The sequence below is a fragment of the Crocodylus siamensis genome, chromosome 9 (genome assembly GCF_052110815.1).
Source record: "Crocodylus siamensis isolate JL-2025a chromosome 9, ASM5211081v1, whole genome shotgun sequence".
NCBI lineage: Eukaryota > Metazoa > Chordata > Crocodylia > Crocodylidae > Crocodylus > Crocodylus siamensis.
In genome coordinates this window covers 48484852-48769627 of record NC_143403.1, presented here as the reverse complement: position 1 = coordinate 48769627, position 284776 = coordinate 48484852, and the positions used below count along the sequence as shown (strand labels likewise).

At 48.9% G+C, this 284776-nt stretch overlaps 9 protein-coding genes across 15 annotated transcripts in view; 3 read left to right on the top strand and 6 right to left on the bottom strand.

Moving 5' to 3' along the window:
• The window catches only part of TBC1D10A (TBC1 domain family member 10A), a 37045-nt gene extending 9718 nt beyond the window's left edge, over positions 1–27327 (bottom strand). Inside the window, exons 1-5 of one of the 2 annotated variants that reach the window (XM_090062215.1) lie at positions 27081–27327; positions 15739–15838; positions 6039–6146; positions 2367–2473; positions 745–859 (exon numbers count right to left, since the gene is read on the bottom strand). In XM_090062215.1, coding sequence (XP_089918341.1) covers positions 745–859; positions 2367–2473; positions 6039–6146; positions 15739–15838; positions 27081–27262 — 612 coding nt within the window. In that variant the 5' untranslated portion in view covers positions 27263–27327. Of the gene's footprint in view, positions 1–744; positions 860–2366; positions 2474–6038; positions 6147–15738; positions 15839–26874; positions 27012–27080 lie in introns of those variants that run through there. The other variant, XM_090062216.1, reaches the window with a different exon arrangement.
• An 8599-nt stretch (positions 27328–35926) lies between these two features.
• On the bottom strand, positions 35927–61222 carry SF3A1 (splicing factor 3a subunit 1). Its single transcript, XM_090063636.1, has 16 exons — positions 61041–61222; positions 58050–58162; positions 55531–55735; positions 54674–54931; positions 54113–54187; positions 50364–50514; positions 49570–49763; positions 46193–46310; positions 45890–46075; positions 45370–45491; positions 44980–45222; positions 43989–44196; positions 43124–43275; positions 41451–41552; positions 41265–41336; positions 35927–39577 (listed from the first exon to the last, which is right to left on the bottom strand). Exons 1-16 carry the CDS (start codon positions 61101–61103, stop codon positions 39476–39478), a joined length of 2364 nt encoding a protein of 787 aa, XP_089919762.1. The 5' UTR covers positions 61104–61222; the 3' UTR covers positions 35927–39475.
• A 68-nt stretch (positions 61223–61290) lies between these two features.
• Positions 61291–83541, top strand: CCDC157 (coiled-coil domain containing 157). The gene is made up of 10 exons (XM_090063637.1): positions 61291–61687; positions 64213–64384; positions 65266–65971; positions 66604–66681; positions 66845–67035; positions 70774–70950; positions 72266–72434; positions 77979–78118; positions 82076–82164; positions 82276–83541. The coding sequence occupies exons 1-10, from the start codon at positions 61440–61442 to the stop codon at positions 82556–82558; spliced, it is 2253 nt and encodes a 750-aa protein (XP_089919763.1). The 5' UTR covers positions 61291–61439; the 3' UTR covers positions 82559–83541.
• A 125-nt stretch (positions 83542–83666) lies between these two features.
• On the bottom strand, positions 83667–90622 carry RNF215 (ring finger protein 215). 6 transcript variants are annotated; one of them, XM_090063640.1, is made up of 10 exons: positions 90292–90616; positions 90067–90201; positions 89650–89721; positions 89465–89550; positions 88151–88208; positions 87270–87374; positions 86287–86403; positions 86063–86200; positions 85450–85552; positions 83667–84892 (listed from the first exon to the last, which is right to left on the bottom strand). In XM_090063640.1, exons 1-10 carry the CDS (start codon positions 90502–90504, stop codon positions 84870–84872), a joined length of 1050 nt encoding a protein of 349 aa, XP_089919766.1. In that variant the 5' UTR covers positions 90505–90616; the 3' UTR covers positions 83667–84869. The 6 variants fall into 6 exon arrangements, with proteins under 6 accessions (XP_089919766.1, XP_089919767.1, XP_089919764.1 ...); XM_090063641.1 differs by having other exon boundaries at positions 88151–88205; positions 90292–90608; XM_090063638.1 differs by having other exon boundaries at positions 90067–90618.
• Positions 90623–130695: 40073 nt separating this feature from the next.
• SEC14L2 (SEC14 like lipid binding 2) lies at positions 130696–157735 on the top strand. The gene is made up of 12 exons (XM_090062932.1): positions 130696–130841; positions 137605–137680; positions 141987–142030; positions 142693–142752; positions 143553–143741; positions 144436–144531; positions 146189–146249; positions 146758–146841; positions 149541–149647; positions 151162–151301; positions 151750–151919; positions 153135–157735. Exons 1-12 carry the CDS (start codon positions 130788–130790, stop codon positions 153281–153283), a joined length of 1230 nt encoding a protein of 409 aa, XP_089919058.1. The 5' UTR covers positions 130696–130787; the 3' UTR covers positions 153284–157735.
• A 374-nt stretch (positions 157736–158109) lies between these two features.
• Positions 158110–167739, top strand: MTFP1 (mitochondrial fission process 1). Its single transcript, XM_090062933.1, has 4 exons — positions 158110–158332; positions 158533–158660; positions 160197–160429; positions 167096–167739. Exons 1-4 carry the CDS (start codon positions 158263–158265, stop codon positions 167166–167168), a joined length of 504 nt encoding a protein of 167 aa, XP_089919059.1. The 5' UTR covers positions 158110–158262; the 3' UTR covers positions 167169–167739.
• A 12540-nt stretch (positions 167740–180279) lies between these two features.
• On the bottom strand, positions 180280–197947 carry LOC149857510 (zona pellucida sperm-binding protein 3-like). Its single transcript, XM_090063316.1, has 11 exons — positions 197545–197947; positions 195551–195759; positions 194763–194875; positions 194182–194273; positions 193470–193650; positions 192913–193021; positions 191982–192073; positions 190932–191029; positions 190258–190375; positions 189207–189346; positions 180280–180402 (listed from the first exon to the last, which is right to left on the bottom strand). Exons 1-9 carry the CDS (start codon positions 197606–197608, stop codon positions 190260–190262), a joined length of 1074 nt encoding a protein of 357 aa, XP_089919442.1. The 5' UTR covers positions 197609–197947; the 3' UTR covers positions 180280–180402; positions 189207–189346; positions 190258–190259.
• A 3772-nt stretch (positions 197948–201719) lies between these two features.
• Positions 201720–232117, bottom strand: GAL3ST1 (galactose-3-O-sulfotransferase 1). The gene is made up of 3 exons (XM_090063315.1): positions 231772–232117; positions 212395–212528; positions 201720–207294 (listed from the first exon to the last, which is right to left on the bottom strand). Exons 2-3 carry the CDS (start codon positions 212520–212522, stop codon positions 206145–206147), a joined length of 1278 nt encoding a protein of 425 aa, XP_089919441.1. The 5' UTR covers positions 212523–212528; positions 231772–232117; the 3' UTR covers positions 201720–206144.
• A 22291-nt stretch (positions 232118–254408) lies between these two features.
• PES1 (pescadillo ribosomal biogenesis factor 1) lies at positions 254409–284382 on the bottom strand. Its single transcript, XM_090062333.1, has 15 exons — positions 284062–284382; positions 283702–283781; positions 279952–280105; positions 278875–278984; positions 273616–273787; positions 271407–271496; positions 263051–263167; positions 262662–262739; positions 261144–261233; positions 260706–260836; positions 259004–259129; positions 258471–258655; positions 257894–258030; positions 256543–256710; positions 254409–255444 (listed from the first exon to the last, which is right to left on the bottom strand). The coding sequence occupies exons 1-15, from the start codon at positions 284083–284085 to the stop codon at positions 255358–255360; spliced, it is 1749 nt and encodes a 582-aa protein (XP_089918459.1). The 5' UTR covers positions 284086–284382; the 3' UTR covers positions 254409–255357.
• Between the last annotated feature and the right edge of the window lie 394 nt (positions 284383–284776).

Sequence of the window (284776 nt, the reverse complement as noted above, 5' to 3'; positions counted from 1 at the left end):
GATACAGACAAAACAGCCACAGAAATGCTCATACTAGAAAATCAGACCTACCACTGCTTTGGCAAGGGGCACCAATACATCCTTCAGATTATTTGCTTCTTACGCTGAATATAAAAGGATAAAACTTCCCAAGAACAAGATTGTACCCTCTACCTTCAACCTGCATGTCTAGGGACCTGTTGTGGGTAGAAGATAACTCCCCACCTCACTGTAGGATTGAGCCTTCTGCTGCTTTCCAGAAGTGTCCCTCTTCTTAATAGAGTTTTAAATTACAAGAAGTCACCACTCCTCTATGCTATTAATTTGGAGCATTTTCCAGGGAGGCAGGACACCAACCCAAAGCTGCAGTAAAGCCAAACCTCACAGAAATCATATGGGAAACAAGAGGTTCCACTGTGTCCAGAGATCCCCCCTTTGGGTTGCAAGGAGATTGTTTCCCACACAGGAACAGGCTCTCATGGAGGCAAATGAAATAAAGCATTTTGTCCTCCCATCTTCCTCCAAAACTGCTCTACCTTCCATCTTCTTGGCCACCATTTTACACCTGTGCTCTACTGGGCTCCCTTCCAGAACAAGTCAACTGAAGGGAACCAGTACAGACAGTGCAGTGGGACATGCCTGCCCCAGTCCAGATCCCACCTCCCCCACCCCTACACACACCGCTCTGTCCCAAGGAATGGTCTCCATCCCCATTGCCCTCCCACAGCTCTGATGGTTATCACATGGGCCATGCATGTTCACTACCTCAGCAGGCATGTGCATGAGCAGGACAGCTGCGATGGGTGCTTGGGCTTGGCAGTAGCCCTCCTCTGGCCGGTACAGCGTATAAGCTTTCAGCACCCGGAACAAGTCTTGCTGCCTGTAGAGAAATAGCACATGCCAATTTAGAGGTAGAGAGAAAGGGACTGGCAGCAGCACGGGACTTGGACACAAGCTTCTGCCTTACGACACAGACCCAAGGAGGAAAGCCTGCATCATGGTCCCCAAGTGGGAAGACCAGTGGCAAATATACCACATAAGCAAAGCACTCCAGTGGCACCTAGAACAGGCTTCTCCATGATGACAAAGCTGGGGGCCAGAGCTCTGCCATTAGTGTTTGGGTAGATTGCAGTACTGTGCTACACAGACTTCCTGCTGAGGTTCCCGTCTGAGACGGGCTGAGAGAGCTAGGCCAACAATTCCACCTGGCCAACAGGGCCTGCCCGAGCTCTCTAGCCCAGATGACATTAGTCCCCGTCTCAGCACAACTGCAGTAGCACTTGGGCCTCAAACAGGCCAAATGCACCCAGGTTGCTTTGGCATGGAGAGGCCCCTGGGCACAGCAGGCTGCATCTCAGGCAGGCTTCTCCGGACAATTCTGGGCCATCACACTCAAAATTCACCCATGCCAAGATGCAAACAGAACCTCTCGCCAGTCTAGTGGTACGTGACACCCCAGGCGCAAGTCACAGGCATCCCGTTATTTCCTCCTCACAAAGATGGTTTAGTCCCTGCACTGAGAACCCAGTGGGGGCAGAGTTTTCCACCTGAACAGCACCTACTAAGAGATGCCCTACAGACACAACTGCAGTCACACAATAAGGCTTTGATCTGTGCAGTGACTGCCCAGGGACCTCCTAGTCTCATTTGTATACAAGGCCTCCTAAGCTGCCATAATCTTCCGATGCAGAGTCCTTCAACAAGGTTAGTCACGATTAATCCAGGGACTTGAATATGGACTCCCGACCTTGCTGTTCTTGAGGAGAATGCCGACTCAGCAGCCGACACACTCTTCTCCTGGAGGGGGAGGAAGCACCTGGGTTTACTGGGAACTGGTCACTGCAGTGCCAGAGACCAAGGGTGGGCAGGGAGTGTGCTGAACTCAGTACTGGAGGTGGCCCAGTCTAGCACTCTCATCCAACATGCCTGGGCCTGCTGCTGTTTGCACAGCAATGCAGCTCAGGACATGCCTGGTTACCAGGCAAATCAGATACACCCAGAGGTGTCTCCCACTGCCACACACAATCCCCTTCCGTTCCACACTGGGTGGGAGCAGGCATTTCCTGCTGCCTGGTCCTAGCACACTGCCAGGTAACTTCCCCCACCTCCTACCTCCCATCCCAGCAAAGCCAGGCCTTTCAGAGCCAAACAGTCCACATAAACATTTGGGTGGGAGAGCTGGCAGGAAGCAGCCAGCATGAAGCTGGAGGAGACAGGAGCTCTCCCTACCCAATCTCTTTTCTGGGTCTACTCTTGAGGTATCCAGGACTCAGGGTGTCTCATCTGCTGGGCAGGAGCAACACAACTTAGTTGCAGGGATCAGCCACCTGGCATTATGGATGCTGCAAAGACCTAACTGGGTGCCATAGAGATCTTTCCCCACTTACCCATAGCCGCCCCGTGAGACAAACATTTCATGGAATGGAAACTGCCTATGGAGATCCCGCTCAATCACATCCAGCCACTTGGGTTCCCCTGGCAAAAGATCCAGCTCCTAGGAAGGAGAATGCAAGTGTTACAGCAGAGACACAGGGAAGCTCCACCACATGCTGACATCAGCAACAGCACTGGGTTCACCTCTTCAGTTGTTGCCCAGCCAGGATGTCTCCATTCCAGCATAAGCCAGGACAGCCCACATGCACACTGAGGACCCACAGCCCGTAGCTTGGCTTCATTGCCTCTGGTAATGCCAAGAACTGCTGGCTCCCTGTTCTCAAAACTGCTGAGCCCAGAGAGCCGCTGAACATGCTGTAGTCTTAGCTGAAACATCTTCTGGGATTCCACTGCCCTTAGTATTAGGCAGCCCTGGGAGATGCTGGCAGGATCCAAACCAGGCTCCCCAGCACTGTGTCATTTCTCCCCCCTATAGGCAGATTAGCCTCACTGCCTAGTTTCTCCTAGCACCACTCTCATGGAAGGCACAAGACACTAATGGAGTGAATTCGATAAAGTAAAAATCAACAAGCCAAGAAAAAAGTGCTCTACAAGACTGGCTGGGGCTCTAGCAGCCTCCTCCCTCATCTATTTAAAATGTGGCCACAGGAACCAGGGCAACAAACCTGACTATCTACACTCAAAGTTCTGTGCTGGAGGATGGAGTCCAAGCACAAATCCAGCCTGCCACAAGCTGTCTCTTGCCTCCAAAAATAGCCATCAGCCTGGCAGGGACAGATTAGCTCACTTCTGGTCTTTCCTAGTAGCTCCCACTTATCCACACTGTAAGAGTCACACTTTGCAGACCAACAGTTAAACTACACTCGCCTGTCCTTGCTGCCAGCAACGGGTAGCTTCCGTAGTATACGCAGCTAGAACAGAACTACTCAGCATAGAGCACAGATCCAGGCTGACTTGGAAGCAACTGACCCCTTGACAAAGCTTTGCTCCTTTTCTTTCCTAAACTCCTCTGCCTGCCCTCAGCAGGGATACATTTCAGGGATCAGTACCAGGCCTGTGCGAGTTGGCAGTGATCTGATCCAGCCATGATCCAATCCAAAGCTCAGGACCGGGTTTCCACCTTGATCCGGCTGAAGTGGCTCCGAAGCCACCTCGGAGATCTGGCCATAGGGTATAAGGGCAAAAAAAAGAAATATCTATAACTTTGTTGGGTTTTTTTGTCCGATGTGGATGAAATTTTCAGGGATGATAGTCTCTGCTGAGAGCATGAAACCTGCCAAGTTTCAAGGAGGTGAGGTGCACCTCAAGCTGCAGACAAGCAAAACTTGTGCCATGGGTAACACTGCGCATGTTAAGGCACAGCGGGGTGACAGCTGCAGGGATGGTGGCCCTTGCTGTGATGCCTGTCAGGTGTTGAGGAGATCGGTGCAGGGGGGTTCTGGGACCCTGCACCCCTAGCTGCTGACAGGCAAAACTGGTGTCAAGACTCTGTCTTGGGACAGCTGACTGCCTGTATCTCCTTAGCCTGGTTTTGTAGGTGCTAATTGATGCTCATTAAGTTATGTAGTAGCTAGGTCCTGTGTATTGAGCTGGTCCCCGAGTGAGTTCTGATTGATTGATTGGTAACCCATAACAGCAGCTCAGCAGTCAAGCCTGCAGTAGTGTCTCCCCTCCCTGCCCCAAGACAAAGTCAGTCCCACAGTACCCATGGCACAAGTTTCGCTGGTCTGCAGCTTGAGGGCCAGCACCCCTCAAACCCTAGCAACAATCTTTGTGAAACTTGGCAGGCTTTGTGGCCTCAGTAAGAGCTACCATCTCTGCAGTTTTCACCCCACTAAAGTTGTAATGCCTAGACGTGACATGAGTTTTGCTTTCAAGAATTTGGGTTGCTGTTCCCCCAAGCCCCTGCACCAAATCTTCTTGAAACTTGGGAGGCTTCATCCTCTCTGCAGATGATATCACCCCAGAAAGTTCCATCCAAAATCCGACAAAAAACAGTAAGATATCTATAACTTTGTTTCCCCATTATACCCTATGGTCAGATCTCTGACATGGCTCCAAACGGCTTCGGGAAGCTGAATGAGGCAGCGCTTTGACCCGGATGTGCTGCTTTGGACCCCTAAGTGTCCAAAGCTTCTCCGGATCTGAAGCTCTGTCCGAAGCCTCGCACAGCCCTAATCAGCACCACCCTGGCTCCTCAGCAACAAGGAGTCATGGCACAGAGGAGGGGATGAGGAGAGAATGAAATAGTTTACTGCAAGAGGGAGCTAAGAGGTCTTGCAGCAATGAGATACAGCCTCTGGAGATCCCCAAAACACTTGCAAACCCCTGCTCAAGGGCCAGTTAGAGAGTCACAGCTATTAGTTGGTACTTGTGAAGCACTAGGGCTCTTTAGGGAGCTACCCAGTTACACTAAGCACTTCAGGGTAGTGACTATCCATCTGCTGGTATAGCACATAGCGAAACAGCATCCCAGCACAGGACTAGGGTCAACATCATAATAAACACAGTAAAACAAAGAGCACCAGCTTCCCTACCTTCCAGCTGCCTGGAACTGAGCACACCCTGGCTGCTGCTGTTTTAGGGCAGCAGCGGCAGAGTCCCTACTTGGAGGCTATGATGGTACACAGGAATGGGTGGGGTCCATACTACTGTAGTTAAGAGGCAAGATTTCTCCCAAATGGCTGCTCTACAAACCTCAGTTTAGGAGTTAACTTTCTGTGATGGGGATCAGGGGGAATCTGGCAAGTCTGCCGAAAGCTACAGGAAGAGGCATCTGGCTCTCTGGTCAGGAACAGATGCTATTGTTTAGTATCTAATCCCATTGCTCCTGTCACTCTAGCCTCACTGTAGTAGTTACCTGATCCTAGTTACATCCCTGACATCCAATACTAGACAGAGTTAACCCAGGGGAAGCCTGTAATATGCAGGGGCTCCCTGACCAGTTTCAGGAGCAAGCCTTGGAAGTTCTGATGCTGTGCCAAGACAGTGCATGCATTTAGCTCCACAGGGTAGGATGGTTGTGCTGCAGGTGAGAATGCTGTAGCCAAGCTGACTGGACTCCCAGGAAAGCCAGGCATGTGAAAAGGGTGTGGAAAGTACATTTAGCCAAAGCAGCTGGCTTGATGCAGCTATCAGCCCTGCATGCTGAGAACTGGGGCAGCAGAAAGGGGGACTCTAGCCTGCACCCAGCTGTCAGAGGAGGGTAGGAAAAACTCATCAGCACCCATATATGAGAAGGGCAGCATCAGACACAGGGAAGTCACTGCAGTGGAGCTCTCAAGTGATACTGGACCCCAAGCCCCCTGCTTCAGCCACATAGCAACCAGGGACAGCAGACCAGCTGAGCCATTCCAGTCTCCCAATGAAGGTTCAGGAGAGAAAAGGAATCCTGCCACTACATGCATGGATCCTTCAGAGGGTTGTATAGAGACACATGGTCCCATGGGACAGAATATAATGCAGAGACAAGAGGACCTTGATGAGCCCACCACAGGTCATGCCAGTGTGGACTCCTGGCTGCCCAGTGCTGTTCCACCTGGACAAACCTTTGTGGCATCTTGCACCTGGCACTGGCAGCAGCAGCCACAGCCAAGCAGTTCACCCAGGCTCTTCTGCCCCAGAGGAAAACAGGACAAGGAGACAGAGAAAGAAGAGGGCCTTACATCAAACTTGCCAATATTCTGCTCCAGCTTGACCTTGCTTCCTGAAAGGTACTGCCATGCCCGGCCCCGCAGAGAAGGCGGGATCCCCTTCTGACAGCGCAGCCGGATCTGAAAGGCAGAAGGGAGACCAGCAGTGAGACCTAGGGGGGACAACAGGGACAACCAGAGGTAGGAGTGGCAGTGTGACAGCAGGGGAGGAAGTGAAGTCCTCAACCCTCAGGCACACCTGAGACTTACTAGCCCCAAACAGCAGTGCCTCTGGGTGGAGTGTGGCAGCCCCACTCCAGATGCGTCACAGTGGAAGTAGAGTGAACAGTTGATGCAAGAGGATTTTACAGTGCCAGCACATGGATTTGGGTCAGAGGCCCCCCAAGCTCCAAAGTCTGTAAGTCTGCACAAGCCACTGGAGTGCAGGGCTGGATTCACAGCCTGCTCTAAGCACATGAGAACAAATCTCACTAGCCCATCCTCCCAGAGTTGGGCAGTTCCCTGCCCTAATACAAGGTCGTTCTGCCTGCCCTATGCAGCCACTACCGCTTCCCTGAGGCTAACCACTTGCAGTCTCCTGCTCCCCATACCCCAGATCCCTCTATGCTGCTCCCACTTTCTTCCTGGAAGGTGGGAGGCAGGGATACTTCATTTGGCAGCTACAGTAAGTCGCACTTCCTGCATCCAGCACTGAGTCATGAAATAAGCGAGCGGACAACCTGGCTGATCTGCACTAGAGACTGGAAGTACAAACACCTAGCAGACTCCAGAGCTCAGATACACATGCACACCCACAACACAAGGAGACTCTTGGGACAGGGCAGACTTAATCCCAGCTTCAAAATTGCTCAGGAACACCACAGAGTCAGAACCCCCAGAGCACCATGAACCTGCTCACACCAGGAAACAGATAAAATATGCAAAACATCTGGTCTACTTCCCCATTTCCTGCAAACAAACTACCCAGCCTCAAGCCCCAAGAACTTGGCTCTCAAACACCAGAGACATTTTCCTGCCCCTCTGGCAGCCCACATCAAGCATTAAGAATAACTTTCATTCCCAAGTTGGCGAGTTCCTGCACATCACTAATACTTGACTAGACTGCAGGAAGCCAGACCCACAGACAGCCCCCCTGCTTTGGGGAAAGGGACTCATTCACTGGCTGCCAACTATCTGCCCAGCTGGGTATGGAGCTGGGACTGCACACCAAGAGCCAGACTTTCAGGATTTCAGTGAACATGCACAATCTCAGGCAAATAAGCACTTCCCAAGCCAGTGCAGCTCCAGCCCTGCTAGGCCCAGGAAGAGGCCATGTGGGGTAGCAGGACTGCAGATCAACAACTCTGTGAAGAACTAGGAATTCAGAGCACTCTCCTGACACAGCAGAGCCACTGAGACTTGGCAAGCGATTCCAATGGCCATGTGCTGCTTGCTACTCAAGCTCCCAAGTCTTAGCTCAGGTTGCAGCCGTGCTGGCCAGGCAGGATATTGCGGAGGTGCACAAAGGAAAGTTTAAAGCCTAAGCAAGACTGAACAGGAGCTGCTGGCGGGGAGAAGGGAGGGGCAGCTGCTGCAGTTCCACATCCACGTCAGCAGCATAACAAGCAGCACTGACGTCAAGAACCGCCATGCTTGTCCAGCCTGCACAACGCTGGAAGCCATGCTATGCCCTCACTGACACTTTCTGTTCCCAGCAGGGCCACAGCATGAGCAGGAACAGAGCTACAACCAGGCTCCCACCCCTGTTGCTTCTTAAACCCTGCTGCTTGATGGCTGAGCATCGCCTGCCAGAGGAGCAGCTGAGCACACAGTGACAGCAGAGGACAGCTAGCTCAGTGGATTGCAGGGCCTCCGCCACAGGGAACGGAACAGAAATGCTCACTGCTGCTTCTTATCACTCCCTCCTTGTGGCCCAGATGCCAAGCAAGGTCTCCAGATGGGGCTGCCAAGTGGGGTGGAGGGCATGCCTGATTAGGGAAGGAAGGGATAGCCCGACTCAGCTACAGCTATAGGTCACCCATGCCACCATCAGCATATGGCTCAAATCACCACCCCACCTGATTCAAGCATGGAGTGGAGAAAGCCAGAGTTTGTCTAGGCTAGCACCCCACCTAGCAGCAGCCAGAGGAAAGCATAGGATCAGCAGATAGTTACAGGAGGTCCTATCCCCAGAGGAAGTCCCTCCCTTTTCCAGGAAGGGCTGGGAAGGAGGCTTCTGCAGGCTAAGGGCTATAAAAACTCTGCAACAAGAGGTTCATGGTACCAAGCGCTCATGAGGATTCAGACAAGGATTGGACATTTGCATTCATGACAATGCCCACAACAGCAACACAAAGTAGCCATGCATTGCTTCTAAGGAGGGATGCTGCCAGAATGGCTGGAGCAAGGAACACTTCCATCAAGATGCCTTTCGGTTAGGGGTAGAATCAGGGAAAGAAACACCTGTCAAGGCCAGTTCTGGCAATGCATTCTTGCTTCCAGGTAACTGCAGAAATCCCAAAGCCAAGATCAGTAGCCACAAGCCATTGCACCTAGCCATTCCACAGCCTGCAATTTGGGAAGCATGTGCTCTGTTATAACACAAGTCCAGACCAGAATAAGACTGAGTCCACGCAAGAGGGCAGGAAATCTTAATATAGCAATCTTAATGTGGCCAGGGAACGGAGAGAGGTCTGAGCTAAGCTCACATGCTCCTCAGACATTTGGGTGGGAGAAGCAGCCATCCATGGGCTAAAAGAAAGGCAGGCTGCCCCAGCTGTACTTTCAAGACCTCAACCACGCTCAGAGGGCTTTAGTGATGCAGGAAGGTGCTGTGAGGTTTTGTAAAGATAGAGCGGTTAAGACCTTGCTGTGTGCTTCCTACTGATACCAAGGAGACAAAAGGTCAGGCTGATTGGTTAAGCCTAGACTCCCAGATGGCTTATAAGCACGGGCAAGGTTCCCAGCCAGGTCTCCAAAACCCCAACCAGGTCCCTTCATTTAGTAATGCCAGAACTGACTCCTCCGTAACTCCTGGCCTTGCAGTAAAGGAGTCTGTAGAATGACATTGATGGCCAACCTAGGAGAGGGAGAGGAATGTCCCCAGGCCTATCCCAGGCAGCTGATACCAGCCGAACTAGCTTGCCTCACACATAGTCCAGCTGTCCCAATCAGTGCTGCAGTGAGTTCAACACCTCTTTGTTCACCTCCTTGTGTTTAAGGAATGCCCTGGGACCTGCTACAATCCTATTAAGCCTGGGAAGGCAAAAAGGGGTAAGTATGTGCAGGATGGGATCCAAAACCATTCTCCATACAAATCACAGTTCTTACATTACATATGCAAGGCTGTATCAGGGACTTGGGAGAACCTCAGTCCTAATCTCTCCTCAGCTACTTGTTATATGGCGCTGGGCAGTGGGAAAACTGAAGCACAGAAGTTGTAACAGGCTAGTGACAAAGAGGGTCACTTGCAAGTGCCTGGAGATGCTCTGTAGGTTGTTTTTCAAGCACAGAGCTTGGGCCACAAGTGGGAGGGACCACTCTGGAATCCTTGGCCAGCTGTGTTCCAGTGGTTTCCTTGCCGGCTTCGACTCTGCTGGCCAAGGGGCTGAGCTCTGAGCAGCCAGCAGCAAGGCTCTGGAGGTGGGCTTTAGTCAGAATGAGCTGGAGTTTGTTACAGCCATCCAAGAATTGCAGGGGCCTTTCCACATAGCAGTCAGAGACAGGGTGGAGAAAGGAGCCCAGCCCTACTGAGCCCCAGCGAGCCCTAAGCACTGCAGAATTTTATTGCTTTTCAGAGCCACGTAGCAAAGATGCCTGATGTCATAAGCCTGCAGGGAGAGGACAACCCCAGAAGCCATTCAAGGTTATGGTTTAATATTGGGGCTCACTGTACACTTTGGTTGAGGCACAACACATCCCTCCTGTGAGTCCCATGGCACCAAACTGCACTGCCAATCCATGTGCCCAAAGTTCTTAAGCATCCAACCCCCTTCCCCCTCCCCTACAATAACCATCCTTTAGTTTCTCCATTGAAGGAGTGGCTGCTTTTGTTTAAGGCCACCAGGCCAAGAACCCTGGCCCGAGTTTGCTGTAACACTGCGTGCCAGTTCCCACCCCCGCCCAGCCCTTCATTCCTGGAAACACGCAGCACTTCCTAGTCTAGTGCCAGGGCAGTCCCAGATCTGCTCTGCCTGAACAAAATGCCTGCATGGACCTTGAGCAGCATGGGCTTTTTCTTCCCAACAGGAAGTGGTTGTGCAGTGCTTAGGCCAATAGGCATCTCCAAAATGCTGACAGCTCCTTCGAGGCCCTGCCCTCTTCAACTGGCTCTATGGGTAGGAATAAAAAGAGGAGCTGCTGGAAGCAAGAACAGCTTTGGCCCAGCAGTTCCTCTGGCTGGTTAAGTAATGCATCTGCAGACTGACACTGAAGCGTGCAGGCTCATCCATACAACAGCTTCTGACTGGTTTTGCAGTCACATCTAAGCCTGTCCTTCACCCCACACTTTCCAAAAGGCTGCACACAGACAGGATGGAGTAGTGCCCAGGGGCAAGTCTTGAAGGCATGCAGCTGTGCACTGCAGATGTCAGGTGCATAACTGGGTCTTCAGCAGTCTTATCAGACACTGAAGAGCCCTAGAGAATGAACTCTGGATGCCAGCACCATTACAGCTGATGCCCATTCTCCCCTGCTAGAGAAAATGCCTCAGCCTTCCTACCTCACAGCCCAACCTCTTCCCAGGTTTTGGTCAGCCAACTTTATACCATGTGGCTCCCCTTGCCTCCTACTCAACCCATGAAGTACCACCACCCCTACCTACTGTTGCTCTGTAGCACCCAATATAAGCTTCCTGTCTCATTCACTTATAGCTAGAAGACACATTACTTTTGCTTACTACCCAACCTGTGGTTATTAACATCCAGCATTCAGGTTTACAGCCTGAAACTCTGCCCTGGTGCAAAGATGGAGAGAAGAGGAAGCACTGTCCACAGAGATACCCAAGTCCTCAGTGGAACCATCCTGCCAGGGGCACAACAGGAGGTGAGGGGCCCAGAAAAGACAACGGGAAGCTGAAGCAAAGGGTGGCAGTACCACAGGCATTGCTAAGCAGAGTGTCCCCAAGAGCCTGAGAAGGACACGCCACTCCCTGCTTGACCTAAGAGGCCACAGCCTAGAGAGTCTTGGAAACCCACAGAGACAAAGGAACCCACAAGGCAATGCTGATGGGCATCATAGAAGAGTCTTGATGGCAGTGACCGCTTCATCCCCACCCCCAGTGTCCCCCCCAACTCATTGGCAGAAGGCAGCAAGCTCAGGAGCAGAGTAGCAGGGGGCCCTGCAACAGGAATCCGGTTGTCTGTGAAGCCCTAACAGACTTGCTGCTCCCCCGTGTCAACCCAACCGCTGAGGTTAGGCAGCCATGCCAACCATGCTCTGCTATTTGGAGACTGAACACCAGCACTTTGGTGCGGCTGTCAAGCCCAAGGTTATGCTTGTGGGAGAACTATTTTCCAGTTGCATTGCGCAGCCAAGACCTGGCTCTTGCCCAAGCCCAGGGAACTATCCTGACGCATTCTGAGCACTGCACACTGAATAAGCTCCCCTGCCAAGACCCTCGCCTTATAAATCATTACCACCTTTCTGCAATGGGACCTGGACAAATATTTGCTTTGCTACATGCTCTAGTGAGGTCGTTTAGCTGCACAAAGTCAGAAGTACTGGGCTCAGCAGCTGGCGTCACACTGTTAACTCCAGCTGGTCATTTCATAGCACCCACATGGGAGTTTTAGCTCCCCTGGGTTTTTCTGTACAGATAGACAACACACATCAAGTAGATACCAGGATGGGGGGCTTGGCTTAGGCCCTTCACCAGCTCTGAAAGAAGTGGATTTAAAGGCCGACAGAGCTTACAATTTAGAGAAGGCAGCCACTTCTAAAGTGAGCCCTGGACTAAAGCAATTCCTGCAGAGCCTGTCAATATTAGAGCCTCCCCCTGCCAGAGACACAGGACATGAGAAGTCCACAGGAAGCCATGTAAGACGCAAAGCTGGGCTAGCAGACAATACAAGAGCTGAATGCTTCACCTGGAAGTAGATTATGTGGAGATCTCCCTGAGAGCACAAAAAGTGTCTGAGTAAGACCACAATGACACTCGAGACAAAAAAATGAAGGTAGTTTTCTTGTGTCCTTGTCAAACTAGATGTTTTCTCCAGAATATTAAATAAGCGATGGCTCTTTCCATTGCTGCAGTGAGGTCCTCCTTTGTACAGCTCTCACCAAGGAGTTGGCAAATGAGAATGTGCTCTATAGTTTGCACTTGAGTGCACTTATATACATTTCTGTCGTTTGAGTAGCCCCATTTGATCATGTTTGTTTTTGATTTCCCAATTTGTGTGCACAGGCAATTCATGGCCAATTTTAGATCTGCCTGTTGGCCAACCTAGATCCACCTCTCTTAGAAAGTCCTCCTGGGGTTCTTTTTGGCTCACTACCTTTCTTTGATATTGGGTGGTACAATGCCAGACAGTAAGTACAGGCTATCCCTTGGTGTTGGCTTTAGACATCCTGCTTTTTCATTACAGCTGTCACTTAGAACTGGGTACATTTTCTTGGCATGAACTAATAGTTTCTATACTGCATGCTCTGCAGTGGAGTAACACAAGGTAACAGCAGTGGTTTGTAGTGTAGCTGGGTCCACCCCCCACTTTGGGGTGATCAATTTTCAAAGCATGTTGTTGCAGGCACTGACTTTCCTTGTCATCTTCTCTACATGTGCTTTGAAGGCAAGTGTTTTGTTCAATGTATCCCTCAACTACACAGGGTTCAGCTGATTTGTCAATGGGATTCCATCCCAGATGTTTAATTTTCCTCTGCACTTCTCCATAGTGTAGGTGAAAAGCTGTGACCCATGTCTTGGTTAGGTTGGCACAAAGCTTGTTCTTATTGTAGTGATCCGAGAGGTTGCTCAGTGTGCATGGCAGCCTGTTCGACAGTGGCGAAGTCCTTCTCTTGCAATGTGATGCATAGATCAATGTATATTAAGCTCCTTGTATTACTCTGTACGGGTTGATTATTGGTATATGTTAAAGAGGATCAGTGCTAGCATGCTGCTCTGTGGGAGACCACTTTGTTGCCATCTCCAGAGGCTCCATTTTTTGCACAGTTCTATCTAAAAGCGCCTTTTCTACAAAAGAGATCAGTTGTGGGTCATATTGTAGACGGTGGCAATCAGGTTTTGGTTACTGACTAGGTCAGATAGGTCTATAAACCTATAGATAGGTCTACAAATACAGCACTTGTCACCATCCCTTTCCTGAATCCATCTTCTTTATGCTGGATGATGTTTAGTATTTGGCCAGTGCCAGACTTGCCTGATCTAAATACGGCTTGTTCTGGTATTAGATGTTATTTGATATCAGGTGAAAGGTGACTGAGAATTCATAAAGCCTACCATGACAGCACTGACACTGGCCTAAAGTTCTCTGGGCCAGAGGCATCCTTAGCTAGCTTTAACAAAACTGTTACACAGGCCTGTTCCCATAACCTAGGTATTCTAAGGCTTTTAAAGGAAAGGTGAAGCCATTAGTTTCAATTTATGGCTTAACCACAGAGCTGGGTTTCAATAGGTCTAGAAAAAGACCATTAACACACAGCTAGATAATGTAGGCATCAGCCCTATTACAAAGGCACAAAGGGCTGTGTGCAGGAAAGCAGCATGCACTGGCTGATTACTTCCAGGAGGGAGTAGTTCTTCAGAGGCAAGGCATCCACAGGGACCAAGCTGCAGCCGCATGTTCCCAAGACACTTGTGGGGTCTCTTACCAAGTCATATCTGCACAGTGATCAGTCCAAGCCATGAGGATGGAAGTTGCTCAGGTTTTCAAGTTTGCGGGCGAGGCACTAACACAAGACTGGAGACCACACCTTTGAGAGTTAACAGAAAGAGATAACAATGGGAGCAGCTAAGACTATCTGGGTTCCCAGGTGTTCCAAGCTGTTCACAGGACACAGTAAAAACATAAAGGCAACAGAAGTGGCAGAAGGATTTCTGTCTTAGGAAAGAGCATGCCCAAGACACTGCTGGGGCAATAGAGACACTAAAACCAATGCAGCTCAGAGCATCTTAGAAGTTCAAATAACTACGAGCAAGATGGGCCCTATATTTCAAAAGGAAGAGAATGCTGCAAGCAAAGTAAGGAGGCAGCTCTGACCAACATTTACCCCTCCATAACCCCCAGGAACAGGCTGGTCTATACATAGTAATTATAGAACCACCGATGTAGACGCGAGGCACCCCATTACACTCCCGGTATGTGGAATTCTGGAATTCCCATAAATTGGCATTTTTGCTCAACTTTGAGTTGAGCAAATGCTTTTCTCCTCACACCTCCTGACACCCTTCAAAAAACCTCATGGCACCCCAAGGTGCCCAGCACCTGAGAATCACCAACAAAGCCTGCATGTAACTTAAGCTCCTTGCATCTTGTTATAATTTGTTCAAAAACTTTAGAACAATGTCATTCAGCACCCAAAACAACAAGGCTCCACTATTCAGGAATTCTGGGAACCAGAGCAATAAAGGCATGCATGGTGCTGATTTTTTAAATTTCCATGCCACCCTCTGCCCCCTCCCTCCTTCAGAGGGCCCAGCATCACATCCAAAATGTACATTTAAAAATATGTAGAAAAACCAGAAGCATTTTACATAACTTGATCAAAACACTAGGGAGGCATCTGTTTCATTGCAGGAGCAGGGCGCCCCAGGCCAGAAGGCTAAGCAAATCAACTTGAGTCCACTGACATACTCCAGACCCAGAAGTTAAATATGAGGCTACCTCAGGTTCCTTTCCAGCATCCACTCTCGAGCCATTCGTTTCCAGCAGGCACTGGTGCCAAGGCTGGGGTGGCCCCCTGAGCAGCCTTCTAGAGCATGTCAATAGATACAGGTAGGCAGGGTGTGGCTCAGCCCCATCTTCCAAGCCCTGCTGCCAATGTAATCTAGACTAGCCCTTAAAAGTTTCCAGGATTCATCTTTAAGAACCAGTGACACACTGTGCTCAAGCATCTTTCTCTGTTGGCAACCCAGATGCTGCAGCACAGGTTCAGGAACTAAAAACAGATGTGTGAAATGGACTAATGCTATTGAGACAAGTCAAGCAAGCAGCATCACCTGGGAAATGAGGACTTTGATGCTCAGTTTAATCAGCAGGAGACAAGGCTGGGGAGGGATTACTTTTAATCCCAGTTTCATGCTATGACTGTGGCATGAAACAGTTGCCCAGAGCTCTTGACTACCTAAATATAGGATATCTGCCTTTGGAGAAAATGAGAGGTGATGGAAGCAGAGAGATTCCATCCACTTCAGATTAGAAACACAGATCAGGAAGAGAAGAGTGTATATAGCACCCAAGCTGATCCACTACAGCTGCCAAGGCAGTCAATAGCCCCAAGCGATACAGGATGGGAACTATCCAACAACAGTGCCCTTGCCCTGGATGCAACAGGCCCTGTGAAAAAAGCCTCCTGCTGTGCTTCCCAGTGAGTCACCTCTGAGCAGTGCTCTGCTCACTCCTCTGAGCAAGGCTGAAGTGTCCTGGAGAGGATGCCCCATCCCAGAGTATTCCTACCAGCACCCTAGAGGCCAGCCAGACACAAGGTGCCAGAAATGACATGGTTCAGCATTAGGCAAGCAGCACAGAAGGCTGGAGGCAGGAAGCTTGCAGGCACTCACCTTCTTGTGCTTCTTGGCCATCCACTTGTCCCAGTTATTGAGCATGTCCAGCCACTTGGACTCCCTCTGCCTCAATACCTCCAGCGGCACCTCCTCCAGTCTAGGGAAAAAGACAACAAGAGAGGAGTCAGTAGGAAAGGACCCCAACCTGTGAGGAAGTATCTAACGCTTAACATCGACCCAGTCAGGCCAAGGACAGGCAGGTTTACCACCACTGGAAGGGTGTTTGGGCGTTTATGTAGAACAGCCCTCAAAACCCCTTCAAGACCCTTTATGACTCCATTCCTCCCTACCCATTCACCTCTTACCAGCCCTCCTTCCTAGCAGTGACATCAGCTTTGCCTCAGCCATCCCATTACCCATCATGCACAGAACCCTCTTCCCAACTGAAGCCAGGCAGCTCCCTGCCACTCTGTGCAGATATCTGCCATGATGCCCATCGGGGCTACTTAAGAACAGCTCAAAGCACAGGTGGAGACAGCAAGTAATAGACACCAATTCTCTCAAGGCACAAACTACAGCCACTACCACAACAGAGCCCCCACCCCTAGGTGCCACAGCTTAAACAGGCAGCTCCCACACAAGTCAGTTTTTGGTCCCAACCCAAGAGTGTGAGAAAGAACAAAATCAGCCCAAGATGAGCAAAGCTGTTCACAACCCAGGAACATGTGGTCACCTCTAAGCCAGAGGCAGCCAAGAGCCCTCCCTCAGCTCTGCATGGAGCGGCACTGACTCCTCAGAGCTCTGAAATCAGAAACACCAGGATGTTGCACTTGTTAGGCCCTGCATTGGGAGCACCAGCATCCTACTGCCGTGGGGACCTGATGTTTACACCAAGACCTCTGCAGCCCATGATGCCATCCAGCTCCGCTTCCTAACCATTACAAGGCTCAGGGTAGTACAGTGATTACAGCACAGATCTAAGAGCATCAGGATGGCTTCCAAGTCAGTGAGCAGGCACTGGTTCCCCCTCAACTCCCTTCCCAAGTTTCTGCAGTTTAGTCAGACCAAGGTTTAAGGCTGCAAAGCCAGGGGTCCTGGTCTGGCACTGCAAGCCAATACCTATGATTTCAGCTGAGAGTCCTCTAGAGCAGAGTTATCAAATATTTTGCCCACAAAGTCCTGCCATCCAGCTCTCAGGGCTTCCTGCGAGTCTGACCAGACCTACATGGGGCATGGCATGTACCTGTGGTGCGGGGCCAGTCTGTGGGCCAGACTGGACCCACGGACCCCCCCCCTCCCTCTTCCCCTAGGATACCTGATTTGAAGGCTGCTCCAGTTGGTCTGGGCACAGGGCCCAAAGTGGCAGAAACAGGTGCCACAGCCTGGCCAGAGTGGCAGCCATGCTGCACTTACAGTACCCACACTGGCAGCTACAGGGCCCAAGGCTGTAAGTAGCATTTGTGAGCGGTGTGTGCAGCGTGGTCCTGGGATCATGTACAGATGGGCCAGGGAGTGAATGGGAGGGGTCCAGGGGCCTTATCCACCATGGGGACCTGCCCTGCACCACTTATCTTGACACACCTGCTATAGATTAACAGCAAGGCTCAGGTACCTGGCTGAGGACAAGGAAAAAGGCAGCTCTAACTAAGAGGAATGCAGCGAGGATCTCTCAAAGACATCTTGTCCCTGAACTTGGTAGCCGTTTTACTCCTCTACTGGAACTGTGTTTTACAGCTTTTACTTGGTCTGAAACAAAGTCACAGTCCTCTTCCTCTCAACCCAGATGGGAAGTAACAAGACAACTATTCCACCAGAAAAGGGAGCAGGCACCAAATCTGGGCAGTTGGAGAACTGCCACCTACCCACTGTACAGAGTGGCAAGAAACAGGGTTAGATCCAGGGCCTAGACGTGGCCTGTCAGTGGAAGGAAGGTGGGGCTTTCAAATAGGTTCCCCTAAGTACACCTCTGCACAGAGTCCCAGAGAGAGGCCTCAGCAGGGGCTCTGCTGGCTTGGAAACTGGGTTCAAATAGCCCACAAGAAGGTATCTGACAAAGTTAAAAAACCACGGAGGAGACTTAGTGCATCAGAAAGCCACAGCCCACCCTAGGCCAGCTTCCCCCTGCCCTCCCCCCAGAGCTGGAGCATGACCATACATGGGCTTTCTACAGGCATTGCAGTGCTGAGCCACTCTTTACAGGCTAGCGCTTTGTTACTGAACAGCACTGTCAGCTACAAACCTAATGCTGGAAACCTTAAACCAGCCAGGCCCCAGTGCTTGGCTCTCTTTTCCAGCCCTTCCCCCACCAAGCCATCAAGTGGCCCCTAAGGAGGAAAGAAAATTTTCCAGCAATATTTGAGTTTAGATCTAGTCAGATTTAACCCTTGAATACATGGGGCTCCAGGGGGAAAGTGGTTTGACACCTGGACAGAATCAGAAAGTTCAGTCCTCAAGGCACAAAAAACAAAACAGGCTTCTCTTTAACCCCCCCAGAGAATCACTCACCACAACAGCAAACTGACTTTCACTTCCACTGCAAGATCAAAGCCAGTGTCAGAATTGCTCTCTGCCCACCCTGCCCTTTCTCGCTTTGACTACACTGGATCAGGAAGTGATAATAAACATCAGCCCCTTGGAGTGGTTATTACATTTCAGGCCATGCATCCCAAAGGGCCTCAAAACCACTAATGCATTTACCCCCAGAATGCAAAAAAGTTATCCCAATTTTACAGACTAAAGAATTAAGGTGCACATTATCCAAGGCAGAACAGACTTTGAACCCACCTCTTTAGGTCAGGACATTCGCTACAGAACCATTTCCTGGCTTTACAGCCCTGTGTTGCAGACCTACTACAAGACCTGGTTTTCTTGATGCTACAGCCAGCAGTCATGGGTCACAGGTGGCACCAGAGAGAAATGCCCAAAGATGTTCTACGTGGAATGAAGGAGGGACAGGAAACATTCGCGGACCGCCAGATCCTTCCTTGGAATCCACAGCTCTAGCATTTCCCCTCTGAGGTCTCATGAAAAACTTGTGCACAACAGCAGGGGAAGTCACTTCATGCCAAAAGCATTAATTTTTAGGACAGTTTATGCAGCAAATTTATTCCAAAAGAAAATCCACTTAAGCAAGCCACCCCCACTGCAGAGGATACTGCCAAGTCCTCCATTCCCCCCGGACCACCTCTCCACCAGATAGAGGAGGCTGGTTATCCTGCCTTCTGTTAGATATGTTGATGGCTGCTTTACTGCAAGTTCAGCCACGTATGCAGCCTTACTCTCTAACAGGCCTGCAAAGTGCCTAGCTTTCTGGAGTAGAGAGCACTCAGCCAGGCTGGTCACTAGACAGTCTGGATTTGAGCCTGCTGGAACCAAGCCAGGATGGACTGGATGCCACTAGCAACCGATGGCTAAAGCATGCATGAAATGAGTTTTGTGGGTTCCCAGTCCAGTTTTGAGTGGATGGAGTCACCAGATACCCCACTGCTGGTTTCTTGGCTCCTGAGGAACAATGGGGTTTAATGCACTGGGCTAGGTCCTAGGCTTAATTTGGCATGCATCTCAGATAAGTTGCGTTTCTCCATCCTGCTTCTCCAAATGCATAATGGGACCATGGTGCCTCTTCTCCTTACCTCCAAAGGCATCATTTTCCAGATACATGGGGTCTAGCACAGAAGGGCCTGAGCTTGGTCAGCATTTCTCTACTTGTACAATCAGTAGCATTTAGGGACAACTCCAGCTACCTCTCTGTTCCGTGCCCCCAAAGCCACAGCACATTAGTGACAAGGGTGTGCACGGGGAAAGCTGCTCTATGCAGTAACCATTCTTTAGAAGACACAACGTTCAGCCAAGACCTTTCACTGACATTAAACTACTCAAGAAAATGTTACAAGAGAAGTAGAACAGAGGGCAGTTGCATAACTGGAGTGGGGCAACAGGGGCGACTGCCCGAGGCACTGAGGTAGATGGGTGAGGGGGGGTTAAAAGAAAAAAAAAAAGTGGGGGGCTTTTACCACAACCACGATTATGATAGCAATGGCCACTAGAAGTGGCAGCTGCCCCAGGTGTCTGGCCACATTCTTACACAGCTGCAGGGGAACCCGATAAGAACAGCCCATCTAATGTGCAAGGTCATATGCTTGTCAGGTCTCCAAAACCTGGATACACAGGGGACCAGGCATAACAAGAAGCCCAGTCAGGCCTGCTGATGCACCCTTCACTCTGAATTCATCTGCTCTGGCAGCTTTCACTCAGCCTCACACTTCCAGGTTTTGCAGTCTGAAGCCTGGGGAGCACCCCCCTCAAACACAACACAAAACTTATGGAAAGAGAACTTCATGCCAGCAGCCAAATCCAGCTCTCAGGATACACCTACTTAACAAACCCTGTTCAGCTAACCTCGGCTTTTAACTGCTGCTGGCTGAAGCTGTGCTAACTTAATAGCCACAAGACTGACCTGAAGCCAGCAGACTATTTGAAGCCCTCTCAAACCCACCCCGTGCCTTCAGGCATAACAAAGCAGCCTTGTTCAACAGCTCCCCATCACCATGCTTCCTCCACACCAGAAGATGGTCGAACCTGTTCCAAAGCAGTACAACAAAAGGCCATTCAGGCTGTGTTGGGGCACAACAAGGAGGGGAGCTCAGCCACTAATTCACTCCGTATGGGGCTGGGATTCCTGGTCAGCTGACGAGCCAATGCTTCTCAAAAGTCTTTTGGACTAGGAGCTGAGATTGACAGCAATCCAGAGGGAGGCTCCAACACTGTCCCAGTCCAGTGGTTTACAACCTTTGGTTCATGGACCCCTGGGGGTCCATAGACTATATGTAAGGGGTCCATGAAAGATTATTATAATCAAGCAAAAGTATAACCAAGCAAAATACTACCTGCACTTACAGTTCAAAGGAGTCTGCACCTCCATTCAATGTTTCCAAAGGGGCCTGGCAAATGAAAAAATGTTGAAAGCCACTGTCCTAGTCCATCACTCTCCAGCAGAGGAAGTCTCTGGGTAACTGTTGTCCCAGATAACTGCGCGCACACACAAGGATCAACCTACACATGCTATAGGTAACTCTTTCTGTGACTGCAACCACCACTTGAGTCCATCTGGTCCATTCAGGTATTACCCAGGGATTGCTCACCCAGAAGCCTATCCACACATCAAGGGACCCTTCAGTGCTACAGCAGAGTCCCTAACAGTGGATTGTGCCGTGTGCTTCAGAAGACTGGGCCTTCAGCCTGAGCTGGAAACGTCCTATTCCATCTCAGGACACAAGTCCATCTTGCAGGGCTAGGACTTACCATACATAGGGGTCAGACTGAAAGCAGTGCAAGGTCAACAGCAGCTGCCTTAGGTCCCGTAAAACACTTGCCCTGCTGGATGCTTGGGCCAGCAGCACTCCCAGGAAGCAGTCTGTAGTCTGCCACAGCTGTGCAGAAGCAGAACCACCTGCCTTTGTAACGTGCCACAGAGCAGCGAGTATATGGGCTTGGGTGCTGACATCAAGTATTTAAGTCCCTTGCCGGTCTGAAGTCATTAGCACTTCACATATTTAAAATGCTGCACATGATTTAGTGCTAGATCAGGATGCTTTAGTATAGCACATGCTGCCCAAGCCACTAGACTCTGGGAACCCAGAGCATCCCCAAGCCAAGTCTACATCTACTGCAAAAACACAAGTCTGCATGCAAGTGGCAAATGTCTGACTCCCTGCCTCCATGTCCCTCTTCGGAGAGCCAGGTGCCTGCAGGCTCCAGTACAGGAACTACTTATACTGTCCACTCTCCTTCTGGGCCCAATACCAACTGAAGTTGGGACTAGCTAGTGCCTCACCACCCACAGCCCCAGGAAGCTGCCTCTCCTTTACTGTAAAAGCTACCTTTTACAAGGATGCAACGGAGGGCTGTGAAGATGGATGTTATACTATAGGGCAGCAACCTGGACTCCTACAAATGCAATGTGCCCTATCAAAGGCACCTGGATACTCTTCCTTCAGAGAAGTAGCATATCCCTCCCTGCACAAGCCCTGACTGCATGGAGATAGATACCTCAGAGGCAAGGACAACAACAGACGAGATCCAATCTGCCTGACCTGGCATCTGGTCAGTCACAATTAATCTGTCCACAATGCTGGTTGCCTTAGAACTGGTCATCACTGACTCAGTCTCCGCACCTATTGTTGTTATAATGAAGGCCAGAGAACTCCACATCTGGCTGTCTCCACCAACTCCCTACATACCCAGGACAGGGTTATAGCTCAGAGATGGGATTTTTCTAACTTCCTCCCCTCCAAAAGGGCACTGGAATAGGTGCTGCCATGCACTGCCCTAGCACAACCCAATTTTTAGCTGCTCCCACAGAAGGCAGGTGGGGACTAGGAAACCTACAGCAGGAGCACAAACTCCCTTTAAGAGGGAGCACCTCATGCCTCTGATTATGGCCAGTGAAGCACCAGTACCAAAGGAAGTGTCCCCAGACAGCTTAAAGGTTGCAGGGGTAGACGTGAAGTGTAGGAAACCAAGAACTCCCAAGTAAAACCCTGCTGCCACCACCTCAAAAACAGAAATCCCATGAGAGTGTCCCCAACTCTTCTCCTGGAACAAGTGATTACATGGTTCTGGCCTAATCAGTTCTTCAGCATCTGTGATCCACACAAGACAGGGTGGTGGGTCAAGTAAGCAAGGTCTTCAGAGATGCTAGGGCTCCGGCAGTGGGGGGACAGCAAAGACTAAGGAAATAGCACTTGCTGGAAGAAGTGGCACAGAAAAGCCTGCCCATGTGGAAAAAGGAAACGTGGGCAGGAATGCCATCAGCTGAGAATGACTGGCCCTGGAGTTTCTAGAGCTCTATGGCTCTTCTCAGCAGGAAAACTGATGAACAAGTCACTTGGAGCACAAACTCTACAGCCCAGAAGTGGCAGCAACAAACCTCCCCCTCTCCAAGTAACGTATGCATATTGCAGGGTTACAGGAGGGGACAGGGATTGAAGTACAGACTATAGATCAGAAATGAACTTCTCAGGGAAGTAACAAAGCTTCACGGTGCTTGATCTGGCAGAGCATTCCCAATTCACCTCCACTCCAGCTAGCGCAACAAACAAGTGAACCATCCTACAGAGATGCCCTCAAGTCAGCCAGGGAGGTCACTGCAGAAGCACCTAAAGGAACAGCTGTTTCATTCTGGTGGATGCCCACACTGGAAGATGTTCGTCCCAGCAGCTTCTAGCACTCTAGAAGCTCTATCTGTGTCTACTACAGCACCAAGCACGTGGATTAAGACCGTTAAACAGAGCACACCCTAAGCAGGGCTGGGAAGGATTTAAGGGAAAAAAAAATTAAACTCCATCCCTAGCATAGCCATATCCCGTCACAGAAGCATTGCTAGTCAAGGCTGTCATCACTGCTTACAAAAAGGCTGAGCCCCTGATCTTATGCCTCTAGGGCATACAAAGGCATGAAAACAGCTATTTTAGACATGGGGACACTGAGGCACAGGGGAATCAACAGAACAGGCCATAACAAGTCCCAGGGAGTCTGTGATTCCCATCCAAACTCAACTCTTAGTTCCTGCCCAACCACTGACCCACACCACCTGACCTTTTAGAGAACTTTGCACTTGCATTCAAGGTTCTAAAAATACACTTGCACCAATGTGTAAACAACCTTAAGAGACATCCTGGCTCACTCAACTGAATCTGGGCTAGGCCCAGCTGTTGTGCTGGCCTGGTATCAGCCCCATATCAGCAGAAACCGTGCTGTGGAGTGAACAAATGGATGGGTAAGGCTCATCTCCAAGGCCACAAGTTAAAGAGTGCCAATCACAGGTAACTGCATAGACAGATGTGCCTCAACTCGAGGAAATTGCTATAATTTCCACTCCTTGCCCCATGAGGTCACAGCTCAGATCCTGCATGGCTCACTTGCTTTTTCTGGGTGTTGCTCCAAAAACAACGCTGGCAGCAAACAAGTAGCTAAAGATCTGGTTTGGCAACTAACTGGGGCAGGTGGTGCACATTCCGGAGTTCCACCACACACCGGGCACTGCAGACCCCGCTGTCTCTGGGACAGGTGAGGCCTTGCAGGGATCACAGCTCTCAGCTCCCACTGGAGCATGGAATCTGTGGCTCTGCTACAAGAGGCTCTCACCCACTCTATGCAAAAAGTATCTAGCCCTGGGCCTCTAGGCAAATTGCCAAGACAGCCCCTAGGCTGGGCAAAGCTTGGGCTGCCCTTCAATTGTGGACCATGAAGTAGCCCCACTTTTACCTATCACATCAGATTAGCTGCAGGATGCGAGATGGGTGGGGAGGAGGCAGGGAGCTGCTCTGTAGAATCCTTCCAACCACTTCTGCTGTGACTGGAAACAAGCTGTCCACTCCCCAATTACTACAGCCCTGCTGGATCACCAAAATAACCACTAGCTTTTATAGGAGCTACAGATGTTCTCGACAGTCTGTGGCTCCCCTTGCAGGAAGGAGGCATCCAGGGGAGCCAAACAACAGGACAGTTTCCCAATCACATTGTAGCCAAACATGCAGTGCTTAGACTAAAATAGGCTTCAAGGTAACCAGGAGCTGACATCATTGGAAAGAAGAGGAACAAACAGGCCTTGAAATTATTTACAGCTTTCACGGAAGCTCCCTCCATTCCCTACTTTTTCCCCCCACGGTTATATCTCTACTCTTAAAACCTCCATGAGGTTGCTCCAGCATCTCTCCTTGGCACACACTCCCTGCTTCTTTCAGTCTCACTCCCTGCTGGCAAGAGCACCTTCTCCTATATGGCCCCTGCCATCTCGGGACACATGCAGCCACCCAAGCAGGAGTCTCAGCTCCAGGGAAAAGGAGGCAGTAGGCAGAAATCCAGAGCAACTGAAGCAGCAGCACCAATAAGCCAAGTGAGGGCTAACTCCAGACCCCCTCATGGCTTTCCTCAGCACTTCCAGCACATCCAGTTTTCATGGACACTGCACAGGGATTCTATTCATTGCCAACAGGCACTTGATCAGGGAGGGCACTTCAGTATTAGACAAGAACTCCCTACAGAAAGGCCTCCATTAGAGAGAGCTGCACCTCAGCTTTGCTCAACAGAATCAACTGTGGGTTAAAACACAGGTCTAGGGGTCACATGACCTGGGGTCTATTTCTGGAACTGTGAATTACTCTAAATCAAAAACAGGGTCAGTTAACATAGCTAGAAACAAGAACACTACCTGGCCAGGGTATTGTGCAGTTTAATCCACTAATGCTTGGGGGGGCAGGGGGAGACATCACAATGCTGTGAGCTCCTGAGATGTTTAAACCTAAGCACAAAGAGGAAGGATTTAGGTCCCTGGGCAATTTCAGCATTGCTCTAGTTAGAAATCCAATTAAGATGCGGTTGCCATTGCCTACTATTTCTACTCCCAATTCCAGGCAGCCACTGTATTTTACCATAATGCCACCTATCCCCAGCCAGCCACTCAGAGTCTGTTTCTGGATGCTTTTTATTAAAGTCCATTACAGACGGCAATCTGATGGTGGGATACAAGCAACCGAGTTATGGATTCCTGGAGGTTCATATGCATCACAGAACTACAAGCCTGTACACTGACAGACCTCATTCCTAGTACTGCAGCCTTGTCAGGAGTGGCTGTGGCATTACACTGATGCATGAGACAAAGCGCTTGGAGACCTGGGTTCTACTTCCAGATTCACTCATTTCAGTCTGTGACCTCAGGCAACTCACTTCCACGCTCTAGTTCTCCAGTCCCTGTTGTACTGTTTTTAAAATCTCTGGATTTCTTAAACCAATGCTTGAGGTTGGTGACAAGTACGTCTGAAGACCTTTTTCAAGATACAGGCTTCATTTTTTCACGCTTTTCTGCTGCAACAGTAGGGGTCAGATACTTCATTTTACAATGAGAAGCCGAGATGCTCATACAGGTGTCTGGGCCTAGCTTCTGAGATTAAACCATGAAATATCACAGGTTTCCAAATGCTGCCTAAACAATGCATGCGATTCCACCTGCACCATAAGGGTGGGGAAGCTTAAGTTATGTTTGTGAAATGCTTACCAAACAGGTGAAACATGTTATGGAAGGGCAAAGGTTTTGGGTTTCTCCCCGCCCCCCGCCTTTTTGTAAAGCTATTTCAGGTATGACAGAAGTGAGATACTAACTCCCTCCAGAAACAGCCAGGTATCAAAAGTGCACCATCAATGAGATAGAGGGATCCATTCTATCCTTTTAAGGCATGCAAAGCAGCAAGTTCTGCACACCCAAAAGCAGCAACCCATACCAAGGACATGCTACTTTCCATGGGGTTAAAAAGGGAAAGGGATAGAGTAGCTGTTAGGAAATCACTGCCAACAAGGGGAGGGGGAGGGACTGACAGTGGAGATGCATCCAACCATCCAAGTGGGAATCTCAGCCCTAGGAAGGATAGAGAAGCTGGCATCCACCCTGACCACTGTTTTCCTAACACACAAGTAGCGGCATTGGTAAGGCAAGTAGGAACTCAGTTCAGGTGCCATTTCCTCTCTTTCCTTCCCCACTCCCCCGTGGACACTGGTGCTAGGATGGGGCACAGGGACCTGTCCAGGAAGGCTCCTGTGACATGGACCTGCACCCTCGCTTCACTTGGAGGGGCTGCAGCATCACACAGCTGCCACTCAGAAACTATTTGCACTAAGGACAGGCCTGGTCCAAGGGGCCTGCAGTGCTGTAGTATCTCTGAGGCAACATGTTGACTAGGCAGCATCTCCAATACAGACCACAATCACAAGCCCATGATCATGGAAACTGGCAACAGAAACCCCCTCTTGCATCATTTCAAGCATCCTAGTTCCCCCACAGGCAGCCCAATCCCCAACTCTACAGCAAATTTCCCATCAATTAGTGCTGGTTTTAAATATCCAAACAGCTGGCTCTGGACTTCCACATGGCCCCCTAGCCAAGCAAAATGCTTTCAGCACTTCCAGCCCCTTCCCCAGCCTCCTGCTTCTGGCTCTTCCCCGCCAGCTCCCGGGTTTCTTTCCAGGTGCTCAGAACAAAGCAGTAATTGAACTGCGGGCGGCGAGCACCCGGGGCTGTCCCGGCCCGGCCCGTGACAGACGCCTGCCCAGACGGGGGGCAGCTGGGAGCGCAGACGCTGGCACCGTCCCCGGAGAAGCCCCGCGCCGCAGCTCGGAGGATCTCTGCTTCCGCCAACGCACTTTCATTCGCTGACCGACTTCCCCTCGCCGGGCCGCGGCTGCCAGCACCAGCTACTTGGCAGCGGGGCCGCGGCCATTCCCGGGCCGAGGGGCCGCGCGCCCCGCTCCGCTTCCCGGCGGACTCCGCTCCCGCAGCCCGCTCCGCTCCGCCCCGCCCCGCCCAGCCCAGCCCAGCCCAGCCCAGCCCAGCCCAGCCCAGCACGCACCGGCCCTCGGCGCCGCGGCTGCCCACGAAGAAGCCGAACTTGTCGACGCGCCGCTCCTCGCCGCCGCCGCCGTTGACCTCGGAGTCGGAGCCCAGCGAACTGAGCTCGTCCGCGGCCTCGGCCGCCAGGCTCTCGCAGGCCCCGGGCGAGCCCGGCTCGTCGGCGCCGCGGCTCTGGGCCATCCCGGGCGGCTCCCCTCAGCGCCCGCCGCCGCGCCGCGCCCCCATGCCGCCGCGCCGCGCCCCGCCTCCCGGCGCCCATCGGCTGAAGGGGCCGCGGGGTCCCGCCCCCCTACCATACCTATTGGGCGGCGGCGGCCCAGGAGGCGTGGCCACAGGCACTCGATCCCCACCTCCCTATTCGCCCCCAGCCAATAGAGCTCGACAGCAGACTGCTGACTGGTCCGTCTCGGAGGGCTTCTGCTGTCAATCAATCCCGTCAGCCCCGCTGCGGCTGGAGCGCGGCGCGGGGTCCCGCCCCCGGGACGTGGCCGGGCAGCGACGCGGGGGGAGGGGGGGTAGGGTCGCCCGGGAGCTAGAGACGGACGTGGGCGCTCTGGTGCTGGGGCGGGTAGGGTTCCCGCTCCGCTTCTCCCCCAGGCAGCAGCGTGCGGCGGTGCCCGCCCGGCTCCTGGGCCCAAGTCCGGCGCCGTGACCCGTGAGCCCAGGGGCGGCGGCGGAGGAGCGCGGGGCCGCGGGCACTGAGGGCGCCCACCTCTGCTGGAAATTAAAAACCATCCCAGACGCCCCCCTCCCCCCGCGCCGTGGCGATCGGCCGCAATTCATACGTACAACAGCTCTGTGCCGGGGCAGCAAGGCCAGCGAGCAGAAGTGTTAAATTTCTCTGGCTCAGGGGTCCCGGCTCCTGTTTTCTGGGTCTTTCCCCCTCATCTAGGACGTCAGACTCCCTCTGCTCCAGCTCAGGCTGGATCTGCAGGGCAGGCAGGGATGGGCCGTGTGGCTGCAGGGTGCTTGGGCTGCATCCCCCAAGGTGGTGAGCTGGGAGCAGCACGCCCAAGTGAGACAAATGTAAACTCACAACCTAAAATCTTTGGAAATTGGATGTTAGCAGGCATACTCCTTAAAGCTGTGGTGGTTTAAAAGCACAAAGTGGGCTTGAATTTACCCCCATTTTTAAATATGCTTTTAGAAACTTAAGCTGACCGAAATATCTCCAACCTTTCTTACTGTAAAGTCCAAGGGACATTATTTTTGTTGTTGTTTCATTTATTATCCAGCAAAGATTCCCCAGCTGGATCTGACCACAGCCACTGCCTCCCATCCAACTATTTGTGATGCAACTCTCATAGGTTTTACATTGCTCCTGTGAATGCAGTACCAGGGGCCAGTCATGGTACCTTATGGATTTGGAGCCTGTACCTTTGAATGGAAAGACCAGCAACACTGCAGCACACCAGTGCCTGCCAACACGTTCATGACTGTGGAACATGTTTGTTGCATGGAGGATCCACCAGGCAGGAGGCAGATGTGCTAGTACTAAAGTATATCCTGGAAAACAAAGGGACGAAATGATTTCTGGAGAGCTCTTCTAACCTAATGCTATGGAATTAGTGAAGTCACAGCTAGAAAAGACTTGCCTAGGGTGCCTATACTACAACAGTAGACATTTAAGTAGAAGAAGTGTGTTGTGAAAATTACCTCCCTCTTCATGATCATATGTCTAGGACCCCACTATTGCATGACCCACTTCTCTCCCATTTACAGTCATTCAGGCCTAGCTTCTCTCTGCCATTTGTAGTACTGACTTCCTCTTCCTCATTCGTGTCTGAACCATTTCACTTTTTTTCCTAATCATTGTTCCTTGGGCAAGTTTTCCTTCCCATTAATAGCTGCACAGATTATTCTCCCTTTCATAACTACCAAGACCTTTCTACCCCCGCATTCATTGTTAACTTGCCATTGCCAATGGGATGTGTATTTGCATGGAAAAGGAATGCAAGATTAGTATGGTGTTGTTTTAACTGCTGTGCTGGCAGCTCCAGGGCCTAATAGCAATTCCTGTTTTTGTCTTCTATTGAGGAACTACTTGTGGAAGCGGATAGCCTAGACGAACAGTTTCCAAACTCTGACAGATAGCAGTGCACCAATAGAGATGTTTGGGGCCAATACCAGTAGCCAATTTTGAAGGAGGAATATTGGCTGATACCGATCCAATTTCTGATACAGCTGCGTGCAGCTAGCAAGTCTGTTGTACTGGACTGGGAGAGGGGAGGGAAGGGGCATGAGGTGGGGGGTGGGTCAACAACCCCTGTGGTGAGGGAGGATGTAGGGACAGGGGCTGCCCAGCCAGGGTGGGGCATAGGATGGAGCTGTAGCTCATGGGGGGGGTGGCCCTCACCACTGTGCACACTCCAGTAGGGCAGGGGGGAGAGGTATAAGCCCCCAGATCAAGGCAGGGTAGGCGGGCTGGAGCCAGGGCTACGCCGGGTTTTTCTCGGCAGGGACTACGGAGGGGGCTGCAGACACCCCAGATTTTACCACAGCCCCACTCCCAGTGCCGCCACTGCCACACACCTGGTACATGGGTAGAGGTGGAACGTTGAGCTAGAGCTGCCCATTGCCACAACAGTGGCAATGCTGGGAGCAGGGCTACAGCAAAATTTGGGGTGGCTACCATAGGTGACAGAAGGGGGGGTGCTAACCAGACTAAGTCCGCCCCCAGACATAGGCAGCAAGTAGGGCCCCAGGGCAGCCTGGGCCACAGGCTGCCACAGTTGGGGAGAGAGGGAGGGGTATGCACACACATATACACTGTGCAGCCAGGATCACAGCCAGCTGAGCAGGCAGGTTAGTTTCTTTCTGTTTTCTTTACCTGGGCGTGGGGGGCGGGGGCAGATTGAGACCCCCATAGTGCAGGAGGCAGTGGGGTAGGGGCAAATCATTTGCCCCTCCACCTCTCCCTGCTGCACTGTGGGGGTTGCCCCATGACCCGGCCTGGCAGGGCCCCATTCACAGGGCTGGGCCAAGTCACAGGGCAATCAGAGCCCAGCAGTTGGTCCAGGGGCATGAGCAGGTCACTCCCACAGCTGCGTGCACCACAGGGGAGCCAGTGGAGGAGGGGCATATTTTAGAATTTAGTTGTTCCATTTGTCCATTAGCCCCCGTAAAAAGGAGCTACTAGTTTACCATGGGCAAGGCCCTCCTGGCTATCGGATGGACAAAAAGACAGGAGCTTCTGGGGCCTGGTCCATCGGACACTACCCCTCGTCCCAGCTGAACTGCTGCAGCAGCCCTGAGAGTTCCCTGCACCCTCTACCCACTGTCGCAGTCCGGCAGTGGGGGCTGCTGCCTTGCTGTGACCTGCTGCCACCTGCAACAGCATGTGGCCCCAAGGCTGCGCGCCTGCCAGACCCGAATGGGACTGTATGGCCTCAGCAGCGATATCTGCACCTCTGGGCCAGCTGCTAGTGGGCTGTGGCTTTGTTGGTTTTTGTGCAGCAGGACTGCCATGTGCATCACCGCTCTGCCATCTGGGCAGTTATCACCCGGAAGATGTTCTCAGTGTGGTGGCCTGCTTTGAATGGTCAAAGCATGTCCTCCTGGCCCCAGGTGACCAGGTCAGCACATCCAGCTAAGTCGTGGATGCCAGCCCTGAGCAGGCGCTGCTGCCTGCATCCTGCCACCTGCCTCACTAGCAGGATTTCTGGTGTTCTCCATTTAAAAAGTGCAAAATCTCCAATGATAAATTCCCAAATTCACTCTTTAAAATACCCCAAAAATCCACGTTCTTCACAATTAAAACAGAAGATCACTTATATATGAGACAGAGAGACGGATCAGTTGGGCAATGTTTTATTAATATATTTACAAATCTAAAGAGATTTGGAAGCCTACCAGTGTCTCTATAGTCATAAAATAAATTCTAAATAAATATTCTTGATGTTTGCTTTTGGTTTTCTTACCAAAGAATAATTTGAGCTCCCCCTGACCTTTTCACTAACTAGGATGTGGGGTCAGCTGCCCCTGCAGTCACAGCTCCTGCCAGGTCTCACCCTGTCTAGCAGCAGAGCACAATGGGTGTGTGATGGGGAGATGTACGGTTTGCAGGAGTGGGGTGATATGGGTGGGTTTGTAGGTGGGTGTGATGTGGGGGGGGCATGGGGAGACTGCTCAGAAGGGTTGGGTCCCCTGCCACCCCACAGGGTGCAGCCCCCCCCCAGCACATAGACTGCTCCCCCCACCCAGGGCAGTCCCCCACAGGGCCCACAGCTTACCCCCACAGCAGCAGTAGCCATTGGGTGCTCAGGGCCCACAGTGACCACAGCCCTCAGCAGCACGGCACAGCCCTGGCCGCCTCAGACTCAGTGTTACCTGCGCCACTCATCGCGGGTCCAGCTCAGCATGGTGCAGTGTGGTGTGGGGCTGTGCACCTTCAGGCAACCCCAGGCCACTTGGACCGGCACCTGGGGCCCCGTGCTGCTTGCAAGGACCAAGTGTCGCACCAGGCTGGGTCCTGCCTCCAGTGGCAGCACTGCGGGACCCATGCTGTGTGCAGGGAGAAAGAGTGGCAGGCCCAATGCAGCCCACTAATGTACCTTTGCACAGGACCAGGAGGCGTGGCTCCAGGATACATGGTTCCTGTGCAAAAGCGTGTTAGCTGCATGGCCCGGGCCAGGCTGGGTCAGGTCAGGCCGGCCAGGCTCGTTTTCCATGAGGCTCAGGTGGCGATGCTCCATGGCCCGTTGTAGGAGACTGCGTTGCTACCTGAGTTTCATGAAAGACATGTCCAGCCAGCCTGACTCAACCTGACCCAGCCCAGGCTGCGCAGCTAGTGCACCTGTACACAGGAGCTATACGTCCTGGTCCTGGGCAAAGGTGTGCTAGTGGGCCATGCCAGGCTGGGCCAGGTTGAGTCCTGCCACACGCTTTGTGGAGAGGCTCGAGCAGGGACCACCGCATGCCTGCCCCACCCAGCCCCACGCAGGTGAAAGCAGCCAGCACAGCTGCGGCCTAGCTGTAGGTACAGCCGGTGGTGACACAGACCTGTGAGACCCGAGCTTTGTACATGCTGAATGGACCTGGCCCAACCACTAGTCCATGGCTTTCTCAGTCCTGTTCAAAGCCGTGCAGTAGCGGGCCAGGCCCGTTCAGCATGTACGGAGCCCAGGTCACACAGCATCGCATTGCTACCCACTGTGCCTGCAGCTGGGCTACAGCCATGCTGGCTGCTTTCATCCATGCTGGGGGGGTGGGGGGGCAGGCATGTGGCAGCCCCACTCAAGCCCCTCTACAAACTCACTCACAGACTGCACATCCCCCTGCCACTCCTCAACCCCCACGTCCCTGCTTACCTGTGACAGTGTCCGGTCCTGATCCTTGTTGTGCTTTTGCTTGCCCCAGCACACTAAGGGTTCATGCCCTGCATGGTGAGGCAGCAGGACCACCATAGAGATGCTCTAGCCAGAAACCAGAGCACCACTCTAGAGGACCAGCTCCCTGGTTCCCCTGTGTTTTATTTTGATACCCGATTATCCAGGTATCAAATTTTGAGCCCGCGCTGCAAATATGCAGCATGGGGAACATTTTTTTGTTCCCAGTGTGCCTCTTGCTGCGTCTCAGATTGGTTTTAGATGCAGCAAGAGGCACGTCGGCTCGTCTGGATGCAGCCGCTAGGATTAAGTCACTGGGGCACGTCTCTGGGATACAGACTAAGTGGTTCAACCCTTGGCCTCTTTGCTGAGACTTTCAGCTAGACCAGGGGTGGGCAAAATACTGCCCACAGGCTGCATTTGGCCCACCAGGCATTTTTCACCTGGTCCGCAGTGCCCACCAATGAATTGTGTCCTGCCCAGCCCTTCCCCCCACAAGGCTGGGAGTGGGGTTCCCACGTGTATACTCCCCCAGCTTACCCTATTGCACCTTGCTCCCAACCTCTTGGGTGGAAGGGCTCTGTCCGGCCAGCAGCAGCTTCTGGGCAGGGCTCCTACTGCAGCTGCCCCATGGGAACCTGCTTGACTTCCTAAAGTCAACTCACTTGGGACAGCAGGTAGGGAAGCAGCAGGGCTGGTGAGTGGCAGGGTGGAGTTGCAGCCAGGTAGAAGCGTGAAGTATATGCCCAGGGGGCAGCAGAAGTGCAGAGCTTGGCTGGGCAGGGCGTGGGTGTGAGGGTGACAGGTGTAGGGACTCCCCACACACTCCCCCCATGGTGTGCTTACAAGTTCCTGCTGCCTGGCAGCAACAACAGGTAGGGAGGTCAGGGTGCTCGTGCCCGGCACAGGTGCCCAGTAGGGCACGGCTCTGGCCAGTGCTGCATGCCTGGCTGCCTCTATCACTGGGGCTCCGCACCCCAAGCCTGTGAGTGCAGGAGCTGCAGCCAGGGAAGCCCCATGCTGGAGCCTGTTGCCTTCCCTGCACCATGCTGCACAGGTCCCTGCACTCGGCTGGAAGTGAAAGGAACCCCCTGCTACCCCACTGTGATAGAGGTGTCCAGCACTATGCTGGAAGCAATGAGTGCAGCCCCAGCGCAGCCTGCCCAGCCGTCTCTATCGCACCCTAACCTCCCCACCTACTGCTGCTGCCAGGCAGCCGGAGCTGCACACCATGAGGAGCATGTCTGGGGGAGGGGGTCTCTACACCCTCCACCCTCTCATACCCCACACACCCACACCCTGCCCCAACCCCCATCTACATATACATAAATCCCTACATACTTTCTACACAGCCACACCTTCTCAACCACCCCACGTAGCCTGACACCCCGCCATACACATACAATAGAAAAGAGTGACACTATTTTTGAGTTATGACTGTGTACTGTATATAGAAGGGATTGCATCCTAAGTCATGACAAATTTTCTGTAATAAAATTAAAATATAGTAAGTGTTTGACTTCTAATGTATGATTTGGTTATTTTCTGGTTCTAAGATGGCAACCCCCCCTACCAAAAGGATTGGTGGGGGGGCAGCAAAGGGAAGGACTTCTCGTGGCAAAAGGTCAGGGATTAGGGAGCAGGACTTCCAGTCCCGGTGTGGCAACCAGGGGGCAAGGCAACTGTCAAGGGGCAGGACTACCTGTGCAACCCGACAGTTTGTCAAAACTTAAGCATCCTTCCAACCGAGATAATTGTCCACTGCTGACCTAGACCTCAGTTGCAAGTTGAGATTTTGCCCATTGTACTCCAGCTTCAAAACCAAAATTTACAAGAGCCAGATGGCAGGTAGTCAGTACCTACACTAAAAGGCTCTGAGCCTTTCAATAGAAACACTAGATGCAGATTATGTATCATTCACCTCAGTGTTCTCTCAAACCATGGAAAACAAGTCCTTCTTTACTCATGACTTCAAAAGATATAATTTCCTGTAAGAGGTAGGCGAAATCATCCCTTTCCTTTACCCCAGCTGTAAGTTAGGGCTAGAGACATATCCACATATATGAATAGTGTGAAGACAGGTACAATTGTGAAGCCAATTTGAGTAGTTTGCCACAACACCCAAGCTGAAAATGCACTGGCTTAAAGAGCCTTGGTCAGTTTTACTGTCCTGCACTTTGTGTTACTGTTGAAGAGCAAGATAAAAGATTAACAAAAGTGCCTCTCAAAATCATGTTTCTTATTTTATTCACCACTTTATAGTATCTTTGCCTCTCAGTGCATGTACCAAAAAGTGACAACTTGTAAGTGAACTAGTTTCAATGGAGAATAACTCCTAATTTCTCCAGAGATCTCTCAGGCCACAATCACATCTAACCTCCACTTCTCCCAATTAACTCTGAATAGGCCTTGCAGCACATCCTGAAGGTCACCACGCAGAAGCAGTGTCTATGCAAGCTCTGGAATCATCGATCCCCCATTAAGAACTGCATTCTAGGCACAAATTGTGAAGAGTTTAGCTGCAGTGCTACAGTGCACTCAGTGCTGGAGATGCAGGGAATTGGAGCAGGGAAGGATGGGAGGGAAAGGGGATTACCAAAATAGAACTCAAAGCTGAAACTTTCAGATAAAACCAATGCTTTGAATCGCACCCCAAAAATTATGATTATTCCACTGGCTTCTAATCATCTCAATCTTTTGCTCCTGTTCCAAGAGTAAATTAGCAGTTACTTTCTATACTACTTGTTAATTGCTTAGTGGTATCTTAAGGATAACCCCATACAGAATATGTTGAAATAATTCAATGTGTGGAAGCAACCAGACATGGATCTCTGCAGCAACATCTCCATCTCCATAGGAAAGGGTGCAGTCTCCTTGCCCTATGCAGATAAAAGCAGGTCTTGGCTATTTTAGAAGTAAAAGAACACATCAAGGATCCTGGCAAGACGTATTAACCCGCAGAACTATGATTTCAGTGGAACTCACTTAGGCTCAATTACTTTGATTCAGACTCTTAAATAGTAACTTGCCACTGGCTTGCAGCCCAGCCTGCACTGCAGGCCACAGATCTCCACTTCCCTGGAGAACCAAAGATGCCTACTTACCACTGTCTCCAATCTCAGTCAACAATGGCAATAGGGAGGTGTGCTCCAGAGGTGATAGGCAGTGATTCCTCCATGATGGATTAGACAGGGGTGCCAGAGCGTGGCACACAAAGGCATTTTTCTTGGCATGTGTGCCTTGGGTCAGACAGCAGGGAAGGGGCTGGGGCTGCGCTGCCACAAGGATCAGGCCCCTCACAGCTCCCCAGTGTCTGCTCCTGGGGCACCAACATCCCTTGACAGGTGCCTCGCCCCCAGTCGCTATATTGGGACCAGAAGTCCTGCCCCCAGCCCCTGACCTTTGCCACTGGAAGTTCCTTTCCTTGCCCTGGAAGGACAAGTATCCACCCTTCTTTTGGGAGGAAGGGTGCTGCAATCTTGAAGCCAGAAAAAACCCAAATTATATACAAAAAATAAAACAGCTACTATAAAACTTTTATTTACAAATATTTTTGTACTAATTTATGTGTTTATAAAGTGTACCTAGAAGTGACTGCATAAAAGCTCAAAATACAGTCCTACTTTATGTTGGGTGTGGGCAATAAAGGGGTGTATGCGGCAGGGTATGATTGGGGAGTGTGTATGTGTGGTGGGGGACTGTGGGGTTATAGCACGTGGCAGAGAGAGATGAGCTGGGCTGCTGGCTCTATTGTGTGTGGCTGTACCAGACAGCATTCATGCCTATTTGCATCACGTGAGGCCGATTCCATGCCCAGGCTCTGCACTCCTGCTGCCCCAACCTGGATCCCTGCCCACCTGCATGGGCTCCGCGCCCACCCGCCACTGCCATTTCCCTGCATTCCCTCCCACACTTCCCATGTTGCTCCCTGTAGCCCCTGCTGCTTCTTGCACCACTCCCTGTAGCCCCTGCTGCTTCTTGCACCACTCCCTGTAGCCCCTGCCGCTGCCTGCACTGTTCCCAGGAGCCCCTGCTGCTCGCTGTGGCCCCTACCAGTTCCTGCACCACTATCTGCATCCTCCTTGCCACTCTGCTGCTCCCTGCAGCCACTTCCTTCTGCCCCCACACCTGCTGCTCCCCACAGCTCTGGCTCTACCCTGGCCTGGGAAGCACCATGGGGCTGTTCGCAGCCATTTCCCCTTTCCCTCCATCCAATCTTACCTTACTTTCCAGTTGGATTGGGGGAAAGTAGCTCCACGGTCATGCAGAGGCTTCTGGTTGGGGGCTGAGGGAGGGAAGTTGGAGGAGGAGTGGAGCTGGGCCAGCCTTGCTGCTCAGCAACAGGCTCCCTCTGGGTCCTGCTGCCACTGTCTGCCTGTCATCTTTGACAGCCAGTCAGGGGCAGATAAAAATTAATTTTCTAAAATTTTTAGAGGCCCTGCAGACTAGATAGAATGGGCTGGCAGTCTGGGTCCAGCCTGCAGGCTGTATTTTGCCCACCCCTGGCACAGAAGATCACATCAGCCTAGTATATCTACTGCACAAGTGCTTCTCTACTTACTCCATAAAACATGACTATCTTAAAAAAAGAAAAAAGGGAACACATCAGTAAGCTGTCAATGAACAGCTGGCTTCCACATGCCGGGAGCACTGCCAACCACTTCTGCTAGGCCCTGGCTGTTCATCTTCCTTAGAGCAATCATTTCCTCTCCTCCACCCACCATTTGTCGACTGGATTTGGAGCATGGAGGATGTCAACATCTTTAACTTTATCCGCGATGGGAACTGTCATGAAAAGGCAAATTTCTCTACTCATACTGCCTTTGGTTTTAAATAGGAAAGGTAGAGGTACAAGAGGGGCCTGTAAAGGTGTTTTGTTTGTAGTGTCTGAGCAATGTAACAGATTTCGATTAGGGCCCTCAAACTATTAAAAAATGTGATTGCAGTTAGTTGTGTGATTAAAAAATTAGTTGCAATTAATTACAATTTTAAAAATCACACAGCTAAAAGCTCAAAATTATGCAGAGAAATTCTCAGTTATGCAAAATTATGCAGGTACTTTATATGGTGGGGGGGGGGGAGAGGTGTATGGAGTTTGGAGCCTGGGGAGTGGGGTTCCTGCATACCCTGGCAGGATGTGAGGTACTGTGGGTAAGGAGTGAGGGCTTAGGGGTGCTGTGGCTTGGGAGTAAGGGACAGATACACACACATACAGACATCACCCAGCAGGTAAATCTGTGTGGGGGCAAAGGGGTGTGGGGGAGGAAAAGGGCAACAAGGGCAGAGGCAGGGGAAGGGGCTGGTGTGAATGCAGCCCCAGGGCCCAGGTGGCTCAATCCAGGGGGGTGGGGTGGGGGGGGCATATGCCCCCCAGATCTGTGTGCGGTGGAGGCAGGCTGCTGCTGGAGGCTGGGGCTCTGCATCCCTCTACCTTGGGAATTGTATGCTGGCTGTGCCATGTCCCCTGCTTTCTCTGTGACAGAAGACATAGTATGGCATCATGTGGCTCCTGGGGCAAAGGCAGCAGGGCACAGAGCCCCAGCTGATAGCTGCAGCATTGCCTCCAAGCTGTGCACACATCTGGGGGGGCATTTGCCTCTCATACCTCCCCTGGGGTACATGCAGTGGGAGCCCCCCTGAACTGCTGGACAAGCTGCCCATGGTTCTGTCCCACGACTCACCCCGGTGCCCCACGCCCCCTCTCTCACTGTGGGGGGTCTCAATCTGCACCCCCCCACACGCCTCTTCCCCTTCACTGATCTGCCTGCTGGGTGCTGCTCCACACGCCCTGAGCTGTGTTCCCAGCTGCCTGCAAGCTGCAGCTGCATGTCTGTGTGCACCTCTCCCCACTGCTGCAGCTGCCTGGAGCCTGCACCTAGGCTACCCTGTGGTATGCTGCACTGCCACGCTGCCCCAAGGGGCAGCCTCAAGGTGGCAGTAACAGTGATGAAGCAGAGCCCAGGCACCAGCTCCAAAATCATGTGTGCAATTAACATGTTAAAAAAATTAACTTGAACAATGATTAATGCATTAATCACGCAAGTTAACTGTGATTAATTGACAGCTCTAATTTGGATGATACTAAAAGTTCAGAGAATGTATTACAGAACAATGAAGACTTTCTCACGTACTCAAGGATACCAAAGATTAGCTGACTGCTTGAAGCACAATGAATTGATTTGCCATTCAGAAAGTATAAGGAAGACTGAAATAAATCTTTAACCCCAAGAACTTTCAGCATAAGCACCCTAAATGGAACTGCAGCTAGACTACTGCATAACTGGGTTGGTCTTACTATATTACAAATAACATCTAAATGTGCAAATTGAACAGTTCCAATTGAAATATTTCCTCACCAAGACTGTGATTTGTTTTAAAACACATTCCAAACTGTTCAGGATGAATATAAAAGTTACTGCAGGATAAAAAAATGCCATATCACATTATCAAAACTAAAGTACAGTCATTCATACTAAAGAAGAAGAAGATTCAAAGCAGAAATCAGTGCAAGAGACTTCTGCGCAGATTTCAGAGAGGGAGCAAAAGGTTTATTTGCCAATTTCTTAATTTGAGTCTGTTACAAAAATTAAATTAAAAGATTAGCATTTTAGTCAGGCAGGCAATACTCCCTGTATCATCAAAAATTCTTTGAAAAATGAAGATTTAAAAAAAAAAAATGCAACTTGGACAAGACCTCAAAATAAATGCTACTTCCGTAAGGAATGAAACAGGTATGTGAACACCAACAACAGCACTGCAGCAGTCACATACACTAAGTGCTTGCATGACAAACACTAAAAGCTGCTGAGATTGTGACTTAGTATGTAATGTCTATACAGCTTTGTCAGGGAAATATCAGCTCTCACTAGGCTTATAACCCCTCTGATTACAGGATATAGAATTAAGGACCAAATATAGCCTACAGTTCCAAACTGGGGGTTAGTAACCATGCTAGGCTGATGATGTTTCACCTGGTCACATTCTTCCTCCAAAGACAGAGGATCCTAGTTTTTCATTTACACAGAACAGCAGGGCATCCATATGGCAGCTGTAAGTTCTGTGGCTCTTACTTCTTTCTGCCCCCTCTTTCTTTGAGTGCCAAGTGAATTACAGAGCCACTTGTCATGTTGTAGTAAGCCAAAGAGTTGGAGTCTTTGATGAAGATGCCCTGAAAGAGACAACAGAAAGTCTTAATACTCCCCAAAAGCCAAATCTAGCATTCTGGATCCTGTACTCACTAAACATGGGCAATCATGCAGTTCACTGCAAAATGCATGAAGAATCCAAGAAGATTCATAATGTACAGAGCACAAATCTCAGCATCTCAGAGAGCCGGCAGTGGAGAAGCATGATAAGCCAGGTTTTAATACCGTTATTATCAATGGCACAATGTACAACACTTCTATATTACTACACCCAGAGTGCAAATGACAACTGTAATGGAAGATATCCAAGTATGTTTACTCAAAGAAAGTTTTTTTCAAATGCTTATAATCTTTGTCAAACTGTTTCATGCTGAAGTTTAACAGACCTCATAGCTCTGTCCAGAGCTGAGTTTCTGGGCACTTTAGGGCAACGTTCATTGTTTTATATATCTAGATTGTGCGCGTGTAGGAACACGCTTTTGCCATTATAAACAAACAAATGACCAAACATCAAACAAACTCTTCAAACAACTCTATAGCCTCAAGAAAATGCTAAAATTTGACAGCAAGACATGTTCCTTTTGCTGTTCTGGTGAAGGTTTATTTGGACTTGGGAGAGTTATAACAGCTTTAAGAACTCTACAGCATGAATGGACATTATGGGCACGTCTAGACAAGCACAGACGTTTATTTCCCCAGGGACAATTAGCAGTGGTACACCCTGTGCCACTGCTGCTTGCCTCCAGGGAACACCTGTGCCACGTATGTTCTAGCAGATTATCCTGGGTGGGGCAGGGAAGGCTGGGGCTAGCAACTGTGCTGGCCTCAGCAGCCTTACCTGGGTTCCTGGGGAGCTTCTGGGGCTGCAGCCACAGCAGGAAGCCTGGCCAGGAGACAGAGCATGGCTCCAGCCAGTCAGGCTCCAGCTTTGGGTGCCATGGGCTACTGACACATGCACCAACTCACTTTGTTTCAGCATGGGTTTTTTTTACCCCAAGATATCCCCCCTCCCTCCTGCCCGCCCTCCCCCCCGCATTCTGCAATGCAGCAGGGCGGGGAATGCCTGCTCATGAGGTATGTGGTGCTGCAGATGGGTCTGCAGTGCCACATACCACACGTCAATGCTCAGCTGGATGTGGCCTACGGTTTTAAGTACCAAGGTTTTCTGTGGGGAAAAAAAGTAAGTCATTTCAACATTTTGGTGTTCTACAGACAAATAAATGATTTACGTGGGTTTTTTAAATAAGAAAAACTCAATAATTCAACCTGCATGAAGTCACTGGAGTACAGATCATGAATGCTCTGTGCATTCCTTTGCATTGTATACTTAATGTGGCAAGGCTCTGAAGGAGTGTTTGCCTGGATAAGCAAAGGACACTAGTACACTTGGACAACAAAGAAGTCCCAAACCAGCCTTTCGTTAAGTTATACCAGCATAATTTCAGAGAAAGCCTGCTGGCTTCAGTAGATTTACACTTGAACTGTCTACGTGGCACTTGGCTCTGCTCTAACCAGCAAGTGCACTTAATGAGGTATGACCCTCCATGGAAATAACATGTAATGATATAATTAAAGACTATATTGAAATGCATACAAACAAAAGACTGAGTAAGACTGTTCTCTCTCACCAAGTGTACTGCAACTTTAAAAAAAAAAGGTGTGCAAGCAGCAGGGCACCAACTGAAGAGTTAACATAGCCAACAAACTCACCTCATATTGTAGCTTCTGTTTCCCTGCAGGCATACCTGTTGCTTCATGGATCTTAACCTTTATAACAGAGACCTGGAAACAAGCAAAAAGAGCTCAAACTCTCCAGCACACAGGGCATGTCAGTGGGTGGTAAACTTCTGTCTACTTCCAGCAACACAATGGAGTTAAGACTAGAAGACCACTTACCTGATCTGAGAGTGGGAGGGTGAACACCAGCACTTGGCCATTCAGCTTCCATTCTGTCTTGTCCTGCATGTTGGGAACCTGAACTTTGACTGTGACTGGTCCCTAAAAAAAGACATACACAATGAGCAACAAACAGCAAGAAGGAATTCAATTAGACTTTAACCTCCAATTCACCCTCAACGTGGACAGTCCTTCCATTTAAAGGAGACTGATATGGTTTAGTACATGTTTGCTATCTCTGTGTTTGCATATCTCCAAGTAAAAGTTCCTCAACATCCTTTACCTTTCCTTAATAATCATTATCTGACTACTGCTTCTCTTCACTTTAGGGAAGCAATCTCCTTTTGGTCTTTTAAAGTTGCACACACCCTCTTCTTTCCTGACAGATTTAAAATAACTCCTATTGATGTGGGCATGGTGACAAGAAAAAACTAATTTATTCACATGCATTACCTCCTCATGAGTCAGTTACACATGCCAGCTACTTTCCATATGTGAGCCTGAAGATTTATAACAAAGAGCAACTGGACAACTTAGATGCTATTCAAAATATACAAAATCATAGAAAAAGAGGGCTTTGTATCACCCAACCTAAATTTAACCCTCATTGCCAGTGAAGACTAATACTTTTTGTCCTGATCCCTTTGGACAGAGAGAAGAGTATTGATCTCCTAACAACCCTCCATATACCTGAAGACTTATAAAATCCCCCCAGCAGTCTTCTCTTCTCCACTAAATAGCTCTAGCTCTTCCAACCTTCTCTTGTAAGTCATGTTTCCTAGACCTCTAATAATTTTTGTTACTCTTCAATAGACTCTTTCCAATTCACCCATAATGTTTTGAAGTGTGGTGCCCAAAACGTGGCAAACTCCAGGTGAGGCCTAACCAGTGATGAAATGGAAGGATCACTTCCCCTTGGGGGCTGGGATGGCATGGGTGCCGAGGCACAGGTTGGAAGTTTGAGGCCATAGCAGAAACGCTCATGGGGCAGCTCTGTCAGATTCCAGTGAATCTGTGAATTCTGCTGAATACCTTGTTGGGAGGGAGGGCAGGAAGGATTACTTCCCTTGACTTTCAAGTGATGCTCCTATTTAAAACAACCAGGTAGGCCACTTGCTTTCTTTCTTTTCTTTCTGCACTGCTAACACACTGTCATATTTAGCTTGAGGTTCACTATACCACATGGACAACTTTCCACAGTACTGCAGTCTGGCCAGTCATTTCCCTATTTACATCTATGCATCTATCCATCCTAAATGCAGCAATTTATACTTGTCCTTATTAAATTTCACCTGATTTACTCCAAACCATTTCTATAAGGTTATTTTGAATCCTACTCTTATTGCCAATAAGTCTGCTACCTATTCAGCATGATGCCATTGGCAAACATGCTAAAATATGAATTCAATTCCATCTTCCAGTCATTAAATTGTTAAACAGTATCAGATCCAGAACAGACCTGGGGGAACCCCACTTGATACTTCTTCGCAGTTTCAAGTCAACCCTTTGATTCCTATTCACAGAACACTCACCTTAAACAGTTTCATTTAAAATTATTTTCTTTGCTTACTTATGAGAACGTCATGGGAGATGGTATCAAAAGCCTTGCTAAAGTCAAGGCAGACTGCATCCACTGCTCTTCCTCATCCACTAAGCCTGTGACTTTGTCATACCTTGTTCCTACGCAGAAACTCCTCCTCTGGCATCAGGCTGTCTTCCGTTTTCAGTTTCTTTGACACAGGTTCATCATCCATAGGTGGTGGTGGGTGAGGAGGCATTGGTGCTGGCGAAGGTACTGGAGCCACGGGAGGGGCTGGGACAAACGCTGAAAAAGGATGGAATTATCTTCAAACCAGTTTTGATACACATATACACCCACCCACTCAATATGCAGTGACTGTTCCCTGAGCATACATTATTTCAGTTTCTGTGCTAGGTGACCAGCAGTGGTCATTAAAAGACAAAAAGGGACTTCTAATCATAACAGGCAGATGTATGGTGTCACTAAAGATCTTCATATGAATACATGTATGGAAGAGGTCCAGGGGCAACCAATAAACAGCACAAGATACTCTTGTGGCTCACAGGGGAATTTAAGTGCTCTCAGCCTTGTGTACACTGTCAAAAAGAGGACAAATCTCAATGTACAAACAGCACAAAGTTGATTTTACTACTGTGGCTTTCAAACCGAAGTATTACTTTCTGGTAAAACAAAACAGAAACCATCATTATTCACTTGCCAACAACTCATCTTATAGTACTGAACATCAAACTGGCAATAAGATAGGAAGTGCCATCCAGGACATTTGGGTTTATCCTACTTTTTATGCAAGAAACACAGAATTTTTAAGTTTCACCTAGACAGGTCACCAGCAGACAGCAGCTGGGACATTCAGATAAGCATCTTCCCAGAAAGGTGGCAAGGCTAACAATCTCGCACACATTTAACATGACAGCAAAGTTGAAAGTTGAACCCCAAAGCCATGTTAAACAAAAGTCAGTCTATGTAATTAATGTACATTATTAGAAGTCACTAACCTGTTGGTACTATCATAGGAGGTGGGCGAGGGGACATGAGGGGAGGAGCAGATGGTGGCATCGGGACAACATTGATGCGTGGAGTATGTATTATCGGTGGCATAGGGGTAGCGATGACAGAGCCTGGAGGTAAACGGACCACAGAAGTCATAGGGGGACGAGGCATGACAGGAACTGCAGAAACAACTGTGGCACGGACAGGTGGCATCTAGAAAGAAGAGAGATTTTTATTACAGTAGGCAACTCTGCAGACTCAGAAATTCATTCTCTCATGCTCTTGACAACTGTAAAATCCCATACATTTAGAATCTCTTTGGAGGAACAAAAGCCGGGAGACTGAGATACGTGGACTTCCAGTTGCCACTCCTGTTCCATGACCCAAAGCTCACTAGGAAGTTGGTTTTAAGTATCAGTAAAGACATCAGTAGTAACTCGTACACTTTCCACTCCAGGAGCAACTCAGGGGCCACAGTGCAACACAGACAGACACAGAAAATCTCTTAACAGAACCATGCAACCTGCCAACCTGATAAAATTAAGACAAATTCAGTGGGGAAAACAAAATGAGATGTCCAAGAAATGTTCACACCCAATGCAGATGACTAATTTTACTTCAAAGTATGGGTTTTGCCCTTTAATCTAGGGTGCCTTCCTTTCCAACAGAAAGCCTTTTCTTGGCTCGATACTTCAGTGTCACATTTTCTTCCCTTCTGAGCTGTCATTGTTAATTTCTTCTCTACTCAGCTTGAGGTCATCCCTTTCCAAAACCTCTATAGCCAGATAATACTAAATTTATGTTCAATTTCTAATATCTTCTAATTTGTTTCTGTGGTTAATTTTATGGTTTAAAACCAATTTGGGAGATAAAAAACTCTTAACTTGTTCAACATCTGTTTCCACCCAGCACCCTACAATGACTGTCAGCTGTAACAAAGCCTAGTTCTATTTAAGTATCACAACAATGTGCATCTCTAGAAATAAGACTGCTTACTGAGGGAGGGCGGGGCACAGAAGTGATTGGTTGAGCATTAACTGGGGGATTTGAAGCAGATGACAGTGGTGGAGGCTGGGGCATTTCATTGGGTTTGCTGGGTCCGATCTTCTCCTTGCTGTCATCTTCTGGCACCAACCCCTTGGCCTTATGGATAGCTTCAATCTGCTCTTGCAGGGTGATATTGGCCTGAGCAGCCTGCTGTGTACGGGCCATGCTGCCAGAGTGGCCATCCCAAGTCACCTGGGTCAGAAAGAAAACAGAATATATATCAAACTGTTAGATAAATCAGGTTTTCAGTTTTACAGCAGGAACAAACAAGTCTATGAAGACTCCCATTGCTGAAAATTCAGAACAGCAGGAGAATTTAAAGTAGGCTTTTCACTCTACCTTTTCCTCTGGCTTCTGGATCTCCTCTTCTCCAATCTTTTTACCAATAGCAGTTTCTTCCACACCAAAGATATCGGTACGGCGCTCTGCCAGCTGTTTCAAGCTACTTTCAATATCCAAGCCTTCAGAAAGGGAGAAACAGAGAAAGGAAGGAGTTAAAAGGCATATTTTCTCATATGATGAACCAAGATGACAACCTAGCCTTGTTAATTCCTTTCAATCCATTTTGTGCTGAAGAGTCCAGCTAAACTGCTAGCAAAAGCCTGAATTTAAAGTAGGTGGTGGCTGGGCAACAGCTCGTTATAATATTAAACTTTTTTTGTAAAGTTAACTACACTGGATGACTGTCTATTCCAGAATAATCACAATACATATGCTAACTAGCACAGTATAAAGAATGGCATTTAAAAATATTTTAAAATTATGTCCCTACTTATAATGGCTAGTTAATTAATGAGACAAGGCAGGAACTGGGTTTTAAATGAAAAAAATGGAGATCTGCAAGAGGCCCCAAGCTGACCTGGGGCATAAACCTCATCGTCACTCTGCTTTTCACGAATAGACCGATCCCTCTGCTCCAACCAGCGAGGATCCAGAAGCCCAATTCGCATGTGTTCCTGCATTTTACTGGCAGGAATTTTCTCTCCAGTGATGGGGGAAACAAGATACTCATCTGGGGCTGGTGCAGGTGGTAAAGGCTTGGAAGCTAGAAGAAGAAAACCATAGTGTTAAGTATATCACCCCTTTGCACATTTTAGTAACAATTGTTTGTTTGACTGTTCTGTGACTAAGGAAGCCGTTCACTGTCATTGCTCTGGTTTACCTTTTGGATCATAGTCCTTCCGCACAATGACTTGATCAGGAGTGGGGGGAAGAGGTGGTGGCATTGGAGTTTCTGGAGGAGGTGGAACTTTTTGACTCTCGTCTTCATCATCTGAGCCCTTAAGTTAGAAGAGGCGCATAAAATTATCAGCTTCAGTGATCAAATATCCTCCAACACAGACTATAGAGCAATAGCACTGTTTTGTTCTATAGAATTTCCTGTGCACCAAACAAACTGAGATCATGCTACCAGTAATGCTTCTGACCCTAGACAACTTGTTTGGGACAGCTTTGTGGAATACGGACATTACAGAAATGAAGAGGTTTCTCTGTTTACATACCTCCTTTCCTTATTTTTCATGTGTTGATATAGTTACTTCACCTAAGGCCACTGGAAGTATCTTACAATACTGGGTGTGTAATGGGACCCAATGTCATACACATAAATGGAAACCGCATCAGTAATAAATTACAACCTGCAACTAAGCAGTGACCCCTATGCATCTTCAGGGATTTTAGTGATAACTCAAAGGTGAAGTGAGCCTTGGTGTTGCTTTCAGTTAGCAAGGGGAGCAGGGAGTTTGATTATTGCCCAAAGGAATCTAGCACTCCACACTTTGCTAAATTATGGCAGCTCTGATCTCCAGCTCTGGCATCAGAGGACTACATTTAACCACTGTCCTTGGTCCTTGTTAGCAGCCTGGTAACACCTAATATCTGAAGTGTTTCTGGCAGCGTTCCCTCTAAGCTGTGTGGTGTGTGGCCGCGCACAGCTACGCATGCCACACAGCTCAGAGGGAACGCTGGTTTCTGGAAGTGTCAAAATTACCTGCTTTGTTGGACAAAGCCCAAGAGACACCTGCCCGCTTTGTCAGGTGAAGCCCAAGAGAAACCTGAAATCCATTTTACCCTATACCAGGCGTGGGAAAAATGGTTCAAGCCATTCTATCCCACCTGCGGGGGTTCTAAAAGTTTAGAAAATACTTATCTGCTTCTGGCTGCCTGTCAAACACAACAGGAGACAGGGGCAGCAGAACCCAGGGGAAGCTGGCAGCAGGACAGAGCAGCCCAGCCCTGCCCCACCCCCAGCCATTTCCCTGCCTTCCTACCCCAGCACCACCTGGCTCCCGTTGCATCGTTGGACCAGGAAGTAGGGGCCCGCACCCGTACATTGGTGCGGGTCTGGATGCAGGGAGCGACTGCGTATGTGCGCATGTGTGTCTGCGTGTGCATATGTGTATAGGGAAGAACTGTGTGTGTGCAAGGAGGGACTGTGTGGGGTGTGTGTGTGTGGAGGTATGTGTGTGTAGGGAGGGACGGGGAATGTGTGTAGGGAAGGATGGGGGGGGGTGTAGGGCAAGTCTGACACACACCTTACCATACACATGCACCCCACCTACCCTTGCACTGCCATACACACAGTGCCCCCACACCCACACACACCCCAGCCACCCTAAACCCCACCAAACCCCATGCCCACCTGCACACCACATGCTCCCTCCCCCCATACCCACACACATATCCACCCCCAGATGCACCCACACCCTCCCCCACCAAGCCTATACCCCCCCACAGATTAAGACTTCATTTTAAGGCATTATATACAATCAAGCCTCTGTGTACACTATACAAACACATGTAAACCAAGACAAAAATATTTTGATATCAAATTAATGAAAAGGTTTAAGTGTTCACATTTTAGAATATAATTTGGTATTTTTATGGGTCCAAGATAGCAAACACCTTGCTAAAAGGAGCATTTCCAGGGGCAAGGGGAGGGACTTTCGGTGGCAGAGGTCAGGGGGCGGGACTTCCAATCACAATATGATGACCAGGGGGCAGGGCACTTCTTAAAGGGCTACCTGTGCAGCCCTCGACAGCTCGCCAAACCTTGGTAAGTGACCCTCCACCCAAAATAACTGCCCACCTCTGCCCTACACTTTTTATTGTATGCACACCCGTATGTAGTCCCACCAAGTCCTGGGACCTTTTATTGAATCCCATCCTTGCCAGGTTCTCCATCTATGAAACCAGGAAGGAGGTGCTAGTGGAGGGGAACTCAGGTGACTGTGGGGCTGTTTTTCTTTCATCCAACTGTGCACTTATCTGGACAGTTTCACTGGGCAGCATCCACAGCATTCTTAGATGCTAAATTTGAGGGGCAGGGAACACTAACCCGTGTTCCCTGCTCAATGTTCCCCCTGGGAATCCTAGTTTTTAACCTGCACTCCCATTCCTGTTTTTTCATATTTTGTGCCAAGGATTAAACACAGTTAGGGAATTACTGTCTTCCCTCCAAACACTGAGGGGGCTTGTAGTTTTTCTGGTGGGCCTATAACAGTGATCAACAACCAGGATGTTACAGCACCCTAGGATGACTAAAGATCCTTTTAGAGGTGGTAAGGCACGCCATGGAATGTTAGCACTTTTTGGTATGAAAATGTAATTCAGAGGATAAACTCAACAAGTTCACATAAGAATCCTTAGTTAAAAAACAACAACAAAAAACCTCTGACCTGTCGTGGTGTGCATTCTATGCAACAGAAAAATTGCTGCATTGTTTTTTCATAGTATAAAAGAGTAAAAACTTAGAGCTGCATTTTCTGAGAAGTGCCTTGAGCCAAAAAAAAAGATTGAGAAACACACTCACCATGCCTGCATAACAAACAGACCAGAAACCTGTTATCATTCAAATGATAGCATTCATTCTTGAAATTCTCACAGAAATTGTATTACTATGGAGACCTCTTCACTTATTCAGTGTAAGAGGGTAGTCAAGAAAACAGGTAAGATCAAGATTTAATTCTGACCTGTGGAAAACAGCTCATTTAAAATCTAAGCCAGCAGCTCTCAACCCAAATGGGGGTTGTGGGGGCAATACCAGCGGTGCTGCACAGAAAGGATGAAAGGATGAGCTATGCCACATGCCAGGAGCTTCCCTGCCTCGGTGCCACCATATTCCACTCCCAGCAGCGGGGCGCAGAAAAAGGTTGAGAACCACCGATTTAGGCACTGAGGGCATGAACGATGCATGCCCCTGGATGCCACAGTGACTGCTCACAGGCGGCAGCAGCGTTGACAGTGGGGACATGGTGGTGGTAAGCGGGGACCGCCTCCAGGCAGCCATGTTGGCAGAGGGCGGCAAGCAGGAACCACCTACAGCTGTGTTTGCAGCAAAGGGGGGAGCAGCAACTGCCCACAGAAGCAGATGGTCGCCAATCTTGGGGGGGGGAGGGGGGGACCACATGCCCCACTGTGCCCCCTTACACGTTGCCTATGACTGAGGGATTCTATTTGTTGACAGCTTAAAGTACCCATGAACCACAATCAAATTCTATAAAATTAAAGTAATTGTGATCATTCACACTAGCTAGTTACCTCATCCATATCCTGCACTTGTGTATCTTGGTCTAGTTGGGCTGGAGTCTCATCTGTCTTTTCCTGCTTTTCATCTTCTTCATCTGACTCCACTTCCATTTCCACTTCTTCACTTTCACCAAATTTTTCATAGCGCTCCTGGATCAGGATGCGTGCACCAAGTTCCTCTGGAGTAGTGGGAGGGGGGAAGTTCCCTGCAAAGTGGTTAAAAACACATACACAACATAATCACCACCGAGGAGGATTCTTTATCACTTATTAATTGTTCAATATGCAGATACAGATGCTAACGGATTCTTTATCACTTATTAATTGTTCAATATGCAGATACAGATGCTAACCTGTTCCCTAAAGAAACTATTCCCAAAAGTATTTAAAAAGGAAAAAAGACAGAGAACAGGACTGATAAAAACAATGAACATAAAGATATGATAGCAGGTTTAAAGTGAACATATCCGTAACAATCACTACGTGGCATTAATGAAGCCCCTGAGTTCAGGGATATTTGTTTTCATTGGAACAACTGACAACAATATAAGCTCCTAAATAAAAACAAAATGACTTTTCTTGTGAGAGCACTGGTGACATCATTAACTATGCAAGAAAAAGGACCCCAACTCTTACCTGTAAAAAGCCTTTTGACTCATCTTAAGATACATACTTGCTTCTACTCTACACAGTAAAGGAAAAATTTCAATTAAGCATTTTACTGTAATGCTCAAAAGGTAAGTGTAATCCCCACTAAACAGATGGAGAGCCAGATTCCTGAAGGAATTGTCACTTATCTTTCATACCTTGTTCATTGGGCTGGAAGTCTACTGTTTCCACCACTACGAAGTCATGCCAATCAATCTGGGCATAGGCTACACGCTCCTTTTCTTTCTCCTCCTCCTCCTTCTTCCTCTCTCGCTCCTGGAACTTGGCCCACTCTACTCTGTAATACACCTGCACAAGTGGACATAGAGAACCAAGTCATGGAAGTGGAAAGTGTGTCACAACATAAAGACAGAACACACTAGGAACCCCCAAACCAAGGACACTTTCATATGCTCCTCTCCATCCCTACCAGTATCAGCCACAGCCAGACCTGTGTCCTGGTGAGTAAAAGGGACAGGGGGAGTTCTAATTTTCCATGTTTAAAAAAAACTGAAATCAAAGGGGCTAAGGGATAGCCAGTACGGGTTTGTTGCGCGTAGGTCTTGTTTGACCAATCTCATTTCCTTCTATGACCAGGTGACCTATCACCTGGACGAGGGAGAAGAGATTGATGTCATATATCTTGACTTCAAAAAAGCTTTTGATCTGGTATCCCATGATCACCTCTTGGCCAAACTGCCCAGTTGTGGCCGTCGCTCCACCGCGATCCGCTGGCTGGGAAATTGGCTTCGTGGTCGGACCCAGAGGGTTGTAATTGATGGCAGTCACTCATCGTGGTGCCCTGTGACCAGTGGGGTCCCTCAAGGCTCTGTCCTGGGACCCATGCTGTTCAACATCTTCATTAATGATGTGGACATCAGAGTTAGGAGTGGACTGGCCAAGTTCGCCGATGACACCAAACTTTGGGGCAAAGCATCCACGCCAGAAGATAGGCGGGTGATCCAGGCTGACCTGGACAAACTCAGCAAATTTGAGAACCTCATGGTGTTTAACACCGAAAAATGCAAGGTTCTCCGCCTTGGGAGGAAAAACCTGCAGCATCCTTATAGGCTCGGCAGTGCTACGTTGGTTAGCACTACAGAAGAAAGAGACTTGGGGGTCATCATTGACCACAAGATGAACGAGCCTGCAATGCGATGCTGCGGCTAGTAAAGCGACCAAAACGCTGGCTTGCATCCATAGATGCTTCTCGAGCAAATCCCAGGACGTCATTCTCCCCTTGTACTCGGCCTTGGTGAGGCCGCAGCTGGAGTACTGCGTCCAGTTTTGGGCTCCACAATTCAAAAAGGATGTGGAGAAGCTTGAGAGAGTCCAGAGGAGAGCCACGCGCATCATCAGAGGTCAGAAAAACAGATCTTACGATGACAGGCTGAAAGCCATGGGACTCTTTAGCCTGGAAAAGCATAGGCTCAGGGGTGATCTGATGGCCACCTATAAGTTTATCAAGGGTGACCACCAGGATCTGGGGGAACGTTTGTTCACCAGAGCGCCCCAAGGGATGACGAGGTCGAACTGTCACAAACTCCTGCAAGACCGTTTCAGGCTGGACATAAGGAAGAATTTCTTTACTGTCCGAGCCCCCAAGGTCTGGAACAGTCTGCCAGCGGAGGTGGTTCAAGCACCTACATTGAACACCTTCAAGAGTAAATTGGATGCTTATCTTGCTGCGATCCTATGACCCCAGCTGACTTCCTGCCCTTTGGGCAGGGGGCTGGACTCTATGATCTCCCGAGGTCCCTTCCAGCCCTAATGTCTATGAAATCTATGAAATCTGTGAAATGCCAAAATATATAGGTACTTAGAATTAATGACTGAGGCACTGTTAGGCTTCCAAATTGCTTGAAAACTATAAATATATCAATATTGTGTTCAACTATATATAGTAGCATTTCATTTTAATTTGTGGAAAAATGAGGATTTGGAGAATTTTCAGGGTTTTCTCCACCCCCAAATCAGAGAATTTGTGATTTTTAAAACAGAGAAAACCAGGATCCTTGCTTATTACTATATAGTTTTATAGAATCAGTCATTCTAAGATTTTAATTCTAAACCATAATTATGCATACAGGCTTTCCCTCCCCCACTGGCTATCAGAATCAGGTCTACTTCAGTTCACATTGCCTGTATGCATGCATATCCGTTATGCAGCTAGATTGCTACTTTATTGTAGTAAAGCAAGTAAAGCACAAAGTACCAATATCACAGAGTTATTTAACATGACTCCATATGACCTTTTGATTTTCCTCACTTTATTTGGCTGCAACTTATTAGAATCATCAGTTATTACAATTACGAGAGCTCTGCTAAGTACAGTTCTACTAAGTGATGAACACTGACACACTGATATAACCAAGCAGCTACGTAGGCATACAAAAATCAACTGAAATGTCAAAATAGTGGGTCTGATCCTGCAGTGATTAGACAAAACTCACAGTGATGTCGAAGACTGTTTGCTATTGCATACGTTCAGCTATATATGTAAAGGCAACGTGAATATTATTGAGAATTCTAAGGGTCATGCCTCAAATACTGGCAAAAATTCACAAGTTCCAAAGAACTTTTATCATTAAACAAAGTCACTTGCCAACTACTAAAGTAGTTGCTCTAGGGAAAAAAAGCAGGATTTAAAAAGATGAGGTACTATCTATTAAGAGTAGCGGTGCACTGATACAGATTTTTGTGGCCGATACCAATAGCCGATTTTTAAGGAGGCAAATTGGCTAATACCAATCCGATTTCCAATACCCAGCCTGGCAGCATGGAGAGCTACCTCCAGCTGGTAAGTCTGGTGTGGTGAAAGGGAAAGGGGGAGGGAAGTGCAGAGGGGGGCAGATCAAGATGGCCACAGTGAGGGAGGTTGCGGGCCAAGCACTGCCCAGCCAGGGTACCACCCATCCAGGGAGGGTGGCTCCCGCCACTTGACCGGGAGCAGGGGCATGTGCCCCCAGATCTGTGTGGGGCAGGGCCTGCAGCCACAAGTTCACCATAGACCCTTCCCAGCACAGCCCTGCCCCGCCAGGAAGAGCTTGGTGCAGCTCTAGCCTACCCCACGCAGATCTGGTGGGTACATGCGCCCCCTCCCAGCCCCAGTGGAAGCTGCCAGATGAGCCACTGGACCAGCAGCTGACCAAGCAGCGCACTGGATGAGCAGCACACAGCTGCTTCCACCTCTGGATGAGCTGCAGCTCCATGCCGTGCCCATCCCACCCTGGCTGAGCTGCCCTTGCCCCAGCCCTACACCCTCTCTCAGCACAGGTGCCTTGATCTTCCCCCCTCCCAGCCCCTTCCACCACACCAGACTTACCAGCTGGAGGCAGCTTTCCATGCCGATGGGCTGTGCTCCTCGCCACCTGTACTGCACTTTAACTGTGTGCATGCATGGGCCATTTATCAGTCAAATTATCAGCCTGATATGGCCAACTTCTGATACATTAAGTTTTCTTTGTATCAGTACCCAATGCTCAGTGCATCTCTAATTAAGTTTCTAGAAGTAAATATGCCAAGGAGGTGATATCAAGATGTCAAGACTGTAAGCTCTTTGGGAAGGAAAAATGTGTAACTCTGAAATTTTACAGTGCACTGTGTAAGTGAATGTGCAGGCCAGTTTATTTTCACCATGTTTGAAAGTCTATTTAAAATTTCCAGCGGCTCTGTGCCACTGATGTGTCAACACTGCCTGTGCTGAACTCTGCTGCCAGTTAGACTTGTTGTAATAAACCAAGCAAGTCTCAACACCATGCATTTCTGTAAGTGCAGTACAGGCATATCTTTACTTCTCCTACTCAAAGTCACTGTTAATTATTTCTGGTTTTGAGCTCATCACCTCTAAATAACTCAGACTAGAACTTAAATGTTGAAGTAGTTGTAGAAATTATCAACAAGTTACCTGATCCAAGACTTCTTTGGGATTTTCAGCTTCCTTCTTAAGTTTGATAAGTAAGCCTTTAGGTGGAATCAAGATCTGAAATACATTTTTCAGGAGATCACCAGTGACTGTCATACATAATAGTTTACAATTAAGTGACCTGTCCTTAGCACAAGTTATCCTGTTACTACAGTGGCAAAAATATTTCTTATTAATGGATTATCTTAAGCTAAATTCCATTTCTCTTCTTACTTCCCTGATTTTAACTATTACCAATACTTGGGCATGAGACGCTGGCTCACTCCCATTTCATCCTCTTCCTTACTTTTATCTTTATCACAGTAGTGCTTGATGCTCCCAACTCAGGGTTATACTAGACAGTACACATTTTTCCAAAAGAGTCCCAAAACACATATTCATGCCCTCTACCCAAAAAAAGGTATTTAAAAAGTGGTCATCTGTTTTATGTCTTTTTAGTCTGGCTATTATTTCCTATAGCTCAGTCCTTGAAATCACTTTTGCAGCCAAATCATTCAGTGTGACACATGAGACACTACCCCAAGGGAGAAGTCCTCAACATACCTTGGTGTACTGTTCAACCAATTTAGTGAAATAGTTAAAAAGACTATGCTGCGGTCGCAGGAAGTCAAACTGATAGTTCCTCTGTTCTTTCTGCATCAGCTGAGTTAAGAACTGTCGGCCATTCCGAGCTACAAACTGTGCAGTCAACTTCACCACATCCAAGTCAAAGGCAGAAATGGAGGGAGGATCAGCAATGAACTCAAATTCTGGAGGTGGCTCCTTTGGGACAACCGTTTCCTGGATCACCTGAGCTTGCACCTACAGAAGAGAAAAATGACAGCTCAATAATCAAGCTGGAAAAAAAACCCCTATTACTGAGTCCTCCTTAGTAATGCTTGGGAAAGCTGATTCCCCTATGGTTTTTTTATTAATGGAAAAAGTTTTGAAAAATACCCATAGGGCCATAACTGCAAGGAAGGCAAAGGTAACACTGCATAATATGGCTCACTGTAGGACAGGTCTACTGAAGTGGATAAAAAGTTACTCGGGCAACAAAGAAAGTTGGGAACAGAGGTGAGAATTAGCTATACTCTCCTAATATGGACACTACTACAGAAAATTTGATCGCTTACTAACTGAAGAAGGCAAGTTCAGCTTGTGGCCACTTCCCATTTAATTTATGCCTGACCTAGATTAAGATTAATCAGCAGCCTTCTGTACTCCATACTGTGAGATTAGTCAATATAACAGGAGAAGAGACTCTTGGAATAACTCCCTTGGAACATACATACATGCAACAAGCCCCACTACACTCCTTGCAGAGTTCAGACAAGGAGGCTGAAAGAGACTATATCAGAACAGAGGAACCGATTCCCTATAAGCCAACCTTTGAAAAACAGCAAAAATGAACAGTTTACCTTCTGAGGAAGCTGTTGCTGGGTACTTTGCTGCTGTTGCATGACCTTGGGAACAGCAGCTGAGGGCTCCTGTGCCTTCCCCTCCTTGAACTCACTAACTTTGTGCCGGTAGTATGCATGGTAGGGATCATTAGGATTCAAGAAATTAAACTTTGGGTTGTTTATTTCATTCTGGCGAATTCGAGCTTCAAACTCTGGACCATTTCTAGAAGTGGAGAAAAAGATTAATTTAGCAAAGAAGGGATTCAACTGTTAACTCATCAGTTATTAAAAGCTATGTCTATGCACAAAGTTCCCCTCAGAATAGAACACTTATTTGCCTAGGAACATAGTGTGATTTCTGAAAAAAATGCAAATAAATCATAATCAATACAGCAGTCAACCGCTGACCCACACAATTTTTACATGCAGGCATTTGGACCACCTGTTTTAATTTCAGCACCATATTGACAATATATTTTATGATGGTTAAAATCCTACATCCCTAATTGTTTGCATTACTCAAATTTGGCTCTATGCCACAGAGTTATATACTGCTTACTGGCTAAGAGGAAAGTTTATGGATTAATGATTGACCATGCAGGTATTGCTACATCATAAGGTGCATGCACAAGCACTAAAGAGGAAAGTGTTCAGAGCACAGCAGTTGTATACCATATTTAACCAAATGCAAGATGACTTTGAATTTAAGATGACCACCCCCCGGTAATTAGATTCCATATACAGAAAATTTAAAAAGATTGTATCACTGGAAATGATAACATCTAACATATTAAAGGGTCATCTTAAATTTGTCTCCCCTCCACTGCTACAGTAGGTAAAGTGCCAGCAGGGGGCCAGGCATCCTCCTTGTCTTCTCCCTATCATCCCTCCCTACTTGCTTCCCCAGCAGCCTACCTACATCCCCCACACCCTATGGTATCTGAAACCCCTGAGACCTGCCTCTCAACAGCCCCTGCCCCACCCCATCCTTACTGTCAAACACAGCTCTAGCTCCATTCCCTCCTAGGAGGGAAGGGGTAGAGGCTGCAGTGGCAGGTGAAGATAGGGGGGAGGGGAGCATGCGGCAGCTGTGGCTCTGACCCTGGCTCCCATCTGGGCTTGGGGCTGGAGTCAAAGCTGCATCTGCTGCCTGCCCCTCCATAATCAAATCTAAAATAAAGGACCCCCCCATCCCCATGCTGAATGGGGGGGGACACACAAAGCCTCCTCTTGGATTTGCAAAAATTTTTCTTCCCTGTTTACATCAAAATATCACAACCTAAACAATTCTCAAGTGTGACATTTATACACTCCACAGCATACTCAATCATGCTTAAAGGTAAATTACAACTGAATACTGCAGCAAGAGTATTTTCAAGTATCTTTAGATCACATTTTAACTTTTTAAACTTGATATTCAACACCACCCCCAAAATACTGAATGTCTGCTACTAGACTTTTATTAGTAGATGTTTTGGTTGGGGAATCCAGGAAAAAGATGACAATGTTGAGATGGAAATACAAAGCGCCCGAGCGAGGGACTAACAATCCAGGGTGGGGGAGAGGAGTGGAACGCAACTAGGTTACATATCATACAATGTTAATTCATACAGACTGAATCAGTACAAGGCCGCATACTCACACTCCAACAATAAAAAGGTGAGAACAGTAAAAATCTTTGTTATCTGGCATTTAAGTAATCAGAAATTCTATTAACCATAATTTCTGGTCAGCCAGCTAGATGCGAGGTGGGGGGAGGCGGAGTTCATACACAGCAGCTGCCGCCACTCCCTTGTGCAGTTTCTGCTTTCCCCAACATTATCTGAAAAATCCTACTGGGTTTATTTCAGATAACCAGAATTTTTAAATAACCAGCAATCACCTCACCCCAGGGATGCCAGATAACAAAGATTTTACTATAGTTTGGTTCTTGACATTTTATAACTTACTATTCGGTTTTGATTATCACTATACTTTCATTTAATTTAAAATTTCATGGGGTAGAAATACATCACATTTGGATTGGTTCCAGATCAAAACCTGGGAGTGGCATAGCCCTGGACACATGTAGTTTTTGTCCTTGGACTAATTCAACTAGCCCCTATTATCCAAGAGAAAAAATGTTATATTGGATACTTCACAGAAACCTGAAGTGGGACAATAGGCTTTTATGCCAGTAGGACCCTAGGATAAAAGGGTTATCCAACATCTGCTTTTATGCACCAAATCACTAGTTTCTCTTTTTTGTTCTCTTGGCAGGTACTCCATTTTTCTTACTTTCAGATTATATCTTTTGACAGTTAAGTAGAACCTTGCTTTTTTCCCCTACCACCATCCTTCTAGCAAAGATCAGTAAGTAGCTTTTTCACCTGAACTGGAAATTTAATTATTATTTTACAAGACTGCTCCAATTATCCCCATCCACCTGATGATGATGATGAACATGAAGACCGTCTCCAGTTTGTAGGTCTATGTAGGCATCATCACTTCTAAGGGTGTGATAATCCCAAGAAACAGTCTAATGTAGTAGCATTTACCTGGCTACGAAGCTGGCAGTCTTATCAACAATATTCCTGACCTCCGGCGGAGGGTAAATAATTCCCACAACAGGTTTGGCTGGTGCTGCTTCTTCTTTTGGCTCCTCTTCTGGCTGTAAGAACAAAACAGGAGGGTGTTTGGTTTTTGTTTTGTTTTGTTTTCTGTTTTTGGTTTGTGTTTGTTTTTTTTGTTTGTTTTTTTTTAGTGTTACTATGCTGCCTGCTCTTTTAACCAAAGAAGTTGTCACACCGTGCATCATGTTCACGTGAAGATGGGAGAAGGAAGCTTATACTTTGCTATTGAACCTGCAATTAGCCTACATCAGTCACATACCAGATCAGCACCAATAAGAGGAAAATTAACATTACTGGCAATCAGCTTTTTTTGGGCTGGCGTTGCTGATGTCACTAATAAATGCTGCGTCCATGTGTGCAGCCACAGCATGCACGTGGCCAGGAATGCAGCCTGGAAAGCACCGTCCAGCTGGTAAGTCGGTGGGGGGGGGGGGAGAGGGAGGTAAAAGTGGTGGAAGGAGGGGCAGACCAACGTCCCCACAGTGAGGGAGGGATTGGGGCACGGGAAGGCTCTGCCCAGCCAGGATGGTACAATGCAAACCCTGGGGCCGGAAACAGGAAGAAGCTATGGGCAGCTTGTCTGGCAGGCGAAGGGACAGGGCATGAGGGGATGTGCAGCTCCCTGCCACTGCACACACCCCAGGGGAGGCATGGGGAGCATGTGCCCCCCAAACGTGTGTGGCACAGGCGGGCTGCCTGCTGTTGGCTTGGGGCCAGGGACTGTGTCGGCCTCTTTCCAGGGGGAGCAGGGGGAGGCTGGGCTAGGGCTGTGTTCAGGGTGGACGGTGCTGGGAAGGGGTGGCTATAAGCCCACCCCATAGCCACAATGACTCAACAATCATCACCCCTCCCCATAGACTATTGCTTGAATACTCCAAAACCAGCATTTCCTTTTTGGACACCATGATCAATATCCAAGATGGTAAAATTCAAATCACCATGTATAAGAAACCCACAGACCAACATACATATCTACACAGAACCAGCAATCACCCTAAACACACCAAGAAAGCTACAATATACAGCCAAGCTCTTCAATACCACTGAATTTCAAGTGAGAAAAATACCTGTGACCACTACCTCCCAAATCTCAAAAGGTCCATCAACCAACAAGGACATTCCTCCAGAGAGATGGATTGAACTTTTGAAAAATATCCAGATACCACGTGATGGTTTGCTGCAGTACAAAAAGAAAATCCACACAAACCTCACACCATTACCTGGCATACAACCCTTCCCTGGAACTTGCATGGAAAATCCTAACACAACTGCAACCTATTCTAGAAGACCCCTCTCTGAAACAGATCTTTCCAGACCCACCCATCCTAGCATTGAAACAAGCACCAAACCTTGCTAACCTCATCACCAGAAGCAAACTCCCTGCAGCTCAAACCACACTGAATGGATCCAGACCATGCCACAACAAGAAATGCAAAACCTGCCAACATATCTCCTCCACCCCCACAATAACTACACCCCACAACAAAACCATCACCATTCCTAGATCTTATATCTGCACTTCCAGAAATGTTATGCATCTCATCCAAGTGCACCAGATGCCCTGATGGAAAATATGTAAGAGAAACCAAACTGTGTACCAGAATTAACTGAAAATCTATCAAAGACAAGAATACCCAACTACTTGTGAGGGCACACTTCTCACAGGAAGAATCACTCCCTCTCCCATCTCTCAGTTCTAATCCTCAAAGGGAACTTACAAAACACCTTCCATAGATGAGCCTGTGAACTTTGCTTCATAAATCTACTGGATACAAAAAATCATGGACTCAATATACACTGGATTTATGACACATTACAACCTGCCTGACATCTGATTCACCAGGTACTTTGCTTGACCTTACCTCTTATATTCTTCTTTTCCCACACTTTTTCTCCCCTCCCCTTCTTTTCTGCCTGTTGTCTCCCTGATTTCCTACTATTTCCTTCTTCATTGAGAGCCTCTTTCTTACCTTGTATTATTCTCTGTAATATTTCCCTTTGGCCTTTTCTTCCCTGCTTTCTTCCCATCCCTCCCCTGCTTTACCTGTTGTTTCTCCTTTCTACCTATTTACATTTTTGCTACACCCTCTCACACTTTGAGTTTCTCTCATTCCCGTTTTCCTGATCTCCAACTATTGTCTCTCTGACAGCCTCTTTTTCACCTTGTAGTCTATATCACTTTAATGTCCCCCTTTAGCCTTCTTCCCTTGCTCTCTTCCCCCCCTTTCTAATTTCTACCTATTTACATTCTCACTGACATCCTGCCACACTTTTAGCTTCTCTCATTTCTTCAGGTCTCTACACCTGAAGAAGGGTGACTGTGCCTGAAAGCTTGCTAAGAACTTTGCTCCAGCTACTCAGTTGGTCTAATAAAAGAGATCTCATCTACTCAAGGAACCTTGCCTGCCTATGTCCTTAGACTGACACGGCTATCACCAGCATCCCTAGTTAATATGCAATTATTCGTCATGACCCATCTCACACAGGCATCGCGCCCCGTTTCTGTGAGCAGCTGCACTTCAGTGGCTTGGGATCTCCACGTGTACCATGCAGCTTCGAGGCAACAACTCTGTGCTCTGCACTGGAACAGACGTCTAGTGAACTGATCATAGTCAGAATTTGACAGAATCAAAACTAGAACACAAATCTTATTAATCCCACGGCTGTTGCTAAAAGCCTGGCCCCAGCAAAAATGCGTTAAAAAAACCCCTATAAACAGGCGTGGGAGAGGGCTGGAGGCAGGGACGAGGGGGCTCAGCCCAGGATGTAAGAGCTCTCAGGGCTCAGGCCTCTTGCGAGCCAGCGATGCCCCCTTCGGCGAAACGTTCCCCTTCCTCTACTCCCGCTGCATGCTGGGAGCGCCCCCGAGTGCCGCGGACTCCCTGGGGAGGCCCAGGCCCCGCCTCGCGCCGGTACCTGTTTGCCCTCTGGGGGCGTGGGCTGCGCCGGCGGAAGGGCCTGCACGGGTCCGGCCGGCATGGTGCCTCCTTAGGGCCCCACCGGGCCTTGCCTGGTCCCGAGAAGCGCGGACACAACTCCGCACACCCAAGCCCGCACCGCCGCGCACAAGATGGCGGCAGCCCCGAAGGATGCGCACGCAGCCCAACCAGCGCAGGAAATGCGCACGCAGTCCAGTAGAACGTTCCGCAGGGGAGGGGGGCGACGTTCCGGGGAGACAAGGGGGAGGGATTTGGAGCGTTCCATTGCGGGAGCGGCTTCAGGGCCCTCCGAGCCTCCCCTCGGGAAAATGGTCCCGCCCGGGGCGGGGCCGCGCGGTTGCGGGGGTAACGAGTGACGCGGGGTGCCCCAGGCCCGATGGCGCAGCCGGCGGGTGGGCGCACGTGTGTGGAGAGCCTGCGGCGGGACGTGACTGACCTGCAGGGCGCCATCGCCGACGTGTGCGGCCGGGCTGGGCCCGCGCGCTGCCGCTCCTGGAAGTTCCCCGACCGGCTGTCCTGCGAGCTGGACGTGGTGGCGCTGCTGCAGCGCTACGACTACGTGGAGGGCGACGCCGAGCTCACGCGCCGCTCCCACGTGGCGCTTCTGGAGCTGGTGATCGACAGGTGGGAGGACGGGGGCTCCTGCTCGGCTCAGTACAGCGGCCCGAGCCCCGGCGCCCCCCGCCCGGCAGCCGCGGCTTTGTGGCGGGCACTGCGGGGGGCCCTAGTTAAGCTATAGCCTCGCAGCTCCGGGCGGCCCGAAGCGTCGGGTGCCGGCACAAGCCGGTCCCGGGCAGCGTTGCTGGTGAGAGGCTGCAGCTCCTCCGACATGTTGCCTGTGTCCCGGTAACGCGGTTGCCAAGCACCGTCCGTGCCAGGCCCAGCCTCGGCTACAACTTGTACCCAGCGTTTCTGCTCCGAGAGCAAAGCTGTGAAAAAAGCATCGAAGCCACCCCCCCCCGGGTCTTCTTTAAGAAGTGCTAAGACCTTGGGGCTTTGAAGTGGGACTCTGCTGCAGGGAGGTGCCTGTTTTCCCTGAGAGACCCTGCCCAGATGTGGCCAAGTGCCCAGGTTTGGAAAGATTCTGGGCCCCGGACAGGCATGCCACTTGTAGTGCCATAAATGGCCTCTTAGGGCTGTAAGGTTGTAAAGCCCTAGGAAGTGTCCTCTCTGTTCTGGGCTGGTGAGGCCACATCTGGAGTACTGTGTCCAGTTTTGGCCCCCCAGTACAGAAAGGATGTGGACGAGTTGGAGAGTCCAGCCTAGAGCAATGAAAATGATTTGGGGGGTTGGGGCACATAATTTATGAGGAGAGGCTGAGGGGACTGGGCTTATTTAGTTGCTCCTTTTTCTGTCATCTGTCACCACTGAGAACAATCCAGCTCCATCCTCTTTCAGACCTCCCTTCAGGTAGTTGAAGGCTGCTATTGAATCCCCCCTCAGTCTTCTCTTCTGCAGAGTAAATAACCCCAGTTCCCTTAGTCTCTTTGTGCAGTTTTCCAGCTGTGTAAATGGCCTTTTAGGCACTTACACACAGTTTGCAATTCTCTTTTCTGCAGTGTGGACATGCAAGTGTGTGTGACTAAGCTGAACATGCTCACTAGGCGACAGATGAGGTGGGAGGTTTATGACTGTATGCCTGTACCTGAGCATTAGCTTCAGGAAAAAATCAGGAAGCAGCAAGACCCTCCTGTGGTTTAGTCCTAATAGTTTACTGGTTGAGGGAAATTGTCTAGCAAGTGGTAATTGTATATAAGTGCTTAAAAGGCCACTGACATGCTGGAGAGCTGCTATTCAGGCACACAAAGTAAAGCAGAATCTCATCTTTATCCCCATTTGACAGTAAAAGCCCTGAAAAGTTCAGTCTTACTGAGCCTGCCCTGGTTTACCTCAGCTTCTTGTGCTGACCAGATTGTGCATTTGCCATTTCCACAGAGCAACTGAGCATGCACCTTCCTCTCAGTTACCAGATTACATGCCTTATTCAGTACCCAGGATAGACCTATCCTGTAGGAGAATCAGGGTTGTGTAGTAAAGAAGATTGTTGTCTGTAGGACTCCTGCCTCGTGCTGTGTAGTGATTAGTGACTGAGGCAGAGAAACTCATTTATGGAAAGGATCAGGTACTTCAGTAAGGAGCACCCAGGAGAAAAGTAACCATTTGGTCTTTAGAACAGTGTTTGGGTACTGTTCAGTAGATAAGGCTTGAGACCACACACTGAATTATGAGGAGAAAACAGAAAGCATACTGTTTAGTGAAGCACCAGTCAGCCTGTGTGCTGAATGAGGCAAGCATCCTTTAATAAAAAATAATATGTAGCTGTGTAATTGAGGATGATATAATGCATAGATGCAAGTGAGTTCATTTAAGGTTACATGGGCATCCTTAATTCCGGTGTTGCCTGACTTTGTAACCTTAGCATTCTTTTAACACTCACATGTATTTATTGCAAATTGAGAGCACAAATTTAACATGGCTATATAATGGTTTGTATTTCTGTAACTTACATCTGTTCAAAGTAAGTTATAAATTTTAACTAATCATCCCCACCTTTTATGGAATAGACATTGTAATCTTTGCTCTGCAAATTGGGAAGCCAATGCACACATTAACTGACTTACCTAAAGTCTCATAAAGTTTGACAGAACCAAAATTAGAACACAAATCTTATTAATCCCACTGCTGTTTCTAAAAGCCTGGCCCTAGCAGTTTGGCCTTCCCAGAGCCTGTAATAGCTTTAATGAGAGCCCACTTATGAGTCATCCCCACACAGCTGGGAGGCCCAAGTACAGGGCCAAACCAGGGACTACCTCCATGTATCCCATCTCAAAGAAAACACTGCTTTGATTCTGTGCCTTTGGACAGGACCTCAACCCTGATGCATGTTGCTGCCTAGAGTGATTCAGAATTGAGAAGAAGAGTTGCACAATGTTCCCCTCCACTTGGTTTCCAGTCTCAAAAGGCCCAGGAAGAATGAGCATATGTTGCCCATTGATGCTGTCTCAATCACTTGCTTTGGTGCTTTGCATATGCAAACCTGAACATACCCCACCCCCTAGATTTGCAAGGTTGTAGCAACCTGCAAGGAAAGACCCTTTCTCTGTGTTCAGGTTAATACAGCTCTAAGCTGGATTTCTTTTCTGTCAAAGGCTGCTGTTGCTGCTTCAGAGCTTCACTGGCTATGCAGAAAATCTTGTCAATGAACAAGCCGTGCCTCCTCCTCAGGCAGTGGGACCCTGCATGTCTGTTGGGCTGACTGTGAGGAAGTACTGGAACAGCATGCTGAAACTGGGAGCCCTCTATCAGCAGTCTGAGAGTGAGGTAGGGTCACTCTTACATAGGATATTGCTATACTTAGCCAAACCACTGCTCTCTTAAGTCTGATATGCTGTCTGGTGATAGTTGACACCCTGCTGTTACACAGATGGCTGAAAAAATGTCTGATCAGTAGATCAGCTTGAATAGGGTGGCATTCATGACTGAACCTTCATTGATCAATTAACACTGAGGCACAAGATGAGCTTTACCCTCATCCAATCTTCAGAATTAGCTAAAATGGTATTAGTGTGTGAAAATTAGCCAGTCTTTTTTTTTTTGTAACCAAATACTATATTTAACTTTCCACCCCCTGCATCGGGGAATTCTCCAGGCTGTCTACACAATGCATAATAAGCGTGGTATTTTGTTTCTTTAAAATTTACCTTCCATTACTTTCTTCAGGTGACCCTTTTCCCATGTTATGAGGCAATGTTAACAGGAGGCCCTAATTGCTGTCCCTTTTGTAACCTAACATTCTACCTCAGTCAAGGCTTCTTTTTTCAGGAGAAATAGTCCTAGTATTTCCCAGCTCGCTTTAGATGGGACTCCTCACCAGATCTCTTAGTAACTCTGTAGTTCCTCTTTGGGTTCTTTCAGCCCCTGTGATGCTTTACTGAGGTGGGGCCACTAGGACTGATTGATACTTTCCCAATGATGATGCATCAGTCCTCAGTATGAGCATTAGGGTTGTACTTCCTGCCCTTTCTCTAATAGTAGGGGAAAGGAAACTGGTATCTTGGGGGAATCATACGTTTGCACTTTGCTTGGTTCCATTTTTTTAAAGCTGGGTATCATGTTCTTGGCTTCCCGGTCCAGTGTTGGACCTAGCATTATTTACATATGACAGCATATGTCCTCACCTTCATCTTTTCTTTCTCTGCTAGAATAAATCTAACAGAAAAGAGGTCTCTGCACTGAAATCTACACTGCAGAATTTGAAAATTGAGAACGAACATTTGAGAAGCTGTTCACCTGTAATTTCTGAATTGGGCACATCTTTCGATTGTACACAGGCAACTACTTCATGCCTATCACAAAACTTCAGTGTACCAGACTATATCAACGACCTCTCACGGCCAAGATCTGCATATAGCATCACCAGGAATAACCATAGTGTCCATTCTCAGACAATTGAATCATCCTTGGTACCCTGTGATTCTTGTGCCAGTGCCCAGGCCAGCCTCCAGGAGGTCAGCAAAGCCATCATGAGCATCTGTCGTAACCAGAATATCCCTTCATCCCTGTGCAAATTCCAGAAGATGATTGAGGAAACCATGTTTAACAAGACACTTGCTGCTGCAGACATGAGGTACTGGGCATCAGAACAAATGAAGGACCTCTCCCGGATCAATAAACATCTTGGGATGCTGATGCAACTGATAAATCCTTTGAAGACAGAACTGGAAGAATCTGAGAAACAGAAGGATGAGTTGAAAAAGCAGGTTGAAGACTTTGCCAGAGTTCTTCAGCAGGAGAAGGAGATCCAGGAACAGCAGAGGCAAGCAGCTAAGCAGTGTTTGGAAAAGAAGAACAAAGAGAACCAGGAGATCATGGCCAAACTTGAGAAGGACAACGAGAATGCAAAGATAGGTGTGGCGCCATTCCCAGATTATCCTTCCTTACATCAAGAGGCATTTACAGTAGAACAATCAAGGTTCCTGCTGAAATCCTACTTTTACTGATGTTAGTGGGAGTTTTTTCTCTGATGTTAGAGGGACCAGATTTCATCCTTTATGAACAGACAATTGTCTCTCCTTTTTCTGTATATTTCATAATTGAGAGCCCAGGCATTGCAGATTGGGTCTCATCTAATGCACTTCTCTGCTTTTGAAAGGGTGACTACTTCAGGCTCTGGCCTAGTCAGCACTGCAGAGTTTTGCTTTGCTTTGACAGGACAATCAAAGGATGGTGATTTGCTGTGGTAGTGTAAGAGTGATGTTGCTGTGATGGCCCAGAAATTATGCAAGAGGCAAGGATTTCTTACGGTGCTATCTTTTATTGTGCCAACTATATAGTTGGTTCAATAAAAGACAGCACCATAAATCCTTGCCTCTCTCAGATTTACTGGGATATTTTCCCTGCCCCCTCCCTTTGAATTTGAGATTTACTTGATAAATGTCTTGGTATTGTTTGATTGGTTGTTTATGGCCTCTTTGTCTTGTGCAGCTAGCTACTCTAGGGGATTTGGAAGATTCTTAAGCAGTTGGTTCTTGTTGATTTAGGTACTGCCTTGCTGGAGGAATGGATTTCTTCCTTGAAAGAGGAGTTGGCATCACAGCAAGCTACTGTGAAAGAGCTGGGTAAGTTTCCCAGTCCTATCAGAAAAGCTTCCTCTCCCTCCCATCCCTCGTCCCTCAGTACATAGAACATGGAGGTGGAAGGAGCCCCTTTCTAACAGCTATATTGCACATCATACTTTCTTTTCTTCCTCAATAATGGGCAAAAGATGTTCTGTGTTCCCAGAGCTGATCAAAATGTCCCTGCTAGAGGAGATGAGGACTAAAATGGTAGACAAGAGCCAGATGCTGAAGCTGCAAGAACAAGTGCAGGTCGTTACCAGCCAGCTGGAAAGCACAAGCCAGGAGCTCAGCAAGGTCACCATCCAGTTGGACAAGGAGAAGGCCAAAGTGAAAAGCATGCTGAGGCATGAGGAGGTACAGCCATGGCAAGACCAGGACCTACTGCTCTCTACTGTACCTTAAGTAATCCCCATCTATTTTCCACCAGTCCATCCCATGCTGGACATAATCCATGCTCCTCTGTCTATTCCTTTTATATTATGTCTCCCCTTCCTTCCTTCCCTCTGCTGCTGTACTTTGGGCAGGACGGTGCTAGGTAGCATAAGAGCCCCCAGTCTGTTTCAGTCTAGATCAGTGGACCTGAATCTATGGCCTACAGGATGGATCCAGCCCCCAAAGTGACCATATGTGGCCTGCAGCATGGGTAATCAACAGTAAGCGGCTCAGCTTGGCCTGGCCCAGCCCCTTCCTCTGCCTTGTGCTGTTTCATGGATCCCCTTTGCAGCCCTCCCTATTCCCTCCCTTTCTCCTCTATTATGGCACACACTACTTATTCTCTCTCTCTCTCTCTCTCCCTCTCAACTCCTCTAGGTAGGCACATTTTACTGGAGGTAAGCTTTTTTTCCTCTCTCTCTCTGACAGCAACCACTTCCCCCAACTCCCTGCTCCCCCTCCCCAACTGGAGGAGAATGATGGCCTGCAGTGCAGCTGGGTTACAAGCACATAGCCCACCAGTCTAAAAAGATGAGCATCACTGGTTAGCTGCATACATGACTGGGTAGTCTTTGGGCTGAAGTTCCTGCCCCCTCATGGATTTTGCTTGTACCCAGTTGATTTTTTTTTTTAAAGAGGCAAGGACCATTGTGAATAGATAGGACCTGTACTAGGCCTGTGCGAATAGGGAAGTATTTGATTTGGATTCAGCCAGTTCAGAGGACAGTGATTTGATTCAGCGATTTGGATCGCTGTCCTGAATTGATTTCGCCGTATCAGTTTCAGAATATTTGACACTTATTCGGAGAGATTCAGATCGACTGGGGAGAGGCAGGCAAAGCTGGGTGGCTACAGGTTCTTGTGGTTCCTTCAGCTGTGCCTGCCTCTCCCCAGGTGGGGGGAGCTGTGGGAGAAGCCCCGATGGCTGCCCTACCTGGCCCCAGCCTAGTTTCGGCACTTCAAAAAAAAAAAAAAGCCCCGCACTTACTGGCTGTACCAGGGGCTCTGGGGCCTCCTGGCAGAGCTTCGCCATATTGCCCCTGCTCCCTGATCTCCCCCTGGCCCCGCCTGGCTCCAACAGGCCGGGAATCAAAAACAAACAAACAAACCCTGCACTCGCCAGCAGTAGCAGCAGCTGTGGGGGCTCTGGGGCCATGTAGCAGAGCCCCCCCACACAGTAATCTTCCCCCAACCCCAGCCCTGCCTATACCAGCATCCTGGCAATTAAAAAAAAAAAAAAAGTCCCACGGTCACTGGCTCTGGCAGTGGGGATTGGGGGCTTGGGGCAGTGGGGGGCAGCAGGGATCACCCTCCCCCCCCATCTGGCAGCTGTGCGGGAGCTGCCCCATGGCACAGGTGCAGCATGGCTTGGCAGGGCACTGCGCACTGTCTGGGAGCTGGGGCCACTGGGACTGAGTGGTGCCGGGCTCCAGCTGACACGTGGAACCACCCCAGCTCCCAGACAGCGTGCAGTGCCCTGCCAAGCCATGGGGCACCTGCCGTGCGGGTGCCAAGGGGGGTGGGGTGATCCCCACTGCCCTGCATTGCATAGGAGCGGGGTCTGCCATGAGCCCTCAGAGTCCCCAGTTGCAGCTGCCAGAGCCAGTGAGTGAGGGGCCTTTTTTCTTTTTTTTTTCTTAAGTGCCCGGAGGTGGGGCTGAGCAGGGCAGCCATGAGGAGCTTCTCCCGTGGCTCCTCCAGCTGTGCCTGCCTCTGCCCCAGTGGGGGAATCTGTGGGGGCTCTGCCCTGCTGGCACAGCAGTGGCAGGATGCAGGCGTGGCTTGCTTTGGTAGGCAGCAGGGCATAGCCCCTGCTCCCAGTGCTGCAGTGTTCGCATCAGTGCTGGGAGCTCTGCCCTGCTACCACTTGTCAGCTGGGGCAGGGACACATGGGATGCAGGTGTGGCAGCACTGGGAGGTAGGGCTTTGCTCTGCTGCTACTTGCTCCCTTCCACCTGGAGCAAGCCGCACCCGCATCCCACCCCCCCCGCCCTAGCTGGGCAAGCAGTAGGGCTGCGCAAAGCTTCGGGTGCCAATTCAATTTGGACGAGGTTCGGCCTGCTTTGGTGGCCAAATCTCCAAATCCGAATCGAATCAGGGGACCAATAAAAAGGTCTGAATTAATTCGAAGCTCTCTGAATCTTCAGAAAAGATTTGGAGAGCTTTGATGATTTGGGCAGTCCTTGCCAGTTGCAGCAGGGAGCTGGAGCCAGACTTGGAGCTGGTAAGTAGGGGGCAGGGGAGGAAAGGCTGGAGGAGGGGACTGTGAGGGGACCCATGCCAGGCCCCATCCCCTGCCTGCTCCCCCAGCACCTCACCCCTCCGCCATGGCTGCCCTGCCCACCCCAGCTCCTGGTCCTTTAAAAAAAGGCTCCCACTCACCGGGTGCTGCGGGGGGGGGGCAATCCCCATGCAGCATGGGGGGGGCTCTATCATGAGCCCCCTGATCCACAATCCCTCTCCCAACCCCCCCACTGCTGCCTCCTCTTCTCAGCTCTGACCCTTTAAGAAAGAAAACAAAAAAAAATCACAGACCCACCAGCTCCTGCAGCACCCTTGGGATTTGGGGCGGCTTGTGGAAGCCCCATGTAGTGCAGGGGGCAGCAGGGATTGCCCCCTGCTGGGCAGAAACTGGTGAGTCCAGAGGTTTTTGGGGTTGTTTTTTTTTTCCCTTAAAGGTCTGGAGCTGGGGCAGGTGGGGACAGCAGAGTGGGGAGATCAGGGGGTCTCGTGCAGAGCCCCCCACACAGGAGGGCAGTGGAGATCGCCCCCTGCCAGGCAGCACCTGGTGAGTTGGAGCTTTTTTTCTTCAAAGTGCCGGGAGCTGGGGCAGGCGGGGCAGCCATTGCCAGGGCTGGGAGAGCGGGCGGAGGATGGGCGTGGGCGATTCAGAGATTCGGCAGCAGCTGAATCTCCAAATCAGATTCGGTACAGTGATTTGAATTGCCTAATCAAATCACTGTCCCCCAAATTGGTTAAATCCAAAACGAATACTAACTGCTTTGCACAGGCCTAGCAAACAGCAGCAGGGCAGAGTCCCGCTCTCAGCACTGCCACATCTCATCCCGCCCCACTTCCTGAGTAACATGCCTCCCACCCCGGGTGGGCAGCTTGTCCTAGCCCCAATCCCTCCCTCCCCGACACTCCTTCCCTTCCACCTCCCCCAACCCCAACAGACTTACCATCTGGAGGCAGCTGTCAGCTGCCTGTAGTCTATGGCTGAATCTCCAAATCGGCTAAAGCTTTTCCGAATCTATTCAGATGCTTCAAATCGATTTGGAGCTTTTACTTGGTCTCCCAATTTGATTTGGAGATTCAGTCCCCGAATTGGGCCAAATCTCCTCCGAATCAGATCAGCTACCGAAGCTTCATATAGCCCTAAACTGTACACCTGAGCAGTAACCCTCATGTTACCTGTCTGCCCTCTCTACTGCCTGCGTGGGGCCTAACTTCTTAAAGCAGCCTGTTTAATGTTTCATTGCAAATTATATTTTATGGGGTTTCTTCTGTGCTCCTTCACATGCATGCCACTGCAGAGGTCTTTGCTTTCTGGTACTGGATGTCCTTATCCTGCCTTTTATTACAACTTGTGGTTTAAAGATGGGTAAGAGCTAAATGCAGTGCCAGCACCCTAATCTGCCTGCTTTTCTTTTTATGAAGTCACTGCAGGCCAAGCAAAGAGTCTTGCTGCAGCAGCTGGACAGTGTGGATCAGGAGTGTGAGGAGCTACGGACCACCCTAAGTGAAGCTGAGGAGGATAAGGCCAAGCTGGTAGAGCAGCTGAAGGAGATGCAGGACAAGAAGCAGCAGGTTCAACACAAGCTGGAAGCCCAGCAAGTAAGTGTTAGCATCTGATGAGCAGCTACGCATTAGAAGTAGGGACTTACTCTGAGAACAGCAGGACAAAAGGTAGAATTGGATTGCAGGGCTTTGGCAGGCAGGCTTCAGGGATTCAGTGCCCTTCTGTATTACGATGACTGGGATGCCCAGGGGGATCTCTCCTCTAATTGAAGGGGTGAACAGGTGAGAGTGGAGAAGCCAATGTAGAGCTTTGAGAGAGTATTGCTTGAGGGACTGCAGCATGGGCAAATCTAGTGGGGGCATGCATAGGGCAGTCATCTCAGGGCAGCTGTTGGCTGCAGTCTGTCCAGTCAGGTCCCAAATAGGACAGCACACAATGTCCTGAGTTAGAAATGGAATGCAAGAGTCTCAGGTACCAAACCAAACACAAGAGTTCCAAGCTAGGCTGGCTTGTCCCCTTGGGGACTCAGCACCCAGAAATTTCTCGCTCCAGCCAGCCCTTTCTTTCAGGACTCAGCATAAGCGATCTGCTGGTGCTCATCTTTTATCTTCACTGTCCAAGCCCAACAGCTGTAGCAGGTGAAGTTGAATGGGAGTGACTGAACCTGAAGCAGTACACCTTACATACTTCCTGGACTGCATGGGATATGTAAATGTCATCAATAGATCTATCTATACTCATCAAGGATAGGGCCAAGCACACCCATTGTATGCTATAAACCCAGAAATACACCAGTGAAGCTGCTTCAGTCTTATCCCTCTGTGCCCACTCTCAAGTCCTTGATCTGCAGGGTTCCTGAGAGCAGCTGTTGGCCATGAGCTTATTGCAGCCTCATTAGCTGACATGTTTGGAACATGGGCATGGGTGGATAAGGCATGCTCCACCCTGTCTCTGCCGGGATGTACCACTACAGTGGAGTTAGATGGGCGTGATAAGCCTACACACTGGATTGTGTTGGCTCAAACCAAGCAGAATTTCTCTGTGATGAACAACTCTGGGCCAGTCCTGGGAATCCTGCTTCATTTTACTTGGTCTTTGCTCAGGTAATCTCCCACTGACTTCAGCGAGACTTTGTCCAGGTAAGTTAAGTGTAGGGCCTCTGAAGGTCTTGTGTATTCCAGGCTACTGTATCTCATGGGCTGGAACTGAGTTGTCAAACTGCGTTGACTGAACTGCACGTAAAACTCAGGAGTTCATCACATTGGTGCATGATCTTCACACTGACTAAAACTGGATCCACCCCGAGTGTTGTATCAGAATCAGGCTTTGAACTCTTCCCTTCCTCAATACTCCACAGCTTTGTCTCCAAGCAAAGACAAGCCTCACCACCCTTTCTCCTGTCCTGTGCAGGAGCTAACGGAGAACCTGGAGCAGGAGAAGCAGAGTCTAGAGCAGTCCACATCTGAGCTGCACAAGAATGTCTCTGAACTGGAGGAACTGATCCAGGAGCTGAAGGAGAGGCAGAGGCTGCTGGTGTCTTTCCCAGATCTCCACATCCCAGTTGAGGCACAGTTTGAGAGTAAGAAAAGGGGCAGGAGAGGACAGAGGGTAGCAGACAGTAAGATCCGTGTGAGGAATAGTGTGCTTCAAAACAGGGAGTGCCATATTCCAGCTGTACCTTTGGTGCCCAGGAAGTGTAGGCCTCCTCCAGTTCACCCATCTGGAAGTATGCAATTCTAGCTAGTTTATAATGTTGACTTTAAAAAACTTAGACATGCATTTGAATATGGAAAACTTTGTCACTGAAAATCAGTAAGTGGTAGCCTGGATGGGTCAGCTGCAAGACATGGGGACACAGTGCTACTTGAGGTGCCTTTACAGAATGCAGCTGTATGTATTTGATACATCCCCTTTGGCCAGCAGTCTGGAAAATGCCAGTGTCCATCTGATCCTGGCAGTGTTGGGGTGCATACATCCATAAAACAGATGCATAGAGGGCTCTGGTTACACAAGGTCTTGACAAACCAGGACAGCAAGCTCCTAATACTTCAGGACACACATGGTAAGTCCATCTCAAAGGCCACTAGCCGTGCTTGAGTATTATGGACTTGAGGTTCACAAAGCACTGCCCATCATGGTGCCTGTGTCCTTTAGTAAGAAACAGCCTGGCTTGGCCTCAGAAAACAGTAGCGCTCTCCAATCTCCACCCCCTACTGACAGAGGTTAGAGTAGTTGAGGAGTAAGGTCAGAAATGACTTGATGCTTGTAGAGAACAGACCTAGTTGAGGCATGGCTCTGCTCTGCCATGCCTCTGTAGAATCCTAGAAAAATAGGGTTGTAGTGGTCAAGGATCCTTCAAGGAAGGATCATCCCTGTCTAAACTATCTTGGAATATATTTGTCTAATTCATGCTTATACTTGCAGTGACAAATTCCACAGCCACTCTAGATAAGGACCCTTTCCCAGCATTTCTAGGTAGGTCTGAGAACTATTTCACCCATGAGAAGCCTTCAGGTGCTCCTTGTTCTGCTACCCTCTGGGAGCACCTATATACAAGCTGTGAGGCTGCTCTGACGCACTGTAATTACAGTGCAGCAGAGAAGATTCAATTTAATCAAGTCTTTAATCGGGCTCTGGGGCCCGGGAGCATGGCCACCTCCCCTTGCGGGGTCTGTTCCCTACTGGGGTCTCTGGCGCGCCAGCTGGAGGAGCTCCAGGCCACAGTCCAGAGACTGCGTGCCATCAGGGACTGTGAGCAGGAGATAGACTCCTACTGCCAGGCCCTTCTCCCCCAGGAGCCGCAGGGTAGAGCACCGTCTCCCTCCGCAACTAAGGAGGACTCTGGGACCTCCCGCTCTGCCCAGTCAGGGGCATGGACCAAGGTGGTCAAGGGCCTGAAGGCCCGCCGCACCAAGGCCCCTGCCCCGCCGGAGCTTAGCAACAGGTTCGCACCTCTTGCAGCCCCAGCAGAGCCCACGCAGTTGCCAGCTCCTGCAGGCAACCCAGGCTCGACCGCAGCTACTGACCCCGCTCTCCCCAAGACAAAGCGTAAGGTGTTTGTTATGGGAGACTCCATCCTGCGGGGCACTGAGGGGGCAATCCGCCGCCCCGACCCCTTAGCCTGGGAAGTCTGCTGCTTCCCGGGGGCCCGCATCCGAGACATTGCGGAGAGGATCCCGCAGCTCCTCCGGCCCACAGACCACTACCCCATGCTCCTTATTCATGTGGGCACCAATGACACGGCTCGGAGCACTCCCGGCCAGGTCATGAGGCGCTACAGGGAGTTGGGAGTGGGGCTTAGGGGTCTGGGAGCTCAGGTGGTATTTTCGTCAATCCTCCCAGTCTCGGGCTATGGGCTGAGGAGGAAGAGGAGGATCCACGCGGTGAACCAAAGACTGCGGCGCTGGTGTTATCAGGAAGGCTTTGGCTTCCATGACCATGAAGATGTTGAACAGTATGGGTCCCAGGACAGAGCCTTGAGGGACCCCACTGGTCACAGGGCACCATGATGAGTGACTGCCATCAATCACAACCCTCTGGGTCCGACCACGAAGCCAATTTCAATAGGTACTTTGCGTCAGTCTTTCATCAGTCACACGGGATGCCCACGCCTGCTATAGGACAGGGAAATATGATGTCACTGGGATAACGGAGACCTGGTGGGACTCCACCCATGACTGGACCACAGGTATAGAGGGCTATACCCTATACAGGAGGGATCATGTTGACAAAAGGGGTGGGGGTGTAGCTCTCTATGTGAAGGAAAGCTACATGTCCCTGAAAGCTGATGTTGGTGACCGGCATGGACAGCTAGAGACCCTCTGGGTAAAAATTTGTGGGGAATTCGGCACAGGGGACACAACGGTGGGAGTCTGCTATAGACCTCCTACTCAAAGTCCTGAGCTTGACCAGGAGTTCGCCCGGGAACTGACTGAGGCCGCTTGCTCCAGGACCTTGGTTGTCATGGGTGACTTCAATTACCCGGACATCTCGTGGGAAGATCACTCAGCTAAATCTGAGCGGGCGCAAAGCTTTCTCTCATGCGTGGATGACCTCTACCTGACTCAAGAAGTCTATGGGCCAACGAGAGGCAAAGCGCTGCTTGACCTGGTACTGGCTACGGGGGACGACCTAATCGGCGACCTAGTGATTGATGGGAAGCTGGGTGACAGCGACCACGAGCTGATCACCTTCACCATCCGCCGTAAAGCTGACAAGTCAGTCAGCAACACAGAAGTCCTTGACTTCAGAAAAGCCGACTTTGACAAGCTCAAGAGGCTAGTCGGTCAGGCCCTCAGGGACCATGACCCCAGGGAGAGGGGAGTTCAAGAAGAGTGGTTGCTTCTCAAGGAAGTGATCCTCAGTGCACAAGCTAAATCTATTCCAACACAGAGGAAAGGCAGCAAGAAGGCACAGCAGCCCCCCAGAGACCTAGCGGACCTCCTGCAGCTAAAAAGGAAAGCCTACAAAGGATGAAGGACGGGATTCACCTCCAAGGAGGATTACTCTGCGCTGGTCCGGTCCTGCAGGGAGCAAGCCAGGAAAGCTAAGGCTGCAGCTGAACTCCAACTAGCTTCAGGCATCAAGGACAACAAAAAGTCCTTTTTCAGATATGTGGGGAGCCGGAGGAAAAGCAAGGGCAATGTTGGACCCCTGCTAAACCAGATGGGGCAACTGACAACTGACGCCCAGGAAAAAGCCAACCTATTAAATAGGTACTTTGCGTCAGTCTTTCATCAGTCACATGGGATGCCCATGCCTGCTATGGGACAGGGAAATCTGGGTGAGGGGGATCCCCTATCCTCCATAAATGCTGACCTCATGAAGGAACACCTTGAGAAGCTGGATACCTTCAAGTCAGCTGGCCCTGACAATCTGCAACCCAGGGTACTCAAGGAGCTGGCGAGCATCATATCCCAGCCCCTGGCATGGGTCTTTGAAAACTCCTGGCGCTCTGGTGTAGTGCCCGAAGACTGGAAGAAGGCCAATGTGGTGCCGATCTTCAAAAAAGGGAGGAGAGTGGATCCGGCTAACTACAGGCCCATTAGCCTGACTTCTATCCTGGGGAAGATCTTAGAAAAGTTTATTAAGGAGGCCATCCTTGAGGGACTGGCCCAGGCTAACATTCTAAGGGATAGCCAGCATGGGTTTGTTGCAGGTAGGTCTTGTTTGACCAATCTCATTTCCTTCTATGACCAGGTGACCTATCACCTGGACAAAGGAGAAGAGATTGATGTCATATATCTTGACTTCAAAAAAGCTTTTGATCTGGTATCCCATGATCACCTCTTGGTCAAACTGCCCAGTTGTGGCCTTGGCTCCACCACGATCCACTGGCTGGGAAATTGGCTTCGTGGTCGGACCCAGAGGGTTGTGATTGATGGCAGTCACTCAACATGGTGCCCTGTGACCAGTGGGGTCCCTCAAGGCTCTGTCCTGGGACCCATACTGTTCAACATCTTCATTAACAATGTGGAGATTGGAGTCAGGAGTGGACTGGCCAAGTTCGCCGATGACATCAAACTTTGGGGCAAAGCATCCACGCCAGAAGATAGGCGGGTGATTCAGGCTGACCTGGACAAGCTCAGCAAATGGGCAGACGAGAACCTCATGGTGTTTAACACCGATAAATGCAAGGTTCTCCACCTTGGGAGGAAAAACCTGCAGCACCCTTATAGGCTCGGCAGTGCTACGTTGGTTAGCACTACAGAAGAAAGAGACTTGGGGGTCATCATTGACCACAAGATGAACATGAGCCTGCAATGCGATGCTGCGGCTAGTAAAGCGACCAAAATGCTGGTGTGCATCCATAGATGCTTCTCGAGCAAATCCCGGGACGTCATTCTCCCCTTGTACTCGGCCTTGGTGAGGCCGCAGCTGGAGTACTGCATCCAGTTTTGGGCTCCACAATTCAAAAAGGATGTGGAGAAGCTTGAGAGAGTCCAGAGGAGAGCCACGCGCATGATCAGAGGTCAGGAAAACAGATCTTACGATGACAGGCTGAGAGCCATGGGACTCTTTAGCCTGGAAAAGCGCAGGCTCAGGGGTGATCTGATGGCCACCTATAAGTTTATCAGGGGTGACCACCAGGATCTGGGGGAATGTTTGTTCACCAGAGCGCCCCAAGGGATGACGAGGTTGAACGGTCACAAACTCCTGCAAGACCGTTTCAGGCTGGACATAAGGAAGAATTTCTTTACTGTCCGAGCCCCCAAGGTCTGGAACAGTCTGCCAGCAGAGGTGGTTCAAGCACCTACATTGAACACCTTCAAGAGTAAATTGGATGCTTATCTTGCTGGGATCCTATGAACCCAGCTGACTTCCTGCCCTTTGGGCAGGGGGCTGGACTCGATCTCCCGAGGTCCCTTCCAGCCCTAATGTCTATGAAATCTATAAAGTCTGCTGGAGTTCAATAATTGAAGTGCTCCAGCAGACTCCAGCATCTCGTGTATCAGCATCCCCATGCTTAAAAATGGTGCTGGGGGTGTTGTAACTAAAATTTATTTGACAAGCTTTAGATAAAGTGCCCCTGCTGCCATTTTTGAGCCTGGGCACACCGATTCATGAGATGCTCTGGAATGGGCTCTAAGAGTTGCTCCAGTAAAAGTGCCCCCCCCCCAAGCATGTGTATAAATGCCCCAAGAGATGTGAAATCATCACTCTCCTTGCACCAGCATAGCTCTATCCTCCAACACCTCATTGTGTTCACCTTCCCTACAGTGTCTGTACCTTTCATCTTTAACTGGCAGTTATCCCTTTGGGATGTTTAACAGAAAACTCAAGGAAGGATAAGACATGTCCTTCTTATTAACAGAAGTTACTTGCATTTGCTCTAGGGTTGTTAGTGGTAAAAATCAAACATCTTAGATGAAGGGGAATTTCCATGTGGAGTTGTATAAGCACACTCCCAAGCCAGTCCTCATTTCATTGTGGAAAGGTAATCCTTGAACCTACCATGTTGTTTCTGAGCAGAGCTGTTGATCTCCCACACCCCACACAGACAGAGCCTGCCCTTTGTCAGCCTAAAATAGTGACGGTAAAGCCACAGCCTTTGTATAGGAGAAACTGAAGTTCATCCTTCCAAAGGCAAAGGCATGATCCCAGGCTATATATTTCTCTGAAGGCACTGGGAATGTTGCAGAAGACATGGAAAAGCAACTGCAGGCAAATAACATCCGGATCAACATCCTGGAGCAAGAGAACTTCCGGCTCAGGACTGCACTTGTCAAAATGAGAGAAGCAGCCAAGCAAGGAGCCTTGAGGGTGAGTCTGTCTACAACCACAGGTGGAGAGAACACACTCCTCATGGTTAAAAGATTACCTGCTGAATAAATAGGAAGTAATACAAATAGAGTGGTGGGTCAGGGCAATGGTGAGGTGGACTTGGAGGATTCACAACTCATCCTATTGCTTCCATGGCCTTTAGGATTTAGATACTTATCCTATGATCTATGTGGGCTTACGGGATGGAGATACAAGAATTGTCTTATGATCCCCATTGATTGTTGAACTTCAGGTTTAAATCATCCTATGACAATAGGAGTTTCTAGGGCTAATGGATTGGAGACCCATTCCATAGTTCTTATTGCTGTTGGCAGACTGGAGACCCATCCTTTAATCCCTGCAGAGGTCAGGGGTACTAAAACCCCATTGCCTTTTGACACTAAGTTCAAGTCTCGTTAAAATTCATACTTCAGAACCAACTCCATTGTTTCTGTATTCTCTGGAGCTGAAGGGTCACCTCTATACTCACTGAGGCTTACCTGAATTCTCCCTTTAAGCAGGGCTGTCCAGTAGTTCTAGGTCACAGACCATCCCTAAGAGTCTGGATTCTAAATGAAAATATAGTTGACAAATTCATCATTAAAAACATGCCAAAAATTATGACTTAAGCAAGTCAAATGACTTCCTTACTCTGAAGCTGGCATGCTTTGAGAACTAGACAGACTTCCTGAATGAACAGAGCACAGAAAACTCTGAAGTCACCTCACCAGGATAGACTAAGCAAGAAGCATAAGCAGAGCTCCTCTGTGAAACATAGTCTTGCTTCAGAGAGGGGTTATGGGCTTTGGGATCCTTCCCCAAGACCAAAAGCAATTAAATTAACTCATGCGTGAAGGTCAATGATTGGTCTTTCAGGACTCCTGCAGAACAGTCAAGCAGCTAAGTGGAGGCTGCCAGCACTACAGCTCTGCTTGCCAACTCAGGCTGCCAGGTTTGGTTCTAGGCATGCCCACTTCACTGAGCCACCTTCCCTTCAGGTCAGAGTGGCTGTAGACACAGTGGAATTAGGAATCACAATACACTTATTGACTGTTCAGAAGGCAAAAACCTAAGAGCAGCCCTTGGGTTTCAGTAAACAGAGAATTGTTTGTAAGCTGCCAGTAAGATATCCTTCCTCTCCCCAAAGGAGGATCATAATTAGAATGCATATGAACAGCAGAGGGGAAGTGGTGAAATACACATCTTGCTCCAGCTGGGAAATGACGTGTTAGTGCAGTACAGTGCCATAGCCCAGGCCTTATTCACGCAAAACAATGTCATAGATTTCATAGACATTAGGGCTGGAAGGGATCTTGGAAGATCGAGTCCAGCCCCCTTCCCCAGGGGTAGGAAGTCATCTAGGGTCAAAGGATCCCAGCAAGATAGATGTCCAAACATTCCTTAAGAATCCAAAGTAGATGTTTGCACCACCTCTGGAGGCAGTCTATTTCAGGCCTTGGCCCGTGAAGAAGTTTTTCCTTATGTTCAGCCTGAAACAGTTTTGGAAGAGTTTGTGACCATTTGACCTTGTCACTTTCTAGGCTTCCAATTAATTGGGATTTTATTTCCTATTATTTTGGAGAGGGAGGGATCTCCAAGCTCACCTCTAGCCAGATATGCAGGACAGTTGTCATCAAGTGTCTGTGTGCACTACATCCTGTTCCAGTTCAGTCAGAAAGGAAAAGACTTCCCTAACACTGTGAAATTTTATAGCACCTTATCCAAAACCCACTAGAAGCAGCTGGAATCATCCAGGTCTTCAAGGGATAGTTCCTAAGGGGGCTCTGTCTGAGCTTTCATTGGGATTCATTGTTCATGATCACAGGGAACCAAAATCAACCCTAAAATCAGACAGCACCTTGGTCCTTCTCTTTAGCCCCTCCTGCCATGCCCATCCTGGACTCCTGTGAGTAGGGACTGATGTCTCCCCAAGCCAAGGCAGTATTACTAGGGAACCTCTCTGCAACATCCCCACCTGCCTCTTTCATAGTTTCATAGTTGGTAGGGTCGGAAGGGACCTGAGCAGATCATCAAGTCTGACCCCCTGCCATGGCAGGAAAGAGTACTGGGGTCAAATGACCCCAGCAAGGTGACTGTCTAGCCTTGTCTTAAAGACCCCCAGGGTAGGAGCCAACACCACTTCACTTGAAAGTTGGTTCCAGATCCTAGCCGCCCTGACAGTGAAGTAGCGCCTCCTGATGTCTAATCTGAATTTACCCTCTGCCACCTTGTGACCATTATTTCTAGTCACTCCTGGTAGTGCTCTGGGGAACAGGGACTCCCCCAATGCCTGCTGGTCCACTCTGACTAGTTTGTAACAGGCCACTAGATACCTCCTCCTCCTTCTCTTGTGGAGGCTGAATAGGTTCAGGTTCCGTAGCCTCTCCTCGTAGGGCCTGCCCTGTGCCCCCTGATCATGCAAGTAGCCCTCCTCTGGACCTTCTCCATGTTGTCCACATCCCTCTTGAAGTGCAGCGCCCAGAACTGGACGCAGTACTCCAGCTCCAGCCTGACCAGTGCCGTGTGGAGGGGAAGTATCACCTCCCTGGACCTGCTTGAGATGCATCTGTGGATGCATGACAAGGTGCGGTTGGCCTTCCTGACTGCATCCCCACAATGCCCACTCATGTTCATCATGGCATCAGTGACGACTCCAAGATCCTTTTCTGCCTCTGCACTGACAAGAAGGGAGTTCCCCAGCCTGTAGGTATGGTGCTTTGTTGTTCCTTGAGCTGTTAGTTCACTAGGGGAGGGCCTTGTTATTTGGGATAAGGTATATAGTGGCCGGGGCTCTACAGGGGCTTCTTCCTCTACTTTATAGCTGCCCCTTACCACCCAGTGTCTCTGGTCCATTGCTGGGGCTCTGGAACCCCAGCCTTCACTGGTCAATCATAGAGCCTCCAACAGTGGATCTCAGTCTGTCAGAGGCTCCACGATCAGGAGTAGCAGGGCACACATGGTTGGGATAAGCCACGTCCCCTGCCACCAAGGCTGGGCTAGGTGAGTGGGGTCAGAGCCCAGGAGGCAGGGCCCTTTACTAACAAAAAGTGATCTTCTCCATAAAAAGGTTGGAGACCACTGCCTTAGGCTCACTTGTCCCTAGCCAGGTTCCTCCTAGGCCAGGCCTTTCCTTTGGCATCTTTGCAGTCCTTCTGCTGAGTTTCCTCTAATTCCTGGCCTTTTTCCAGGCCAACTCAATCCTAGCTGGTTTTCTCCCAGCATTAGCCCTTCCTCAGGCCTGCTTGGTCTCCTGTCCCTTTGCATTCCTAGTCAAGCCACCTTTAGCAGAAGCTGTGCTCCATTTCACTGCTGGAGCCCATCTGCCCTTTCTCTGCCATCTCCTTTTATCCCTCTGCCAAGGCAGGGCCTTCCAGCCAGAATTGTTCCTCATAAAAGGCTTTCACCTTCTTTGTGATGAGGGATAAAGCGAGCTCCATTACAATTCTCCAGCCCAGTTTGCCAGTGCCCCTCAATGACATCCTACTGCTGTACACTTGGCCATCTCCTTGCTAGGGACTCATTCATTTCACTTAAATTGTAAGCTCTTTGGAGTAGGAAGCTCTTTGGAGTAGGGACTGTCTTCTGCAATTATACCATACCTAGCACTAAGGGATCTAGGTCAAGGACTGGGTCTCTGGCTCCCATAATCCATCTGCCTATCCCATGTAACCCATCCTACATTTCAGCTAAAATCTGAGCTGGCTCCTGGGGAAGGCCAGCTTGTTGCAGTACTGCCTAAACAGCTCTGTAGATAGGGGAAATAGCACTCTATACCCACTAACACTGAAGGTCTTTGGGGCCTGATGCTTTGTTTTAGGTCTGTCTTTTTGCAAGACCCACCCAAGACATGGTAACTCTGGGTCAATCCTAGCTCCTGGATGTGGAAGAAATTCCTAGCATTGGGCAGTGACCATGGAGATGAGCTCAGGCAGGTTCTAATTCTATGGTTCTCTCTAGCTTATTCCACAGACCCAGCTGTGGATTCATTCCTCTCCCCAGACCAGCAGCAAAGATTGTGTGACAGACCACAACAAAGATTACAGAGGGTGAGTAAAGAGTGGCACCATGCCAAAGCAAGGAGCTGGGAACTTGGTTTCAAAAGAGACCTTCCATACTACAGATCTGCTCTCTCATCCCTGCTTCTGCTGCTTCTACAGAAATCCTACTGGTGCACACAGATCTCCAAACAGCCAAGCTGGCAATGACAGCCTGGTGTCCCGCCGGCCTCCAAGCAGCCAAACAAGCAAGGCATGCCAGAGACCACCAAGCAGCCAACAGACAAAACCATCCTCCCTAGAGACCACATGCAAGGAACTGTCCTGCCTCTCTCTGCTACCTGAGAACTTTCTCGTCAGTAGCAATGTCAAACCCAAACGGCAAGACAGTGTAGCTGGAGTCCAGGCACTCCCATCACGTAGTACTAGAAACCACCAGAAATAGAAGGCCAGCAGAGTAATTCTATCAGGAAGTGGTATTCAACCAGTGCCACAAATGCTGTCATGTTTACAACCCCAGGATCCCCATAAGTAGCAAGCTAGTGTTGGAGGCAGTCAGCCAGCACAGGAGATGAAGCATCTGATATCATCCCCCACTGGCAGCTCTGCTAGAGCCATCTGGCTGTCTTAGGACAGGTGATTCGTGGGGGAGGGACAGATGGAAGTGGGAGACACACTGAGGATCCTGTTCCAATTCAGCATTAGAATGAGCAAGGTTGATGCTCCTGTTACCAAGGGCTTGCTTTATGTGTTAGGAGAGACCAGAGTTCAACATGCTGTGGACAAGGTCCTCAACAAATAGAATTCTTATAGAAAGCTCTGTCTTTTCCGTACACAGAGGCTAAAATGCTTACAGCAGTGACAAAGGCTCTATTCCCATAGCCCCAGTTTTATGGGTACAAGAGGGGCTTTTCTTCTTAGGAGCTAGAGAAAACATCAGCACACTGCACAGCAAGAGGTGGAGAGCCATTTTAGGGTGGGGAAAAGCATGGTCAGGCTTAGGTACAGCAGGATATCCAGATGGTCTGGGCTGCTATTCACAGAAGAAATGAAGGGTTTCATGCCAGGGTTTGATCGGTAGGAGGGACATGGAAAAAAGTGATCCGATCATATGCCTGGAAAGTAGGAACTCTCACAGCAGCTTGGCCACGAGCATCCTTCGGCAAATCACTGGAGTATGTTGTGTCTGTGTGACCTGGAGAGCAAAGCAACCCCTTCCCCAGTGAATAAAGATTAGCCTCTGGGATGTACTGTGCACCAAGAAGTCTGTTCCTAGCCCCTGCACTTTCCACCAGGGAAGTTACCCAGGGGCACCTTAAGCTAATAGCAAGAGTAAGAGCAAGGTTTGGTATATCCTAAACTTCTATTTGGCTTTTCTCTTTTGGGCAAGAGCATCTCCAGGTGGCTTCTGGAGGTAGCTTGGGCTGCTAGCAGAGAAAAGGGCTCACCAGCCAGATGAAAGGTACACTGAACTCAAGCAGGAATGGTGGCAGCTGTTTCAGCACACCAGACACTAGTTTGTTCCATAAAATGAACCAGAGTAACACAGCAGATTTCTCCTTGCTCTGTATTTAATATTACAGGTGGCTTTACAGACATGTGGGGGATCAAGCCAGCAGCCCCTGGCTGCTGAACCAGGCCAGGAGCCATCCAGGGCTCACAGCAAATACCTGGATGCTTGTTTGTTGTTCATTCTCTACAGTTAACTCACACCACTCTCTCTAATAAGTTAGCATAAATAAAAGCAAGCATTCATGAATCTGTAAATCCCCACAGCTGACAGACTGCTCCCCCAGCTGGCTACTTTGAACTAAGGCAGCAAGAAGGAAAGCATATTGAAACCAAGGGCAGTATGACAGCAGTAGCACCAGCTTCCCCCTCCCTTTTCCCTGTCAGCAGAGATTTCGCATTCACTGTACTGCCAGGGACAAAAGAAACAGGGGCCAATGCTGCCTCTCATTATGCCCAGGCCATCCTGCCAAATTGGATGGGGTGGCACAGGAGCACTCAAGCTGAGCCAGGCCCTTGGGCTGGGGCAGTCTGACAACAGGGGTCTAGCAGCAGCCATGGGAATATAGAAAATAGAGATTTATAAAAAGAATAGTAGGCCCTCCCGAGCAACGGGTGGAAGTGGCCTGTGACCAAGGGCTCAGCCAGCTACAGGGCCAGGCCTCTCCCAGACCTGGGTTTCCCATTAACCCCTTAAGACTTTGCCTAAGCATCTCCCAAACATCATCCCTAGTCCACCAAGGGGTCTCAGATGCCCATTTAGCTTATTTTTCTTGTGCCCACTACCCCTGGGGTCTCTCCAAACCTCCACTAACACAGACATTTCAGGGTGCACCCCGGTAAGCTCCTCCATCCCACCCTCTGCTGAGCTCATCCCTGTGCAGGGATAGGGCTGCCCACATTCACTCTAGGGGGCTCTGAATCCATTTGCATCCCCTTCAATGCCTCTTCCCCTAAGGTTCCAGATATCTACTGTGTGCAGCCTGGCCATAGACACAGTGGACTGGACTGTCCCAAGCACACCGTGGAGTAATGGACACTGCTGACACTTCCCCAAACCCACATTATCTCCATACCTCTTTCCCCCCCCACCCTCCTATCCCCTCAACACGCTATGTTGGTCCAGCTACTTTCCCCAGTTCTAGTCCCCTCAGCCAGCTCATGAAAAGCAGGTTATAAGATCAACTAACTGCCCCCCATTCCCGGAGTGTAGGTGGATCAGTCTCAGAGTGTGTCTCGCTGGCCAGCTAGCTCTCTCTGCAGCAACTTCCTAGAAGGGAAATTGAGAAAGGAGTGGTCACTTGAGGGACTGTAATCCCTTAATTGCAAGGGAGCTCAGAGAAAGGGTTGGAAAGCCATTACAGGATCCTGGACCCAACCACATCTGGGTAATAAATGCCACAGAGGCAATATCTGCCTGGTGATGGTGAATACCCCTCTGATAGAGGCTTCTAGATACCTGCCCCTTCTTCCTGAGCCTTCTATCTGCCTTCCCTTCCCCCCCACCCCCAATCATCTTCTGGACACCCTACTTCAAGTGTACTCAGGCCTCTGGGAGTGGCAGAAGCTGGGAGACCTGACCTCATATTTAGGCACAAAAGGCTTCATTATTCCAATGAGGAGACTCATTGGATCTGCCACACTTCTGCATGTCACTAGGGCAGAAAGAAGCACAGGAATCCAGAGCAAGGGAGGGGTGATTCCAGCTGTGGCTGTACTGGGAACATACTGGACAGCCACTGCATGGGCCTCAGCCACTGCCCTCCCGCTCCCCCTCACAGGAGCATGCTGTACTATGTCATGCCCCAAGCCCTGCTGTCTTCTTACCCAGGATATTATGCTTGCACAAAGGGCATGTCTGCTGCAGGAGAAGCCATGGATCCACACAGTCCCGGTGAAACTCATGCGAACACGGCAGCACCCGCAGACACTATGGGCAGCAGGGAGACAGGAACACCAGACCAGTATGAGGCTCAGCAGGATGAACCAGAGCAAGCAACCTAGCATCCCATTTCAGATGCACACTGTGGCAGCAAGCCCAGTGTACTGCCTCCCCATTGCACCAGAAAAGAACTGATGGTCCAGCCAGTCTATTTTTCCACCCCAGGCCCTGACCACTGCTACCTGCTCAGAAGGCAGGCAAAATATCCCAAATGTCTTTGCCCTACAGTGACAAGACCATCAAACAAGTGTGGCACACTTGTGGCAACCTAAGGGCAGAGACCATGAACTACTTCAAGCAGGCAAACCTAGGAGGCTATTGAGCAGGGAAGAATGTAGTTGTGACTTGTGCCCAGTTTTCACTATGGGCTGGGGGCCATCACTGTGTCACGAGTGTGGTTTTATTGTCAGCGGCTAATAGGCTTCTAGCACCCTGGCCCTACCAGAAATTTGGGAAGGCAATAACCCTCAGGAACTCCCTGTCTCTGCCCAGCTCTACCTGATTCTTGTGGAACTGGTCCAAGCAGACGGCACAACTGTCAATCTCACAGGCCCGACTCCGGAGGTGTTTGCCAGGGTGGTAGCGCCGGGTTTTCAGTGCTGACAGCCTCTGCAGAATGAGCTGCTTGAGGTCCAGCTGCAGAGGAACAGCACAGTCAATTCACAGCTGCCTTTCCCTGTCAGCTTTCTAAGGAGTGGGGAAAAGCAGAGGAAGGTGCCCACCTCAGTGTCCTGGTCTGACTGGTCTTGCCGGGACTGACGCTGGGCCTGCACAATCACCCCAGTACACAAGATGAGGGCAATGAGCAGGATGGTGTTCCACAGCTGTTGAAGGTATTTCTATAGACACAGCACATGGGTGGCAGTAAGGCCACAGCACTTGGGCAAAGCATCTCACAGCTTACTGTCAGACAGATGTGACAGGATCCCTTGTGGTGCTTAACTATGCTACTCCTTAAATCATCCCTAGAAGGTACCATTGAGCAACAACAGGCATTCTCCCCATTGTACTTTCTGTGACTGTGCAGTGGAGTCCTGTCTGGGTCAGTGGAGTCCTGTCTTGGTCCTTTTGTTTGGTCCTGTCTGTATGACCGAACACAAAACTAAGTATTGGGCTGGTCCAGGAAGCAGGTTATGTGGAGTCTTTAATACTGCTGAAGACAGGAGATACCATGGTGATGATTTTGGCCCAGGTGGTTTTATTGACCTGACAGGGACGGCCCCCTGCTTGGCCTTGAATGACTCACTGTATTTGAGGGTGGAGACCTGTCCACTGCACTGCAAGCAGGCCCCATGAGAGTCTATGAAACTCCCATTGGGAGGCTGTCTCGCTACACAATTTATGGTGATGGGGGACTGCTCTCGGGCTTTGCCTTTAGTTTGCTCCTTTGACCTTTGACTAGGGTCAAGCAAGACTAGGGGGCATCTGAACTCCAAGGCGTCTGAGCTTGCAGGTTGGATAACTTATGGATTAGGGAGCATTTGAAGCCCCAGGCTGAAGAGTTTGGGAGGTAGAATACTTGCCAGTGGTAGCACCACACAGACTTGAACAATTGAGTTCTGCTCAGTCAACAGAATTCACAGCTGATTTAGCCTGAGACACAAAGTGTCAAAAAAAAAAAAAAAAAAAAAAAGCACCCTTGCTCACATGTCCAGCTCCTCATAAGCTCTGCATATCGGTACCCTGCCACCCAGCTATGACACACCTGAACCCGTGAGCTGTTCTCTCCCATGCAGATCACTCCTTGCCACTCCCCATACAGCCCGCCTCGGGACAGGCCACAGGTTGACCACAATGTGAGAGTCACTCCCTGCAGAGGAGACAAGTGCAATGCCATCCATGAGCCAGCAACAGGGCAGGGTAAGACACACCTGCACAAGTGACAGTGATGCACAGCATTGGGGCAAGAGGAGGTTTCAGGGCATGACAACACTTAGAGAGGGGCAATGCAATTTGGCCTGCATGCATAAGGACACTGCACCACAGACCAAAGAGGGGGTACTTCCTCTCTAAATGGCTCTGGCATTATCTCCCCTGGCACCTATCACATCTGCAGGCCCAGAGTAGAGCAGCAAAAGAAGCTGAGTTAAGATGAAGGTTGCCAAATCCATCTATAGTGGCGAACTGATAGTCTGTAGTTAGTCATGGCAAAGAAAGCAGGGTAATGGAACTAAACTGAGAAAGGTGGAAAAAGGCTTAGTATGTAAGGGCACTGAACTGAGTTTGGATTCAGTTTCTCGTGGGACTCAGGCAAATCACTTAAACGACACTGTGTCTCAGCTTCCCCATCTGTGTTAGGTGTCTAAAAAAAACCAGGAGGTTCTTAGCAATGAGATTGATTCAGCCATGAAGTCATCTCCCAAGGGCTGTGATCAAAACCCTACCAGTTGGGATGTTAGACAAGGACTCTACAAGTTACACATTCCATGCATAGGTTCTGCACTCAGAGCACCAACAGATATACCTGCTGCTGCTATGAGGTTCATGAAGCTGGTAAGGGAGGAGATGCCTTAGCAACGAGTGAGTCTGACCTTGCACCCAATGCCCAGGCTGGGGTATAGTCTGTTCCCTGCTGAGATTACGTACCAGGTTCTCCAGCAGCACTGTCTGGTATGTGATCTTTGCTGTTGCCCGGAGCCCTCTGCTAGCAAAAGTCAAGAATAGCATTAGTATCACAGATTCCCTGGGCACAGGCAGAAGAGGGGTGCCAATTAAAGCACGCTAAGGGAGCACAACATTCCCGGGGATCTCAACCTACTCCAAGATCCTCCCATTCATTCTATGGCATTAGTGCTCAGGGAATACCCCATACACACGTGATGCTCATGAGCAATGGGACTGTACAGGGAACAACGGAACACAAGCTACGCATGGTAGAAGAGTAGGCCCAGTGCCCAAAAGGCTGTGCAGGGGAGAATGCAGATGGTCAGAGAATGGAGAGTGCTTTGCATAAAGGAGACAGGCAGCTGAGCTAGAACCCAAGCATCCACCAACTCCCTGGGGGATCTCAGAGAAGTCACTGCCGCTGTGCCTCAAATTTCCCCATCTGTAAAATTAAGACAATGCTTGATACCCCCTTCACGGAGGTGCCCAGGGGCTACCCTCATGTTTGGAAAACACCAAGTATCACACCCTTGGGTGACAGCCCCAAAGAAGCAGACAAAAGAGCCAATATTGGGGTGAGTGGGTGCCCATGGTGTTCCACTCAGATCCAGCATCACCCAAGCAGCACAGGGCTTTACAGTGGGACATGTTAACAAAACCAGCCATTCACAGTCAGTCTCCTGGAAGAAAATAGAGAAGTTTTTAACAGCTCTCTACTCAAGTAGCTCAGCATCATGACTGAGCTGGCACGGGATCCTCCTAACCCTGGAGTTCTGGGGCCTTATTATTAATCATGATACAGGAAAGACTGAAGAATTTAAAGAATACTCCTTTTCTATGTTAGAAAAAGGAGAGGACAATGTGCCTGTTTTACATGAAGGTAACAAAGTACTTTCCAGTCTATTAGTAATGGAGAAGGGTGTTAACAGGGAAACAAAAGGAAACTCCAGGAGACTGCAATGACTTCAAGAAGGGTGGATTCTCCATCTCTTGGAGTAATCAAGACTGGATGCCTTTTTGGAATAGTTGCTTTAGACAGACAAACAATCTTGGGCTCAAGAGAGGAAGAAGCAACATGTAATGGCCTGTATTATACAGGGAGTCATCCAAAATTACCAAGGAATACCCGGGCCTTCAACTATGAATAAAACCAGACTTTTGCCACTTCCAGACAGCGTCTCCACAGATAGGCAGAGGATTGTAGGGCCAAGAGCAGGGCATGCACACACACTTCCAGGCCTTCAAGGTGTTTGCACTCTCTAGCTGTCACTCCCCTTTCAGTAAGTACCTGCTTACCGTAACAAGGCGCCAAGGAGCTTGGTGACATTGTCTGAGGACTGGATCACGATCACAGGCTTGGCGAGGACCAGGGACACATCCAGCTGCAGAAGGAGCAGAGTAGACACATTAGCAAGGCAGTGGAACCAGCTTCTTCTGAGCCTCCGCAGCAAGAAGAAGGGAAGCTGGTGAAAAGCGTCTACCTCTCGGATGGCGTTCTGATTCAGCGCCAGAATGAGCAGGGCTGATGCTCCTAGCACCAGGGCTCGCTTCATCTGTTGGGGGAAGAGACCAGAGAGTTCAGCCTGATACAGACAACACACATACGGGGACCAAATTCGATGACGGGACAGGTCAGCAGCCAGGCAGGCCTCCGAACGGTTCTTCTTCCCGCACAGGAAGATGCGTCTCCAGTCCCCTTCGCTCTTGGGGTCACGGACCCAACATAGGCCCCTTCTGGCCTCCCTGAAACCGCCCCCAGGCAGAACAGCAGCTTTTCTTCCACCTCCCCCGGAGCCACCTCAGGAGTGGAGAGCGTGCCCCAACGCCCCTGCGCAGCGCGGGGTGCCGGTGCCAGACCCGGGACAGCCCGGCCCCGCTGCCCGCCCGGGCGCGCCCACCTTGCTGACCACGGCGGCGGTGAAGGACTCCTCCGAGCTGCTCCGCGGCGCCTCCGCCTGCTCCTCTCCCAGCGGCACCACCCCGATCCAGCTGGCCTCCTCCTCCTCCTCCGGCTCGGCCTCCGCCGCACCCACCTGGGCACGGGCACCGGCACAGCGGGCGTCACCGCCAGCCCCGGGCCCCGCCGCACTGCGGCTCCGCGCCGCCCCCCCGGCCCCGCTCACCAGGCGCAGGCGGCCGCGGAGCACCTCCCGGCGGGGCGGCTGCCCGAGGCCGAGGCCGAGCACGGCGCCCTGCAGCGTGTAGCGGGGGCGCGGCGCGGCGCCCCCCGGCCCCGGCGGCAGCAGCACCTCGACGCGCGCGGCGGCCTGTCCCGGCAGCGCCCGGCCCGGCGGCACCAGCGGCGCCAGCAGCAGCGGCAGCAGCACCGCGGCCATGACCCGGCCCGGCCCGGCCCGCCCGGCGCCTCGGCGAGCAGCGACCAGCTGGGGCCGGCGGCGGAGCGCGCCGCGGACAGCCCAGGCCGGCGGGGCTCGGCCGCCCCCTGCGGGCCCGGAGGACGCGAGCAGCACTGCTCGGCCCGGCCCCCCGGCGCGGGGCGGTGTCAGCCCGGGGGAGGCGGGTCCGCGCCCCCGGGAGCCGAAGCCCTCTCCGGGCCGGGCTTGCAGCCCCAGCCCGTCCCCACCCCGCCGCTGACAGGAGCCGGATGCATCCCGCCCCGCCCCTGTGTGCAGGGACCCCCGGGTGGGGAGGGTGGCCGAGAGTCCGCCCAGGGGGAGAGACACCCCAGCCCTGAACAATGCGAAGGCAGCAGAAACTTGGGGGCATCCGACCCCGAGCCTGCCCGTAAGATGCCCGCCAAAAGGTGCTGGAAATATCCGAAGCCCCTGGTAGGGGTGGGGGATGTTTGCCGGGTGTGGGGCCACTTATGGTTTGGACGGACTGGCGCATTTGGACTTGATTTGGTTTGGGACTCAGAAATGTCTTTTTTAAAGAAGAGAAGAAGAAGAGTGAGGCTCTTCCTAGTCAGAGGAGGCTGGGCTCCATCCTGCAGCCCGAGGGAGACAGATCCTCCTAAGCCAGGTGGAGAAATAGACCCAGAAGCACAGGGGTGGCTCGAGGGCCTGGGGCAGCCCTGCCAGGTTGGAGCAATGAAAGGGTCGCACTCCGCAGAGCCTCGCCACTCTGAGGTAACACCGAACGTGGGTGCCTCACAAACCATTCAGAAGAAGCAAATGTGTCTCTTTTCCCAGTCCCCAGCCAGAAGTGCCACATAGGCCACAAACCATTTGAAAATGTGAGTGCCCAGCAGTCGCAACATCTCAGGCTCACCTCTAGCAGCACTCTTTCGGTGTGACCTGCCTGCCAGCAAGTCTGGGGGCATGAGGGGCAGCACTAATTAAAAAAAAACTCATCTGCAGAAGGGCAATCAATCAGACACTTTCTCAAACACAAGTGCTCTTTGGATATCTCCTACATTTTGGCCCCTTCTGTAATTACCCATCCTGCGTCATTGCAGACGCAGATCTACCACACAGACATGACAATTATCGTTTGTCTGGTAACTGGGTGGGGAGAAGAGGGTAGTTTCTGTGGGGTTGAGGGGAGGGTCCTTTTGCCATCCTGGCAGGTGCCGCATAGCTACCGGGCGTAGAAGTGGCCATGGTTGTATGTGGAAGGGAGTGACATGAAAGGCCCTGCAGGATCTCTGCGAGCTAGGGGTGGAGTGAGACATCCTGCAATCTCAGGGGCGGTGCTGGAGAGGCCCACAGCACTGAGGAGGTGAGGAGGAGACTCTTCTCCCAGTACCGAACAGGGGCCACGTCTGTTTTGGCCTGTACAGAGATCCAGGTCTGATTGGTATCAGAACTGTCAAGAGGATATCAGCTGTATCAAGGCTTTATTTTTGGGCCCCTAGGCTTTGGGGAGGTGGGCCAAGAGAAATGTGCTACTGAGGAGAACAGCCTGCTAAGCCAGGGCCCCAGGGAGGAGGGCTGCAGTGGCACCCCCAGACACAGAGCCACAGGGATCTCAGTCTGTCTTGGTTCATGGGGCAGAGGTAGGATGACAGATCCAGGCTCCCCAGGCCAATCTGCCCTAAGAAGCCATCCCTTCTTCTCCAAACCTATTTCATGCCTAGTGTGCCTGCTGCACATGATGCTGAAGAGCCTGCTATCCCATTCATGCATAGGGCAGCTCTGAGACGTCAGGCTGGCTGATCAGCAAGGGATTTGTGGAGGATTGAGATGGATTAGCCCCAAGGCTGACCTGCCTCCTCCTGGGGCAAGGGAGGAGGAGCCAGGAACAGAGTGAACTGTAATTGTAGCAGAGGGCAAGGGGGAGTGACCTGCTCTTGGTAGAGGCAAATTAATGAATGGCTTGGGGCCTCCTGAAACCTAGGGCCTGGCCAATTTGGAAGCTGCCACCACTGCTGTTTTTCTGCAGGAGCAGTTTAGTCAGGTCAGGCAGTGCCTGTTAGGCCTGCGCGAAGCGGCTAGTATTTGTTCGGATTCAGCCAATTCAGGGGACAGTGATTTGATTCTGTGATTCGAATCACTGTCCCGATTCGATTCAGCCAAATCTGATTCAGAGATTCAGCAGCAGCCAAATCTCCGAATCAGCCAGGCCAAGCCCATTACCCACCTCTCTCTCAGCCCAGCAATGACTGCCCCGCCAGCCCCAGCGGGTGCTGCTGGGGGGGGGGGTGATCCCCGCTGCCCCACGCTGCATGGGGGGCTCTGCATGAGCCCCCGAACCCTGCCCCCACTCCCCCAGCCCTCCCACGTGTGCCCTGCATGGGCCAGCTCCGGCCCTTTAAGAAAAAAAACCAAACCTGAAGAAACACCAGACTCACCGCTTCTGCCAGCGGGGGGTGATTCCTGCTATTCTCCACTGCCCTGTGGCAGGTGGGGGCTCTGCATGAGCCCCCTGAAGTCCCAAGGCTGCACCAGGAGTGAAGAATCCCGGGGCTTTTCTTGGCTTTTTTTTTCTTAAAGGGCTGGTGGAGCAGGGGGATCAGGCGACTCAGGGCAGATCTCTCCCCATGCAGCATGGGGCAGAAGGGATCACCTCCCCTGCCTACCAGCACCCAGTGAGCACCAGGGCTTTTTTTTTAAGTACCGGGAGCTGGGGCAGGCAAGGGCAGCCATGGGGGGCTGGGGGAGCGGGCAGAGGTCAGGGGGGCTGGCAGGGGTCCCCCCATAGTCCCCTCCCTCAGCCTCCCCTCCCCTGCCCCTAGTATTTACTAGCTCGGAGTGGCTGCAGCAGGGACTGCCCAAATCATCAAAGTTCTCCGAATCTTTGCCAAAGATTCAGAGAGCTTTGAATCAATTCGGACCTTTTAATTGGTCCCAATTTGATTCAGATTCAGAGATTCGGCCACCAAATCGGGCCAAATCTCCTCCAAATTGAATCACCACCAGAAGCTTTGCACAGCTCTAGTACCTGTAGCACCCTGTTGGCTGCTAGAGGATCTGTGCACTCATGGTTGGAGGTGCAATGCCAGCCCAATCCTACAGGGTTGTTGCTTGTATTTGTCCCTTTTTCCTATTTGGCTATGTAGTCAATATTGGCAGTTTTCTATCATGGGTGGTAGTCAGGGCAATCTTCTTTGGGTGCCATGCCCAGGGCCCCAAGAATGCTTAATCTGCCCCTGGCTCTTAGCCTCAGCAGCCAAAGGGGGGCAGAGTCTTGATGTAGATATTATTGACAATGGCTAAGCCTTGTTACAGCCAAGCTAGGGAATGAGGAGTAGAAAATAGGGGGTCCTCAGTACACAGGCAACCAAAAAAAAGGGGGCTGATTGGACACAGCCAGCTATTTAGAGCTAATGTCTATTTAGAACTAATTATGATCTTTCCACTCACCACCTGGATGCCCTGCTCTTTGTGGGTAATTTTCTCCCTGCCAAGCCTCATAACACTGCTGGATAAACTCTTTTGCCAGGTCCTCTTTGGTCTGAAGAACCTTCAGTTTCCAGATATCAAAGTCCATCCCAGTCAGTGGCCAGCACTTTGTGACAATGTATTGCTCCTTCACAGAAGATAGGTCATGTTTTAAATTAAAAGAATTCTTTTTTATATTATTTATTTCACATTCAGTCCCATCCACAGTTATATCCAAGTCCCAATCACAACCCTGATCACAACACTGCTCCAGTTTTTGTGTACACTACACCTCAGTTGAATTCCAGACTAAAAGCTTGCCTAAGTACTGAGGACCCAGGTTACAAAACAGTGCTGAGGAACACCTGCCTTTCAGTGTGGTGTCCAATTGTAACTGGGTTATGCCATAATTATATTGTAATTGGCTGGGTTTGATTACAGTGTAGAAGGACTTCTCTTCACATAATTAGGTCCTGCTTTGCTTTGTTCTATTTTATGCACCATGGATAAGAGTGTTACACCTTAATGAAGTTTCGGGGAAGCTGTTGCTTACAGACCTTTGCCATACACAGAAAGGGAGGTACAATAAATACAACTTAGGCCAGGAATTCATTTTTCCAACTGGACAAGGGCACTGGGAAGGTATACGTAAAATATACAAGGCTGCATCAACAATAGCAAATGTAGGACATTAATTCACCATTGTTGCCACTCTAGTAATGCTAATATAGACCAGGCACAAGGCTTTTGCCAGTTATGTTATCCTCTCAACCTGAAAGTTACAAACAGGTATCTATGGATCATGACTACCTTGGCCACCTCATATTGCTATGTGGGAGGAAGAAAAAGGCCAATACTTTTTGATAAGATAAAGACCCTCTAACCTTGAGCTATCAAAGTTTTCCCTGTCCAGTGACCAGCACACCTGTGATGATTCATTGCTCCTTGAAGCAGAACTCATGAAGCAAGGGAGGAGGATTATGAGATAATGTACAAATGCATCCTAGTTAAATGACAGGGGAAAGGAGGACTTTGATTGTGGAAGGATGGGAAAGGCAGCCTTAAGGAAGGGTATATCGTTGTGGAAAAGGGGATTGTATTATGGGAAAAGAGACAACCACTGATGCAAGCAGGTTAGAAAACATAGTGATAAAGACAACAGTGCTCTGCTTTCAGTAGACCCCTCTGCTGGAGCTGCCCTCTTAGTTATGCATGAAAAGGTGCTTCCTGAGAAAGATTAGGGTTGACAGAGGCTACATATACATGTTCAAATGATCCAGGAGAATTCTCCTGGGTTTGTTTCCCTGGTAGGGAAAAAACTTACCTGGAGACCCTTGAACAGATATTTGAATTGAATCAGAGCCTTTGAAGACCAGAGAGCTTGCAGTGCTGATGTTACACTGACAGGGGGGCTGTACACATATCTCAGTATGCTCTGCAGGCTCCATCAGTCTGCCTGGAGACAGATGGTAGCAGTGCATGGGGCAGCCATGATTGACTGACCCAGACTGCTCAGCTGGAGTGGCAGGGTCCAACCTGAACAACACACTGTCTTTCTGAGGGAGAGGTTGAAGCAAAGTACCCTGGTATACTGGAGGACTGTACTGTGGCTTCTCTTCAAAGGGAACATGTATGACATTCACTCTCCCAGGAAAAACTCTCTTGAGAACAATTTAACTCTGGTTGTTCCTGGGTTATTTTTCTCATTTTTGCTTTGGAAGAAAAACTCTGGAGATCTATACACTTGTGGTTTCTTTTGGGTGAGCAGCAAATCTCCCAGGAGAAACTGTATTCTGTGCATGGCCAAAGTCACTCATGCCAGTACAGATTAGGAAGGGAATAAGAACTAATTGACCATGTCATCAGTGCCAAAACCAGGGCCTCTCCGTAAACTGTGGTTTGGTTTCAGTAACTTTCTTGGTATCGATATACAATTAGGATGGAAGATGAAGAAATCATGACATGTTGATCAAGGAATATTGCTATACTGTTGGCAATGCTATGGTTACTAAATACTATTGCTATACTGTGGTCACTAAAAGAAGTAAGACTGCCAGCGATGGACACAGACTAAGGATAAGATTGGACAGGTTTATAGACCAAGATAGATCAATCCAGATGGCATTTACCCTGCAAGGGAGTTCCATCCCTTTGGGCTTTGCCCTGATGATGAGAAAGACTGAGATTTGGTAACAGGGTAAAATGAATATGTATGCACATACTGTTGACAGGAAGGATGCCATAAGATATTATAAGCTTTGTGGAGCTGACACCATGGATCATTTATGATATCATAGAGGGACAAAACATTTTTTTATCATTTTTTTAATATTAATGATTATAGTCTGTTTTTCTGGAGCAAAAATTCTATGCACAGCAGGATATCTGGATTATGACATCAGAGATAGCATACAAATGCAACTTGATTAATAGATTAATAGAAACTTGGTTAATGGAAACTGGAAATAATTTTTATTCAGACTATTTAAACGCTTTGGCCATAAGGGTGTAACATGGAAAGTGGGTGCCTGGCATGAGTTACCAGAGGCCAAATTATTTGATCTGGCCAAGCCAGACTCAGCAATGGGCCAGAGGTGGTTTAAACACTTTTACCTTCCCATCTCCTGAGACTGGAGAGGGATGGAGGCTGCCCGTAGCAAACATTAGAGCAGCTTTAGGACTATTCTAATTTACATCCAGCTCCCCCACCCAACAAGTCACTGGCTGTTGGAAATCTTAGGTTGTCAGGACCTTCTGGCCATACCTCCTGTTCCTCTCTTTCATATGGTCTCAGATACCAACTTCCAAATCTATGAGCCACTGTCTGGTATGATAATCACAGACAGGGGCTCATAGATTATCTGGAATCTGCTCAATGTGCAGATTCCATGTACCCTGTCTGGGCACTTGTAAAGATTGCAACTTTTGGTTTAAGTGTGCTGTTTGTTTGACACTGCATTCACACAGGGGGCTGCCCAAGATGTCTGTCTTGCGAAATGTTGTTTTGAAGCATCTGTATCCAGATCTCAGTCTGTTCAGCTTGACTTATGATTCTCTGTCAGGGTACTCGATAGGGGACTTGTTTAGTGTTAGTGTAAAACACTGTAGAAATAGATCTGAAATTTCCCAGCAGTTGGACCACTCCATTGCTGCCTGAAAGTTTAGTTCAGTATCCCCAATCTCTTCCAAGAGCTTGTGGGCTTCATGTACAAATGGTTTATGACTTTTGAGCCTCTTAAGCCTCCAACTGTTTGGGTCTTTGATTAAACATTGGCAGAGAAGGTGATTTTAGTCATCTCTTGCTTTTGTTGCCAGTAATGATGTTAGGGTCTGTCGTCTTACATTACTTGGTCTAATGCCTGAGAGTACAAAGAGTACATTGGTGTCCATGTAGGTCTTGCAGCCTGTTATGAGTTTCAGTGCACTGGTAAGTGCAGCATTGAGCTTTTTAGTGTGACAACTTCTGGACTATACAGTAGCACAATATTCTGCTGGGGCATATACCATTGCAGTAGTTCTGAGCACTTTGAAGCAGGCATCCCATGTCATGCTGGCTAAACAGCTTAAGGCAGCTACCCATTTAGAGACTTTACTGCTGATCTTCTGAATGTGATGTTTATAGGTGAGGGAACAGTCTAATGTGACTCCTAGGTAGGTTGGGGTATGCTTATGGGGAAGGATGTGGTTGCCTCCTCTGATATTCAGCAGGCTTTTGGCTTGACAAGTATCTACATGGAAGGGTGAAGATACTAATTTATTGATGCTCAACTTTAAGTGCCACTTGTGGAGATACTGATGAGTTCCATGTCAGTACTCAGTGTTTTTTCCAGTTCTGTCATGTCTATTCCTTGGGTTACTGCAGCAACATAGTCAGCTTGCATGCATCACTTAAGATATCGCATGCAGGAATTCTGAGTTACCTACATTGTAAAGTATTGGTGCTAGCACTGAGTTTTGGCTGGGGTGAATTTGAATGATCTGCTGGAGATCATGTTCATGATAAAAAACACGTAACTTATCATAGAGTGCTGTTTATATTGGAGGCCTCGATGCCATACAGTGTCATAGGCATCTGTAAGGTCAATGAAGACTGTGTCTGTCTTCTGCCTCTTTTCAAATCCATTTTCTATATCAGAGAAAGTAATGCAACTTGATCAGTGACACACTGCTTTTTCTGAAAGCCAGCTTGTTCTTTTGGGAGTTGGGGATCGCGGATGTTCTCTGTTCTATTCAGGATTATGTGCTCCATGACTTTTTATGTAATGCAGAGTAATGAGATGATCAGTAGCACTTTGGATCCTCTGATGGTTTATTGGGTTTCAGGATAGCAATAACATGAACTTTTCCCAATGTTTTTGGAAGTCTATTATTTTATAGACATTTATACATGAATTTCTGAAGCCATGTTTTCATTGTGGTTCCAAGCTTGGTAACAAATTCTGGAAATAGTTTATCTGGTCCAGCAGTCTTGCTAGTTTTGATCATAGATTTCACTTTAACAGCTGTGTCAAACTCATTGTCAGAGATGGGAATGGTTATATTAAGGTTGACGTAAGACGATTTGAGTTGTTCATGAGTCAGGTGTCTAATCATTTCTGTGTATTGCTTGCTTGGATTGCTGTATTTGCTGTTGTTGCACAGTATTTTGTGATGGAGTTTGCTGACATGGGGCAATGTCATTTTTGGTGCCTGTAAGTCAGTTAATGGTGTGCTATGTTTGGCTGTTTGAGGGGGTCATATCCAGTCCTTCTATGGTAATAAGCCATTTATGGCTATACCTCACTCAAGCAATCAGTGCTGGAATGCATCACCAGGAAACTGAAATCACATGCAGTCCTTCTACAAGAGACACATATAGAGCAGCTGCAGAAGATAAAGCTCTCAGACTACAATGTTGCAGGCTGTGTAGCCAGCAGGATCCATGACCTTGCTACCTTCATCAGAAATGACCTGCTATATACACTACCAAAGTGCAGTAGAATGAAGTAGGCCTGTGCGAAGTGGCTAGTATTCACTTCAGATTCAGATTCGGCTGATTCAGGGGACTGATTTGATTTGATTTAGTGATTTGAATCACTGTCCCAAATGGATTCAGCCAAATCTGATTTGGAGATTTGGCTGCTGCCAAATGTGAGACCTCTGGCCAAACCAAATATGGCCAGGCAAGACTGGACTTTCTGATGTTTCAAACATTCAAAAGAAAACAGAAAATCATACTATTCTAAGAAGTCTTTGATACACCACACAATATCAAACAAAGAGCGCGAGCCTGCTTTTTGTCAAAGACAAAAATACCCAATTATCTGTAGATGCAGACAAGACAACCACTTTCTCTCCAATCTCTCAGTTCTAATCCTGAAAGAAAAACACCTTTCGTAGATGAGCCTACAAACTCTACTTCATAAATCTACTGGAATGGATACAAAAAATCATGGATTAAATATAGACATTGGATTTATGGCACATTATAACCTGCCTTCCATCTGATAGCCCCAGGTAACCTATCTGCATTTTACCAGCTACTTTCTTTCACCAGTTCTACATTCCTCCTCCCCTCCCCACCTGTCTCACACCTATTGTTTCCCATTCCCTCAGATCCTCACTGCCATGTATTTGCATTTTCACAAACCTGCATTTTGCATATTGGCTTCGATTCTATCCAGGAGGGCACACAAACATCAACAAATTCTCCCTATGCCTGAAGAAGGGTGTTTGTGCCTAAAAGCTCACAAAGAACATTTTTTCCAACTATTTAGTTGACCTAATAAAAGATATCACATCTACCCAAACAACCTTGTCTAAACCATGTTATGATTTATTCCTTCTTGTCCTATAAGTAGTAAACAGATGCTGTTCTTGTTTAATCTAAATGGAATACTATTCACTCCAGAAATGATCACTGCTTACAGCTAAGTGGATGAAAAGAGGAAAAGGAAGGTGACTGCATAAAGACGGCTGCCCTCTGCCTGCAGAACTGAGCCACAAAATTCCCTAGTTAGGGTTTCAGGACCAACAGATCTGAAGGTACAAGGCAACCCAGTCACCTCCAATATTGTCTTTCCCAACTGCTAAAACCTTTTGTTACAAAAGTACCATCATCCAGCTACCAACATTTTCCAAGCTCACCATTCAACTCCTCCTATGTAATAAAACCAGTCTCTACCTACCACCTAGTGTACTGGCATAAGAGTTGGGACAGAAAGCCCTCATACCCAGAACTGCTCCTGAGGGGATGGGGATAGGTATGCCTTTTATATTAAGGGGTTTTTCATTTATGAAGCAATTAGGAGATTTTTTTGACACTGATGTGCAGACATACCTAGGTATTAGGTACAATGGATTTGACAGGCCTCAGTCAAATGCTTACAGATCACAAAGGCCACCATAGCAATTGGCAGGGGCAGGCAATTATTTCAGGCAGAGGGCCGCTACCCAGTTTTGGCAAGAGGGCTGCATGGGTAGCACCACCCCTTGACAGGTGCCCCACCCCCTGGTCACCATCTTGGGACCAGTGTCCCAGGGCCAGCACTGGTGGGGCTCAGAGTGGGGCGCAGGCTGGCAGGGGTCTGTGGAGCCGGGCTGGGCTGCACCAGCTGGGAGAGGGGTGAGCCTGCCCGGCTCCAGAGAGCCCCTGCCAGCTGGCACCCTGTACCCCTGCTGCCCTGCTCTAGGCCCTGCTGGTGCTCGCCCCGGGACACTGGTGCAGGCCTTGTGCTCCTGCACCCGCTCACTCCCAGTGCCCCCCCATCCCCATGGTACGGGCGGGGGGCAGCGCACAACCCTGACCCCCTGCTTGCCAGCAGGGAAGAAGCTGGTGTGGAGTGCGGGGAAAAGTGGCTCCTTGCCCACCCCGTGGCCGGTGTTCCCTGCTGCAGCCACTTGCAGCCTTTGCAGGGCTCTCCTGAGCAGGCACAGGCAGCTCCATGTGGGCTGTGAGCAGTTGCAGCACAGAGCACTGGCCACGGGGAGGGCGAAAGGCTGTTTTCCCTGCACTCAGCACCAGCTTGTAACCCACTCCCACTGCCAGCCTGGGCCCTGCACTACCTCTGGGCTTGCCCGCTGGGCCTGTGCCACAGTGGCAGCAGCTGCGGCCCCCCCCGCTTGCTGCACCAGGCAGCTTTTGCTGCTGCCACGCACCCGGAGCTCATGCGCTGGGCAGCCCAGAGACAGTGGTGGCAGCCTCACCGCATCCTACCGTGGTGTGAGCTCTGGGCCAGCAGCAGCAAACGCTGCCCAGCATGGCAGGCTGGGGGGCTGCAGCTGCTGCTGTCACAGCGCAGTCCTGACGGTCAAGCCCAGAGCCAGTGCGGGGCCAGGTTACAAGCTGGTGCTGAGCGGGGAGGAAAGGCCCCTCCCCTGCCCCATGGTCAGCACCCCACACTGCAGCCACTCTCAGCCTGCATGGGGCTGCCTGTGCCTGCTTAGGACAGCCCTGCATGGGCTGTGAGTGGCTGCAGCAGGGCGCGCAGGAGGGGCCACTTTTCTGCACGCTTCACACCAGCTCCTCCCCTGCCCTCTCCTGCCCCCACCCCTTACCTAAGCTTCTCGCACTGGTGCAGCCACAGTGGTCCCAGGCCAGAAGCCACTGCCTGGGCTTCCAGCTGGGGGGGCGGGGCTGGGGGGCCCTGCTGTTGTAGGAGCCTGCAGAGGGTTCCCTTGGGTCTTACTGCCCCTGTTTGCTGTCATTTTTGACAGGAACCAAGGACAGATGAATTTTAATTTTCAACATTTTTTTAGGGGTCCTGCGGGCTGGATAGAATGGCCCCGTGGGCCAGATGTGGCCCATGGGCTGTATTTTGCCTGCCCTAAGGTAATCTCAGCAGAGAGGTCAAAGACTGCCCTGCCACTCCTACAGACTCTTTGTTTTTACTCCTGATGCTGTGGGTATGAATCAGTTTAGCTGGAACTTGTACTATCTATTATTAGTGATTATGATTTCACTATGGATAAGCACCTTGCACTTTATTTATTCATTATTATTTTTGGCTAATTAAACAGGCAGCATAAGTTTTACACCTATTACAGCACTGTAACCTTTACACCTATTCTCCATTCTGTAACCTTTACACCTGTAACCTTTACACCTATTTCCATTCTGAAAACGATGTGTCTACTCTGCTTTCAAGTACCCCCTACAGATGCTGCAAATGTAAATAGAATAGGAAAAGAATAACTTTTTTTATGCATTTGAGGGCACCTTGTACAGATTCAGGATTAAAGCTGTTTACAAGTGTTACTCCTGGGAAAGATCAGATGAAAGCAAATAAACAAGCAAAAAAGTATGTTGTTATATTTTTTGTGAAAAATTCAGTTTGAGGTTTTAGGAACTCATTTTCCCTCTCCTGCTCCCTGCCCTCAGTCAGTTTCCCCACAAACCAAAAAAAAAAAAAAAAATCAACATTTTCCACTGAAAGCAGGAATTTTTCATTAAAAACCATCTACAAAAGTTTGACAGAAAATATTTTACCAGCCCTAACCTCAGCGTGTTGTGATTATATGGCGAACCAGCCTCCCTGGAGGGTTATACACTTTTCTCACACAAAAGTAGGGGAGAGGAATAGATTTTGAAAAATAAGGAAATGTGCTTGTGAAGCTACACAGAGTGGCAGGGGACTTCATGAGTTGTACATTACATGGCCCTTTTGGAGTAAATTTCAAGATCCTCTTAAAATACCAACAATAAATAAATAAGTGAACAATCTGTGGCTCCTAGAAACCTGAGAAAAGCTTATTTTAAGTGGGTGAGTGTGTATTATACTGGCTTTTGAGGACCTGTGTATCAATGACCAGTGCTGCACAGTGTCAGATCTGTGTTTGTGTGTGTGTCCGTGTGCATGTGTGTGTATTTATGCATATGCACATGTGCAGGCATGCATGTGTGTGTCATCTGCTAGTGGTTAGAGCTGAGATAAGCTCTACTTAATAATGCCCCAGCTGACAGTAATTCCTTAGCCCAGTTGGCAAATGTCCATCCATACTAGCTCTTTGTAAAAAAATCTGTCCCCAGTGCACTATCAATACTGAAGCTCTGGCTGTAGTAGTTTCATAGATTAGGTAGAGCAGTGGCTCCCAACCTTGGGGCACAACCCAAATCAGGGTTGCGGGGGGTCTGTCTCTCGCTCCTCCCCTCCTGCCTGCGGGGCTCTTGCTGCCACTTTGCCCCACAATCCCAGCCTGACCCAGGCTTTGCTGGCGCCACTGGGCATGAGTAAGTTGGTGGCGGGGGCAGAAGTAAGGGGTCATGACCTGGATTTAGGGTCACAGCAAAAAAAGACTGGAAGCCACTGAGGTAGAGGAACCACCACAAACGTAGGCTGGAGTCCATAGAACAGTCCAGAGTATTTCCAGTGGCTGCCATGAGCCCAACCACTTCTGAGTGAACTGAAATGGATGTTTCAGAAAGGAATACCCACATCGTAATTTAGAGGCATTATGTGATGGCAAATCTATACTGTCCTTTGGTTGTCTATGCCAATGGTTAATTGCCCTCCCAGTAGCATAACTAGAGCAGGGTGAATGGACACTAGTCCCGGGCACGCATTTAGAGAGAGCACCAGCTGCATCCTCCAGCACCGCCCTCCCACTCCTAATCCTCTGTGTTAAACAACTGAGTCTTATTTCTAATTTGAATGTGTGTAGCTTCAAATGTCTATCATTGGATCATGCCCAAACTTTGTGAAATTAAAAAGCTATTTGGTATCAGATATCTTTTTTGTAGATCTTGGGAAATGATTAAGTTGCTCCTTCAGTAAGTCTCTCATTGTTCTCTGAACCTCTCCAATTTATCAACATCTTTTTTAAAACACAGACACCTGAACCAGAATGATTATCCCAGTACTGAAAACAGATGTAACCCCACATCTTGGTCCCTACCTGAAATTCTTCTGTTTATGCAGCCACAGATCACATTAGTCTTTTGACCACAGCAACACACTGGAAGCTCATGTTCGGATCAGCCAGATATGCTGAACACCTGTCATCTAGAAATGCCAGATTAGAGTTAGATAAGTAACTGTATCTCAGCTCAAGACCCTAAATCTCAGGCTGCAGCCTGAGAAGTGAGTATGGCCCTTTTCTGGGGTCCCCAACTCTTAGCTACGTGCATACCCTGAAGCCCCATATTAACAATCTCTTTGATTCTCAAATGCACCCCTGCATTGAGAAATTTTGTTTAGAGACACTCCCTTAAAAGGTGGGAAAGTGATTAAGGGATCAGAGGCTTAGGGCTTGTGAGGCCATGTTTACATTCCCTTTTTGTGCAGCCTGGGACCAGTGTTGACAAAACAGCTCTACCCACCCACTCCCACTCCACCCTTGCCAAACCTCACAATTAAGTGGAGTAGACAGCTCAGAGAGATCCTGAGAGTGCACTTCACTGCTGCCCTCAAGTTCTCTCAAGACAAGAAGCCAGAGAGATGTGCGAAGGTATATACTCAGGACCCCTCTAACCTGTCTACTCCACCAAATTGCCTGGTGGAGCAGAGGTGAGTGGGCAGGGCTGGTTTCCCTGGCTTGGCAGGGAGGTGGTATAGACATAGTTTGAGAGTAAGTGATAGAAACTTACAGAGCAAGAGACAAAATGGGGAGTGGTGGCAGTGGAATTTATTGCAGCCTCAGGATTAGAAATATGAGGAGAAGAAGAGCTGTTGAAAATTGAACCAGGAAGCATATGGGTTAGGCATGAGAAAGTGTTACCTAATAGGGAGAGTTACCAGGTGCTGAGGCCCAGGGAAGCAGCGGAGCTATACTATTAGTCTGGTATTTACCAGTGCGGGTTGGGAACCAGAAGTTCCACCTAGGAATGATAGGAAAGTCTATCATTTTCTTTTCCTTTTTTTTCCTGCTGTTGAAAGGAAAATCTAAAATGTCAAAGTGTCCTTGAAAGCCAACAATATGGAACATTTTGATGCTGTTTCAGTTCATTTTGCTTTAACTTCTACCTTGAAATAATAAATTGTATATGTAATGTTACATATAAAATAGAAATCTATTTTTAAAACAAAAGTGAAATATCTGATATTATCAAAAGAAAATAGTTTTTTTCCCAGCCAAATCACATTCCTGCAAAACCTTTCTATTTGGATGAGACTGCATTTCTCTAAGTAAAACAATTCTAGCAATATTTTTTAAACCACTTTTATTTTTAGCTTAACCCCACAGGTGTTCTGGTATAAGGAAGTCAGTGTAGGACTGTGTCCTTATGTCCTTTGCTCCCTCTGACTGTGGGAGAAGCAGGTAGGTCACATAACTCCTATAGAAAAGTTAGACTCAGAGCACCCTGATCTTTGGGTGATGCCATTGGGTGCTATTGCAATGCAAACTGCAGGTAAAACACTTCCTTCTGTCCCTGGAAAACTTTCACTCTTTTTAAGCAAAATCAGAACTGGAACCTCCACAAATGGCGGGGGATGTTTTTATATTCTTTGAAAGCGTGACTGCAGAAACATGTTTATAATCAGCGTTCCATAGGCTTCCACTATCTCAGGTATTTTGGTTACATTTGTTTTTACTTAACATGTATAATAATATTGACTTATAATATTTGTATTATTTGAATTGCAGTGTCTTGATAATACCGGATAGCATATTATAGGGAGATCGAGTGCTTGTTCAGAGCAATAATGCCAAGCTGAAAAGCCAGCTACTGAAAGCAAAGATAAACATTCCATCAAAACTGGTTGTGAAACATCACTACAAAAGGTACCTTCCTTGTGTGCCTAATTCCTGGAGAATAGGCATATTCAAATGATCATGATAAACTGGAGAAATGGGCCAAAATTAACTGAATGAAATTCAGTGAGGACAAATGCAAATTCCTGCACTTGGGATGGAGCGGCCTCCTCCTCCTCAGTTATAGACTGGGGAATGACTGGCTAGGTTGCAGTAGTGTGACATCACTTGAAAGTCAAGGGAAGTGATTCTTTACTCTCAGGCACTAGTGAGGCGTCACTATTAAGTTTTGGGTGCCACACTTCAAAGTGTGAATACATTGGAAAGAGTCCAACAAAGAGCAACAGAAATGATCAGAGTTCTGGGAAGCAGTTAGGTCATTTGCTGGCATGGTACAGGTATGAACATAACCCTAAGCCCAGTACAAGGTATTATGTATTCCCAGGCCCCTTTTTATACACTGATCAAGATAACTTCATGCTTAAGCATATGGATTCTAGTTCTCACCAATTAGTGCAACCTTTCTACTAGACAGAGACACCTGTTTGCCAAGGCACTCTGATTTTTGTTTTGATGTCTGGTACTTGTCTGATTAATTCACTTGCAAGGTACCTATTAAGTTACTGTCTCAACAATTCCATGCAAGCCACATATGGTATACTTAGTTTCATATTCACTGGAGCCTAGTTTTGTTCCTGCTATTAGCTGGTCGTCTGTGTGATTTGTGTCTACACTGATCGGTGGTTATATTGATCCATACTCCAGCAATGGCTACAGTGGCTGTCCTGACAAAACCAAAGGCTCCAAAAGAAAGGTTATAAGAACATTTTAATAGAAGTCTTGACCCTAGAATACAGCAAGTGAATACAGAACCTTACAATACAAGTGATGCATAATAGGATTCTGGTCATTACAATTCCAACCAATAATAAGTTTCTGAACCAAAAAGAAAGATGATTACAAATGATAAACTGTTAATGAACTTAAAGGAGAGAAAATATTGCAATACCTGAGACAGAAAGAATATTATTTAATATTTACACTTAGTAGATTCTGCAGTCTTGAAATAAATAGGGGCGAGCCTGCTAGGAATAATTTTACCCAACTTTTAGAAACTAAGGACCAGATTCCATTTCACTTATTAGGAGTGTAAGTAGACTTATACACCTAAGTCTGGCTTTATTCCCACCTTGTTCAAGTACACATGGACATGGACATACACACGTGTGACTGCCAGTGGCCAGGAGTTAGCAAATTGGCCCTGGAAGGCCGACTGAGTCAATGCCAGCCTTGGCATCAGGTCTTGGGTGGCCTGGTCCCTCACCTCCTGCACTCCCCCTATGACAACACCACTGGTAGTGCACCATAACCTTTTCATCTATTTTCCGAATGTGGAGTGGTGGTAGCTGCTGCATGCAAGCTTCCCCTCTCCTCCCGCTCCCCACCCCCTATGTCCAGCTGGCAGGCAGCACCGGATTATGCATGGTGGAGCTCTGTCCCCGCCCATGCGTACCCCTAAGGCCTTGTCAAGACCTCAAGGTCTGCCATATAACATTCCAACCTCATACTCAATAAAACTGAAATAACCAGCCAACCCTCCAATATAATCAATCTCTCCATGCACATACATACCAAAGCTAAAAAATCTGTCCTCTCTAAATTCATTTCTATCTGGAAAAATACCCTAATAATATACTACAATGTGGAGAACTAGAAGAATTTTTCTGATGCCTCTGTCTCAAGGAATATTTTCACAACCAAAATTAATCCACTTCCAACAACGCTTCATCCTTTCACAACATAGAGGAAAAGATTAATGCCAAAAACCCTCCCAAGAAACATCAGATTGGACACCTCACAGTGGATGAAATTCAAACCTAGACTGCCGTATTGACTGCTTCAGGGACAGAATGAAGAATGAAATAATCAACAGCAAACACCACCGTAACAACCTATCCCTCAGAGAGAAGGGCCATAGAATCTCTAAAAATCCAACCACCAAATAGTGATAAAACCTGCAGATAAAGGAGGAGCTATAATTATCCTTAAGCATGAAGACGACATAAAAGAAGCCCACAGACAACTCTGACACCACCTACTATGAAAAAATAGAAGAAGATCCAACTTCAGTTTTCACTTTAAAACTCAAAACTACCATCAAATCATTTCCATCTAAACTAAAATGTCATGTCCGATGACCGGTGTACCCTTGACCTGCGAGCCTGGGTCGGCTTGACCGGCTGGATGCGGGTGGGGTAGGTAGTCGGACAGGTGGGTACTAGCGGCGGGTTGGAGTCAGGAGATTTTAAAACGTATTGGTTATACAAAAAGTTTATTTTACTTACACCATGGGAGATTGCAGTGTAGGAAGGAAGTTGTGGTCGCGCGGTGTAGAAAGAGAAGTTGATTTATTCAGCTCAGCATGCAGATATTTTTGTTGCACAGATTACAAACTGCGTGGTGCAGATTTTAAGCAAAGCATACAGGTAACTTCGGTCTGAAGACTTTCGTGAGCTTTTGTCGAGAACGGACGAACCAGCAAAAACGAATACACCTGAAAACTTTTACCGTCGGTGGGGAGAGGTCAGCGACTGGCCAAATCACTGACTATGTCTCCTGGGCATGCGTGGAGGTCTCCACTGAAGGTGGAAATCTTTCCAAAGTTATAACTTACAGGGTGGCCTATTACAACATGCCAGGCATGAATAATTACAGAACTGCCAATCATGACTGTGAACAGAATCTGTGTGTTCTTAGGTTTCATGTGAGATTGACTGCGCATGTGTTTTACATTTAAGTTGGGGGGGGAGTTGGATACGGAACTATAATATAATATAATATAAGTACCAGGGCTTTTTTTTACAGTACTGAGTTGGGGCTGGTGTGGGCAGCCATGGGGGGGCTGGCAGAGGTCATCATTCTCCCGACCCTCTTTTATGCCTGCAAAACCTGAATCATCTACCAGCATCATGTCAAGAAACTAAACCACTTCCACCTGTGCTGCCTGGGAAAGATACTCAAGATCAAGTGGCAGGACAAGATTCCGGAAACTGAGGTGCTCAGAAGATCAGCTCTCCCCAGTATTCACGCTCTACTGAAGCAGGCGCAGCTGAGAAGGGCTGGCCACCTGTCAAGAATGCCCAACAGTTGCCTGCCAAAGAAAATCTTCTACGGCAAACTGTCAAATGGAGTATGCTCTCACAGTGCACCAAAGAAGTGGTACAAGGACACCCTAAAGGTATCCCTAAAGCACTTCACCATCAACCCAGAGTCATGGGAGCAAATTGCTTGTGACCTTCCATCCTGGAGGTCATCAATCCAGAATGGAGCACTGACTTTTGAACAGCAACGCACAGCAGAAGCAATGAAAAAACACCTGGCCAGGAAAATGAAAACCTCTCGTATCTTCTCCTCATTGCTTTCCTGCCCCTGCTGCAGCAGATTGTTCAAGGCAAAGATTAGGCTTATAAGTCACCCATATAAGCCTCCAGCCCACTCCTTTCTCCTTCCTGTTTCTCTTTTTTTCCTTTTTTCCTTCTTTTCTCTTTTCTCCCTCCCTGCTTCTTTCCCATTTCTTTTCTCTCTTCTCCCGACCCCCACTGACTGTGGTCATCTTCACCCACAAAGGGCAAACAACAAAATACAAATCATCTTATACAAGAAGCCCATGAAATAACATACAGATTGACCCAGAATGAGCAATCACCCTAAACACACCAAAAAAGCTGTAATATACAGCCAGGTCCTCCAATACCACCACATTTGCACTGAAGAGAACACCTACAATCGTCACCTCACAAATCTCCAAAGGGTTTCTACTCAATAAGGACATTCTGGAGAGCTAGACCACACTTTTGAAAGAGCTACCCAGATACCACATAAAGAACTGCTGCAGGACAAAAAGAAAATCCCCATGAGTTGTACATCATTAGTTATGACAAACCATCCTTTCCTGGAACTTATACAGGAAATCCTCAAAGGATTGCAACTCATACTAGAAGAAGACTCAATTCTTAAAGAGATCTTTCCAGAACCACCCATCCTAGCCTTTAAATAAGCACCAAACCTTGCCAACCTCATCACCAGAAGCAAATTTCCTATGACCAAATGGATCCAGACCATGCCGGGGCAAAAAATGTAAAACTACCAACACATCTCCACCACTCCCACAATAACTACTTGCCACAACAGAACCATTATGATTCCTAGATCTTATACCTGCACCTGCATGTCACAGAGTGGGAACCTACGAGCGGCCGTGTACTCGCTAGCGCCCCCCTGCCGTGTCACTTAGGCAATCCAGACTCGCCTGCCGCGTCTTTGATCTTAGGTTCAGTATGGGAGGCTGCCTACTTGCACCTATGACACCGCGCTGGTATTGCCTCCGTTGCAAATGGGGTGTTCTCACCCCAGCCTTATGGGCAGTGCGTGCCTCCGACCTCCCCTTATAGCACGCCCCAAGCCTCACAGCTCTTCCTGGACATTGTCTGGTCCTGCGCCCTACTGGTGCCCCCTGGGCTGGCCTACAACCAGCGCCCCTTCTCCGGGGCCCCTGGGCCTGACCCGCAATCAGCGCCCCTTCTCCGGGGCCCCTTCTCTGGCGCCCCTTCTGGGCATGGCCCCCCCTTGACTGGATTAATCCTCTACATCGACTGGGCTCAGGCAGCTTAAGCCCTACCTGGCCCCGTCTGAGTCCTGTCCCTGGTGACCATCCAATTGGGCTCAGGTGGCCGGAGTCTTACCTGGCCCCTGCTGAACCCTGCCAATGATGGTTGTCCAACTAAGTGTGTCCTGGTAGGCTCAGGCAGCCAGAGCCCTACCTGGCCCCTTCAAAGTCCTGCCAATGATGATCCTGACATAAAGTGTGTCCTGTAAGGCTCAGGCGGCTGGAGCCTTACCTGGCCCCTCTGGTTCCTAGGGCTCCCCTGCTGGTATGGGGACCTTCCAGACAACCCTTTAGCTCGCACCTGTCTTGGGTGCCTGTCAATGAAACTTGCCGCCCGCCTTGGGGTGGCTTGATCAAGTACGTGGCCCGCTTAGGGCCTCTACCGTGCCTCTCATGCCCATTGCCCCCTCTGGGGCCTTTGCCGCGCCTCTCTGGCGCAAACCGCTGTGCCCCACCGGCACCACTCGCTGTGCCCCACTGAGCACCACTCGTTATGCCCCGCTGAGCACCGGGAACCCCCAAGCGGCTGGGGAGCCCCCGTGAGGCCTCTTCTCACCCCTACAGCCTTACCCGGTCCTCCAGTGTAACTATAACCGAAACCCGAGCCAACTGGCTACAACACAAACAATACAGAGCCTCCCTGCTCATAAAGTAAACTCCAAGCCTCCTCTAGGGCTCCCAACCCTACCTCTCTTTCAGGGTGTTCTCGTCCCTAGCATCATCGCAGCCGGTCAGCATGGTAAGGCTGCAACCACCAACTCAGGCCGCTCAGCTCAGCCACAGAGGTCTTGCTCCTGCGACTGCCAGAAGGGAACTGCTCATGGGCTCCCACCTGAGCTGTTATAAAGGGCCCGGCCCTACCCACTTCCGGTCACCTGACCGGCTGGTTGCCCCAGCAACCCGCAGCTGCGCTGCTCTGCTGCTTGACAACTCTCCTCTTATCCTTTAAGTCACAGGGCACCTCAGTGCCCCTGTGACACTCCAGAAATGTAATATGTCTCATCCAATGCACTAAATGCCCTGATGGAAAATATGTAGGAGAAACCAAACAACAGCTGCATACAAGAATGAATACACACCAAAAATCTATCAAAGACAAAAATACCCAATTACCTGTGAGTGCAGACTTTTCACAAGACAACCACTCTCTCTCTCCAATCCCTTGGTTATAATCCTCAAAGGAAAACACCTTTTGTAGACAAGCCTATGAACTTCACTTCATAAATCTACTGGATATGAAAAAATCATGGATTATATATAGACATTGGATTTATGGCACTGTAACAGGGATCACAACATCCCTATTACTTAAAGAGAGCATTATCTCAGATGGGCCCCACCTGGGGGATACTGGAGACAATGAACCCAAACAAGCCACACGTGTGACAGCATATGGCTGATTACTGCTGGGTGAGCAAACCTTTAGATAAGAAGCAGCACCACAGAGTAATCAATCCCAGCAGGGGACCAGGAGGAGAAGACATGAGTCAGCAGACAAAGCAAGTGCCTTTGACTGATTAAACCTGAAGACTGCTGGGACTTGATTCCTAGGGTGAGTGGATAGACCTACAAGATGTAGGAGTGTTCTGGGAAAGATTTACCTGTGCGGAAAGAGACATCTTCCTCAGGAAAGGCAGAGAAGATGGACTGATCTGCAGAAAAAAAGTGTGATGTCTTCAGTTGAGTGGAAGGAGTCATTTGGGGTAGAAGAAAACCACAGGGAAGGGAAGGGGAGAGATAATAAGTTCAAGACACATTCATACATTTGTATCCTGTTACTGGCAGGGCTAGCTGCCATGCATCTTGTTATTCAGTAAAAACTTTTTTCATTCCTTAAGAACTGTTTTACCTGCATCTCATTTCTAAAATTCTCCCATCAAGGCATGGAAGGTGAGTTTGACCAGGCAAACAGGGGCTCTGACAAAGGGACCTGGTAACAGGCACTTTATAACGTGCAGACTATCAGATAACCCCAGGTAACGTGTCTGCATTTTACCAGCTACGTTCTATCACCAGGTCAGCATTTCCCCCTTCCCCTCCACCTGTCTCTCATTGCCTTTGATCCTCACTGCCATGCATTTGTATTTTCACAGACCTGCATTTTGCATATTGGCTTCTATTCCATCATGGGGAGCATAAAACACCAACAGACTCTCTCTGTGCCTGAAGAAGGGTGTTTGTATCCAAAAGCTTGAAAAGAACAAATTTTCCAATTATTTAGTTGGCCTAATAAAAGATATCACATTTTACCCAAAGAAGCTTGTCTGCCAGCACTATCTGTTCACACATCTCCAGTGCTCTGCAGGTGTCCAGGCAACCATCCTGGATCCAGCATCTTAGGTTTCATGACCAGGCCTCCCATGTGCAAGCGTGGAGACTGAAGACAAGGGTGACACTAAGGGGCATCTAGTGAGTCCCCTGTCGACCCTTTCCCCCACCCAGGGCTGGAAGCCATACAGCTCTTTACAACTCAGTGCTGACCACGGCACAGAATGCCTGTGTTCCACGTCACAGCTGGGAAAACCCAGATATCGGGGTTCTCTCTGTTCTGGGAGCCAGGAGGGCTGGGAAAGCCAAGCTTCAGGGCCTGGAGGCATGAGCCTTCTCCAGTTCTTCAGGAGGAAAGGGGTGGCAGGCGGATTGCTGGGAAGAGTTCCTATTTTCTGCTGCATCTTACTTACAGTGGGGCTCATTCATAGCTGCTCTGCCAATGGTGCCCAGTTTTGACTGTTGGTTGCACCTTAGCTATGGGGCATAAAAAAGTATGCAGTGTATACCAAGGTCTGTTTGGGTTAAGGTGTAACTGGGTAAACATGTTGGGCTGTCTTAGGAAAGTAACCCCTGATCTTGAGGGATGGTGCAATCTGTTGCTAATTACCCACATTTACGGCCCCACTCAATGTAACATAAACTGATAAGCCCACCCCAAAACAGTAGAGGAGATGGAGCCTGGCACCTCTGCTTCATTCCAGTCCAGCAGCAGGGGGACTGTGGGGATTGGGAGCAGGGGGTGGGATGGGGGGAGTGTTTGAAAGGCAGGAGCTCAGTGAGGAGCATCAATAAATCAGTCCCAGTCTTCCATGAGAGCAATTGTTGAGCCAAGAGCACGCTGAATATCAGAGTAGACAAGTATGTTCTTCCTGATGAGCATGCCCCAATGTACCAAGGAGTCAGATTAGATTACTCCCTTTTAAACATCATATTCAGAAGGTCAGCAGTAAAGTCTCTGCATGCTGGGGGGGATTTAGGCACAAACTAAGTAAGCTACATCTTAGGGCCTCACATTGTGAGGCGTCTCTAAATATGAAAAAAAATATAGTAAAACCTCACAAATCTGACGCGCTCAGGACTGAGAACGTGCCAGAAATCTGAAAATGCCATTTTTCTTAAATCGGCACTGTAACTGATTGTGGAGCTGGGGGGAAGGGGAGCGGTGGCTGGTTCCAGAGCACCAGCTGCCCAAAGAGCAGTGGTGCGGGGTGCTTAATGAACATGGCAGCAGCCACGTGTAAGCTGCCCCCACCACTTCCGGGCTGGCGCAGGGGAGTGATAGCTGGTCCTGAAGCAGCTGGGGGAAGTGCCGGATTTTTGAGAATGTCGGATATTTGGTATCCAGATTCTTGAGATTATACTGTAATACGAAGTTTCAAGTTTTACATAATCGGTTGTTAAAAATGAAGAGGACTTTTGAAAATGGATGTCAGAAGAGAAAAAAGAAGCAGCTGATTGAAGGGCAGCTAAAACAATTACCAAAAGTTGACAGTTATTTCACTGTAATAAAGGAGGGACCTCATACTCAAGAGAGTCAGTCAGGACCACAGCAACCACAGGCATCCACTTCTTCTACTAGCATATATGATATAGATGTGAACGTGACGACTACACCTGAGAATGTTACAGAGCCTGAAATCCCGGCTGAAGAAAGTAGATAGACAAAGTCCAATGATCTTGGCCTCTGGGGTGTCTTGACTGAGGATGATATTTCATTCTGGATACAGAAAGGTCTCTCAGAGCGTCAACATTGGAACAGCCCATTTGAGAAATCAAAGCAGTCATTCAAAAACCAAACTAGAGATTGTTCAAATGGTCTATTTCATTCAATGAAAGTTAATGGTGAAAAATACAATTGAGAGTGGCAACTGGTTGTGTCTACTGTTTTTTCTGCAAGCTTTTCTCAACATCATTGACAGCACTGGCTAGTGATAGGTTTAGTGACTGGCGAAACCCTGTTGGAATTCAAAATCATGACGGCTCTGAGGATCATGGAACAGCTTTGCTTACATATTTGATGAGGCAATGTGGGTTAACCTTGGATTCACACCTGGAGGAACAGATGAAAAAGGAGCAAGAGTAGTGGAGGCATGTACTTGAAAGTGTTATTGTAGTTGTGTGCATGTTAGCAGAACATGGATTAGCTTTTGGGGGAGGGGAGGCAATGAAAAGTTTGGCTCATCACATAATGGGAACTTTCTTGGCTTGATAGAACTCATTGCTAAGTTTGATCCATTTCTTGCTAACCATGTAAGACATTATGGAAGTACTGGATCTGGGAAGCATTCATTCTTGCCTAAAATAATATGGGATGACCTTATCCAGCTTATGGCAAAGAAAGTAGGAGGATCTATTTTGGATGACTTGAGAAAAGCAGGGTACTTCAGTTTGTCTGTTGACTCTACACCAGATCTTAGCAGTGGCAGGAGCTGGCCCCACCCCATGAGCCCTGCCTTCACCCTGTCCCCTCCCCCCCACCCCACCTGCCCCTGCCCTTGCCCCTGCCGCCTCCCTCACTGCGGGGGACGTTGATCTGCCCCCACGCCCCTTCCCTCCTGCCTCCCTTTCCCCCACACCAGGCTTACCACCTGATGGCAGCTGCATCAGATATCAGGTCACTATTGGCTGGTATGCCTCTTTAAATATCAGCTATTGGTATCGGCCCAAAAAATCTCTAACAGTGCACCCCTACTTAGTACATGTGCAAAGCTTTACACATCACTCTGTCACTTCTTGAAAGAAACCCAAGAAAGTTTTGATGAAATTGAACTCAAAGCAAAAGAAAATCTGCCTGATGTAGACTACAAGTGTGTGAATAAAAGGAAAAGAATGAGAAAAAAACCCAATCAATGATGGTGATGCACCTAATGCTGATGAAGCACTTTCTCCAAGAGACAAGTTTTGAGTGAAGTCCTTTATTCCTATGATGGATGCACTTTCATAGATTTCATAGACATCAGGGCTGGAAGGGACCTCAGATGATCTTTGAGTCCAGCCCCCCGCCCCAGGGGCAGGAAGTCAGCAGGGATCATAGGATCCCAGCAAGATAAACATCCAAATGTGTCTTGAAGGCGTTCAAAGTAGGAGCTTGAACCACTTCTGGCGGCAGTCTATTTCAAACCTCAGGGGCTTGGACAGTAAAGTTCTTCCTTATGCCCAGCCTGAAACGGTCATGGAGGAGTTTGTGACTGTTCGACCTTGTCATCCTTTGGGGCGCTCTGGTGAACAGACGTTCCCCCAGATCCTGGTGAGCACCCCTGATAAACTTATAGGCAGCCACCAGATCACCCCCAAACCTACGCTTTTCCAGGCTGAAGAGTCCCATAGCTCTCAGCTTCTCATCATAAGGTCTGTTTTCCTGACTTCTGATCATGTGCATGGCTCTCCTCTGGACTTTAAACCAACTTGAAGAAAAGAGCTGTTATGTACAAAAAATTTGCCAAAAAATTTTCAGTTTTAGTTGAATCAGTTGGCTTTCCCTAATGTAGAAGCAATATTGTGGCTCTTTTTGAGTCTAATGGTAACAAACTGCTCAGGAGAAAGGTCATTTTCCCGGCTGAAAAAGATCAAGAATGAACGGTGAACAACAATGCTCCAAGAAAAGCGGTCTGCACTAAACATTATGTGCATAGAAAGTGATAAACTTCATAGCTTATCATTTGAGGACATCATCAATGACTTTGCTCTCCAAAAATCACAAAATAAAATGTTTTAAACATAGTACAGGTTGTATTGCTGCTTCCATTTAGTAAGTGCTGATCTGTGTAATCTCTTTTGTGTTACTGTAAATTAAAAGTGTTCATACATGCTAATTAAGAAACCATAAAGGATTTTAACTTGAAAGTATTTCATAATGCAAATAGGCTTATTGCAAGATATATGTTTTAGTTAGATTATTCGTTTCTCATTGCACCTTCACCTATGTATACATGCAAATATAAAACTTTAATATTTCTATTTTCATTGTCCTTTCAGTTAGAATTATACACTTTTGTTTTGGTAATGCTATGGGGCCTCTTAAACTTGACATATCTTACGGTCCCATAATCTGGCCCTGTCTGCATGGGCAGCTGCCATAAGACCTTTAGCTAGCATGACATGGGGTGCCAACTTCAGAGTGTGCAGAACCACCGCAGTTGCAATAGTATATGCCCCAGCAGATTACTGTTCTCCTGTATGGTCCAGACGTTATCTCACTAAAGAGCTTGACACTGTACTTAACAGTGTGCAGAGACTCATAACAGGCTGCACACACATAGATGTATTCCCTATACTCTAGGCTTTATGCCAAGTGACATAAGACAGATCCTAACTACTCCACTGCTGCCATGTTTCTGGACCTGTGGAGAGCCCAGGCAGGCCAGGTACTGTGGCCTTGTGTGTTGTGATAAATGTATATAAGTGTTGGGATGAATGGAAATCAGCCCATGCAGGGTCCGGACATGATGGTAGCAGTGGTTGGGAGGTAGCAAGTGGCTGGATGTGAAGCCAACCAGGCTCTGCGGGGCCCCTTCAAAATGCAGGGGCCCAGGGCAGTCACCCCTCCCCCCTGTTCCCCAGGAATGGCCCTGGATAGAGTTCACCACGATTCCTGTAGCATAAAAATCTCACTGAGAACAGAATTCCTGTGTGTATATCTCTAATACAGCAGATAGCTCACTGCTTCCTCAGTTGTACCATATCAACAATCATTGCTCAGTTGGAACTGTCTTTCCATGACCAAGCCAGTTAACTCAGCTCTTTACACTCAGAAACAGGAGATCTCTGCACCATAAACTATTTTTATCCTGCTGGAGACCAAAAGAAATTTATATCCTGCCACTAAGCATTTCATATTAGAGTCGAAGGTGTGCAACAACCCCAGATTCTATTGAGTGTTGACTTCAGTGGGCGTGACTGAGATCAGAACTGAGCCCAACAGATTTAGCTCCACAGTTTCACTTAGGAAACTGCACTGATCATTTCATCTCATGGGCTGACCTTAGGGTATTGACTACAGTAGTGCCACGGGTGACGCCATGGGTGTAACTGGGAAACACTTGTGAGTGGACAGGATTTAAGCCAGATTTGGTTCCACCCAGCAGTGAAACTCAGAGATGCAGTGATTCCAGAAGAGCACCGAAAGGTTCATTTGATTAAAGACTGTGGTTGCTGGCAGACATGAAAAAAAGAAAAAAACAAACCAGTGTTTTACTGAATAAGGAGGTGTATTAGTTTGACCCAGCTCCACAGTGTCTGTATAGATTGCACGCTTTAGAGGGGCTTTTTGGTGCTTTCAGCTAAAGCTTAAAAGTGCTGGGGGGGTTACACATCTGTAAGCAGCATGTGATTGGAGACAAAGCAGGGTGTGGTGCTTAGGAGGCTAACCTTTGACTCAGGAACCAGTGTTCAATTCCCCTCTGTGATGTAGGTCAAATCACTTATGCTCAGACCCCCCAATTACTTACAGGCCCAAATCCTATGATTTCAGCAGGGGTTGTGAGATCTTTGAGGATCTAGGCCTTTGTGTCTGTCCATAATACAGGGATCATTACTCTTCCCTAAATATACTGAGGTCTGTGAGATGCCCATACAATACTAATGGAGTCTGTATAGGTTCAAATGATTAAAAAAAAGAGGTTTCCTTATCCTGCCACAGAATACCAGTAAAATAAAGTTATTTTTGCTTGTTGCCAGCTCACATCAGAGACCACAAAACTCAGCCTTCCCTTCGCTCCCAAAAGAAATCCTTCAGCTCAGCAATTTAACACCTTTCATCACGCAATGAGAGCTACATTGGTTATTGTCTATAAGGAAGATATCAGACCTTGCTAGGGGGTTTCTTTCCTGCAAGTCTAGCAGGCCGTTTTCCTTAAGTGTATAAATAGAGGAGAATGCAGTAGGAGCAGAGAGAAGGTAGGACTTTGGGACACAGTAGCCAGATCATTAAGAGACACTGAGTTCAATTTCAGCCATTCACAATTTACAAATTGGAAAAAGTTCAGGAATAAGCTACATTTAAGCCACCAACAGTATCCCATTTCTCTGCCCCCCAAAACTGGGAACTCTGCAATCCAAGACCAGGGTGAGCGCGGGCCTGGATTGGACTCAGGCAATGTGTGGCCACCTGAGCCAGAGGCTTGCCCCAGTCCACTGGCAGGCATTGGAAAGCCTGTGGCTCATTCTGGGGCACCACTCAAGGGCACCCTTTGGTGTCACCCTTCAGCAGGGCCAGAGGTGGGGAAAAAAGGGATTCTTGTTTTTCTCATCTTAATTCTACTAAACTGTATAAATAATGCATATGTTGGGGGAGGGGGAGACTGAATGAATTTTGGGAGAGTCTTGGCCCCCCTGTGAAAGGGAGGACTGTGCTGCAGAGGGGTAGAAGGGAAGTAGAGTGGGGACACCCCTGGCAGGAGGTGGCGGCGGGGAGGCTGGAGAAAGATGGAACTTTTCTGTCTTTGTTTCTCTGTTGAATCAGGACCCAAAAGTGCTGGGTTTAGGCTGCCCCCCCCCCGCCTCCCATTTCATCAGGGTGTCCATGGATTAGGGGGGATGGTCAGGGCTGGGTATGTGGATGAATCTGCCAGGAGCCTGAGGAAGGTGGTGAGATCAGGGGAGAAACCAGTGGGGCAGCAACAATGCCTTTAAGGTTGTGCTAGGCAGAGACATATGGCAGGGGGACCCTGTTATGGGTCCTGGTCAGTGCAGCGGGGTACCTCTCCAGGGGTGGCCGTGGAGCCCCTGGAGTCCCTACAGCCCTCACTTTGTGGGAAATCACCCCTTATAGTCACCCACCATGCCTTGATGTTTGTTACTTTAATGAGGAAGACTGCCAAGGGCTTCCTAAGTTGGTCTTCCAAATGACCACCAAGTGCATGTGGTCTCTGCCTTACGGGTTAATTGCATGGCTCCATCCCTCCCCATGCCTCACAGATGGTATCCTCACTGATGTTTCCTTTCACTTACTCAAGCCCCCATCTGGGGTTCCTGGACCCTCACTGGCCCACACTCAACCTCTGGACCTCTCCCTGCGTCCCTAGGAATGTCCTCCTCTCTTAGTTCCTCCAAAAATGTCCAGATGGCTTTAGGCATTATCTCTAAGCTGGTCTTGCAGAGCTGCAGCCATCCTGATGAGGTGCTGTTCTCTCAGCAGGCCCCCAGCTGTTGCTGCCAGCTTCTCTCTGGGCCTGGACTTATATCTGCTGGCTCCCTGGGACAGCTGACCCCCCCCCGCCACAGTTAGCCCTGGCCTGCACCTGCCAGCAGCTTCGCAGGTTGCCTGACCTGTTAAAGTGGCAGGCATCCCAAGTGCCCTGCCACAGTCTGTGACAAGCCCAATCTGTGGCTGTTGCTGATTCATTCTAGGTCAGTGATTAATAAAACAGCAGTCATCTTTCATCTGCAGCTCTGGAGTTGGTGCCATCATGCAGGTTTTGGCTTCTACAACCACGATCTGCACTTCCATGAGAGAGGCATCCTGGGACAAGATGGTCTTCATTTCTCTTCTAAAGGTAAAAGTTTGTTCTCTTACAGGTTGGCTGATCTCCTCCAATGGGCTTTAAACTAGGTTCGTCAGGCGACGGGGAAGCAGAGGATAAGGAGAACCTAGGATCAGTAAGCCACGAGCAATGCACTGGATCAGTCCAGACCCTGCCTGCGACCCCCCCCAGCCATAGCCAGCCCCAGCCGTAGCCAGCCTATCAGAGGCATGACACGGATGGGCACGCGCCGCACCCCGAGGGTCCCCTCGGGCTCTACAGCCCCCCCATTGAGCACCTCAGAGACGGCCACCCAGACGGAGCCCATGGTCCCGGGCTCCACGCAGACGGAGCCCCTGTCTCTTGGCTGCGGGGGCTGCCTGTCCCTTTTTCAGGCTCTGGGGCCCAGGAGCATGGCCACCTCCCCTTGCGGGGTCTCCTCCCTACTGGGGTCTCTGGCGCGCCAGCTGGAGGAGCTCCAGGCCACAGTCCAGAGACTGCGCGCCATCAGGGACTGCGAGCAGGAGATAGACTCCTACTGCCAGGCCCTTCTCCCCCAGGAGCCGCAGGGGAGAGCACCATCTCCCTCCAGGACTAAGGAGGACTCTGGGACCTCCCGCTCTGCCCAGTCAGGGGCATGGACCAAGGTGGTCAAGGGCCCCAAGGCCCGCCGCACCAAGGCCCCTGCCCCACCGGAGCTTAGCAACAGGTTCGCACCTCTTGCAGCCCCAGCAGAGCCTGCTCAGTTGCCGGCTCCCGCAGGCAACCCAGGCTCGACCGCAGCTACTGGCCCCACTCTCCCCAAGTCAAAGCAAAAGTTGTTTGTTGTGGGAGACTCCATCCTGCGGGGCACTGAGGGGGCAATCTGCCGCCCCGACCCCTTAGCCCGGGAAGTCTGCTGCTTCCCGGAGGCCCACATCCAAGACATTGCGGAGAGGATCCCGCAGCTCCTCCGGCCCACAGACCACTACCCCATGCTCCTTATTCACGTGGGCACCAATGACATGGCTCGGAGCACCCCCAACCAGGTCATGAGGTGCTACAGGGAGTTGGGAGTGGGGCTTAGGGGTCTGGGAGCTCAGGTGGTGTTTTCGTCCATCCTCCCAGTCTCGGGCTATGGGCTGAGGAGGAAGAGGAGGATCCACACAGTCAACCAAAGACTGCGGCGCTGGTGTCATCAGGAAGGCTTTGGCTTCCATGACCACAGCCCGCTCTTTGGAGAGAGAGGCAGCAAGCTGCTGGGAAGAGATGGCCTCCACCTCTCTCCCCTGGGAAGGAGGCTCTTCTCAGCCAGGCTGGCTGACCTGCTTCACCGGGCTTTAAACTAAGCCCGCTGGGGGATGGGGGACTACTGCCACTGCTGGCCTGCAGAGCGACCCTTGCAAAGCCAGCGGACCAAGGCACTTAAGGGAGCCCACCCCTGCCCCAGCCCTGGCACAATCTGTGGGCAAGGCAAGAGCCCCCAAGGGCACACTTGCCTGCCTGTACACTAATGCCAGGAGCCTGGGCAACAAGCAGGACAAGCTTGTCCTCCTGCTCAGTGCAAAGAAATATGATGTCACTGGGATAACGGAGACCTGGTGGGACTCCACCCATGACTGGACCACGGGTATAGAGGGCTATACCCTGTACAGGAGGGATCGTGTTGACAAAAGGGGCGGGGGTGTAGCTCTCTATGTCAAGGAAAGCTACATGTCCCTGCAAGCTGATGTTAGCAACCGGCATGGACAGCTAGAGACCCTCTGGGTAAAAATTCGTGGGGAATTTGGCACAGGGGACACAACGGTGGGAGTCTACTATAGACCTCCTACTCAAAGTCCTGAGCTTGACCAGGAGTTCGCCCGGGAACTGACTGAGGCCGCTTGCTCCAGGACCTTGGTTGTCATGGGTGACTTCAATTACCTAGACATCTCCTGGGAAGATCACTCAGCAAAATCCGAGCGGTCGCAAAGCTTTCTCTCGTGCGTGGATGACCTCTACCTGACTCAAGAAGTCTATGGGCCAACGAGAGGCAAAGCACTGCTTGACCTGGTACTGGCTACGGGGGACGACCTAATTGGCGACCTAGTGATCGATGGGAAGCTGGGTGACAGCGACCACGAGCTGATCACCTTCACCATCCGCCGTAAAGCTGGCAAGTCAGTCAGCAACACAGAAGTCCTTGACTTCAGAAAAGCCAACTTTGACAAGCTCAAGAGGCTAGTCGGTCAGGCCCTCAGGGACCATGACCCCAGGGAGAGGGGAGTTCAAGAAGAGTGGTTGCTTCTCAAGGAAGCGATCCTCAATGCACAAGCTAAATCTATCCCAACACGGAGGAAAGGCAGCAAGAAGGCACAGCAGCCCTCCTGGCTCTCCAGGGACCTAGCGGACCTCCTGTGGCTAAAAAGGAAAGCCTACAAAGGATGGAGGATGGGATTCACCTCCAAGGAGGATTACTCCGCGCTGGTCCGGTCCTGCAGGGAGCAAACCAGGAAAGCCAAGGCTGCAACTGAACTCCAACTAGCTTTAGGCATCAAGGACAACAAAAAGTCCTTTTTCAGATATGTGGGGAGCCGGAGGAAAAGCAAGGGCAATGTTGGACCCCTGCTAAACCAGATGGGGCAACTGACAACTGACGCCCAGGAAAAAGCCAACCTATTAAATAGGTACTTTGCGTCAGTCTTTCATCAGTCACATGGGATGCCCATGCCTGCTATGGGACAGGGAAATCTGGGTGAGGGGGATCCCCTATCCTCCATAAATGCTGACCTCATGAAGGAACACCTTGAGAAGCTGGATACCTTCAAGTCAGCTGGCCCTGACAATCTGCACCCCAGGGTACTCAAGGAGCTGGCGAGCGTCATAGCCCAGCCCCTTGCACAGATCTTTGAAAACTCCTGGTGCTCTGGTGTAGTACCTGAAGACTGGAAGAAGGCCAATGTGGTGCCGATCTTCAAAAAAGGGAGGAGAGTGGATCCAGCTAACTACAGGCCCATTAGCCTGACTTCTATCCTGGGGAAGATCCTAGAAACGTTTATTAAGGAGGCCATCCTTGATGGACTGGCCCAGGCTAACATCCTAAGGGATAGCCAGCATGGGTTTGTTGCGGGTAGGTCTTGTTTGACCAATCTCATTTCCTTCTATGACCAGGTGACCTATCACCTGGACAAGGGAGAAGAGATTGATGTCATATATCTTGACTTCAAAAAAGCTTTTGACCTGGTATCCCATGATCACCTCTTGGCCAAACTGCCCAGTTGTGGCCTTGGCTCCACCACGATCCGCTGGCTGGGAAATTGGCTCTGTGGTCGGACCCAGAGGGTTGTGATTGATGGCAGTCACTCATTGTGGTGCCCTGTGACCAGTGGGGTCCCTCAAGGCTCTGTCCTGGGACCCATACTGTTCAACATCTTCATTAACGATGTGGAGATTGGAGTCAGGAGTGGACTGGCCAAGTTTGCAGATGACACCAAACTTTGGGGCAAAGCATCCACGCCAGAAGATAGGCGGGTGATCCAGGCTGACCTGGACAAGCTCAGCAAATGGGCAGACGAGAACCTCATGGTGTTTAACACTGAAAAATGCAAGGTTCTCCACCTTGGGAGGAAAAACCTGCAGCACCCTTATAGGCTCGGCACCCTTTGTCAGGAAGGGTGGCATATAAATCAAATAAATAACACAAGAACAATGTGAGATCTGAGAGGCTAAAATAAATCAGTTTGTTTAGCTTATCCAAGATATGGTTAAAAGGCAACTTGATTACCTTAACCTTTTAATAGCCCAGTAGAGTTAGAGGGTTATAGGCCCAGATACAGCTGTAATCCAGCTATTGCTGTTCAGGCAGTGGCTCACAGAAGGCTACCACAACCCAAACACTGAAGCTGCTCTAACATATTATATGCTGAGGGGCTGGGCAGACATCCAGTTGGTCTGAGAATTCAGGAGATGCAAAGATGTTTAAAACTTTTCACCTCCTTCAACCAAGCGCAGGAAGGGAGGGACAGAATTTGGGTGCAAGTGTCTTGCTGATGGAGGCAAAGCTCCAGTTGAATTTGATAGGGGTTTTGTCTGCATCAGAACTGAAGGAATAAGCACTTAGTCACCAAACACTTCTTAAAAAAGCATGGCATTAATGTGCAAAGCAACTCTGCATTCAGTTTAAGCAATATTCAGACTGGAGTACTGGGAATACATACTCCTTGGGCATGTCTACACGAGATGCTACTGCACAGTGGTTACTGTGCATTTCTTTACTACTTGCATTAGCAAGCACTAAGTAAACTGGAGTTACTGTGCAGTAGCATCAGTGAATGTCTTTTATTGGACACTACTACACAATAGCTTAATAATACTGTGCAATAGCGTATAAACACTGTCCATGCTATGATGCACTACTGTGCAGTATTTTTTGACTACTGCACTGTCAGTGTCTCATGTAGACATACCTCTTGTGTCATCAAGTGATGGTAGGATTAATTATAGTGGTCCACTCTGCATTTAACAGTCTTTAACAGACTTCCCATCAATCCTCTTCACACATTAAAAAAATTAAACACCACCATCTCTTTCTACTTATCCAGGTAAACAGAAGAGACAAAGTCAGGCTGTTTACACTGCATATTCCCTTTCAAATGTGGAACATCTCTGCCAGAAAGCTTTCTAATTGTATCTGACAACCTGACAATGCAGCACCCAACCCACACTCTGAGGCTATCCTGAGTCTGGGACTTCACAAAGTAAGTTTGGACAAAGACTATTTCCTCTCACACAGATCTGGCTGCAGACAGGGCCAGAACTGTAGTTCGAGTGCCTGGGTTAGAGTTCTCCTGGCAGGTCTGTATAAGCAATCCTACCTAGCTACCCTCACAACCTGGGGATGTGTTGGGACTCTGAGAGGCCAAAGTCATAGCCCATGTTCTGGGGGAATTCATAGATAGCCATCAGGAGGGTAGTGTAAATTAGAGCATGTCTGTAGCCAGTCTAATTTACACTGGGGATCTCCCAGGTCACTAGTCAGCCCAGAATATGAAAGCACAAATGTGGAGTTGAATCAGCCTGATCCCTCCAACCTTGTGCACTGTGCACAGCACAGAACCACAAAATACTGTGATCCATGTGCCGGCACAGGATACTGACTATAGCATTGTGGATGTTCTTAAGAGTCGGAGCAACTGTCCTCCTTGGCCTTGTTCAGCTTTCTCCTGTTTTTATACAACTGACCTTCAGGGTATAGTTATAATGTAGAACGCTATTGTAGATGCTGTATTGGAAGTCAGTGGTATTTGAGCATCTAAATTGCTTAAGCCATTTTGACAAACCCAGAAAATTCCCTTACCCCATAGCAAACACCAGCAACCATTGACCATGACTGAGCACAGAAGGGTTCACTGTGAGTAATTTGCCATCCCTCTCTGACACAGCCATGGCCAGCCCAACTGGCCTTATATTTGTTCCCTGACTAGGGATTATTTATTGCATCTCAGACTTTTATTTTAGTGACTTACAATCTTAACACCATTTATGTGATATAAATTAGGGGAGGGCTGAGCTCAGGGAACTCAAGATCTTCCATTTGCATAAGTCAGTACATCTCACTGACTCCAAATTCACCTCAGTTAACTTGCGATCCAGGGATTAATGGACATGTTAAGGTGTTGTTTAGTAGACCTTAAAGATTCTGTTGATAAAGGATCGTTTGTAGTGATACCATTTGCTGTAGTAACTGGCAGTAGTAGTTTTCCATATCAGGCCTGGTTCTCTTCTGTCTTCTGTAGTGACCCCAGAAAACAGTAGAATCGGACAGTGTTTTCCATGTCCTCCTTGTGTATATGTGCATGATCCCACACAATGTGGAATCCAGCCCAGGATTTGTATGCAACAGTCAAGCTTACTTTTTCCCTGTTTGGGATCAGGTCCAATGCCCACCAAAGTCAACAAAAAGATTCCTATTGATTCTAATGAGCTTTGGATCAGGTCAATACCTTCAACCCCTTGGTACCACCTCTGCTTCGCTTTAAGTCATTCCATAGCAGAGAAGTAAAGGTCAAATGCAATTTGTTCCTGTTCAGAAGCTGCTATCAGGGAAGGTTTTGAACTGACAAGGAGGGCTGATCCCAGAAAGAGCTGAGCACCCCTCTGGTTCCCACTGAAATCAACATGAGTTTCAACTCAATTAAATGCTCAAATACCACTGACTTGCAATACAGCATCCACAGGAGTGTTCTACATTATAACCATCTCCTGAAGGTCAGTCCTGCAAAAACAGAAGAAAGCTGAGCAAGGCCAAGGAGGACAGTTGCTCTGATTCTTAAGAACATCCACAATGCTATAGTCAGTATCCTGTGCCGGCACATGGATCACAGTATTTTGTGATTCTGTGCTGTGCACAGTGCAACTCAAGCAGGAAGTGTTCTTGATATACCTATCTCTATATCTGAGACCTTAGCCTAGTTCAAGGCTCAGTTATCTACTATATATTAGTTTGTGGAACGCTAACAATAAAGCAGAGCCAAAACAGAGAGCAGTGTCAGATTGAAGACCAAATATCTCATCAGGACTATTGAATAAACAGTCTGAAATAGGGTTACCAACCCATCAGGATTGCACTGGAGTCTCCAGGAATTAGATATAATCTCCAGGAGACTGCTGAGAGTAACCCAGGAGATAAATGATAGGACATTCATTAAAATAAATATTAAATGTTGAATCCAATTAACACAGTAGTCCAGTGGGTTTCTAAAATGTAATAGTAATGTACATTTGCCTTCCTGAGTACAGTACAGTAGATCGGTCATTAATGTCATTAAATCATGTGATGAAACCTCCTGGAATAGATTCAAACAGAGTTGGCAATGGCAACCCTACTCTGAAATGTCAAGAAATAGACATCATGAAATTGTTTAAAGCAGTTTTCTCTTTTTTTTGCTGTTTTTCCAACCAGTTTATTGAATGGTTAGTTTTTTTCTTAAAAATAATTTAAATTGACGCACTTTGCAGCAACATAAAACAGCTGCAAAAGTGTTTCTGTTCCTGCTGCTGATCTCTCCTCACAACCCTCCCAAGCTTAGAAATGAATGGAAAAACTGAGACATAGATAGTGTCTTGCCCAGAGTTAAATAGTGGATCTATGAGTGTCCCTGGGAGCCAAACCTAAGAATCTGGACACTTCTGTGCTATCAAAAAATACTAGTTGGTCAAGTGAAATGAGGCCTTACAGTTGCTTCAGAGACATTTCTCTATTAATATATCTGTACATAACACAATAACTTTTGAAGGCTGCATCCAGTAAGTTAAAAATGTTCAGGGAATCTTAGAGGCATCAGTGGCTAAAGCCTAGTTGGCTGATGAAAACGACAAAATCCTAATTTCCGCTAGAATCATCACTTGGTTACTCAGGATGCAGGAGTGGGCAGCGACCTCACAGATGCCTGTAGCAGAAATGAGTGTTTCTTGGAATATGGGATGAAGCCCTGATTTCATAGACATCTCGCAGAGGCCTGTGGCAGACAGCAGAGTCAATCTGGACAGGGGTGAATCAGTGGCTGTAGCGTTATGGTGAGGTTAAGGCAAGGGTGGGTAATTATTTGGGCTGGTGGGCCACTTAATAAGTTTTGGTGAGCTGTGGAGGGCTGCACACACAAAATCTTGCAGAAGATACCATTTTTTTAAATATAGATAAAAAACAAATTATCTACTAAAAATTAAATATCTGCTATGAAGGTCGCCACACAGAGCTGAGGTTAGAGTTAGTGAGTCTCTCATCCCGCACTGGTCAGCTGAAGCTTTTTTGCCTTGATTCCAGTCACCTTCCACCTGCCACATCCTTTCCCTCTAACTCTGGTCAGCTCTGCCAGTTTTAGCCAACCTTCTCAACCAGGCCTTTTGCTGCCCTTCTAGCTCTCACCAGGCTCCTTCCTATTCCTCCTCTCCAGCTGGGTTCCCCCTTCCTCACATTGGTCAAAACTCTATTTTGGTGAAAATCAGAAAGTGGGTAAGTCTGATATCCACTAAAAGGAGGGGTTTGGGGATTTTCAATTCTCACCAAAAGCCACAGAGATATGATCAGAGTGGGCAGCGGTGGGACTCATCATGGGGCCCAGCTCAGCCTACATAAACAGGAAAGACCACAGATTGACACGGTGCTTCAAAACCCCCAATTTTTGCTGTTTTCCATTTAAGTTACCAGTGAGTCAATAAGAAAAAAATATTGAGGTTCACAAATTTTATCACAGAAATACTTGTGCAAAAAGTCTTATATACCCTTTTTGATTGGCTGTATTGACAACCTCCCCCACCAGAACTGTATGGAGAAACTTAAGCACATCTGCTAAGTGACTTTCTTAGGGTAACAAAGCAATCATAATTTCTACTTCTCTACTCCCTTATGGAGAACTATACAAATACAGAGTGCGTCAGGAACAGGTCAGGGTGTGTTCCCTGCCCCGAGGAGCTGAAAGTGGCTGTGCAAACAAGGATGAAACATGTCAACACCTGAAATGAGACTGCTGTTCATGTCCAGGGTGTTATCAGGGAAGAGATCAATACTGCAAGATTTAAGAATTTAAGGGAAGATTTGAAAAGGTAGGGTGTAGGGATGCTTGTACACGCAATGCCATTAACATGTACACAAGACGAAAATGTCACTGTGTGGCTTAATGGCATCACAGTTTACACGTGCAAGACTTTTGGGAGTTTTAAATGACTTTGCAATTTTGCAAAATTGCAACAATGCAGCTGTCAGCTTTCCCCACGGCCTCGGGAGAGCCTCTCCTGCAGTTGGGGGGCAAGCTGCTGGTGGGCTGAGCTGCCCCTGAGCTGTGGGGGGCCCCAGTCCTTCCCTCTGCAGCAGCCAGCAGCACCCCCCAGGGCCACACAGGTGGGCTGCTAGCTGGCCAGGGGCTGCTCCAGCTTGGAGTCTGGGAAGAGTTGGATTGGGCCTGATGCTGCCTCCAAGCTGCAGCAACCCCTGTCTTGCTAGCAGCCCACCCAGGCAGCCCTGGGGGACTCTACCACTGCAGAGGGAAGGACTGGGGCCCCCCACAGCTCAGGGGTCATCTGTCCCACCAGCAGCTCATCCCCAGCCATGGGCAGGCTCCAGCTCTCACAAAAAGAAAAGAAAAAAAGATTGGGTCCCTCACTGTAATGCAGCAGAAAAATTTAAATGGTTTAGTCCTCAGGGTTTTATTTTATGCCCCACCATTTCAATTTAGGGGGCACAGAATAAAATCTTGGGGATTAAAACCCTGTCATGTGTACAAGTGCCCCAAGTAGGTGGCTAGGGATTGTTGATTCGTTAGGCATGAGGGAAGTAGGTAGAATAAGGCAGAAACTAAGCAGATTATGGTGGAGAGTTTCAAAAGGAGTGGACACTGCCCAGCACAGCATGATTTGCATCTCTGATTAGCAATTATGTGAGGCAGTAATGAATCATATAACATGGGGGTAAACAAAACCCAGGCCCAGTCTCCCTTAGCACTTCCATCCGGGAAGCTGCATTGGCACTAGGCTCCTTGCATCTTTGTTGCCTCTGCCTCTCCCTCCCTGTGCTTGACAATAGCATTTCCCTTGCACCTGGTGTCTTAGCCAGGAAGCTACTGGCTAGCTACAGAAGGCTAGGGCCCTCATATGTCACCTCTGTAAGCATAATAGAGCCACATAGCAAATCACCTTGAGGAAGACATCTGGTAATATCCTGATATCAGGGCCAGGTGAACAGTTCTTGCACTGTCCTTTCAGCTAGCACTGGACATGACTGAAGAAGAGGGTGCTTAGTTATCATTTGTAGCACCTAGGAACCCTGGTTTGGACAGTATCTGTCCCAGAGAGCTCTTTGCAATCTATATTGGTTGAAGTACTCTTGTGCTATTCTTAACCTTTAAATGGCCTTATGGGTACCTCTGTGGCACTCTGGTTGCTCTAGCTCAGGCTTGGGATTAGTTCGTTCCCTGAATGGCCTCAGGAATTTAGGGCGAAGGAGGTAGGTGGCTGCTATCATTCTCATCTGCTCTGGCTCAGCCATCATTAAACAGTCAAGACCCTGGTGCCTGCTACTACAGTAGCTTCCTTTATTTTGATTTGCAGGTACTGGGAGCTGAGGTATTCTGCATGGCAAGGTGGCTCCAAAGAGACTTCTGAACTGGACAACAGAGGAAGGAAGGGAACTGGACAACAATGTCTGCAAGACGTATGTGGAAGGAAAGGGGAGAATTCTGGCCGGGGCAGAGTGGTTGCATGGCGCTCTGTGTCGGAGGAGGGGGCGGTCCCCATCTTTCCCCCTGACCCCATGTCAGCCTGCAGGTACGCTACGAGGTGTCTGTGCTTTGGCTCTGGGTGCACGCATGATTTCAATCCACAGGAATAAAATGAAAACATGATGTCAAATATCCTATCTTTTCCCAGTGCAAATACTGTCCCCCAGTGAAAACCTATAGCCTCACTAGTGCGTATGTCAGCTGAGTAACTGAGAGGGCAAACTCTGCAACAGAGCAAGAGTCCAAGGCCAGCGGCTTGGAAGTCTACCCAGGTCCCACCTACTATGGCAGAACACTAAAGGGGGAAAAACATGCCAGGCACTCATGGGGGCAGGTGCTGCATGTCCAGCACCTCTGCCCATGCCCTCCAGCGACAGTGCCCTCTCCTTCCTGCAGAGCTGGTTCTTGCTTGCCTGCAACTGCTCCAGAGGCATCCCCTTTAAGAGGCGGTGCTTGCAGCCTAGCCCTGAAACATCCAGTTTGTGCAGGGCAGATTAGCTTGCAGACAGAAGCCAGCAGCTAATCAGCAGTGGAGAGACCATGAGTGGAAGAGTTGGGGATCTGAGCCCAAAGCAGGCAGAGGCACTAGACAAGGTGAGATCTGGCATGGAGGGTTGCTGTCTTTCAGCAATGCTGTTGTTTCTGTCATAGCATTTCTCTGAAAAACTGTCCTCACACGGGAAAGAGGGGAGAGGCAGCGTCTTCTCATTTTTCTCCTCAACTGTTCTGTTTGTGAGACGCTGGGATGCTGCAGTGATGGGGACTGCATCCGTTCCTCAGCAGGGGCAGGTATTGGAGGGGAGGGAGGGACAGGAAGAAGAGGTGTCCATGTCACCAAGCTGCCAGGAAAGCTTTTTCCCTGATGTCACCTTCAGGCTGCAAATTTCAGTTTAAAATTTCCCTGCACACAGCTTTTTGTGGCATGGCCCTGTGGGGCTTCTCCCATACCCCAGGAACTTGACAGCAGCGTGAGGTTTTAGTACATGGAGCACCCTGGCAGGTGATTCATAAAGAAACCTCCTGTGAGAATCTGTGGCTGCTGATTAGCAGAGGTGATGCTGGAAAAGCACTAGGCAGCTCATGGGAGTATGATCACGCTGGCTGTCTCAGCACTGCCAAGTCTTTAATGAGCTCCCACTCGCCCGTGCAAGCTAGCTTCTGGGCGAATGTAGATAGCGCATCTCCCACCCCCCTGAGATGTGCAGTGTGGGGGGGAAAGGGAACCCAATCTAATGTGTCATCCAGAAGTGGTGGAGCTGGCACCTCAACTGGGGAATGTGGTTGCCTGGAGACTAGCAGAAGGAACTGGACACAAAGGGGAGCATTCATGGCCCGTGTCTGGTGGACGAATCTCGGGGAGACAGGTGTCTTGCAGGCTGATTAGCTTGGTGATTGTTCCTTAAGCAGCTTCTGAATTTAAAAGGAGAACAGCAAATGGCTGCAGGTCTTTGCTGTACACAGCACCATTACCCTCTTCCCCATGATGCCTCCTGCAAAGAGAGACTGGGGTTGGAGTAGCTTGGGAGCCCCAATAGCCAGACCCACTCCCTGCAGTGTCTGTAGCCATGTCTACATAGTAAAACTAATGTGCCTGTCGCTCAGCCATAGCAGTTCTCCTACTTGAAGCACCCCAAGATGCAGCCACGCTATTCCCAACTTCAGGGGCTTTAATCATGTAGAGCAGGCATAGCTTCAACGCCATAAGCAGCACTGTCTCTTTGAGCGCACCGTGGTAAGTGTATTATGTAAACATGGCCTCTGACTCCAAGGCTGAAGTAGTCTTAGCTCAGTCAAGCTCTCAGCTAAGGTTTCTTTCCTTTGAGAGGGAGGATTGCACTAGAATAGCTTGGAGCATATGCACAACCAATACTCCTACACTACAGCACCTCTTGCTGGAAGAGGCCAGGATGGGAAGCTTCTCCTGACTTCCCCATCCCCTGGTTTTGTGCTAATCCCTGCTATACCAGGCAGCAGGAGGGGATTTGACTTCTTCCTCTTTTGGATGGTTCTTTGTATCCATTTGTCCTCTCTTTTATCAGCGCCCTGCGCTTCTCTCCCTTTAAACCTTAAACATTGCTTGCTTCCTTCCTTTACCCCTTTTCTCCCTCCCTGGCCCAACAAACCTTTTCTTTCCTTCTCTGTCCAGAGTGAGTGTAAGTGCTGTAACAAGTGTGAATCACCTAGTAGCAATCTGGTAGCAGTTTTACTTAAACTTATATCAGTAGAAATGATACCCAGAGTCAAGGTGAAGAACCAGGCCCCACTGCATTTAAAGGGTACATGGGTGTTTAAATAGACTATAAGGAGTACACAGAATATAATGAGTAAAGATAACCTTGTGGGCAGGACAGGACACGTGTGCTTTCCCTTTTTTGTCACAGATTCCTCACAGGTACTCCAATGAATCACTTCACCTCCAGGCTTCTCTCTCCCCATTTATAACATAGGAACAACTATATTTCTCTTTCCAGGGGAACTGCAGGAAGTTCATTAGTGTTTGGAGAGTACTGATGCAACCAGCTGTTAATGGTTCTAGTTTGCATCTCATTAGCTTGTTTTGATGACACCTTACTTGAAAACCCGTTTTGTCAGTTTTAATGTACCTTCAAGTTAAAAGAAAGAGAAGGATGTTGGCTGGCAGGGAAACCTGCCTTCCTGCATTTAAAGTAATGATCATTCAGGTACAAATCCAGGGCCTGCTATCTGCCTATAAAGTAAGCAAAGCCAAGTGATAGTCACTTTTGAGCAAGAATAGATTCAACATCTCCACTAAAGACTTGTTGATTATCAATCATTATCACCTAGAAACAGCATGCAGAGGCAACCAACTGCTTTTCCCCCTGAAATGAGAGGTTATCAAATCTAGGTTCACTGGATTCACAGGACTGTTGCAGCCTATATGAAAAGGATTGTTTCTGATGTTAGATGCCAGGAGCACAAATCTTACCCCATGCAGAACGATTAACTATTCTGCAAAGGAGCAAGGGGCAGTTCATACCTCCTTGGACTCATATCAGTGCTTATACAAGGGGCAGAGGAAATTCAAGCCTAATATTTATTTCTACATGCTGTTCAGTTGGCTTTGACATTATACGGAAGTCCAGTAGAATAGTGTTTCCCAAACTGAGACACCTCCTCCCTCCTGGGAGGGCATGAAAGGTTCCTGGGGAAGTACCTGCGAATCACGGCCATTGGCAGCAACCCCCTACTTTAGCCACTCTAATGCCCCCCTGCTTCAGCCACCACTTATCCTTGCTGGCAATTGCCACTGATAGCTGGAGGGCAGGGAAGCAGAGACAATGGCCGAGAGAATTGGTAGTGAGAGAAGTGGTGATGGCAGCTGAAATAGGGGGCATGAGAATGCCTGATTTTCCTACAGTGGGGCATAAAATCACAAGGTTTGAGAAACAGTAGTAGAACATAGGCCCCACCAGATGGTCTCATACCTGAGGTCCATCTTGTCTAGTGCCTGTCTTTGACAGCAGCTAGGACTGTGTACTTCAGATGAAACTGTAAAAACCCACCAAATATAAGCAAGAAGACCACATTTGCAAAGGTCCAGGTCATGAGCTCTGAGATGTGGGTCCGTTTTGTAGAGATACTGGGCACATGTATCTTCCTATGATTTCAGCTTAAGTGGTGGTCACTCAAAATCTGTCTTTGAATCAAGCACTCCAAAATCAGTTTAAAAAAACTGGTTATTTGGGAATAACAAGTCAAAATGGAGGCTTCCTTATCTTGTCAACCACAAATGTGTGTCTTTATGGTTATGCCCTGATGCATGAGGCTTTATCACTTTTATACACTTTATTCTATGTAGTACAGCTGCAGTATTTCATATCATCCTTGGAGATATATTTTACCTTCTGTAAAACTACCTACCAAACTTTGTACCATACTGTGTGGCAATGAAATAGGGGATCAATTGTACATTTAAAGATTATTTCCTCCTATTAATTCTAAATGTGTTACTTTTTTCCTTCACAAGGGGTCCCCTTGTTCTTATGTTAGAGGAGAACTAAGGAGATATTTTGGATGGATAGTCAGTTTAGAGGCATTTGTATCATAAGCACAGTATAGGCAGTTTTGCACAGCAGGAAGTGCTTTCATATGCTTTGCAGAGGGTTTGGCCTGATGTTTAGTTTCATGTGTGACATGTTTGATACAGAATAACACAGAAGGGAAGGGTGTTTGTTGAGAACAGATTTTTGGAATCTCTCCTGCCCTGCTTCCCACACAGGTTGCTGGACTCTTATCTTTTCTTGGGTTTGTACATTGCTTTGTGGTGTTGTTCTCAATGTGAATAAATTAATCCTGGGTTTAACCACACATAATTTCAGGTCATGTTAATCTAATCAACTTTCATTAAGGAGGGAAGGACCTTGACTGATATGTCACTGGGAGATGTGCACCATCCATTACCTTATCACAGCTGAAGCACCTGGATTTTGGTGTAGGGGGAGAGGGGATAGTCAGGCTTCCTTTAGGCTCAGGGTTCCTGCAATTTGCACAACTGTCACCTGTGAGCAGTTTCTCCCCAGCTCTTCACAGTGGCACAGACTCTTTGTGCTGTGCATACCACTGATCCAAAACCAGCTATCTTTGAGACTGATGCCAGGGGGTGCTCCTGTAGCAGTTTCCAGCCATTAGCTCCTTCCTTTTCATATCCCAAACACAGATCCACTCTGCATTGCTTATTATGAGCCTTGCTGACCCAAGGAGAGAAACACCCCCTCAAGCATGAATCTTCTAAGTGCCTGTGTGCCCTTCTCAGATCCCCTGAAGGCTCCCTTCAGTAACCCGAACCACTCTAATTTAGAGTTTAGACTACCTATGGTTACTCCTAAATGGGTAGTCTTTACCTCAGGCTTACCTTCTAGGACTGGTCCATGTCTCTTCTAGTGCAGCCATGCCAGATGGAAGTGAGCAGCACAAGCTTTCCCTCCCGCAGATGGACACTGGGCCGGGCCTTCTCAGCAAAGCTTCCAGAGCATCCTTCTCCCTGGGTCCCCTTCCAACACTGTCCAAAGGCCAGCCTGGCTAATTGGCCTGGTGTACTGGGGGTCTCTAATGGACTTTGTGGCATCTTTGGCTCCTCTCCCTTCTGGGATTCTAGGAAGGTTGTATGGTGGTTTATTCTGGACTGAGACCTATGGGGGTGACTGCAAGTTTGGTCGGAAAGTGCAGGCAGAGAGGGAGTGTTTCCTTCAGGAACCCTGAACCTGAGAGTTCTCAGACTTTGAGTTGGGCTCATCTCCAGGAGACATCTGCTGCACAGCCAGACCCTCCCACACTCAAGATCCCGCATTTCTCTTTGTCCTGGACTTTGCTATCTGCACTGTCCCAGAGGAGTACAGCTTTCTGTGAGTACATCTGCACCGCAGTCGGGAAATGTGATTACAATGTAGGAAGGGACACCCAGTATAACTTTAATCAAGCTAGTGCCAGTAGCAGTGAAGGATGGACTTCAGCTGTTGAGCATGTACTCAGGATCCTGGCTGGGTTTACGCAGTGCACTCGACTTCTTTGCTTGGGTACGCTGCCATCGTACTCAAGATAACAAGATTAAAGCTAATCCTGCTGTGTCTACACAAGCAGCAGTCACACCTCTAGTTGTAATGTACCCATGTGGCCATGGTGACCAGATGGAGCTGCAGTCCCTCATTCTCTTTCTGTATTCCTGCATGCAGTCCAAGGGAGAGGAGTGTGCCTGCAAATTGACTTTGCACGCTCCTTATTTCAGGGCAGTCACGACCTACCCAGTCTCTAGTGTCGATTAAACCAGCCTCGTGGGGCAATAGTAAAAGGCCAGGAGGAAAAAGATCAACTACATGATCTGACCTCTTGGGTAACACACGCTGCAGAACTCGGTGCTCTGGCCATGGCTTTTACACTGGCTGGGAAGCTCCCTTATGCAAGAGACATCCCCAGGGGCAGGTTAATGACCCCTTTGCTCTGCCAGCTAAAAGATCCCTAGTACAGCAGGGTAACAGTCTCTGAAGGATCCGGGACTTGGACTAGCTCCTGGCTTTGTAGACTGGAGCCAGGCCTTGAACTGTTACCAGAAAATGGCAATCCACTAGCTCAGTGGTTCCCAATCTGTGGTATGCGTACCACCAGTGGTACGCAAACAACCTGTTAGTGGTACGTGTTAACAGATTTATTATAATTACTTTATATGACAGAAATTTGCTGGTGGTATTTAAGGTTGTATCATTTTAAATTGGTGGTGTGCAATCTGTCAGAGTTTGGGAACTGCTGCACTAGATCAATGAAATGCTCAACCCCCCTCCCCCTGCCACACCCCCAGGCATCACAGTCCAGTCTGCAGGACACTGTAATCCCCACAGAGGTTATAGAGCTGAAACATTAACACCCAGGTATGGAGAAGGGAGTGCCCATCCCAGGAGTCAGGGGGCTGGGGAGAGTAGGCACCATAGGCAATTGTGTTAGTTAGGCTGCAGTATGGGGGAGGAAGGAATGGAAGTAATACCAATTTAGGAGTCACAAGATGGAAATGGGCAAAGGACCCTCTCGAAAAGCAATGAGCTCTCATGGCTCCAGAAGACTCTGAAGGGAGATGGTGTGAGAGCGCCCCGGGACATGTTATTCTAGACTGGAGAGAGCATAATGCTGTGTCGAGCTCAGGAACATGGGACTCAGTGGATTGCTTCTACCTCTGCAGTGCCTTTGCTTGTGGCATGATCTCTAGGGAGAGGGAGGTTGCATATTGCCTTGGTGAAAACCTCTGTCGCACGCGCACTCCATTGTTCTGCCTCTGATCCAGGGTGTGATGCGAAAGGGATACTGGAATTGGAAAGGTCCCTTCTTGGCTCCTCTGGTTGACATTCAGGTGCTCACAATGTGGGACTGAGAGCAGTCGCTTCTCTGCTGGCCCCATGAGCACGCCCCAGTGGGGTGCTGGGAGAGGAAATGAGAGAGAAGGGACGGGCATGGGTGAACTGCCCTGCTCAGAATAGTCACTTCCTGACTTCCAGCCTTGTCAGCTGAGGGAACATTAAACAGCTGGGAGAGCGGTCAGGTTTGTGGGAGGTCCTGCTTTGACTGATGTGTATATGTAGGGCCTAGCTATGCCCAGATTTCTTGGAGAAGTGCTGTGTGCACTCCCTGTCCTCATTTATGTCCCACATCAGGCTGAATTGTAGGTCTGGAATCATCACTGGGAATCCTAGGATCCTGAATGAGGGGACATATAATGACAGGGGTTGTGTGAAAATCTCTGAGTCTGAACTGAGACAGGACTGGGACACTGAGGTGCCTGGGAAATGGATTTAGAGGGTATTCTTGGCTAATGCTCGCCACTCTGACACTGTCCTTTCTCCTCTTCTCTCCTCAGTTCCGTGAGAACATCAAGGACGTGCTGCCCTCCCTCCCTTATCAAGATGACTGTTACTTCTTGCGATGGCTTCGAGGTGAGAATGGGGACCGGGGGAGGTGGGAAAGAAAACAGGGCTGGAGGGGGCATGGAGATAGCCTCCCATGCCTTGAGGAACCCAAAAGGATGGAGCGGTGGAGAGATGCCCCTGATGAGTACTCCATGGGGAGTAGAAGGCTCTGGGAAGTTCGGAAAAGTCCCTCAAAGCAATAGCTGGCATTGGATGGTATTTGCCTTAGAGCTAAGAGACAGTGAGGCAGCACCAGACCCAAACTAGCTTGTCCAGAGGGGGAAGGCGGGTTGGATTTATGTGAGTTGCTTTCCCAGCTTTAAATTGGAGAACAAAGAGCAATGAAAATCCCACAGGTGGGAGGACAGAACAGGTAGTGCAGCTGGATTAGAGGCTGCCGACAGGTGGAGGGTTTCTGGTGTCCACTTGCAAAGGGAAGTGGTTCAGGTGTGGGAACTGGATTGGGAGGCATGAGGGAAGAAACCACCCCTTTGTTGGGGCAGGTCAGGCTGAGAACATCTGTGGTGTTGGGTTACGCAGACTCCTTCAGGATGAATGCCATGGAGGTTTCTGTGGCTGTATGGATTGGCCATGGAGCTATGGCCTGGGAGTGCCCTGCTGCAGGGAGCTTGGAGCTGATCAAGCTAAATTCTTGGCGACACGAGAGGGCTGGATGCCTTGTTTTTCCAGAGCCAGCCTGCTTTATTTATCTACTCATGAGGCTGTCTGGCTTTCTGAGCATCTGTACATGAAGCTTTATGACCTTGCTCCTGTTCTTATATGGAGCTTCAGTCCCAAGAAAGGGAAGCCCCAGTTCTGATCCTGTCTGTGGGGCACCAAGAGGACACCCCAGAGCTAGAGCTGACCAGGAAAAAAACTACCAGAATCTGGATGGCAGTTATGGTGTCTTTGCCTCCTAGGAACAAAGAGCAGCAGTGACAGGGTTGATGTGGGGCCAATACCTGTGGGAGAAGAGCAGGGGGATTGGGCCTGGGCTGTGATCCCACATGTCTCTGCAAAGAATGCTGTGCTGGCTCAAAGGGCTTTTGCATCTGAAACACCTTTCCCCGCCTCACCCCACCCCAGCATCTGATAGTATCTTCTCCTCAAAGCAGCACTGCAGGGAGGCTGCAAGGGATTGTAATGATGGGACTACATCAGAGCAACAAAGGGCCTTATCTCTGCTCCAGGGGATACAGTGGACTGTGAGCTCCTTTATCAGAAGAACTCCCTCACTTGCACTTTCTCCCTCCTATCTGGTTTGGAAAGTCCAAAATTCACAGCAGTGTCTGGGTGTGACCCAGGAACATTTCCAACCACACTTCTGCTAAGTGGATTCAGAGTGACTGGGACCAGAAACACCAGTTCAGACACCCACACCTTACACAAGTCTCAGAACTAGGATCCATGTATCCAGTATACCTAGTGTCTGTGCTGGAGTTACCTGACGCAAGGGCTGATTTTTCGATGGCAGTGAGAGCTAGCAGGTGCCTGTTTCCCACTGACTTGCCTGCCTACCCTTCCTGCCTTTGCTTTCCTTCCTGTCGTCTTTATGTTTCCAGGCTTTCACTCCAACAGGCCACTGAGGTAGTCCAAAGCCTGCACTGAGTGCTTGAAGCTAGGAACCTACATACATGGAAAAATCACTCAATGGTGTCATTGAAAAGGGGGCAGAGCACTTCCAGGTTGAGCAATTAAAGTCTTTGGCCCAATCCTAAAATCCCACTGGGGATCCATTTGGATACAAGTATTTCCTACCAGTGAGCATCTATTAGAGTGGATCCAGTCTGCCGAGGACGTGAGCCAAGGAGTTCATGTTGTAGCAGGTCATAGTCTTACATCAGGGGGTCCCGTTGTCCATCCCTGGCATAGCGACTGGGGTGGCAGATGTCACATTCATAGTCCTTCCGTGTAGCTCAAACCATGTCATTGTGGCTTTAAGAGCACTAGAAAATGCTGCACTGCTAGTCCTAGGCCCCTACACCTTTGTTGCTGATTCTAAGAGTTTTTAAAAAAATTACACATTTTCTTAAAAACCAGGAGATTTTTAAATATATTTCAGGTCAGTTTTATTTGTCTTTTGTGTCATGTTTTAATATTTCAAGCCAACTTCCTTTCTATTAATGAAAGCAGATTTCCATCTATTCACATGACTCCAGCAGCTAGGACTTGAACATAAACCCCCAATTATCATATGGTTCCTGGTAAAAGTCACAGGAGTTGGCAGTTGGCAGCACTGCTCTGGGGAACAACTCTGTGGATTTGAGTAGGTTGTCTCCATGTTTGTCTTAGGTCAGATTCCTCCACTTGATCTTGCCCAGAAGACTCTCCTTGTCAGGCTCTAAAAAGAAGATAAGAGCTCAGATTGGAGAAGGGGCGAGTAAAAGCGCACTTGATGATAAAGCTGCCAGGGCCCTCTGATAGCCCCAGAATTCTTGGACCTTGAGCTACTGAAGGAGAAAGGGATGTCTTGTAGGGCCACTGAGCTAAGTTGAGATGAATGCACTCAAAGGCCACAGACCCTTCCTTCCCTCCAATATGACTGTGGTTTGACTCAGGTCTTCTTCCCAATGAACCCATCATGGTGCTAGTTGGAGATGGTTTCCTTGAAACGAAATTCTCAAATTCATAGAGAAATCATCCTTTACGTCCAGTTACCTGTTAGCGGATAATTCTGTGAAACCCTATATCACCCTTATTCTTCAAAACTCACAACTAAATATTAACTAATTTGGCCTCACACATGCTCCTAATGTGGGAATCAGGACCCTCCTTGGTTCTGTTCCTGACTCAGGCCTGTCTGACCTCGCTTCTCTGTGCCTCAGTTTCACTTCTGTAGAATGGGGACTGCTAATACCTTGCACCCAGCAGAGGTACTCTGCACTTAACTAGCAAATATTTTTGGAATGTTTTGAGGGTGTGACGTGTTACATTTACGCATTTCACCTCAGCTATTGTGATTAAGATCCAAACGGAGATCCAGCCCATTCTCAGATTAAATCCCATGCAGATTCAGGGAGTTGGGGTAGCATTATGTAACATTTCTACTATGGTAACATCTGGAGGATGCCAGTCATGTCAGCTTCTATTGTGCAGGGTACCGACAAACAGAATAAATGACTGCCTCTGCCCCTAGATGCTTGCATCTGGAGAGAGCTTATTCCTAGGCATGGGTGGGTCTCTGGGTCCCCAGCCTCAAGAGTGAAATGAGTTTTTCTAGAACTCAGCAAGAGCCATATAAGCCACTGTTACTACAGCTGCAAAAAATTATTGCAAATCAACCAAGTGGGCAATCGAGACATGACTAGGAGCAGGGGAGAGGGCTGGATTGAACCGACCACTTTAGAACATTTTTCTCATTTTTTTTCTTTTGTAATTTGAAAGCCAAGGCCTATGAGGTCCTAGCAAGCAGTTTCTTAATCAGTCACTTAAGCACAAAGGGAAATGGCATTGTATTTGCCATAGCATGCATCCTCCATGTGATGAAATCTTACTGCAGCAGCTTAGAAATGGCCCTGCCTTTTCCTTGTACACATCAGACCTGACTTCCACAGCAGAGGAAAGCTCTGTGCATCTTTTCTCTCTGGTTGGCCCTTCCTCTAGTAGGGGAAGGAGCCCAAGTCTGGTCTGTCCTCCATATCAGCAATGCAACTGTCCACTCCATGGTACAAGGACAGTCTCACTGGAGACCTTCAGGCTGCATTCTTACAAATGTTGCTGATTTTACTGCACCTGTAGAATGGGAACAACAAGGGGGTTTCAATTTCAGGTGCATTCTTATCATCATTACTTTTCTATCACATTCATACCTAATATTCATATAGCATTTTTCATTAAATCAGTACATTATCCTTATTTTATACATGAGGAAACTAAGGTGCAGAGAAGAGTGGTGACTGGCCCAAGCTTACTCAAAAGGCCAGTGTTTGAACCCCAGTTTGGTGTGCTATCCACCAGGCCACATTCCTGCATTGTTATCAGGTCTGACACCTGGATATGACCTTTGTGCAATGAGCCAGGTGCTCTCAGCTCAGCTCCCAATGTGTGGGTATTCACATAAAATAAACTATTAGCCCCCTTGGTGCCATTTGGTCCCATTAGTGGTGGCCTGAGCTGAGAAGCCTTGGATCAAATCGACTCCTAGTGATTGATCCCACTGGTTTGGAGGCAAGGAGCCCTGGCAAAGCAGAGTAGGATAGCTTTGCCCTGCTGATGCCATGTATACCTGCCTCCAGTGCTATTGAACCAGCACTAATTCTATGGAGCACAACTTTTAGAAGGGCATTGCAGGAATAAGTTTTGTGCTGAGCATAATCTCCATGTTCTGTTGCAGCCCGCTGTTTTGACCTGCAGAAATCTGAGGGCATGCTCCGCAAGGTGAGAAATTCCTTTACAGTCCCTGCTGCTTTCCACCTCCCCCCTGCTTCTCACAGTCCACATGTTTCCCAGCATATGCCTTGCTGACCCACATTCCCGAACAGGATCAGAGCATGCTCTATTCCTGCAGTCATCCATAAATCTGTCCAGTGCCCCTATAATACCTGGCCAGGTGCTGGAACTTGCAGTCTGTCTCATGTAGGAAGACTTTAAGGTATCTGTATCATTGAACACTACTTATCTTTTATTTTATACCAACCTAGGTTCCCTCCCTGCCACCACTGCTTCATTTCCAGCAGCCCAACCTCCTATTCCAGCACTCCTCTTCTCATTGGTCTTGTTCATCATCTTGCTGTTTCACACCGAAATCCTCTCCCACTTCTGCTGATGCTCTCAGTCCTGCCTTGCAACCCCTTGTTGTCCTAGTCTGAGACCCTCTTAAGCAGAGGCTGTGAACTGTACATTGATCCTTATATATTTCACTCCTGTGTAGCTATCTGGCCCATACCTGGCTCCCCCTATATTGTACTGTACTCTCAGCTTTCGCTGAAAGTAAAAAAAATGGAGGTCCAGGCTTCTGTATTTCCTGACCCTGTTCTACCTGTGAGTGACCCAACCTGTTTCCCAAATTGTCAGCATCCCCCTTTGGTTTATTTTAACAGCACATTGAGGTGAGAAAGGTCATGGATGCTGACAACATTGAAAACTGGAAGGCCCCAGAGGTGAGTCTGCATTTCCTCTCTGCCTTTTGCCTCAGGGTCTCATCCCCTAGATCAGTGGATCTCAACCTTTTTTGCACTGGGACCCATTTGTGAACATCAATGGCCAGTCCTTACCCAGTGCCCCTCACTCCCAACCTGCCGCCCCCTGCTACCAGCCCCCCAGTGTGTGGGCAGAACGTGGGTGTGTGGAGCAAGGGGGGCCCCAAGCAGCCCATTGCAAGCTGGAACTCTGTCAGCCTGCAAGGGAAAAGTCACCGTTTCCCATGTTTTTCTCCTTCAAAGTAGAATCCATTTTTACAGTTTGTTTGTGACCCTTTCATATATTGTCACAACCCACTGTTGGATCACAGCCCACAGGTTGAGAAACACTGCCCTACATCACAGCCTGGGTTTCTGGGCCTGTTCTGGGTACAGCCCTAAAGCTATATCTGCACTTCTCCACTCTGGCAGCAGGAAGTTCAGGCAGTGACCAGCAGCAACTACTGCCATGTTGCAAAAGTACCTGCACATCTGTGTGCTGTGCTTGGAGATGCACCATTGCCAGAGCGCTGGGGAAGGCACCAGCTGCTGAAAGGACCACGGCAACCCACTGAAGGCATGGGATTGTCTTTGCGACCCCTCACCTGGCTGCTGGGCAAAGGCAGGTGTAGTCATTGTGCTGGCCAAAGGGCAGTCACTGAGGAGCTCTGAGTTGCACACGCTGAAGTTTTGTTGGCAAAACTTTGCTGTGTACACTAGGCCTGGACATGCCTCTGCGTAATTGAGGGGAGGGTCTCAGGGTATGTATCTGCTTTGAACAGGTGATTGAGAAGTACTTGTCTGGAGGCCAGTGTGGGTATGACCGGGATGGCTGCCCTGTTTGGTACGAGGTCATTGGGCCCCTGGATCCCAAAGGCTTGTTCTTCTCAGCTTCCAAGCAAGATTTGATCAAATACAAGTTTCGCGACTGCCAAAGGCTGCTGCAGGAGTGTGACAAGCAGAGCCAAAAGGTAAGAACCCTGCTGGCTTGTGAGTCATTATCATCTAGCTTCGAGGTCCTATTCCAGGGCAGCAACCGGGATTTTAGCTTGAATTCCAGTTCTAGAAAACTCCTAGCTAGGGGCTCTAGAGAAACCTGCCTCCCAACTTGGTTAGGTTGTGAGGACTTAGTCTAGGCTGATTTACAAGGATCCTTTTGCCCACCAACCACCGTGGAGAAAGAAGACAATAGCTGTTTAACAGCACACAGAAACCTGACATTATGCAGTGACCTGACAGAACCGCTCAAAGCAGGTTGTCAGGGTTGAAACTCTCGGTGGGAACCGGGGAGGCAGAAAGCACAGTATTGGCTAATTTGGAACATGACCAGGACTTTGAGCTCTGCCACCCCAGTCTTGCATAGACAACCGAGTGATCTCTAAAGGCCAACTGAAAGACGCAGGTCCTCTTGCTGTGTCCAATGTGGTCATGCTGGAGTGTGGAGCGTAGTTTCCTGTACTGAGTCACACATGCCACTTTCTGAGAATCAGGGCCCAGGTAAGTAAGTTGGAAGTGAAATGGAGAAAACAACACATCTCACAGCAAAAAGAGAGAGTTGTGTGTGTCCCTGTGATTGAGCCCTGCAGGTGACCAGGTCTGGGAAGAGTCACAAGGTGGCAGGAATGATGCCTGTTTGAATCTTCTCCGTGCTCCATTCTCTTCTAGCTGGGGAAGAAGGTTGAGATGGTCATGATGATCTTTGACTGTGAGGGGCTGAGCCTGAAGCATCTGTGGAAGCCAGCCATTGAAGCCTATGGAGAGGTGAGGACAGGGGGACACAAGCTCTGTTTACATGTTGCATGTTCACATCCTGCTTTGGTGATTTGGTGTGTGGATTAATTCACAGCATATGCTTTCAGACCAGCTCCTCTTCTAGCAATTTAAATGACAGGAAAGAGTGGCAAAAAATATCCTCCCTGCTTGTTTGTTAGTGAGAATATGTGACTGGGGATTCATTTCTCAGGAAGGAATCCAAAATGACTCTCGAAGATGATTTTGCTGTTGAGCAGGCCCTTTTATTGAGGATGTTACAGAATCATTTCTTACATTGCTGCTTTCACAGATATTGCACTAGGTGTTTGCAATGAAGGCATTTCTGGTTTTGAGTACTGGGTTAAAGAAACTGTTTGACTGTTTCCTGGAACTACTGGATTAAATAGTTTCAGAAGAAATTCCTGGAAAAATCAGTAGTTTGTCTTGTATATTAACTGTCCCATCTGAATTTTTAAGTTTAAGTGTCTGAGAGGCCAAGACATGGTTTCTTTGGTTGCATCTCTGAAATCCATGAAGTTTTAGGCAGTTTTGCCATATTACCAGATCTTACAATGTCATGGTATGTCGGCCATATTTGGTACTTTTTCAAGTCCCATCTCCTGGAGTCATGGGCATTATAAGAACCAGGCCTTTTATTTACAAAAAATTAAGGAAGTTCTGACCCTTATCATAAGGAAGACAAGTTCAAAATCACAAACTTTAAAGGCTTAAAATATCCAGAAAAAAATAAAAAAAACCCTCACTTGTATTATTATTGTTAAAAAATATCATGATTTTGATGTCCCTCTCATGGTAGTGGCTGACGTAAATTATAAACTGTTGAACTTTCTGACCAGGTCATACCAGTAGATCCAATACAAGAGGTTTTGAACAAGTATGTCCTTGTGTACTGACTAATCTCAAGCTTTCCAAAGACATAAGCTTTCCCCTCCCCCCCTCTCAAAATCATATAATTACTTTAGAAATCATGAGATCTAGTTTTCCTCCAAGGCTGTGTTATTAAGCATGAAAAGCTTTAATCCCATGGAGTTATTCTTTTGGAGGAAGAATTACCCTCTGTAAAAAGGACTAGTTCTTAGTGTCTAGGCATCCCATAAGACCATCTTCAGTTCCCATGTCCATTTTGTCAGTTGTGTTTATGTTTTAATGCCCTCTTAAATATCTAGGATCTGGGGCTCTTTGACACTCTGTCCCCAGCATGAGTCCCCATTCCTGAGAAACTGGGATTTGGATTGTTTGTTATAGACCTCTACTTGCATTCATTGCTGGGTTTGGGTCTTTGATTCTGTTGTTCTGTGTTCCTGACACAAGGTAGGACACTTGGAGTTCAGATTTGGTAGTGGAAGAGATGGAGCACTGCTGTTTAAAGCAAACAAACCAGCTGTCTCGTGTTGCAGAAGCCTTGGACCAAGTCAGAGGGGAAGCAGGGGGAGGGAAAGGGCTGACTGAAATCACTGAAGTCCTCTTGCAGCTCTCTCACTTTGAGTTGGGGGTGGGCTGGTGGAGCACCCTGGATTCATCTTCCTCTCTGTTCTGCACAGCCCCATATGGACTGATCAGACATATGGTACTGGGGTTTATGGGGGCTGTGGAGGGATCTTTTTCCACCTTGCCCCAACTGACTAAAACTTCTGTTGATTTTCAGTTCCTTGGCATGTTTGAGGAGAACTACCCTGAGACCCTGAAGCGCCTGTTCATCATTAAAGGTGGGTGTAACCCCATGCAGGACGTGCCTTGGGGACTGTGCCTTTCTGTGTGCGGGCATATGTGCATTTGCAGTCTCGTGTGGAACATAGACATGCACTTGAGGGGCACACAGACTCATCTGTGAGTCTGCCTCAGATGACAAAAATAAGGAAAAGTCATTCTGGGCATTGATTTGTGCAGACCCACTGGAAGATGCTGCATTTTTGCCACCACAGGCACAGATTTATTGGTCTGGCACCCAGGTGGTGAAGCACAGTTGATTATCTCCCAGCTGGAGATGCCATGGTTTAATCCAGGAGATGCACCACACTACTGACCATGAACTTTGTAGTTCTACCTGGCCACCTTCTCTCCGTTCTGTGGTGCAGCACTGGTGGTCCAGGCTAGAGATTGGGACAAGGATAAGTAAGGTTCCCAATAGGGGATGGCGCAGGAGGTAGTGGGCCAAATGTGGCATGGAGGATTTCTGGCCCATGTCACTACTTTCTCTTTGTGCCTCTTTTGTAGCTCCCAAGCTCTTTCCTGTGGCCTACAACCTTATCAAGCACTTCCTAAGTGAAGACACCCGCAAGAAGATTGTGGTCCTGGGAGGTGAGTTTATCTTCTCCCTCCACTCTGTCCCTGCCCCCCACAGTGATCAGCAGGTAGAACCTACCCCTTTCCCAGAGCCTTCCTCTAAGGGGAGGTAATGTCCAGTCACCTAATCTCTGTCTGGCAGTGTGATGTCATAAAATGATTCCTATTGGCTAGTTGCAGCTCTAGCATCACTAGCTGCAATCTGGACTCTTCACACACACAACTGGAGATGGTCTGTACCCCAAAGAGCTTACAGTTTATATGAGAAAGACAGATGAAAGGAAGGACTATTCTCTCCATTGTATGGGCAGGGGACTGAGGCCCGGAGTGATGATGCAAATTATCCAAGGTCAGAGGTAGGCTCAAGTGCAGATCCTTGAGTCCTAGTCCAATGCCTAAGCAATAGGCCCATGATTCCTTCCCCTTCTGGTCTGGAAGCAGACTGTGGTCTGTCTTACTGTGTAGTAAGACATGATGTGATGTTGATTTTTGATGCATGTGAGAAGGGGCATATTGAGTCTTTACATTGGCAGGCTGGGGATAGGGAAGATCCTGGGCAGAAATGGTACAGTGGAGCTGAGAGCAAGAGACTGGGACTGTACTGACAGTGTTGTCTTCCCTATGTCACTAAAGTTCACTAGTAAAAGAGAGCAGCCCTGTGTCCCTCACTGTTCTCATTCCAGAAACCTGTGCCCTGGGGAAGGGGCTGTGTCCCATCAGCTCGCTCCCTGGTGGGAGCTGGATTTCAATCCCAGCCAGCATGCCAAACTGTGATGTCAGGTGGACACTGAAGCCAAGCACTCGAACTAGTGGTTCTTAACCTTCTTAGACTCAAGGCACATCTTGGAAAATGCCTCTTCTTAGTTTTCACTCATTTTTTGACTACAGAAAAATAATAGAGTATTTTTTCTGTTGCAAAGAACTCAGAAAGACCACAGCAGAGCAGAAAGTTTTTAAACACTATGGATTCCCTGTGAATCATGTCTGTTCAGTTAACAGTTGTAACATTGTATTGTACCCTGAGGCACCTTGAAAGAATCTCAGAGCACCCCAGCATGCTGTGGCACCTTGGTTGGCAATCGCTGGCTCAGACCCAGAATAGCTATGGAGGCACAAAGTGCTTCTGCTGCCTGCAGCTATCATGGCCTTTAATTTTGTTTGTTCTGTGCAGCGGTTTTGCTGTCAATAGCACCCACTTGTCCCTGGAGAGTAACCACCAGGGCATTGGCCTTTGCCTGGAATGTACATTGCACTGGGAACAATGTGGGGCTTAGATAGCATCAGCCAGGGACTTGCCTCTTCAATCTCAGCCTCTTGAGCTCTGGTGCTGGGCTTCTGCCAGCATTTACTCAGCTGCCAAAGGTTCGGACTTGTTCTTTTCATTCTGTTTGTTCCATTTCCCTCTGCTACTTCAATCCCATTGCAAGGTCCCACAAAAAAGGGAGTATTATTTTCCTGCAGATTTCCTTGCCTTGTCTCAGCAACTTGTATTAGTAGCAAAAGCATGTCTTAGGTACAAACCTGTCTTCACTAGGTCAACTGTTTTGTCCAGGAGTATTGTCATGCCCAACAGCTAGGGCTTGAATGCAGGGTGGGAGGATATAGTGCACTGTGAGGAAGTGACCACTATTTTCACCCACTTCCCCCAGCTCTCATCCTGAGGGTGCGGACAGATGTAACATCTGAAGTACTTCAAATGCCTCTGAAGTGCTTCAAAGGGGGAGCTGGACAGACACTCAAGCCCTTTGAAGTGCTCCAAAAATGGGGAAGTGCTCCAAAAGTGGCCTTGAAGGAAACAAGTACTACTTATAAATGCATCAAAATGAAACTCTTCCTGTTACTTTTGCATGCTGTTCAGAGCAAAACAGGACACTCCTGGGTCCTCCAGCATCCCACAGTGCTCTGCTCCCCCAATCTCCCAAGGGGGCAAGAGAAAGATCAGGACACAGTGTCAGTGAGTGCTCTCCAGTATGCTCTACTGCTGCTCTTCTGGAGCACCCCTGCTGTAGGTGGGTCCCTAACCCACCTACAGAAACCAAGAGGCAAGATATAGAGACTGAAACCTGAAGAGCAGGAATCCTGGTTCTGGTGGGGGGACATGGGGCCTCTGGTCTGGTTCTTGCTGGAAGTAGTCCAGAAAAACAGAGGCAGAGTGGACAGTAGAGTGCTCACAGTCATCAACTTCACTGTCTTCCCTTCCCTTCCCAGAGCAAGAGGGGGAGAGCAGAGCCCCAAGGAGACCAAGGCCCCAGAGCTACATTGACAGTTCATTATTCCCATAGTCCCTTGGAGGGTGGGATTGGAGCTTCCACAGCCCACTGCCATGCCCCTGGCTGGAGCGCATGCAGCTCTGGTGACTTTGAAGCACTCCAGTGGGAGTGCAGGGGTGGGCAGGAGTTAAAGGGGAGCCACAGGACTTCTGTGGCTTCCTGGCTGAGCATCTGTCCATGGCTGAAATGCTCCATTTTTGGAGGGCTTCAAATGTTAATCTGTCCCTACCTTAGAAGTGCTCTGGGAAACCTATCTCACTTCACACTTCTGATCCCAGCACAGCAGTGTCCTTGTATCCCAATACTCCAGCTCTTCAATCACAGAGCACCCTTCCTAGATGACTAGATGATCTCTGAAGGTCCCTTCCAGCCCTACTTTTCTGTGGTTCTGTGATGCTGTGATTCCTACTCCTGTAAGTTGGCTGCTTCTCTCTCTCCTGTTAGCAAACTGGAAGGAAGTCTTGCAAAAGTACATCGACCATGAGGAGATCCCTGTGGAGTTTGGAGGAACTCGTACAGACCCAGATGGAAACCCCAAATGTGAGAGCAAGGTATGGTGATGTTACCAAAAACCCAGTACCATTTGATCTTTTAAGAGACAAGAGTACAGCTTGTCTATGATCAGGACTCCTTTGCAAGTTTAGACACAGAATTCAGGGACAATTTGCAATTCCCTTAATGAGTACTCTTTTTGTAAACCAAATCAAGATACAATCACATTTCCCAATGATCCTCCATTCCCTCTTAGCAGGCCATGTATTACTACCACCTAAGCCAGAAAATGAGGGAAAAGACAGATCTGTAACCCAACCTTTTATTGATTATATCCCAAAGCATAAGAATAAGCACTTGTCTCTATGTAGCTGCTTGTAACAGCACAATACAGATTCTCACCTATACCACTTGGGGGAGATGCAGGACAGAGGAGGATGGTGGCATGCAGGCTGGCAGCATTGTCTTGAATTTGCTGAGATCTTCTCCAGATTTCTCCTGTTTACACCCAACTTTTATATGTGGTTTATTTAAATAAATATTCTGATTGGTGTTACTCAGATTTCTTTGTTTCACTGAGACTTCAGGAACTGGATTGAACCAGTTTTCCCATGGATTTGGAAGATGCCAATTAGCTGGGGTCTGTGTCCTTGTGAATAGTATATTTCTGAGAGAGAGGACTTCTTATCTCTTTCCCTCACCATCTAGCAATGCAGCTTGCCATATTCAGGGGTGTACTTGGTAGCCGTGTTGGTCTGAGACAAAAAGACATACAAAAAACTAGAACTCTTGGTTCCAAAATAATACCTTTTATTAAACCAACTTGCCATATTCTGTTTCTTTTAGTTTGCTGACTAGGCCCATTGTAATATCTGCAAAGGTTCACTGTGGAACAGGATTTGTGGCCTGCTTTAGCCACACTTCTGTAACTTAGCAGAAGTCCTTTGAAAGTGGCCAAGGTTCACAACAGGTTAACAAAGACATAGTACTATTGCAATAGGATTCCAGCTGACTATGTACAACTCAATTAGTATCAAACAGCAAAACATCAGTTGTTACTTTTAGCTGCTGTTACACACTTTTTTCAAAAAGCAGTTTTTCATTCCTGACCTAGTCTAATATTAGTGGCTTGATAAACAAATTCTTACTCTACTTTCCGAGGCTACTGCTTATGAGTTAAATGCAAGCTTATAAATTGTTGATTGTATACCAGCTTAAGCATATATCATTCATGACTCAGGCTTTTGCTAGGTTCATAGTCTGCACCTGTCAATGTGCTCTGTCAGTCACTGACCACGTCCACAGTCTGCAGTGACACTGTCCTGAATGCTGTGCCCCTCACTTGTGCATTGGAGTGGCAGACAGCTGGTTTCTAGCTGGAAGTGCAACTCCCTGACCAGACAGTTACAGAAAGGCTCCGATACTGGCAAGATCAAAGATACTGTCTAGCAATCAGCAACCAGGGGATCTAACGGGCAGAGGCAAAGGTATCTAATGGCAGCAGAGGGAAAGGAGGAGGGCAGCAAGTGGGCTAAGATCTTGTGATCAAAGCCCGTGTCTTGCCTTGTTCCAGATCAACTATGGCGGTGATATCCCCAAGAAGTATTATGTGCGGAACCAGGTGACGCAGAAGTATGAGCACTCGGTGGTGGTGAACAGGGGCTCCTCCCACCAGGTGGAGTACGAGATCCTCTTCCCAGGCTGTGTCCTCAGGTAGGGAGAGCTGGCTTGGAGCAGCCAGACCTCATGGAACTGAGCTACCAGCAATGCTGGGGCTCAGAAAAGAAATGTGTGGGACTTTCTCCAGGGGAGCTGTTAAGAGTGACAGAGTGAGGGCAAATGAGAGTGTAGGAGAGGTAGAAGTGGGTTGAGGCCTGAGCCTGACCAAACACATGTGCATGTACAAGGTCCAGGATTAACCAGGTGCAGATCAGACCAACTGCTTAGGAGTGATGTTGAGGTCAGGATGAGCCCCGCTGATTGCGGGGGGATGTTGTGGGGGAGTGATTATGGGTGGGTTAGACCCCTGTGCAAGTGGGTTGGGGATACCCAGGTCTGGATCAGCTCAGCTGGTTGCAGGGTGATATTGAGATGCAGGGACAGGGACCCTAGGGGCACTACAGAAGCCCTGTGCAGCTGAAGCCCATGTGCCTCCCTGCAGGTGGCAGTTCATGTCAGATGGGTCCGACGTGGGCTTTGGGGTCTATCTGAAGACTAAAATTGGAGAACGGCAGCGTGCTGGTGACATGACAGAAGTGCACCCCACCCAGCGTTACAATTCACACATGGTGCCTGAGGATGGCTCCCTCACCTGCTCCACACCTGGTGTCTGTAAGTGGCTCTCTTACCCTGGCTGTGGGAGCTGTCCCACTTCTCAGCAGCAGCAGCATCCTTCCTGAATCTGCCCAAACAAGGTGTCTGGGGCTCAGAGTGCCTTGCCTCTCCCCTCCCAGGGCACACAATGGAAAGAAACAGAGAAAAAAATGTGTTACTTTTACATCAGGGCACTGAGCTTCCCTCCTATGGTGAGTGTCCTGGATAGCTGGAAATATCACCCTGCATGCTGGGTTCTGCCCTGTACGTACCCAGGCCCCATTCTGAGCCTGGCTGAACAGGTGCTGTGCTCACAAGATGGTGTTAGCACCACTTGACACAGGCTCAGGAAGGAAAGGCTGGCTTTGCAAGGATGAAGCTGGATGTCTAAATCTGACTAACCCTAAAGACCAGATCCAATTGTGTACGACAGGGATTCTCAACCAGGGGTATGAGGGAAGGTCCTAGGGGGTACGTGGCAGTGGCACAGAGAAGTGGGGGCACTTCTGGTTTTGCCACCAGCGCTTCTGGTTTTGCTGCTGGTGTTTCAGGTTTCGCTGCTGTGCATGGAGGACACACCCCAATCCCTCCCCCCTCTTCGCTGATCAGCCTCCGGGAAACTTCCTGCCCCACCACTGCTCATTGACCGGCTGGGAGACTCCCTGCTTCTCAACCTGCTGCCAGGGGTAAACCAACCAAAAAAGGTTGAAAACCCCTGGTGTACAAGATAGCAAACACTGCACTCCCGAACCTGCCAGATCTTTGTATCTGCCATGTAACAAACCTAGCCAGTCAAACCCAAAACCCCATCCTTGTATCTTGCAGCTCTGCAGGATTTCTAGAAGCAACTTGGTGGAACCCATTCTCCAATGCAGGGCAATTTCAGACTTCTGAAACATTTATGTACTCTCTGTAAATGGCTAGGTGCAAAACAGGACTATGGAACTATTTAATTACAATTTGTAGCTTATTCAGGCCACTTCAGTCTGCTTAGTCCTTCTCCCTGAGCTTCATCCCACCCCCCCCCCCAGCCATCAGAGGCCAAAATAATCATACACAAAATGGATTTGGTTCCATGGAGCCAGGATCAGCCGGGCACTGACATGAATAGACGCAGCCTGGCGTCTCCCCACGTGGGGGCAGTGCTGGGCAGACTCAAAGCAGCTCCCTTGGAACGCAGGATTTCGCCTTCACCCTGCACGGTTACTAACTCCCCTGTCTTCCTCTCTGCAGATGTGCTGCGGTTTGACAACACCTACAGCTACCTCCACGCCAAGAAGGTCAGCTACACAGTAGAAGTCCTGCTGCCAGACAAGAAATCAGAAGAACAGATCGAGCAGCTGGGAGAGAAGATAAATGAGGTGGCCCTGAACAATGCCTAGTTATGACTGCCCATAAAGACCCACTTCCCTCTCTCTGATTCCCAACCCTGTTCCCAGTCCTCTCCCTATAAGAAAACCATTGCTTTCCCCAGACCCACCCGGCCAGTTTCTATTAAGAACTGGGATGGGAGCCATTCTCTAGAGAACTTTTGCCAGGGGCCATTAGAACATGCAGCAGCTTCTCTGGAGTGCTCCTTTGCCCTGCGTGAGCTGGGTAGGTCTTGGTTTGGTTAGGTACAAGGGGTTGTTTGCAGAGAATGGGGAATGGGCTTTGCAGTGATGCAGGCTCCCCATCTCTGCCTTGGAGCTACATAGAATGAACCTACTGGAGCCTCTACCAGTGTGAGGGCAGCCTCTTCATGGCCATTATTTCTGATCTTGCTCTCTGTCCCCAGACTAGTGCCAGGTCAGGTTGCCAATCCACTGAGTAACTGTCAGGTTACCCAGTCCCTTAGAGGAAGCCTGATCTTTAAGCATCTAGGCTAGGTAGGGGTGCTGAAGTCATGGGAGGCATTCAGGAAGGAAGCCATTTGTTTTAAATTTAGGTTCCACCCCCCGGTAGGAGGATCCTACTTTATGCACTTGGCTGAGCTGAAAATAGGGGCATGAGCAGGCAGGAGTGTGTCAGAGGCATCTCTCCTCCAGTAGAATGAAGTGTAAGAGGTGAGAGATGACTGCAGCAGCAAGTCTCTGTGGGTACCTCTGTGCTGCGGTCTGGAAGGGTGAGTGCAGCATGTACTGACATACCCAATCTGGCTTTAGTCTAGGAAGCTCAGATACTGGTAGCAGTGAAGCTCCAGTGCCCTGTAGGCTGTACAAGCCCAAGTGAGACTCAGGTAGCTGGCTAACACTAAAGTCTGCGGCATCGTGTCATCACTAATGTTAGTACCTGAGATAACTAGAGTAAAGCCAGCCGAGGTGGGCTGCACTCACACCTCTGTGCATGGTGAAAACACCCCCGGGGTGGCAGTTCTGCTGGTCCATGCCAACACAGATGTCTGCTAGAGGGCAGAAGGCCTCTCCTCTCACCTCACTCCAGCTTGTCTGAGTAATTCACTGCCATGCTCATTAACATTTGTATTTAACATTCCCTAAGAACATGAGAGCATCCCAGAAGCCAGCACTACATACCCTCTCTCTTTATGGCCCAGTTGGTCCCAAGATAAGATTTGTGAGGGGCTGGATAAAGTCTAGTCAGCTGGAAGGGAGTTGGGCAGCCTAAAAAGAGGGGTGGTCAAGAAAAGCACAACAGAGTAGGAGTGCAGGAGCACAGAGCCCAAACATAGAGGGAGACAGTTTGTGGAATAATGGCTTATTTGGCCTGTGTCCCCCTTTGTGTCACAGCAGCTACACATGAGAATTTACTTTACACCCCCTGTTCCATACACTTACGATTGCCGGCCATAAGCACACAGGCCCCTGAGCTTCTAGGGGGCCTGGACACTTGGAGGATAACTTGATCTCCTGCCATGTACCTCCATCCCCAGTAAGAAGCCTACCTTCTGCTTGGGACCCTACAAATTATAAGTCAGAATTCTTTTTCCCACATGACACCCCAACTCTACTGGCTCCCCGAGGAAAAGACAGGGGCTCCCTTTGCTAGAGCAGTTATGTGCAATACGACTCTATGCTGGTTGGGAACACAGCCCACCTGGCTGACTTGCACACCCCCCTCACCTGCCTGACTGGAGCTCCAGCTGTAGGAGAGAAGAACCTGGAGACCAGGTAGAGACAAACCTATGCAGGGGCATTAAGAGTCAACTGGGAAGCAGATGGTACGCCGTCTTAGCCGTGCAACTGGAACAGATGGAAATGTCCAAGGCAAGAGCCTGCTGCTCACCACTACCAGCAAGCCAACTGTAGCAGGGAACCAAGATGGGTCATCTGCCAAAAGCAGCTGGGTGACTTGCATGCAGTTTGCACAGTATGTTCTGGGATCCCCATGAGACACAGGAAAATGGCCAGTTCAAACCAAATGCAGAACAGATCACGGAGAGACGTAAGGAAGGGATTATTGCCTTGCCCGGTTCTGGCTTTTCTAGGATGCCTCTAGATGATCCAAGCAGTGTGAAGTGGGAAAGCACTGACTGTAATGGGGGAGCAGGTAGATTTCATGAAGGACAAATTCAGCTCATGCTGAGAACAAGTCCTGAAGCAGCAGCGCTTTTGCAGATCCCTGGAAATGATGCGGCGCTTCTTGTTCTTTGGTTCTGACATCACAGATAATCAGAGGAAAATAGTGATCACATGTACTGGCCCACACTGTAGGGCTACACGGCCTAGACTGTATCACCTGGTCTGTGCCTGGCCTTGACCATCCTTGGGGGCTATATGAAGGATACAACCTGATGGATCAGTCTGTCCGCGCGAGCGGGAAGTGTGTCTGCTACTCATGGGTAGGGAGTCAACGGATGAGACCTGCACCCACCTTGTCACTATGGGGTGCTGCCCCCCCATCCCCTGCTTCTCTGTGTGGGGGCAGCAGCTTCGTGGCTGGACCAGGCTGCCCATGCTGGGACCAGGGCCCACAGGGGTGGCTACCACTGCTGAGGCTTTGGCGCAGGTGCAGGGGTCCACGCAGCAGCCGGAACATGAGCGGGCACTGCACAACGGTCCCCCCATGTGGAGGTGCCTGGCATGTCCCCCCCTTCCCCCCACCTGCCGTAACAGGGCTGGGACAAGCCACAGACACCTTTACTCGGGGCAGAAGCAGCATGGTGCGGGGCCGGGCAGCACTGCAGGCTGGGCCCCTCGAGCTGGGGTGGGCCCGGGGGAGCGGAGAGTTGTGGTTCTGCCTCACTGCCCTGGAGCCACTACCTGGCGCCCCAGCAGGAAGCAGCATGGCGTTGTGCAGCCGTGCGTGTGCCCAGCAGCGCAGTCCACCCTGCCCTGCTCTGCCAGGACATAGGGGAGCAGAGGCCTCTGGTGGGAAACAAGGGAGTGGAGCGAGCACCAGAGGGCCCATGGGCTGCTCAGGCCAATCTCAGAGCAGAGATCCTGGCCTTCTGGGATGGTGGCGAGTGGCAGGGGTTGGCGTGGTGTAGAGCGTGGTGCTCAGCTTCTGCCCCACAGAGCTGTAAGGCCAGTACTGCATGGCCTCCGGCCCACAGAGCTGTGAGGCCTGGCCTGTGGCTCCCAGGGCTGCCCAGTCAGTGCTGCCGCCATGCCCTGCTGCCCAGTGCCCAGCCCTGGGGGCACAGGTATAGGCGCTGAGCAGTGCAGGTACAGGCACCAGGCAGTGCAGCCCCACGAGCCAAGGCTGCTGGTGCCCGGGCTGAGCTGCAGACCTGGCAGGACCTGGGCTGTAGCTCAAGCCCACAGGTGGGTTGGCCGGTGGCCTCAGCATTGCCAGGTCTTAAATATGAAATTATTATGAATTTTATTTATATTGCTGGCTGTGATTGCCAGTGAGTGAGAACTGGGTCATCAGAGTTTAAGCATTTCTTTATTTCAAGGCAAGTGGTTATAAGAAAGGGCCAACAGCAAACCCGAAAGTTGGCTAAGACTCTCTGAGAGTGACTCAGGTTTTGCATAGGCTGCATCAATTAGCTGCTTCAAAAATTCTGGTACATTTTGAACGCTTGTACTATTATTGATTGTACATCGTACAACAGTTGAAATTGTCATACAACTATGACAATTAATGTACACCTGGCAACACTGGGCAGGCCAGGCCTGTGCTAGTCGCCCAGCCCACAGGACAGGAGGCAGCACCACTCCTCTGCAGGAGTCCAGGGAGGTTGCCAGGGGCTACAGTGTCTCCAGGACAAGGGTCATGATTGTTGCAGAGGTTGGCAACTTTATAGCAAGTCAGCTACACCACCCACAGCTTAGTCTGAAAGCTGGCTGTGCCCTTACTGCCCCACGCTGCTGCAGTGCGGCCCACATCCCCTGGCTTCATTAGTCAGGCAGCAAAATCAGAAATCAGGAAATGCCAGAATTGTAGTTGCCTATAAATCTTTGTTCAGCTCACCTGTGCCTGTATGTGACAGTCTTTAACCACATGCTCATGGGCTAGAAAATGTATTGTCTCCCAAGGTCACTTTCAAAAATAGCTGGATGGTTTGGGCTGCAACTGGGGAAAAAAAAAGGCCTCGCCAGAAATTTGGCATTGGAAATTTCAGCCCAAACAGTTCTAAGTGCTGAAAATAAGGCCATCTAGCGGGAAGTAGCAGGTGGCATTGACTCCAGGAGGTGCCAGTGCTGTGTGTGGGGTTGGTTGCCTTTACAAAACAGCAGGTAGATTACGGATCTGCTCTGCTGTTGCAACAGCACTGCCTAATGGGAGACCCGAGGTCACAGGGACAGCAACTGGGAAGAAGAAAACCTGTAACCTCTCAATAAAGCCATTTCTGGAACCATTTCTTCAGGTGTTGTCGTGTAACTCCTGCAGCCTGCTGCCTTGGGACTTGGCCAAAAGGACGTGTGGCCAGCGACCTGTTGCGGGCATGAGCCCAGCACGATGCCGGCTGGCATCTCTCCTGGAGGGCGGACTGGAGGCGCCTGTGTGGTTCCCCGGGCTGCGATGGGCCCGTGCCGCTGGAGCCGCTGGTGAAGGCAGGATTGGCGCAGACCCCTGGCTGCCCCTGGGCTGTGTCCAGATCGGGGACATGGGGGGCTGCCGTGACCCCTCTCTCTGTCCAGTGAACAATTCCCACCTCAGCAACAGCACGGGCACGGGCACCGGCACGGGCACCCCTGGTGCCTGCAGACCCCGCCGGAGCGGGCTGCTGCAGGGCAGCGGCCGCTTCTCGCGCACGAGTCCCCGCCCGCCGCGGGGGGGCGCCTGCTCCGCTTCTCCCTCAGGCCGACCGGCCCCGGCGCCACCTCCCCCATCCCTCCCTCAGCACCGCGGGGCGGCGCCCCGAGCCGGGCCGGGCCTGTCCCCGCCCAGGCGCAGCGGCGGCGCCGGCCGAGGACGGGAAGTTGCCGCTGCTCCCGCGCGGGCCGGGCCGGCCTGGACCTGCGGCCGCGGCGCCATGGGCTCGGCCGAGGCAGCTCCGCCTGCGGCCCGCGACCCGCTCCGGGACTCGTGGCTGCGGTACCTGGGTGAGCCCCGCGCCGGGGGTCGGGCGGTCACTGCCAAGGTCACTCCGCCTGCCCCGGGGGCCGGGCCGGGGCGCAGCGCCCCTAGGGCTGGTGCCCGGCCGTGGGCCCGAGCGAGCCGTGGGCGGGCCGCAGCTCCGCGAGGCCCAGCCCTGGGGGTCCCGGCGGGCCCCGCTGTAACCCCTGCGCCCCGCTGCCCGCAGGCTACGCCAACGAGGTGGGAGAGTCGTTCCGAGCCATCGTGCCCGTCTGGCTGGTCTGGAGCACCTACGGCGTGGCCACCACCTACGTGACGGTTGACGCCATTGACAAGGGAAGGAGAGCGGCGGCGGTGAGTGCCCCCACACTTCCTGCCCCCCCCCCCCCGTGCTGCTCCCCAGGTAGGGGGGCGCTGCCGCGGGGTAGCTGGCCTCGGAGAGCGCCAGCCTGTGTCGGGGCCTGGCTGGCCGGGGCGGGGGGGAGAGCAGGAGTGGTGCCTGCGTGCGGGGGGCTCCGGGCTCCTCTGCCTTCTGCGCGGCAGTGTAAGTCGGGGGCAGGTGCCTCGTGCAGGGAGGGGCCCAGAAATAGGTGCTGCTCCAGCCAACACTGCCCTGTGCACTGCCCTGGCCCCAGCCGCCCTGCTACACCTCCATTGTGCTGGGGCCATGCTGGTTCCTACGCTGGCTCCATCCCCACTGACATCTTACTCTAGCCTGCTCTCCTCTGCCAGAGATTTTCTCTCTGCTCAGGTGCCAGGAGCTGTCCTCTGCCTCCCAGCCCGGGAGTGATCTCCCTTCAGCGCAGACATGCTTAGTCCTGTGGACTTCTGCTGCGTGGTCCCCTGGGCTGCTGTGCTTTATTTCCCCCCGCCTCACCTGCAACAAGTTCCAGGCAGATTCTTGTCTGCAGGTCTCTGAGTTGCGGTGATGTTGGCTGTGCACTTGTCTGCTTGAGGAGGTGGAAGGAGGCTTGCAGTCGCTGCACTGCCAGCATGTGCAGTCTTTCAGGGTCACCCAGGCTGCATCAGTCCTTTCCTTTCAGTCTTCCTCCGCTCATCCCCGAGACCCGTCTCATCTCGCGTTTTGGAACAGATCATCCAACCTGTGTGTAGCTGCAGCCAGTGCCAAATGTTTCATAATGCACCTGTGCCAGAGCATTTGGGTGTGGGGTGCAGGGGCTGTCAGCAAATCCAGCTGTCTAGGACTTAGCAGTCATGCTTCCAGGAGTGCAGAAGGGTGTGCGCCCCCTGACGTGTTGCCTGAAGCAGTGAGGCAGAGGAAGAAAGCAGGCTGGTGTTGACTTGTTTCCCACAGTAGCCAGGGGCCTGGGAAGCACAGATGAAGCAAGGCGCAGATCAGCTGGGGAGGATCCCAGTCACAGCCAGGTGAAAGATCACTCGAGGCTGTGGTTTCCAATTGCCAGAACCCTGGCTTTGTGGCTTCCCCTGTGTGAGTTGTGCTGCCCAGCAGAGCCCCTGAGCTCTGCTCCATGGTCCTTAGCCTTGATGCCCTGCACCAAGGACAGCTGGAGCTTTGTGTTTGTTTATATCGTGCAGACTTTATGGGAGCGCCAGCTTGCCCGCTGAAGCCAGTGCACCCAGACCTGCGTGATGAACACGCACCCACACCTGTGTACACACAAATGTTCACTGGTTGCATGCATGTACATGCAACCATCTGCATATGTATGTGCACACACATGTCATGGTATATTTGTTCTCTTTTGCCCTCATCTCTATGGTCATTTCCTTTCTGCACTCTGAACTGAAACCCTTTGTATATCCTTGTCTCTTCCTCCTGAGTGTTTACCCTACAACCCTGCTCACCCTGTTCTGTCCATCCCTCCCAGTACATTTTCCTGACATCTCTTGCTGTGGTTGCTTCCACAGGCTCATGAGCACAGCTCAGGGAAGAGAGCACGGGTGGCTGTGGCTGTGGTGGACACCTTTATATGGCAGTCTCTGGCTTCTGTGGCCATCCCTGGCTTCACGATTAACCGCATCTGTGCTGCCTCCCTCTACCTCTTGGGTGCCATGACCCGGTGGCCAGTCTCAGTCCGGAAGTGGACGACTACAGCTGTCGGTCTCTCTGCCATCCCTTTCATTGTCAAACCCATTGACAGGTAAGGTAGAACCAAACACTGGGTGTCGTAAATGATTTTTTTGGGGAACAAAGTGCAGTTGCTCAGATTTCCTGCATTTTCTGGGCTATGTCCATGTTTGTTGTCCCAGGGTAAATCCTAACAATGTTCATAAGTACATTTTTTCCTGAGACATCATATAGTCTTTTTGAACGGTTAACTCATGGATTAAGTGGCAAAAAAGTGGTAGTTCATTCAACCACTCACCAAATTGAGTAGAAGGGTGATGTGTGTACAGGCCAATCCCAGGACATTTCTGTTCTGGGACATTGTGACAGGGCAGTGTTTGTGCCTGCCACTTTAAGGGCTCAGCCAAGCAGCCAGCAGGTGCTTGATTGCGGTGGCCATTTTGGATCTCTGGTCACCTATATAAACAGAGCAGTTTGTTGCTGGCAGGCCAGGCAGTAACATGGTTCAAGCAGCCTTGCAGCCAGGCAACCTGGAAGTAAGGGAGGAGCTGTAGGGGATGACTAGGAGGCTCCTGGTCCTGGGCATGACCTAAAACTGCAACCTACCTGGAGTGGGTGGCCTGGTGGGACTCTCAGTGGTGCTGAAGCCCCCAGGAAATGCCAGACCAGTTACCACCCTGGTAAAAGGTGGATTGGGGCACCTTAATAACCCCAGCTCCCACAGCTGGGTGGGTTACTGGCTAGTAGGGTTCAGAAGGTGGCCCCAGGAGTGAGAGTGGGGCCATAGATTCAGAAGCCTGACTTGGGATCCCCTGACTGGTCGATGCTGGGGCCAGGACCGGAAGGGTCAAAGGGCCAGGGGCCTACCACAAGGAACGCTCAGAGCTGAGGGCCTGGGGCTCTGACTGGGCTGGAGGTGGGCCAGGGCCTGTGTGACCAAAGGTCCTGGGGGGATCACACCCGTAAGGGGGAACAGGTCATGGAGCCAGGCAGCCCCGACTGAAGGCGGGGTAGGCTGCCTGAGGAGAGGAATCTAGTTGGGGTCTGATTGGGAGGATTCTGGGGCCCAGTGTGGGGCCAGTGACATTAACTCTGGATGCCATCTGTGAGACTTGGGCTGTGGTGTAGGGGAGGAACAGAGCTGCAGATCGTGCCCCCTGGCATCAGGGCAAGAAATAGGCAACAACTTAATTAATCAACAACTGACCTAATCAACAACTTAATTAATTAACTACAAGGCATGGCAGGCTAGAAGGCAGGTGGATAGGCCATTGGTAGATCAGTCCTGAGTAGGCCCCCTGTTACAGACACGCACAAGCACAGCTTGTCCAGGGACAAATGCAGTGTCTGTTCCAATACAGTGAAGTCAGCTGGTTAGATACTGGCCTAGAGGCAACTGGGATCTTAGCCCAGTGAATGCAGGAAATAGGAAGGGTTTACTTGCAGGTAGACCTGTCCCATCCCAGTGTTCATACATATTAGCATAAGTCCAGTGCCCAGAGACTTGCCTTGGTTGCTCACAAATTCTCAAATGTCCTATTAATTTGGCTTTGCTTTTAAAACAAAGGCATGTGGGAGGCAGTGTAGCTTAGTGCAAGGCAGCTCAGTTTCCAAGCAGTTGGGGGCTGAACACTCCACAGGCCGCATCAGTAAGAGCCGCAGTGCTTTGCACACCGCGCCAGATCATACTCTGGCAAGCCCTGGGCCATTCAGGTGCCCCTGCTGCTGTACCACACACCAGTGCAGGCACTCCTCTCACAGCTGCTGCACTGTGCATCTGTACAGATGAGCTCCTTACCCCCCCCGCCACTTCACTGCTGCTCCCTACCTGTGCAGGCACCTCCTGCCTGCCACTACACTGCTTGGGCACCTCCTACCAATGCTGCACCATGTACACAAGTATCCTGGACTCATCCTCCACTCATGGGTGACTGGTGCCTCCTGAGACTGGGGGGCACAGTTTGTGGGCAGTGGCGGTGGTGTGGAAAAGTGCAACTGCCTGCAGAAAGTGGGGGGAAGGGGTGGCAAACAGTGACTACCTGCAGAAGCCAGTGGTGGCCAATTCTGGGGGGGCACGTGGGGCCAGGACCGGAAGGGGTTGAGTTGTGGCCCCCATGCTCCCCCTACCAGTTGCCTATGCCTCCACTCCACTCCCCCTGCACCACACTGCCCTGTCCCCTGGAGCAATAAGGGAAGCAATGGTGAAGCAGGAGCCTGGGGGCCACAATTCAACCCCTTGCAGGTCACATACAGCCCATAGGCTGCTAGTTGGACAGCCCTGACCTAGTGGATCAGGCAGTGGCCTGGAGGCAGGAGACTGAAGTGCAGTTCTAGGCTCTGCCATTGAACTGAATGCCTTCAGGCAGGTCACTTTCTTTCAGTTTTCCCTTGGTGTCTGCAGAGTGTGAGCTGTTTGAAACAGGAGCTGTCCTTCTCGCATGTCTGCCTGATGATGTCTAGCACAGTAGACTCTGATCTCACCACTTGCAATTTCTAAGTGCTGTTGTAACACAAATACTGAAGTAAGAGTCCTGCTCAGTCAGTAGCATCCTCTGTCCCATGTGACTTATCTAGAAAACATTGGGTGTCCTAAGGTGTTTAAGGTTCTCTGATTGCTGCTGACTTGGGCTTTTATCACCCTTTGTGCCGTTGACCCTGTCAGCAGCTCTGGGGCTGCCAGCTCAGCATTGCCTACAGCCAGAACTCTTTGCAGGGCTTTGCAGGCAGGATGCTGAGCACTCACATCTTGCTCTGGAAGGAATGGAGGTGGGTGGAGCACAGCACTTGGCAGAATCAAGGCAAGCTTCAGCCCCATCATTTGGTGACATGCTCCTGGTATCATAGCAGCATAGATTCTGCTCTGTGCTGCTGTCAGGCCCCACAGGGGTTTGCTAGGTGGAGAGAGAGGCATTCTGCTTTTTTGCACTCCCACCAAAGGCTTCCAGATGGGTCTGTTAAAAGAAAGTGTCACCTAGGAGATGGGCCAGATCCAGGGCCAGCTGTGGAGTGAAATGGTCCCAGAGTTAAGGTCCAAGCACTTCTGGGGTTTGTTTCATTCCAGCTCTGGAATCAGGGGTAGGGTTTTCTGATGTGTAAGGTAGCTGGGCATCCAACTCCCATAGAAAGGCACCTCAGTGTCACAGATGGGAACCTGCTTAAATCGCCGCAAAATGGAGGGTTTTTTGCATCCTGCTCGTGGTGTACAGAGCTGATTTCATGGCCTTTCACAGTGGCCCCACTCTTCAATGCTGATGAGCAGAGAGGAAGGACAAGGGGATAGCCACCATCTTGATTGCTGGCTGCCCTTTGTGCCACCCTGCACCTCAGTGCTGCCTGGCGGAGCGGCCCCATTGAGGGGAGGAGGGACAAGGGGGCAGTCACCATTTTTGCTGCCCTTTTTGCCACCACACCAGGCAGCACCTTCTGCTCCCAGCAATGTAGACCACTGGCTCCCACTGGGGATCCAGTATTTTATTTTTATTAAGAGTTTTTTTGTTGTTTTTTGCAGTTTCTGTGAGATCCATAAAACCATGAATTGAGTAAGTCCTTATCTATGGAACCCTGACTGCCCATTCATTACATGGCACAGCAGAAAAAGCTAGTGCTGTGGTGTGTGCACATACTGCTGGGGTGCTCCGTTACCCAACACTCACAAGTTGTCATTTATCATCTCTAATGGCACACTTGCCATTGTTTGCCCCCTCCCCTCATCTTCCCAGCTGAGACAGAGAAAGCTAATAGTTCTCAATCCAGCAAAACCCTGCCCATGGCCTTAATACAGACATAGGCACCTGGTAGGGAGGACATGGAGAGTGGGGCATGTGCCCTACCCTGATTGGCCAACATCACCACTGGCTTCTGCAGGTGGTTGCTGCTTGCCACCCCCTGCTGCTGGTGCTGCTGCCAGCTTCTGTAGGCAGTCGCTGCCCTGTCCCCACTGCCAGAAGCTGGGTGGTCTCCGCTCACCCACCCCTCCCTGCCACCGCTGGCTTCTGCAGGCAGTTGCTGCTCACCGCCAAGACTACCACCCATGAACTGTGCCCCCTCAGTCTCAGGAGGCACCAGTCACCCATGAAGACCTAAGACCTACTCCAGGAAACTTGGTGCCTTGCAAAGAGCCAAAACGATTGTATGAGAGTCATTTTGAACCCTACTAGAGCAGATGGCTTGGGTAAGACCTTACTGAGGGTGCAGAAACAAACTTCTTGATGTGCAGAAAGAATAGCAAATGTGACAAGCAACCAGCTTGGCTTAGCAGAGAACTCTTCAGTGAGCTTAAACACAAAAAGAAATCTTACAAGAACTGGAAGCTTGGACAAACAATTAGGGAGGAGTATAAGAGCATTGCTCAGGCATGGAGGGATGAAGTCAGGAAGGCCAAATCACAATTGTAGTTGCAGCTAGCAAGGGACCTGAAGGGTAACAAGAAGGGTTCCTACAAGTATGTCAGCAATAAGAGGAAGGTCAGGGAAAATGTGGGTCCCTTACTGAGTAGGGGAAGCAACCTAGTGACAGATGATGAGGAAAAGGCAGAAGTACTCAATGCCTTTTTTTACCTCGGTCTTAATAGGCAAGGTCAGCTCCCAGACTATTGCACTGGGCAGCACAGTTTGGGACAAAGTGAGCAGCCAGCACTAATGAAAGAACAGGTTAGGGACTATTTAGAAAAGCTGGACGTGTACGAGTTCACAGGGCTGGATGCAGTGCATCGGTGCTGAGGGAGTTGTCTGTGTTTGCAGAGCCACTGGCCATTATCTTTAAAAAATTGTGGCAATTGAGAGGTCCTGGGTGATTGGAAAAGGGCAAATATAGTGTCCAGCTTTAAGAAAGGGAAGAAAGTGGATTCAGGAAACTATAGACCATTCATCCTCACTTCAGTCTCTGGAAAAATCATGGACCAGGTCCTCAAGGAATCCATTTCTAAACACTTGGAGGAGAAGAAGGTGATTAAGACCAGTCAGCATGGGTTCACCAAGGGCAAGTCATACCTGACCAACCTGATTGCCTTCTGTGATGAGATAACTGACTCTGTGGATGTGGGGAAAGCAGTAGACATAATGTACTTTGACTTTAGCAAGGCTTTTGATATCATCTCCCACAGCGTTCTTGCAAGCAAGCTAAGGAAGTGTGTGTTGGATGAATGGATTGCAAGGTTGATAGAAAACTGGCTGGATTGTTGGGCTCAATGGGTAGTTATCAATGACTCAGTGTCTAGCTGGCAGCCAGTATCAAGTGGAGTGCCCCAGGGGTTGGTCCTGGGGCCAGTTTTGTTCAATATCTTCGTTAACTATTTGGAAGATGAGATGGATTGCACCCTCAGCAAGTTCACAGATGATACCAAGCTGAGGGGTGTAGTACATACACTGGCGGATAGGACTAGGATTCAGAGTGACCTAGACAAATTGGAAGATTGGACCAAAAGAAATCTCATGAGGTTCAACGAAGATAAGTGCAAAGTCCTGTACTTAGGATGGAAGAATCCTATGCACCGGTACAGCTTGGGGACTGACGGGCTAAACAGCAGCTCTGCAGAAAAGGACCTGCGGGTTACAGTGGACAGTTAGCTGGCAGCTCAGTTTGCATGCATGGTGTGAGTCAGCAGTGTGCCCTTGTTACCAAGAAAGCTAACGGCATACTGGGGTGCATTAGTAGGAGCACTACCAGCAGATTCAGGGAAGTAATTATTCCACTCTATTCAGCACTGGTGAGGCCACGTGTACTGTGTCCAGTTTTGGGACCCCCTGTAGAAAGGATGTGGACAAGTTGGAGAAAGTCCTGTGGAGAGCAGCGGAAGTGGTTAGGGGGCTGGGATATATGATTTCTGACGAGACGCTGAGAGAACTGCTTATTTAGTCTGGAGAAGAGAAGACTGAGGAGGATTTGACAGCACCTTCAAGTACCTGAAGTGTGGTTCCAAGAAGATGGAGCTAAACTGTTCTCGGTGGTGACAGATGACAGAACAAGGAGCAATGGTCTCCAGTTGCAGCAAGGGAGGTTTAGGTTGGATATTAGGACATTTTTTCTCACTAGGAGGGTGGTGAAGCACTGGAACAGGTTACCTAGAGAGGTAGGAGAATCCCTATCCTTGGAGGCTTTTAAGGCTTGACAAAGCCCTGGCTGGACGGTCCTGCTTTTGAGAAGGGGGTTAGACTAGATGACCTCCTGAGATCGCTTCCAATTGTCTATACTTCTAAGGCAGCAGCCCTCTCTGCTGATTCTTATCCATGGAGCTCTGGTAGCCTGTCCCTTTTGCATTCCTCTGTTTGCCAGTCCTGGGCCCCTAAAAAATCATGGATCAAGCTCCCACAATAATGAGATTTTTCTTAGAAATGACCCCAGCTTTATTTTTTCCCATTCCGGGGTGCTGCTTTCACACAATCTCAAGCTTTTCTTCACAGCTATGGAGGGCTGGAGACATCCTTTTCATTAAAGAAGTGTCACGTAATCATGACTCTAAGAACTGCAGTTTTAAGTGTATCATCTCACAACTGGCCCCACAACCAGCTGAACCTACCTACCCATCCTTCCCACTGCAGCAGAGGGGCTAGAGGGCTGTAAACATCTGATCCCAAATAGGAGAGAGGTGATCAGAGGCACAGCAAGAGGGGGTACCACCATGGGCCATACCATTGAGTATGGTGACATTATGAAGGCAGGTGCACAGAGCCTTTCACAGTGTCCTACACTGACCCATGGCTCCTGTCTACTCCCTGTAACCAGTCTGTCTCTGTCTTTTCAGGTCAGTGGATTTTCTGATGGACTCCAGCCTTCGCAAACTGTACAGCACTGAAGAAACTCCCCCTTCCTCATGATGCACCCTCCCCCGTCCTACCTGCTGAAGCAGGGCCAGCCTACCTTGACAGCACTGTGCCTCCTTACTTGTCCAACTGTATTGAAGTCCAGATGAACCAACCCACTGTGACAGCGTGGCAGGGCAGGAGTGGGGTTGGAACAGCTCTTCCACTGCTCAGGCTTGCCTCTCTTTGAAAAGGCATTAGCACCAGGCCTGAGTTCCTAGGAGCTGGTGCATCTAACTTGGACAGCATGGGAGTTGAGAGCTGATTCTTAGTCCTTGGTGGCCTTGTTTTAGGCATGGCACAGGGAAAAATTGCAATCTATACCAAAACAGTGGTGCCATGGGGTTGCAGGTCAGCTCAGGGTGGTAGATTTTCCTGTAAGTGATAGGAAGCCTTGGACTTGCACCACTGAGAAATCTGTTTACTGTGATGCCCTTCCTGAGGGTTAGCTGCATTAAACCCATGCTGCATTATAAGCCATTTTATTCAACTTGAGTCCAGTGTGATCAATCAGGTGATCTGCTGTAAGGCACAGCCCTTCACTGTTTCTTCCAGGTGTTCACAATAAATCATGTTTTGAATCTGAGCATGCTTCATTTTTATGCAACGTAAAAGAACATGTAACTTACTGCTTGCAGTGCATTCCTGCATCCTGTAGTGCACTCCAGCCAAGGGCAAAAACAAGCCAGTTAAAGTGTTTTCTGTTTTCTCGCTCATAGTAAAGCAAGTCAGGGCCTCTCACCTTCCAGGCTAAGGAATTTGGGAGCCAAATACAAATTGCAGACCATAGCAAGCCAGGACTGGAGCATTGAAATGGTGAAGCCATAGGACACCAGCTTTAACCTTAGTGGCTTGACCCTTATCCCAAGTCCAGCTCATAAGCAGGGATCCTGGTTTTCCCTGATAAATCACAGATTCTCTGATAAAAACCCCAAAATCCATGATTAAAATTAAACAACGTTATATATATAGGTATCAATTGAACACAATATTTTATTGATACACAGGCGACCCTTGCCATTCACGGGGGATATATTCTCATATCCCCTGCAATTGGCAAAATCTGCGAATCAGGCACTGCATTCATGAAAGCAGTGTCCCTGGCAAGTAGGGTGGGGCACAGCTCTGGCAGCAGGAGCCCAGTGGCAGCAAGCATGGAGCTCCTGAGGAGATCCTGTAAGTGTATAAAGTGTATTTAAAATGCGAGTTTGGCATTTGCACATCTTTGAAACCACAAATGCCAAACCTGCAAATAGCAAGGGTTTCCTGTATTTACAATTTTAAAGCAATTTGGAAGCCTACTAGTGCCTCAATCACTTCAGTAAAATCTAAGTACCTATACATTTTGTTTTTTGATGTGGAGTTTTTTATCATGGAAAATCAGAGCTCCCCCTGCCCCCATAGTTCACCAGGATGCAGGTCCAGGCCCCTCACTCCCACAGCCTTGCTGGTACCCCTTGCCCCCAAGCCCTGCTGGAGGGAGCTGCCAGGGCTAGGGAGCCAGGGTCTGTAGCCCCTTGCCCTCCGCAGCAGTGCCTGAGCCTGGTTACTGCAGCCTGAGTGGGGAGCAGAGTGCGGAGCCTGGCTCTCCTCCCCCAGGACGGCGTGGCCAGAGCGGAGCCTGTGGTAGGGGGCAGGTGCAGGCTGCCTGTTGCAGGCTTTGGAAAGGAGGGGCTGGCTCCCCACTGCTATGTGTATTCCCAGGGGGCAGGAGGGGCATGTGCCCCACAGATCTGTGCATGGGGTGGCTACAGCCTGCTGCCGGCTTGGGTTCTGGCTCCCTGCTGCCCTCCTCCCGGGGCCTCTGTGGCCTGGTGGGTAGGACCCAGCAGGGCAGGATCCCGGTGATATGTTCCCTGCCTGCCCAGCAGCAGTGGGGTGGCAGTGTGGAGTTGTGTCCCTCACTGGTCTGAGGTGGGCAGGGGGCACCTTGCCAGGGCAGCGCAGTGCTCACAGAAGAGGCAACAAGCTTCCCCACCTGGCCCCGCTCTGCCCTGTCATACCGGGTCTCACCCACCAGGCCACAGAGGCTCAGGGGGAGGGCAGTGGGGCAGGGAGCCCAAGCCCACAGTGAGCAGCCTGCCCCCACACAGATCTGAGAGGCACGTGCCCCCCTGGTCCCCCCCAGAGTGTGCACAGTGGTAGGGAGCTGCCCCACTTCCCTGCCTGCATCCCCTGGACCAGCTACTCCACGGCCCTGTTGCGCTGTCCTCTGGAGCTCTGTGGCTGCACATTGTGGCCCTGGGCCCCGAACCCCTGCCCTGGGCAGTGCCCCCCCCGACCTAACGGCAGGAGCTGCTCTCCAGGCTGCCTAGTGGCCACGTGCATGTGTGAGCACGCATATGCACATGGTGCCCCCTGCCTAACCACCCTACTCCCACTCCCCCAGCCCCTTGCAGGCTGGAACTCTGGCCAGCTTTAAAGAGATTTCGTAAAAGAGCAAAATCCGCATGCGTCTCTCTCTGTTAACACGAAACAATCCATGTTTTTATCAGGTAAAGAAATAATCTGTGGCTTTTCCCCATTTTCCCATGGGAAACAGAAAACCCAAATCCCAGGCAGGAAAGCTATCGCTGGTTTGGTTATCACTTCACTTGGGTGTAATCAGTCATAGGTATGTTTAGCTGGGTCAGGATTCCAGTTACAGGACAGCAGTGCAAGTATATGCACAACACAGATAGACACGCCACCCAGCATGACACAGAAGTTGCAGCACTTCTCTGAGTTTGTTATTTTAAGATATGTGTTAGCTGCTCCAGGTTGCAGGGTGGAATAAGAGATGTTTGTTTTTTCCCCATGCTGCTGGGCTTTGCTGGTTACCACATGGGGCCAGGAAGGCATTGTCTCCCCTCCTTGTACCTACAGGTGTCTAGAGATCTTTTTCTGGCTTCCTCTGAAGCTTTGAGTGTTGACTGCAGCTAAAGCTGGGAATTGTACCTGGTGTGTGTTCCTGCTGCTGGGACTAAAACCTGGAGGTCCCTGGCTTAGCGGTTCTTGCTCCTCTTCTCAGAATCAGTCTGATTGCCCAGATTGGGTGGAGGGAGGGTTTTGCCTTGCACTGTAGCAGGGGACATGGTCCTCTTCCTTGGATCTCTTGAGTCTTTTAACAGCTAGTTCCTGTGCTGGCAATGGAAGGATACTGTCAGTGCCCTTGTTCCCCTGCTTTGCCTGTGGCAGACTGGAGTCTTTTCATGGTTTGGGGCTTTAGGCCTGATAACTGTGATGGAGGGTTACTTGCGATATTCTTAAGGGCAGGTTGGACAGACACTTATCTAGAGTGGCTTGGGTAGGGGTGATTTTGTCTCAAGTAGGGGGTTGTACTAGATGACTTCCTGAGGTCCCTTTCAGCCTTGTTTTCTATGAGCTCCTTGCATTTGACTCCCTTTTGTACCTTCCTCCCTCCCCCATATCACTTAATCAGGTTGTGTAGTCCTGAAATATATGATGGGTCAAAAAAGCATCAGCCAGTCTAGGTGAGAGCCAATAAAAAACTCCACTAGCCGGCACCTGCTCAGAATTGCGATCCAGTAAATCCCTGGCCGGCTGCATCACCCTGGAGATGCAGGAACTCTACAGCTCCCCTCTCCCATGCCCCGAGTTCAGGGGTTCCTCAAACACTTTCTGCAAGTGCCTAGAAATGCCCTTGTCCAGGCTTGTCCAACATACGGCCCCTGGGCCGCCATGCGGCCCTCCAAGGCATTTGCTGAGGCCCGCGGTGCTGCGATGGGAAACAAAAGTAAACAGTTTACTTTCGTTCCTGCCCCTTGTCCCTCCCCCCAGCAGCTTCCTAATGGCTGCTGAAGGGCTGGGGAAGGGACAAGGTTCCCACACGCTGTGTCAGCTTGACGTTGCCGACGCGGTGCCTGTGGCAAGAGGAGTAGCCGCGTGCTGCTCAGGACAGGATGAGCCCAGCCGAAGCAGCAGGGGCTCAGCTGCACTTTCCACTGCCTGCGCCTGTCAGTCCCTGGCGGCACACGGCTCCACCATCGCCTCTGCTAGCTGGTGCCGACCTGGGCCCGTCTGTCCCATCTGGGGCAGCATGCGGCTGAAGCTGGCTTCCCATGTGCTGCTGGGACAGGAGGAGCCAGGCCAAGTTAGCACCAGGCAGCAAAAGCGGCTGTGGAGCTATGTACTGCTCGGGACTGACCGGTACAGGCAGGGGGGAAATGCAGCCGAGCCCTTGCTGCTCTGGCCGGGCTCCTCCTGTCCCAGCAGCACGTGGGAAGCCAGCACGGGGCCGGGGAGGTCTCAGCAGGAGAGGTCCTGGCATGACCTCTGCGGGGCGAGGTGGCAGGAGCTGGTGTCTGCGGGACCTTGCACTCCGGGCTCACAGGGCTGAGAGCACCAGGGTGGTGTGCGCAGGCAGTTGGGCACCACAGTGAGTGGGGCCATGTGGGCAGGTGGGTGAGGGGCTGCAGTGCAGCAACCACCTCACTCCAGCCCCCCTCAGGCAGCACCAGCTTGTGGGGCTGTGCTGCTTGGGGATGGAGATGTAGAGCTATTTATTTCTCCCCTCCAGTCTCTGGGGCAGTAGCTGGCAGGATGCAGAATGGGTCCCTCCTGCCCCTGCCCACCAGCAGCTACCATGAACCTTGCAGTAACAGGTAGGCGCTCTAAGGCTACACAGGCAGGGTCTCTCCGGCTGAGGACAGAGGGTGCTTGAATATGGCTCACCAGCACACTGGGTGATAAAAAGTTCATGATCCAGCCCCACATTCAAAAAGGTTGGACAGCCCTGCCCTAGCCTGAGTAGTTTAGCACCCTCCAGAAGTCATGTACTCCTCTGCTCCAGCAGCTGCTTGTGCACTTATATACAAGAGGAACCTTCCCCCACACCCCCGTCACTCTGTAACAGAGACCCAGAGGTAGGGACTGGAACACAGGAGCTCACCCTTCGAAGTAGGAGTCTTCACCATTAGGTCCCACAAGTTGAAACTCTCATTAGAAATACAAGAGCTCAACTGGAGGCATGGATAGGTCTACGCAGAAGAGCCAAGTCAAGGGCAGTCTGAGAACTGGAGATCCAGGTTTCAATGCCCTCCAGCAGACCCTGTAATCAGATTATTAAGCCATTGGAAGGCATTTGCTGCATAGAAGCAGCCCTGTTCCACTGTTGGAGGTGTCAGACCCAAGGATTGCTGTCCAAATCCAAGGTGCATAGGTTCACTTAGGGCTCAGTAAGGGTAGGATTTTAAATCCCCCCCCCCCCAGCAGTGGTTCTCAACCCCTATAGAACCCTCTTATGTATTTTTTGTGACATTTTAAGTGTGTTAATTGGTGTACTGACTGCTAAATGTTATACTATAGAGTTACAAGTTGACTTGTGATGTTTGTTGTCCATTAAACTACATCATTATGAGATCATATTCACCCCACCACCACAGCCAGGTGGAACAGCACCACACACCTGCAGAATTGAATCCAGCAGGAGCACATGCTCTGGCTGCAGTCCTTCTGCACCTGGTCAAACAGTGTCCTCCGGAAACAGAGGCAAGCAAAGCAGGTAGAGCTGGCAGATGCATCTCTTCAGGGGATGCATTAGAGCCAAACTGAGAATCAGCTGTAGCAAAGCCACGCTGACTGCATTGCATTTTGCGGGCAGGTAGCCTGTTTCTGCTGTAGCAGAACTAAACCAGAAAAAAAGTACAGTAGAACTAGATGCTGCTACCACTTAGTAGAGCTGTCCCACATGCCTCATCAGGGAAGAGCTGCAGCAGTAACATGGGGATGCAAGTAGTGCACCTCTCTGCTTCAGTTCAGCTTTAGTACCTCCCAAAAATACAGGTAGGGGGGCAGGAATGGAGTAGTTTTATTCAGTAGCAGTATTATAGAATCCCCCCCTCTTCCCCCAGCAGATGCAGCACCCCAGGATGCTGCATAAAATGCTGGTTGATACTCACTGGTTTACAGGCTGAACTTGTGAAACACCTACTCCCTGTACTAGTTCCTCCCCCACCAAAGCCTGTTCTGGGACACCAATATGGCACAATCATAGGTAGCTTATGCATCTAGAACATTTCATACGTATATCAGATTGTCAAGTCCTGCAGTGACCCCATCTTTTACTGGATTGGGCCTCAAGTATTTCTTTCATCATCTAACAGAGATAGCAAGAACAGAGGAGGGAGAAAGGAAAGTAACATAATTAAAATGCAGCTAAGAGGAGTTCAAGCCCCATTCTGACTTACTGAACATCATAGCATCCCTCTTCTCAAAGAGAGGTCTCTTTAGAGCCAAGGGCTGCATGTCTTTTTGCCCTGATGGAGGAGGTTAAGGAAGCCCAGTTCTATTGCTGGCTGAACAAGTCAAGACAAACAAGTAGTAAGCTGTATAGAAATAATGCATTTATTGTGGCTTGCACAAGTTGGTTACTCCTGCTCCAATTCTTTAGTTGCTGCATTCAATTCTCTCTTTTCCTTCTCCATCTCCTCTGAGGTCACAAGGGCACCCACTACTGTCTGCAGCTCTTCATGGTAAGGATATAGCTTCCTCTTCTTCCTCAGCCTTGGCACCTTGCTGTGATGGTATGAATGGAACAAAGCCAGGCCCAAAGCAATGACCCCTCCTACAAGGAGGGCTGCAAGTAGACAGCTGCCCACAAAGGCTATCAACACCAGCACGAGCTTCTTCATGGTACGGCATTGTGCTAAGGGGAGAGAAAGACTCAGGAATGGCTTCTAGGCCAAGTTGCACAGATGTCACTTGGAACTACTCGTGTGGGAATTCCCACACCAGGAGAACACTACAAGGGAGCTTGCAGCACCAAAAACACTTGCATCCTGAAAAAAGTAGGGCAGTCTTGATAGTCAGAAAGCCTCTGGAGTCTAATCCAGGATCACTTGCACCTCCCAGTTCAGACTCCATTAAGTCTATTTTACACTCACCTTCATACCACGGAGCCTCTTCCTTGTGTACTGTCAAGGGACCAACTGTTTTTCTATGGACCATCCCTTCACCTGGAAACTCTAGGCAAGAAGGATATAGACTTTTATATCTACCTTTCAAGCTTCTTATTACTTAAGAGGTAGCCCACAGAACCAGAGGGCAGCTGCAAGACAAGATGGTGAAACCTGTAGGCTGGGTCACCTACAGGTTGTCTCCAATACCCACCTTGCAGGTGCACCAAAAAATAGGTTAGTCACCTCTGGCTAGGCAACTTGATGCCTTCTAGAACCTTTAAGGACATGGATGTGTCCAGTGTTGGCCAGAGTCCAAGGGAGTATTATCTCCTAAGCAGGAGCATCAGCAAGTGGTTGTTCTATGGCCATTCTTCCCAGCTAAGAAATTGCAAAGCCTCCTGGAAGTCAGTCAAGAGCAAGTTTCCTTAGCATTATACCAGTCTTGTGGGAAGGACAGCAGCAGCAGCAGCACCTTATTCTGTGTTGTAGTTGGCCATGTTCTCCTCCAACCATCCCTAGACAAGCATCTATACCCTACCTGCCCCAGGTCAGGGTCTTCTAGAATTGCCATTAGTAATGAGCATACTACTTCTACAGCCAGGAATCTAGAGGGCCTACAGAAACAGGTCACCACAGCTTCCTGTGCTCACCAAGGGGGGGCAGAACCTGCAGGTGCACAAAAACAGAATGGATGCAGTGTCCCAGTACCTTGTTCTTCTGGGGAGAGGTCAAGGGGGCAGTGACTGTCACAGCAGTTACACAGGTCATTCTGGGAAGAATCCTCCAGGTTTTGCCAGCTGAAGTGGAAGAGAAGGAGGACAGTCACCAGTGCAGAGTCCAAGGGGAACTAGAAAAAAGTCCCTCAAAACTATTGAGGGCTTTCACCTGCAGGCCAATCCCCGAGGTATGCACCCACCCTCCCACATTCACATTATAGCTTCCCTGCAGAGTTTTCCAGCAATTGCCATCTGTGATGGATGTTTCCATGTAGTAACTTGACCTCTGAACTCCATGGAAAGCTACTACTGAAGAGGGACCAGGCCCCTCATTATCACCTCAGCCATTTGGCACCATTGTAGACAAGCAAGCAAGTGGGTTGAAGGAAAAATGACCAAGCCAAGCCATGGTGGTTCCCATTTAAAATACACCCCCCCCCCCAAGTTCCAGCTGGTCATCTTGACATTCCTAAATATTGAAATGTTCAAGCAGCTTTCAACTGGCCAGGCTATAAACAAGACACCAGCCTCTGTTCCTGCTCCAAGAACACCCTCACCAGTGACGAGCTGGTGAGCACTTATTTCAGCTTCAAAATAGCTTCCAAGGGTTGAGCTAACCTGGAAGAGGCAGTGTTGTAGTAGCAGGATTTCTTGACATGTCTTGAGAGGGTTCTTTGGCCCCAGGCAGTCAGCAGGCAGTGGATGTAGATCTATCAAGAGAAGAAAACAGATTGCTTTTGTTGTGGTTAACTACCGCCAACATCGAATTCGAAGAGTTACTACAGGAGAAGTTTAGTGGCAACAAGATAGGAGTTTATACAGGACTAAGCAGCCTTAAGTTTAAGCTTATGTCTCTGGCATGGAGAACTACCCAACCAAGAAAGTGGACAGGACATGGGTGTCAGCTACTATATTTGCACAGCAAAGAGGCTGAAAGGGAAGTAAAGTCACTGGAGAAGCAGAACAAGGCTGATGAAGACATGAGCTCTGAGGAAATACTTCAAGAAGCTGGTACCTTTGGATTACTGAAGAAGTCAGTGCTTCAGCCTTGGTGATCCCACTAAGCAACTAAAGCACATTTCAACCAAGAGGAAGCCTCATATGAGAACAGACTTAAAATTCCAGACTAGCACTTCCAAGTCTGGATACCACAAGCCTTTCAAAAAGTTGACATCTTCCTCAGTTGCATAAGCACAAGCAGCTCCCTGCCTGGGTAACAGGGGAGTCCATATCACCATATGGAAGTGCAAGCCAAGAAGGGCCAGCCACCATTTTCACGTGGCGAGACAGAGGACTAGTTGGACACTGGAGCACCCAGAGCCACAGGAGCTGTGGAAGTCTGGATGCTTACTAGAGAAGGTGCTCAAGACAGCTTGGACAGCAACTCATCTCTTGACCAGAGTGGGAGGCTGGGCCAGGTGAAGCCTCATTTATATAGCACCCTCTATTCAGGTATTGCCTCAGCTCCCACAGCCACATGGTAGCAGGTAGATGCTCTTTCTGGCATCCTGACTCAGACATCTTCCTGTCAATCCATTACCAGCTAGTGGACACTTCTACTTCAAAAAAAAAAAAAAAAAAACAAAAAAAACCAAAAAACAAAAAAACAAACAAACACACAACCATCAAGGGCATCTGAAGGGGTAGAGCCATGGAAGAACTCCTCTCCTCCATCTGTCCCTTGAGCCATGCTCTGCTTGGGATCACATTCAATTGCTTAAAAGAAGTTCACCTGCCCAGTTGAGGGACCTCACCTCTTCCTCTGGTTCCTCCCCCAGCAAAAAAGCTGGTATAACGAACTGCAGAGCCGAGTCCGCTTGTCTATGCCAGACAGAAATGTTCCCAGACTTGCCACCATACAGACACCTGGGAAAGAAACAAGAGCCAGCCTGAGTTTACACTAGATACACTTCACCCATTTACTTTCCTTAGGCCTTCCTCTCCATGTGATGGAGAAGGAAAGCTTCTCCCCCACCATCTCCACCCATGTAAGGTGTTGTGGGTGCCAACTGACCACATGTTGCGGACAAAAAGGGCCAGCTGCAACCATTCCTGCTGCCTCCTCCCAGGTACCAGTACCATAGCAATTCACAGATGCATTAAAAAGGGAAAGAGAAACTCCTCTGCCCACATCCTAACCCAGGAGAGCATATGATAAGGAACCTGGAATCCTTACTGAAGGAAGGGGACCCTCCCCAAAATAGATTATACATGCATGTACAGACTGCTAGTCTGTATAATCTGATATTAGGGAAGCACCAGCTGTCATCATCTTAAGCTCCACCAAATCCTTCTGACACTTTGGGGATTACAGCAAAAATAGTGCCAGAACCAGTGCTCAAGTTCAGCCTACAGGCAAGAGCCCATGGCCCAGCCCTAGTAATATGAACCCAGCAGCTGGGGGCATCCATATCTACCACAAGCCTGCCCAGCTCAGACCATGCTGGGTCTTCTTGCCCTCAAGACAAATCTCATGCAGTAACCTTTTCTTCAAAACACCCACCCCACCTCACTTCCACTGACCCACGGTTATTCACAATCACATAAACCCTCCTGGAACGGCTCAGATGTTTTGAACGGGCTCCATAGCACTCATCCACAAAGATCTTTGGGGAGACATTTGGATTGGTTGCCACTCTGGCCTCAACATGGATGGGAGATCCAGTTCTGAACACCAGGGGCTTGTCTACAATACTGAAATCCTCTGTGGGGAGAAGAGAAGAGATTGAATTATTGTCCTCCACTTGTCTCCAGCAACAATGGAGCACTTCAAACAGATCCCCCATACATAACTTATTCACTCAGCATGAGTCAGTGTCCCATAGGTCTCATTTCTCAGGAAATGAACTATTATACTTACCAGCTCATCTCCATCTTGTAGGGCACCAAAAGGGGTGGGGAAGGGAAGCTTGCAGCTTCAAGGCAGTGACCTCTGCCCAAAACACTGTGTTAAACTCTTGACACATCACCTCTTCTGCTCTCTAGAGCAACTGGACTAGGTATTGCTATTCTCCACATTTAGGGCAAGGGTGTCAGACTCATCTGACCTCATGGGCCAGATAAGTGGCATGAGGCTGGTACACAGGCTGGATCAGGCCCACAGCCTCCCTGCCTACAAGCTTAATCCAGCACACACTCCTAGTGAGCACTGCAGGTGGCACAGTTTAGGATGCCAGTCTCAACGTGTACCACAGGTAGCACTGGCCTAGTCCGGCATGGCACAGCATGCAAGTCAGTGGGGCAACACTGCGGCCAGGTTATGGGGCTCCAATGGCCAGATCCAGCCCACAAGCTGTATATTTGACACCCCCAGTTTAGATGGCTATACAGAATTTGCATTACGAAATCAGTTTATACTACAATTCTTGACTGCCTGGCATGCCAGGCACATCCAAGTCATTTGGCCCCAAGGAACTTTGACTCCAGACAAGAGCCTATGTAAAAAGTAGGCAATTTGGCATCCTGCCCCCCCCTCCCCCTCTGAGTGTGGGCACCACTAGCTTCATGACACCTTTTCAGCTGATCGAGACAAGAACATCCAGGAACAATGTTCATAAGCAGGAGGGTACTACACACTATAGGAGCAATAGTCAAGAGGGACCAATAATCTGTTACAGGGCCAAACAAGACAGAATCAAGTTTAAAGGTACAGTTTTGCCCCCCCTCCCCAAATCAGCCAGTGTGTATGGTAGCCACAGAGGCCTAAGGTCAGGAAGCTCTTACCATTCACAATTCTCAGGGTGAAGTTCATCCTCACAGACTTTAGGGAATGGACACTTTGTGGGAAGTGGGAGGCAGCTTGTATCACTGTCAGGGAAGGGCAAGTCACACTGGTACTAGAGGATCCTGAAGGGGTAGAAGTCTCCATTGTTTTGGAGGAGGCTGAGGGGGCAGCAGTCAAACTCACTGTAGTTTAGGATGGGGCCAGGAGGAAAGGAGAGTGAACTTTCAGATAACATCCCCCTCAGACATATTCCCCCTCCCCGCCCCAAACCAACCCAGTCCCCTCAATTCCTAACCCCACCCAGAAAAATCCACATGCACACTTAAGGCCTAATAACCCAAGATTTAGGAAATATTTCAAATAATGGAGATAAGCCAAACCCATGAGCTTCTAATCAAGAAGTTGATTTAGTTATAAACAAACAGAGGATACATATCTTGTTAGCAAGAGATTAAAAAAACACCCCCAAAAAACCCCAAAACTTTATTGTATTTAATAAATCAATGAAGAATAAGTCCCTTTTTCTAGGGAGATGCACAAGTTGACTGAAGCCAATTAAAAAAAGCTACCCACCTTAAAGCACTCCCAGAACCTGCAGTCCACCCTGCTGTTGAGCTAGAGGAATAAGTCCATGACATTTTAGGAGAAGGCAACCAGAGCCTCCTTTTTACACTGAAAAGTAGCGTTCAGCTTAGTTTGCTCTTCTCCAGAGGTGTGCAGAGACTGGAAAGGAATGTCATGACTTGCCCCTAAAAGAGGTCCTACTTCCCCATGCTCACCCCAAAACATTCAATATTTGTTTGTACTATGGAACATTAGCCTTCCATAGTCCTTTTGTTACTGGGAAACAGACAGAAAATAAACCTTCCATCTAATGCTTTTGCTTGCAGTCTTTGCTCACATACTGGTTTTGACCAGTGCATTATGGGGACACTTTAGTATTGACCCACACAGCAGAGCTAGCCTCAGCATGATAACAATGGCTCTAGGACTAGAACTTTTACACCTCCCCTTTCATGAATAAGGGGATGTAGCTGGAACTAGTTAGAAAATAGGTTTATTAGAAACACCAAGGAAGGAGCAACTTGGCCTATAGAGGAGCCTTCATTTGCTGCACAAAGGACCAACTAACTTAGAGTCATTCTCCAATTTGTGCCTCAGAAGCCTAAGAGATGCAGTCTGCCTTGCTAGATTGGAGCTAGGATTCCTGCCCAGTGAGAGGTTCCAGGTTTCTTTGCATCCCAGGCATGCCTCTTCTGGGTGCAGTTTGAGGCCACATCTTACCATGGAGCAGGCTCACTAGGGGATTTCTAGGTTTGGAGCATGCAAGCAGGGCATCTCTGCTGGGACATGCTGCAACATAGGCACATTACTGGGAGCTTCTGACATGGCTCTTGAAGAGGGATAGCAGGATCCCAAGGCTCTGCAGACAAGCCACTTATTCAGGTGCTGGGGCAGGAGGAATGATGCTACAAGAAGTTAGCCAGTTTGCATGTTAGCAGCTGACTGGCAGGGGCTGGGGAGGGTCTGGCTACTTGACCAAGTAGATCATTTTAATAGAAAAGAAGGTTCACCCCCACACCTCTTGCTTGGTTATAGAAGTGCACACCTAGCTTTCAAAGCATCCCTGGCCTATCCTCAGCTGGAAAGAGGATGGTTGCAACTCCCAGCAGTTAGCTCTTAGGATATTACTGCAGATGAGAGAACCCCAGGTAGTAACATCTAGTGTCAGAAGTGTCTTTTCTAAAAGATGGAACAGTTCTAGTTCTTACCATTCAGGGCCTTTTGGAAGAAACTCATCTGTGTAGACAGTTTAGTGGTATTCTGCAGACCAGGATCTGTGGCACTAGAAACTGCTGCAGTGGAGTAAGAGGATCCATTCCATTGTGTGGATACCAGCTCCCAGGTAACTAGAAGAGAGCACATTTGGTTATTTCCTTGACCCAGATAGTAGTAGTAGTTATCAAGCTACCCCTCCCCTTCAAAGGCATGCTAACCATCCTCACTCTGCCCAGTGGGCAGAGACCAAGCATAGAAAAGCCTTAAAGGTACTCAGTTTCTAGATCCTTGGGGCAGACAACACATGGTCATGGCAGAGCAAAGCATTGCAGCTGAAGTCCAAGTTACCACATAAGAGGGTAGTCACATAAGCTTCAGCTGTTAGGAGGGGAAATTTTCTGTACAGTAGGCAGATAGACTAGGCTGGGTAGATCTGTAGCTATGCTACGAGTCAAGTGTGGCCTTTGTGGGCATGCAGCCACAAAGAACAACATCCCCCCCAGCCAGCTGGCAGCTTATTGAGCAGTCACAATAATAACAACCTTCAGGAAGAAGCAAGCAAAGAATACTAGAGTTAGGTCAAGTCATGGTTTTGTCAAAAAGTTTCACAGGAGGTTTTTCTGGATTCACGTGGCTGAAAGAAGTCTCAACTTGAGCTTAGTAGTAGTTTGTAGCCCTCACAGTTGCCAAGAAAAATACTGGAGTCCTGCTCCAGGCACATGAGAAGCTAAATAAAGCAGCTTCAAAATTGGTTATTAGATCCGGCTTATGAGTAGGGGTAGAGCTTGCTTCTGGTATTGTCTACCTGCTTTGGCTATTCATCTTCAGGGAGGTCCCTTCAAGAAAGCACTGGATTGTGCTGCATGTCATCTTGCTACTGTGTCTCACACTACTATATGCAAGCTAGCCTTAAGATCAAGGTATTTTTTTAGCATTAGCGTTCTAGCACATGGTCACTTGAGAAACTGAGTAAGTCCATTCATTTTTTCATCTGAGCCACCTAATGCAATATGAATTCTCATAGTACATCATATTAGTGTGTAAAGGCTGCCTGTGGAGGAAATGGTTTCTCCTAGCACTTTCAAACAGCAAGATATAGTAGTTCCTCCTCTGCCAGCCTTACAGGAAGGTCCTTGTAGAAGCACTGCCCTAAATATCCACCTATGGACCCAACCCTTATCCTATGTAAGATATGGACTTGAACTTCAAGTGATAGAAAATGCCCAAAACGGGGCATCTTTCTTGAGGGCATGCTGCAGATTAGAGATTACAGGCTTTGTGACTCATAGCATTAGATAGACAGCCCTAGTAGTTCCATTTAACAGAGTGTTGAAGGTTAAACTGAGTCTTGTCCAAGAGATAACATAGAACAGAAGCATTCTTGACAGAGTTCCTGCTCAGATAAACTAAGCAGGAAACAAGTCTCCCTCCCACCAGAGAAAAGAGTCCAGACAGGGAATGTCAGAGGCAGATAAGGAACAGAAGCAAGTATGCACAGCTAGGACAACAGTTAGTCTTTACCGCAAAAACCCCACAGCATCAGACAAGAACAAAAAACAAGCAAAGATCCAAACATCATTTTACACAACTTCCAGTAGCAGTCTAAAGTTTCAAAAACATGGGTCCAAACTACAACTTACCAGGAACCCCAAGCACTGTTACCCAGAGGCTAGCTAACAGGACAACTCCACAAAAGCCCATCCTAGAGAACAGAAAAGTTAGAGCTACAGCAGCCAAACCCCTTTAAATAGGCCTCACAGCAGGCCTGGTAAACCAGACCCACCTGAGCCTGTTTCAGCCCAAGCGCTCTGCCTCTTCATTGGGCAGCTTACCTAGATAAGCACCTGGGGGAGCTCAAAGAGGTTTCCTGTGAGACTGGGCACACCTGCAGTTTTGCTGTGCCCTAGGTGGTGCATGGGCATGTTTGTAGGCTCATCTGCTAGTGATTTCATCTTTACCTAGAAATGGGTCCTGCTAGCACCACTGCAGAAATAAGGACTATGGAAGCAAAACCTTTAGTGGAGCACAGCCTTCAGGGCATGAGGATTCAGGGATCTAATAATGTGCTGAGAGGAGTTTTCCCCTTCCAGTTAGCTGACAAATGCTTAGTGATTATGCTTGCGTCCAGCACTGAAGTGTGAGGATTTGTGTCCAGCCCTGCTTTCAGATTGCTCTGACCTAGATGCTGTCTTGCCCATTGGGTTTCCTGGGTCTCTTGCTTCCAGCAGAGCTGCATATTCTCTAAGGGTAACCAGCTGTTCAGTGACAGAGGTCTAGATTACTGAAGTACCCAGATGCTACTACCTGCTGAGACTGGGACTCCATGGTGCTAGGAGCCACACAGGAAGAGACAGTCCCTACCCTGGTGGTGATGCCACTCTACAGGTGGAACAATGGGGGAAGGGAAACCAATGGGTGGCCTTCAAATCTCAGGAAAGGTCTGGATCAAGCTCAGGGAGGTTTGGGGTCTCTCTCATTAGAACTGTTCATTCCCCTTCTGTCCACCCTCTGATGGTGGCCCAAACAAGTATCTCATGCAAAAAAGCAGCCAGTTCACAGTGAACATGCAAGTGTCCTTGTCTCTCGGCCCATCCAGGCTGTGAGGTCCTGGAAGTCTCTGGAACTCCTGCCAATGGGTTCCTTCCACCTGGGCTGTCCACTGTTTCAGGCCCCACTGGGACAAAGTGCTCTATATCCCAGAATGATGCCTCTCCAACTTGGCAGCCCACATCCCTCTGTGGTAAGAGTTGCTGCAGAATGCAATGGTGACTGCAACAGCTGGTCACTGACTACTCAGGACCAGGTAGATCCAAACTTGGAGACCGGGATTAAAGGAGAAAGCAGCCTATGCTAAGTACAAGATACACCACGGTAGGAGAGCTACCTGGAAGGAAAATCTATGCTCTTTCTTGCTGAATGGTCAAGATAGCCGGGTGGGGACAGGAAGCCGCACTCAGCAAATCTGAGTAGGCGGAAATATTGTTTAATCATTCATGTAACTTCACAGCGGCCCAAGCATTCTCTACCCTCCAGAAGTAACAACAGGAGAGAGATTTCCTCAGCAGAAATTGTATGTATGTGCATGTGTAACATGGTTGCAAGCAAGTGGGACAGGAAGGAGCTGGGATTTTTTGGCGCACACCCATGGAGCAAATGCTCCATCTTGAGGCTTCTTACTGAAATCACTGCCCCCAACTCCACTGCTGGATCATGTACTATATGGCTAGTGCTCACCTCCCCCTACACTGGCTGCCCACTGCTGTGCCAACTCTGTGTCTCAGGGTTTTGTTTACAGCAGGTTTTTACACTGTGCCCATCACCGAAGCAGCCGAGCCCCTCTGAAGAATGTTCTTTCTTGTTGGCAAGAAGTGTGTTGCCTTCCCATAGGACCTCATCCCATTTCATCCACCCCCAGAGGCCTCAGTATGAGGAGCTGTGTCCTTTTGGAGAGAAAGCCTATGCTTTTTTCCCCACAGCTACTCCGTTCCCCTTCTCTCTGGTGAAGGGAGGAACCAAGAACAGCTCAAGCAAATAAGCCTTCTTGGCTGCCCTTTAACCAACAGCCACTTGCTCTCCTCTTGTTCAATCCACTGAAAACAATGCCATTCCCTTTTACAATCCAAATTCAGTGGTCATACACTCATTCAGCTTTATAGGCAGACAAGGTTATTTGGGTAAATGTGGTATCTTTTATTAGGCTAACTGAATAGTTGGAAAAATTGTTCTTTGCAAGCTTTCAGGCACAAACACCTTTCTTCAGGCATAGAGAGAGTCTGCTGGTCTTATCTGCTCTCTAGGGTAAAATAAAAACTTAAGCCCATATGCAAAATGCAGGTCTGTGAAAATGCAAATACATAGCAAGGAAGATCAAAGGGGATAGGAGTTAATGGGTGTGAGAGAGGTAGGTAGAGGAAAAAACCAGAGAGGGGAATGTCAACAGGTGATAAAACGTAGCTGGGAAAGTGTAGAGAAGTTATGTGGGGATATTGTTCACGCACTTTATTAACACAGCCTTTATGGTGACGTCTGTTTATTTCCTGCTCATTTACCAGGGTATGGGGCAACCACAGCTTGGGCAGAAGTGCATTTAAAATAAGGACTTTTATCTCCAATAAAAAAAGAATACTGGTGAGTCCAGATGGTGTCCTCTTTACGTTGCTGAGCAGTATCTCCAGGCTCCTCTCACCATCTCCATGTCAAAGCCTGGGTAGGTGTCCTCATTTCATTTGGCAGCTGCTGTTTAAGCTGTGGCATTTTCCTGCCAGAGGAACCTACCTTAAAACAGCTCCAGGTACAGATTTTTTTTTGCATAAAAGACCATTGGACACCAGTTTCACAAATACTATGTGTATAAATTTAACCAACATTTTGTTTTGGAGTAAACCACTTCCTAAAATATGAGATGCTTACTATTGAACTTTTCAAAATAAAACATTTAGGTTTTAGGCTTGAAATAATGTTAATGGGAATTTTGAAAAGAATTTTTTTTTTTAAATGATTGTATGCAGCAGGGCTATCTAGTGACCAGCCAGGTTTCATAAAGCAAACTGTTATGTATTCAGAATTAAAGCATTTCAGAGAAAAATCTCTCACTATGATAAAGCTTAGAAGCTGTTTGCTTAAATGTTTATTTCCTGTTTTGATTAGCATACGTAGGACCCACTTCCAAGGCCCCACTCTTGAAATTGTTGGTCATTGACATTACTGGATTGAGCATGTGAGAATCAAGGATCCTGGTTTTCTCTATTTACCGCCCTCCCATTTTCAGTTTAAGTATTACTCCCAAATCACCATATTCTAATCCATAGAAAAAATGTGGATTTGGGGTTAGTTTTCTAACCAAAAATTGGGAATTTTTTAAAAATCAGAGTAAACCAGGATCTCTGGCAAGAATGCAGTCACTTTGTACAAGTCTAGGTGCTTGAAGTCTTGAAATAGTTAAAAGTCTATATATGCTATTTCCCCACAGCATAAAAAAAAAAACTTCAAAACTTTGGATATCTGTGTTTTCTGGTACTGCGATTTCGCTTAATTATGTCCCTGTGGCTTTAGTTCCTTCAGGAAGCATGCACACACTGAGCCAATAATATAATTCCTTAGCAAGCCCATGGCAATACTCCTAATATTGTTAGGATCATCTTTGAATATCCCAGTGAGGGAATATGCAAATATATCCATGTAATTACAGCACCTATTGCTTGGATAAATTCCAGCACTAAGTCACTTAGAGAGCCAATCTTAAAGCACCAGTGGTATTTGAAATTCAAAACACATTTTCTTGATTTACTGTTCCTTTAAAACTTGTGGGGGGAGGGTTGCATGAAAACAAACAAACAAAACAAGCTTGTTTTGTAAAGTAACAGGAAGTTTAACATCTCGGGGTCTTTACTGTTCTCCAAAAAAGGTCCAAACATCCCCACATTGCAGATCCAGCACTGCCTCTTATGAAGGAGATGAACCCAACCAGTATAACAATCATGTTCCTGTTTGAAAACACCTTACAGCAAAGTCTGTCAATAGCACAAATCCAGGGGCAGGCCCTTCTTTTAAGTTTGACAATTCTAGGGTGGCCAGGAATTGTAGTTGTTTCAGTGCCTGTTGCTTACCATCTCATACCATGATCACACACAGAAAAATATGGTAGCAATAAAGTGACCCATCCATCCCTTCCGAGTCTGAAAAACATTCTGTTCGATACAAAGCAACTTATTTTGTTAGACTGGGGCGTGCAAAATACAGCCCATGAGCCAGATCTGGCATACCAGCTCATTCTATCTGGTCTGTGGGGCCCCTAAAAGTTTAGAAAATTAATGTTCATCTACTCCTGGTTGCCTGTCAAAGATGACAGGACACAGGGGCAGTAGGATCCAGGGGGAGCCAGGCAGGACTCAGCAGCCCAGAAGCAAGGCCTGCCTGGCCCACCCCCAGCCAGAAGCCCTGTGCATGGCAGAGCCTTCTGGCCTGGGTCCCTGGGGCTGTTCTTGCCTTCCTGCACCTGAGGGGGAAATTGAGATAAGAATGCTGTGGGGGGAGGGAGGGGAGGACTATGGGCAATTGCCTCAGTCCTCGGGCCCAGGCAGCTCCTGCTGAGTCCACGCAGCTGGGAGGTAGTAGGAAAGCAGGGAAATGGCAGCTACAAATGGAGGAAGGGGCAGTAAGCAGGCATGTGGGGCCCACCCACAGCCTTCCCACAACTGCCCCGCTCCCACCCCTATTCCCAGAACCCCCCCCCCCACACACACACACACCCTCCCCAATATACAAGAATAAGACTTCATTTTAAGCTACTGTACAATCCCCTCTGCATACACACTACAGAAAACACATGTAAATCAGGACAAAGATTTAAAAAAAAAAAAAAAAATCAACTTAATGAATGTTGTAGATGTTCACTTTTTAGAATATAAATTTGGTATTTTTCTGGTACTGAAATGGCAAAACCCATTTCTGAAAGGAGTACTTCCTGGGGCAAGGGGAGGGACTTCTGGTGGCAAAGATCGGGACTGGAACTCCTGCCCTAAGGGGCAGGGCTACCCACACAGCCCCCGATAGCTTGCCAAAACTCAGTAATAAGTTGCCCAGTCCCGTTAGACAGACAGTGAAACGAGATAGTCACGATGTCGATTCGAGCAGGAAGGTGGAACTATGGGACTTTCTGTGGTCCCTTCCAACCCTTTTCTTCTATAATTATACAACTGGCCCCATCTGCCAGTTGTTACTACAGGACAAAGCCTGAGGGCTTGGGACATTGCAGTTTGACTAGGAAGTTACAGCAGATGCTGTGGGATGTAGCTGTCAATTTCAGTGGTGGCTGCTGATTCCCGTCACCCTGGCTCTCTCATCTTTTTCCTTAGTTAAAGAATAGAGAAAAGCGCCAAATCCATACTCCTGCAATTCTGTCCCTACATGCTCTCAAACTACGTGCCAAGTCATTACAGAATTGTGCAAGTTCATCTTACTGAGCTACAGATACTCTAGAAAGGAGAAACGCATCCGGAGAAAAAGAAGGACCAGATGTTGTTTGAGCCAATGGGCCTCACAGGGCTGTACAAAATACTTCTGAAGGAACAGCTCACTCCAGAGTGACTTTGCATTGCCATTTTTAAACCCGAAAGCTTGCTAAGAATTTTCTCCCCCCAGTTATTTGGTTGGTTTAATAAAAGATATTACATTTTCCCAAAGAACCTTGTCTGCCAGAAAGACACTTTTAGAAATACTTCTAAGGATCTCAGGTCCAGGATGACAAATGACAGCAGCCCTTGGTCTTGCATAAGTTAGCAGTTAAAAAAAAAAAAAAATCCACCTGGTGTCCTTCTCAAGAGATCTTTGTCTATATTAAGGTGTTTTTCAAATATTTCCAACTCCTGTCAACACCAATGCAGTGTCACTAGGGGCTAGAAACCCTGTCTTACCTTGATTACCAGAACATTGTTTAAGTGCCTGCTGCTCCATGCAAACCTGCACCAAGGGAATTTAAAGCCAGCAGGGTACTTACAATCAGCTGCCAGCAGACCTCAAACTGGAATTCTAGCACAGGGAAGACTAGTCCAGCTCTCTTGCTGGAAAATGCAAAGTGTTTCAAGCTTAGACAGGACCCAGCTGCTTCCATTAACAAACAGAGGTGGGTTTGTTCCAAGTAGCCAAGGTGGTAAATAGCAAAATGGTTTTAGTCAGCAGAAGTAACACCTCAGCTTGATTCTGGAACAGAACCAACTTTTTTGCAGCATCATTTTAACATGAGGTTGTGAACTCAGAAGCTAGCTTCTGAACTACCATGGAAGCAGAGAAGGCTCCCAGCAGAGCTGGGAAACAGCTATATTTCTCCAGGTCACAAGTCCTAGCAAAACACTGGGAGAAGAGGGATTTGTTTTAAGGGAGGAATCATTTTCATGCTGTTCTTAACACATCCCTCCTTGAGGCTGGGTATCAAGGGTAGTCTGACTTCTACTTCAAGTTGCTAGTATGAAGCTATAGACCTTGAATTCTCTCGTGCGCTTTTGGGAGAATGCAGGAGGAGGTTCGGCTGATCTACAGTCGCACTCCAGATTCATTAGCAGATTAGAGAATCTAACTTCTACTGCTCCTAACAGGGACTCTCAGAGCAGGCTGTAAAGTGAATGCAAGACATTACTGTAGTGAGAGCGATTCTGTGCTGCAGAAGCCTGCCAGCTCAGGCTTTTGAATTAAGGGCAGGGGCCAGGCAGTGCAATTTGATTGTCTGCTACTTAAAACAGGCTGCAGAGTGACTGAGTGAATCCTGGCCCACTGGCTGCACACTAAGTGTGACAAGGCAAAGGCATGACTTCTAGACCAGAAGAATCACTGACTCAGCCCTGATTTTTTCAGGTGGAAGGTAGTGTCCTACCCCAGGGGAAAGGGGAACACTTTTTATTGGCAGGGCCTTAGACACCATTAAAAAAAGGAGTTTCAAAAGAGCTTAGCATTCAAGTTAAGCTGCTGGATATGATGGCTTCTATGCTTTCTTTAGCTCAGCATGCATTAAAATAGGGCTGTCCAAAACACAGCTCCAGGCACAGCTCCCCACACTGCTCTTCTGTGGTTGCCATCAGGGTCTCTGGCTTTCCCTTCCCTCCTCAAGCTTTTACTTCCTCCCACTGCCCCAGGGAAGGAGTGGGGTAGGGGAAGGAAAGCAGGAAGGATCATGGCCACAGTCCCTGGCCATTCAGAAGTTGGACAGCTCGGTATTCAAGAAGGCAGCTACTGCGAGACAAGGTTAACTACAGAGATGCCTCCCGATACTTGGTGCTCCCTCATCCCACCCTGCAGAAGCTGAGATAGATCACAGATTAAGTCATATACATGCACATATTCTCTGAACTTTTTTTTTTTTTTAGAAAGCCGCCAAACAAAAAAAAACACCGAACAAAACAAGCAAACCCACAACTTCGACTCATTCCACATCTGTACTAAACACCTGCATATCTGCTTCTGCTGTAATCAGTCCCTCAGAATATGAGTCCTCAGCCATCTTGATTCTGAAGCAGCAGCCACTGTGGTGGGAAAAGCCCAGGCACAGCACCACTGGCACTGCAGCCATAAGCAGGACACCAATAGCTGCAAGACAGGGGTGGGGAAAAGTTTCAAGAAGCAGCCATACCTGTGGCAATTTAGTAATCCAAGGCCCTTCCCTTCCAATATAAACAGAGAAAAGTAGTTGGTCATGTTTGGCTGAAATCATGCAGAAGGCCATCAATTAGTACATCTCTGCCCCAACCTCTGCCTCTTATATGGTGAGGGTTCCTTGCTGAACGCTCTGCATCTATATGCAAATAGCTTGGGTACAGGTTTCATGCACAGATTCACTAAACCTGTAAGGCCTAGTCAACCTAAGGCAAGGGCTTCTCCCACCATCCCTCCCCACTCTAGGAGCATGTCAAGGCAATTATTTCTTACTACTTTTACGCTAGAGCTCTCACAAGTGAAGCACCTGACAGCCTGTCTGTGAGAAACATCACATTAACTGGCTCGTACAATTTGAAAAAAAAATAGCCCTGTCTTCATGGAAGGATACCACTCCAGTGTACTTTTTGGTAGGTAGGTCAAGGCTCTCAGCTGCCTGTTAAGGCTGTGTGCTAGGAGACTCGAAGGCAATATGTGGGCAAAGGCAGCACCTCTCCATAGGAGAGCCAGACACTCACAGCATTTCCAATTAAAATATTGAGACCTAGAGTACAGGTCAGGGAGAGGAAGGATATCTGGAGGGATTGTGGCTACAGTTCATATATTCCACCTTCTCAGTGATTAGATGGAGAATTCTCTTGAACAAGGAGGCAGGCAGTTCACATGAGTGCTTCTCTGCTCTACTTCCCAATTTGGTAAAAGCTCAGCCAATGACTCCTAGCTTGAGGGGCAGTGAGTCACCAGCTAGAAGAGGACAGATTAACCCTTCCTCACTATATTCCAGGACACCTTAATTCCATCAACAGTCAAAGCTCCAAGTCACAAAACCAAGTGAAGATGGTTACCTTTATAACGGTTGACTGCAAGAGAGCCATTTGTAGCTTCTGGTCTTTGGACCTGGTTTCTGGATCTTCAAGGGCCCAAGTACAACAGTATGGATAAGCCCCCCTTTCTCTGCAGAGTCTTAGGATAAAAAGACAAACCTGAAAGTTTCTCAACAGCTGTGAACAAAAGGCTGGTTTCTTCAAGCTTTAAAAGCAGGCTCCTTCTGTAGGCAGTGAAAGTACTGCCTACACTTCTGCCTTTGCCAGAGCTGCCCTACACATGCTTCAAGTGCTTTTTATCTACAGAATGACCAGCTAGCCAGCTGCAATTTGCCATTAGGTGGATAAATGGGGGGGGGGGGGGAGACAAACCCAACATCACCCACCCACCCCAGATTGCTTGCTTTGCCCTAGTGAAGGATTGGAGCAAAAAAGAGTGATACATATGCTTTAAGTGACAGTTCTCCATATTGGAGTCAAGATGCTAGACTAAAGAAGTCATATCTGAAGGCAAAAAGCTTCTCTCCGAGACCACAGAAGAGCTGCATGTTTGGAGGTGGGTGTAGCGGGCTAAGAAGGGAGAAGTCTCCACTCTATTTCTCTGAACCTTAGTTGCCATGCTCAAGCTGCTAAATCTTGATAAGACACCATCTCCCCCATACTGCCACAGACCCCAGGTCAAAAGTAGTCCTTACCTTCTAAGGCTCTCTTGTGGCGCAAGCCTGTTTCTTGGCAGAGAGAGTCACAGCAATCACACATGTTGCTTAGAATAGGATTATCCAGGAGTTCCCACCTGTTAGATGGGAGCAGTAGGAAAGGACTTTGAGTGAAGATTAGAGGTCTTGAAGCAAAGGAAAGAAGGCAAGTCTCAGGGATCACTAGGTCTACCTGCTCAGTTCCCAGGCATCTCTCAATTTAAGAATCTTTCACAAGGTCTTAGAGAAAAATCAATTCTTTGCTTTTAGCAGTAGCTGGACTGTTGGCTGTTTGGAGCAGAATGAAAGAGACTTGGAACTTAATGCAACAGGGGCGTGCTCTTGGAGAAAGCACAGACTGCAAATACAAATGGGAGCGTTATTACTTGTGAAGAAAGGATTTGGAAGAGTTGCAAGACTTCTTATGGTAGAATGGGAGGAATTTTGTCCCTCACCCCCAACCAAGACTCAGCTTTGCATTTTATGACTGAACATTGAACTTGGTTTTGTTAAGCTTATTCCAACAAATAACCCTTATATAATACTGCCTTCCATTGCAAAAAGATTTAGAGGCAGTGTATGTTTCACATCATGTCAATCATTTTCACATTCTCTCTCAAATGTCCAGAAGTTATACAACCAGTCAAGATTGAACATATGGATCTATTCCAGTTAGATACAGATTACTATCCTGCTTGGAACAAGTAAGGTCGGTAGTACATCGGAAGCCATATAAAACTTCACCAGCCAGCTCCAAACCAAACATTTCCAGTTAGGCAATCCTGAAAAGTGTTTTAAAAACACTTCCAAAGCTAATGAACCTGGAATGCATTCACCTTTAGCCCTTATGACAGGCAGTATCAGACAGAAGGGCAACTGGACCAAAGTTATTATGGGCTCAGGTGGGCAAAACCACTTGTTGCCAGCAGAAGAATGCACCCGAGGCATGCCAACATGCCACCTGGGACAGACTCTGTTCAAGCTTGTTTTAATACTTTCTTGGAATGCAGGTCATTCAGCTGATGGTCCTCCTCCCACAACAGCCCTTACCGATTTGTGTCCCTGTGGAATGAGCAGGCCTTCCTAGTGGGGTGCATGAGCACTTGGGGGTCCCAGACCAGCACCTGGCAGTGAAGATAGATCTGCAAAGCAGGGGGAAAAAGGGAAAGAGATGGCTTAACTGCCAATTAGAAAGGAACAGGCTCCATAGATGCGTACTTGAGGAAAAACAAGGAGACTCCATTTAAACCTGGGTCCCATTTAAACAGCAGCTATGAGAATCTGGGTTCCAGTAACAGAGGTGGATGTGGCAGATACCCATGTAAAGTCTTTGACTTGGTGACTGCATTAGATCCATTATGAACCTATGCTTCTTGCCAGTCAGAAGACTTGTGGGGCTCCCAAACTGCTGCCTAATGGGGGCACATGTACATCTAGCACATCCAGGAATTTGAACTAAACTAGAGCAATTCAGTGTTAGCCTTAGAACAACATTGGTTAACCTTCTTGCAAGAGTCAGTTTTGTGAAGGCCAAATGATTAATGGTATGTCTGATGACCTTGCTTAGAAGCAAGGCATGTCAAAGGATAGACCATGTGAAGCTCCTGCCATTACTTGAGGGAAGCATCTTGGGAGGCAAGTTGCACCGCTACAAACTACAGGAGAATTATGACAGAGAGGAGCTAATGACCCAGCCCTCTTTCATGAGGGTTTTGGAGAGCAGGAGATTTCGCATACAGACAGGATCACACATTTCTTAATTTGGCCGTGGTAGATTACCCAACTAGATGGTACAATAAAAAAAGCTGCAAGTTTTTTTCTGCATAGACCTATAGTAGTTGCAGTCAGAAACTACCTTTAAATAGTCCTGGGTAGAAACATTTGTGGTATAATTCAAATTGATCCAAGTACTTAAACATTTTTCTACAAGACGTCTCTTGACACCAGAAGTGCCATCTCAGGATGGAATCGAGTTACTTACATCTGAGTCCACACCTACAAATCCAAATGCCTGCAGGGAAAGACTGATAGCTTCAGGAGCCTTTCTGGGCAGAAAATGGGAGTTTGACACTTTACCTTCCACAAAACACCTGAAACAGAAAGGCTGGATTAATCCGTCAAGGCCACAGCAATTGCTTCCAAATAGACAATAATTGTTTGGCCCTGATCTACTTTGCTGTTCTCTCTCTAAGTCTTTAAGCTGTTGAAACTGTGTTCAAAGTGAGTGAACTACTTCTGAGCAGCATCTACCCAAGGTTTCAGCAGGTTAACCTATGGTAGTGATGCCATGGGGGTCTAAATTTAGTGCACCTATGGCTTCCAGTGATCAAGCCAACCACCTGCCTTCTATCATCTTCATTTGCCAATAAAATACACCTTATTAGTTAAGGCAGGATTGAAATAAATATTTGATCAGTAGAAGTTATTTAGGAGCCTTCAGATATTAAACATATTCAGTCAAGATGCTCATGCGATTGCCTGAACTCTACATTTTCCAAGCTAAACAGATTTCATGAGTTGCCCGAGCAGCATAGTTACCCATGGTTTGCAATAATGCTGTAGCTCCTGGGAGATCCGTGGAGTTCTGGGGTTGGGGTGGCCATGCATTCATCCACAAAAATCTGCAGAGGCTGGTGGAAGAAACTCTGTACAGCAAACTCTATATGAATCTGAGAGCCCAGGGGAAAGACCTGGGAGTCTGAAGGGGCACTGAAGTCCCCTGCAAGGAAATAGGATTTTGTATTTAAAGATCATTTCACAGGCTGCTTGTTGCAACACATGTCACAGAATGAGACTTCCAAGTAGTCAAAGCCTTTTGCAAGCGTATGTAGAGTCTTTTGGGGAAGGAAAGTTGGTGTTCTCCAGTATTAGTCCCATGAATGTCTGCCAAGATAGAGCTGACGAGCATGCTAGCTTTCTCCCCAATCCCTATGATAGGTTCTCACAAAAAGGTAGTCCCTCCCTGGTGTTACCAGAGCAGCAGGATTTTTTTTAGGCAAAAAAGAAAACAAACAAACCCACAGACCCTGAGTGTAAGGCTGAAGACAAGACAAGTGACAGAGGAAGAAAGACTCACATCCGTTTCATAAGTCTTCTACAAAAGTGGCAGCACACACCACCTTAAGAGGTGGTAAATTAGGTCTAGTTTTAGGACATTGTTTAATGGTGTTGGAAACAGGCAGCTCAGTGCACCAGAGATCATGGGGAAATCCAATGGTAGCACCCAGCCTTTCAGTAAGAGTTGTCTTACCATTCATTAGCATCACCTTGAACATCAGTACACTGGAGGCAGACAGCTGACCAGTAACTGAGGATATATTTGTAGGAGTCAAGGGTTTTGCACTAGAAAGAAATACATTGTTAGAGAGTTGGTAGGAGTTAGACTTATTATTTCTGAAGGGTAAATTCTTGCTCACAGGCACAGAAACTAGAAGAATCCTGAACCGAGTAAGGCCAGCTTGCCAGCCTATCCTTGAACCATGCTAGAATGGTTAGATTACCTTTCTTTCCCAAAGCCATGCAGCATACAAGAAACTGCCTTGAAGGGCTGCCAGATTCTTTTTCACATCCTGGGATTTAAGGCAAGTTTAGTACATGACCAAAACCCAAGAGTAATTCTGCCAACTAATACAGCTTTGGCTTACTGGTTAGCATCTTCTTCAGCACTCAAAGAAACAGGTCACCTACATCAGCTGGTTTAAGTCTTCTCTTGTCCAGCTTGTATCACTATTCATGCTTGTGAAGGATTAATTTCTTGTTAGTGGAGCTCATGGTAATTTGGGGATTTTCACTTAGGCATCAAACTAGTAAGCTCAAGTGCTGGCAACTTACTCATAATCAGTGCAGTTTATTCTTTCAGTGAAGGAGGTGGCGTAGTATCTGCCTCTCCCAGAGGGAGGCTTATAGGCCAGGTCGGTGAAGTGCTCAAGCACATTCCCATAAGTCTGCAGGGATCAGGGAAAAATGGAGGTTAGAACAATCATGTTCCCACTTTCTCTTCCAGGCCACAGACTGAGGGCAAAAGTTCCCCCATAGGGAAGCAAAAATGTGTTTGCACTCCTGAAAAGCTACATCCAAAAACATTGCTTAATCAGCCCCTGCCTTGGTAGCAAAGACATTGATTACTGGCTTATGAACAAAAGAAAGACTTAACAGGGGCTAAACAGGCCTCTCAAGCAGTTAATATTTCTCTTCCATGGATACTAGACAATTTACTCAGTCCTTATGGTTCCAGGACCATGAGTTTCTCACTCCAGATTTACAGCAATAGTACAGAAAGGAGCATTCAGATATTAAACCCAAATGATCATCTCAGTGGGAGATGTTGGTGAGGCCCAGATCCTCCATGTATTTAAGCATATTACTCCTGTTAAAAATCTGTGCAAGTTTGGTGCCTAAAATCCATTTAAAGATCAGAGCCCTTGCTTTTTTCTTATGTCTAGCCCAGCAAATACCTGTAGGAGTTTTCCTATTACAGCAGCTCTGTCAGACAGCATTTCCACCCCCATGCACCCCCAAACTAGAAAGAGAAGCTACTTTGGAGCTACAGGCTCTTCAAATGCCTCTAAGCAAAGGTGAAACTCAAGGCCTTTGCTTGTCTAAGGAGCTACCAGACTCACCAGCTGTGAGAAACTGCAGTCCTTCAGGTCATACTGAAAGTGCAGAAGGCCCTGTTGGTTGTTGATGATGGAATAGGGGCAGCTGCCCAGATGCAGGAACTGCGGATCAAGCATGAGGCCAGCTCCCTGGGGGTTCAGGGGTATGGTCAGGTGGATGCTGGTTTTATTGCACTCATAGAATACAGAGTAATTGGATGTGCTCCTTCTCCCTACAGAAAGATGCAGTCTTGTGAGCTGGCAAAAACATTCCATCTCCCCAAATCTTTCTAATCCCATTCTCTAGGCTATTTACAGCAGGGTGCTTTGCTTTCCCCTCCCTGCCTTTTTTGTTTTGTTTTGTTTCCTTTCCCCCACTTTTCTCCATCAATATAGTGGGAGAATGAATTCAGCCCGGGGGGGGAGGGAGGGACTGCCCAGCCGGGGGTCCAGGGTGGGAATGCACAGCTGCAGGGCCCAAGTGGGGAGAGGGATAGAGCCGCAGGCAGCTCATTCAGGGGTGGTGAAGGCATGGGCTCCCTGCTGCTGTGCACGCTTACTGGGAGAGGGGGTGCACATGCTCCCCAGATTTGTGCATGGGGCAGGGGTAGAAATGGGCTGGCAGCTGCAAGTTTGGGACTCCCTGCCCTGCTGCCCTCCCTTCGGGTGCCTCTGCAACCCAGTGGGTGGGACCCACATGGCAGGGCAGGGAAGGGCAGGGCAGGGAGGCTCAGTGTCACTGGCAGGAGCCTCACACCATCATGGTGAGGCATCCCCTGCCCACCCAGAAGCAGTGAGTCGTGTTCCCCACTGCTGCCAGGTAGGCAGGGGGCACCTCACCATGACAGCACAGGGCTCCCAGCAGCTGTTCTGCCCTGCCACAATGGGTCCCACCTGCCAGGCTGTGGAGGCCCCCAGAGGGAGGGCAGCAGGACGGGGAGCCCAGAGCCCAGCTCTCCCTGCTCCCCCAGGGTTTACCCAACCATGTCACCTGTGGGGGAAGGGGAGGGGGAGCCGGGTTCCACACTTCGCTTCTCTGCAGTGGCCGTCACCTCCCATGAGCAGCAGCTGGGGAATCGGACCCAGGACCCCTGGCCCTGTAGGCCTGGCAGCCAGGGGCCCCCTCCTGCAGGGGTGGGGTGGGGAGTGAGGGGCAGTGGCATGGGCAGGGCTCCAGATGCATATCAGAGCTGCTCAGTGGCACAGAGCAGTTCAGGGAAGAAGGCAGCCACAGCTAGACTCATGTCTTGGTGAACAAAGGGGGCAGGGCAAGCTCTGATTTTCCATGATAAAAAACCCAAAATCAAATGCCTCAGTTTATAGGTATTTATAAATTTATTTTATTATAGTGACCGAGGCACTGGTAGGCTTCCAAAACTGTAGTTATAAAATTGATAAAACATTGTGTTTAACTGATACCTCTCTATAGAGCGGCATTTTGTTTTAATTGCAGAGAAACACAGATGGTGGGGGGGTTAAATTAGAAAATTGGTTATTGCAATTATCCTTTCCAGGCTACATTAGTGCAGGGTCCTGAATTGGACACATTTCAGTGAGGAAATGTTCCAGTCCTACTGAAATTAGTGCATTACAGAAAGGGGTGTGGGAAGCCAGGTTTTAGAAATAGCCCAGGAGTTACTCATACACTGGGTTTCTATTAGATGCTTAACAGTTAAGAACAGAAGTACACAGTCAAAGCAAACAGCTCCTATAGGAAAGGAGTGTTCAGTGTTGCCAGATCCGGTTGTTTTAGGTGAAGACTTACAAGTATTTGATGGTTTTATAGAGAGAGACCAGGTGCTGGAATTTGGATTTTCATGAAACAGAGCTCTCATTCACAGGAAACTACAAAAACATGACCCAAGAACATACAGAGGGCAGAAGCCCAGATAGCAGGCTTTTTTTTTTTTTAAATGGTTTTGAACTTTGAGCCAGTTTTGAGGTTTTTCAAGCAGTTTTGCTACAGAACATTAGACCCCAGGTCAGAGCTGCAGGAACTCCGCAGGTGGGGAACTTACCTCTCTGAGCAGCAAACACTGAGCTCCAGGCAAGCACCACCAGTAACTCTTTCCACAGCCCCATGACGTCAGACTCACAGTCCTAGTACCAGAACATACATTCACAGGAGAAATTATAGGTGTATATCTTCTGACAAGCAACCTCTGTGCTCAGTGCCAGTTCCTTATACTCCACAGCCCTCCCAGTCAAGACCTGCTGAGCCCAGCAGCCAGCGCAGGTGCTAGGAATTCCCCATGCGTTTCAATCAGGAAAGATCCCAGCCCAGTTGGCAGAGCAGCTTCCAGTTCCCACTCACAAGCAAATCCTACTGTTTGCTGCAAACCCCTCCCCTGCTAACCCAAGCCCAGAGAACAGGCAGGTGAGTCCCCTGCAGACATGCCCCATTGGGTTAGGCTCTAGGGAGCTAGGCTTTCAGATGCCTAAAGGAAGTCAGTGGGGCTCTGGGCACTGTCTAGATTTGCTGCTACACAGCAGTTTGCCCTTGGTTGCAATTTCTTGGCAGCTACATAGCCTTTGCAGAGCATGCTGGGAGTCTGTCCCCAGTAAGGAAGCAACATCTGGGTAGTGAGTGGGGTCTGTGCATGAAGTGGGTGAGCTAAATGTAATGCTAGCACTGCCACGGGGCCTGATCCTGAATACGGTTTCAGGACATTATTGGTAAATAGCAGCCAAGTGGAAGCAGCAGAATAAGTATCTTGATGTGAGACTTTCTCTGCCCTCCAGTGTGGGATGCTTTATCCATGTTGAAAAGCATTTGCTGCTAGAGCTGAAGCTGCAAAACTTCCTTGTGGAGATGAAGCTTATACCACTTCCGTAAGTAGGAGAGGCTCTTTTGGCAAAAGGAATTTGTTCCAGTACAACTGCATCCACACTGTGGCTGGTGTTTATATAGTTATAGTGATGAGGGGTGGGGAACGGGTACATAAGTGTTATTCTTTATCAACCCATACTTTGTTGACCTATACATCTATGCCAGCAAAACTTGTAAGTGCAGCCCCCTACTGGGCTGATACATGAGGAGGTGCTGCTTTTTCGGGGTTCCACAAAAGAGATGTCCTGGCAGTCTGGAGTAATTAAAATCCAACTTCTGAGCATGCTAGCCCTGGTATCCTGAACAAACATCACCAGGAAGGTGTCCCCACATTCTGCGTTCCTGAAATCCCTCCCAGTTTCTTCCAGAGGCGGCAGGCTTCACTTTGTCTCTGACAACAATGCTGATGTGCTGCCACATTTCAGTGGTAGGGAGTATGCATCCCACTTAGGCTGTGAAGTGGTTAGATTTCATAGATTTCATAGACATTAGGGCTGGAAGGGACCTCAGAAGATCATCGAGTCCAGCCCCCTACCCAAAGGGCAGGAAGTCAGCTGGGGTCATAGGATCCCAGCAAGATAAGCATAGCAAGTACAGCAATCTATACATGTGGGGTATTAACAGCAGCTGCAGGACTGGAAAGTCCCTGACAGTAGTAAAAGTGAGTAGCAGTGCCAGCACCATATGCAACTAACCCACTTCACCTATAGACCCTGCTTCCTGCATGTTGCTGCTGACAGACTCCCAGCATGCTCTGCAAAGTAGCTGCAAGGCAACCTGGATTGATTATTAGATCTTGGAGCTTTAGCTGCAGCAGTGACCTATTTTAGAGCTTCACTCTGCCCTTGCCCATGTGCTTAAAGTTAAGCATATGAAGAAGATGTGTAGAACAAAGCCCTTGATTCTCTGTACAGCTACCCTGGATGGGCCCAATTCTGAATGGGACTCAGGTCACTGGTCTGCCACTGACCTGCTGCGTGATTCTGATCAAGTCTATTCTAGTCTCAGTGCTGCAGTTTCTTTATCTGCAAAGCAGGAGCAATAATACTGGCCCACCACTGAAACATGCTTAAGGAGCCTGGACTAAAAAGCACTGCACAAGCATTATTCTTTATCAACACTAAGATCTTCTAAGGCAGGGGTATCAAACATCTGGCTCATGGGCCAGATCTGACTCATGGAGCTGGGACATCCAGCCCACAAGGCCTGGAAAACCCACCTCCAGATCCAGCTTGCAGGACTGGAAATTTGATAGTGGGGTAAGAGGCACCGGTGCTAGCCCCTGGAACAGCCAGCACTGCTGTGTTGACGAGGGCAGCGCTCTGGAGGTTAACACTGCAGTTACTTGCCCTGCTGCCAGATTTCCTGTTTGGGATCTCCACTGGGGAAGCAATTCTGCTGCAACAAGGTAAGTAGCAGTGGCATTAACCTTGTGGATGCTGATCCTGCCAACCTAGCACCTCTGGCTGCTGCAGGGAGTTAATGCTGCCATTACCTGCCCAACCACCAAAGTTTCAGGCCAAGATCCCCACTGGGGACACAATCTGATAGCAGCAGGGCAAGTAACAGCAGCGTGAACTCCTGTGGCTTCCAGAGTCACTGTGTCAGCAGGAACAGTATACAGAGAGTTAATGCCACTGCTACTCACCCTGCCACTGTAGTTCAGCCCTCAAGAAATGTCATGATTTGGAATGGGTTTATGTGGCCTCATGAGTTTGACTTTCCTGCTCTAGGGGATAACAGGTTTTAGAAAGGGAGTTTACTTCATTTGGTGATATAAGCCCTTGGGCCCTGGCAGACAATAACTTAATGACATGATGGGATCTGATCCTAGATCCCAAAAGTCATGCACCCTGCTGTGCTACATGGGTATGGCAGAATGCATGAACTTAAGGACTGGATTTTAGGGAAAGTTGCAAGCTGTACATGATGCAGCCCTGCATGGCACTGTCAGGCCCATGGCTCTGCAAGTGCCAGGCATGGGAAAGTCAGTCCCCCCACTTAGTAAGATCAAAGCCATGTGCCTGGTGGCCATGCATGCTCAACTCTCCCACCCAGCACCGGCAAAGCTGAGTGGAGGAAGCTGATTAACTCCCCTTGGTTGGCACTTGCACTGCTAAGTGCCTGGCTTTGAATTTGCTTGACAAGGGGAGTGGATCAGCTCCCCCTTCCTGCACATTCAGACCCTCCTAGGCAGGTTCGCATTGCCCTGATCCCCATGTCAACCATCAGCAGTGGAGACAGAGCAGGACCCTTAGCAGTGCCTGTATCCCTATTAGGGCCTGGCCTAGCCAGGTCCAGATCACCCGTGGCTCCTGACCTGAGTCCCAAATGTGCAGCTGCACGGCCAGGCTTGCTGCAGGTGGTGGCATACAGCAGAGCCCAGCCCAGATAACTGCTGGCTCCCAACCCCCTTCCCCAGAACATGAGTCCACGGCACGGCCAGGTCAGACCCATACCTGCACTTTGACTCTTGCTAGGAACTGGGTTGTCTCCTCTGCAAATGGCCAGGGTTGCAGGGTAGAAGCCTCACCTGGCAGAAGCTTTCTGTCTCCAGTGCTCTCTGCCTTAGGTCTGGGGGTGGCGTGGGCCCTGCACAACTGGGGGGAAGGTAGCAGGGATTGTTAGCCTAGTAACCAGAGCCGGAGCTGCTCCTGCAGCCCGTGCCTACTGCTGGAGGGCAGAGAGGTGCCTGCTTTGAGGCACACCAAGGCTGTTTGAAATCACTTGGTGGGCTGGATGTGGCCCGTGGGCCATATTTTGCTGGCACTGCAGACCAGTTGGGAACCTCAGAACAGGGTCAGTAAAACATCGTCAGAGAGGGAGGGTGAGCAGGAGTGCCAGAGGGAAAGCTGTTTCACCTCTGCCTGCATAGGAGAATTGTTGGGAGAGCCCAACAGTGAGAGTCTAAGAGACTGTCCATTGCAAGGGGAGTTAGCAACAGATCCCAGAATTAGGAACAAGAAGGGGGAATTGCTGGGCTGGACTTCAGCAGGGGGACACATGAAGGGAAAGTTAAGGAGGGGGACACTCAGCCAAAAGAGTCTTTATGGTGTGGCTCCGGCAGAAATAAAAGAACACAGTTGTTTATGATGCAGGACTAAGGGAACCCCCTCCATCCTATCAGCTCTTGTGGGATTTCCTCACAAGGATGTACATAAGCAGGAGAGGTCAGGAGCAGGCAACTGCATCTGGTCTTCCCTCTCCATGTATAGAGAAAGACACCCAGTGGAGCAGGGAGCCCCTGTCCCAAGAGGCTGCTGCCCTCACAGTATCTGTCCCCTGCTGCTGGGGTGAAGAGGCCCCTCCTGACATCCAGGCAGAAAGAAAGAGACTGACGCGAGAACAGCTAAATGGTTCTTATATTAAAAACTGTCAAATATACAGTATAATTATCTTACAAAATTATAATTATTTTATTTCTCATCTTTACAAACAGAGTAGAATGTTAAACACATGCACCAGGACTATTAATGGGACACGCTTGGCTGTGGCAAGGAGAAGAGGTAAGTGCTGCCCTTTAAATGAAAGGCTGCTAGATACTGCTTATCACAGTCAACAGCAAGGCTAGGGCCCCCATCCTCTTTCAAAAGGACAGGCTATCCATGCAAAGCACGGATCCCAGCATGCATGCCTCATCCAAGCAGTTTAAAGATAATGGAGTGCATCCGGGGAATTCCTATACGTATAGGACACCACTGAGGAGTTGCAGCTGGCTCCATTGCCCATTGATTAGGTATACCTCAGGCCCTTGGTTATCCAAGCCTTGCACAACACTGGAAGCACTGCTGACAGCTAATGATGGGAGGGACAGGACAGAGATGTGCCAATCCAACTGCTGCTTCATGAAGTCAGCTCAAAGAGGGATTCAAGACTCATTGTTAAATCAAACTGCTACCTCTCACCCTCACCTCCCCTGCTAGCCCTGTGTTTGGAAGGGTCTGTCCATATGGGAAGCCTCTCACTCTGGTGCAAGTATGAACCTAGGATGTGAGTTGCAGGCAGTCACCTACTTGCCACCCTACCCCAGCTTCCAGCCATCTGTAGCCAGCTCCTTACACATATGCCATAAACCACCACATTAATATCTGCAATGTGAGTGCTAAAGCACCCAAGAGTTGTAGCTTCTGAGGGGGACCCAGCTGCTGACAGCTCAGCATGAAGCTGGGGAGAGACGGGCCTTTCGCTCTTGACTCACTCTAACTCATCCTCCTGTCACTTCAGAACCTTCCACCTGGGCCCTTGGATGATCAGTGCTGAAAAAGCAAGGAAATCAGGCTGTGTTACCACTCCAGCTCCTCTTGAAGGTGAGGAATGGGCCAACAAGCCTGGACTGCAAAGGCAATGACTTCTCTCAGGTGAAACAGGTGTGTTCTCCCTTCACTGAAAAGCCTGAATATTATTCCTGTCTCTCCCCTACCTCACTGGCTGTGCCTGAGGGAGTCCTCAGCTGCTTCCTTCACAAACTCCAGTGTCTGTACAGACAAGTGAACTGTGGACTAGTGCACATTCCTCTCTTCTGTATTCATAGGAAATCAGCACCAATTGGTGGCTCCAAAATCCTTCCCTTAACTGTCCCAGCCAAACCAACCAGGAGGTATAGTGTTCCCTGAGGCTGCAAAGAACATGCCCTCTTCACCCCAGAGGCAATGGCTTTCCCTTTTTTGCTTTTGCTGAGCTTGGCTGCACTTCCAGGTATGGCTGGCATGTCATCCCCCACCCCCTGCAGCTAGGCCACGTGCCTTGTATAGCCCAGAGATTCACAGCTCTGTGGCTCTACCTACACTGTCCTGGAAGTCCTCCCTGCTGTTTAGTGCCTGCTCTCTCTTTCTCCTTTTCCTGGCTCCCTCCTAAGACTTTTGTGATAGTTCCTGGTGCTGCTGTACTCAACCCTGTCCCTTGTCAGGTTGATATGCACTTGCATTATCGTAATATAATTTTTTACTTGTTGGATGCCACTGCTCTTTGGCACCATCCTGTTGTGCTACAGAGGTACAGAGGCTGTGGTGCTAGCAACCCACACTTATAATGATCATCAGATTGGCAGCTACTGAAAGTTTGTTTCCAGTTCCCTTTTGCCCCTCCTGGGCTCTTTCCCTCTCAAAGAAGTGTGAAAGCAAAAAAAGAAGGCAAGAGAAAAACCCTCCCCCATCCTCTTTACAAGGTCCTCCCCGTGTCCACACCAATTCTCACCAGGTCCCGAAGTTTATGTCCAGCATCTCCTCTTTGGGGAGTGGCACCACGGGGCCTTCTAACTGGTGAAACCATTGGATTTGAGGGTGGCAGGTGGGGAAAAAATTAGGCAGCAAGACCTGAACTGCCATGATCTAATGGGAAGACAGGCAGCTCAGAGTCATGAGACCACACAGACCCAGTGAATACTATACACACATCTTGACTGGAGCTAAGGATTAGACTAGAAAAGTACTAACCTACAAACTAAAACACAGGAGCTTTCAGCTAATGTTCTGTCACAGTGTGTCTACACTGCTTTGACAGTATCCCCAAGAGTGCCACCAAAGCACCCCCTTCCCATTCTGTGTGTGTCTATTCCATCAATAAGGATGAGAAGCTGGCTGAGTATATCCATTACCATGCTCTCAAGAACTCTTTCTCTAGGATGCCTGAGAGCATCGGTGTGGGAAGCTCTCAGCATGGCTTCACTACCTCTTTCGAGGATCAGCACACGGAAGCAGGAGGCAGTAGGCAGGGGTTTTTCCTGGGAGTGTTGCACAAGTGGTATGAACATACCTCTGGTGAATAGCTTTTTCCTCCCACATCTCTGCAGTGAAACCTTCAGAGGCAAGAGCTGCTGAAGGCTGAGACTTGGCTGACAGAGATGGCCCACTGGACTTCTGCTATATCTGCTGTTTTGGCTTAAATCTGCCAGTCTGTTTATGAACCCTAGGATCACAAAAAAACGTACACAAGGCTTGTGCTTTTATTTTTATAAACACTCTCAAAACTCAAATGAAAGTTATTTTGCTAGCTACTAGTCAATAATATGTCATAGTGACTTATGGCCAAGTACAGACTGCATGAGCACAGTGAACTCCATAAAAACACGAGGCGTTTGGACTAGTAGTAGCCTGAGCTAGTAATAAAAACCACTCAATGTGGCATATATCATAGACAGACTGCTCAAAATCAGTGCTATGGGAGAACCAGTTTGATTAAATATGACCCACTAGCCATCTTAATGTATCTAAATACAGTCCACGTTGGCACTATTTCATTCACAAAGAAACGGTCTGAATCAGTGCAGTTTGAAAGTCTTAGTTATTGTGGTCAGCTGATGTCTGTGATGCAGATAATAGTCAGCATATGGAATTATTTTGACCACCATTTTGACTATATACAGGCCACATGGAACTGCAGTCTATAGGCTAGAGTGAATCAGTGCAAATTTCAGTCTTTAGAATGGACTGAAAATATCGAGTGTCATCTCTTATGTGAACCAGCGTGTGACTTGTGCAGTTCTAAACAGACATACAGATAAACGGGCAGGTCAGATTCACATACACAGGCACCAACACACTCAATAACAGATCGGTCACACGCATAGCACCAGTCACTGTCACAGATCAGTCTTATATCACCCACAGTTACAAACCTAGAGGTATTAATACTCACTATAATGTAACACATACAGCAACACATAATACTAGTCATATGTCAATTCCTTTCCAATACACATAGATGTATACACATACCCGACAACAGGCACACACAGTGACACATATCAAGATATCAATATGCACTGTAATATACTACTTCTACCCATCAGATACACCCAAACTGGTCTTCACACTCTTCTTAATGGACTGTAATGCAAATCTCAGACTTACAGCCCCAAACACTGGTAAACCTACTGGCCAAATATACTGACACCAGCGCTTGCATTTTCCACACACACACACACACACACACACACACACACACACACACACACACACACACACACACACACACACTCACCCTGAGTACACCATGTACTGTATCAGTCTCTCATTCACACAATGAAATTCCTTTACACATTGCAATGTATTGCACAAACAATTCTAGTAGCCAGAGTAAAGCTTGAATGCAGAAAACACATATCTGAAGAATCATACACACATCAGTAGGCTGAAACACACAGCCATAGCTGTCAGGCACACATATTTGCAACCCTGTCTCCTGTGTGCTCTGTGGCCAATCTATTACTATTAATGCATGTTTAGGGTACAGACAGGAGGGATCCAACTGTCACAAATACTGCCTCCGACTCTTTCAAAAAGAAGAAAAAGCTCCCTTGAATAGAAAACCATAACTGATGAGTAATATGTAACTTGTTACAATGTCCTGTGTTCTGTTCTTTCTTTTTTAGGGCCTCCACTCAGCTAATGCAAATTTAGACAGTTAGACTGCAGCCCAGATCTTCTCTCTCTGCCGTCCCTGTGCCCTGAACTTGCCCTTGGAAAGAGACAGTGGAATTGGTTGACCAAGGAAAGATCAAGAGAGTTGGTAGTAGGGTACTAGGTAGAAGAGTGGCAGCTGCTTTTATTACTCCCACCCACATGGGTCTCTAACCATATTTCCCAGGGTAGCCAGAACTTCAGGATGGGAGTCAGTCTCTAGCTTGCTGATCCCTGCTGGAGTCTCAAGCCAGTCTGCACACGGTGATGCATTGTGTCCCATATCCAACCAATGGATGTAAAGAAGAAACAAAAACAAAAGCACCTGGTTCTTCCCTTAATGGGGGTGGGACAGTAGAGGCAGGGGAAGGGGATGGCTGCCTTTCACTTGTTACCACTTGAGGAACTCCCGCACATGACTCCAGAGTTTGGTAAGCCAAAGGTTGACACCCAGGTCAGTCAAGTACTGGATCTCCGGGGTTAGCATCTTGCGGCACAGCTTTCGATGCTTTTTGTTGATTTTCTTCTTCAAGTTGTAGCCCAGGATTGATTTCTCCCCCAGTGGTTGCCATGGTTGCATGGATGACTCCTGGATAGCATTGGCATCCACTGGGTGGCCCCCATCAATGCATATGCTCTTCATCTTCTCATTCTTTTGCTGCAGCTCAGCCACATCCTTTGCCATCCGTTCCCGCCCATAGGCATCTACTTTGTGCCAAAAAGTGGTGTTGAAATAGCGATAAAGCTTTGCATCAATGAGGTTCCAGGAGGTGGCCTTCTCATACAGCTCATTTGTCAGTTTGGAGACAGTGGAGTCCTTGCGGGCATTGAGCTTGAAGTAGAGGATATCCTCCAGCTCCCAGCACAGAAGGTCCTTCAGCAGCACCAGAGACTCATCAAAGTACTCCAGCAGCATGACCAGATGAAAGCGCTGGTCTATCTCTTGGATGTACTCGTCCACCAGAGGGCTGTTGGCATTCATGTTGTTGTCATAGCCTAGATCAAAGAAGAGCAGGTTCAGGAGGTAGTGAGCATTGAACCCATTGGGGTCATAGTAATGCCAGGGGTCGCGGAGGAATTCTGCTAGCTTGTCTTCACCCAACAGCTTCCAGGTGAGGGGGATGACACGGCCAAAGTAGTGGAAGGAAGACTCAAAGAGGTAGGCAGGGTCCCGTAGCACTGTCAGGAAGATGGTGTCAGCAGGCAAGAGCTTGCGTACCTCCTGGTAGTGGAACCGCATATGGTTGCAGATGATGTTGAAGCACATGCCAGGGTGGTAGTCTTGCACCTGACTCCGCTCAAAGTAGGATGGGTAGTAGAAGTCATTGCGGCCATTGGGGAATGCAAATTTGAGGCGGTGCTTCTCACCAAAGCGGAAGAGGATATTGAGGATGGTACTGCTGGCTGTCTTGTGTGTCTTCATGAACATGACATCAAACTTTGGCAGGCATGCCTGGCCTGGGGAACTGTGGGTGCCATTTGCTGTGACTGGCACCCGGGCCTGGGTGGGGTAAGAAGAGCAGGAATAGGGGATAGGAATCCTGGAGGAAAGAAAACAAAAGGCACATCTGTAAGGGTTGGACCTACAGACTGGCTTTGCTTTCACACTACAGTCTCATTATGGCTAACCACAAAGACCTTGCAGAGAATGGATGCACATTTCTAAGGGAATTCAGCTCTGGTGAGCTGGGCTGGCTTGATTGTCCTGAACAGGTATAGTCCAGAGAGTGTTATCACAAATTTTCTTGCATACCGTACCCCTTGCTACTGCAGTGATCAGCTCCATGATGAAGAGCTGAAAATTTCCCTCAATGTTTGTACAGGACCTTTCACTATAGTTTGTGACCCATTTAGCCCTTAGCCTTTGTGCTATCACTGCCAACAAGCACACCAATAGTGATGAGGCCACTTGCTGAACAGAAACTTGACAGATCAATACACTGTAATATAGGCCACTGGATAGCCACCAGACAGTAATCACTTTAGTTATTACTGTCTTGGACTCAATTAGAAACAAAGGCATAAATGTGAAAAGCTCACTCCCAATTCCCGAGGAAGACAGTTTCCACAGAACTAATAAACATTGCACAAATGCAGTAAACTAAATTCTGCTTTAGTTACAACCAAACTAAAGTCACAGTCATAGATGAAACTATGTGTTCATCTGTTCAGCTAATCCTACAGCCTTAGGCCAGCATCTGCCTTTGATGCTGCAGTAAAACAAACTAATTACAGTCAAGTCAGAGATGATTTCTCTGACGTTACTCCATTTCTACTGTGTAACAGGGATCAAAATCTGGCTCCTTCACTTTACCTCTCTTTACTTTGTGAAATCACAGTAGCTGACATTGTTTGATTTTATATCCTAGCTCTTCACCAATTTTAATCTGTAGATGGCAGCAAACTGTCACTTGAGTTTCATCATCTCCATACTTACTCACTGTTCATCTGTCTGTCTGTCTATCTTAAGAGTTTTATCCCGCTCCCCATCTTTATAGTATTTGAATGCCTTCCACACAGAATCAACAGCAATAGCAAGATCCACAGGGGACTTCACAGAGCCTCTGAAACTTCTTCCTTTTGAGGTCACAACTCAATTTGGGACAGGAGTATTGTCATCGGAGGTTTGAGGATGGAAAAGGTAGTGACGTGGCCCCTGTAAACCCTGCGGACATAGCGATCTAATCTCTCCTCTTTCTGCCAATTTGTTAGGGGATGGGGGTCTGGGTCTATGTCATGAAAGGAGTATTTCTCCCTGGGTTTGCAACAGTGTTTCTGATTGGATTTAATATACTTCTTCTACAGGCTCCTCCATTTACCCTAGGAATTGAAGGGGATTGTCTTCTGTGATTCTGCAGGAGCATGGAGGTTTAACCATTGCACACTTTCAGTAATATCCAAGTGCACTTTCCCTTCCCAGATCCCTTTCCATTAGAAAGATCCAGTACCTTGTACTGAGTACAAAGGATTTCCTGCAGAAAAAGATTTCATGAAGGCAAATTGCAGTAATAATCTTAAAATGCCCAAGGCTGGGGAGCACATTGCCATCAGCATATGTGATGGAAGGGGCTACCTCTTTGCTCTTGTAGGTATGGTTTGGACTCTGGTCTTCTATGAAATGAGACAGATAAGTCTCAATCCAGTTCCAGACCACAACTGTCCACATCCAATTGCCTCTACCATGACTGACATTAATAGCCCCTTTGTCAAGAACAACAGGACTACTTAGTGAGACTGGGCACTGAGCTAAGTCCACGAAAACTGAACTAATTTTTCGCCCTTCCAGGAAGAGGCACTCTCAGAGTAGCATGGCCCATTACAAGTATGGCTATGGGCAGATGCAGCAAAACATATCTCCCTTGCCCCACTGCTTTGCAAAAGGTGGGGTTCAACTTTGCTTTGGAGGATCTACATTTAAGGGTAAGGGGAGCTCCATCTCCATGGCCTTTCTAGTCTTTCTTCAAGAACTATCAACAAGCCGTTTATGACATAGCAGCTTCATGTTTGCTACGTATTTGGATGCTGGATGCTGACTTTAACAGGCACTTTAGGGCTACATTTTGTTTTGTATTATATACACAGGCATGGCCATGGAACTGCAGGCTTTGATACCTGTGCACAGGTTAGGAGTCAGTTTTACCCTGCAGCCAAACAGAATCACCTAGATACAAGATACACAACCTCTGGCTTATGCTTCTCCTTCTGGCTCCACATAACACCTCTTCTTAGCTGCTGGGGGGACCAGCTTCAAAAGGAGGGTTTGAAAAGGGTCTGGGTATTGACTAGCGTGTGACCTGGAAGTTAAAATATTTTTGTAGGAAGCAGGAGATGTAAATTCCAGCCCATCTCTGACTTTCTCAGTCTAACACCTGGTAGCCATGGTTCTTCTGCTGCAGCTGTAACTTTGGGACTTACACAGCCTTATTCACATACCTGGGTGATCCCATTTTGCAGTGAGCTGTCCAGCCAGAGCACAGCCCCATTGAGCATAATCAATGGGTGTATCCAGGCTTGCGTACCTGGACCTGAACTACAAACTGCAAGCACATGCCAAAACTGTAATTTTGTGGCTGAGTATATGCCACTTAGACTCATAAAGGAAAATAGGATTTTGCTCTTACTGTGATTTGGTATGAGATGGACTGCAAGGAAAAACAAGCAGCAAGAAAAACTGGCTCAAGATAAGCTAGCCTTTGAAAAACACTTACAAATTACTGTAAGATAATGCTGAAATGAACAAGACCCCAGAAGACAAAATGATCAAAAGGACTGTAACAGTTTAAAAAGGGACCTTGTCAAGATAGAAACACCTATTTGCTTGGGATGTGTTCAGGGATCAGAACAATGATCAATTACTAAAGTCATTGAAGAAGCTGGGCATAGCTAGGTCCCTACTGCCAGACTGGTATCTTTCTTTAGGTAAGATGGACATGAGCATGGACTGTTTGTTGCTTTAAAATCTTTTTTCTCTAAATCAGTGATTCTCAATATTAGCACTATTAGGGGTGTAGACCAGGGGTGTGCGAAGCAGGCCCTATTCGATTCACATTGGATTCGATTAGTTGATTCGGATCACTGTCTCTGATTTGATTTGGCTGAATCCGAATCTGAAGATTCGATGCTGATTCAGAGAATTAGTGATTCGGACAGAAACACAGCTTTAAAAGTTTTTTCTACATACCTCGAGGTAGCAGGTATGTAGCCCCCCGGCTCAGCGATCGGCCGCAGAGGGACCCCAGGTGTCCCCCACAGACCCAGGAAGCACCAGTTGCCGAGCTGGGTTGGGGTGCAGGAGGGGCCCTTGCATGCTCTCCGGCAGACCCGGAAGTGGACCGGAAGTGCTTCTGGTCCACTTCTGGGTCTGCTGCTGAGCCCTCCTGTGCTCCTGTGGGACACTCCATGCGCCCCAGCATTGCAGCATTCACAAGCCACCTGCTACCTAGAGGTATGTAAAAAAAACAAACATTTAAAGCTGTGTCTATGTCCAAATCTCCGAATCTTTCCAAATCTCTCCAAACTGCTTCAGAGGGTTCCAGTTCAATTCGGAGAGTTTAAACGGTCCTCTGATTTGATTCGGATTAGGAGATTTGGCTATCAAATCGAATCAGGGACCGAAGCTTCACACAGCCCTACTGTAGACACCTACACATTATAAACCTAGAGATTTCAAAGGGGAATCCAGAGTGTCAAAAACATTCTGATCTGTTGTGGTGTTTTTTTGCAACAGATGAAAAGGTTGAGAGCCACTATTCAAAAGGTTTAGTTCCCACAGCTAAAATAAATCATACTTTTGTTTGGGATACCTTAGTCACTGCATTCAGCACTGGTCTCAGACTCTCAGGACACGTCCAGATGAGCGTGACCATGCAGTATGTGGTGCTGCAAACACATCTGCAACACCACATACCACACAGTCAGGTATTCTCTGCACTGCAAGGGTGTGCTGCCTGTGCGTGTGCTGCTCCATTTTTTTCCATGGGTTTTTTTGACCCCTGGATATCCAGGGGTCAAAAAAACCTGTGGAAAAACAGGTGGAGCAGCACACGCACAGGCAGCATGCGCTGCTGAAAAACAGAGCTGGGCTGCCTGGAGCTGCACTGCAGCTGCTAGCCGGGTTCCACCTGGCAGGATCACTGCTGCTGCAGCACTGGGAGGCCCCCAGGACCCCTGTAAGGCTGCTGGGGCCAGCTCAGTGCTAGCCCCAGTCTCCCCTACTGCCCCTGGTGTAATTTGACACATGCCAAAGCACACATGGCATGGGCATTCCTGGGGGATAAGTAGCTGTAGTGCAAGGTGCGCCACTGCTACTTGAACCCAGGGAATGAAACGTCTGTGCTCGTCTGGCCATGGCTTCAAAGGCAGAAGGTAAGGAAGGTGACATCTTAGTCTCTACAGTAGTGGTTCTCAAAATTTTTAGACTCAGGGAACCACTGGCTAGATTCAGGGCACCCCTCAGAAAATGCTAGCTCTTAGTTTTCACCCATTTCTTGATTATGGAAAAATAATAGAGCAATTCTTCTATTGCAAAGAATTCAGAAAGACCACAATGGGTCAGAATGCTTTTGGCACTATGGACTCCTGTTTAAAAACTCTGGGTTTAACAGTGCTAATGTTGCATGGCACCCCAGTGCACCCTTAAAAGAATCTCATGGCACCCTTGTTTCCTGAGTTTTCTGATAGTGGGAAAACTGTGTACTTCCACCACAGATGGCATGAAAGGGCATGGCCTGACACCGGGAATGCAGGCAGAGGGACCAAGAAGACAGAGGTACAATTAGCCCTGAAGTTGTGACACTTGCTTTGTGACATTCACTTGTGTCCATTAGAAAGTGGACATAGCATGCCCCCCCAATTCATTTCATACAGGCCATGAGCAACCATCAAATAGTTACAACTTTAATTCCTGGGCTGAATCAACATAGGATCACTCAGTTACGTTGTAGAAAAAGATTCTGGCCACATTTGCCAGCCCCTTGGGCCAGCCCTTCCCTCAGCCTCACAAATCCTTTTGGCCTCAGCAAGAACATTCGTACAGGTGAGGACCACCTTTGCTGTGTTCCATCCTGAAGAAAGCATTTCTGCATCAGTTTGGTATGTCTTGAGGACAAGCTGTTCTAGTGGAAGAACAGATATGGACTCACTCTGTCATGCTGACTTGCAGAGGTGGAATGGCATAGGAGTATAGCAGCAGCATGAAGCTGGTCAGGAGGGTTCCCAGGACAAGTCCCTTACACATGGACCTCCAGTGTTTCTTCTGGTGCAGCATCATGGTCACCTGCAAGTCCCAAAGAGAAGTGAAGTTAGCATGGCAAGCAGAGAAGCCTTCAGTAGCAACCTTGTCATCTGCGCAGAGACAGACTGACTGACTGGCTGAGAGTATGGCAGAGGGAGAAGCGAACAGGAAAAGGACAAAGGAAATGTGGGAGGATAAACGACAGTGAGCCTTAAAACACCCCTGGGAATAAAAGCTGTGGAGGTCTGATGCTGCTAGTCTGGTTCCACAGGTAAAGACAGTACTGTACACAAACATAGAAAGAGGAGTTTCCAGAACTGAGTCGTCCACAAGCTGGTTCCAAGAGGCAGAACACAACCCTGCCAGTTAAGGGTGGAAACAGACATTGCCTTTCTTCACCTTTGTGCCACCATAATTTTTTTTATAGCAGCACAAAGGGCAGGCAAATAGACATCTGCTGTCATGCCACAAATGCCCAAAATTTGTGGCCATGACAGAAACGATAATAGACTGTGCTGCTTTATTGCAGCAGACACCTGTTTGCTTGGCGGTGGGGAATATGGGCAGCCAGAGCCCGATCCTGCACACAACCCCTCCTGGGAATTCCTGAGCAGGATCGGGCCCCTCAAGCCCCTGGAATGCCTGTCTGCCTTTCCTCTTTTACAGAGATGTGCCCTGGGAAATCCTGGGAAGTGTCTCAGTAAGCAGGGAAAGCCAGGGCTTCCCTGCTTATGGAGACACATCCCTGGGATCTCCCAGGCATCTCTCCATAAGTGAGGAAAGCTCAGGGTTCCCTTTTTAAAGAGATACATCTGGGAGACCCTGGGGGTGTCTCTCTTTAAGTGTGGAAAGCCTGGGGTTCCCCAGTTCTGGAGATAGAGCCCTGGGGGCACGGTGATGCAGGAACTGAGGAATTCCTGAAGCTCCATGCTGGGACTTGTGCTGGGTCCTGTGCTGAGCCATGTTTCCTGCAGAGGCTGGGACCTGCACTGACCTGTTCCTCTACATGAAGCATGGGTCAGTGCGGGTCCTGGTGTGGAGGTATGGGTGCTGGGGATTCTCCAGGTCCTGTGCCACTCCATGCCTCTGCACCATCCTGTGCTGACCCATGCCTCCATGTGAAACATGGGTTGGCACAGCATCCAGTGCAGGTCCTAGCATGGAGGCACAGGTGCCAGGAATTCCTTGCCTTCCACACCACCCTTTGCCTCCTTGCCAAGATCCGTGCTGACCTGTGCTTCATGCAGAAGGATGGTCGGCATGGACCCAGCAAGGAGATGTGGGGCAGCAAGTAAGGTGGGGAATCCCCTGGCAAGGGGAACACATTGCCCCTTGTCCTGTATTGGACCCCTGCCTGATGTGGGACAAGGGGCAGCATGTGTTTTACCCAATAAAGTAGATCCTCTTCAGTTTGATGATATCTGTTTCTACATCACCGTACCAGTGTGCTATACCCACATGTAGACCCACATGATCACTACATTGCCATAATGCGCCATACGGCAACGTAGCACATTGCTACGTTGCCATAGGGCAATGTGTAGATGTGGCCTATGGTGCTCAGATAATGAGACTTAAGATAGAGCAAAGGACACAAGGGACTGTGATGGGGGAGAAGATGAAGAAAATGAAAGAGTACTTCTGGCAGATGGAGATAGCGTCACAGAGTATGTCTTAGTTACGTTTGAACTTATTATTTTTAATAATTCTTTTCTCTGTTTCTCCCATCCATGCATCTCAAAGCACCATTGTTTGCATTTTACAATAGGAAAGCTGCAGCACTGGAGAGTGGGGAAAATGTCATAGATTTCATAGACATTAGGGCTGGAAGGGACCTCGGGAGATCATCGAGTCCAGCCCCCTGCCCAAAGGGCAGGAAGTCAGCTGGGGTCATAGGATCCCAGCAAGATAAGCATCCAATTTACTCTTGAAGGTGTTCAATGTAGGTGCTTGAACCACCTCCGCTGGCAGACTGTTCCAGACCTTGGGGGCTCGGACAGTAAAGAAATTCTTCCTTGTGTCCAGCCTGAAACGGTCTTGCAGGAGTTTGTGACCGTTCGACCTCGTCATCCCATGGGGCGCTCTGGTGAACAGATGTTCCCCCAGATCCTGGTGGTCACCCCTGATAAACTTGTAGGTGGCCATCAGATCACCCTTGAGCCTGCGCTTTTCCAGGCTAAAGAGTCCCATGGCTCTCAGCCTGTCATCGTAAGATCTGTTTTCCTGATCTCTGATCATGCGCGTGGCTCTCCTCTGGACTCTCTCAAGCTTCTCCACATCCTTTTTGAATTGTGGAGCCCAAAACTGGACGCAGTACTCCAGCTGCAGCCTCACCAAGGCCGAGTACAAGGGGAGAATGACGTCCCGGGATTTGCTCGAGAAGCATCTATGGATGCACGCCAGCATTTTGCTCGCTTTACTAGCCGCAGCATCGCATTGGAGGCTCATGTTCATCTTGTGGTCAATGATGACCCCCAAGTCTTTTTCTTCTGTAGTGCTAACCAACGTAGCACTGCCGAGCCTATAAGGGTGCTGCAGGTTTTTCCTCCCAAGGTGGAGAACCTTGCATTTTTCGGTGTTAAACACCATGAGGTTCTCCTCTGCCCATTTGCTGAGCTTGTCCAGGTCAGCCTGGATCACCTGCCTATCTTCTGGCGTGGATGCTTTGCCCCAAAGTTTGGTGTCATTGGCGAACTTGGCCAGTCCACTCCTGACTCCAATCTCCACATCGTTAATGAAGATGTTGAACAGTATGGGTCCCAGGACAGAGCCTTGAGGGACCCCACTGGTCACAGGGCACCACGATGAGTGACTGCCATCAATCACAACCCTCTGGGTCCGACCATGAAGCCAATTTCCCAGCCAGCGGATCGTGGTGGAGCCAAAGCCACAACCGGCCAGTTTGGCCAAGAGGTGATCATGGGATACCAGATCAAAAGCTTTTTTGAAGTCAAGATATATGACATCAATCTCTTCTCCCTTGTCCAGGTGATAGGTCACCTGGTCATAGAAGGAAATGAGATTGGTCAAACAAGACCTACCCGCAACAAACCCGTGCTGGCTATCCCTTAGAATGTTAGCCTGGGTCAGTCCCTCAAGGATGGCCTCCTTAATAAACTTTTCTAAGATCTTCCCCAGGATAGAAGTCAGGCTAATGGGTCTGTAGTTAGCCGAATCCACTCTCCTCCCTTTCTTGAAGATTGGCACCACATTGGCCTTCGTCCAGTCTTCGGGCACTACACCAGAGCGCCAGGAGTTTTCAAAGATCCGTGCCAGGGGCTGGGCTATGATGCTCGCCAGCTCCTTGAGTACCCTGGGGTGCAGGTTGTCAGGGCCAGCTGACTTGAAGGTATCCAGCTTCTCAAGGTGTTCCTTCACGAGGTCAGCATTGATGGAGGGTAGGGGATCCCCCTCACCCAGATTTCCCTGTCCCAAGCAGGCACGGGCATCCCGTGTGACTGATGAAAGACTGACGCAAAGTACCTATTTAATAGGTTGGCTTTTTCCTGGGCGTCAGTTGTCAGTTGCCCCATCTGGTTTAGCAGGGGTCCAACATTGCCCTTGCTTTTCCTCCGGCTCCCCACATATCTGAAAAAGGACTTTTTGTTGTCCTTGATGCCTGAAGCTAGTTGGAGTTCAGTTGCAGCCTTGGCTTTCCTGGTTTGCTCCCTGCAGGACCGGACCAGCACGGAGTAATCCTCCTTGGAGGTGAATCCCATCCTCCATCCTTTGTAGGCTTTCCTTTTTAGCCACAGTAGGTCCACTAGATCTCTGGAGAGCCAGGGGGGCTGCTGTGCCTTCTTGCTGCCTTTCCTCCGTGTTGAAATAGATTTACCTTGTGCACTGAGGATCGCTTCCTTGAGAAGCAACCACTCTTCTTGAACTCCCCTCTCCCTGGGGTCATGGTCCCTGAGGGCCTGACCGACTAGCCTCTTGAGCTTGTCAAAGTTGGCTTTTCTGAAGTCAAGGACTTCTGTGTTGCTGACTGACTTGCCAGCTTTACGGCGGATGGTGAAGGTGATCAGCTCGTGGTCGCTGTCACCCAACTTCCCATCGATCACTAGGTCGCCGATTAGGTCGTCCCCCGTAGCCAGTACCAGGTCAAGCAGCGCTTTGCCTCTCGTTGGCCCATAGACTTCTTGAGTCAGGTAGAGGTCATCCACGCATGAGAGAAAGCTTTGCGCCCGCTCAGATTTAGCTGAGTGATCTTCCCACGAGATGTCCGGGTAATTGAAGTCACCCATGACAACCAAGGTCCTGGAGCAAGCGACCTCCTAAAAGGAGGTGTCAATTCTCTAAGCCCATAGATAAACTCGTTACCAGAGCCTGGTAAACTTAATCATTTTGTATCCCACTATTCTATCCACTGGACCATTTTCACACACCCAATCAGGAGTAGACAGCAGAAGTAACCTATGTTATCCACTGTCTCCTGTTGCCTCTTCTTTCAAAGGTAATACATTAACTCCTACCCTGGAGAATGATTGCAACTGAAGGAGTTGCCAAGAATGTAAATAATGTGCTGATTATGACATAATACAGCATGCGTGACCTGCACTTCACAGGACCACGCTCCAAGGATGGCTGTCACACCCCTGGTGGCTACATGATTCCTGCTCCCACCACTCTGGCTCCGTGGGGTACCCTCCTTCTTCTTTGCCTGCTGCACTTTGATGGAACTACTCTGATGTTAAGGCTGCCCTTGTTGGCTCTGGCTGGCTGGTACCTCTTGTACCTGGCTGGGCCCAGTCTTGTCCCTCAGACACTAAGTTGTGGCCTCTAGCTGTATCAGCACCTCAGGGTACTATATTCATTATAGCCTGTATTTGTGGCTCCATCCTTCCCTGTAAACATACCCATGCCATGTTCATATGGAGGCAGCCCCCTTGTTACAATGCAGCTTTTGGCCCTCCAGCCTTGAACTTCTGCCTGAACCTCAGTCTTCTCAACCTTGGACTTTAATTCTGGCTGCTCCCCTCAGCCCAGGTCCACTGCCCCTTGGCTTGACTTGGCCCCAGCACTTTGGGAAACCTTGGCTCCTGGACCTCGGCCCCTTCTCATATTCATGTGGTCTGGGCCCCTGTCTCATGTTCTGGGCCCCTGGCCCCCAAACCAGGCTGCTCTCTCTGTGTCAGCCTCAGCCCCCTGGGTCCCTGACCCCAGGCAGGGCTGCCTCTCACAATGCCCCACCAGGCCCCTCTCTGTGGCCTCCACACGTCCCCTGTAGCCACAACCTAGTCCTCTGGTATCCAGGTCAAAACATAACATAGATTCATAGATTCACAGATGGTAGGGTCAGAGGGGACCTCAATGGATCATCGAATCTAACCCCCTGCCAGTGGCAGGAAAAAGTGCTGGGGTTGTGTGACCCCAGCCAGGTGCTTGTCCAGTCTCTTCTTGAAGACCCCCAAGGTAGGGAAAGCACCACCTCCCTTGGGAGCCCATTCCACATTCTGGCAGCCCTAACTGTGAAGAAGTTCTTTCTGATGTCCAACCTAAATCTGCTCCCTTTGTGGCCGTCGTTTCTGATTATTGCAAGGGGTGCTCTTCACAGGTGCCCTTCCCCCTCCGCCGGTGAATCTGTATGCTGCCACAAGATCCCCCCTCAGCCTTCTCTTGCAGGGGCTGAAAAAGGTCCAGGTCCCTCAGCCTTTCCTCATAGGGCTTTCCCTGCAGGCCTCTAACCATACGAGTGGCCCTCCTCTGGACCCTCTCAAGGTTATCCACAACCCTCTTGAATTGCGGCGCCCAGAATTGGACACAGTACTCCAGCTGTGGCCTGACCAGTGCTGCATAGAGGGGAAGCATCACCTCTATATAACATAAATGCAAGCAAGCTGTTTCACAACTAAAAGTTGTCCTAATCCAGGGTTAGTGTTGCCCACAAACCATACCTCCCTTGAAGCCCTGTCATCTCAGCTCCCTTGAGTGGCTTGGGTGTCTGCCTGGCAGTTTCCAGCATCCCCTCTTTCCTAGGCATTCCTTTCTGCAGCATGCAGGGGCAGACTGCCTGCTTGGCCTCAGGCACTCATGTCCCTTACTGTCCTGTGGCTTCCCAGCCACACACAGGGGTTTCCAGGTTGGGTTGATTGATGGCCAGCCTGTCCTCCTTTGCTGCAGAGCCAGCTGTTCTCCCCTCTTAAAGTGACAGGAGTCTTGGCCTGTGTTACATTGAACATGTGATATAGTTGATTTTCATATATAATATTTGGGTAGTTTGAGCTTTTGGGATAAAGAGCCTCTAAAATAAGCACCGTCTGCTTCTTCTTTTTATTTTTAAATTGAAGCTCAAAGCCTCAATGAGAATCATGGTCCAATTGTGCTGGACGCTGTACAACACAGAATAAGAGACAGTAGCTTTCACAAAGATCTGGGACTTTTCATTGTGGCATTTTAAGCAAACCTTAGTGCATTGTCCTGGGAAATCTTAGAACATGGATATGCTCAAATACAGCTTTAAATTAGTCACATTATTTGGAGGATCATAGCACCCCTCCTTTCACTATCATACCTAGCTTGAAGTTTTAACGGTGATCCTACCGAGTGGCATTATAACAACCTGGTCCCAAAGGATTCCCTTGAAATACCACGTAGGATGAGATCACAGGCAGTTTTCCAAGCAACACACAAATTCTCTTCTGTTGGAACCCTCCGTCACCAGCGCCCACTGCTGATGAGGCCATGCCAGGTCCCTTCTTCACCAGATCATCTTTCTGAGCTGGTCAAGCCATCCCCTGGCTGCTTGGGCATCTAACATGCCATCTAAACAAGCAGATGGCAACAAAAACAATTTAAAGAAACTAGAAATAGCAACTGTATACTTCCTAACTGGTAAGTCTCAGTTGTTGGGCTGGCTAGTGCCTGCCAGGCCTCCTGCAGAGCTTGTAAACTCTGTAGAAATTCCCACAGCTTCTCAAGTACCCTTTTTTCAGGTGATAGTAGCCTCTCCTCACACTAAAGACACTCCAGGACCAACTTGGTTAGGCTGCTGTTAAGGATGAGAGAAAGGACTAGAAACTCAGACAGACAAAATGCAAAAGAACACTGTAGTTATAGAAAGCATCTCAGTCCCATTAGGCATGGCTGGTGCTGGGATGGTCAGAACAAAGACGCCATGTGCCCAGTGCAGCTGCTGTAGAAACTGAAATGGTGGAAGAGAGGATGATGATTGAGTGAGCAACTCTTAGTCAAGATGTAACTGTAGAGCACAATACTCAGCATTATTGCACACTTGTATATTACTAATTATAATTCTCCAGGGACACTTTCACATAAGAGTGGATTAAGGGTTCAGTGTAGACTCCTTGGGCCCACAGAGTCTAGATTCCAGGATCCATGCAATAAAAATCATAGAATCATAAGGTTGGAAGGTACTTCAGGGTCATCTACTCCAGCCCCCTGCACAAATGCAGGATGAACTAATCCCAAATCATCCTTACCCAAATGGCTACCCAGCCTCCTCTTGAAAACTTCCAATGAAGAATTTCTAAAATAACCCTGGCCAGTTCATTCTGTTGTCTTACTGTTCTAAAAAGAGTACAGAAGTTTTCCTGATATCTTCTCTAAATCAACCTTTCTGTTATTTTAAATAACTGTTTCATGCTCTTACCTCTGAGATAAGGGGGAACAATTGCTCTTTTACTTCTTAATGGCAGCCTTTCAAATATTTGAAAACTGCTGACTTGTTCCCCCTTAAATGTTTGCCAAACTAAACATACCTAGCTCTCTCAATCTTACTGTATAAGGCTTGCTTGCCAATCCCTTTATCATTTTGGTCACCTGCCTGTGAACCTTGCCTACTCCTCCACATCCTTCTTAAAATGAAAGGCCCGGAACTGCACACAATATTCTAGATGAGGCATAACCAGGACTGAGTGGCATATTACCTCCTGTGTCTTACACTGTCAATGCAGCTCAAAATTACATTTGCTTTTTTTGTGACTGGTCACATTGCTGAATCATGTTGAGTCTGTGCTGCACCAAAACCCCCAGAATCTTCTTCTCAATCATCAACAGACAATTATCTCCCATTCTGTATCTGTGCATTTGATCATTCTTCCTTACATGTAGCACCTTGCATTTGTCTGCCCTGAACCTCATTCTGTGGTCTCCAGTCCAGATCTCCAATCCATTCAGTTCTTTTTGAATTTTACTCCTGTTATCCATTGTTGACAGTCCTTACCAGTTTCATGTCAACTGCAAAATCGATAATGCTACAAATAAATTAGCTCTCTCTTCTGGCATACAAATCTTTAATAAATATATTAAAGAGCACTAGGTCCAGGACAGACCCCTATAGAGCCATGCGTGAAACCTCCTGTCATTCAGACACCAATCCATTTATAATTATCCTTGCTTGAGGCTACTGAGCCAATTATGTACCTACCTTATAGTAATTTTTATCTAGCCCACATTTCTCCAGTTTACTTGTGAGAATGCCACATGGGACTTTATCAAAGCCTTACTGAAGATCAAGTATAGTACGTCCACTGCATTCCCTTCATCCACCCAATTCGTTACTTTGCCAAAGAAGCAGATCAAGCTGGTATGGCAAGGCTTGTTCTTAACAAACCTACCCTACTTGCTAGTATGTCATGCTGGAACCCTTCTGCCTCCTCCAGGTGTTTGCAAGTGACTTCTTTACAAATGGCTCCAGTAACTTTCCATGTTTTGAAGTCAGGCTGACTGGTCTGCAATTCCCCAGGTCCTCCTTTTTCCCTAAACAACTTTGATACTCTCTTTAGTTGTCATGTCTCTTCATCTTTCTCCTTCTTTATCTATATAGTTTTTGTTAGTTGCCTGATGGCAGCTTATTTTATGAGGAAACCAAGGCAAAGTAGTTTTTTTCTGTACAACATATCTATAGAATCCCTTGTTGTTGTCTTTAACTTCCCTTCCAAGGTGTAACTCATTTTCATAGTCACAGAATCATAGAAAATTAGGGTTGGAAGGGACATCAGGAAGTTATCTAGTCCAACCCCTGCTTAAAGCAGGACCATCCCCAACTACATCATCCCAGTCAAGTTTTTGTCTAGCCAGGTCTTTAAAGCCTCTAAGGATGGAGATGCTACAACCTGTCCACTGTAACCTCCAGGTCCTCTTCTGCAGAGCTGCTGTTTATCCTGTAGGTCCCCAGCCTGTAGCAGTGCATGTGATTGCTCCATCCTAACTGCAGGACTTTGCACATTTCCTTATTGACCATCATGAGATTTCTTTTGGATCAATCTCCCAAGTTGTCAAAGTCTCTCTGAATCCTAGCCCTACCTTCCAGCGTATCTACTACATCGCCTCAGCTTGGTGTCATCTGTAAACCTGCTGAGGGTACACTCCATCCAATCTTCCAGGTTGTTGGTGAAAATATTGAATAAAACCAACTCCAGAATCAACCCCTGGGGCACTCCACTTGATACTGGCTGCCAACTAGATATCGAGCCATTGATTACTACCTTTTGAACTCAACAATCCAGCCAGTTTTCTAGCCACCTTACAGTCCATTCATTCAACCTGTACTTCCATAGCTTGCTTGAGAGAATGTTATGGGCGACTGTATCAAAAGCCTTGCTAAAAACAGGGTATATCACATCCATTGCTCTCCCTATATCCACAAAGCCAGTCATCTCATCATAGAAGGCAATCAGGTTGGTCAGACTTGACTTGCCCTTGGTGAACCCATGTTGTTTCTACTCACCTCAGTCTTTCTGAGCATCAGGATGATTTGTTCCTGCATCCTCAGTAAGGTTTCTTTAAAATACAGCCGGGTCTCCTCAGACAGGACTCCGAGGGAATCCTGCCTATCAGTTCTCTGAGCAAGTCAAACCCTGCTTTTCTGAAGTCCAAGGTCCTTAATCTCCTGCTCTCCTTCCTTCCTTCCTTTCCCCAGGATCCTGAACTTAATCACCTTGTGGTTGCTACTGCCCAAATTGCCATTCACTACTACATTGCCCACCAATTCTTCCCTGTTTATGAGCAGCAGGTCAAGAAGAGCACAGCCCCTAGTTGGCCTCTCCAACACTTGCACAAGGGTGTTGTCCCCAACGCTCTCCAAAAACTTCCTGGGTTTCCTGTGTACTGCTGAATTGCCCTCTCAGGAGATCATGGGTGATTGGTGCCTCCCGGGGGCACCAGACTGCTAATGGTGGGGCAGGGTCCCCCAGTGGCAGATCGCCAACTGCGGGGGGGCGACCACTGGCCAGAAGTGCACTTCCATCGGCACTTTGGGTTTCACGGCTGGTGCTTCCAGGGGGTGCACAGCTGATCTCAGAGGGTACACGTGCACCCGTGTGCACCTCCTGCACATTGTCAATGCAGGAGATGTCAGGCTGATTGAAGTACCCCATGAGAACCAGGGCCTGTGATCTGGAAACTTACACAACTTGTTTGAAGAACGCCTCATCCATCTCATCCTCCTGGTCTAGTGGTATAGCAGACCCCCACCACATCATCACCCTTGTTGCTGTCCCCTGTGACCCTAGCCCTGAGACAGGCCTATCTCCAGTTTTATACTGAGCTCTGAGTAATCATATAGCTCTTTTACATACAGCGCAACTCCTCCTCCTCTTCCCCCCGTCTGACTTTCCTGAACAGTTTATACCCACCCATGACAGTGCTCCAGTCATGTGAGCTCCCACCAAGTGCTTGTTATTCCAATCATGTCCTAGTCTGGTGACTGTGCAAGGACTTCCAGTTCTTCCTCCTTGCTTCCCAGGCTCTGTGTATTTGTGTACAGACACCTGAGGTAACTAGCCAATTGCCCTCCTTTCTCAGGCAGAATGAGAAGGCCTCCGCTGTTGCTCCCTCCTGTTTGTTCCTCCCCCAGGTCACCCACTTCCCCACTTACCTCAGGGCTTTTGTACCTTTACTTTCATGATTTTGTCTCCGCAAATTCTTGCTATTTCCTGGTATGCGCCTTAGTGCCGTGCTCTTCCTTCGATTACCTGTATGTTTTTCTTTTGATTCTGCGGCATCCAAGATGCTCCTTATGTTGTTACATTGGTCTCCTGCCTTTCTTTTTGTGTTTCTGTCATGTCAGAAGAGTTTCTTGTTGAGCTTCCAGTACTGTGCCCTTTAGAAACTGCCAACCCTCCTGGACCCCTTCTTCCTTCAGTCCTTCTACTGGACCTTACATAGACAGCACTTCTCTGAATTGGTTGAAATTTGCTGTTTTGGAGTCATATATCATCATTCCGCTTTCCCTATCTTATAATCATGACTTCTATCATACAGGTTTACTGTCTGAGAGTTTCAGGTTCATTTTGTGCACGTGTAATAATAGGAGGTAACTTACAGTGGAGCAAAGAGCTAGGAATGCCGTGAACAGTCTGAGCCATGGTGGAGGGGGTTGCACTGGGTCCAAATCACCTTTGTTTTAATTCACCCACTGGGTGTTCCCTGATATACATAGTCACAGTGACCAGGGATCCAACTGAGCATTTGAGGAAGTACATAATCCTGTTTTTCTGCTCCAGACTCCAGGCAGCATGCCACATGGGTGATCAACCTGGGAGTTGTGTCTCTGGTCCACTTAGATTATAGGCTGGAAATAGTTTGTAATGAAAACCTTCATAGCCACCTAAATCATACCAAAGGTTACAATAATCCTCTGGGAGATGACAGGTTTTAGTAGCTCTGTAGGATAGTCAATACTACATGGCAACAAGTTAGATATAAACCCACCTTTGTTTTCTTCTGATCAATCCTGAACTTCAAACCTTCATTTTTTTATAGTAATCAATCCTGAACTTCAAACCTTCTTTTTTTTATAGTAATCAGTGCCCCACATTCTCCCCGTAACACTCACTGACCTGCTTTTCCTTTAAAGAAACTGTTATTTTAGTGCTCAGGGATCTCTCTGAATCACTAAAAAGATTGTGTAAAGACCATATATAGCCTGTTAAAAGGGGCTGTGTTTTGGAGAAGGCAGAAGTTGAAGCTGGAGAAAGCCAAGGAATGTAAGGCTTCTTTCTGGAGGGTGCATCTCTGTAAGTGTGAAACCTCAGCTTCCCACATTTATAGACACACACTCCAAAATTTTCCAAGGCACATCTCTATAGGAGGGGAAAGCAGGGCAGGCACTCCCAGGGCTTGAGGGGCCCTATTTTGCATGGAAACTCTTAAAGCATGAAAGATTGGGCCCTTCAATCATTATTGCTAAATATAAAACTAATTTCTTCTGTTTATCTTTTTATCAAGGAGCTTTTCATGTACCCTGTCAATAAACGTCTAATCACAGACACTGTCTATGACCTAAGCTTTACCCAGGTTTAAAATGAACAAAGGGACAGATTTTATTGCATGGCATGTAATTAACTTATAGAATTCTTTGTCACAAGATGTTGTGGTGGTTAATAATTTATGTAGGCTATAATCATGTAGGGTAGGTCCGTTATTTGATACTAGACACTACAGTTAGGGGTAAAATCTACAGATCAGGATTTCCAAGGCCTCTGAATGATTCCACCCAACAGGAGGCAGTAGCACTCACATGCACACACGTGCACAAAATGAACCTGAATCCATCTACCAAGGGCCATGGGGCACAGAAATGCATCTAAACAGGTCTACTCTATGCAGCAGATATAAAGAGATACAGAGCTACATGCAAACACATCTGATTCAGTCTAGAAGGGGGATATGCACACATACTTGAACATGTCTAGTTCACTCCAGCAAAGGGCAGCATAGACCAGAGGGGCATTGCCCAGAGCAGCATTATGAAATAGTGTGGTACGTTTGACTTTTTCACCAGCTGTAACAAAAAGGGCTTCTTCATTGCTCATGCCCCCGTGAACCCTGCCTCTCCTCCTCCCTCAGGGGAAGCTCCCTGCTGCACTGTTATTCCGTGGTACATGAAGACACAGGGACATGCTTGGCCTTGTGCCCAAACAGATGTTAATCCTGCCCATCTCCCTTATATACATGGTGCATATGGCCCTTCCTGCAAAACACAATACCCTGTACCTGTCTCTCCTACCCCCACAATTTGTCCAGGAAATTCAGAGGCAGTCAGCCAGGAACAGAGGGAAGTTAAAAAGGATACAGCACCTGCAAACCATCAGCCACAACTTGCAATAGATCAGCTGTCTGAAGCCCAGGGGAAGAAAAGGCATGGGCGAATCCGGTACCTGACACTCACTGAGACTGAAGCCACTTGCTATGGTGTGAGTAACTGCATTGCAGCAGTGCTGTCCTCTGTGTCAGGACAAGGAGACATGCTACGCAGGGCCCTGCAGCGGTAGCAGGACAGCTGCTCACAGATATGCTGAGATCCAGAACAGACACTGGCAGGGCCAACTGGGTGGAGGTGGGGAGGTGCCTGAGATCTGAAGGGCCATCTAAGAGGCAGATCAAATTATTCGAACAGGATCTAGAGGAGCCTTGAACAGGAATCACTGTGAAATCAAAAACAGAACTGAAAAGGGTCAGCAGTGGGCAACAGGAGGGAACTCTCCTAGGGGAAAAAAGAGGGACCGGCAGTGGGGCGCATGCACCTCGTGTTTATTTCAGGGAGAGAAAGATGGCCAGAGAGGGGTCTGTATTTTGCTTATTGCATTTGAAATCCAGGCTGCTTGTGTTAGAAGACTCTGCAGATGACTACTGTAGGGAAAGTGTCTCCCTACCACTGGTGGCTCTATGGCACCCATCATCATGATGCTTCCAGGCAACCTATATCATCATAGGAGACTGAAGCTGAGGGAAAGAGGGGGAGAGTTTCAGTCCAATGTTTGCACCTTTTATAGCCCAAGTCTGTTGTTTGTGCTCCCCATATTCCCAGGGTGTTTGGGAGCCAGTTTAGGTCAATTTAGGCTCTACTTCCTAGGGGCCCCTGTGGGCACCAGCAGGGGAGGAATAGCTGGAACATGGCATACCTTGACCACCCCCTTTTCTTCCCTTGGCCTACCACTGCTCTGCCATCCCAGCTCTGGCTGACCCCTGCAGAAACAGCTGGGAATGGGCATAGCACAAAGGTGTGGTAGCAGCTTTTTGCCAGCAAAGAGTCCTTTATGTCAGTATATCCCAGGGCTAGTTTTGACCCTTTTAAGGCCCCCTTTTTACCATTCTCACAAAATGTGGCAGAAAGGGCATGAATGGAGAATCAGCTTTCACTTAAAATGCCTGTATCTAATGAGAAGACACCTTTGTTACCAAACAACACTTTTTAACCTGGGGAACAAAAGCAGGCAATACGCATGCTCTGGGACCTTCAGGAGTTCTTTGCTTAAAGTTAGCAAGATTCAGATTTAATCTCTCTGCGATTTCTAAGGTATAGAATTAAAAAAGAAAAAAACCAGTAAAAGCTAAACAAGAACCCCAGGTTCCTCTTTATCCATCACACAGCAGCAAAAAAAGAGGACAGCTCCAATATTTAAATTTTTTTGTGAGTTATGTTTAAGGATGTTGTCAAGGACAATACCATATTTATCCGAATATAAGATGATGCTGAATGAAAGACAACCCCACAATAATTAGATTCTACACACAGAAAATGATACATTTATTATAATTTTCCATGTATGAAATCTAATTATTGAAGGATCATCTTAAATTTGTCATCATTCGCCCCCCTACTGCAGGTGAGGGGGAGAGGTGATGAGGGAGTCAGTAATGGTGGGGGACAGACAGTGGTGGTGGGGGTAGACAGTGGGAGCGGCAGCAGGGGGGCATGTCGTAGGGCAGGCAGGGGGAAGTCATGGGGCAGGCCATGTGGAAGCAGTGGGGCAAATGGTGAGAGAGACAGGCAGCTTGCCTCCTACTGCCTGTTCCCTGTCGCCCTTGCCCCCTATTGTGTCTGCCCCTCTCTGCAGCCTCAGGTTGCCCCAATTCCCCCTTCCCCTGTTTCCCCCCTCCTCCCTTCTCCACACCACTTCTGCCACCTGCAGCCTCAGGTCCCTGCCCCTCTTTCTGCCATCTCCCCCCCACCCCGAAATCTCTCCACTCTTGTCTGCCCCTCAACCCCCCTCCTCTCCCCACCCGCCTTACCTTTGCTTCACAATGGCAGGCTCCATCCCTGCTGCAGCCCAGGGCACAGAGCATGGCTCCAGCCCACCCTGTAGAAGTGGCACAGAGCCAGCACTGCTGTTCTAGCCTGGCCTCAGCCCCAGCCCATGCTGCCTTGTACTCAATTGTAAGGTGAGGGGCTTTTTCCCACATGTTAAATGTGGGAAAAACTCCTCATCTTCTAATCCAGTAAATACAGTATTTTTTTCCATCTGTGTAAGCTTCCAACAGTAGTGCCTTGGCTGTATCAGTAGGGGCTGTGCCAGGTGACCTTCCTCTCAGCAGTGCCCTGACTATATAATTTGAGATTCCCATCATGTAAGATGTCTGTCTCTCTTTTTCATTTTCTCTGTTAAAGGAAGGGAGAGGGCTGGGTGCTGCTCCGTGCTGATGGCATTATGCAGCTGAGATTCTCATTTCAATGAATAATGAATAGAAAATGTAAATAGATCCTGATGTTGAGGACAGAGACTGGTAACAGGACGCCCTTATCCCTGACACCCGACACTGCAGCTCAGTGTCTCCAATACAGCCATCTGCTTCTTTTCCACTGAGACTGGCCCATAGAAATAGTTTGGAACCGGATACAAACTAAAGGCGAGGGGAGGAGATGTGGGGGGCAGCTCCTCTATTGACATTGTCTGCTGAGATAGACCTCTCACAAGGCTACTGCTTTCACCCATGCTCCTTCTTTAGCCCTTCTGCCCTTCCTTGTATAATCCTGACAGCCTTTGTACCTGAGCCTGAGGTTTGAAAAGCTGAACACATTCCTATCCGCCTGGTGGCAGCATGTATAACCTTTATAATGACCTGCTTCTTCAGAGTCATTCAGGACAAAGTTGGTGTTTTATCAGAACTCTTCTTCATCTGGCAGAATGGCTCTGAGGGCGAGGAGGAAGACCTCGGGTTTCTTAGGCTTGCTGCAGGAAAGGTCTTCTTTGGGGCATGAGAGACACATTCCACTTGCCACTGGATTCATCACCATTTAACACTTTTGGGTTTCAGCCCCATCACAGACAAAGAGGGAGTCTACAGGATATAAAAAAATGACTCAGATACTAAGGGATGGCAGCATGAGGAATCCACATGGTAAATGAGGAAGTTGTTCTTGGAGAAGCTGCACTATAGATGATTGTCCCTTGTCTTACAGCATGAAAGCATAACACCCCAACACTGAGCAATCCTCACAGATTCAGGCTAAGTGTTATTGCATCAGGCAAGCAGTTGTCTCTCCCTGTGGCCCACTGAGATGCACCAAAGGACCCTCAAACCCTACTGTCAAGGTGACTGTCAATGGATAGGTCTAGTAGAGAAGAGAATCCAGATGAATAGTGTCTCTAGGGAACATTCCCTTTAGTTATGTTCAAGTATGGCAGTAATGGCAGGATGACAGTCTAGGTTCTTGTAGCACCTTTTATCCTCAAGGAGCACAAAGAAGGGATCACTTCACTCAGCACTGACATGTAGCCACCTCCGGGGTGGAACATGGCAGCTGAACTAACAGACTCCCAAAGTACTAAACAACAATTTGAGATATAAAATCCTATAGTCTGTCAAGATTTCAGAGGAATCTTACAGGACAGTAGAATATAACAACACTGGAGTTGGAAACAGGCCCGGACAAAGGCTATCGTGTGAGTTGGAACCTTTAAAGCCCACTAAGTCTGGATTTCGGTTTTACAGCTCAGCCAAAAAAACCAGCAACTTCATCAACATACTGCCCCTTACTGTCACCCAGTGGTAGGGGAAGGACTTCCTTATACACTGTAGTCTGTAAAGGGCTCTAGGAATGCTACTGGAATTTAAGGGACTGCTATTACAGCTTGGTTTGGGAATACTGAGACTCTCTTTGAAGAAACCAAGTGACTCGGAAAAAGTCACCAGCACTGTGAGTGTCCATAACGGTATCTCCATTGCTACACAGAAACTATCTATGTGAACAGAAAGAGCCTTAAGCAGGCAGCAGATTTTCCATTGCTAAACCAGGATAAATCACTCTTTTCAGCAGTAGAAGGAAAGCAACTTCGGCAATCATTAAATGCTGCCCCACACATATGCAGCCTCCTGTGCAAGGGTCCCAGCAGTCCAGCTACCCTCATTACGGTCATTATCTACACAGAAAGTTCCACTTGTTTAACTGAATCAGGTTCTAGTCAATGTATGTTAATACAGTACAAAGCCATATGCACATTCTTAAGTTTAAAAATGGCTGACGGTGACCAAGTCAGTTGAAAACCAAATTACATTAAACTGAGGTAAGACAAATTTAAATCAGTACAAGTGTATTTACAAAGGGCTTTGCTAAACTGATTCTTTCTAAAACACACCTATATATTTAAACTGATACACATTAGTGTGTCTGAACCAGGCATAGAGCCTTGTTCTTGACCAGTACCTTTGAAGTGAGCAAAGAGAGCACAAATGGACTATGACATCAATGGACTGGATGCCGTGGAAAAATTACTCCTTCCCACTTTCTTACAGAGGGACCGCAAAACACGGACAAGTTAGGAAGCAAAACATCAGAGGTGCAAGGTATTGTTAAGATTAGTGTTTACATCAGGCACCTTCCTTCTGCCACTAACAGTCTTCCCAGAGAAGGGTCTCTATAATGGGTACTATGAAGTATCATGTTTTTAGTACCTCTCAGCATCAGAATGTCAGTTTCTGACTCTCAGCCTTGCAAATGGGGCCTGAGATCTGGGAATGAAGTTGGGCTCTTTTCTGCCTGTGCGTTAGTAATTAAAATCCTTTAGACCAGATTACATCCTCAGTGACACCTTTGTTTTCAGTAACCAAATAACTGATTCTGTGACTAAAACCCAGTTGCAGTTGCTGACGCATGCACTGGAATTGTGTAGTTTTGTGGAACTAAAATGCAACACAAGGTCCAACAATTCTTTCTTCCACTGAAGTCAGCAAATGTAAGTCTGAATCATTTAGGGAACAGACTGGTTAAGTGGGCAGGAGGTCTTTGTTATATGGCTGCATTTCGCAGGAGAACTCCTCTCTCTGTTTCAAATTCACTTGCCCTTACTTGGTTTACTTACAATTTACCTTACACTTGCTAGAGCCAGTGAAAACATACCAGTGAGTTTCACATTTCCCCTCCTCCTAGGCTTGGCCACAAACATTGGAAGATGATGCTAAATCCAAACTATAATACAGCTATTGGTGACATCTGAAGAAAAAGAAAGTTCTGGGATTTACAGAGACTAAACTAGCCTGCTGTGCCCCATCCCAGTTAGCACTTAGGCTGTTCAGGACAGCAATTAGTCTGAAGGAAAGTTCTCTAATCCTAAATCCATTTACACTGAACAGGGTACAGCTTTCCCCCTATTCCCAGGGATGCTGGTGGGAGTTTCCTCCTTCCTCCAAGTTTGAGCTCCTTTGGGATGTTTTTAGCAAACACTCTGGTGATTGCCTTTCTTGGCTCAGCCTCAGTATTGACTTTGCTTTAGATGAGTGGATTAATAATTAATGCATCCCAAAGGCAAGGAAGTAAAGAGAAGCACCTGTTCCCTGTGGCTCCCCTGTTAGCTGGAGTGGGCTTAGCTGTCAGTTTTACCATGGATATTTCAACTCCCTAAGTAGAGTATAACAGTAGCCCACCGTAGAGAAGGTATCCCCAACCGCCTCTCTCTCCCTCAGACAGACTGCTGTTTCCCTGAAGAAAGCATAGTCTTACAGCAACCTCCAACGACAGCATTGCTCCAGCAGCCCCTGTTCACCCCCACAGATACTGTTTCTCCAACAGTCCCCCCAGAAAGCCTGCTCTTAATGACATTTACCTGCAGATGGTTACATATCTAAGGGGAATACAAGAGCTTTCAGTTACCCTGCACATGCCTCTCCCCTCAACACCCACACAAAATTTCTATTCCACAACTCCCCTACAGATGCACTAAATTTCTCTTACAGTGTCAGCTATATCTGCACTCCTAAAGACAAGCACTACCCCTCACACATGCACGCAGAAACTCTACTACCCCATTTTAGACAAACACATATTCAGACACATTGTGCTATAGCTATACTGGCTCACTCACCCTTGCCCCACAACAAACACTCTCACTTATACACAGCCCCTCTTTCTCCTCCAAACCAACCCACTAGTAGTCACATGTACACAGTCCTTGATTTTCAAACAACCCAATGCCCTTGTATGACTATTCATGAACAGAATTCTCTGCACGCACACATACCACCTGCCCTGCACAGATGCACATTCACACACTGAAACACAGTCCTCACTGCAGCAGATCTCCCGTCAAATTTCCCCAAGCTTCACCTTTTTCTTCGCTTAAGTTCTTCTCTGCAAACCTTCCTCTTCCGCTTCTCTCCTCTCCAGGGCACAGTCGGATCAGACTGCACAGAAATGGCTTTGGGATGCTGCTCCGACATGGAATAGTCACCCCCTGGGCAGCTCAAACAGTGCCAGCTCTTACAAGGCAGTTTGTCCCTCTCTAGAAGTCACTACTGCTTTCCCTATGACATCCTCTCCATGCCTGGGCCATGCTGCCAGCTTGAGATTCTGGAGTCTCAGGGGAGATGGTTTCTTCCTATGCGTGCTAGCTATCTCTGAAATCTCTCTTCCCAGGTGCAGAGCTAGGACTGGAAACTCCCACCAGGTCCCAGAGAGAAAATGTTCGGGGAGTGAGCTTGCACTGCCACCCTAGCTGGCTCCCTGTCTCCATCTCTCCTCCCACTTCAAGGCAGCACAGAGAGCTCATTCACAACCCTCCCTTCCAGGGCAGTGAACAAGAGAACTGTTTGTATCCATCTGCAGCACTGACATCAACAAAGACATTGTCATCGGGACCATGCACGCCTTCCCCGCCTCTCCTGCTAAGTGCAGTAAAATCCAGTGCTCCCCAGCTAACCAACTGCAACAGGAGCCCAGGGACCAATGCACATAATTAAAACCGCCATGATTGGGAGCGCAAGACAGGCATAGGGGCTTCATTGTGGAGTGACCAGCTTTGGGATCAGGACCCATTTGATTATAGGAAGGGTTCCCACTGCTGGCTTATGGGGGAAGCCCCAACCATAATCTGCCAAAGGCAGGCGGCACTGCGTGGCTGGGATATCTGCAGGTTCCCACCTCCAGGAGCAGCAATGAGCAAGGGTAAAGTTTATAGAACAGCTGAGATAAACAGTGGGAGGGGAAAGAAATCAAGGTTTGTTCTAGCCAGCAGGGTTTGAGAAGAGGGAGACAGAAAACCTGTCTGTAGCTTCTCATTAAAACATAAATGTCAGATTTAGTTAGTCTATAAGGTGTGCCTCTACCCTGCAATGATCCATTGGCCAGGAACGGATTTTCATTTGCCAAGGGATATGAAGTGAATTCAGACCATGTAGCAGGCTACTCAAAAAAAGTCCCTGGAAGTCAGTGGGAGTCTTTTCTGTGATTTCAGTAAGCTTTGGACTTGGCCCAGTGTGAACACTCAAACCTCCCCTGACTGGCACCAAATGTTACCTCCAGGGCACAGATTCACAAAATGTGAGGCGCGAGCTGTTGCCCAGAAAAGTGAAGTGAGCAGCAGCAATCTTGCTGCTTTCATGATAAGAGGAGCTGAGATTTGGACCCAAACTCTGTGACTTAGCCTTATCTATATGAGATACTGTCCACAGCAGAATTAGTCCCTGCTCAGCCCCATTCTCTCACTGAGTGACAGCTTGCCATTTCACAGCAATCCTGCTCAGACTGCCCCCTCCTTTTCCATCGTATCACACATCCCTCTTGCTCCTCAGTCAACTTTTTCCTTTCACTAATCCCCAGCCCCATTTTATCAATTTATTTAGCTAGACCTTAATGGCCTTAATCACTTCAGTATCTTAGTCCCTCTCAAGTTATTAAAATCACAGTAGCAATCACAGGGGCAAACTCTCCTGTGTTTTTTGAAAGATGATGGAGTTATTTTAGGAGTGTGGTAGGGAAGGCAAAGTGGACTGTTGTTCATGTTGTCTGTGGTTGTCTTCACTACAAAAAAGGCTGGTTATTTTTACTGTGGATAATGAACATGCACTAGCCTTCCCACTTTAAATCCTCATGAAACAGGCCTGCACTACACCTACATTATGACTGACTTGACCAAATTTCTGCTTTAGTTATCCTGTAGTGAAAACACATCTTTTCATGCCTCTGAAATCAAAGCTGGTGTGTGAAGAGATACTGTGGGGAGCCTAAACCAAAGAGATTATCTGAGATTAGCTGGCAGCAGATGAGCTGGGAGATCCTAGTTGTGCAGTTCACCATGGCCAGGACTGGGTCTAACAGGATGGGATGTGGTGGTTTGGCTAGGCACAGAGGGAAGTGCTGGCATTTTGTGCTGCCCTGGTAATTGGAGAGCCAGTAGCACAGAGGATCTGGAAGGATCTCAAGAAAACAACTGAATTTGCAGCCAGCAGGCCAGTGCCCTCAAAATTAGGGGTTGGAGTAAGAGAAAGGAAGTCTTCACAGAGCTTCCCTCCTCCTACCAGCATTGCCTCAGACTTACTGGCTAGGGACAAACTGGTTTAAGTGATCAGAAACTGGTTTAAACCTGTAACAGAACAGATGTTCAATGCACATAAACCAGTCTGAAAATGGCTGAAACTGGTTTGAGATAAACCTGATTGAATGTAGTATCAGATTTAACTGATTTGGTTCAAACTGGTTTAACCAGTGTCTGTCCCAGACCCCTTGCTGGTTTGAGATAAACCAGACACCCTCAGCATCCCAACATGCTCTCTGGGCTGGGTGGGGCTTTCTGCTCCACAGCACAGCTCCCTGGCTGGAGCTCTGGCAGACACTTGCAGGCACAGCAGGGTCTGCCTGGCTTTTCCCTGCCCTACCCTTCCCTTGCAGGAAATCCTTCCCCTCACTCCCATCTCCCACAGCAGGGACCCCAGCCCCACAGACCCTAGGCATGTGGTATGCTAGCTAATGCAGGGATGTGTGTGTGTGTGGCCAATTTAACTGGGACAGGCAGACAGAACAGTGGGCTGTTTGGAGCGAATCAATAGGTCAGCTGGTAAGCTGTTTAAGAAGAGTTTGAAGTTATGGAGAGAGGCCTTTGTTTTTGCTGATTGGGTGATAAACATTGTTATCAGCCCCCTGCTGGCTTACTCCTGGGTTGGTTTCCTGCAGACAGTATAAAGATGCGGAGGGTGGGGATTGAAAAGCTCCATATCATCAACATATGCATGCACAGCACCCTCCCCCTTGCCTCAGAGTGCTAGCAGGGGGCTGGGGGCTTGAGCAGTGGGTAGAAAAGCCTGGGATGGTGCAGGCAGATCTCCTTAATCAGAACATCCTGCCCAGGCCTGGCTACACACCCCCAGCTCAGCATTGTGCAAAAGAAGGGAGGGTTGCTGTAGTGTCCCCTGGCTTCCAGCCTAAGCCACTGCAGGCATGATGTGCCTGAATTTCCTCAGTTCAGAGAGAATGTCTATCCAATTACAAACTGGTTCAGCCTAGCCAGATTAGACTAACCTGCAAAGACTGAATCAATTCAGGCTCAGGCTTTTTGAATGTCTGTCCCTAGCCACCAGATTCATCTTTAACCACTTCCTCTTTGTCTAGGTAGAAATCTCAGCCAGGCACCAATTGTTTACATGTCATGTAGGGCAGACACTGAGTGCCACCTATGCACTGACACTATTTCTATCTTGGGGTCTAATCATTTGCTCTCTTGCTACATATAGACACTTTAACTCTATTGTTTATCATTACATATTACCCTTTCCCTTTTAAATGGTCCTTTTGCAGTTTGCCCTATTGCACAGTCAGAAGTCCCCTCCAGGATAGCTAAGTCCAGGCCAGGACCTCAGGTGGTGATATCAGGCACCTCAAGAGAACTATAGGATCTGTCTGTGCCCTGAAACCTCATAAAACAGTTCCCTTTATGTTCATTACAATCACAGCATGTCTCTTTTTGTGACCCTGCATCCTTGCACCCACACATTTCATAGACCAGCACCATTAGCCCTGGGAAGTTTTGTGGCTTAGTCATTAGACCTGTCTTACCTGAAGCAAGAAATGCTTGCAGGGAGGTTAGTGTAAAATCCTTCCCTGCCTTTTCCTGCTGGGGACTGGTTGGGATCCTGAGCTGAAAGTTGCCTCTTCCAGGTCGGTGTTTGATTGGCATGGTCCCAGTTCATGAACGATTCCGCCCAGACCTGGCCTGGGAGCTGCCTGTAGACCTGCAAAGGGAGGAGGGACTGTGGCTGCTCCTGCAGTGCAAGCTGACTAAGAAGCATGAAGACAGGGTTTTGTTCAGAGGAAACAAACCATCCCTTTGCTGGCAGCACCTCGTGGGGAGCTGGGGACCAGAGCAGCCCACAGGCTCCTTTGTTTCCAGCAAGCAGCATAACCGGAGCTGAAAGGGGAGACTTGCGAATGCTCTTTCCGTCCACAGCACAGTGGAACCCTGCTCCCATCCACTGGGACTGCCTAACATCACCCTACCCCCACAGGGCAGAATAGGGCCATTGTGCACCCAGCACCAGGCCTGGCTCCTTCCCATCTGCTTGAAAGACAGGCAGCTGCTTTTAAAGGGGACAGTGCCTTGGATCTTTGTACCCAAGGACTGCTGTGCCCTGCCCCAGAGCTCTAAGGGTCAAGCTCAGACGAAGCGAGCACTGCTAGAGCAGTGGAAGCCTTGTGCATTTGCTTGCTTTGCTGCTTGCTTCTCACCGTCTTCTTATGTCCTTTGAAATCCATGATGTCTCTCTCCCATGCCATCCTGCATGCCTGGAACTCCCTGTGTACCCTCTGTGTCCCACCACCCTTTCCTGGTACTTTGCTCTACAACACCCATATCTTCAGTTTTTGGACTCAAGTTGTACAGATCTCTTTTCCAAGCCTTATGCATACCAGGGCATTACGTTTTCTGGCAAATATGAACCTGTACATCTCTATCAATATAGCAATGATAGGAACTACACACTGTAAAGAGTTTTGGAGCCTGCATATATTATAGCCAGTGATTTTTGGTGCCGTTTTGTAACATGCATCTAAACACATATTGTATATAAGCGCACACTGATGTCTGAATTACAGGACTCAAGTTCTTTTGGCTCCCAGCTGCTAGGTCAGCGTCCCCTTTCTCAAACACTGGATTTGGAACAGCAGAACAGCTTTTGTGCCCTGGGAAATTTTCCAATATTTGAATGTCATATTCAGCAAAGGGAGTCTTCACAGATTGCTTCAACAGGATCGTTCAGCATCATGTAATGGGAGACTGCAGCCAAAAACCTGACTCCATCCAGGATTATCCCCTGCTAAAACTCCTGGATGAGCCACAGGGCAGATCCAAGCTCTGTGGCTCAGGTCTGTCTTACAGGGACTAAGCCTACGCCAAGTTAGGCTCAACTTTGAGGCAACCCTCATGCAGGCTTGGCTTTAGATCTAGGCTATGCTGGAATTTGGCTCCAGGACTGAATTTGCCTCTCCCTGCCTTATTATGGCACTTTTCCATAATCCATTAGAATTGTGGAGCATAGCAAGGTCCTGTCTGTCTGCCTCCTGTCTAACCCTGTTTCCCTCATTTATGATCAGTGCAATGCTAACCTGTGGAACTCAATGCCACAGGATATCACTGAGGTCATGCATTTAGCACAGGGGTGGGCAATTATTTTGGACAGAGGGCCGCTTACAGAGTTTTGGCAAGCCATGGAGGGCCACATGGCAGGCAGCCAGGAGCAGATAAATACTAATTTTCTAGCTTTTTTAGGGGCCCCAGAGACCAGATAGTATGGCCTAGCAGGCCGCATCCAGCCCACAGGTCGCATTTTGTCCACCCCTGATTTAGCAGCATTCAGAGAGAATTATATTGATTAGAATAAGAACATCCAATGCCATTTTAGTTAAGATAAAAATGGAAGAGCTATCAACTTTTACACTTTAGGGCATCAGCAAATGCTAATTGCTGGGGGCGAGGGTTGTTTGTTTGTTTTTTAAGGAAAATTTTTTGTGTTCCAAGTCAAATCAGCCAAATCAATTCCAAATCCCCAAGTCATTAAAGAACTATATGTGGCCCTGCTACTGGCAAGCATCCTCCAACCCTGCCTGGGGCTTCAGATGCTTCCAAATCCTTCAGCAGGCATCCTAAATGCAGGCCCAAGCCCAGAGGTTTTGTTTGCCCTCAGCTGTATGGCTGGAGGAGCAATCTAGGGGGCAGGGAAGCTAATGCTCCCCTTGGCAAGATTGTAGATAACTGTCCAGTATGGAGGATTAATACCTTCTTCTGAAGCGTCTCTGTCAGTCAAGTGTGAAAGAGGATGCCAGGTCAGACTTGACACCTAACCACTACCTCATCAGTTCCTTCGGCTCCCAGCTGCTAGTTCAGTGTCCTTCCTGCCAAACACTGGATTTAGAACAGCAGAAAACAGCCCCCAATACTTCACATTGCTTAGGAGGGCCTGAGTCTCACTCTTGCTGAGTGGGCCCTCCCACCATCCTGCAGGCCAGCTCTGGAATGGGGAGAATTCCAGGCACATGCCAGTGACTCTGCTGCCAGGGCCTTTATTCATGAGTAGGAAGGGGGAGAGGCACAGCAAGTTTGTGTGCTCTGCCTTTGTATTTCTGATCAGATTGGCTGGCTACCACCTCCCACTTCCCTCTGTTCAGGGGTCAGAGAGGTAGCAGCCCACAAAAGTGAAAAAAGTAGCTATGAGCTACCAAGACAGAGACTTTAAAGGATGTGTGCTATGAAGCAGAGGAGCTTTATATTGGTCCATGCTGCCTGGTATAGGAGAAGCACTGACATTGTCCTGCACTCTGTCTAGCTTATGACCACTAGGTCTCTGCTCTGTTTTGCAGGAAACTAGACACTTGCTGGACCTCTGGCTGTCTCCACTAGCCACCCAGTGCAGCTTCCCTCTGCAAGAGGGGTATGGGGAGGAGCTGGCTCTGCTGAACAGGAATCTGGCTAAAAGTAGTGAATGTAGAGTGTACCCCTGCCACGATGCTCAGTGTGACAGAATCAAACCTAGCAGAATGTCCCAGGTCTTAACAGTCTGCTGGTACAGCAGAGCACCAGGCTGCAGTATCGCATGCAGCAGCAATGGACGTTCAAAAGTGTTTAGTGTTTTAGCACTTAATCACGTGGTCATGCTGCAGGAGGACAATAAAGTATATCAAGCACTCTTGACTAAGAACCCTGCTCCCAAAACCCTTGATTCCTGTTACCATGAAGCAGTTTTAACTAACTAAAGTAGGGCTATGAAGCGGTTGGTAGACATCCATATCTCTGAAGTGCTGTGTTCTCCAGAATCTTAATTTAGAAACCTGTGAGACTATTTGTAACCCAGCTTCTATGTTGCCTCACAGAAATATTCCTTCCACTCCTGTCTCCAACAATTAATCCCATATAGCCCTATCAATTCCACACCCAACAATACTGATTTCCACTAGTCTTACTAGCACTGGGGGAAGGATGGGACTTCTGGTCTCAGAAGGATCCTGCTCCCATTGCACAGCTCCACCTTAACTTTCAGTGAAAAAAAAGATGAGCCTCTTATGATTATGGTTGAGAAAAAAAGCCTCACAGACATGAATTTCTTGCACAGACTCTACCTGAGTCTGCAGAGAGCCTGGGACCATAGCTCCAAGAAGTATAAACTGCCCCAATCATGAGATGTTAACCCAATTACACAGTGGGCACATCTACATCTACAAGTACTAAAAGTCTGTGCAGTAACGGCTATTACTGTGCAGTCCCAGTGGCACACAGGTCATTTCTGACCCTATTGCACAGTAGATGGTTGCTATTGCACAGCAGCATCAGTGTCCCAGTTCATGCCAGCTGATGCTACATCACCACAGTGATGAGCTACATCACTATGGTGACATAGGATCTCATGTAGACGCACTCAGTGATAATGATTTATCTGACAATAGTGTTAACTGTGCAGATAAGAAAGGAAAGGGAGAGTCACAGATCTCCACAGCTTATTTTAAATGACATCTCATTCAGGTTCCAGGTGTGGATAGAAGATGCCATTTATTTTTCCCCAGTGAAGAAGCAATCAAGTCTAAGTAACTTAGGTATATTCCAGCTTCAAGAAAAGGATCAGAGGCCAATAAACCCCCAAAATTATTCAGTTATATTGAGAAAAGCTGAGCAATCTACTGTAAACAGTCTCACTTTGTCACTCAGGTAGCCAGAGCTTATTGGTAGACTTGGAAAAACTGCATCACCTTCTTTCCCTGTAAACTGGCTCCTGATTGACACATTAGTTTCATAGTTTCATAGTTTCTAGGGTTGGAAGGGACCTGAGTAGATCATCTAGTCTGACCCCCTGCCACGGCAGGAAAGAGTACTGGGGTCAAATGACCCCAGCAAGATGTTCATCTAGCCTCCTCTTAAACACCCCCCGGGTAGGAGCCTGCACCACTTCTCTTGGAAGCTGGTTCCAGATCCTAGCCACCCTGACTGTGAAGTAGCGCCTCCTGATATCTAACCTAAACCTACCCTCTGCCAGCTTGTGACCGTTATTCCTGGTCACTCCTGGCAGTGCTCGGGGGAACAGGGACTCCCCTAATGCCTGCTGATCCCCCCTGACTAGTTTATAACAGGTCACAAGATCCCCCCTCAGCCTCCTCTTTTGGAGGCTGAACAGGTTCAGGTCCCGTAGCCTCTCCTCATAGGGCCTGCCCTGTTGTCCCCTGATCATGCGAGTGGCCTCCTCTGGACCCTCTCCATGCTGTCGACATCCCTCTTGAAGTGTGGCGCCCAGAACTGGACGCAGTACTCCAGCTGTGGCCTGACCAGTGCCACATAGAGGGGGAGGATCACCTCCTTGGACCTGCTCGAGATGCATCTGTGGATGCATGCCAAGGTGCGGTTGGCCTTCCTTATTGCCTCCCCACACTGCCGGCCCATGTTCATCTTGGAGTCAATGATGACCCCCAGATCCCTTTCCGCCTCCATGCTGACAAGAGGGGAGTTCCCTAATCTGTAGGTATGGTGCCAGTTGTTCCTCCCGAGATGCAGCACCTTGCACTTGTCTGTGTTGAAACCCATCTTATTCTCGTCAGCCCACCACTGTAACCTGTCTAGGTCTGATTGTAGCCTGTTGCATCCTTCCAATGTGCCCACGTCTCTCCACATCTTAGTGTCATCAGCAAATTTGAACAGGGTGCTTTTTACCCCTTCGTCGAAATCACTGATGAAGATGTTGAACAGTGCGGGCCCAAGGACCGAGCCCTGCGGAACCCCACTGCCCACGTCCTTCCAGGCTGAGAAGGACCCATCCACTCCCACCCTCTGGGTGTGGTCCTCCAGCCAGTTGGCGACCCATTTGACTGTGTGGGTGTCTACACCACAGCCCCCCAGTTTCTTAATGAAAACAGGGTGAGAGACAGTGTCAAAAGCCTTCCAGAAGTCCAGGAAGATTATATCCACTGCTACCCCTGCATCTAATGATCTGGTGATCTGATCGTAAAAGGCCACCAGGTTGGTCTGACAGGATCTGCCACTGATGAACAGTTCATTCACAACAGAGGCATTATGGGGAAAATTGTATCATTCTCTGACTTCATGTATATAAGTTTTCTTGGAATGACAATACCCTTATGCAACACTCTAGATTTGCCACTGTGATTCCCTAAAGTTTGATGGGATAGGAAACACTGTCTTCAACTGAAGATGGGAATGAAAAATTTACCTTGAAAATGGGCATCGAGCAAGCTACACAACCACACCTGATCCTGCCTGGGAAACTATTCCAAGAGCTAGAAACTAAGAAAAGGATTTTAAAGTTAAACATGATAATGAAATGGGATCATCCTTTACAAGCAGGCAGTCCACACCCTCCTATAAACCACTATCCCACAGTAAGAGACTCATCTGTCGCTCATCATATACTTGTTCTACCTCAAAGCAAATGCATTGGAGGCACATTGGTAAAGATAACACTTAACTCTTAAAATTGTTTATCATTAGATCCGAAATACTTTACACAAAGGAGGTCGCTACCTTTATTTCTATCATACTGGCAATGTCTACACATGTATTGATGCCAGCTTAAATTTACTGGGCAGGAAATAACTCTGCAGTAAGTGGGAATAGGCCAGTGTCTATCTGTGCAGGCATTAAACTGCATTAACACTGTGTGTCGACTGACTTGGGACTATAAGTATATAAGGGGTGTACATCAGGATCTGGGGGAATGCCTGTTCACCAAAGTGTCCCATGAGATGACAAGGTCAAACAGTCACAAACTGCTCCAAAACCGTTTCAGACTGGACATAAGGAGGAACTTCTTTACTGTCTGAGCCCCCGAGGTCTGGAACAGACTGCTGCCAGAGGTGGTGTAAGCACCTACTCTGGACTCGTTTAAGAGATATTTGGACATTTATCTTGCTGGGATCCTTTGACCGCAGCTAACTTCCTGCCCATGGGGCAGGGGGCTGGACTTGATGATCTTCCAAGGTCCCTTCCAGCTCAAATGTCTATGAAGTCTATGAAATCTATAAAGTTAATCCCAAATCAGCCTACGCACAGTGTTACTGTGCAGTAAAGTGTCTACACATGAGTTACTAATTGGTTGTAAATTTGATACTGCATGATGCAGGTATCAAATTTATGCTCAAGTTCATATAAGTTGCCATAATTACTACACAGTATGGGTGTGCAAATGTAGATGTGCACCCATACTGCACAGAAATTTTGGTTACTGCACAGTAAATGCACACATGTAGATGTACCCACAGCTAAGTAACCTAAGCCTAGGACTGTTAGGAAACCTGTCTAAAGTTACCTAAGGCAGCATTTGTTGACCTGTGGGTCACGACCCAAAAGTGGGTCACAAGAATATATGAAAGGGCCATAAACTTTAAAAATGGATCAAACTTTAAAAAATGGATTCTCCTTTAAAGGAGAAAAGCATGGGAAACTGTGGCTTGGGGCAGTTGATTGTCTGTATTGATTATTTCCTCTCTTTAGTCTCTGCTTTTATGGGTGTCAATTGATGGTAATTAACTGGTTACATTAGCCAGCTACTGTGTATTGAGCTGGTCCCTGAGTGAATCATGATTGATTGGTAACTGGTAACACAGTAGCTTAGCAGCCAGGCCTGCAGTAGTGTCTCCCACACCCCAAGACAGTCAGTTGCACAAGCACCCATGTCACGAGTTTTGCCTGTCAGCAGCCAGAGGTGCAGGGCCCCAAAATCCAGAAGCCCTGCACCTATCTCCTTGACAGCTGGCAGGCTTTGTGGTCGCAGCAGGGGCTACCATCCTTGCAGCCTTCTCCCTGCTGCGCCTTAACACACACCGTGTCACCCATGTCATGAGTTTTGCTCGTCTGCAGCTTGAGGTGCAGGTCCCCCCAAACCTCTGCACCGATCTTCTTGAAACTTGGTAGGCTTTGTGATCTCACCAGAAGCTACCACCCCTGCAGTTTTCACCCTCCTGTGGTGTAACACATACACATGACATGAGTTTTGCTTTCAAGAATTTGGGGTGCAGTTCCTCCCAAACCCCTGGACCTATCTTCTTGAAACTTGGTAGGATTTGTGGCCTCAGCAAGGGCCACCCCTCTGCAGTTTTCACCCCCCCTGTAATGTAACACAGACATGTGACATCAGTTTTGCTTTCAAGAATTTAGGGTGCAGTTCCTCCCAAACCCCTACACCGATCTTACTGAAACTTATTAGACTTCATACTCTTAGCAGAGGCTACAATCCCTGAAACTTTCATCGAAATCAGACATAAAAAACAAGTTATAGATATTTAATTATTTCCGTTATACCCTATGGCCAGATCTCCAAAGGGGCTCCGAAGCTTTTCTGAAGCGCTTCAGAAGCTCCAAACCACTTTGGAAAACCTAAAGAAGCCTGTGTTTCAATCTGGACATGCTGCTTTGGACGTCAAAGCGTCCAAAGCTTCTCTGGATCCGAAGCTCTGTCTGAAGCCTCGCACAGCCCTACCTCAGAGGTCATCTAGTCCAACCCCTTGCCTCTAGTCCAACCCCTTGCCCTAACCAAATCATTCTATACAAATTCATAATCTAACCTCTTAGTAAAGCTACAGTCAACCCTGACACAACACAAGACATAACACCTTAACCTGGCTTAGGTAAAGCAGGGGACCCACAGCAGCCGACATCCTGTCTCTATAAAAGGTTGTTAATACATGTTCAAGAGATTTCAGGTGAAGGGCCATGCCCACTGCTACAGAGGAAGGTAAAAAAACCCTGCAGTCTGTACCAATCTGGCCGTGGGGTAAATTCCTTCCTGACCTCAAATATATCAATCAGTCTCACCTGGAATGGAGGTACAAGACTTTCTAGCCAGGAATCTCCAGGTTTAAGTGCCAGCAGAAGCAGTGGTATATCACAGTCAAAAATCCCTAGCCTTTGCTGCAGCCAACATCCAATGTCTCTGAGAAAGGCTTTAAAAAACACTTGATGCATATAGCAGCAAGGAGAGAGGGTGTGTGTGTGCAGAATTCCCTCCTGGCCCCCTGGCCATAAGCATAAGAAATATCTATAATAACACACAGACATAGATAGCTACACCTGGATCATCCCCAGTCAGTGGCTGTCCAACCTCTCCTTAAACACATCCAATGCTGGTGAGTCCACGACTTCTCTAGACAGTCTGTTCCACTGCCTCGCTGTTCTAACAGCGAAGACATTTTCCCTGATATCCAATCTAAACCTAGTTTGCTGCAACTTCAACCAAGCCATTGGTATGAATCCTACTCTCCACAGCAAGGGAGAAGCAGTATTCTCCCTCTTCTTTAGGGCAGCCCTTCAAGTATTTGAAGACTGCTGTAATGTCCCCTTTCAAGTACATATTCTGCAAGCTGAACGTGCCTAGCTCCGTCAACCTCTCTTTTTATGACTTGCTTTCCAAGCTGTTTATTGTCTTTGTTTCCTTCCTGTAGAATCTCTCTCTAACTTCTTCACATCTTTTTTAAAATGTGGAGTCCAAAACTGCACACAGTACTCAAGATGAGGCCTAACCAGTGCAGAGTAGAGAGGCCTTCTATGTCTTGCACCTAATGATTCTGCTGATGCATCCCAAACCTGCATTTGCCTCTTATGTAGCTATATCACACTACAGACTCATATTGAGTCTGTGATCTACCAAAACTCCTAGATCTTTCTCCACAGTACTGCCATCCAGCCAGGTGTCCTGTGGTTCTCTGGCTCTTTGTGCTTCTTCTCCCAGTCCTTTCCCCTCTGGATTGTTTGCTCTGTTGCTGGATGGTTTTAATCACCATCCCCTCTGGAACCTAGTTTAAAGCCTTCCTTACTAGGTTGGCCAGATGATGCCAAAAGATGTTTTTTCCTGTTCTTGTCAGCTGGATCCTACCTCTTGATAGCAGTCCTTGTTCCCAGAATGTTTGCCTGTTTTTGAGGAATCTGGAGTCTTCCTGAAAACAACACCATCTTAGCCATGTATTTACTTCCAGGATATGATGGTCCCTGTCTGGGTCCTTGCCTTCCACAGGAAGGATTGATGAGAATACCACTTGTGCTCCAAGCTCCTTAATCCTCCTGCCAAAAGCCTCACTCTGATAGTCACTCTGATCTGCTCAGTGTCATTCCTGGCCATATCAGTGGTGCCTACTTGGACAAGCAGAAAAGGGTAGTGGATTAAAGGATGGATGAGCTTTGGCAGTCTCTCTGTGATGTCCTGAATTCTGGCTCCAGGCAGACAGCACACCTGTGAGGACCCCAAATCAGAATAAAAAACTGGTGCCTCTGTCCTCCTGAGAAGGGAGCCACCAACTACTACCACTCTTCTCTTCCTTTTTGGTGCAGTGGTTCTAGAGCCCCAGTCCCTGGGGCCCTGCACTTATTCTCTCAACTGCTAAGTACGGTGCATCATGCCAACAGATGTCCTCTCCTCTGCCTTTTCTTCAGCTGTTCCACTGTAGAGTGCTTGTAAGTAGTTGCTAACTTCAGTCCACTCCTCTTCAATTCTTGGGGCCCTCCTTTAAGTAGTCACATGCTGCCACTTCTCATTTCCCTTTGGCCTCTCCAGTACCAACCTCCCATAACTCTGTCCAAGTAATCTTCCTTTTCTTTGATGCAATGGAGTGTGGATACCTATGCTTCCAACCTTTGAATCTTTTCCTCCAGGGCAGACATCAGCTTACACTTGGTGCAGATTAAATGGTCTTGATCAGTAGTCTCCAACCTTTTTGAATTAAAAAGCAACCCAAGATCTACCCTGGGCTGCTGCCACAACCCCCCACCCCCCCCCCCGCAGGTTAGTCTGTAGGGAGGTGCAGATCAAGGCGGAGGGAGAAAAAATTATTTGGGGGCGCACCCGCTCCCCAGCAGGTAAGTCTGTGGGGAAGGGGTGGGAGGAGGGGAAAGGGCCATGGGAGGGGCAGGGAAGATCGAGGCCCCAGCAGTGAGGGAGGGAGCGGGGCCCTGGCAGGAGCAGGATCTGCGAGGAGTGGGGGACAAGCAAAGGCCTGGGGGGCACATGCCCCCGGGCCTCCGCTTGTCCCACCCCCTGGCCCAGCCAGGACCACTTCCCCCAGCCAATTCCCCACAGTGGGCCTGGCCAGGTTGGATGGTAGGACAAGTGGAGGCCTGGGGGGCATGGGCCCCCCAGGTCTCTGCTTGTCCTCCACTCCTCCCAGACCCTGTTTCTGCCCGTGCCCCACTCCCTCCCTCACAGCTGGGGCCTTGATCTGCACCCCACCATGGCAGCAAGTGAGGGAGTAGAGCAGGGGCAGGCCCTGCAAAGCTGGGGTAGATGCAGGACAGAGCAACAAGCAGCTCGTCTGAGGGGGACAGGGTCGGGGGGGCACAGGGGGTGCATACCCCCAGGTCTGCACATGGGCTGGGGCTGAGGCTGAGGCTGGAGCAGCGCCAGGCTCTCCAGCCACACAGTGCTCTTGTGGGGGGGGGGGGAAGGGGCTGCAGGCACCTGAAAATTTGCTGTAGGCCAGCCCCTCGCCCCCCCCCCGACCACCTCCTAGCCACTTGCAGCGCAGGTGGCAGGGGGTGCAGCTCAGCCCAGCCACATGCATCCTGTCACTGTCCCGCTGCTCCTGGATTGCGTCCCAGCTGCTCCGCATGCGCGTCCTGCCACTCCCAATCATGGAGCCTCTGATAGTTGATCTCAGTCTGAGGGGGGCTGAGCACATGCACGCTCAGCTCCCCCAGGCTGAGATTGACTGTCAGAGGCTCCACGATTGACTAGTTGATCGTGATTGATCGGTTGGTGACCACTGGTCTTGATCCTCTGGAAGGAACATGAACACGGCACATCCAACGCAGGCCACAACTGCTGACCCAACTTCTATTTGTGCCTCCTTTGCTCTCTGAAGGACACCTAAGCTGTAAAGGAGACGCAGAAAGGGGGCAGGTGATGGGGAAGAAAACCACATCACACACACACCAAACACTGATTGCACGTGCTTACACACACACACACAGTCTCCTACTTCCTGGTTCCCTCCTAGGGCAAACTCCCTAGGCAAACTCCTGTGTTAGATAAGGAGCCTAGCCTAGCTCTGCCCCTCAATTAGGTGAAACAGTCTGTTGCAAAACAAGTCCATCAGTCAGTCACTCCAGAGAGGGGAAGAAAAAAAAAATACACACGTCACAGAAAAAGAAACACACATACACGCACACAAGGCACTAGGCAAGCACTCAAGCACCAATCAGAAATCCAAAGTCACTTTGCTCCCAGAAAAGCCTCCTCAAAGCAGTCCTACTACTGAGCTGCTTATCTCAAAGCAACTGTTCTCTGCCTACTGCTCTGCTTAGAAATTATTAGATTTTTTTTTCTAATTGCCAGGCCTGCAAACTCAATTTTGCTTCTAAGCTAAGATTTTTTATTCCTGTAATTCCTAGTAGGTGCAGCTCACACAATGGTAGCATTGTTGAAGGTTGTTCTTGCTAGTAAACTGCAACGGTATTAGCGGCAGCAGAACATATATGCATGCGTGCACACACACACACACACACTGCTTGTACAGACCTAGCCATGGAGGGCCAAATTCTATACCTGCATAAATATATGTGACACTTCTAGGAGGTGAATGGGATGCAATTCGGTGAACAATTCACTTCAGAGACCTCAACTCAAGGACATTGTTTGATCCAAGGCATCACTTGGATTAGTGATTTTCAGTAAACCCTAGGCACCTGGTCATAAACAAAGGGTTTGGACATGTTTTCACTGTAGAATTAACTGCAGTTATTGATATTTGAGTTACTCCTCTTATGCTGGCTAAGCTTAAGTGAGAGCAGCCACACTTTGGTGTAAGACTCTACGTACTGTGTCCAGTTAGGGCTGCATTCAATCAGGTGTGGTGCTTTGGTGGCACTTCCCAGTGTTCCTAGCACCAAAGTGGGCTAAGTGGCTCCACAAAGTCTTTTCCTTTGAACAGTAGAAGAACATGTCTATTCTTTGTAAGTTTATAGGGCCCAGCTATGCACCAGTGAGAGAAGATAAATGGCCGTTGAATGATATTATTCTGTGTCCAAACTACAAGTTCATCACCAGGGACCTTGGTTTTCTCTAATAAAAAACTCCCCAACTTATGATATAGATATAAAGATTTAATTTTAATCATGGAAAAATGTGGATTTGGGGTTACTTTTCAAAATCTGAAAATGGGGGATTTTTTTGTTTTATCAGAGAAAACCAGGATCCCTGATCATGACTATTTTTCTCTTCAGAAGAAAATAATGCCAAAGGTACCAGCAGCTATTAAGGAGTTCTAGTTCCAATGCTCCTGCTGGTCGGCTGCCTGAATGCGGGTGGGTTACTTGGTTGTTCTGTGCCTTAGTTGCTCCGTCTGCAAATGGAGATAATTTTTATTCCACCTCTGCAAAGCTAATGAGACTAATGGATGGAAAATGTTATTTGCTACATATTTAAAAACCTGGATCCCAAACTTTTGTGATGGGTCAGAAGTGACAACTGCCTGGAGCCAAAATGATACTGAAAGTCACCAGACAGTTGAATTTCCCTGCTCTAGTAGCCAAGAAAATCTCCAATATGTAAGGACTACTATCCCCATCACTGTAGCACAAGGTTACCTAGGAGCCATTGACTCGCTTATATAAATGCACTGATATCAATCGGCTTTAGAGGCTGGTAACCAGACTTAAGCCAGTTTGAAATACTGCCATCCCTCAAGGAATGAAAATGGGCAAAGCAGCCTGAAGGGAATCACAGTCCCACACCTGAAAGAGCCACAGGAAAAGGAACATGACCTGTGACATCCCAGGAGTTATGTGGTCGTGCTGTTTAATCTGAATATCACCCCACCGGTCACTGCCCAGAGCAGTCACCTTTTGTAAGCCAGACAACTACCAGATCCTGCAGTGCTCCTTTTTACTGAACTCTCTTCCACAGTTCTGTCCACTACATCGTCTGTAAAAAAATTGCAAGTTTCTTACTCCGTAGGAAGAAATTCCTTCAAATCCTTTAAGACTATCATCCAGTAAACAAGCAGTTGGCACCCTGAGGGCTGTACAGCAGGAGTAGGGATGATTGTCTAGGGTACAGAGTTAATAATTGCTTTCTCTGCCTGACAAAGGGTATCTGTTCCCAAAAGAATTTTTCCAACTGTTTGAGTTGGTCTAATAAAAGATATTGGATTTACCTGAAGAACCATGTCTGCCTAATACTCCAGTACTCTTTCCTACCATGGCAGGGGTCGGACTTGATGATCTGCTCAGGTCCCTTCTGACCCTAGAAACTATGAATACCTTCTGAACCATTTGAGCTTATACCACAAAACCAAGGATGTGAATTAGCATGGCCATTTGCTAGGTGGTGGTAGAACGGTGATACTGTCCCTGCTCCCAGAAATGTACTTGCCAGACGAACACAACCATACGCCATCGATGGCCCAGGCTGTCCCCAGTAACAGTTCTGTTCCTGCTCCCAACCTTCTACCTACACTTCTGCTTCCCATCCTCCCTTTGTTTGGCATGTCAATTTAAACTATAAACTGCAGGACAAGACGTGTTTGTATAGCGTCTAGCGCCAACCAGCTCTCCAGCCCTTCAATGCCCCCCCACCCCCAACACACACAGGTCCCCCCTCCCCCTCCAGGTGAGAAACAAGCTGGAAAATTCCAGTCCAATGTATTTTTTTTCCACCTAAAAAGTGACTAAGCAGCAGAAAAATCAAAGCTAAGAACCAAAACACCTCCCTCACCTATCACATTGTTAAGGGGAGGTAGGGCTGTGAATTTAGAGGAAACTCAGTAAATGCTATAATGACTAAAGGAGAGCATTGTGGAGCATCTTAAAGGGACAGTCATTCCTCATGCCCTTTGATTATTGATGGGCTCTACAGATGGTCTGTGAATGACCCTAACAATAAGCAGAATGAGTTGAGTTTCACAAGTTTATAGCAGTGTGACAGTTTGATCCATCCCTACATACAGCTCCTGACACTGCTTACAGAGGTCTGTAAACTTCCCACAATCCTAATCCTACCCAGAGCCGGGATTAAGCAGCAGCAGCCCTCTCCCCAGGATCTATCCTCACTTCACCCATCAGTCCACCCTTGGCTTTATATTTGGGCACAAACCCTTCTGGAAGCTTGAAACAAAAAAACAAAAAACCCCAAAACAAAACAAAAGTTTAATTCCTTACTGAACATACCTCCCCTGGCCCGCGGGGCTCACACCCTGCCTGCTGTTGTGTGGCGGCTCCAGGAAGGGCCCCCCATTGACTATCAGGGATCCTGCTTTTCTCCGATAAAAAAACCCTCCAATTTTCAGATCTAAAAAAGTCACTCAAAATCCACATTTTTCTGTGATTAAAATGAAACAACACTACATAATGATCTATATATTAGTGGTGTTTCATTTTAATCACAGAAAAATGTGGATTTTGAGTGACTTTTTTAAATCCAAAAATTCGGGTTTGTTTTTTTCCAGAGAAAACCAGGATCCCTGTCGATTATAGGGGGACCACTTGCAACCCTGAGCTTTGGGACATTTGTTTTTGCTGGGAGCCCTCCTGCGAGCTACAGGCCACCCCTGCCATGCACCGGGCAGGCTCTGGAGAGCGCCGGGCTGGCTGCCCGGGTGCTGTGGGGTCTCTTGAGACTGCGACCCTGCTTGAAACCAGTGCTTGAAAATATAGGTCCTTCGGCTCAACGACCGCCTTGCAGGGGCCTGCGGAGAGCGCCCGGGGGATCAAGACTGGGCTGTTCTCAGGGCCGGCAGGGTCCAGGCCTGCCCCCGCCACAACCAGCTAGGGCAACGTTGCTGGCGCTCTGCAAGTCCCTGTGGCCTGCGCTGTCGCTGGCCCTGCCCTGGCCAATAGGGGCAGCACCAGCTTAGGCCCCTCGGCCCCCTGCAAGGGGCTGCAGGACCCAGCTCAGCCTCCCTGCAGGAGCCCCCAGCCCCAGCGCTGCCCCAAGGTGCCTACCAGGGTGCAGGGGCAGCTCCACCGCCCCAGCCAGGCCCGAGCCTGTCCAGGGACCAGGAACACTGAGACCAGGCAGGTGCCACAGGGACACGGCGCTGAGGAAGCTGGCAGCAGGCTCCCGGTGCCAGGCTGGCTTCACCACTAGGCGTCTCCCTGCCCAGCTGCCCTCAGAGCTGCCTGCCCAAGGGCGGCCCACGCAGGCCCCTTCGGCCTCATGGCATGAACCCTGCCCTCCCTGGCGCCGCGACCCTGCGCCCACCATCAAACCCTGGCACCCAGACCTTCCTCTGAACTCCCTGTTTGCCACATGCTGTCTCAGCCTGGCCCTTCTCCCATCCCCTGGCTTCATCTGAATCTTGTCACACAAAAGCCTGTTTCAGGGCAAAAGCCTCTTCCCACAGCTCCTGATATTTGGATCAGATCTGCCCCCCACTTCCCCCTAAGTCCTCTACATCAGCATGTCTCAAACCTCAGCTGACATGACTTGGAGTTGGTCAGAAAAGGCTTGGGTGGGAGGGAAGAGGGAGGCAGCGCAGCTGGGAAGTGCTACTTTTGTTCACTGCTTTCACCATACATCTGTTCTTGGGGGGGCGGTTTTTCCCCCATTTGCTTGCTATTAAATGTTTTCTTGATTTCTCCATTTTTTTTGGAAAAGAAAATAGACTTGCAAAAATAGGAAAAAGAGGCCAAGAAGGGAAAACAGAGGAAAAGGAAAATGAGGAAAGCAAAGAGCTACCGAATTGAAAATGCACTACAAATTTGGATTTAAAAACAAACAAACAAACAAACAAAACCAGCCAGGCCCAAGCAGTTTTCTGCAGATTTGTTCCATTTTTAAAAAGGGCGCTAGGGGGAAAGTGTGTGTGTTGGGGGAGGTGGGGGGTGGAGAAATGTCTTAAAAAATAATTGCCAGGCTTTGCTAGGGACCACTCTTCTAACACAGCTCCCATGACACTCCACTGCCACTGCTTCATGCCGTTCAGTAGCTATGACTAGAGACAAACTCCTTAGAACTGCCCAAGACAGCATTTTTCAAGAGGGCAGGGAAATCTGTACATTCGAAAAATATGCAGTCCTGGGAGAACTGGAGGCCTATAACCTCATTAAGACAGCATTTTTCAAGAGGGCAGGGAAATCTGTACATTTGAAAAATATGCAGTCCTGGGAGGACTGGAGGCCTATAACTTCACTAACATCTGGGACTATTCATAATACAAACCTCTTTTTTTTCTGGTCAGCCTGAGCTTCCAGCTATAACTGCAGTATTGAAGTGCCATATGCTTGGGGCAAGTGGTGTGGGTCTTCATGTTCTGAATAAGGGATCCGGCTGCAATTTTGCTCTTTTCAGCCAGATGGTACTGTGATGGCAAACCCTTGCTGGAGTTGGGACTGGCTGGCAGGGACCACCTGTCAAGCACCCTTGGTTTGGAGGTGGTCCTGCCTGGCCTGATAAGGTGTCAAGCACTGATGGCCATATGGGCTGACAGCGTGCTGAGGCTGGGGAGCTTCTACAGATTCCCTTAAGTCATTTGGGAAGCCCAAGCTGGGAGATCACGCTATTTCTCCACAGGGTTAAATAACTGATGGTTATTTAGGGAGACAATAGTTAAGCTTCTTAGGTCTCCACTGCCTTCCCTTAAAGCCTTCAATCTGAAATGGATTTACCCAAGCTGAGAGTGGGGTCAAGCACTACAGTCATTTGAGGGTGTTGTGGCGCCCGCATCCAGTCCCACTCCCCTTAAGGCAGTTTTGTGTAGCTTGCTTACATACCTTGGAGGTGCTGTCCCCATTCATTGCATGGGATCAGCACTTAACCATTTCAGGGGTTCAAGGTCTGCATGGGCTTTCATTGTCGTCTTAAGGCCCATAGGTGGGATAGCCCCAACAAGAATCAAGGTAGAAGTGGTGCCGAATAGTTTGGCAGAAATGTAAAGCACCCTGCCTGCCTCCCTTTGCATCAGGTTTTCACATCCAAATTGCATTATCCACCACTGTCCTGCTTTTCCTCTAGTCTGCTGTTCCACTTCCAAGTTGCCCCCTCCCACTGCACTACTTTTCTTTACAGTTGGGCAATCTTATAATGACTAAAACAACGATGCAGTTGGCACAATGGCTGAAAAGGGATTCATGGCAGTTGTCACTCAACTTGTCTTGGGTTGGAAAGGACACCTGGGTTTTGGCCCTGAATAACCTGAAACAAGTTCCCCTTGGCAGTCCTCCAAAATAACTGGAAAAAAAGGCTGTAGGAAGAGGAACAGAACTTAGGAACAGCCCACACAGTAAATAGAACTGAAATGTGTCAGTTGTAACTCAGACCATGAGGCATTTTAGTTGCATCAAACTGTCTCTCCAAATGCTAATTTACTGGGATAGAATATGAGCAGTCACAGTGGAGCATAGCCATGCATCTCATATTGACAGTTCAGAGCAGGCAACTGGCCACGTACCCTAACAGGTCACCTTTCTTCAACCTTGGGAGACATCTCAGATTAGATGAATTCCTGTGGGGATTTACCCCAATAGGCCAGCAAGCATTCATAGTTCTGGACAGCATCAATCTAGTGCCAAAAAAAGAAAACCACAGAGCACATGACCAGGGATCTATAGCTCACCACAATGGGTGCAACCTTCATATTAACAACTCTCAGCCCTGCATCACCCAGCTCACAGGACTGGAGCCAACTTTTCCTTCTTGACCTCCTATTGGCTTAGCTCTCAGAGGGCAAATGTTTTGAACCTATATGATGACTGACTTACAATTTAGGAAATGCCAGCTCAAATCCATGCTTTGTTGAGCCTCACCATAAGACCTTGGCTAAGTAATTCAGTCTCTCTGGATCTCAAGTCCCCATCTGCAAAATAAGTGCAACAACCCTGCCACTGCTCACAGGTGTGAGAGAGAAAGTATTAAAGACTGACATACTCCTTCAAAGAGCTCAGTAATGGGTACCCCTGAAATACTGTGGATGCCCTAGTGCAGAGCTGCTTGATCCAGCACAAAGGGTTAAGAGCTTCCCTAGCTGTAGTCCACTCTTTACTTCTTTGCTTTCAAAACCATTAAACCCACAGTTAAACAACCTAACATACCATCACCAAGGTGAGCACTTGGCTATTAGACCCAAATGAACACCACTGCTTCCAAGAATCATTTACCAGAGCACCATCCATTTGCAGGGGCATGAGGGAGCAGGAAACAGAGGATTAGATCATAGGTGAAACCACCCTATAGAGCAGACTGTGCAAGGGCCTCATTAGCATCTAGTGCAGGTCCCCACTAAAATAATAAGACAACCATCTGGGTCCTGTTCAGTCTATAGAGAAAGCTGTTTCCCCTCACAGGAGCACAACACACAGGAGCTGATATCACACCCACCCCCTTAACAGAAAACTGCAACATGGTGGGGACTGATTGGGTTTAATGCCCCTCAATCGAAGTCTGACCCCTTCCTGCTTGTGCAGAAAGTGTCCTGCAGGATGCAGCCACGTGGCTAGGTCATGGGGAAGAGACAGAGTCCTCAGATGCACAGAAGGAACAGACCACAGAGACAGCCAGCTAGGAAAATTCATTTTTAATTAATTAAGTACAATAAAATATAAGCCATGTACAGTACCCCAGTCTTTGGGGGAGACTCACTCAGAGCAAGAGAGGTGAAGGGGCAGTTTTCCCAGGCAAAGGGCCCTGGACTTTGTACAAAGGGCCCTGGAGTTCCCCAGACAGCAAACAAACAAACAAACAAACAAACCACCCACCCACCCAGGAAAGGAACATGCCTACTTCTGACAGCACCCACCACAAGTTCCTATTGAAAGGGCCCCAATGGCTGGTTTGAGCCAGCTCACCCCCTTCCCAGGTATTTTAGACTTTTATGTATACAAAAAACCTCACGGCAGGATGTGTACGCCTTCTCTCATTTAATACGCCACTCAGCTTCTCCATGGTGACCTTTTGGCCATCTTAAATTGTACTGCTGCAGCATCTAGGTCTGCCTGCTTCTCCTTCCTGTGCCTTGGATCTGCCTTTGAGAAGGAGTCAGGGAGAAATCCTCTTCTCCCCTTATCATATGAAAAGTCCTTTTCTCTTTCAAGACATATCACAGTGGACTCTCGCTATGCACAATGGAAAAAGAGAAAAGAAGGCAGGAGACAACCAATGCTTTCTAGGGAGGACATTATCCACCTAGGGTCTGCCTCACCACTTGGCTTGATGCCACCCAAGCTTGGGAAGCAGATTCAAAACAGTATCACAGCCTCCCTGTAAAGTAACCCAGAAGGATTTGGGGGGCATAGGGGAGCGGGAGAAGAGGAAGAAATACACTTTAACTCAGTTTTTCCCTTCCCAAGACAAAGCTGAGGGTCAACGTCACACAGGCACTGATGGCCTACATGGGGTGCAGCCTGTCCTCAAGTAAGCATGAGGTACAGTTCAGAAAGCAAGCCTCAATAGGCTAAGGGGGCAGACCAGTCTTGTGAATGTCTGGCTCTGCCCCCAAGGAAGCTCAGCAGCTCCATCACTCCCGCCGTGCCTTCTTGGTTTTCTTCTTTCCCAGCTTCAAGGTGGCATCATGAGCTTTCCTCTTTTCAGCCAGTTTGTTTGCCTGTTGGGGAAAGAAAAGGATGGGAAGCTCTTCAAAATTAACCTCCAAACACTGTTGTCTCCTCTTCTCCCAACCCCTACACTCTTGGCAGCTCCTTCTGCTATAGCAAACCTGGAGATGGACCTAAACCATAGTTCCTCCAGCATTTGAGGTTGACTGACCTAGACCCAAGCATCCCCCTTGCTCTGGGTGGGGAACAGCCTGCTGCTTGTCCAGAAAACTTAAGTAGCAACAAGTAAATTACTCTCTAGGTTAGCCTGACAGTGGAGGATGGTATGTGTCATGGACAGAGGTTCTCAGACCTCGAGAAGGCTACCTCATGACCACATCAGGGGAATAATCTCATCAACTCTGCTCCTCTCAGTACAAAGCCTCTGTCAGCTGCTGCCCTCTAAAAGGAACCGATAGAGACAGTGGGGCTGAGATATTGTCGGGAAGTACAGGCATGTCTACAGCCCTCCACAACAGGGGGTTCAGACATGCCAGCAGAACCCTGAGGCCAAACAAGGGCCAAAACAAAGCAAGGTACACAGGGGCATAAAGTTCAATACTAAGTGGGCAGAAGGGGAAGAATATAGCAGGGAAATCCCTAGTCACTCCTGTACCTTATGCTATGGAGGTCTAAGTGTAACTTTGCAACCTTTGTACAGTGACTCCTACCTTTAAATCTACCACTTCCATTCTGTACACACCAGAAGCAGCACAGCCTCATGGACTGATTGAGGCTGGGAGCCAGGAACTCTGTTCCTATCACGGCCGGTGGACCTGCACCAAACATCTCGATGCCTCAACTTCCTTTTTGTTACATAGAGATTATGCCCTTACCAAAAGCCGGAGATTGCCCAGCCTTTCTGCAATGTTCAATATGCAGAAAGAAGAGTTGTTTGTGAACTACCCCCAGTCCCAGTGTTATGTCAGTCCCACCAATTAGAGTACACTGCTCCCATCTGGGTGATGGGTAACTCTCATCCATTCAGGAGTGTACTCCAGGAGGTGCGAGCTGGCTGAGGGTTTTAAGATTCAATGCCCTGGCTCCAGAAACCAAGGGGTGAGTGTCTGGTACTCCTATCCTTGGGAAGGGAACATTGGCTCTGGTACCTCTCGGACTTTGCGTTTCTTGCCAAACATTATTTTCTGGTAGAGGTATTTCTCCTTCTTCTTCATCATCATGATAGCAAGACGCTTCTCCTCATTCTGCTCCTCTTGCACCCGTCGCTGCTTGTCTTCCAGCCGCACTGTGCCTGCTGTCACCTTCACAGAGAGTTTCTAGGAGAGCAGGAGAGGCCCAATGAGCCCAGAGTTACACAGTGACCTTCTACAGACAACTAAGCAGCCAGCTGTTTCCTTTCTGCAGTGTAATGCAAAGCTCCATGCAAACTAGGCCAGTGGGAAAGGGCACAACACAGATACCAGGTGCGTCCACAGGGACAGACGCATACCCTTCCCCACGAAGATGGCCCAGCTCAAATTCCTCAAAACAAATACCAGTATGGCCCTACCCTAAAGGGTCTGACTGCTGACCATGGATGAGCTGAGCAGAGCACGAACTAGGAAACATCTGGGAGTGAAAGGCAGGCACCCAGCCTCACACACAAAAAAGCTCACCTAACACTAAGGCAGAAAATGTATGAGCAGATACCAACAGCAAAAGTGTTATGATTTGTGCATTCCAGGCACATATTTAACTGCAGAAAGTCACGGAAAAACAGAGCATATATACAGCAGTGCCAGTACTGGTTCCAAGAATGTTAGATGCTCTGCCTTGGCACTGCACTGATCTGTGGCTCTGGGTCCCTTCAAGTTTCTTCAGGCAATGTCTGTGCCCTTCCCTGGCTTGCAGTCCCCAATTGTTAAACTAGAGCTAAAAGCATGAGTGACTATAGCCTAAGCTAAAAGACCAAAGCTTCCCAAGCTAGAGCTATAATAGACTTGTATCCTCCACAGATAAGGCAAAGTGGGGCTGATAATACACTTCCCCTTGATCTCTCACTTATAAGTACAACGAGATAACATGCACACACAAAAATTCAGTGGATGATAAACTTTATGAGGCTCAAGAGGACCAATTTGGATTTAAGGGTTGGGACCTGACCCTCAGTGAATGTTCTGGCTAAGCTTCAAGCCTCAGCCTGGATTGTTTTAGCCCTTTCAGATACTAGAAGCAGGAGGCCATATTCTACTCTCACCCCCTCCCCACTCAGGAAGAGAGCTTGGTTAGACAAACCAAACAGGGAAGAGCTTGGGCCCAAGACAAGAGTGTTTCTCAGAGTTATGCAGAGCTGAGACTGAGGGCAAAGAACAGAATACATTCAGTAAGCTGAATTCTGAAACTGGCCATCAAGTAACAAAGAAGAATGAGGGCAGCACAGACAAGAGCTGAAGCTGCATCTTCCCAGCAATGAAGACACCCTCTAAAAGGTTCAACCAACTCCAAAGCCATTCACAATACCTTTCCCTGGGTTTTCTGCTCTTCCATTCGCTTCAGTTTCTCCTCCTCTTCCTTTTCAGAGTCATCTTCCTCTTCTGAGCCTTCATCATCTTCCTCACCAACTTCCTCCTCTTCCTCTTCTTCCTCCTCCTCCTCCTCTGTGAAAGGCAAAGAAGCAGTGTTACCACTGAAGGCAGATTCTGTGGGAAGTACATGAATCTACATCACGGGTGGGCAAAATTCAGCCCGGATGTGGCACACCAGGCAATTCTATCCGGCCCACAGGGCCCCTAAAAAATTTAGAAAATAAATATTTATCTGTCCCTGGCTGCCTGCCATGCAGCCCTCAATGACTTGCCAAAACTCAGTAAACAGCCCTCTGCTCAAAATAATTGCCTACCCCTGATCTGTATGCTGCTGTTACAAGGTAACATAGTACAAAGTGGCTAAGACTCCCCAGCACTCAGAGGTGACCCAAGATGGGGATACTAGAGGTAAGAGATGAATTAACTTAGCACAGAGGGCAGAGGCTACAAGAGGTGGGAAAGCTGGTTAGATGGACTCTAGACAGATTCTGGGGCATGGGTCCTGCCATTACCTGGGTTCTCTCCCCTCTGCAAGGCCAGCAGCTTCAGCTTCTCCGGTGGGATATAGTCCCCGTCCTTCTCTGTGACAAAGGGGGAGAGGTGTGGGGGCAGTAATACACCAGGAAAGTAGTCAGCCTCTGGGAGGCACATCTTGGCATTGACTGAATCGAACACCCACTGTGGCTGGAGATAATACCTACAGAGATAACAGAGAGCATTGTCAATGAGAGGGCCAAGCCACTAGGAGTTTGATGGGGGATGGAAAACAGCTGCATTTCCCACATTCAAGGCATCTGCAGGATATGGAGCAGAGTGAGCAACTGATGTTCCAAGAGAAGGAGACAGGGACACATGTCTTCACGTGAAGCCCAATCCAAAGTGCACTGAAGGCAGTGGAACATCAGGGCACAACTGCTCAGAGCACTAGAGTGGAGCTGGATGGGGTCTTCATGAGCTTCCAAGTGGAAACAGTCAATGGAACCTCCTAACCATTCATACAGAAGATACTACCACATCCAGGCCAGTAAGCTGGCAAAGTGCTCACCTGCTAATGACCTGCTTCTCTAGGTTGGGACGGTCAACAATCTGGTGGGTGATGGTTGGGTCTGTCACCTCATAGGTGGCTCCAATGCATACGGACTTGTCCCAAGACACTTCACCCCCAAAACACCTGTCAACAAGGAACACCTCCTGAAAAATTCATCTGGCGAGCTGTAATCAAAACCAGCCTTGGGACAAGAAACAGAATGCAGCATGGGACAGACAAGGGCCTAGTATTCGTTGCACAATGTGGTCACTGAGGGTTGTAATATTCCCCAAGGCTAAAGGCAAGTGAACCTTGACATCCCAGAGAAGCAAAAACACAAAATCTCCTGCTGCCTTGTGACCAAGGACAAAGAGGAATACAAAAGCCCTGGTCAGCTGGGCCCAAAGTACTTTTTCCTCCAATTCCATATCCATACCTGAGTTTCAAGGCTGTTCCTAGGAATCCCAGTCACCATAGTCTTAGGAAGACTGCTTCACACATGCGTTAGACCAGGGGTGGACAAAATATGGCCCATGGGCTGGATTCAGCCTGGCCAACTAATTGTACCTGGCCTGCAGGTTGGCAGACACAGTCATAGGATCTGGCCTGTGGGGAGCCAGTGGCTCTGGCTGCTGTATCATGCCAGGCAGGCAGGCATGTCCTGGCCCCATCTGCAATTTACACCAGCTCCCAACCCATATGTCAGAAGTAGTGCCGGATGCAAGCCAGCATCGGCTGTGGACACTACTTGCAGGTTCTTGCTGGGGACTAGGGCAACTGCTTGGGACTGCAGTTGGTATGAGATAGATGCCCCGATCCTGAGCTGGAATCTACAGGCAGTGTCCGCAGCTGATGCTAGCGCCTGCCTAGCATGTTGGCTGGGAGCTGATGTAAGCTGCAGGGATGTGCTGTAGGTGTGGGACAGTTGGGAGGGGGAGACAGAGGCGGTCCTGCCCATCATGAGTTGCTACAGGGTGGTCTGGAGGTGATGCAGGGCAGTGGCAGCAGGGAGGAGCCACAAGACAGCTTCAATATAGGCTCTGGGTGGCTAGTCGGGAGGGACCCAGCAGTGCCGAGCATGCCTGCTACTGGGTCCTGCTTTTGCCCAGCTCCCAGCACCAGCTGCCACCACCCATTGCGGTCAGGGCAGCTTCTCTCAATCTACCCCTCCCCAAACCATCCCGTACCTACAGCACACCCCTGCAGCTTATGGGAGCTCCCTGCATGCCAGAAGCAGGACAGGTGCTGGTATCAGCTGTGGATGCAGCCAACAGGTTACCGCTGGGGATCAGGGCATATGCCTGAGCCCCTCCTTGGGTAGAAGGGCAGGCCAGAACCCGAACCTGCTGCCCACACCCATGCCAGCTCCTGCTCCCATCCACAGCCCCATCTCACATAGGAAGGTTTGATGAGCTGTTGGGGAAGGGGGGAAAGGAGGAAGGGAGAAAGAGGAGAGGACGGGGTACCGCCTTGGCATGCAACAGCTCCCTAAAGTTTCCCATGTGGCCCACAGGCCCAAACAACTGCCTACCCCTGCACTGTACAAAATAATTCTCCTTTCATGGTTAAATGGCTCCCCTAAGGACTTCTCATTGCTCAGGTTCACCGACTTCCCCCATCACGAATACTGTTCCCCTCTCCCCCTTGACAGCTCCACAAACCACTGCACCTCTTGCACGTACCAGCATGCAGGAGCAGACAGTGTCCAATTTGTACATACCGGATGATGAAGGCCAGGGGCTCCCGAGGCACCTCCCTGTTTAGGAAGAACCGCAGCCCCTCAAACAACTTCTTTTGCTTCTCCAATGACTCCTGCTCTTTTCTCCTTGCCTCCTCATGCTCTGTACTCTCCTGTTCAAAGCAAGGTACTATGAGGGTTGATTCTGCTGTCACCTTTCCCTCTCCCTGCAAGAACTCCCCCACTGCCTCTGAGGAAGGAGCCAGTGGAGCAAATGCCCTCCTGTTGTTCATCTTGGTCTTCAGCCTGGGTAGCAGGTGCATCATCCTGTATACTCGTAGTGAGCAGAGTATCTGATACACTTCTTACCTTCTCAGGCTGCATCCTGGAAGTCCTCAAGGACTGCAGTGAACTACTGCAAATGAAATAATGCAGCCCCCACAACATGTTCCACACGTCTGAGCTGACCCAAACTCTTACCCCATCCACAGGGAATTCATCTATTTCCACTTCATCCTCTGGGTTTGGGGCAACCACCCGGGCCAGGCTGGCGCTCAGCGCAGAGAGTTTCTGTAGGAAGGGAGAAGAGAAATTCACCTTTTGCACAGGTGGTTTGGTGGGTAGGTGTGTGTATATGGATGGGAGAAACAGGGGAAGTGCATGCAATGGTAGTGGTGGGGGTATAGGACTGTCCTTCTGAGAAAGGAATAAGACAAATCTCAGAGGGAGGGTTAAGATCCTAGAAATAGAAAGGTACTCCTGTACTGGCTGCCACTGGAGGTCCTGCTTTACAAAATGCTTTGAAGCCCCACCCCCAAATATAGAATGCACTCACAATCAGGTGTGTGGCACTGGGAGTGGAGGGGCTTCTTTCTAAATTATTGTTTCCTTGCCCAGGATGAACTAAATTACCCCAGAATGCATCAGGGAACAGAGCTCAGAAGCCTACCTCAGCCCATCCAGACAGACTGGAGCAGCCAGCAGCATGGGCAGCACGTGCAAGTCACCCCTGGGAGTACCCAATTAAGGAAATGGAACAAGAGACAGTGCAGCACATGAGTAGTGCTCGAAGCCCTAGAGAAGGGCCTGTGTTCTGGATGCTAGGGTGGCTACTTTCAGTTCCAGGAGGCCAGGAGATTCCAAACATAGTTCTCATAAGTAGGGGTCTTCAGAACTCAAGGAGGGAGCCAGCCAGTCTTTCTGTGGGATGACCAAGGCAACCTCCCTCATGGCTTTAATTGGCCAAGAGACCCTGGCAGTCACCCCTCCCTGCAGACTGGCAGAGGGATTGAAACCACAGCTTAATTATCCTGATTAAGCTCAGGGAAGCCATTAATCCATGTGTTATTAATGGCTTCCCTGGGCTTAATCAAGGTAATTAACCATCCCCAGGCAGGGAGGCTGCAAGCAGCTGCACTAGGGTCCTAGGCAAGCTGTGGCAGGCAGACAGGAGGCTGCAAGTGACTGCACCGGGTCTACAGGGACCTGGCCTAGCTTGCTGCCAGCAGCAGGTGCAGTGCAGCTCCAGCCCCTTCCCTGCCATCTGCCTGGAGGCGTACATGCACCTGCTGCCAGCAGTGAGGCAGGCCACGGCTCCCTATACCTTGATGCTGCCATTTGCAGCCTCCCCACCACAGCCAGCCCAGGCTCCATGGGTGGTGGCAGGGGCCAGGCCAGAGCCCAAGCCAGCTGTGGCAGGATGTAAGCAGCTGCACTGGAATTCATGGAGCCCCAAGCTTGTTAGGCATGTGCACCTCCCACAGGTAATGAGCCAGGTCAGGGCTCCATGGACCCCAGGGCAGCTGTTTGCAGCAGTTCCCCCACCCCTCATGCTCAAAAACTGCAGGGCTTCTCACCCTTTTTTTGCTTGCCAGTAGGTTTTTTTTTTTTAGCGAATCTGCCAGGCTCATACAGCCTGCCATTTTTGCGTTTTCCCACAAAAAATGTGAAATTGTGATTTTGGTAGGTCCCTACTCATAGGATTGCAGGGCCTCTCACCTCCATGTAGCTCTCAGAGTTCAGGGCATAGGCCTCCCCTTCCTTGGGCTTCAGCTCCACCTCGGCTTGGCCTTCAATCTAAAAAGAGGAAACAGTGAAGACTGACACAGAGCCCTCTCATTTTCCCAAATCTAGCAACAGCTCCTGAACCCATTCTGGCTCTTCCCTTCCCCAGCCAGAAAGGGCCACCACTGGGTGAAATGCAAGCAAGGGCAGGCTGCTTCCTCAATGTTACCAAGCCAAGGAAGAGGAAAGAGACCAAGATCAGAAGCAAGCGCAGGTCATCCCTTGCAGCAGAACAGAATGACCAGGCCAGAAGTGAGGACCAGCTCTCCCCTGGCTCCAGGGGGACAGCCTGGCAAGACCCTCAAGAGCCTCGGCTACCTCACCTTTGGGGGGTAGTGTAGGTTGAGAGACTGGTAGAGGCGAAAATTGACAAAGCCCAGCAAGGTGGTGTAGAACTCTGTGAAGGTTGCCATGACCCTGTAGTCCACATCTGTTGGGTGCTAGAGGAGACACAAGAAAATCAGTTTGGACATAGAGAGCAGCAATAGCCAGCCCACAGCCCACCTGTTACTCCTCAGGCACCTTTCTACACCACTGGTTGGCCTGGGGGAAAAGAGGTCAGATCTCTAGCAGGAAGGCAACCTGGCCTAGTGAGGAGGCCATAGGACACTTGGGATTCTACAGCTGTCAGTAACTTGCTGCTTGACCTGGGGTTGGAATCGCTCTGTGCAGATGAGGAAACTGAGGCACAATGAAAATAACAACAGTCCTTGCTCCCATAAAACCTCTGCCTGACACATGCCTAGTGCTACTTCTGTGAGCAGGAGGAGAAATCAGGCAATATCCCTTTATCCAGGCAGCAGGCCAGTTCCAGCCTTCTCTGTGGTGGAAGCAGCCCCCCGGCACATTCACCCAAGAAAGCTCAGTTTCCAGGCAACGGCAGGAACCTCCAGGTCAAGTGCACCCTCTGCCCCCATCCATCCTGCAGGCCTGTCTTGCATAATTACCCACTCAATGTTTATATGAGCTGCCTCTGTGCTCAAGACCTGCAATTTCTCACCTACTTATTAAAAGGCACAAGTAGATCAGAGCATGAAGCATGGGGAGGTCATTACCTTGGGAGGAGATGCTCAGGGGCTGACAGGAAGTGAGCCTGCAGCCCTGCCTACCCAATTCCCTAGTAGGGAATAGAGGGGCACAGTGGGTTACAGCAAGGTGTCCCCAAAGAGCACTGCCTATCCCTCACATTGCCCTGGGAGGTACATGGAACAGCCCAGGAACAAGGGCTGGAACATCCTGATATCCACAAAAGATGGTTCAATGCATGCAGGGAAAAGATTTTCTAGAACATCCTAGCCCTAGCTCAAACATGTTCTGAAAGATGGGACTAACAGGCAAGACTACCCAGTTCCACTCAGTGACTGGCAGGGCGCACACACGTGAACAACAATACTATTTAGAAGTTAGAGGGAGGGAGGAGGGCAATGGGGAGAAGACGATCTAGCACAAGTCAGTTAAATCTCCTGTCTGCTCCTCTCCTGCAGTAAGTGGGTATTTAGCCAGCATGGGCTGACCTCTGAATGAGCTGTTACAATTTAGCTTCACTTACTGTAGGGTAGAGGTGGACACACACAAGTGGTCAGCTGATATGGTCAGAAACTGTAAGTACCCTGGCCTTAAAACAATACAACTGTTCATCTGTCCATATGTGCTCTATATTAGGGAACAGTATACCAGTTCTACCTTCCGAATGGGACCAGAGGAAAGCTGAACTGAGACCCTGTGGGTCAAACTTCAAGGAGGGTAGGGGTTTACTACAAGCCACCACATCAGGAGGAAGAGCTGGATCTGGAATTCTCCAGGCAGCTAGGGGAGGCTGTGCATGCAAAGGATGTTGTGGTCACGGGTGATATGAATTACCCTGACATCAACTGGGAGGAGCAGTCAGCCAAATCTAGCCACTCACAAAGGTTCCTGACGTGTGTACAGGACCTGCACCTCATGCAGGAGGTACTCGTCCCTACTAGGGAAAACACCATACTGGATCTGGTGTTAGCCTCTGGGGATGACCTGGTGGGGGAGGTCCTAGTACAAGGGAGGCTAGGGGACAGTGATCATAAAATGATCCAGTTTGCTTTTCAGAGAAAGGTGGTGAGAGTAACTAGCACAGCACAAATGCTTGACTTTAGGAAAGCCAAATTCGATGTGCTCAGGGCAGTAGTCAGGGAGGCACTCGGAGCCCAGGGGGTAGCTAGTATGGGGGTCCAGGAAAGGTGGTCGGTCGTTCCTCAAGGAGGCTATCCTTGGGGCGCAGCAGGATGCAATTCCTCTGCGCAGGAAGGCAGAAAAAGGGTAAAAGAAACCTTCATGGCTGAGCATGGATATCCAGGCTGGCCTGAAGGCAAAGAAAAAAGACTACTGGAGGTAGAAGCAGGGGCAGGGACAAAGGAGGAGTACACCTCCCTGACCCGAGCTTGTAAGGATTTGGTGAGGAAGGCTAAAGCAGCACTGGAGCTTAGATTAGCTTCTGGGATTAAAGATAACGAAAAGTCCTTCTTCAAGTATACAGGTAGCAAGTCTCAGGGTAACACTGGACCCCTACAAGGCAGGGCAGGGCAGGGCAAGGCAGGGCAGAGCAGTTGGTGACGGATAGGCGAGAGAAGCCAGAACTCTTCAGCAAGTTCTTTGCCTCCTTGTTCCTGTCCGCTGACAATGGGGTGCTCTTGGGTGATAGCATAGAGAGGCCCGGGAAGGATGCGAGTCCCCCGACTCTTAGTTCAGACCTAGTTAAGGACTACCTGGAGGGCTTAGATGTGTCCAAGTCAGCGGGCCCGGATGACCTTCATCCGTGGGTACTGAGGGAACTGGCTGGTGTCATTGCGGAGCCATTGGCACGGCTGTTTGAGGACTCCTGGTGCTCGGGCCAAGTCCCTGAGGACTGGAAAAGGGCCAATGTAGTCCCTGTTTTCAAGAAGGGAGGAAGGAAGAGCCTGGCAACTACAGGCCACTCAGCCTCACTTCTATCCTGGGGAAGGTCTTTGAAAAAATTATCAACGGCCACATTTGTGAGAGCCCTGCAGGGGAAGTGATGTTGAGGGGTAACCAGCATGGGTTTGTGCGAGGCCAATCCTGCCTGACTAACCTGGTCTCTTTTTATGACTAAGTAACAAAGAGCTTAGACGGGAAGAAGGAAGTCGATGTTATCTTCTTGGACTTCCAGAAGGCCTTCGACACAGTGTCCCACCCAATTCTGGTGGGCAAGCTGAGGGACTGTGGCATTGATGAATGCATGGTCACATGGGTGGCAAACTGGCTCCAGGGGTGAACCCAGAGGGTGGTGGTGGATGGGTCGATGTCGACCTGGGAGGGTGTGGGCAGCAGAGTCCCCCAGGGCTCGGACCTTGGGCCGGTGCTGTTCAACATCTTCATTAGCGACCTGGACGAGGGTGTGGAGTGCACCCTGTTCAAGTTTGCTGATGACACCAAGCTGTGGGGTAAAGTAAATACACCGGTAGGCAGGGACTGCATCCAGGCAGACCTGGATAGGTTATAGAAGTGGGCGGATCGGAACAGGATGCGGTTCAACAAGGACAAGTGCAGGGTGCTGCACCTGGGGAGAGGAAACCAGCATTATGGTTATAGGTTAGGGGCTGACCCTCTCGGCAGCACAGAGGCAGAGAGGGATCTTGGAGTCAGGATTGACTCCAGGATGAATATAAGCCGCCAATGCGACAAAGCAATAGGCAGAGCCAACCGCACCCTGTCATACATCAACAGGGGCATCACTAACAGGTCCAGAGAGGTCTTGCTCCCCCTCTATGCGGCACTGGTCAGGCTGCAGCTGGAGTACTGTGTCCACTTCTGGGCGCCACACTTCAAGAAGGACATGGAGAACCTGGAGAGGATCCAGAGGAGGCCACTTGTATGGTTGAGGGCCTCCGTGGCCAGCCCTGTGAGGAGAGTCTGAGGGACCTGAATATCTTCAGTCTCCGCGAGAGGAGACTGAGGCAGGATCTTGTGGCTGCCTACAACCTTATCAGGGGCTACTGGCAGGGACTCGGGGAAAGTCTGTTCACCAGGGCCCCCCTTGGAGTCATCAGGAACAATAGCCACAAGCTGAGGGAGGATAGGTTTAGGTTAGATACAGTGAAGTAGTTCTTCCTAATAAGGGTGGCCAGAGCCTGGAATAGGCTTCCCAGGGAGGTGGTGCTCTCACCTTCCCTGGAAATCTTCAAGAGGAGACTGGATAGGCACCTGGCTGGGATCTTATGACCCCTGCCACCCCCAGTGCTCCTTCCTGCCCATGGCAGGGGGTCGGACTAGATGATCTGTCTAGGTCCCTTCCGACTCATTGATTCTATATGATCAATTTATTAACACCTGCACTGGAATGTGTTACAGACACCTGTAAGGGGGAAGCAATGGACCAAGAGAAACTGCTTTGGTCAAAGCCCTTAGGTAGGGATGGAGAGAGCTGGATAGGTGCCCTAGTGGCTGTTTGCTTTTCAGTTTCCAGGGTTCTTGGAAGACTCAGGAGGGAGTGTTGGGGGCCCACACAATGGTCAGTAATTTCCAATTACTTGGAAGGACAGAAAACGGGTCATGTCAGGGCCCGGCAGCTCTGTCAGTAAATAACTTAGCAAGAGAGACAGCCACAGGCAGAGAGAGACTTCCCCATGAAGAGGAGCCACCCAGACCTCCAGGAGATATCACAAAAGAACAAAAGCAATTTCTTCCAAGAAAGGCTCTAGCTCAGTCAAAAGTTATCATCCTGATTAAAAGCAACAAGAGTGAAGTTCCCTTGCCCGTATTATGTAATAGGGCAAACAAGGGAGGAATTAACAGTTCGCCTTTGATAACACTGAGCCAATAAGGAGAGCAAACTGGTAGCTGAAGAAGGGGGCTATAGCAAAGAAGGCAGAGCAGACCAAGAACAGAAGGGCCATGCAACCTTTTGCATTTGCATCTCAGAGACTAGCGACACAACTGCAGTTATTTATTGAAGGATCCCTGCCACATTTACTAGGATCCACTATTCCATTTGGTGCTCACTAGCTGCAGAATCTGGATTAGAGTGAGCATCTGATGTTCCAAAAGAGGGGGATCGGGGCAGATGTCTTGATTTGGAGCCCTATCTGAAGCACACTGAAGGTAGTAGAGCATCTTGGCACAACTGATGCAGGAGGTAAAAGGGACCCTACAGCAGAGACTGCCCAGAAAGCATCACATGACATTTTTCAAAGGACATGAGCGTTTGTAGAGTACAGGCATATCTTGTTTTATTGTGCTTTGCTTTATTGCGCTTCGCAGATATTGCATTTTTTACAAATTGAAGGTTTGTGGCAACCCTGCGTTGAGCAAGTCTATCGGCACCATTTTTCCAACAGCATTTACTCACCTTGTGTCTCTGTGTCACATTTTGGTAATTCTCTTAATATTTCAAACTTTTTCGTTATTATTATATTTGTTATGGTGATCTGTGATCTTTGAAGTTACTATTGTAATTGTTTTGGGGCGCCACGAACCGTGCCCATATAAGACGGCAAACTTAATCAATAAATGTGTGTGTTCTGACTGCTCCACCAACCGGCCATTACCCCGTCTCTCCCCCTCTCCTCGGGCCTCCCTATTCCCTGAGACACAACAATATTGAAATTAGGCCAATTAATAACCCTACAATGGCCTCTAAGTATTCAAGTGAAAGGAAGAGTCACACGTCTCTCACTTTAAATCAAAACCTAGAAATGATTAAGCTTAGTGAGGAAGGCATGTTGAAAGCCGAGACAGGACAAAAGCTAGGCCTCTTGTGTCAAACAGTTAGCCAAGTTGTGAATGCAAAGGAAAAGTCCTTGAAGGAAATTAAAAGTGCTACTCCACTGAACACATGAATGATAAGTAAGCGAAACAGCCTTATTGCTGATATGGAGAAAGTTTTAGTGGTCTGGATAGAAGATCAAACCAGCCACAACATTCCCTTAAGCCAAAGCTTAATCCAGAGCAAGGCCCTAACTCTCTTCAATTCTACGAAGGCTGAGAGAGGTGAGGAAGCTGCAGAAGAAAAGTTTGAAGCTAGCAGAGGTTGGAGGTTTAAGGAAAGAAGCCATCTCCATAACATAAAAGTGCAAGGTGAAGCAGCAAGTGCCGATGTAGAAGCTGCAGCAAGTTATCCAGAAGATCTAGCTAAGATAATTGATGAAGGTGGCTACACTAAACAACAGATTTTCAGTGTAGACGAAACAGCCTTATATTGGCTGTGGGTAAAACGCTATCGAACAGCACTGCATGCTACAGAGAAATCTTTCGTAAAAGGAAGAGTCAATCGATGCAGCAAACTTCATTGTTGTCTCATTTTAAGAAATTGCCACAGCCACCCCAACCTTCAGCAACCATCACCCTGATCAGTCAGCAGCCATCAACATCGAGGCAAGACCCTCCACCAGCAAAAAGATTACGACTCGCTGAAGGCTCAGATGATGGTTAGCATTTTTTAGCAATAAAGTATTTTTTAATTAAGGTATGTACATTGTTTTTTTTAGACATAATGCTATTGCACACTTAATAGACTACAGTATAGTGTAAACATAACTTTTATATGCACTGGGAAACCAAAAAATTCATGTGACTCACTTTATTGCGATATTTGCTTTATTGTGGTGGTCTGGAACCAAACCCGCAATATCTCTGAGGTATGCCTGTACTCCCTCTCGCAGTCCAGAGACCAGGTGCCCTGGAATAGTGTTTCTCAACCCATGGATTACAACTCAGAAGTGGGTCACATGAATATATGAATGGGTCGCGAACAAACTTTAGAAGTAGATCATATTTTGTATACATTTTTTTTAAATAGATGTTGCTTGTGCTTCATCATATTAATGTTGTGTATACTAACAAACAGGGTTCCAGGTTTTCCATGTGCCATGGAAAACTCTGGATTTTCTCCTTTAAAAAGCTGTGGTAGAGCTCTGGCCTGGTGCAGGAGCGGCTGGTGGAAGGTGGTGGTGAGGGCAGCACTGCGCCGCCCCCTGCCCCTTCCCATTGCAGGAGTGGCTGGCAGGCAGGCAGGACAGTGAAGAAGCAGTGGCAGGGAGTGGGGGGTGGGGAGTGGAAGTGAGCAGGCACGTGGAACGCACTGGTGTCCCAGGCCTAGCACTGGCGGGGCCCAGAATGGGGCAGCAGGAGCATGAGCTGGCAGGGGTCTATGGAGCTGGGCTGGGCTGCACCAGCAGGGAGAGAGGAGCTGGCCTGGCTCCAGAGACCCCCTGCCAGCTGGGACCTCGTGCTCCTGCCACCCTGCTCTGGGCCCCACAGGTGCTGGCTCTGGGATACCAGCATGGACCCCACGGTCCCAGCTGGCTGCTGCTGTGCTCCCGTGTGCCCACTTGCTCCCAGTCCCCTCTGCCTCAGCCCCACAGTACAGGTGGGGACAGTGCATACAGCTGTGACCCTGTGCTTGCTTGCCTGGGCTGAGCAGTGGCAGTACGGGACAAACTGCTGCTCAGTATGGAGGGCAAAGTGGTCCCTCCCCCTCCTGGAACTTCCTGGTATAGCCGCTCTCTGCTTCCTGCTCTCTGCTGTGTCACTGCTGCTTCTGGGCTGCCCCATGGGGCAATGGTGGCAGCGCAAAGCAGACCCAGGGCAACCCCACATGGGCTCCGAGCAGCTGCATCAGGAAGCAGTGGCAGCAGGAGAAAGAAGCCACTTTCCTCCCATGCTGGGCAAAAGTTTTTCTCCTGCACTGCTGCTGCTGAGCCTGGACCCCAGCACCAGTCTGGGTTTGCCCATTCAGGCTGAGCAGCAGCAGGGCAGAAACTGCTGCTTGGCATGGGGTAGGGGTGGGGAAGAAAACAGCTCCTTCCACTCAACAGTTTGCCAAAACTCTGTAAGTGGCCTTCCACCCAAAATAATCGCCTGCCCCTGCTCTAAAACAACCTCCCACAGGAGCATAATACCTACCAGGTTTTAAGACAAAACTTGGTATTAGTCTCAGGCAGCCAGATTGTACAGCAAGAATTAGATCCTATGACCCAGGAGGTCCCATCCAGCCCTCTCCCACTTACACCTCAGGAAGTTTACCATCACACAGCACTCCAAAAGCTGGCACAAGCTTCCCAAGCATAGTCCTACTGACAGATCTCGGCTCTAGAGGGCTGTGCAGTCTTCCATGACCTTCTGTGCTGAGGCTGCCTATACCACCTAACAGGGACACATACTGCTAGGAAGTGAATGGAGACCCTGTGATGAGAACACTCCCAGATCCCTCTGATCTAAGCTGGGGGAGACTGTAGATCCTCCTGCCAACTTGCTCACAACCACCCACCCTTTCGCTCAGGTTAATTTTTAAATTACTTCTCGGAACTTGGTAAGATTCATTATTTACAATGAATGAGGAGGATGAGCTGGAGAAACTGGCACAGCCCGGCACCAGGAGCCACCAGTCACCACATGCAACAGGACACAGGATATGACAGAGGCAAGGCCATGGCCACTTCCAGAGAACTGTTTGTCTTCAAGCTGTATAGCCTGCGTTTCCAGTGCCCTGACACTGTTGAGTACACAGTGACCCATATGGAACAGCTTAACTATGATAACCTCCAGAACAATTTGCCCCTTTCTCAGTACCTCCTCCTACAAAATACCAGCAGAACAACTGAAGGATTGGGATGCTGCCTCACTCGTTCACAGGCATTGTAAGAAGTGTGGACAGAGATAGGAGACTTGAGCCGAGCTCACGATACTCACATCATGGGCAAAGGCATATGGGGTGATCCACGTGATGAGCTGCCCCATCACCTCTGCTTGGTAATAGATCCCTTTGATGGAGAGGAACACCTGGCAGGAGACCAAACAGAGAGAGGTCAGAGAAAGGGCAGTACAGGTACTTACAGAAGTGGCAACTTGTCAGGTAACTGGAATAGGCTGCAGCTGGGTCTGACAAATGCATTTCCCATGCAACAACCAATCCAGCTGCAGACCCTTCAAACCCAGTGCAATCATGCACTCAGCAGTGCCCATCAAATCTGTAAATAGCATGAGTCTGATACAGATTAACTACTAGCTACCTGGGAAGTGCATGTTTCCAAAGCATAAGAATGAGCTGCAGCTTTCTCCCTGCTATACAAGATGTCTTGCACACCACCCTGCCCCCCAGTATGTACTGTGCTACTTATAGCAAATCACAAGAGCTGCCCCTGGCCACAAGTTACTCATCTCCAATCTATATTACTTTGGAGCAGCTGCACACCCAGGACAGGTAGTGGAGAGACAAATTCCTAAAATGGCTTCTCTTGAAGAAGAGGAATCAATTCCCACTGTGCTTAGCTCCAACAAGGGATGAAACAACAGACCTCTTTTACAATACAAATGAATTTTGTGATACTCATGCTATGAAATATAGCATGAAACGCAGCCACAGCAAAAGCTGCTGTGCCAATCCCAGGGCAACTCCCTCCTGAGCTCCTTACCCAGTTCTCCACCTCACCTCCAACAGGAATAGCTCCCCTCCTATCTAATGCCAAGTTGGCTACTTTTCCTGCTAGCCATTGCTGCTCAGATATACCCCAGAAGCATGTACCTGAGGTGCCCTTCTCATCTCGCACATATACACACGGCGTCCCCATCCTGTATTTCTGCCTCCTGCTCCCAGCTGCCAGGGCACTCCAGGGTGGGAAGACAGCTAGCCCAGGTCACCAGGAGTCACTGAGAAGCAGCCATGACCAGAATTGGGTCACTATCCCTAGACCTAGCATGACCTTTGTCCCCTGACCTGGGCAAGCACCGGGACATCCTATTCCAGAGAACCCTGAGAGCCGGAGGTGGAAGGCAGAAGGAGACCCTGAGTGCCTGGCCTTGTCTGACTTGTACTGAAAACCAATCAAAATTGAGTTCAAAACTGTAACAGTGGCTGCATCTACACGAACTGCTTTACTGTGCATTAGGCTAATCTAATCTAAACACTAGCCTACACGTGTTCATCAATTACTTTGCAGTAGATTAATCTAATGTGCCATTTTCTAATACCTGTACTGTACTTTACAGGTACTAGGAAAAAAAAAAAAATCAGTGAAAAGCGCACATGCAGACATTGATCAGGAGCAGATTGCTCCTGGCCATCCTAGGCAGCAGGGGGCACAAGAGGTAGGGAGGGCTGTCCCAGCTCAACAGGACACTGCCTGCCAGCCGCATTGAGACGTAGGCCTGTCCCGATCTCCACAAGGTGGGGAGAGCTGTCCCAGCTGTCTCCCAGCCACATAGAGATTGGGACAGGTTCCAAATCTCCACATCACTAGGAGGCAGCTACCTGGCAGCCAGGACTCTCCCCTCATGCTGCAGAAATTGGGACCAGCCCCCATACTCCTTGCCAACCTGAGGCTGGTATGCAGGGGACCCTAGAGCTCCCCCTCGCTGCTGCAAGACACACAGTATGGCAGGAGCAGCCGTAGATTGACCTGCTGCTGTTGGGAACAAATTTGCTCCTGAAGGGTACATGTTCAGATGTGTGCGAGGGTGCAGTTAAATGCACCTGAATTTTCTGCGCAGAAAATTCAGGTGCATTAACTGCAAGTGTAGACACACACAGTGAGCAGTATTTTCATTGCATCATTCCACCCCTACTGTGAGCAGGGGAGACAGGACACAGGGTTCAGAAAACTGCAAGATTGCCAGCAGAGGCTGAGTGGATTCTGAGCACACTACAGGGCAGGGCAGGTTAGGTTAGTGGAGATGACTGGCAGGTTGGGAAGCCAGGGTGGCCTGAAGGTGCAAGTGTAATTGTGACCTTAGTGCAAACATTGGTGCTCCCTATTTTTCCCCTAATTGCATACTTATCCATGCAAGGGAGCCTCCAGCAGGCAGATGAGGTCAGAGAGCTAAGGAGAGATCCCTGCACTGCATCCTGGACACTCTGCCCCCCAGTGAAAGAGGGCCCTGAGATGGATGGACAGGCTCTTACCTTACGCAGGCAGCGGGAGGCAATAACATAGTTGAGGAACTCCACAGTGAGGCGGCGACACAGCTGAATTGTCTGCACATGGCATTTGCCTGTCCTTGGAAAGGTAGCAAAGAGGAAACACATGGAAAGCACATCATCCAGATCTCGCAGGGCATCAATGAAAGTTGGGTACCTGCAGCCACCATGGAAGACTCCAGTGAGAACAGGAAGGGGTACCAAATAGCAACACCCATTAGCCTGCCAAGAGTGGCATCACTCAAAACCCAGACCTGCACTGGAACCACAAGACCAGTGCCACCTTGTGGCCTCCATGAACTACCACTGGAACAGGATTTGGAAGCTCAGAGCCACTGTAGTGAGCAGCCACCCCCAAACCAGATTTCATCATTGTCAAAAGTGGCACCAAATGCCAACAAAGCCACTTAGGACCTGCAGGGAAACAGCACCCTCTAGTGAGGATTGGAGAAGTTGAGCTCCACCCTGGGGAAGTTCAGGCAGGTTCAGTGACCAGGTACAGTTGTTCACAATACCAAACTTGTGGCAAAAAGAAAAAAACAAAGCAGGGAATGAGACCAAGGCATTTAACAGGTTTGTTAGCATGAGACTAATGCGTGATCCTTTAATTTGCTTAGTCACCCAATTTTTGCTAACATGCTAGCAATGCCCTGGCTTCATGCCCTGCTTGCAACATATTTTACACCTACCCACCCAACTAGGACTGGCCTGGGAACATTTCCACCCCCAACATCTATATAAGGTAATGCTACACTTGGTATAAGCTGTGCAATGAACAACTGATTTCCAAGGCTGCAGGCATTACTGCCAGTTCAGCATGGATATGAAGGTATTGGGTTAGAATAGCACTGAAATGCAGACCCAAGTGTTAGAGGGAGCTAGGCACTGAAAGATGGGATTTATAGAAATGGATACTTAACTGCATCTTTCAGTGCCCAACTATCTTTTCAGAAACGTAGTCTATAGCAGTGGGATATTTGTCTCTGCTTAAGGCACTCTGCCTAGCCTTGCAACAAAGCTTTTACAGTTTAAATGCCAAGATAAATGGGAGGTAGCATGGACTTGGCTCCCAATATGAGTAAGGAGATCTAGGTCCTAGTCTGGACCTGCTTCCTCCCCTCCATCCATTGGGTATTTTTTGTTTGTTTGTTTGTTTGTTAAAGTATAAGATCTTCGTGGCAGAGACTATAGGCCCTGTGGGGATGATGGTAAAACAGTGAACACATCCTTTGGATTCATTGCTGTCAGCATGGGAATGGGGTACATCAGATACATCTTCAAGATCAACACCCCTCCAAATCTGGCTCTGGGCAGGATCCCTGACATGGGCCCTTGGCACATGTTTACTTAATAGCATGATGGGATCTGTTCCCCAATCCTAACAATCACACCTTTTGACATGTCACACATGCATGGCAGCAAATGCAATTTTTACTATGCAACTGCACTATTACCATTTGGCCAGTGCAGGGGGAGCCCAGGCTCATGATCCTGTACCAGCAAGTAGAAAGCTGAATGCTGGGGAATTAGTGTAGTCCCAGGGCTGTTCCAGCCCCAGGACCTCACCAGAGATGGTACAAGGCTCCAGTGAGGTCCCAGGGACAAGACTGACAATCAGCTGATTGTGCACTCCAGTATCAGGACAGCACTGGGGCCAGTTCAAGAGCCCTGCCAGACAGTTGGCATCAGGCTACATTTGGGAAGGGGAGGCAAAGGGAGCAACAGACACTGCCACATGTTCAATTTAAGGGACAATGGACACATATTATGACATACATTTTGCGGAATAAGTTGTGCCTTATGTCCCATTTTATTACACAATTGATCGCAAGAACATGTGGCCGGTCACTGTTTAAGACATGATTATTATGCCTTATGTCATAGTCTCATAGCTTCTAGGGTCAGAAGGGACCCGAGTAGATCATCTAGTCCAACCCCCCTGCCATGGCAGGAAAGAGTACTGGGGTCAAACGACCCCAGCAAAGTGTACATCCAGCCTCCTCTTAAAGACCCCCAGGGTAGGAGCCTGCACCACTTCTCTTGGAAGTTGGTTCCAGATCCTAGCCACCCTGACCATGAAGTAGCGCCTCCTGATATCTAGCTTAAATCTACCCTCTGCCAGCTTGTGACCATTACTCCTGGTCACTCCTGGCAGTGTTCAGGGGAACAGGGACTTGCCCAATGCCTGCTGGTCCCCTCTGACTAGCCTGTAACAGGCCACTAGATCTCCCCTCAGCCTTCTCTTGTGGAGGCTGAACAGGTTCTGGTTCCGTAGCCTCTCCTCATAAGGCCTGCCCTGCTGTCCCCTGATCATGTGAGCGGCCCTTCTCTGGACCCTCTCCATGTTGTCCACATCCCTCTTGAAGTGCAGTGCCCAGAATTGGAAGCAGTACTCCAACTGCGGCCTGACCAGTGCCACAGAGGGGGAGGATCACCTCCTTGGACCTGCTCAAGATGCATCTGTGGATGCACGACAAGGTATGGGTGGCCTTCCTGACTGCATCCCCACACTGCTGGCCCACGTTCATCTTGGAGTCATCACTGACTCCAAGATCCTTTTCCGCCTCTGTACTGACAAGAAGGGAGTTCCCCAGCCTGTACGTATAGTGCCGCTTGTTCCTCCCCAGGCACATCACTTTACACTTGTCAGTGTTGAATCCCATCCTATTCTCATCCGCCCATCCCTGTAACCTGCCTAGGTCTGATTGCAGCCTATTCCTCCCTTCTAGTGTGCCCACATCCCCCCACATCTTGGTGTCATCAGCAGATTTGAACAGGGTGCTTTTTACCCCCTTGTCCAAGTCACTGATGAAGATGTTGAGCAGTGTGGGCCTGAGGACTGAGCCCTGCGGAACCCCACTGCCCACATCCCTCCAGGCCGAAAATGACCCATCCACCACAACTCTCTGGGTGCGGCCCTCCGGCCAGTTGGCGACCCAATTGACTGTGTGGGTGTCGACACCACGCTCCCTCAGTTTCTTAATGAGAACGGGGTGAGAGAGTGTCGAAGGCCTTCCAAAAGTCCAGGAAGACTATGTCCACTGCTACCCCTGCATCTAATGATTTGGTGACCTGGTCGTAGAAGGCCACCAAGTTGGTCTGACAGGACCTGCCACTAATGAACCCGTGTTGGTTGCCCCGAAGCATGATCTCCCCTGCTGGCCCCTCATGGATATATGCCAGAATAATTTTCTCAAAAAGCTTGCCCAGGATCAAGGTAAGACTAACTGGCCTACAGTTTTCCGGGTCCTCCTTCCCCTTTTTGAAGATGGGAACCACACTGGCCCTCTTCCAGTCCTCTGGCACCACACCAGAGCACCACAAGTGCTCGTAAAGCCGTGCCAGGGGTCCTGCAATGACCTCAGCCAAGTCCTTTAGTACTCTAGGGTGGAGATCGTCGGGACTGGATGACTTGAATACATCCAGTCCCTCCAGAAGTTCCCCAACTAGTTCCTCACTAACCCCTGGCCTAGGTGCGCCTCCCCTGGGGCCTGACTGTTCCAGTCCCTGCTTAGGAAAATGGAGGCAAAGAAATCATTAAATATGTTGGCTTTGTCATCTGGTGTGTCGACCAAATTTCCTAACGTGTCCTGCAGGGGCCCCACATTACCTGGAACCTTCTTTTTGCCCCTTATGTATTTAAAGAGGCACTTCTTGTTGTCCTTAATCTGGCAAGCTAGTCCCAGTTCCATTTCCGCCTTGGCCTTCCTGACTGCCCCCCTACATCCCCAAGCAACTGCAGTAAAGTCATCCCTGGTGATGTCCCCTTCTTTCCATTGGGTGTACGCCTCCTTTTTAGCTAGGAGACATTCCCAAATGCTTTTGGTGAACCATGGGGGCTGGTGTGCCCTCCTGCTCCCTTTGATCCGTGTTGGGAATACCTCCCTTTGGGCTTGGAGGATCGTCTCCTTAAGGAGCGACCACTCTCCTTGGACACCTGGCTCCCCTCCCCTCTGGGACCTCAGTGTTTCCCCGACTATTCTCCTTAGCTCACTGAAGTTTGACCTCCTGAAATCTAGGGCTGCTGCCTTGCTGCAGGCCTTTGCCACTTTGTGCTGGATGGCGAATTCCAGCAGGCGATGATCGCTGTCGCCCAGGTGGTCGAGCACCTGCAGCCCCCTCACCAGGTCATCTCCTCTGGCCAGCACCAGGTCCAACAAGGCATCTCCCCTGGTGGGGCTGTGCACCTCCTGGGTTAGGTGGAGGTCCTACATTCTGGCTAAGAACCCACATGAGCAGTCAGATCTGGCTGACTGCTCTTCCCAGCAGATGTCCAGGAAGTTCAGGTCCCCCATGATTACCACATCCTTAGACTTCACTACCTCCGTGAGCTGACCTAAGAATTCCTGGCTGAGCTCTTCCCCTTGGTTGGGAGGTCTGCAGTAGACCCCCACCGTTAAGTCTCTTTCCCCTCAACTGTCTTGTATTCTAACCCAAAGCACTTCCATGTGCCCTTCCTCTGATACTTTGTTAATTGATGAGGATGGGTATTCCTCCTTAATGTAGAGTGCCATGCCCCCACCTTTCCTTCCTATCCTGTCCCTCCTGTACAGTCTATAGCCCTTGACATTCACCGCCCAGTCATGCGTTGAGTCCCACCACTTTTCTGCTCGTTTCCCATACTACGAGCGTTTGTGTAGAGGCATTTGAGGCCTCCTGTGGATGTGTGTACTGGCCCCCTAATCACAGCACTGCTCTGGCCCCTGTCGCTTACCTGTGTATATGTTTCGCTTGTTGGTCTTGGCTGGGCTGTACTTGTGGGTGTTGCTTGGTCTGGCAAGTCAAATGTCTGCCAAGGGCTTCGAGGAAAGCAGGTGAGCTGTTACATCTCACTACACACCATACAACCACTTAGAGGGCTAGGAATACTTCCCGAGTCCAGTGACTACTTGTCACTGTTTTGTTGCAACAAATAACTGTCTCCGAGTTCAGCTCATAGACATCTATTTCTAAACATTTGTAAACCAGTGACATAACTTATTGGAAACTCTGAATGTGTTGGTTACAGGAGGTACAACTACAAGTCTGGACGCTTGCAAGAGGCTGTCTGGCACACCTCAGGCACTGAAGGTTTCAACAGACCCTACAACAGGAGGGTGCAAAGATGCCCAGTTCAGCCAAATGCTGTGATGTGTTCTTACAAATGAGAACAACTCTTCCATGTTTGTAAGCATGCAGTTTGGTTGCTTTATCTGCCATGCAGCACTGGTCAAGATGTGATCAGTGCCCCAGCCCCCTCCTCACCTCTCTTTAACAATGTGGTCAAGTTTGTAGCTGGGCTTGTTATCCTTCAGCCGCTCCACCGTGTTCCATTCACTTTTCCCATATGCCTTCCGAAGCTTCCGGACAAACACCTGAGAGAGACAGAGTTCTGTTCAGCTCCAGGGAGGGAAATCCATCCCACGAGGATGATATTAGGAACTGGGACCACGTAACTACTTCCTGCACCAGACATGCTTCTGGTTACTGGGGCAGAGGCAAGGGGTGCAAAAAAGAAGAATTAGTGAGATGATGTGCCCAGGTGCAATACACTTCCAGCAACGTCATGGGGTAGGGCCAACAGTCCCCTCTCAAAAGTTGTGTACAGGTTAAAATATCCCTGCAAAAATCAGGTCCCACTACTGGTTCCACTCAGACCATCCCAGTAATCCACACAGAAAAGGGAGAAAGTTTGAGGAGTACTTGCTTAAGATAACACAAGAGTTGGTAGCAGGGCTGGGAAGAGAATTTAAGAGTCCAGGTTCCCATTTGAGTACCATGGTTGCTGGACAATACTAACCTGTTCAACGCTCCATAGCAAGTGAGCCAAAAGTCCCAAATGAACAGTGCTAATATTTCATTATCTATAAAAGTCTACTTGGTTTTTGACTTTTGAACTTCTTCCTGCTCATGATTTTGCAGAAATGAAGTGATACAACACATTACCAAGCACAGATTCAGAGCAATACACCTTCTGCACTAGGAATGCCTGATGCCCAGAGAGTTTTTATATCAACCATGCTCTTTATGAGGTCAAGCTAAGCACCTTGATAGACTTAGCTAGTGTCTGGCACCTCCTATTCAATATTTAAACCACAGTCTCCCCATCACAGAAGCAGCCTCAAGATCTACAATGGGTCAGGAATATGCACAACTGAGAGGGGTGGCAGACAGCAGCTATACTTTGCTGTTAAGACAGGCAAGGTAAACCAATCATCTCAGCACAAGATGCTGCAGGGTGACAGGAAAGCTGTTTCTTAGAGTGAACACAGCTTTGAAATAACAGACATGTGACTCCATGCAAAATGAACATAACCTTTGCCCCTTGCTGCAAAAGAGTACCTTATAGTCCCGGAACTTGTTAATAATGGGCTCATGGAGAAGAAATTTGATGTCTTTGAGGAGGTAGAAAGTCCGTGCTGCTGTGGAGCCTTTGTTTACTTTCTTCTTATGCTTTGGCTCATGCGGGTAAACCCCCTTCAGGATACACAGCCGCCTGTAACAAACAAACAGATGAGATACAAAATACCTCAAACCCAGAGGTACTGGATTGCTCATATGCTTACTAACAGGATACAAAGCTTTCTCTCTTTAAGCTGTTGCGGGCCAGTAGCTGCCAAAGTTTACTATGCCAACTGAGCAAACAAATGTTGCGAGTTCTGTAGATGCCCTAAAACTTTAACACAGAGTTAAGGTTGCATAGGGCTGCCAAAATGGAAGATAGCTCAACTTAGATTTGTGTGTACCTTTTCTAACTTTCTGAGGTAAAGTCACACATACTCCACTTTGCAACCTCAGCATGTGTGGGGGCCACAGGGTGGACAAATCAACAATTTAAATCAGATTTTTTTAAATTTAATAGTCTTTTAAAATTTTTTTTGTTAAGATGCTTTTTTAAAAAAACCTACATAAAGATAACTTTAATATAACCCCTGTTAAAGTACAAAGATATCATCATGGAACACAGATTATAACTTCCAACTATATACTATTTGAAACAACATATTCACGTAATCTTTTTAGAAAAGTTTTATAAATAGGTCACACAGGCCATGGACTATATTAGGGGTCCAATCTTATGGGGTTCCCAGAGGCTACTTTATGGATTAGTAAAGATTAAAGAAAACCACTCTGCCCAATGGGACTCAGTGCTCAGCCTAGAAGATGTCATTAAGCATCTCTGTGATGCTTAGTTTCAGTTCTCAAACTGTGGATTTGTACCTTCAGAGATAACATCCTTGTTAACAGCAGTATAGGGAGATGAGAGATAATAGACCTGATTACCTACCCATCAGCCCAACTGCCTCTGCAAGTTTGTGTACACACAGTCAAGTCCTTACCTTTCTCTAAAAGTGTAAAGTTTCAAGTTAAATAAATAAAGAATAACACACAACAAGAACGCACTTTTTGTAGAAAACAATGATTAAACCGAGGCTTCCTGACTTGCAATTTAAATTGTGATTTGTTTTAAATCAAATCCACCCTGGCCACAGTTGATTTGAAAGCATTGGCTTGGGAAATTCCCTCAAGCAGGCCTAAGGTGATCCACACAAAAGCCTCACACAGAGCAGCAGAATGGTTCTGAGAAACATGGGACCTGAAGGAGCACCCCAAGCCCTCAAGTCCAATCTACAGTATGAAACTTGCATTCTAAATTAGCTGTTTTATTAATTTTACTTTTTAAAGTGAAAAACCCCTATAACACGTGGAGCAGACACAGGAACGATTTCTGGGCCTGATGTGATCTGCCTATAGCAGGATTTATAACAACGAACTGCTAATTCATACCTCTAACTTCTCAAAAATAGGCCCTGCCCCTTTCAGAATAGATGCATCTCTCAAACATATTGCTCAGAAGTATAACACATTCTTGTCACAGGCAGAGGGTAGTTGTATAACCAGGCATCATTTTCAAAATGCTGTTAAAATCTAGTGTCTACAGAACCCTGCCTAGGCTACACTGTGACTGACATCAGGCATGCTTCCAGACCCTATAGCAGGGACGGGCAAAATACGGCCCACAGGCCAGATCCGGCATGCCAGCCCATTCTATCCAGCCTGTGGAGCCCCTAAAATTTTTTGAAAATTAATTTTTATCTGCTCCTGGCTGCCTGTCAAAGAGGACAGGACATGGGGCAGCAGGACCCAGGGGAAGCCAGGCAGGACTCAGCAGCCCAAAAGCAAGGCCCGCACAATACACCCAGCCCATACCCCTGTGCTTAGCAGAGCCTTCTGGCCTGGGTCTCTGGGACTGTTTCTGCCTCCCTGTGCCAGAGAGGGAAACTGAGATAAGGGCAAGAAGGGGGGAGGCAGGGGAGGACTAGGGGCAATCGCCTCAGCCCTTGGGGCCAGCCAGCTCCTGCTGAGTCCCACAGTCCAGCCAGGCAGCTGGGAGTCACAAGGTGCTGGAGCAGCCAGCAAGAAAGCAGGGAAATGGCAGTTACAGGCAAGGGGAAGAGGTATCAAGTGGAAGCTCAGTGACAGCTGGATGGGAGCAAAGGGCCTGTACTGGTGCCCCAAGGCCAGCGGGGTCCAGAGCAAGGTGGCAGGAGTGCAGTTGTCCTGGAGAGGGGCAGGGGTGTCATGCTCCTGCTGCGCTGTTCTGGTGTCATGCTCCTGCTGCCCTGTTCTGGCCCTGGGGCACTGGCACAGGCCCGCGCTCCTGGACAGGTGCTGCTGTGCTCCTGCATGCCTGCTTGCTGCCCCTTCCCCCCACCTGTAGCTGCCATTTCCCTGCTTTCCTGCCTGCCACTCCAAGTACTGGGGCCAAAAGCAGGAGGGTGTGTGTGTGGACATTCGTGTTCACAGGGTGTCCCACACAAACACCCCACTATACACATGTACCCACACACCCCATACATGCAGACCCCCACACCCCTCAGCTACCTTCCCCTCACACATCCCCCACAAACCCCATATCCACCCACAACCCATGTGCTCCCTCACCCCACACCTATATCCCCACAACCCCCAAAACACCCACCCCTTCCCCCACGAACCTATACCCCTACCCCCCATGCCTCCCACCCCCGTTCGCCTCCACAATATACAAGAGTAAGACTTCATTTTAAGCTATTGTGCAATCAACTCTACGTACACAACACAAACACATGTAAATCAGGACAAAAATATTTTTTGAAATCAAATTAATGAATTATTAAAATATAATTTGGTATTTTTCTTGGTACCAAGATGGCAAAACCTGTTTCTGAAATGAGTACTTACTGGGGCAAGGGGAGGAACTTCTGGTGGCAAAGGTCAGGGGTTAGGGGGCAGGACTTCTAGTCACAAGATGGTGACCAGGGGACAGGGCACCGGGGAATGGGCAGGGCTACCCACACTGCCCTTGACAGCTTGCCAAGACTCAGTAAGCAGCCCTCTACCTAAAATAAGTGCCTGCCCCTGCTCTATAGTCTTGCCTCCTCAGAGTGACAGGAGCTGCTCTGTACTAGCTGACATCAGTCCTATACAAGAGACTGATTTGGGGAAGTTCAGAACTACAATCCATATTTTGGGTATTTGTGGAAAGTAACATGCTGAAATCAGACACTTTTTTAAAAAAACAGTTCATTTCAACAGGTCTCTGACCTGAGAGCACCTTGTTCCAAAAATTCCACAATCAAAACACTAATCCTACCCAATGCCCTTAGCAAACAACTTTAAAGACTACTAGAGCAGATATGCAGATTTCAGAGAGCGCACAATAGTTGGCTTGAAAACCTAAAGGTCCTGAAGGGAAGAAGGTGCTCACACTTCACCGTAGCAAGGCTAGATCATGCCTAAAGGTAGTGATCAAGGAGTTGCCTGCGTTTGATTAGCAGGAACTCTGTACATTGCTAGCCTCTACAAACCTAATACAACGGGTGCAATGGACAATGCCCAGGTATCTAGTAAGTAAGATATCTTATTTTTCATCCCTGGAGGCAAGTCCCTGCACAAGAAAACTACAGCAGACGCACAAGAGGCTGCCCTCTTGTTCAGCTGCCCCTACTGCAAATCATAGTGCCTCTGAATAGTGCAATTCAGCCTCTAAGGCAGACAGACAACCTGGACAGCCAAGCTTACCCGGCAACCCCTGTCCCCTTTTCTTACCTGAAGTCTGCGAGGCTCAGCTGCAGTTTCTTCCGGGCCTTGTTTCTGGTGATGTAGTTGGTGGCTGAACCCCGCTCGTACTTGGGAGGAACAAGCACAAAGATCTGTCAGTGACCGGGAAGCAGCCGTTTCCTTGCGCTGGATTACGACCCCGGGCGGGAGGCAGCGGCGGGCGAGCGGCCCGGCACATGCTGCGGAGCCCCTCGGAGAAGTGCTGCCTCCGCAGGCAACAGCTCGCGGGCCGCTGCGCCCGCCGGGGGCAGCCGAGCCCGGCACAGCCTCAGGCCGCTTCGAGAAAGCCGAGCGCTGAGGAGAGACCTGTCCCGAGCCTCCGCCGCCGCCCGCGTCCCCCCTAGTTACCTTCTTCTTTTCGAGGCCGCCCATGGCCCCGCGCCTCCGCCGCCGCTGCCGTTACCCACGTGGAACGCGCCGAGCGGGCCCCGCCCCTACGCCAGGCCCCCGCGGCTGCCTCCCCAGTGCCTGCTCGAGTGACGCGAGCCCGCCTAGGCCCTTCGCGCAAAGCAGCGCAGCGCCCGCTACTCCTCCCAGCGGCCGGGGGCGGCTGCGGAGGGCAGCGAGGGGCGCTGCAACCAGACAGGCACGGGCAAGACAAGCTCAGGGCCTGCCGCTCTGTGAGGGGAGCTGGCGTTAGGCACGCTAAGGGTAGCCACAGTGCATGCCGGGATGTGGAGAGGCAGCCGAGGCGTAGTGCATGCCGGGATTTCCTGATGCGGCTTCAGTACAGGGTGACGTCAGCAGCTGGTGGGGTGTTCGTGGCCGGGTTGGCGCTGCGCGTTTCCGGCTCAGGCTCAGCCGCCGGCGGGGTTGATACGTGCTCCATCCACTCCATGCATTGACGTGGTATTGCAGTGCTTCCAGGACCGGTGCAAAAAAACAGGAAAAAAAAAAAAAAAAGTATCCGCTCCTCCGAGGCACTGGGCTTTGCTCTAGGCCGGGCTCAGCACTCCGCGCGTGAGGGGGGGGGCCTGACGCCGCTGCTCTACTCCGAGGCAAATCCACGGGCAGAAAACGGGGAGAAATTGCGGCCCGAGCTCCTCGTCCTCGGGCCCTTGCG

Coding starts and splice junctions, on each gene's coding strand:
- SF3A1 (XM_090063636.1), bottom strand. CDS start 61,103: ATGCCGGCCGGACCCGTGCAGGCCCTTCCGCCGGCGCAGCCCACGCCC. Junction 54,932..55,530: donor AGCAACAGCTTCCTCAGAAG/GTAAACTGTTCA, acceptor TCTCTTCTGTAG/GTGCAAGCTCAGGTGATCCA. Junction 46,076..46,192: donor GAAGGACTATGATCCAAAAG/GTAAACCAGAGC, acceptor TTCTTCTTCTAG/CTTCCAAGCCTTTACCACCT.
- CCDC157 (XM_090063637.1), top strand. CDS start 61,440: ATGGCGCAGCCGGCGGGTGGGCGCACGTGTGTGGAGAGCCTGCGGCGG. Junction 61,688..64,212: donor CTGGAGCTGGTGATCGACAG/GTGGGAGGACGG, acceptor TTTCTGTCAAAG/GCTGCTGTTGCTGCTTCAGA. Junction 72,435..77,978: donor AGTTGAGGCACAGTTTGAGA/GTAAGAAAAGGG, acceptor ATTTCTCTGAAG/GCACTGGGAATGTTGCAGAA.
- RNF215 (XM_090063638.1), bottom strand. CDS start 90,504: ATGGCCGCGGTGCTGCTGCCGCTGCTGCTGGCGCCGCTGGTGCCGCCG. Junction 86,201..86,286: donor AGTCAGACCAGGACACTGAG/GTGGGCACCTTC, acceptor GTTCCTCTGCAG/CTGGACCTCAAGCAGCTCAT. Junction 85,553..86,062: donor ACCAGTTCCACAAGAATCAG/GTAGAGCTGGGC, acceptor TGCTGCCCATAG/TGTCTGCGGGTGCTGCCGTG.
- SEC14L2 (XM_090062932.1), top strand. CDS start 130,788: ATGAGTGGAAGAGTTGGGGATCTGAGCCCAAAGCAGGCAGAGGCACTA. Junction 137,681..141,986: donor CTTCTTGCGATGGCTTCGAG/GTGAGAATGGGG, acceptor GTTCTGTTGCAG/CCCGCTGTTTTGACCTGCAG. Junction 146,842..149,540: donor GAAGATTGTGGTCCTGGGAG/GTGAGTTTATCT, acceptor CTCTCCTGTTAG/CAAACTGGAAGGAAGTCTTG.
- MTFP1 (XM_090062933.1), top strand. CDS start 158,263: ATGGGCTCGGCCGAGGCAGCTCCGCCTGCGGCCCGCGACCCGCTCCGG. Junction 158,333..158,532: donor CTCGTGGCTGCGGTACCTGG/GTGAGCCCCGCG, acceptor CGCTGCCCGCAG/GCTACGCCAACGAGGTGGGA. Junction 158,661..160,196: donor AGGGAAGGAGAGCGGCGGCG/GTGAGTGCCCCC, acceptor TTGCTTCCACAG/GCTCATGAGCACAGCTCAGG.
- LOC149857510 (XM_090063316.1), bottom strand. CDS start 197,608: ATGGGGCTGTGGAAAGAGTTACTGGTGGTGCTTGCCTGGAGCTCAGTG. Junction 194,876..195,550: donor ACTGCAGTTTCTCACAGCTG/GTGAGTCTGGTA, acceptor TGATCCCTGCAG/ACTTATGGGAATGTGCTTGA. Junction 193,022..193,469: donor AGCATTATTGCAAACCATGG/GTAACTATGCTG, acceptor TTTCTGTTTCAG/GTGTTTTGTGGAAGGTAAAG.
- GAL3ST1 (XM_090063315.1), bottom strand. CDS start 212,522: ATGATGCTGCACCAGAAGAAACACTGGAGGTCCATGTGTAAGGGACTT. Junction 207,295..212,394: donor CTGCAAGTCAGCATGACAGA/GTGAGTCCATAT, acceptor TCTTTCCTCCAG/GATTCCTATCCCCTATTCCT.
- PES1 (XM_090062333.1), bottom strand. CDS start 284,085: ATGGGCGGCCTCGAAAAGAAGAAG. Junction 260,837..261,143: donor ATGAATTCCCTGTGGATGGG/GTAAGAGTTTGG, acceptor TGCTTTGAACAG/GAGAGTACAGAGCATGAGGA. Junction 256,711..257,893: donor AGCAGAAAACCCAGGGAAAG/GTATTGTGAATG, acceptor CTGCTCTCCTAG/AAACTCTCTGTGAAGGTGAC.